Genomic DNA, 288,358 nt, shown 5'->3' with positions numbered 1-288,358 from the left:
AACCAAATCATTGCAATATCGGTAAATATGTGGATATCATATCCCCCCACCCCCCCTAATATTGTTATCAGCATCTGCCTCAAAAATCCAGTATTATTCAGGCTGTAATTATAAATAACTATAATTTTTTAAAAACACAATTCGAGCAACATATATGTAAGAAGGAAAAAAGTCAAATGCTGCCCATAAAGCTAACAAATAAAAATAAGTTTTCATATTGGATAACATGTATGCCAATACATAATATAGCTTTCATAGGCCAGTATTGGGCCAACAATATCAACCGACTGATAGAGCTCTAGTCCCATCTCCTATCTCTGTCCTTGTCCCATAATCCTCACCTCCTCTGCAGGTGTTAAGCGGCCTTTCTCCAGGCAGCATGTCCGGATATCCAACAGCAACTACCTGTGGACGTTGGCTTTTTCCACTCAGTCTCTCCCCCAGCCCCCTCCCCAGCCCAGGACCCCTCTGGTTCTACTGCACGGTTTCGGTGGTGGTGTTGCACTTTGGGCCCAAAATTTGGACTGTCTGTCCAGCTGCGGACCGGTCTACGCCCTGGACCTGCTGGGCTTTGGCAGGAGCAGCCGCCCCAAGTTCACGAGTGACCCAGAGGGGGCTGAGGAGCAGTTCGTGGACACACTGGAGGAGTGGAGGGAGAAAGTGGGACTGGAGGAAATGGTGCTGCTGGGACACAACCTCGGGGGATACCTGTCTGCTTCATACACACTCAAATACCCACACAGGTGCTTTGGTGTGTGTCTGTGTGTGTGTGTGTGTGTGGGTGGATGAGAGGGTACAAGCCTGATTGTTTCTCAATTGTATATAGGGAATATGTTAAAGGTACATTTTCCTTATTTATATATGCCAGTGCACAAATGAGACAGTTCACCCCAAAATCAAAAATACATATTTTTTCTCCTGCTTGTGTTATCTGTACATCTGGATTGTTTTTGTGTGAGTTGACAATGATTGATAATGGAACTAGTGATACATTTGAAAAACTCAACAAGTGTATCTTTACTGAAATCCTGGCCCAGACACCCAAGATAACCCCCAGACTTTGTTGTGAGCAGTTTCATGGAGGAACTATTTTCTGTACCGAACTACAGGATTTGTAATTGAAATTTAAGATTTAGTAGTGACTGTGCGTCTGTGTGTTTGTGTTTGTGCAGGGTGAAGCATCTGTTGCTGGTGGAGCCATGGGGATTCCCAGCTCGTCCAGAGAACCCCAACCACAACTCCATCCCAGTGTGGATCAGAGCCATGGGGGCTGTCATGAGCCCCTTCAACCCTCTGGCTGGACTCAGACTGGCTGGGCCTCTAGGTCAGCACACACATACATACATACATGCTATATTTAGAATATTTCTGCGACATTTGGCTTATTTAACAATGGTTTCCCCCTCAGAAAAGACTGTCTGATGGCAAGCTGAAGTATTGCAAATATTCTAAATACAATAAGTACCTTATACAACCTTACACAACCCCACTTAAAATAATCCTGCCAGTGTTCCTGTCAAGTTCCTGTCCAGTTTGTTTGCAGTTGTCATACTAATATCTGGAAGTTAATTTCCATGTTTTCAATTCTCAGGTCCAATGCTGGTCCAGACAATCAGGTCAGACTTTAAGCAGAAATACTCCTCTGTGTTTGACGACAACAGGGTTTCTGACTACATCTACCACCTGAACGCCCAGACTCCAAGGTGTGGAAGCAATACATACTGCCTTCTTTATTTATGTGACGACGCATCATTCAATCTCCGGCATTATTTCTTTGTGTTTCAGTGGAGAAACAGGCTTTAAAACCATGACCATTCCCTACGGCTGGGCTAAGAGGCCCATGCTGGAGAGGATCGGACAGGTCCGGGCTGACATTCCCATTTCCTTCATCTATGGATCACGCTCCAGCATTGACAGTGACTCTGGAAATGCAGTCAAGAAAATCAGACCGGACGTGGAAATCAGGGTAGGTTCTTTAAAGTGTAACTTTTAACACCTGGATCATATTTCCCCATGTTTTTGTGTCCCCTTTTCCATACACATGTGCTGGCTTGGCTTTACTTGACTCAGTTTGACTTGGCATATCAGACCTGCATGACAGGGATCTCCTTTACAACAGAGCTACCCACCCAAGTCCCTTCAGTGTGTGGTTTAAAACAAATATCCACGGCAAGATATGATCCCAGTTAATTTTTTGGCGTAGATCCAAAACTTTACTTCAACTACTTCTTCCACCAGTACAATATACTGGAATTACTTTCTTTATACTTAAAAAAAATGTTCCCACATGAAACACTTGCAACAAGGTCTGTGAATTACATTGAGTAACCAGGTCATACTTTTTGGACACTAGTTTTAAATTTTTCAAATGTATGACTAATGCGATCTAGTCCCTTTATATTAGAAGTCAGACATCTCTGTGGCTGATACCTCAAAAACTCTGCAGCTCACACCAGAACAGTGTAAATTGATTGATTTGATTTGGGGGTGGACTGGCCCTTTAAAGAATGTGGAGGTTTCTTTGTCAAAATGAAAAATTACACTTTTGCCTATATTTTTGTTTACAGAATTTTATTTAGGCTATAAATGTTCATAAGATAAATTCATACACACATTTGGCATGTGAACCAAGACAGCTGTGTTTGTGTTTGTCAGGTCATCAGAGGAGCGGGCCATTATGTTTTCGCCGACCAGCCTGATGACTTCAACCAGGCAGTCCTTCAGATTCTCACTAGGACGGAGGGGAAAAGCGAAGACAAGGCAACGAAGCAGCGAGAGCTCCCTCAGTCAGACGCTGCACAGGAGGGCACAGGGTTTAACTAACCCAACCCCAAAAGCCTCTTTATCACGCACTTTACTCTGAAGAGAGAGTCATCACACTGGCCGAGGACACTTTACTCATCATTCCACAGTCAAACGCTCCCTAAGGCTCGGGGGTCAAAGGTCAGATGATGCCACCAGCCTCATGTAAAGAAGTTTTGTAAATTAATGTGAGATGCAGTCTTGGTATTTTTTTCTGGCCTTGAGCAACACTTGTCTGTAAAAAGGGAAGTCATCTGGGAATATGTTGTTTTGGGTGGAGGTCTGGGCAAAGTACACGGGATGTTCTTTTTCTGACCCCTCACCCACTCTGTGACAGATATGAGGGAGAAGTAAGTAGGGCAAAGGGCTGCTGGGTTTTTCAGGAAATGTCCTCACTTCTCCACAGACGCCGTGACTGCGCGTAGCCAGCAGGTGGCAGCACAGCTCACATTACCTCCCCTCTCCTCTGCAGAGGGGTAACAGTGAGTCCCATACAAAGCGCCCTCACATGCATATTGAGCGGAGTGACCCACTCAGGAGACCTGGACAGTGATGCTTTAAGAGCAGCACGACACCCGCCTCTCTGCTAAGTCACAACTGCAGTGACAGAATAGGGTCAGAGATGTGTGTTGGACTAAAAATAGGCCTTCTGTTTTGACATGAGTTAAACAGCTTGGTCCTTTACCAGCAGACATTAATTTTGTGAATACGTGAGTCTGCAAAAAGAGCAGGAGAGAGCAAGCCATTGTTTTAATTTGACAGTTTTTTGGAATTGTTAGTTGCACTAATACACTCCATACACTAAATTTATGTACACGTTTCTGCTGCAACACACTAATTCTCCACTGGGATTGTTTGTGCAATTCAATAACTTCATAGATTACTGCGAGGAACAGCAGAAGTCAATATATGGTCCTATCAAAATTCTTACAATGTTAGTTAGTTTAGTGCAGTGGAGGACTTGACTTCATGACTGGCAGTGACTGGCTCAACTTTAAAGCTACTACAAAGAGTTTTTAACTGGAGTAGTGAGTAGTAAGTTACCCAGTTAAAAAGAAGCAGGGGGAGATTTTTCTTTATATACTATTATTTTTCACATTTCATGGTTATTACTGTGGAAACACTGCAGCTTTTGTCCACCAGGGAACCACTAAAATCATATTTTGTTTTACTGAAAGAAAATATTAGATTTTGCTAAGAATACAAAGAAATAGATTTTTTTGTCATACATTGTTAAATAAGTGAACATTATGACCAGGGATGTGAACTAAAACAGTTTTCATTTGATCTCTGTCTTAGAGTCTGTGCAAATAATTTTTTTACCTATAGTGCATTTAAAATGACAGCAGCGATGATTAGTCAATAAATTGATTATAATCACTAAGTAATCACCAACTATTTTGATAACTGATTACTCAAAAAAGGCAATACTTGCTGATTCCAGCCTCTTAAATGTGAATAGTTTTTGTTTTTTATTTTTACTCCTTCATGACAGTAAAGTGAATATCTTTGGGTTGTGGGCAAAACAAGACATTTGAGGACTGTCATCTTGGGCTTTGGGCAACTAATCAATTAATCGATGAACTAATCAACAGATTAATCAACAGAAAATAAAAGTTCTTTGCAGCCCCATTTAAAAATATTTATCATATCTGCAACAATTCACACACGTCTTTTGGTGAGAAACATTAAAATGCTAACACTAAAACTTAACTTGAGTTTGTTCATAAGACTCAACAGTGCACCTTTAATACTGTGACTATATTTCCAGTGAATGTCTCCACTAACTGGATGCAGAAGGTGAAAGGTGCTATTAAAGGCTGCAGTTTAGTAAATTAATGGAGGAGAGAGTTGACAACCTGCAGATATGTTATTCTTGAGCACTGAGCACCCTGGCCTTTACCAGTGCAACCCCTCTGTTACCTCTGCCTGTCTCTGTCATCTCTAAGACATCGACCCGGCCCACCCGAACTGTCTCCCGGCAACAGGGTAGCCACGGAGACCGAGCCTTTTGGATTGCCGACCTGCAGGAAGTGATGCTGCGGTTGGACGGGGTAATTATGGGTTGTTTGTTTTCTTGAAGATGCTGGCTGGCTGCTTGTCAAGGCAGCAAGGAACATTTCAGCAGCAGCTACATGTGCACAGCCTCTCGGGGTTTGAAACGTGCACACACAATGTGCCCAGGCCTCTGTCCAGAATACTCACTTAATAAGCTTGCAGGCTTATTCATCGTGTCTGTCTGTCTCTCTGTCACCCACTCAGTCACATGGGCACGAAAATCATTTCATTAGGAAAGTGAAACAAGTGAGAAAAGTGACAGGAGCTTTCATACTGAGTTTGGATAAAACTGAAGCTTGAAGGCCTGAAATAACTGAACATAAAAGGTGTGTGCACACTGTTGCACTGCTGCTGGCAGCCTATCAGTTTATCTTTAATCAGCACCACCACATACAGGTTTGTGCAACCAAAGCATCAGGAGCTCAGTTTTAAAAGCTAATGATGAGTTATCTCCCTGATTTGCAAGCTGATATTTCGCTGATCATTCAGACTTATTTTGGGTCCTAATGTTACTATAAAAGCAGAAGTGCAACTGCAGTCAATACTGAATATAAATCATGACATGAATGAACATGTACAGTGGCGGACTCAGGCTTTTTGAGAGGCCGGGGCAACAAAAAATATAAAAGGAAGCAGCTGTTGCTTATGCCCTGACGCACAACATCACATTTTGTCCACCCTTGAGGAAACTTTATTATGTTTTGTCCACTGGAAGGACACCATTGGAGGACGCTTGATCATGTTTTGTCTACTAGATGTGCACCCTAGGTGAAAATTTATCAGGTTATATAATATTTTGATATACTGTATTCTAGTCCCGCTCCTCATGCTTTGCATGGTGTTAAGTTGACTTACTTGCTTTAATAATAACTCACTGTGTAGCCATGATAGCGCAGATTAGCTAGGAAGCAAATAGCAAGAAATCAAGCTTGTTCTAATGAAAAGTGTTTTGGATAAATTTATACTACATTCATTTGGCAGGTGAAAATTAATGCAGCTATGTTCAGTTTAATTCATTCAAAGTCAAAACACAACTTTAATGCTGCAAGAAAACATTGGTAGCATAGCTAACAAGCACATTGTGTGTGTGCATATTCAGATATGAACCGTGTGTGATTTGGTGGTTCTGCTTTTTTTTTTTTGTTTGTTTTGTTTTGTTTTTGTCCACTATTAAAATCTTGTTTAGGGCCATTAAAATGTGAGGGCCAGCCCTGCTGTCCAGGAGCAGCACCACTCTCCTTTGCCTCATACCACACATATCCATCACCTCAGTGCAGAAGCCCCATATAATAGTGTTCAATTTTCATGTGACAGTCCACTAGTGTAATGAGATGCATGCATCACAAACAGGCAGCTCCCCTCCCCTCTCGTCTGGACCAAACAATTATAGTCTGCTTATGAGTGACTGATGATATTTACAGTACAGAGATTTATTTTTACCCCCATTTGGCAGTCAGGCTGACATTTACACAATAAAAAAGGGCAATATTTCAATGAAGTCTGTGCAGCACAACTATGTTGTTAATTGAAAGCAATATCAATCTATCAATAAAGAAAGCTGATTTTCTATCCTACCAAATATCTGAACGGTGCAGTCGTTTTCCCAGAACTCCAAAAATTATCAGTCTTTATGCAGTGAGAGCACTTCACAGCTCCTCACAGCTCTCACATTACACCAAAGGCGTTGGAGTCTAATGATCACAGCATTTCAATTCTGACTGAGTGCATCAGGAAAGACTAACAGAGAGATCCAGAGCTGGAGTTTGCCAGCTGGTTGGTTATTCTCTGCAGACACAGCACAGGAAAAGCTGTCGATGTGATGACTTCTCTTCACCCCGCAGGAGGAATGAAATGGATCCAAAGAGGGCATTGAGACTTTTACATTGAGACTCAGGCGGAGGCGTCTCATCAGTGACATCACTGCGACTGATACTGAAGTGCTACTGATTCATAAAATCCTGTAAAGCGGGTAATTTCTCACTCTTCACTGAAACTATTGATTCTGCAGAACTAAATCTAGTCTCTGAGCCCCAGCCTGTCACCAGGCAAATTTCCATGCTTGCCCCAACTGTTTGTTTACATTGACTTAAAAGTACAGCTGGGCCTTCCTTATCCATGTATTTACACATATTATTCCATCATCATTATTATTCCATGTTCAGATGGGTAAAGATATGTCATTCACCCCGCACTCTGAGAAGTTAGGGTTCCTGAGGGGTTCTTTCTGATGTTCTACCCAGGACCATTTGCTTCTGAAGAACCCTTTTGTGAAGAAAGGGTTCCTCAAGGGTTCTTCAAAAACTAGAGGTTCCATTAAGAAAAGGCCACCTGGGGAACATATGTTCAGTATTCACTCTTTTTTTGGCCCTCCCAACTTCTGAGGGTTAGGGGTTTTTCTTATCATTCAGAGTCCTATGTTCTCAGGGTCCTTTGTTCCCAGAGTCCTATTTTTTCAGAGTACTATGTTGTCCTAAGTTCCTAAGGTGTTTTGTTCCCAGAGTCCTATGTTTTCAGAGTCCTATGTTTCCAGAACCTACACTCAGCCATAAAACCTATAGCATATCATCTTTTGTTTGGCCATCATTTACAGTCCTGGGACTATTTTATAGCACAGTCTCTGTCAAAAACCTGTGTTCTCCAGGCCCATACTAAGATATCACTTGAGTTAATTTCTCAGACTTCAACAGGAGACATGATACAACTGTTTTCACAGGCTGAGTAATCCCCTTCACAACTAGTAAATTGAATCTGGTGTGTAAAATCAATGCATTTCTCCTTTAAGACCAAGCAGTAAATGTTTATTGTCACCCTCTGGACTGTTTTTGCCTTATTTGGAAAAAAGACTGCAGGCTACGATTGTTAATTACTTTAGAAACAAAGAGCCTCGCGGTTGAGGAGCCTCTGTGGGTTTTTATTGAAACAAGTTTGGGTGACATCCAAAAGGCCCTGCCTCATATTAAAGATCATTGAAAGCAGGTGTCCTTCAGAACCAACGGGATGTGGTTTGGGAGGAGGTTTGCCATCCCCACTGATGCCCTTGCAACCAGTAACCTGTATTGTCAGTCCAATTTTATTTAGCTTCCCCGGACTACAATTAATTTCACTTTGAAAATGTGTGCAATGTACTAAAATTGGCTGATCTGATCCCTATCTCTGCTTTCATTATCTGAGAAATGTTCATGTTCTTAAAGCTGCAGCTTTAAAGTTCTCGTGCAACGGCTAATGGACTGGTTATTGGCTCCGTGTTTCCTCTTTGGGAGAGACTTGTTGCAGACCCGCAACCCGTTATGGGCTGTGTAACTGTATTTACACATATAAATCTGGGGAACATTGGACCTGGGAACAGGATATTCCCCTCAGAGTTCCATGTTCCTGGAGTCCTGTGTTTTCAAAGTCCTCCTAATATTATATTCCCAGGTTCCTATGTGTTTTGCTAACCCCTAACCCTAACCTATCAGCTGGAGAACATAGGACTCTGGGAGCATAGGAATGAACCAAAGAGGCAGATATTCTGCTTAGAAGTTGGTTGAGACCAAAACCAGAGCTAAAAGAGACTGAATTCTGGCTGTATGTTCCCCAGGTGGCAGTTGTGCCTAGCAGGGAACCCCAGATCTGTGAAATATCTCATTAAATAATCATTTTAACCTGAACTATGACCTTACTCTAATCAGGTGTTCCCCTGGCATGCTGCTAAACCAGCCCATTGATGAAACGCTAGAAGGGAGAGCAGCCATATTAGCAGATTCTTCCCGGACTGAAAGCTCCTTGTGAACATGGTCAGACAGGGACCAAAACAGCTTCAGAGACCGACAGCCTTGCTTGGTTTGGCACCCAGCATCCGGGGGGTGAGTCACAGGTAACTGAGCTAACAGCAGTTAGTGGTTAGCCAAATTATGTTACAAATAAAGTTATCTTTCCATCAGGTAACTCTGGAAAATGACCTCGGTACTATACTACCTGTCAGTCTCAGAGGCTGCTGTCATGGTCAGCTACTTTAGCAACAAGTAACATAAAGCCACCTGTCCATCAGGCGAGCTCTGTAACTAAATATCCAGCAGTTGAAGGTGAGCAGCAGGAGGACAGGGAATATTTTCTCTATAAAATATGATACATTTTTACCCTGATTAGTTAATAAAGTTACCTACGACTACTTTTTTTTGTCATTGTTGGGTTAGATACTAGAATATAGGTGATGACATATGTGATAAAAACACTTAAACAACAATTATATCTTTAACTTTAAAGCTAACCTGCAGTCATCTCAGCCTCTGTGCTGCCGTGCGATTTCCTGTTTGGCAGCAGTGTTGTGGCTACCTGTCACTGCTTTGATGCCCGGTGCTCTCCAGCTGTGTCCTGCCTTCCTCACCGGGCAAAGTGTTTTCTTTTTTTCCCCACATTCATTTCCTTGCGTTGGCCCTGCTGCTGTTTACTCCTCCTTTTTCTGGTCATACAATTCGAGTCTCCCAGGGTCATTTGTTGTTAAATTGCAATGGCGCCTGCTGTCTTCTATGCGCTGCCTGTAATAACTGTTCTTTCCTGATACTCTCTCTCTTCTGTTTGCTTTTTCCCAGGCTGTCACAGCTAATGAAAATTTGCTTTAATTGACTTGCTGTCCTCTCTCGCTGTCTCTCCCTGCTCTCTCTGGCAGTCCTTGGTTTCACATTGTGTGAGATGGGCAAACACACTGTTTCAGTAACACTCTGAACAGTGAAATCAAATGTACACACACACACACACATACGCACACAGCACCACACACACACTCAATGTCAGATAAAAAAAAGCTCCATCAGATGGCCAAACAGTGTCTGTGTACTTTGAGACCAACTGCATGTGTGCATGAGTATGTTTCTGTGTGTGCACGTAGGCTACGTGTGTGTGTGTGTGTGTGTGTGTGTGTGTGTGTGTGTGTGTGTGTGTGTGTGTGTGTGTGTGTGTGTGTAGTATGGTGGTGTGGTAATAGTCACAAAGAAACAAAGTTTTAAAATAACGGAGTATAGTGTCTCAGCAGGCTGTATTTAGTCTAAGAGGTGTGGGATCCGTCTGGCTTGCTGACTCCGTGTATCTGTGTGTGTGTGTGTGTGTGTGTGTGTGTGTGTGTGTGTCAGGGTGTGCTTTGTTCCTCAAAGCAGTTTTATCAGCAGCTCTACTGACAGCCTGGTGGCAGGAGTTCAGCTTTAACATTCAGCTCCACCGACGGTCAGATTAAATGCTCTGCTGACAGATACACACTTCAACCTGCATCTTAAACCACATAGAGACCATACAATGTAAAATCAGGGATACAGCACGTACAGCGAACATAATTCTGAGGAACCGAGTGCAATAATGCCTGATGGCTGACTGATATTATTGAAAATATTGTCATTACACACCAGAAAACAAATTTGTTAGATGAAAAAGAGAAGAGACACTAGTCTGAAATGAAGAAAGAAGGGAACAGTTCCATTGTTGGACAGATTTCTGTGTGAGTTTTAAAGATAGAGAGTCTGAATGTCAAATAAAATATCCATTTTATTTATCAGCTCAACAATTTCAGACAGTTTGCATCACATACCTGCAAAACCTGTTCTTGTCATGTGATGCTGACATTGACGAAGAGGTAAAACACCATTTGTTGAGATTCACTGTAGAGGCTTACTGGTATATTCGCCTACGGGGCGCTAATCAATATTTAATATGTTAACTAATGTTTTGGATAATAGAATCAATTGTATCACAAGCCATCTTAGCAGTTATTAGCTAAGTTTGACTATACGTAATTCATTACAATGTCATTTTGACTAGTCATATTTACCTTGTGACCTGTCAAGGATGGTGTAGATATCATGAATTGAGTGAATTAAAAGATATCTTGAACTGGAATTATGACTAGAAAGAATTCAATTGGAAATTGGAATTATTACCTGTCATAATTAAGTTGCAGATATCTAGAAATATATATATATCTGTAATGACAAATTCCAGACACTTGAATAACAAAAGCAGTTTGAATTACTGGTCAAAATGTAATTACAGGTATCTAAAATTAGAGTTTTGACTATAGGCAAAATAACATTGACGTGTCTAGCTAGCAAGCTAACACATATTTTCATTTGGAGCTGATGAGAGCAAACCAGAGCTAACAGGGGAGTGAAAATTTGATTTATATTCATTGAGTTGAAAGTCCAAAATAATGCTAATGTTGCTCTGTGTTGGTAGATGGCAGTTAGCTAACATGTTCACTATAACAACTTCTTAAAGTGAGGATATGGTGGCTGCAGAGAGGCGATGCCCATGCAGTTTGTGGTAGGGTTGTCGTAGTTTAGTGTTGTTTTCTGTGAAATTGCACTTTGAACTACACTAATATTGCTGTTCCTTGTAATGTTATCTTACCGGAAGTGTTTTAATCAGTGACTCCTAATCCTTTTATCAACTGGGAATCAAAAGAACGAGTAAGACCTGCTGATGTGTGTCTACTTCCTGGTACAAAAACAAACATCGTAGCGTCAGCGGCTAACGTTAACTTGTGGGTGTCTTGCTAATAAATGTATCTTCGCAGTCTGATACTTAAAAAGTTTTATGACAAATAGCAACTTTCTTGACTTGTAAAATTACCTTTTAAATTGACAAACATCATATGTGTAGGCTATTCATGGCACAATTCAAACGGTTTAAAAGAAATTACTTATTTCTCACCACTGACTGCAGTTCATATTTTTTTCAGAAGTGGTGGTTCACCAGAACAGAAGGGACTTCACCTCTCTGTTAAGGCTCTGTTCCATTCAGGTCAATATAATTGGCAGCACCTGTGTTTACCCCTACTATTTCATATCACTGAAGTGAAAAGGTCTATTGGATTTATATTTGTTGAGTTGACAACAACTTAAAAATAATGCTGATTGCTCTGTGTCAACCGCAGTTAGCTAACATGTTAGCTAACAGCTTTTAAAGCTGGGCATCATGGTTACATCAACTTGTTTCATCAGTACAAATGTCTGTAAAGAGTTAACGTCAACAGGCCACTTTTGTTAATGCATGCTGACCTGCCAGAAGCAGATAATCTGTCTGCTGCTGTGAGCGTAGTGTCTGTGGACAGTGTTTCCCTGCCGGTCTGCCAGATTGATCCCATGTGCACCACACAGCATCGAGTGTAAAAACCACAGACACCAATTTGGACTCACAGGGTTGCCTGCACCTTGACATGTTGTCCATATTTGGTATTTTGTATTCAATTGTGAAACGAAATAAAGTATTGGAATAATACAGATGCATAGGGAGAGTTAAAGAGAGATCAGGTGGCAGTGATGTCTCCCGCTGCAGTGAGAGGATTGTGGTAGATGATCTGATTTGAGCACGTGCCTCGGTGCACACATGACACCCTCTCTCTCTGACACACCATCCTCAGCGGTCCCATTCACTTTTTGAAACCCACATGACAGCCTCGTCACCTGCTCATTTGTATGTGTGCTAGTTATTCTACGCAGCTTATGTGCCCCGGCTTGTTTGTGTGTATTACATCATTTGTCTGTGTGCTTGCGTGTGTGTGTGGGTGTAAGCCTGTGGGTCACACGGGTTTATGTGTCGACCCTCGAGCTCATCTGGTCTGATCTGATTTCCTCCCAGCTGCCTGATGTGGAACAGTAGCCCAGATGTTGCAGAGATTACAACTCCCCACAGTGTTTGGGGGCAAAGCTTTGAGACCATTCAGGAAAATAAAGACAATGGGAGAATTTGGACAGGCCCATTCTGCTCTATATGCAGCTTCCTCCACAGATATAATCCCTATTTCTTTCTGTTTATGGATCCACATATGACAAACAAACTCATGTTCTGGTCAGGATGGAATATCACCTTACAACAGACAAATATGTCTGTTACCATCTCTGGCACTTCATTCTATAACCTTTAGCATGTATGTCAGCTGGTAAGCTGACAATTATGTGTAAAGATAAATTAAAAATATGTATATTCTGCCATATGGAGTATATAGCTATATAGATAATAATATCTATTATTAAAGTTTTATTCAAGTTCTGTTTTTACTTGTGTCTTCCCTCACACTGACATATCTGACATATCCCGTGTTTTCCCAGAAATTATAGCAACTAGCAACTGGCCAGCAACAGCTCGCAGAAAACACTATCTTGAATTACCTTGAATAAATTACGTATTTCTCTGCAGTTGAACATTGCTGGATACATCTGGGTGTACGAACATAACCCAACAAAATGCAGAAATGTTACATATTACAGTTTTAAATGATGCTCAACTGTCTGGCAGTTTTTTTTGGGGGGGGGGGGGTAAAGTTTAATATTACATTTAGTTTAAAACTACAAGGGACTATTTTCCCTGTGTGCAGACAAAGTAAATGTGCTCGATAGCAAACAGTCCATGCTGAGGAGATGAAAAAATGTTTCCAAAGTGTTGTAATATTCTCTTGAAGGTTTGTGCAGCAGTTTTGTGTTACACTTCCATAAAGTTGGGCGACTTACAAGAGCTGGAACTTAGGGATGCAAATGATTTCTGCCAATATCCAATACACCAATATTTTCTGAACACATTTTAGCTGACACCAACACTGATCAATCATCAATATTAAATTTGTCGTAATGATCGCAATGATGGCTCTTAAGATGGCTGCTCAAATTTGAAGTGCTGAAGGCATGTGATGTGAATTTTCTTCAGATGACAGATGCTAAGCGAACATTGCAAATAGCAAATTTGTTATCTGTTTCAGACACTTGAAAAAAAAAAAACTCTACACCACATTGGCAGAAATGTTCACTTCCAGATGATATCAATATTTCATTTTAGATTCTTTTAATGGCTGATAGCGATGAGTTGATATAGTCTCTTTGTTGATATATACCCATTTTCACATCTTTCAAATGCAGTGCCCCCGTTTGTAAAACTCTGTTGCACTGAAACCTACTATGAGATAACCTTGATGACGTGGCTGGTGCTATTTTCTCAGACTTTTGGAGCTCTCCCTTGAAAGCCACAGAGGACATTATGCCACTGTTTTCACAGGCTAAGTACTCCTAATGACAAGTGAACTGATCTCCATGATTAAAATCAGTTGAGTGCCTTTTTTTCCAATTACTTTAAAGTGTCTCATTCTATCTCCACTTCTCTCAATGTGGTTTATACTTCTGTAAAAAAAAAAGTATAGTGTTCTTAAAGAAATGTCAGTTAACTGTTTACCAGTCATTCATTGATGAAGTTAATGTTTGTACTCTCCTCGCTTAAATGGGGAAGTTGAACAAAGCTGTCTTCCTTTGATGTCCAGTCAAAGTTCTGTCCTTACATCACACAGACTGTGGAAAACAAGTTGTTCTTGATCTGTCGTCAAACACAGGGATGGAGCCATGAATTTTAGAAATACTGAAGTCGTGACTACCCCTAAGAAACTACAACCTATACTATAACCTCTAACCAAACTCTGTGTATTTTTCTGTGTATTTAAAGAAATGTTAAAACTAATGCTTAATTGACTCAGTTACCTGTTCAATTATATTCTCTGTTGATTAGTTTTTTCCCCCCAATGCATTCTCTACTCTGCCTGGTATTTTTTTCTTATCTTTGTTTCTAATACTGAAAGTCTGACTTTAAACTTGACATTTCAACTGTTTTCTCTGCAAAATAATGAAGACCTTTTAGATGGCCTCAAAAGGTCAAATATATTCAGTCTAAAAACATCTGAATCTGAATAGTTATGGAAAATATTATCATAAAAATGATCTCAGTCTCCTAAATAGAAGCTTTGGCACTGTCAATGAATGAAAGTGTATTCTTTCACTCTCCAAAAAGCCTGAGTATTGTTTGTTTTTCCTCTCGGATCATGATAAATGTTCAGCTGCACAATGCCATTTTATTTGTCTTTTAATACCTGATGCTACTGTCTCTAAACTTGGGCGCAGGTCTGTAAAACCAGGCTTGTCAAAGAAAAACTGAGGTGCACATCAACTTTCACTCAACAAAAGTCAATAAGCAGACTTGAGGCATCATTCACATCGTTTTATTTAATAGATCTCTATCATATACATACAGTACAATATGCTCAAGACAGATTTTATGGCACATCCATTTTTGTTGTACATTTTGCAGTCGCTGGTATTGCTGTGAGGCTACAGTAAAGTGACCGTTTGAATCTGTTACTTAGGTTGATACAGCAGGTGGATTGACCTCGGTGGGTAAGAATAAGGTTGCTACAGCAAAAACACATGCACTGTCAAGTTATATATTCCACTAGGGGTGGGTCACACATCCAGTTACACAAACCAATACTCGAGGGGGGGGCGGTGTTGTTATGTTCTATTGAGACCCCTTTTGTTGTTTTTGTCTTGGAATACGCTACAACAGTGGCTACCGTGATCCTGGAAAGCTACAGGATGTACATGGTTTAGGTTCCACCCAGTGGTCGCTCACGTTGAATTTTAAGAGCTGCCGTCACATGATGTGTTCAATAATGTTTGGTTTCAGGGGGAGATTTTAAATCTTTTTTTCAGCCATCAAACACATTTCTAGCTCTGGGTTCAACCAAAACCTTGAATATCCAGTAGGAGTGACGAATAATGGTGTATAAGGATCTAGTATTCAGGTTTCTACTGCAATACAACTTTACCGTCAATACTACAGGTACAGAGTACTGCTAGGAGGTTATTCACATATGTACAAACTCTGCTGGGTAACTGCGCAGAGACTTGACAAGTGAGTGTGCGTTTTTTTTTTCTTTTCCAGTCTGCAGAGCACGTTTGAAATAGAAAAATAAAACAGTGATAGACTACAAAATACTGTGTGCCACCATCATATATAAGTGCTGCTGTCCATTTTACACCCTGTTATTTGTCCTCATTCGAATGAAAACAGTCATAACTTCACTCTTTCAGTCAGAATAAAAAAAAACTGATAAAATGATTGTCTCAAAAAAATAATTTAAAAAAGAATGATATTTTTTAAAAAAAAACAGCATCAAGTACAACAAAAAAACAATAGTAACATGATAAGAGAACTCACCGGCTCATCAGCTTTCCCTTTTATCAGCTTATCAGAGTGATGTAGATGTGTGTGTGCACAAAATGTGTAAATACAGTATATATAAGTGTGCAAGAATAGAGATGTGAGCACCTCCTGTATCCCTTTCCATAGTTAAAGTCTCTTATTTAAAACTCACCATCGGGTTAAAATGTCCCCTTAGTGTCCCGTTTCATTTGCTGAAAGTGCTTCACGTACTTGGCATGGCACCCGGTCTCCTCCACGGAGACTTTTTGTGTCTCTAAATGTGCAAGGTTGGCATTTGGACTTTCTCCCAGTAATCCACTGTAAGTGTTAAATAATAGGAAACGGCATAAAAATGCAAACAATAATGTGAACTCGAGCCAGTGTTGACATGTCTGAAACAAAAGCGAGACGATGAGGGATGCAGAGATGAGAATGGAGGAGTGTGGAGGTGCAGCAGCTGACGGAGCGGCTGTCTGTAGAGTAATATAGGTAGATGCTGCAATACCTCAACGTCACCGCTGTATTGCTCCTGGGAAGATGGACCTGCGAACAAATTCAACGGACAGCTGAGTTTTTTTTCTGGGTGAAAAGCTCTGCAATTAGTTTTGGGGAACTTTGTCGATGTAATCATCGTCATCGATTCTGGAAATAGGTTGCTTTGCATAATGTGCGTCAGAATGAACTGTCCTGTCAAAGCATGGGTTCGCCCTGAGAACGAGCTGCATCGAACACACCTCGCTTGTGATCATCTAAAATGTGAGAGCATTTCAGACAGAGATGCCACACTATGGCTCCTTATAAGCTCCACTAACTGGAAATGGCTTATTACAGCAGAATAACTGCTGCTCGAGTACTTGAAGTGAAAGCACCGGAGCGTTTCGTCGAGACAGCAGCAGCAGCAACGAAACAGCACCGTCCTGTTTACTGTTTGTCAGCACCCAAGCACGATATATTAGGATTTAGGAACATGTGTTTCTGTTAAATGTAATTTCTCTACCGCCACTGTGAATGTGACATTACATCATGCACGGTTTTATATTTTCTGTTTACTTTAATAGCCATGTATGAGAGACAAAATGGCCTCAACTAAAATTACAGACTCTGGCCATACAGCAATTTCGATAATGTGATGAATTGTGCAACCCTAATCTTAACTGCATATTACTCCAGTGATTAAATAAATCCATGTCATAACCATTTGAAGTTTTCAGTCAAGTACTTAAGTAAAAAATACTGATTCTCCAGTTCAAGGAAAGGGTTGACACAATGATCAAATTAATATATGTTACAGTAATCCTTGTCAGTTTGAGGTCCAGTATTAAATAGGGCGGGAATTAGACTTTCTTTTTCTTTTTTAAAAGAAAATATGCTGCTATTATGATTAATGTGCTTTATGTGCCTATTTTTTAGGATCATGATGATTTTTTATAGGATTTTAATTAATAAAACGTTATAATGAGACAAGTCTTAAACATTTATTTTGGGTGAATTAACTGTCACATTAATTGATTAATGAAAATATTATCTTTACAATTATTGATAAATTAGTCATTAGATTAGTCAACGAATCAAAAAAATCGTTAGATTAATCATTTAAGAAAAAATCATTAGTTGCAGGTCTAACTATGTTTATTTTTCAGCCGATTTTTATGAGTCATGTTTAAGGGTTTATGATTAATATGGAGTAAGAAATAAAATGTTTAGCGTCTAACTTGATGTTCCACATAGATCATGAACCTGTGTCATTGAAATTGGTTGAGAAATTAACATCACTGTCTTTTTATCCAGAAAAAAACCAAAGCTCTCTTGTTTACAACTACTGTAACAGGCTAGTCTTTCCAGAATCAATATGGCGGTGATGTTGACATACAATTTTAAGGCCAATGTGGCATCTACATATATCTGTCTATGGTCTGTAGAGTTCTAGATGACCTGGCAGCAGCTGTGTGGGGTGGGGGTACATAGCAGACCCTCCTTGGGGCTTCGGTGGATGTTGACGGACAGAGTCTTGTCGCTCAGAGGCATCTGCAACACGCGGTTCTTCATGTTCCTGTGGTTCTCCCTAGCCAGGTCCAGCTCTCCCAGCCTCAGCGTGCCCGTGCAGGGGCCCTCCAGCAGCGGGTCGGCCAGTGCGTCTCCCAGCGGGGGCTGCTGGTGGTACAGGTTCCCCCTGGGCGAGGGGCCGCCCAGGAGCGAGACTTTATCCAGGCTGCCGGTGGAGCCGCCCATGCACATCCTCCACATGGGACGATCCTGGGTGTCCCCTCCGACAACGCCGCCACCGCTGCCGCCACCGCCGCCTCCCCCTCCTCCCCCTGTCAGGTTGTGGAACTGAGAGCTCAGGCACAGGCTCATCAGCTTTAGGCTTTCCACCAGGCCGCTGGCAGCTTTGGCTGTTCCTTTGCCTTGGCCTGAGCCTGATCCAGGACTGGCACAGTTGGAGGGACTGCCCTGCCCTGACCCTCTTTTCTCTCTATCCTCTTTCCTCCCGCCTCTCTCGTGTCCTCGTCCACCTACAGATGCAGTGTCTGGTGGATGGTGACTTTCTGTCTCATCGTCACTCGTCTCTGAGCTGGGTGTGAACACGGCGACCGGTGCTGTTACACCGACAGTTTTAGGTGATGACATGAGTGTCGACGGTGATGGTATTCTAGAGTTCAGATTGAGGCTGAGGCTGGGTTTGGGTGGGCCGAGTCCACACAGCTCCCTGCTCTCCTCTTCTTCCTCATCCTCTTTATCCTCCTCGTGGATCTGATTAAGAACTGGTGCGCTCATGCGGGACGTCAGCCGATTACCAGAAGAAGATGCAGATGATGAGGAGGTTTTGCAACGAAGCACCACCTGAGCAGGTAAAGCAGAAGGAGATAAACACTTGTCTTCCTCTCCCTCTTCTTCCTCATCCTCCTCCACACTGAAAAGACTTGGACTACGAGGTTTGCAGGGACCCACTGAGGTCAGGGAGCCCAGCCTGAGGGGGTTGGAGTGGGGCTTCACCAGAGGCCTGAGCCCCCTCTCCTGACTCTGTCGTGCAGACTGCTGCTGCTGGCTTGGCGCCGGGTTGTGGTTCTCCTGCCGCTGGCTGACGTCCAGCAGAGCAGTTTTGGGCCTGGGGCCTTTGTGGAGGCTCTCAGCACTGCGGGCAGGAGACTGTGGACCCCCGGGGTGGGAGATACCTGGACCCCCTAAGCCATCGCTGACATCCTGGTGAACATCCACTCTGGTGGGCCAGGACTGCCTGTTAAACACACACAGAAAACAAGGTTTAGAGAATTAAACTGAGAAAAGCAATACTATATTTATTTTTAGATCAAAATTGGAATTATTATGAATTATAAATTTGGAAGCAGCTAAGCTGCATATATAAAATTAGTTGTGGGTAAAAATAGTCTAATAATACAGAAAACGGAACATTTTGGGAATATTGTTTCCAAGAGTTAAATGAGAATACTGATACCACCTTCATGTCTGTGCATCAAGCTGAAGTGAAGCATAGCTTAGCTTAGCATACAAATGGGGAAACAGCAAACTTGATTCTATACAAAGTAGAGCTGCAACAATTAATTGATTAATACATTATGAATTGATTAGTAAATTAATCGCCAACTACTTTGATAATTCTCAGATTCTAACTTGTTAAATTTGAATATTTTCTGGTTCTGTCTGACAGTAGACTGAATATCTGGGGGTTGAGTAAAACAAGACAGTTGAGGACGTTGGGAAACACCAACATTTTTCACCTTTTTCTGACATTTTAAACCAACAACTACTGATTGATTGATTGGAAAAATAACTGACCGATTAATCGACCATGAAGATAACTGTTAACTAGTTGCAGCCCTAGTACAAAGTTAAAAAACACAGCTACACCACTATAGCTCACTTATATATTGCCAAGAAATAATTACAAAATATACTGTACCTCCAACTAATGCCACAAATATAAGTTTGTATATTTCTATTATGGTGTTAGAGGACATATTATTGAATGTTGTACAGAGCCAGGTGAACTTTTCCCTCTTTTTCCAGTGTTTATGCTCAGATAAGATAATTGCTTTCTGACTCCAGCTCTGTTCTTACTCTATTTTTTTAATCCACACAATCTAAAAGAATAGTATAATGTGAATTATTAGTGAGCGAGTGCTGGTGGGCAGATTTTGTTACCTTTGGGCAGAACCAGGCTAGGTAGTTCACGCTATTTCCAGTCTTTATGCTAGGCTAAGCTAACTTGAGAGTGGCATCAATCTTTTTATCTAATTCTTTGAAGGAAGAAAGTGTATTTTCCCAAAATGTTGAACCGCATCTGTCTCTCTATTTAAATATATGCTACATTTGAATAAGGATATTAAATGGGGACAACAGAGGGAATACCAATTGTACCCTTCTGAATTGAAGACAAAAGCCAGATCTTTGTGGGTCATGGAGGCTTTTTTTTGTCCAGTGTAAAGGGGCTTCAGTGTTAACATTTATTTGAAAAACTCTTCAAATTCTTAAAACTTTTTTTTTTTATATAAAACTGAAAAAAACCTGTGATTCCAATTTAGTTCAAGTCAATTAGTTTCACTTTCTCAATAATGAAAATATAAGCTGTTTTCTGCTTCCTTGTAGATATTTCTGGAGGTACATTGGAGGTGTGTTGCTGATCTGCACCCTCTCTTCTATTCTCACCCTGTCCTTCATTCTCAGCTGAGAAAATGAAGGCTTCGTCTGTCCATCTGCTGTCAAACTTGTCTTCTGTAAACTGACAGTGCACAGCCCTGCAGAGGCAGCACTCTGTCTATCTCAAGAAATGTTTGTGTGTGTGTATTTGTGTGTGTGTGTGTGTGTGTGTGTACCTGAACTGGGCCTTGCTGGGGCTGGGTGATCGCGTCTGGCTGTGCTGCTCCTTCTCTTGCCTCTCCCTCAGCATCCTCTCCGCCAGCAGGAAGTATGTGGCTGTGATGTGGTTGTACTGATTCGACTCCAGAGCCCTGAGATGGTGGAGAGAAATCAATTTGAATTCCAAAACACACACAAGGTACACACACGCACACATATCAAGACTAAGATCAACACCGAACCCTGACCATGAGTCAAAAGGAAGTGACGGGGGTGAAGATTGAATTTGACATGGCAACAGCTCGGGACTGACTGCCAGCTGGTTGTTAATGGCAATTAAACTGTTGACGACACTCAATTAAGCTTCAGTTCGACTAGTGGACCATGACGAATTTTTGTAGATTACACAGGAAAGAATAGCTGCATGTTAATTTATGTGTGAGACAGAGGGAGACATACTCAGTTATGGTGTCTCGGTCTGCAATGCCTCCCAGCACCATGCGCTGGATGATGGAGCCATGCTCCTCCTCCGACAGGCTGCGATGGGACACCAGAGGGGTGGACAGCTTGGTGGCCGGGGAGGGGTCGACACCTTGAAGCCATTCGTGGCCTTCGATCTCATCGAGGGTCGCTCGTTTCTTTGGGTCCCTCTGCAGCATGTGGGCTATGAGACTGGAGGGAGTCACAGAAGAGATCAGTGTTATGGAGGAACTACAGAAACATCTGCTCAGTACTCTAGCAGTGTTTAGATATGCATTAATATTCCTTAAAACTAGGAAGACAGCTTCACTAAAACAAGTCATGACTGTACAACAAACATGAGGCAGGTTTTAAAGTGATAGTTCACGTTATTTGAAGTGGGGTTGTATGAGATGCATATGGATAGTCAGTGTATTACCAACAGTAGATGGCAGTTGACACACCCACAGTTTTGAGAAGCAGAGAGGAGCATCAGTACAGAAGCTAAGCAATATACTGCTGTGGACAGGGCCAGAAACAAAATATATTTTAACCACTTAAAACAGGTTAAACTAAAAGAATTGATATAATTCCTTTCAGAAAAAAGCTGTCTGACTGCAAAGTAAAGCAGTGAAAATATAAATATAGTGTATGCTGAAACTGATATTGATATTTTTGGGTAAACCTTTTAGAAGTAGCTAAAATACATTTGCTGATCGTGTCCACAGCAGTACATTATTTAGCTTCTGTGCTGGTGCCTGACCACCATCTACTGCAGCTAATACACTGGCTTTTGGGGAGAGCCTCATACAACCTCGCTTCAAATAATCTGTACTTTTCCTTGAGGGAACCTCCAGGTTAGCCAAACTTACATCCACCACAGTTAACAGAACAACCTCTGGTTGAACTTTTACCCACTCTACTTGCCATCATTATAATCATACAGTTTTGCAGTGATATGAGGGACTATTTGACATGCTCACTTTGAGTTTTACCTTCAAATAATTTGATTAAGATAAAGTCTTTCTTGTGCCATACCATTCCCCCTCTCCACTGATTAATACAGTGATATAAATGATGAAATAGCAGCCAGAAAATGCCTATGAAAAGCAAATAAAGCCATATTATTAAGCTCTATTACCTATTACTAATAATATCTGGGGACCTCTAATAACTTGTAATAATTGAGGAGATCATCTGAGATCATAATCCCAAGTGAATCTGCCATGTCTGTAATTTGTTAAGTAAAGCTTCCACTGCAAATTACCTACCTAATTTCACAGAGGTGTAATATTAGCAAATCAGCATCTATGTGATTAGAGATCTTATTTGTTGTCAGACAACTGAACAAGTATGAAATTTGATCACGACTGATAACATGTTGAAAAGCAGTCTGTCAGCTATACTGATGTTTAAAGTGAGTGATGATGACAAAGAACATTAGCTGCAAATGTGTGTTTATGCTCGTAACACACGCAGAAAGTAGGCAACACAACTCTAAACTATAATGCTGATGTGGCTGCGTAGAGCCAGGACATTATATTCAGGGATAAGGTCAGTAAATTCAAGTAAAATACAAAGTTTGCTTATCCCATGTGAATCCACAGCATGAAATACAGAAGTCATTTCTAAATAACACAAGGCCCCTTGGTAGTAATAGACCCATGCAAATAGTATATATGACTCAAACTCAAACAAACTGAAAATGATACCTATGGCTGCGATGTACACTGCATTTATATGATTGGATGTTATACTGTAAGTTAGCTGACTGATTGAGCCAGTGATTGTGAAGCATGAATGAAGCAGCTCAGTCGATCAACTGATGCAAACACAATTTCAGTGTTCTACCTAAACTAACTCTATGCCCCATAAATGTGGGCAAAAGTTTGAAAAAAGGCCCAAGTTATGATAAAGCAAAATAATCCTTGGAATAATGTGTTGATAATCATTCAAACAAGCTATCCAACTTCTGCATTTGTGTTTGCAGTCTCGCTAAGATAGGTGTTTAACACCAGTGACTGAATCATTCACACAAAATAGGAAGAGCGTTTGTTTCCTCAAGGCCACATGGGTGAGCGATTTGTCTGAGAGATCAAACAAACAGCAAATGAAACAGGAAGTGTGCCAATATTTCAAACACTGTGTGCAGGTCAACATAAACTAATGAAGTCCTGCCCAAAAACAATGTGTGTTTTCAAAGCTCCAGCCACTCAAAATGTATTCAGAAGCTCTTGTGTTGCCCTGCTCTGCCTTCCTCGATGCATCGTTAAATCCTCACAATGTTAAAAATAGAGGGCCGATTTTGAAGGGTGCATTAGATACACTTAACGCAGCGCTGCATCTCTGCTGGAGCAGCTGACTGCAGCAGCGAGTGAAAAGCAGGACAACGAGGAGGCAGCGGCAGAAGAAGAAAAAGAGAGGCCGCTCCTCTTTTCTTCACACATCTAAAAACATGAAATATGCAGCACCTGCAGAGTACTCCGTCCATCTGTGTGGTATGTGTGTGCAGCGTGTGTGTTACTCACTCTCGGCATGCATGGGAGATGTGTGGAGGCACCGTGTATTTACAGTCCATGATCATAGTGAGCGTCTCGCTGTCGTTAGCCTCCTGGAAGGGGGGCTGACCGCACACCAGCATGAAGAGGATCACCCCTAGACTCCAGATATCTGCAGAAACACAGAGACATGTCTATTGGTTCACACCAAAACTAAAACTTCATGTAAGTTTTTTAAGGATGGCTACAGAAATGAGAAAAATAAGGATGACAGACCACCAAAGTGAAGCTCATACATACGTCCTTTCTGCTTAGTGACCTAGATATAAAAAAACAAGAGCTGTGCCCCCCCCCCCAGTTCAAATGAAGCATGAATCATATTCGATCAGAGCCATTTCCATAAATATGTACTGGCTTAGGACACATCTGTCTAACCAAGGATGAGGCTTTGCACTGCTGCTTGCCGCCGGCGTCATGCTCACACACACGCACACACGCAACCCCCACACAAACACACGGTCGTAGGAAAGTGGGTTAACGTGTTCATCCCTCAAAGCTTCATACAAATGCTAATTTCATGGAACAGTTCTCTTTGGTCTGATTATCCCGTTTTTAAAAGAGCAACTTTTCGCTTTGGGCATTCTCTGCCGCTCTGGTCAGCAGGATGGTCCACTGACACACATTCTGCACTCATATGCTGACTATGAGCAGAGACTGTAACGTAAAAGCATGCAGTTTCCTCAGCAGTATGTTGACCCCTTTTTCACAACGACCTTGAAAGATTTGGGGCTTTACATGTAGGGCCACAACAAATGATTATTTTTATTTCATCAATTAATCTGTCAATTATTTTCTCGATTAAACAATTAATTGTTTGTGTCAGACGCATTGACACATTGTTGTCAGAGAAGCCAGTATTTCACATTGATATTTCCTTAATGTCTAATGACATGTCTTTTTTGACTTAGTACAGTAAAAAGATTCCACATTTCTCCTTTAAATTTAGTCATCTGACTAATTCTTAACGATCCCCTCCACTCAAAAATGTATTTTTGATGTGTGACTATAGTGACTCGTATCTGTGCACAGTTTGTCATTAGAGCAGTGTTTTCACATTCCTCTACTGAACCTGAAAATCTGAGATTCAACCGTCCCCAGGGCAAGTCTGACTGGGTGTGTAACAAATACGAAACCAATCACCGTCTATTATGCAAATGAAGGCAGAAAAACCTGAAACCTCTAGTACAGAGCCTGTTGTCAGTACAGACAGCCAGAGTTAGCATTTGCTGTTAGCTGTGCTAATGCAAGCTAAAAAACAACATGTACAAATTAAATATGCTAACTACAATTACTCTGATAAGTCTGTAGGAAGTCACAAGTGTAAGTTTGACTGAAGGTCAAACAAGGCTTTTTTTTAAAAAAAACTTCTGATATGGAAAAATCATCATGTTAAACTAATTAATAATAACAACATATTCAACATACTGTGTCTGGAGGGGAACTTTAATATAAAAGTTTTGATTAATGCAGCTTAAAAGTGCTAATATTGGAGTGTCTTTTTTGCTTTTTTTGGTCCTATGTGTCTAATGATGTGTCACTGTTTGATCAGACAAAGTAAATGTGTGATGTTTTCTATCTAAATATTAAAACCAACCAGAAGTGTACAACACTTCACTTCCTGTAGATGACTTTGTCTCCAAAGACAGAACAAGATGAGTATCAACAACTACCTGAACTGACAGTGCTTGTGTAGCTTGCATCAGTTTGATATATTACAGACTTGTTCTGCAAAAACAGGTGGTAAACTGAGCCTAAGTGGGTTTATCCTCCCCAACACCCCCGGTGATGTCTTCACGTTTCTTTGTATCAGTGCAGTTTGCCAGGATGTGCTGGAGATTTCAATCTGGTGAAGTAAATGTGCCAGTTTGCTGTGGGTGGCAAGTATTTATTGCTCTGAGGCTGCGAAGGAGCGTCTCATACTGCTGATGGAGGGAGCAAACGCTGCTGCAGTCCCCACCACCATCTTACCCCTAGCCAACGTATCCTAGCAACCGTGACCCTGCTCCCTCATTACTTGCGTCAGCGGTCCGCCAAACTTCCTTCCTCGATAACTTTATTTATAAACCAGATGGCTGACACATCTCTCGATAACACAGTTCACGTCACTGCATGTTAGCATCACTCGAGCTAACGACGCTGGCTACTTACTGGTGACAGCTGCGAGTGTAAACATCCCTTTCTGTTTTCCTGCATTGCATTTTCACACCAGTTTGCTTCCCTGAGAAAACCAACAACCACTCCCTTGTGCCTTGACACTGTTAACCCCGAGGCTGGGTGGGCCAAGCTCCGCATCCTGTCCTGCTGATCATTATGCAACATCTTTTTCTAAAACAATCCTCCCTCCTGTGCATGTTCATTATGCACAGATACGCTCTGAATTATGCATGTGCCCAGGATATGTTCTTTGTAATTGCTATTAGGTAAGTTAATTTTTTTTTTGAAGTGCAGCTTGTGCTTCTTGAAGAGGAAGCAGAAATCTATATTTAAATTTCCATTTACTGGAGACAAAAAGGAGAGAGCCCACACACTCAACTGCATAACATCAAAAGGCAAAAGGAGGCAGCCGGCATCTTTTCATAGTACTTATTAGTCCATCATCTGCTCCCATAAGTGCACAAGCATGCCTGCACCGTGTTAAACCTCAGTCATTTCCTTCTGATTTTCTGCAGAAGAATAAAATTCCACATATTTTTGTTTGATTATTTTATTCATTTTATCCTCTTATTTACTCGCTGTTTGTTTTTAAACATTTATTTCTATTCTCAGAGGCTGGAGTTTGCAGCACCTGTAAATTGGAAACTGGAAGAATATGATGAATATTTGCTCTATTTTTTGACATTTTATAGACCAACCAACTAAATGCTCAGTATGTTAAGTTCTGTTGCTAGGGGGTCTCTCTCATGATACATTTTATACTGTATGAATATGAGAGAATGAAGTTTTTGTGCTGGTATAGAACCACCTTTGAGGCACCGTTTTCCTAATATCAATATTGCCATATTCCCCAAAATTCCAGTATTGGTTGGGCTCTAGGCAAAAGCACTTGCCACCTCAGATTGATAAACAAATGTAGCTGTTTCTCTGCTTTTTTGCAGTTTGGTGCGTTCAGCTCTTGTTAAGTGTTTCCTTCTGTACGCTCTGTAGACCTGACTGCTGATGCAACATTCCCCCTCCCTATTTTGGATCACTTCTCATCTCAAATTATTTTCAGCACTTCCTCAAAAAGAGCAACAAACTCCAAACAGGACCGACTCGACAGAGAGAGCCAAGCGAGGACAGCCTCTTTATCTCTGCAACAAACTGGGCTTGTCGCCACCTTGGCGCGTCACCAGCAGAACTCAGCACCCTACAGACTGTCAGCGGGTACCTTGGCAGCGTCGTGATCCCAGGCCAGGTTACCTCAAAGCCCCGAACGTCAGGACGGCTGGCCTCCGTTCAGCATCATACTGCAGCGCTGATAGAATCACACAATATTACATCGCGGCTGGGTGGATAATCCTCGCAATCAAAACATCATCATCTCAGATGAATGAACAATGGTGAACACAGGCAGTGTGAACACTGCAGAGGACAGGACACGCACACTTACATGCACGTAAAATGTCCACAAACAAACATCTGATCTGTCATCTGGGTCAAGTGCTCAGACAGGCTTTTACAGGACAGCTGACCTCACAAACATCCAGCTACTCACACGGTCATCCAGAGCCACACATGCAGTCAAACAACAGAGACTATTATCACTCCACTTTCAATATTTGGGAGCATCTGCTCAGCACAAAGGGGACTTAGATGGAGCGAAGGCAGACAGAAGAAAATAGCCACTGCAAATCCACTCAGTCAGAAAAACAGAAAATGCTTCTCTCTTGCTCTGACGCAGTGGCCTCTGGGTAGACAGAGGGAGGGACTGCTGATGCTTTTTTCTCACTCTTCTCTTTTCTCTTGTCGTTTTTTTTGACGCTTCTCCCCCCCCCCCCCTTCCGAATCTGCACGCCCCCGTTTCATTTCTTTTCCATTACATTTTAATTTAATACCTAAGCTGTGGCTCAGCAAGGATTGGTGCCGCTATCGATGGGAGAGACGACGTCGAGGCTGGTGGAGGAGAGTGTACGCTGCAACCACAGAAGAAGAACAGCGCTCAGAGAAGGCTGAGGAAACCAATTTCAGCTTGATCTGATATCAGATTTTATTATACTGTATGCAGAAAGGCCATGACTGTCAATGAACGTCAACTGCAGCAGAAAATAAACTGCAGGTGTACGATTGCAATTCTGTGGATCAAATTATGGTCTAATTTCCAGAGCCCGACCGATACTGGCGTTTTTGGGGCCACTGCCAACACTGATATTAGGGAGTATAAAATTGATATAATTGTTAGAGATGTACCAATCCACTTTTTTCAGTTGTTCAATGAAACTAAACCTCATTCTGGAAAACTTGTGTAATCTGTGTAATGTAACTTGTGTGATGGCCTCCTTCACATTGTGGGAAACTGTAGAATTTTGAGAAAGGCCCTCATTTGCATAATTTCCCTTGATGCATGGCTTTGAGTTTCTGTTTACTATTTTATGGTGCAAAACTTTTTGTTAGTGTTTGTAATGTGTTTGCTCAGAACATGGTGGTTTATGATGGTAATTGTGATTTTTAGGCTAGTTTAATGTGGCTACAGGTGGCTATAAAACTTGAATTACGGATCAAATATAAATAAATTGCCACCTATAAACATAAAACATAGAAATTATCTTCTGTAAAAAAAAAATCAACTTCATATTGGCACAAACCGGACAACATATACGCTGACATAGACTGATGTAGCTGTGACTGGCCAATAACAGACCTGCGACATTGATTTGCTGATATATTGGTCAGGCTCTAATTTCTAAATGACTAGGTATGCTAACACCTTCTGAACTCTGAGCGTTCCTCTCCTATCAGCTGGCCGATAAAGCTGTCGAGTTGTCTGCAGGGTACATTCAAAGTACTGTAGGTCATATAGCACGGTCAAAGTCTGTGCAGAGATATCAGTGGGTCATAGTTGTAGATAGAGAGTGTGTGAATGTGAAAGCATCAGTCGACCAGGCTGATATACAGTAGAGGACAGTCTGCACCATGTTCTGCAGCTGGGAACAGACTCTGGACCACAAGCATCTGAGCAATGGAGCAAGCAAAGCAGCTGCATCCCAACTATAAGGATCTTACACTCACTGCTGGAAGTACAGAACATAATGAAAAACTAATTTATACATAATAGAGCAATATAAACCAAGCTTTATGAAAGAGCAGCTTCACTGGTCATGACTGAAGGCTCTATATTGCAGGAAATGGCACTTTCAGGTGTTCATAAAATGAAAATACCATACCGCCCCTTCCTGTCACTAACCTTGCACCCCTACTTTTAATTGTAACTGTGGACTGAGATATGGTAAGTGCCTTCAAACCACGATCAGCTCTCACTCTGTCAGTTCATTAAGACTTACCCACAGCAGGGGCATCATACTCGTCCCCCAGCAGTATCTCAGGAGCAGAGTAGGCCAGCGAGCCGCAGGAGGTGTTGAGTTTTTTCCCGGGCTGAAAGCGGTTGCTGAAGCCGAAGTCAGTGAGCTTGACAACGCCCTGCTTCTCAAAGAACACCACGTTCTCCGGCTTCAGGTCCCTGTGCACCACGTGCAGCCGGTGACAGTAGGAGATGGCGTGGACGATTTGGGCGAAGTAACACTTGGCAACCTTCGAGACGAGAGACAGAAATGATAGCAAGAAACAGTCATGTAAACAGCGAACATACAGGTACCTACACTGTTTCCAATGATAAATTCAAGCACTTTTCAAGCATCTTCAAAGTGCATTTCAAGCTTTGCCAGCACCTCACAGCTGCAGTAAATGAAACTTACACACATGTACATCCTCAAAATGCCTTGCTATTTCTCAAACGTGTATCAACTGTATAACACGTATCAATCTAATAAAACATTCCTTCAAACTTTTATTTCAATATGTTGAAGTCAGTTAGGGCTGCAACTAACAGTTATTTCCAGATGATGAATTGGTTAATCATTTTCATGATTAATCAATTTAATTTAAATAAAAAAAGGGGAAAATGCTCATCACAATTTCCTAGAGCCTAAGGTAACATCTTCAGATGGCTTCTTTTGTCTATCAGTGCAAAACCCAAAGACGCTTCATTTACTCTCATAAATGAGAAAGAAAATGACCAAAACTAAAACCATTAATAGATTGTCAGAATAGTTGCCAATTAATTTTCTTTTGATTGACTTGATGATTAATCGACATTGCTGCTATTTCCACTGCACAGTTGGGGAACGCCTCATCTCCTTTCCCTGCTTAACTTGTATTGTTACACTTAACTTTCAATGTCACACAGTTGCCTCCTGGTGTCTGGAATTTATTAACTTTAAAGAATCTGTATGCGCAATGCATTGGTGAGCTTCTAAATACCTTTGAACTGTCCTTCACTGCATTTCCACAAAACAGTCTCAACTAAATATAAAAAAAACTGCATCGAATTCTGTTCCCTGGAGGCTTTACCTTCAGTGACTCTCATCCGTTCACAGGAGAATTAATATTAATATACTTTACTTTAATAATATACTTAATTGATCTTATTTTTCTCTTGGTAGAACTCCCCAGGCCAAGGGCATTTCTGCAGGTAGGATGGACCTAATGGCGACTCTGCTGCCACTGACTCACCTCTTCAATGAGGCCTCCGTCATGCTTCATGATGCAGTCGTACATGTCTCCTCCATCTCCCAGCTCCAGGATGAGGTAGAGTTTGGTGGCCGTGTCGATGACCTCGTAGAGGCGCACCACGTTGGGGTGCTGCACCATCTTCATGCATCGCACCTCTTGGAAAAGGTGCCCCCGCGCCACTGGGTCAAGCTTAGTCTTATCTATCACCTTCACTGCAACCTAGAAGAGCAGAGTAATGAAAGAAACAGATATGATGATTGATATCTGTCCCTGTCTAGAGCAATCAACAGCAACTTTTACATCCTGTAGAGGGGGTTGATTATAGAGTGCTATTTTAGCCAATATTTAATAAATATGTAAATGAGACCATTAAATAAATCCTCAAATAAATAAATGAGGCTATAAATATAGAAATAAAGGTAAATGTAAATATATAGAAATGCGTCAATAGAGTTAAACAGAAATCATAAAAAAAATATTTCAGGGGACTTTTATTTCATAATTCCTCATTTATTTATTTCAGTTTTTTTATTTCCTAATGTCATATTTATTTCCCATTTCTTTTTATTGCCATTTTTTATATGCAAATGAAGGTAGTGTGATTATCTTCCAGATTCAGATGCCAGTGTTTCCAGATTCAGTGGAATTATAAAATAAAATCTGCTAAAATAAATAAATGTGAAACTATGAAATAAAAGTACCTCGAAAATAAATAAAAGTAGTCCTTTGGGAAAAAAGCATATTCATTTATAAATCTATATATTGACTCATTTATTTATATTTACACATATTACATAAGTATTGCCTCATTTATTCATTACATTCCATCGTTGATTCTTGTGGACTGACACACCTAATTGCTGATGTGTAGTGTTGATACTAAAGATGTGTGATAATTATCAAGCAAAAACATTACAAGTATTTAGAGTTCAGCCATGTCAGGCCAGGAGTGCCTCTAGAAACAACATTAAGAACATCATGTGATACTAAAACAAAAGCCAAGATCAACACAACACGCTGGCAAGTCAGTCCACCATTCATCTAAACTCAGAGACATGACTCAATTCTCTACAAGTGGTGGTTGTCACTGTCTTCGGTATGTCTGTCTCTAAGGGTGAGGCTGAAGTCTATTTAGATATGAGGAAATTCCATCTCAGGCATCAGAGCGTTGCTCTTGCATGTTCAGACATGGATGAGCATACCTTCTCTCCAGTGAATACGTGTCGAGCCAGTTTGACCACAGCAAAGTGTCCTCGGCCCAGCGTCTTATCCAGGTCATACAGCCCGGCGATCTTCCCATCATGATGACGTTTGAGCCCCGCCATGGCTGATGGTGGACGCTAGGGGCGGATGGAGCTGCCTTCTGTCGCCTTCTGGTCAGTTCTCCATCTCCTCCTGCGTGGGTTGAAGTCTGGTGAGGTTTGTGGCGGTGGTTCGGGTTGATTCGGTTAAGTCTCTCTAGTTAGCCTCAGGGATTTGAAGGTAAGATCCCCTGCTGGATGGCGACGGCAAATGTTCACGGAGCTTTGTCCTGCCGTGCTGTCGGGGCTCTGCTCAATTCAATTCCATCTTCTCGTGATCTGAGGGTGAAAATGGTCCAACAGGAGAAAGACAGATCAAAATCACCCATTCATATTGGAAGAATAACACTTCAATGAATCAGTACAATAAACTGAGTCACTGCTTTGGTGGAATCCTGTTAAACCCTGAGTCATGAACCAGTCTGATGAACTGTGATCCTCAAGGCAGCATTTTCTGCATGTTAGTCCATCATTTAGCAATTAAATTCATAATAATAGTTACAAAGAGCTTCTATGATTAATATGCAGCTAAAATTAACAAAACAATAATAGGAAGTCACTCGGAGAATGCAGCCCTCCGCCAAGGCCAAATACCCTCTCGCAATGTTGAGGAAAGTAAAACATTTTTTGTGTATCAGCTCTGTGATTTGGAACCGCTCTTAAATTTGATGAGTTCTTCTTTGGCCAATGCAACACCCTCCCACCAAGTTTCAAAGAAAATTGGGCCAGTAGTTTTTTCATAACCCTGCTGACAAACTGTACAGACAAACTTGGTGGTGATAACAAAGAATCAACAGTCGGACAAGCAGCTCTGTAAGGCTGCACTTTCTAAGGTCAGCATGCAAACTAAATGTAAATAAATATTCATCATGGTCAGCATCTTAGTTTAGTGTTTAAGCATTTTGTAATTAGTACGAAACAAAAGTACAGCTGAGGCTGATGGGAATGTTGCTAGTTTTGCAGATATTTGGCCATGAATCTAAGTATTAGATAGATGTAAATTTTGATCTGATGATGGCACTATATGGAAAATCTATGGATCACCAAAGTAATTAAAATTCATCCAGAGAGGACTGTGAATCTTTTCAAAAATTTCACAATTCATCCGATAGTTGTTGAGATTTTTCAATCTGGACTGAAGTACCAACATTGCCAATCCTTAAGCCATGCTGCACACGTGACTGCAATTTATATTACATTAGTATATCAATTAATAAAAACAATTATAATTGTAAAATCCAAGACATGAAAAAATACTACAAACAAACACATCATCAAATATTTGGGGACATCACTGGCCATAGATAAGAGTTGCGTTTGACTCAGAGCCCTCTTGCATGGACACAATTAACTCATGTAAGTGTTGATAAAACTTACATATCTTACTTTATTTCACTGACTGACCTCAACCCTGACCAAGGGTCGTTGATAAGGCTGCAACTACTGATTATTTTCATAGTCGCTTAATCTTTCAAATATTTTCATGATTAATTGATTAGTTGTTTAGTCTATAAAATGTCAGAAAATTATGAAAAATGTTGATGTGCGTTTCCCGAAGCCTAAGATAACTTCCTCAATTTTGACATGTCCACAACCTAAAGATGGTTTACTGTCAAAGAGGAGTAAAGAAACCAGAAAATATTTATGTTTAAGAAGCTGGAGTCAGAGACTTTTGACTTTTTTTCTTAATTACAATTAAAAACTGATTCACTGATTATCAAAAATAGATGGCAATAAATTCAATAGCTGAAAACTAATCAATCACTCATTTCACTCTAATTTCCTCCATCAATAAAGCAGTTGTTTAGTCAATGTAATCAAAACAATTATCAAAATAGTTAGTGATTAATTTAATAGTCAATTAATAATTGATTAATTGTTGGAGCTCTAGACATGACTATTAAAACGACCGGCTCTCTGCAATATTTTGAATGTATTCATCATTAGGGTTGTCTCATTTGATATTTTTTGTCCCTCAGGGGTGAGAAAACTACTATTCTGACCCAGTTCAACACAAAAACCACAGCGCTCACATGTCTGACCCTCTGCTCTGTTCATCAGCAGTGACTGTCGTCATTCAGTATGTTGCTTCACAGCTCTGATTATGAAACAACGCCTCCGGGGGAGGCATGGCATTCCTCTTCCAGGAATCTACCTGTGTGCCAACAGCACCGAGATGGCAAAAAACACACACACAATGTACAGGCAAAGAACATTCCTGGGAGGTGATCCTCCCCTAGGTGTGTCCCACTCACCTGGATTCACAGAGACAACAGGAAATCATAATAACTGTTGCCGGGGAACACGCCTACCAACATAACCAGATACAGTGAGATGATAAAATAAAAAGCGTCTCTAACCCAGCAGCAGTCTGTGGTTGCTCAAACGAAACTATGAAAGCCCCAGAAAGCTCTTTGGGGTTTTTGTGTGATCCTCACTTGGAGGATTGTACCTGTGAGAAAAGAGTGAGTCATTTTTCTTATAATAGGAGGCTGACATCTCAATCTGTCTCCGCACTGTCTCGCTCTCTCACACACACACACAAGTACAGACACAAAAGTAATCTCAACACCGCAGAACTGTTCGCCTGACGCTGACAACATGGAGGTGTTGATGTTTCAAAAACTGAGGCCATGAAAGGAGACACACACACAATCACAGACACGTACACGCCGACAGCTCTGGCACACTAGTCAGGCTGACAGGGCAGGTTAGGTGAGATCAACGTGGGCTGTTGTGTGGTGGTGAGCTGGGTCAAACCAACATCTGGCAGCCCAAATCTAGACCTCTTATTTACCTCCTAAGTGTGTGTAATCACTTTATCTGTTTTAAAGCAGGTAACGGGTGAAATTACAACGTACGACGTGATAAACAGTTTGGTATTTTAGTTACAAAGTGAGCCAGCCCTCTAGCCTCTCTGACATGTCAACATATAGTACAGTGGTGGACCAGTCAAGCATTCTTTGAGGTTGGTTGCGTAACTGTTCCAGGTGCTGGCAGTGTATTGATTTACCAGGTAGCAGCGTGTGCATGTGTGCACACAGACACACGTATGAGGTCAAGGGCCTGTTATAATAGCTGCTTCATTCTCATAACCTGTGAGATTTATGATATGACCTCGGTGATATCAAGTCTCTGGTTGCCTGGAAAATCAGTTTCCTGGTGCATTTGATTAAGATATCAAAGTGTCAAAGGTACCCAACATGCTTCAGATACAAGTTGTTGTTACCAGTTCAACCAAAGACTTTTTATTTTAAGATCAGAGGGGAAAAAAAAGAAAAAATTAAGAGTCAACACTGAGTAGCAGAAATATGTCTAATAATCTTATGACCCCTTGTATGGATCCTGATACCCATGTTGGGAACAACTGCTAACAGATAACAGATACAACTAGAATGCAGTGCAAATATGACAGAAAATATGTTGGTTGTGTATTGGCAAGAAACTGGTGACACAATATGTCTCATGATACAGGGCTTATGATTCAATAAATTGTGATATAATGTGATACTGTAAACAAGGTGATATATTGCTATTTTTTAAAATCTGTTTTTAGGAAATCTGTCATAGTACAAAGAACACACCATCATATGCATGAAATCTGAGTTACAAATTGCACTTTTTTATGTGATCAGACCAGTGAAGATAGATAACAAAACTGCTAGCAGCTGCAGTTTAGATGGCACAAAATGAATTACTGCTTCTTTGCATGTATCACAATATCACAAAATCATGTTTTTGAGAATTGATACAGTATCACAAAACATAATATTGCAATATTCAAGTGTATCGATATTTTATTACACCGCTAATAGTGACCCCACAGGAGTTATGGTTAGACATGTTGCCACCCAGACGGTTTATTCCCAGGAACTACACAGAAGCCGCATTTCAACTGCAGGAGCTTTCCACAGAAACTAGGAACCTTTGGATGAACTCCATGTGTTTCCACTACAGGGACCAGGGTCTAAATTAAGTCCAAAAGTAATTGTTTTACCCCCCCCAAAAAAGTCCCTGCTCTTGGGGCAGTACTTCACAATGGTTCAGGAAGTTTGAGGGTGGGGCTTTCAGCACTAAACATTTCTGAACGGTTGACAAATCTGGATTTGCAAACCAGTTTGGTATTTGTTCCTGTGAATCGGCACATGAACATAAGCTGTGTTTCCACCCAAAGTACCCAGAATTTTTAGTTCCAGAAGCTATTTTTAAAGGGATTAAAATAATACTTCAGAGCATTTCTGTCTGTTTCCACCACAATCAAAAGATGGCAAAGATTAAGCAAATAGTCTACTATAGTAAAAACATCATTTTAACGTGCAACTATACAACAATGATGACACCATGTAAAGCAACAGATATTGTTATTTTCGGGTTGTGTTTCATTCTCAGAATAAATGCAAAAGACACTAACATGCCTTTAGTTCATGGAGGACTAGTTCCTGGGTGTAAAGGTTCTGGGTACTTTAGGTAGAAATGCAGCTCTAAGTTTTCCAAAGGTTTCTAGTCCCTGGGAAAAGTTCTTGCAGTGGAAACGTGGCTCTTGTAACACACACTGTCACATAGATATGAGAGTATAGAAATGATACAGCAACAATGTAGTGATCCACAAGACCACAATAATACTGCATACCTGAAACACTACATTATCTTGTCTGTATGGGGTTATTATGAATAAACCACGAATATGTCACTGTAAACACACTACATAGCGCCACAGGGAGATAAAAGGAACATTAATGGCATCATTTATGTGATAAATATATCTTTCATCACACTGTCAACTAAGTGTAATATCAGAGCATTGTTGTGTTCAAGCTGTGCTGACTATTAAACACTGTATCAGCTATATTTTCGCGGTATAAGTGCTACTGCCCATATGGGACCCCCGTAGTCCCCCTGTACTGTCAACATGCCTGCTGGCTGCATCCACAATAACATGACAGTGCAGAGCAGCCTGCGCCAGCAGCACACATACTGTATAAGAGCTGTGAGGACACGAGCAGCATGCTAAACTGCGCCTCGAAGGATGCGCAGTAAAGAAAAAAGTCCCCTACCAGCTAACTTGACACATATTACTCTACGGGCCCTCAACACCAGCCTGCGTGCGCTTCACCAGTCCTACTTACCAGCACAGAGGGGTCTGAAGCAGCGCCAGCTGTCCTATCTGCTCCCGTTAAACCTGCGGGAGTGTGCGGGGCTCCGGGCGGCCAGCTGCGGGTTTTAACGAGGCTCAAATCCTCCGCTGTTCAGTTTTAACTCTCGGTACCGACTGACAGCGAACCGGCTAACCATTAATCCAATGAGTCCCCGTGTAAGTCTGTCACACTGTCAACTCAACCTCCCTCCGTCTCTCCCCTCTGCCTGCCTCTCTCCGTCAGCTGCGTCAAACCCTCACAGGTATCAGGACAACACAGGAAGTGCCGCTTTCAAAATAAAAGCCTAGGATAAAAGCATTCATTACTTCTAGTTGAATAATTGAAATAGAACTTCTATTTTAATGTTGTTTGATTTATGAGAAGCTAAATAGTATTGCAATATGAATACATTTAATATGTCTAAAATAATAAGAACACAATTCTAATTTTCAGGCGATTATACTTTATCAAAACATACTGATGATTATTATATTCCACTTCTCCCACATTCTGTCAATAAATTCTGTAAAATCTGCACATTGGCTATTGAAGTAAGAACTGTTAAGAAATAACTTTAAAACCAGGAATAACAACACTACCAACTGCATATGTTTCTAATATTAGTCTTTAGCATGGACAGCAACCTTTACTATCAAAAGAGACACTTTTGCAAAAAAAGGAAAAAAAAATCTGTCAGAAGCAAAAAAAAAAAAAAAAAAGACCTTTCAAAAGACTAGAGACTTTTTCCACTTGGTGTATTACAGTTGAAGAATATAAGAATTACTTTTTTGCCTACAACTATACTTTTGGCATATAACCTGTAGGTGAAAATTAAAATGTTAAAATAAGAAGTAGTATTCATTTCCAATTCATTTTTGTCAAAGCCAGAGGGAGCCAATGAAGAGGCACAAAAGAGCCACATGCACGTCCAATATGTGAGGTTTTTAATAAACATCTTTGAAAACTTAAAGATCGGCCTGCCTTAAGGCAGTCATTCCCAAAGACGGGGTCGGGACCCACAAGTGGGTCACAGGAGATTTTATTTAGGTCCCCAATTGAAAAAGACTATTGAAAAAATACTGCAAATGTAAGCTTTATAAATACAGTAAACCTCCATTAAAGCATTTAAAATGTGTATATTGTTTTTTCTGATCAGAAGAAAGAACAAGAGCTTTTCAGTTCTGCCTGAATGCACTTAATTTTTCTCATTTATGAAGTAAATGAAAATGTTATGTTATTTTCCTGATGAGGGGAACAGAAACAATAAAATGGTGTTTAACTCAGCCTATATGAATTTATTTGTAATTTCTAAAGTGATGCACAAATGGCGGTAAAAATGGTCAGAAACATTCATGCACGAAGGAACTCTTCCTGGACTTTATTGATAAGGGTTATTGTAACTGAGTTGCAATGGTTTGTCTTTTTAAAAAAGTGGATCCCCAGAAGAAGAAAAAAACGTTTGGGAAACACTGCCTTTCAGGATATAAAATGAAGACTCTTTGTGTGTTATGCTTTTATTTTGAAGAAAAACTGGCCTGTTTTCCAGCATACACTGGACTGTTTAATTTTCCAGGTGAGCACTCATTTCTAGCTGAACATGATCTTTTTATTATCCCTACAGAATATAAAATGGGCGCCCTTCATGTGTCGTGCTTTTATTTGGAAGAGGTGTTGGTCTGTTTTCCGGTACCGTTACTGGTGAATGACATCTCTGTCATCACTGCGCCTCTGTACTTCATCTCTGACGTCAGAACTGCGCTCAGAGAAAAGCGTGTTTATCGGGCCCGATGATAATAACACAAAATGTACTTTATCTTATTTATCTTTAAATTGACCTGCTGTGTTCGTGTGTTCATCTGTACTGAAGGTTTTCAAATGAGCTGTGAAGGAAGAAAGATACACGAAATAAATTAAAGAAACAATGGGTCATTATCAGCTTTTACATAAAATCAAAGCAAGCTGTCATTCAGGCCACTAAGTGCGCTGACTCCAGGCCTCCTCCACCTCTCCACTCATCCTCCGACACATTTCTCGGGTTGACAGAGAGGAATCCAGCGCCTGGTGTTGTGGTGGTGGTGGGAGGGTGAGGTGTGTTGGCATCAACTGTGAGTCCCTGTTCTCAGCACTGAACCAGCTGGGTAATGTTCAAGTGTGCTGTTATGTAATATTTACAGGCTCCTCTCTTGAGATGTGAAGTAGAACCTGTTTGGCTGCTGACAGGATCCCCTACCACGCCGCTTCACTTCAGCCAGGACTGAGCTGCAGGCTGCATGTGCTCTATAAACAGATGTTTTAATGAACATCTGTCTCAAGACAAGGCCAGTGGTGGTGGTTTGTGTGACTGATACCAGTTTATTTTGGTAATTTTTCACTTCCCTCCATCACATCATCCTATCTATACAAGACTGAGCTCTGCAACATCTGGCTACATCTGTAAAGACATTACACTGGTGCTCTGCTTCTCTTAAGTAAGTGAAAATAAAGACAAAGGGGTCAAGGTCTATTATTAGATGACACTGCCATCTAGTGGAGAAAAGGCGTCTTAGCACAAACCCAACAACAAAATCTTTTTATTGGGTGTGAATGCTGAAAGCATTCAAACCCTTTGTTCTTCTACTACCAAAATTCTTTTTTTTTTTAATTATTATTATTTTTCCGCCGCGTTTTTCAAAGTCCTGTAACTTCAGCATACTTCAACCGATTCAAACCGTTCAAATTTCAATTTATTCAGATTTATTATGACACGATTGGAAACCTCTTCAATTTTCCATAACATTCAAATTTTCCCAAATATTCCACGTTAAAATTCCCATCCCTATTAAATCCCATTCAAAAAAAGCTTTGTAACGCTGCTTCTTCTACAAATTTCAACCGATTCAAACCATTTCAAGTCACGACGTTCATCTGAATTTTTATGACAACCGACTGTATATTTGAAGCCATCACGTTCAATACTTTCCGAGATATTCCAGGTTTTTTCCGAACGGCGTTCCCATTGAAAATGAATTACGGAATCTTCAGAAATCTCAAAATTTCACCTTTTTTCAAACGTTGACTACCGATTCATACTTTGAGCTAGAAACTCCATTCAAACTGGAAAATATTCAACATTTCGCTGACTTTTTATATTTGTTTCAACTTCTTAATCCCATTCAAACTTTAAAACTTATTCACCGTTTTCTGAAATTTGGTTATAATGGAAGTCAATGAGAAAATCCTTCAAACTCGTTCGACTTCACCCTGTCGCCACGAACTCATACATTCACGTAGAAACTCCATTCCAACTCTCAAACGCTAACAATCACGTGGACTTTCAGTGACTAATTCAGATTTTCGATATCTCTTTTAGTTTTTCCACAGCAGCAGTTTAAAAAATATGAAATTTTCATCTCTTCTCAGACTTTATAATGGGTGTGTATTGCATGCGGTCGTTAGAGCTAGAGTGGGTGATGTCATCGCTAGAGTGGAGAGCGGCTACAAAATCATCCAGAAATTTTCTCTTTAACTCACCGCTACAGCCACACCGTTCACTCTACATACACAAATTTTACATCATTTTGTAGGAAAAGCCGTGCCGGTCGCAGAGGTGTGACCGCCGAAGCCAACGGACAAACGGTTTGGGCTGAGCGGGGTCTGAAAGGGCGCCAAGTCGAACCGGCTGCCCCATTCGCTCCCATGTTAAGCGAGAGCAAACATTTCTGGAAGAAAGCAGATGATCCCCGTTTTTTCCATCGCCCTACCAGCCTCATTTTTCACACTACAGAAATAAAATTTGCACCATCGCGTTCACCATCTCGTCCTCTCGCTCACCGTATCCCGTTTTTAGCTCTAGCAATTACGGTTGTTTGTTAAACGGCTGGAGTTTGAGTGGTACATTTTCTCAATTTTTGCCTTTGTTTGGAGTATTTGAAATTGAATGTCTGGTTGCTTGCAGGCAATTGGCTGATTTAATCAACAGCAGTTAGGCTGAAATTGACCAATCGCCTGTGTGTTACAGAACATTCAAATTTGAATACTAAGAGGACCTGAGTTCTTAAAACCTCATGCAGAGACAATTAGACTTGAAGCAGCTCAAGGTTTGAAATGACTAACAGTTTAAAAAGACTGTCTGTCTATCTCTGTCTGCCACTCTCCATACCTGTCTGTCTCTCTGTCTGTCTAGAATTGAATGTGCTGTTGCTCATAGGCAATTGGCTGATTTAATCAACAGCCGTTAGGCTGAAATCGACCAATCACCTGCGTGTTACAGAACATTCAAATTTGAATACTGTGAGGACCTGAGTGAAAACCTCATGCTGAGACAATTGCACCTGAAGCAGTTCCAGGTTTGAAATGACTAACAGTTTAAAAAGACTGTTCGTCTATCTCTGTCTCTCTGTCTCTGTCTGCCTAGAATTGAATGTGCTGTTGCTCACAGGCGATTGGCTGATTTAACCAACAGCAGTTAGGTCCTCTCAGTATTCAAATTTGAATGTTCTGTAACACACAGGCGATTGGTCAATTTCACCAGCCTGAGTTCTTAGCAGTTAAAACCTCATAGAGAGACAATTACACCTGAAGCAGGTCAAGGTGTTTGAAATTATCAGTTTAAAAAGTCTGTCTGTCTGTCTCTCTCTGTTGCTCTGCATGTCTGTCTGTGTCTCTCTGTCTGTCTGTGTCTTTCTGTGTCCACCTTGGACATTTTAGACTGCAGGTTTTTTTTACCGGTCAATAAATTCAAAGTTTCAGTTGCTTCATGTAAAATTGTTACCTTTCGTTCTTCAGATTTAGTTCTTTCATCTTTCTAACAAACATTCAAAATTTTCTACATAATTCTAACATTCTTGGATTTTCATATCAGCTGTTCAGCGTGGCTTTGGCTTTTTAACTAATATTCAAATATTCTACATAATTCAAATATTCATTTATTGTCAGCGCAGCTATTCAGAGTAGTTTCAGTGTTTAAAAAAAAATAATCAAATATTATACTAAATTCAAATATTAATTTATTTTCATGCCAGGTATTCAGTGTGAAGTGAGCCTTTCTTCAAACATTCAAACATTTCACATAATTCAAACTTTCTTATATCATTCACGCAGCTATTCAGTTTGGCATCAGCCTTTCTACATACATTCAAATATTCAAATCATTCAAAACTTTCTTGTATTCAAGGCAGCATTGCAGTTTGGCTTCAGCTTGAAGCATTCACACCAGCAATTTCTTCAGAAATTGCTTTTCTAGTTTTGTCTAATATTTTGCTTTATACATGATTATCTTCCCTTTTTCAAACCAAAAAACTCACACACTCACTTACCAGGGCTGAAGTGGAGTGGACTGTACATCAATCCTCAATCCTCAATCACAGAAAAGATGGTAATAATCACAAAGTATGTCAGAATTAAAAGTAAGTGCAGCTCATGGCCAAGTTGATTTTTCTGCTTGAGTTCTACAGTATGTATTTAAAGTTAAAGGGACAGTTCACCCCCAAATTAAAAATACATATTTTCTCTCCGGTCTGTCGTGCTATTTATCCATCTATACTGTTTTGGTGTGAGTTGCAAAGTTTTGGAGATATCAGCTGTACAGATGTCTGCCTTCTCTCCAACATAATGGAGCTAGATTGCACTCAGCATTCACTCAGCACACACTCATTTGAAAAGTTCAAAACCAGTGTGTTTCTTTTTCTCTCTAGTGGAAAAGAAAGTAGGCCCAGTAGATTCTGCTCCTGAAAGGAAGTAGTTCCAACATGTAGATGCTCACAGGTCTGTGGATTATCTTGAGTTACTGGGTCATGATTTCTGGAAAGAGCTGGTTGCGGGTTTTGACTTTTTCAAATGTATTTTTTGGTGCTTTGAGCACCAAGTGCCATCCAGTTCCATTATAGTGGAGAGAGGGCAGACATCTGTATGGCTGATCTCTTCAAAACTTTACAACTCAGACCAAAAAACATCTAGTTGGATAAATAGCAGGGGAAAGATGTTTTTTTTTATTATTATTTGGGGGTAAATTGTTCCTTTAAAATGATCTTAGTCTACATTTTACACCTTTGTAATATTTCATAGTACCATATAAACAAGTAAAAAGAGGGAAATTTAGTAGGTTTTTGTAAGATTATATAAACTCCTTTTTACCTTTGTGCTCAGTTCATTCCTTTATAGACCTTTTTCCACAGCAGCCATTTTGACATGAAATAGTGTATATGCAAGTGTTATCAGTGCTACTTATTAAAGTTCTGTTATATTCGGGTCAAACAGAGTCAGAGAGCTGTTGTTGTACAGGTTGGCTCACTGGAAAGACTGCTACAGTTAACTGAATGGGATCTTAATTAGTATCATTGATAACGTGTTTATCCTATCTTACTATTTCATGTCAATAAAGCTGCTGTCCAAAAGGTCTATCAATATTCCTGTTTTTTTTTATTTACTGATTGAATGTCAGTGGACAGAATAAAACATGTTTGGCTTCATGACTGTTTAACTGAGCAACTGACTCACCGTCATATGAATGTGAAACATGCTAGCAAATGATAATAATAATAATAATAATAATAATAAAAACATGTTTGAGCAGAACCAGCAGTGATCAGGCTGAAGAGGTGCAGTCCTAGATGAAACTTGACATACCTTCAACCACACTGAGCTCTCTGCAGTCAGCTAGATTCATCATCAGTATCACCTCTACAAAGTAAAAAAAACAACAAAAAAACAAAAAACAGTGAAGCCAAGATCATTTCATGGGACCAAAAAAAGCTTCTACTAATGTTAACTGATTGCATGTACCATGAATTACCATTACCTGTCCAGCAGAAAAACAAACAAACAAACAAACACTAAGTGTTAACGCCATAATGTATTCAGTGATTACAGCATTGTACTTTTCCATTTTTTATTTCACTGTATTAAGTTTGGTTCATTAGCTTACAGAAGGGGTTTGCTCATTTAATTTTAGTTTGTGTAAAAATGTTTTAGTTTTTGTTTCTTTAAATATTAATCAGGGACTAGATTTCATAAATTCAGAATAGGTATTACAAAACATCTGGTTCAGTCATGTAAGCGCCCTACTCTCAAAAAGATTAACAAATGCCTCATGTTTGTGTTGACAAATTTGACCAAATTGACTAAAACTGGCATTTCATGTGTAATTTTAGTTTTTGAAAGTACAATATTTTAGGTTTGTTTTTTCTAAATGTCTAGTTTTATTTTATTTCAGTTAATTAAGTATAATTCCGTATATTCTGCAGCACCCTTCACATGCACAGTTATGTTTCCACATGCACCACATTAAAATTGGCATTTACCAATCCATAAAGTTTATTCAGAGTAAATGACACCAAAAGGGAAAAAAACTCAACACTGAAGTCATTACATGTTTTGCCATGTGATCAAATAAAAGAGAAGACACAGATGAACAATTTAACATGAGATTTATTTTGTGAAAACTGTTCACTTCTTTGCTGCCTCCTTCTGGAGCTTCTTCACCTCATGCTTGATGATCTTGTTCCTCTGCAGAAACAAAAAGGAATAAGTGCATTAATTAAAGAAATACTCATCGGCTGCTGTAGGATCACTACAATTTACTCTTAGACTAATTGAGCCTTTAAACTCAAGTGTCAGTGGGTGTTAATCAAGCTGCAGCACAGAAATTAATCATCAATTTTCATTTGTCAGCCAAAGAGTGAGCATTGACAACAACACTAAGTGTTGTCAATGCTTGATCACAGGCACAATTAAACCAAACTGACCCATCATTAATTTATTAGCTGCAGATGTTCAGTGTGTGTGAAAAGGCTCCGATCACATTCAACACAGCCTTCCTCACAGAGCAAGGTGGACAACAGACCTCTTTCACAAGAGCCATGTTGATTTGAAATAGTAAACAGTGTTGTCACGGTAACAATATTCAATCATGATATAGTTAAAGTACTACAATGATTACTTCATTAGTTGCCACCTACTGAATTAATTACTTACTAGTCTTGAAAAAAAAAAAAAAAAGATTTCAGCTTCTAAAATTTTTTGGTCTCTTTACTCCTCTGACAGCTAATTTTGTTTTTTGTTTTTTTGAATACGCTGTACACAGTGCTGGTACAGACGAGTCCCTCGACACTGTCTGGGTTTGCTGCAAGCCAATTTTCAGGTAGGACAATAAAGACTGATAGCTTTGTCGCTCTCAATACAATAAATGAAAGATACTGTATCATTTTGAAAATATGATGCCTTTGACAACCTGAACAGGTCTCACTAACAAAACAAATCAAGGTCCCTCTGCATTTAGTGCAGCACAACATTTCCAATGAACCAGCACGCACAACAGCAGCACACTGTCCTTCATTAGTATTGCCTGTAACACATTATTTCATACCAAAATAACGGATGTGAAAAGGTCTGTCGTTACATTTGTAAGCTGGCTTCACTACATCCGTCAGACTCATCCAGCTCATAGAAGTGGAGCCCTCATCACTGAATTCATTTATTCATATTCAACGATTTTCTTGCTCATTTGTTTATACTGTCCAGCCAGAATTAAGCATATCATTTTCATCTGTTGCACTTACCATCCTCTTGGCCTTCATCACCTTGTAGCGGTCAAAGTCAGACATTTTGGCCCTCTGCAAAGACAAGCAAAAAGAAAACAGTCAGGTTTACACAATCAGAGTGGTTCTTTCCTCGTAAGGATCATCTTAGCTCACTAGACTTAAGTTTTGTGACCCTACTTCATTTGCTCATGACTGTGTGCAGTACACGACCTTAAAAGTGAGGAAAATGTTTTAATAGAGTGCAGCCAGTAACACTGAATGTATCAATCTGAATTTTAAGTATTGGGTAGGGAAAAGAGTGAGTTTAAACAAGGTAACTGTCTGTTATGTTGCATGTGACATCATTCAGGTCCACTTGTAAGTGTTGGTGAGAGTACAAAACACTTCCAAATACTGTGATTGTGTTATCCATACTGTGATATTTGATTTTGTCTATTATCCAGCCCTAGCACCCATGTGTTGGTTTGACATAATAGAATTAAACCATCCAGTAAAAATCACCATTGCACCAGGCAGGCAACTACCTCACTCCACAACCTCAGACCACCTTCCCATCTATGTACGACCCAGCTGCTCACATTATGAGCTCTGGTGAGATGGGAGCCAATGGTTTCACCTACCTATTAACTCTGTCACGACAACCTAAGCTTTTACAATAATGGTATGTGAAATTAACATTTCCAGTGTAAAGCAAACCATATTGATGTGTGTATACCCATTTCTCCCAAATGCCGTAATAATAAATTGACAGATGTGTAGCTAAAGTTTGGAACACGATACAGTATAATTACAGCCCCACTGGGAAAAAAAGGCAAAACCCTAACAGCCAAAAAACACAATTTCTGATTCTATAGCCATGTTTTAGACATTTCCAATACCATCGGTAGTATTCAATGCTATAGAATCAAGCAGTCTAACATGTTGATGGTGACAGAAACACAAACGCAGCCTTTACCTTCTGTCTTGCCTCGATCTTCTTGGCCCAGCTGCTCTGTGCCCACTTGTCGTTGACTCCGGCCTTCTCCCAGGCTCTCCTCACAAACTTCTGGCGGGCACTGTGAATCATTACATACAGTCAGTGGTGACACAGGAGGCATCAGTAATGTTTCATCACAGTGTTTCTAAAACTACAACAAAAAGACAGCAGATTCACGTTGACACCAAGGCCCTGTGTTAGGTAGCGTGATCAGACACAACTGGACATATCTTATATAAGATGATAGTCACATTAGGTACACTTATGTACACATTTGCAGTGTGAGAACAAATCTGCCATCGACTACAATGATAGCCACCTTATGAAACACTGCAAAGTAGCTCATTCTCTCATTTGTGTTAAACTGGGTTGCCTTAATTAACTGAAAATAAAAAAAAAAACAAAAACAGATCAACAGATTCTATTACCTTTAAGAGTTTTTTAATTTTTTGTTGAAGACCAGTGGCATACAGTACATTTAAGAGGCACTGGATTATTTACACTGTATTATCGTGCATGTAATATTAACATGATATTTCTTTAAAAAGAGAGAACAAACAAAAAATAAAACAGCACCGGTATTTGCAAATTACCCTTAGTGTGGGAATATTTACTTGGACTTCAATCTTACAAAGAATTTTTGGTAGTGAGGACCTGACCAGTGCTTTCACTCACCTGTGAGGTACTTTGATGACGTAGTCTGTGAGCTGCATGCACTTGAAGGGCATGGACTGCCTCTTCACGCCTGTGCAGGGACCGTCAACAAGAGCCTGAAAAGCACAGGACACACAAAACAATCAGCCAACAAGTACACAGTATTCATAACAGTGATCGATTCACTCTTCTCCAGAGAACTCACCCTGTTTTGGTCGATGACATCTACGATGGCCACCAGCTTGCCAGCATGGGGTCCGAAAGAGATGTAGGCAACACGGCCAATCTCAACGAAGCGCTTGAACACCTGGGAAACACAAGAGAGAATAAGTACAGGCAAGACTCTTAAAAAAATGCAACATTAACTCCTTTAACTGATCTAGTCTCATACATCATTTATAACAGAAAAAGCTTTAAGAAATCAAGTAGGGGGTAGTATTAAAAAATATGTAAGTGATGCCACAGTTTTACATTGCCACACATTTTAATTTTTTTCTATGTGTCTCCTTGTTGAATATAGGGTTTAGTGCAAGGAAACTAAAAAAGGAGTAAGTCATTTCATCATTAAAAGACTATGGAAATTTATGGGAGAAGCACACTAAAACCCAACATATCTACAATATTTGACCTTTAGTGAAGAAATGCTTCTGCAAACCCAAAGAACACTTCAGAGTAACATACTGACCGATTTTCAAATTTTATCCAAACATGTTGTTACAGGGACACCACATGTTAAAATATGTTTAACAGCCACCTTGATTATTAGTTGTGCATTAGCAGGCTATAAACTAACCCTTCAAATGCAGGAATATAGGACATTTTTGACAACACTTGCTATCATTAGCCCTGTCAATCATGGTGAGGCAGCCTCGAAATCGGAATTAAGAGAAAAGAAATACAGCTGTTAACGATTTGTTCTCAACTTTACAGCATGATCATGAGGCAATTTTATAAGCTGTCTCTTCATATAATTCCTTAAAACTTTCTCTCTCTCTCTCATTCAGAACATATAAACTGTTTTATGCTGCAACTTCTATGAGGTTGATTTATACTAAGATGTCTGGATTGCACTGCACATTTAGAGAATTACAATTGATCAGGAAAGCACTCGACTTGCTATGACGGCGACCACACAACACTTATTTCTAGGACAACCCAAAAATGTCAGTATGTGGTTGGGGAAACTACCAAGCATAAAAGCACAAGTTACCAGCTTGTAGCATACCACTGTACAGAAACAGCTCATATATACAGTTCAATTAGCTAATGTTAGCTCGCTGATGTTTCCTGCTAACGACTTGCGTGCTGTCCAGAAAACGAAGACAACATTTAAAGGTAGGTATAAATTAAAAACGGCCTAAGCCATGATGTAAGTCCATGTTCTAGTGACAAATCAAGTGGATCTAGTTTATTTAACAAGGCAGTTCTCGGCCCTCTCCGCCTGCCGGACCACGTTGTAATGCGGGCGATAGCCGACATCTTACAGACTTAACGTTAAAACTCTAAATAAACCTTAGTTATCATATCAAACACTTCACAAACATGCATATGAGTGTGTTAGTAACGCATATGGATGTGGTTGTCCCAGAATAAAGAGGTATATACAAAGAAATTCGACTTAGAAGCTGTAAAACTCTCATGGCGAACTCACCATGATGGCAGTCCGGGTGCAGAAAGGACGTTACAGCTTCCGCCTCACGCACATACGGCTTCCGCCGAATCAATACGCATGCGCAGTGACTTATGGTTTTGGTTGAAAGAACATCTTAATTATTACCACTCCTTATTTATATTATCTAATATTTTCAAGCTATCGACAAAGCAAGCCCAACCAAATGGAAAATACATGTAAAATATCTACTGGTCTGGTCCGCCTTATAAAAACGTCTGCGTCACTTCCCTTGTTGCCTTCACAGACACTGAAATAACGCAATTAAGGGAAAGATGTAAACTCGACGAAGAAAGCCACAATTTACTAAAATTAATTCTATTAAGAGTCTGGTAAAAGCTGTTTTGTAAACAGGAAATTGAAAATGACCAGAAATGTCTTCCTTTTATACCCTCCCAACTGAACAACAGTTTGGGGAATAATCATTTAATTATTTTGAAAAAGTACTTTATACACAAAGGTCGTGTCATTCATATATTTGTTTAATATCTAAACTAGATACTGTATATATTATATATATTTATATAGCATTATCATTCTACTATACACATTTAAAAACCCATATATTATCATGAACATGATTAAATCCTGATTAATTGCTTAAATTATTATTGTTTATTCTTTATCTATGAATGTCATTATTATCTGTAATAGGTCTGTAATTTTCCTTTTTTTAATGTTGTTGCCACTGGCTCAGTTGTTCTTGTGAATTTGTGTTTTCTTGAATATAGTGCCTTTTCTCATAGGAGAGAGAGAGAGAGAGAGAGAGAGAGAGAGAGAGAGAGAGAGAGAGAGAGAGAGAGAGAGAGAGAGAGACAGAGAGAGAGAGAGAGAGAGAGAAAGAGAGAGAGAGCAGCGTATTTGTTGAGCATTTGAAGGCAGCACAGCGGGCGTGGCCAAAGTCGAAATCGAAAGTGTCTGATGTGTGCGCTGGTATAATTTCTTCGAGGGCAGCAAAGACTTTATTCCGTTGTTCAGCTGTGGTAACCCCTTTTATTATTATTAATTTATTTATTTCGTATCTAAAGCCTTTCTCGTTTAAAATGATGTAATGACATACTGTAGTTACGAGAAACGAGGCGTACTGTCTCTGTGCCGTTTGTGCAGCTCTCTTAACATTGTTTTCAAATTTAAATTCTTATATGCGAGTATTAGTGCCACATTTAAGGATGATTTGGGAGAACAGGCTGATGTCCGTAGCGTTTGATGATGTATTTTTTATGCCGAATCCTTGTGTTAACTTTAGCACTGAAAGTAAAAGGCAAATACTCTTGTAATGCATAACTTTATTGTATCTATTCTGTCTTATATGTATTACGTATGATGTTTTGTTATTTAGTATTGCGGTGTTGCGGTGTTGCAGTGTAGGTTATGAGTACTGTTCCACCATTTCTTTTAATAATACAAATGTTGTTTTCTAGGTAACAGAGAGACAGAATGGCGGCAATGCAGTTCTGCCCGTAAGATCCACTTTTCTGTTCTGTTTAGATATAAATGATTTAAGACAGACTGGTGTTAGCAGGGGGATTATTCCTATACTGAGCCAACTCAACAACCATTTTGTCACCATGTATATTTTATCCTTTCGTTATCATCACTACAGCATCTCCCTTTTGCCTGATCACATCTGGGCGTCCTATATGAATAGTCCTTGATTTGTCCATTTTTATACAGTGCACTGCCGCACATTAAATTCCTATATGAGTACGTTTTACCAGTTAGATTTGTTTTTTAATGCCTTTCTTCATCATCTGTGATGTGAAAATATCATATTTTCACAGTCAGATAAAGTAAAAGTATGCAGACAAAGTTTGAATGAATCTGACAATAATGCAAAAGGATTCTAGTGAGTTTGGTGAGAGAAATTAAACAGCAGTTTCTGGTTGAACAAAACGTATCTCACTGTTTAAAATAAGGTCTCTCACTGTCCTGATGTATGCTTACATCTGTATTATCCTGTTACTTAAATGCACATGGACTGACAAAGGGGGGAAAAAATTAATGCTCAATCGTTTATTTAATTCTCAGGAACAGTGCATATTAATAAACATTCCTCTAAATATGCCAGGATTAGCCAAAAGGCTAGTTTCCATGTGTAGTGCCTGCAGTCCTAGTAAATACCGCTGTGAATATCAAGACTTCTTTTAGCTCTGTTTTTCTAAACATCGTCACTTTTCTACCTTCCAGGCCGGTGTCTGTACTTAATTTCCTCCAAAGCAACAGAGGTAGGTAAAGTGAAACTAGACGTATCTTTGCTTCACACATCATAAAACCTCCCTATGAAAAGTTTTTCCATATTTCATCATTTGTTGTCTGGCATGTGTTGCAGGCCCTAATTACCTGTCAAGGATGTTACAACTTGTGCACACACATAAAAGCAAGACTGCCTGTTTGAAGAGTCCAGCTGGTGCCAAATGGAAGATAGGAGACGTGGACGACACCATTTACAGAGGGAAAAAGAACGAGGTGAACGGGTGGGGGAAATTCTACCTTCCCGATGAAGTAGACATGCAGGTTTTAGGTGTAGTGGAGGGGATCTCGTGCCCGTGTGAGCAGCTCGTTCTGATGACTTGTGAGAATGAAAACGTATATGCCTACGATGGAGAGGAGCTGCATGAGGTGGCTTCGAGTGTGGAGGAGCTATGTGACGAAGGAATGGAGTATCCATCATCCACTACCTACTACAAAGGAGAGGCCTTCAAACATATGGTGAGAAGTTAGACTTTAATTGCAGGGAATAAGCAGGGCTTTGATAAGTGATCACTTGTGGGCACTGACAATGATTTTTTGATATTTTCTGTTGTGTGCAGACCGAGAAGGACTGGGATAAAGTGAGGAAGGGCCCCGTGGGGATGAGGCTTGACCAAGCTCATCTTAAACTGGTGACGGCACAAAAGTCCAAATTCTTGGATGCTCTCAAATAATCCACTGGTGCGTATCTTTATCTTTGCGGCAGGGTAAAGATTAAGGTCTTTTTTTTTTCTTTTCTGCTCTGGATGTGTTGATATCCTGCATCAGTACATTCAGAGCACATTCACTCTGGGGGTTTCTTGATTAAATTTTAAACCCACACACACATCACAGTTTAACTTTAAATACGTTGCAGCAAACTTAATAATGAAAGATTAAATTTAAAACTCTCTTTAAACCTCAATCTAGTTTTTACTGTAAACCTAGATTAAATTTAATTCTGTTGAACAAAAACGTTACACCCCAATTTAAAATGTGATCCAGTATTAACTTTAAATTTGCACTAAATGAGGTTTAAATTTTAAAATAGCTGCCTTTTTTAAGATGGATTGAGCAAAAATAATCAAGTTCCTTGAAGAAGATTGAACCCATTAAAACTGTGTTGCTTCTCTTCTTTCTTTCACTCCAGTTTATCCGTTAAAACAGTCTGTCAGTTGCTGCCAAGCAGTCAGTTTTTTTCCTTACTGTGCTGTTGCCCATTTTTTAATCTTCTATTATTTTGAAGTATTACTCCATTAATTGAGCCAACAAGTTTTTTACTCAGCGGAGAAATTGCAGCTTCTCATAGGCTAACTAACTTTTTAGCTATCTATGCTCTTTTTAGCTCTATGCTCTATGCTATCTATGCTTTGTTGATAGCTAGCTAGTAAATCAGTGTGATAATTTAATTAACTTTTTAGCTAGCTAGCAAACAATGTAATGCTTTTTTAAGGAATACAGAGCAGCTAAAAGTTAGTTGCTTTTTATACCTCTTTTATTCTTACTAGCTTCTGGCAACAGTCAAATGTATTTATTTATTGTCATTTGAATAAGCATCTCAATGTGGATTAACCTCTGTTTAGTTTCGGGTTACATCTGTAAGCTTGGATTTATGCAGCTAAACTGACATTAGTGTTTAATTGTGCAAAAGAACTCTAAAATTTGATTTACTCGTTTTAAACCTAGTTTTGTTAACTCTTATTTAAACTAATAATTAACTTAATCTTTGTTGGTGCAACCCAGTCTCAGTTTACTTTAAAGGGACAGTTCACCCCCAAATTGAAAAACCCATATTTCCCCCCTGGTCTGGAGTGCTATTTGTCCATCTAGATGTTTTAGTGTCAGTTGCTCAACGCACAGAAAATACATTTAAAAAAATAGTATCCAATAGCGATGTCCCTGATTCTCAAGATCCACAGACCTTTTGAGAAGTTTCATGTAGGAACTATTTTCTCTCTGCAGTAAAACCATCAGAAGTACCTTCTTTTCTACCAGAAAGAAAGTAGTTCCTGCACGAAACTGCTCACAACAAGTTCTGTGGATAATGTTGAGTAACAGGGTCATTATTTTTGGAAAATGTTTTGATGCTTTGAGCAACACAAGCCGAGTGCCATTTTGTCCCATCATATTGGCGAGGAGGCAGACATCTCTTTGTCTGATATCTTCAAAACTCTGTAGCTCACAATAAGAAAAATCTAGATGGATAAATTGCATTAAATGTCCCTGTAAGAAAGTTGGTTTTGCTTGGTTATGGGCCAAGTGATTAATTTTTTTTGTGTCACTCTCATATTTATCCTGTATAAAGGGATCTAATCTGTCACTTCTTTCTCTCTCTCTCTCTCTCTCTCTCTCTCTCTCTCTCTCTCTCTCTCTCTCTCCAGGAACGAGCAGCTGATGCATTTGATTTTTGTTCTGTGTATACTGATAGTGGTATAAATGTAAAAAATCTATAAACGAACTGCTTTGTTGCTGTTAAAACATAATTAATCAAATACTGACTTAATCAAATAAATCTAAGCACCAAGTTGTGGATTTTTTATGGAATTCATGGATCCTGCAGAGAAGTGACAGACTGAAGGAAAAACCTGAATCAATCAGAGAATGGTTTTATGAAAATGATGTGAATCATTACGCTAGTGATACTCAACTCGAGGCCTGTGGCACAAATCTGGCCCAGATCTAGGGTGCTGGGGGGCCTTTTTCTAATTCACAATAAAAAATAAACCGATTCGAACTGGGAATTTTTGTTTGTTTGAATACCAGTTAGTAAAATGTTGCTTGGAAAGCTACACATTAGTCTTGACACACTTTAGGAGCTTAAATATGCTATTGATTACTGTATGTGATAGGAGCAGTTTATAGTTTATATCGATTAATCATTTCAACATGTCAGTGATTGCATGATGGAAGAGGTTGCACATACACTTAATATTATATTACATAAAGATTCAAATGTAACTGAAGTATTTACAGCTGAAATGCAGTTGCAGTAATAAAATGCAGTAAAACATCAGATTTAACTGTCAGTAGGACTAGTGTCAATCCTTGCACTTTGTTAATTTAGTTAAATATGTTAAACTAGTAAGTTGTTTAATGTGAAAATAAAGAAATAATAAAAAAAAAAGAAAAAAAGATGAGTTCTGGGTGTTTCATTGCAGTGGTTCTCAACCTGGGGGTCGCCAGCCCTTTAGAACACTCAAAAACATGCAAATTACAGCTGCTCTTAATAAATTTAACAGCCAATAATGGTTCAGAACAGACACAAATACAAACTAAAACCAATATTTGCACTGTGCAATATAAAATGGCAAACCTAACATACTACTACGTCCATTCATGATGGGAAATGAGGTCCCCATTTTAGACTGGGGAATGGGTTGAATACCAACCTCATTTTTGTAGGGGGTTGTGACTTTAAAAGGTTGAGAACTGTTGTTTTAATGCTCAATCATTTTATCTGATACATATATCATTAATATATCATTTGAAATAGTAAAAGACTGAAAATAAACTCTTTTCATGAGTTTGTGTGGAAGTTACCCTCAGGCAACATTGTACTGCTATGCAGTGTTATAACCCTCCTCAAAACAAGACAGTGAGTCACCTTTCAGTATTTGATCACTTGTGTTACATTTAAATGCTTGTTTTCAGTTTCCTGGTGTGTTTTTTCCTGACATACAGTATGTTGTGTTGCTGCATCTTTGACTCACTACTTACGATTTAAAATAAAATAATTATTAATGCATTTTAAAAACTAATCTTATGTAGGTTGAACAGTATATAAACCTAAATACACAACACCAAAAAATGATACAGTGTTACAAGACAAATTTTTCTTTTTAACAGTTTTCCATGACTCCATCATCAAACTACATTAAACAATTAAAAATTAAACTTTAGTCATCTATTAATATGAATTCAGTTTTTCCAGATAGAAAAAATTCAGAAAAAAAAAATGTTTTCAGGGCATTTTTGTGATGAGAGATGATGGGCTGAACCATATGAGGAAGGCTGCAAAAAAGAGATTCAACATGACCTCCAGAGAGTCATATGACAAATTAAAACACTGCTTATTAGTTTATTTAGAGTCCTGATTCTTTCTTTTTAAGATACTGCACCATAATTGAGGAGTACTGTGTGAGTGCACACAGGGCCTAAACTGGGTTTGTTACTGAGATGCAACACCATAGAGGATTACATAGTAATCATAATATTATTACAATATTATTTTGAGACTTTTAGTGGATGAATCTGAGTATTTTTTTTCCTTTTTGAGCTGTAAAAAGAAGGTTTCTGTTGTGTTTAGCAAGGCTAAAATGGACTCGGACAAACCGCAAAGTAAGAAGAAGTTGGTTTTAGACTGAATGTAGTGAAGAGCTTGAAGAATTGAGGGGAGTTCATATCGAAAAGTTACATCAACACATGATTAAAAAAAAAAAACTCAAGTCAGTTCCCAAATCACAAAACAGTGAGAAAGCTTAAACATCAGCCACCATGCAGAGTAACAATCATTAAACATGCACAATAAAGCACAGATCAAAGTTTCTTTATTAGTAGCCGTGGTTAGATTTGTTGTTTCTGAATGAGGAGACACTTCCATTTTTGCTTTCACTTCAGTTCAGCTGTTCTTCCAGCACCACACCCAAGCTGACAGTAAACATCCTGTCTCCTGCACAAGACAAAGATATTTATCAGATATCGTGTCCTGGTACAGTTACATATTTACAGAGAATACCGTCTCTGTTCAGTAATGATCAAACCAGTACAGAGGTACCTTCATGATAAAACTCTCAACAATCTATGTGTGAGAACATTTAATCACAGTTTAGTTTGTATATTAGATAAGATAAAATAAGAGAACAGAAGGAGTGGCAGCTTGAGTCGGGGGCAGAGCCTCTTTTCTTACTTTCTCTTTCATTTTCTCATTTCTTACAATGGTGAGTAGCTGCTTTTACGTGGCTCCCTTTCCATATATTTTATGCTATTATGATTAAATTCAATACTGCTAATGTCATTCTATTGTCATTGAAATGTATAAATGTTGTAATGTGTTGTGTGTTATTTCTAATTTCATCAGGCTGCTGCACCAAATACGACGAGGTGAGTCAGCTGATTTACTCAAACAGGAGTGGTCACTGCTGCAGTCTGTTTTTATTCTTCATAAACAACTGATGTTTATTGTATTTAGGGAGGAAGACTTTCTGATCGAGAAAGACCTTTTCAGGAGGAATGCTTTCCTGGTTATCGGTGAAATGGTGGGAATGCTGAGAGACAATAGTCAGTCTCTGAATAGTCATTCAGAGTTAGTAGATGAGGTATGTCTGAGAGAGACTGTTATGAATGTTTGACATTTCATGTTTTTTGACGTAATACATCATGACATCAGAGCTGCCAACTCTCACGCATTGGCCGTGAGACTCACGCATTTGATTGGTTTCATACACTCTGACCCCACACCTCCGATTTCTCACACTGAAATGCACATCAAGAGCCTTTTTTATGTGTTTAAGGTTAAAAACGGTAATGAATATACCTGACAGCTGAGTTTGTCTGTGATCTACCTGAGAGAAGCCACTCGTGATCGATTAGTTATGCTTGCACAGACTGTGAGTGGGTTGAGCTCGCACAAAGCATATGACGCAAAGATCCTCTACTAGTCTGAAACCCATATCCACTAAACCAGGGGTGTCAAACTTACGGCCCACAGGCGCCAGAGAGTCAAATTCAGGCCACGGGATGATTTTGCAAAGAGTGAAAATTACAGGGATGACACTAATTTTAGGATTGAAACAATTCCTCGAGTAATTCAATTACTTAAATTCGTTTAAATTCTGTTGACTTTCTTCATCTGCAGGATGTTTTATAAAGACAAAAAGACAAACCCTAACTCGCATTTTGGGTTTTTCTCTACATATTAATCCACCTGCGATTGACAGCAGCAGAGAAGCTGCGTGTGGAGGAGACTGTTGTTAATGACGGAGGTTATTACGACAGTCGAAATTAACGTGATGGTTAATGACATCGACACCAACCAGATGCACTTATAAAATTAAACAACTGTATAAGGAGGCCTGTACGTAAAACAGGAGAGTCTGTGTTTCTCTGTGAGAAACTTTCAGACCTTCTCACAGCAGAGTGAAGAGCTGCTGAGAAGCAGAGCTGCACCGGTGAGCAGAGAGGAGCTGTGTAGAAATTAAGACAGCTGATATCACCAAAGTTTCAATGAACATCACAGTTTTATGATCTGTGTCTTTGGTGATAGCATAGTTACATCAGTGAAAAAAGTTATGGTCTGGATTTCACTCGAGGCGATGTGACAGCTTTTAAATCAGTCGCTCTTCACAGAGATGCGCTGCACACAGCAGCATCTGTCCTGTCTTTTCACTGCAATGCTGCATTGAGATTTCGGGTATTATAACTTATACAAAAGTAACAGTGACAGTGACAGTAAAACTATGATGCTCACATGTAGTCCTCGGATCACACGTGTGCTGAACCATAGAGGGCGATCCATCAACTGCGATCCGTTGCACCCCTAATATATGTTCATCAATGCCCCCCCGTACAGATAGATGTATGTACATATATATGCAGAACACGCAATATTTCTCATCTGATTACTCGATTAATCACCAGAATAATCGATAGATTATGCATTAATTTTACTGGTCCGGCCCACTTGAGATCAAATTGCACGTGGCCCCTGAACCAAACCTGAACCAAAATGAGTTTGACACCCCTGCACTAAACTGTGTTTGGCTCACGCCATCATGCCCGCCATGGTTGGCTGCACCAAATCTCAGTCCAAGGTTTTTTTAAAAGTTGGCAGCTCTGTGTTACATCACTGTGCCATAGTTTACCTTGTAAACATAATGCTTCTTGGTTACATCCAACACTGAAACTGTCTTTGAATGTGTTTTGACTCTACAGATTCTACACTGCATCTTCTTCTTGGGAGTGATCACCGATCCACGATATACCCCAGAATATATTGTGTCTGATGAGGACATGTTGAATCTGCTAAAGGGCCGCTTCCCTCAGCCTTTTGAAAGATATTCCACAGAACTACCCAGACGGAGTCCAATTTCCTGTGTGTTGGACATGGTAAGATGAACAAGTTGTCGCTTTCTTCAACTAATCATCCACAAATACTGTATAATTTATGACATTACATTTGGTGAAGAGCACTTTAGGACTTAGGAAACGTAAAGTTCAAGACTTGGGACTGAAGTGCAAAGACTTGAGCTTCACTTGTGACTTGCAAAAAAATAGGGCTCATGCAAAAACATTCGTATTCTCATTTTAAACTTCTCTAACTTTTTTTTTTGCACTAAAGGCATGTAGAAACATTTCCATGTCAGATTCAACAAATGCTTGTAACTTCAGATAACTGTGTAAATAATCTGCCTGTGCATATCTGAGTGCATGTGCATGAAATTTGTAAACTAGCATAGTTAATGCCCCAATAATATAATATAAAGTACAAGAACATTGGTAAATGCAAGTTGTCCTGAATCACTGGTGTTAAGAACAAATCTGTTTGTAGGAGTGATTCTTGCATGAGGCCCAATGACTTCCTCTCACCTCCCTTAAAAAACACAAAGCATGACTCAGCAAACAATGCTGCATTTGCGTGGATAACAAACTGGGGATAATATTTGTGATTCCTTGCAGATTGTCTACATGATTGGACAAGAGAATGAAAAAAAAATAATAAAGAGGCTGCGAGACCTCATCCTTCAGCTGAAGGAAGGTAATACGAAAGAGCTGGTCTGCTCCACCATCTGTGTCTCTCAGCACGACAAGACCCCACAGTCAGTCAGGTATTACGGAGTCTCCATGTCCACTTCTGGCTGTGATCCCGGACGAATCGTTGTTGCTGCGTCCTGTCTTAGCATCTGGGACAGTTACGTAGCTGATGCAGTGATGACCTACTATCCAACAAAGGAAAAGAAGAAATATTTTGATGGAACCATCAAACTTCCAAAGCAGGTCAGGTGTGAGGCGTTTAACATCAGCAATGGGGAAAAAAAGCCCCCTTGTAGATCATGTGGGAATTTGTTTGGTTTGCCAACAACTGAAACACAGCAGTGGGCCTATGGCAACTGTGCTGAACCTGAAAGTCTGAGCAACTTGTTTAAAAAAGAGAAAGATGTGAGAGAGCAAGCACAGCTGACATCTCTGACCTGGACAGCTCCAAACAGGGAGAGGGCTAAAAAGGCTGTCATGGAAGAGCTTAACCGCTGTCTGAAAAGGGTAACAGAAAAAGAAACAGGCCAGAAACCAAAATTTAAGTGGAATAATAACTTCTACACCCCACAAGCAATTCAACCTTCAATCTCAAATTGTGATATAATGTGATACTGTAAACAAGGTGATATATTGCTTCTTTTTTTTCTATTTTAAGGAAATCTGTCATAGTGCAAAGAACACACCATCATATGCATGAAATCTGAGTTACAAATTGCACTTTTTGCAAAAACAGAAACCAAAATTTTAGTGGAATGATAACTTCTACGCCCCACAAGAAATTCAACATTAAAAAGGGGAGAATGATTGAATATTAAATATTGATGAGTACAATTATTTTGGTCCTTTATTAGAAAGTGACCAAATAGATCTCTTTTGATGTGATTCTTTATTAGCAAAAACTTCTCTGTAACCTGCTAGGCACTGAAATAAATCCTTTTTTTGTGCACGTAAAATACAAGTGATCAGAGCTGTAAATATATCCTGTTTTATTGTAGCAAAATTGTTGATGTTACAGCCGCTTACTACTGTAATAATAAGATACAAATGTGTTTGTGGAAACAAAATTGTAAGATGATGCAAAAGCTGATGTATTGATCATATTATTGACAATAAAATGATTATGATGTAAACTCAGGCTCATAATTTGATTTATTCTACTAATTGTTTTTCCTTCACATATGGAGCGACAGCCCCAACACTAAGACAAGGAGACTTGAGGACAAAGTTGAGCAATTATAGAGATTAGGATCACTCAAATCATCAGAAACTATCATCAACAAAAGAAATCTCAAGACATGCACTTTAAGGAACAAGGTTAAGAAAGAAGTTTGGGACCTAACATGAAGCATTGCAAGACTTAAATACAAGCTATCAGCCTGTTTCCAAACTAAAGACAAGAGAGGTCAAACAAAGAATCTTTCTTAGAAATAAAGGAAAAAAAATAAAACACTTGACAATCTTCTAAAATATAACCTTATATACAGATTTTGGGGCATATTCACAGTGCTAATGTACCACCATTCCCCCTGCCAGTCTAATTTCTCCCAGAATCTTTAAGCTGAGACTCTATAACTTATTGGGTGACATGTAATAACAATATAGAATTTTTAAAATCTTTGAGCTGAACCTTTACATGTTTGATATTCATCATGAGCTGCTGCATATTTTCCCCAATTTATGTTCCTCAAATATATACTTGAACCTCCTCTCCAGTGTAGGGGCTCTCTCAAGAGGCCATGTCAAATTGGATGCCTCTATATTATGAGCCAGTGTGTTTTTTTCTCAGTAACTGTAACAGATTATATTTACATTTATTTTGTAATTTAACTACATCTACGTCTCATGACAAAATCACCATGATGACATGGAAGAAAGGCTTGTGCGCCTGTTCAGTACACACATGGATTTAAATTATTACATGAACATCTTAATGACTCTGTGTTAAAATAATCTAAGACTAAGAGACTATCTTCAAAGTAAGCTAAATCTAATGTGAAATACTTGCAATACTGCAGGATCCACTTCAGGGCACTGCTCAGCATGGTCAGAGTGAGACATATGACACACTGAGTTTTCTGTTTTCTGAGGTAGACATCAAGCATAGCAATTATTAACAAAATCATGTTTGACTACACATTTAACACATGTTCAATCTGAAAATGTTTTTCAATGGTTTCCAGGTTGAACGACATGCTTCCTCATAACAGTGTGCAGCCATAGACATGTATTACCTCACTACACTTTGTTGAGGCTGAATGTGGCAGGAGTTAAATTATTCAAGGATGTTAAAAAAAATAAAAAAATTAAAAAAGTAGTACAGACACAACGGGAGTGTTGAGGTGATTTTGCTTCAGCATTCATTCAGTGGTTGTTTGTCCCTTATCTTAAACTTTGATACAAGCTACTCACATCACAACCAGAGACTCTGCACTGTCCAACAAATACAAAGGTTATGTTTACTCCCCTCTGCCAGCACTTTTTTCTGCTGCTGGAGAACATCTTACGTATGGTCGTACTACAAACTGCAAAGAACAACAAAAAAAGTGTCTCATTGTCCACCATTTCTGCTTCAAACTTGCTAGACTTAAAGGCACCACCTTATGGCAGAAGCCATACAGCACATTCACAAACACCAACACTAAGTACTATTTAAGAACACTACAGCCTGGAATATCAAATGACACCACTACATTTTGAGTTTAAACATTGCCTGCATATAAAGAAATAAGCAAACATGCATGCCGACTTTTAGTATATGTTTAGATTAGATGTGAAATCACACGACTTAATGGGAGTGATGTCACAGAGAGGAGCAGGGTGCTTGTAAATCAGGAAGCTCCCCTGGGAACTGCAAGACAGGACACTGACATAGGATTCTGACTAAATTAATCTTAAGGATACAAATCTGTCATGTCCTACTTTATCAAATATTATTTGGTATATTTCAAATGGGGAAAATATAATCTTAACTTAAAATATAAAGAAGACTAAAAAAGAATACAATAATAGAGAAAATCAGACATTTGATAGCTCTTTTTTTTTTTTCTTTAGTTATTTACAGGGCAAGTTACACCAACACATCCCCCCAAAAAAACTCAGTCAGTTCCCAAATCACAAAACAGTGAGAAAGCTTAAACATCAGCCACCATGCAGAGTAACAATCATTAAACATGCACAATAAAGCACAGATCAAAGTTTCTTTATTAGTAGCTGTGGTTAGATTTGTTGTTTCTGAATGAGTAGACGCTTCCATTTCTGCTTTCACTTCAGTCCAGCTGCACTTCTTGCACCACACCCAAGCACACAGTAAAAATCCTGTCTCTTGCACAAGACAAAGATATTTATCAGATATCGTGTCCTGGTACCGTCTCTGTTCAGTAATGATCAAACCAGTACAGAGATATTGCAGGAGAAAACACTGACCTTCATGATAAAACTCTCAACAATCTATGTGTGAGAACATTTAATCACAGTTTAGTTTGTATATTAGATAAGATAAAATAAGAGAACAGAAGGAGTGGCAGCTTGAGTCGGGGGCAGAGCCTCTTTTCTTACTTTCTCTTTCATTTTCTCATTTCTTACAATGGTGAGTAGCTGCTTTTATGTGGCTCCCTTTCCATATATTTTATGCTATTATGATTAAATTCAATACTGCTAATGTCATTCTATTGTCATTGAAATGTGTAAATGTTGTAATGTGTCGTGTGTTATTTCTAATTTCATCAGGCTGCTGCACCGAATACGACGAGGTGAGTCAGCTGATTTACTCAAACAGGAGTGGTCACTGCTGCAGTCTGTTTTTATTCTTCATAAACAACTGATGTTTGTTGTATTTAGGGAGGAAGACTTTCTGATCGAGAAAGACCTTTTCAGGAGGAATGCTTTCCTGGTTATCGGTGAAATGGTGGGAATGCTGCAACAAAGCAAAGAGCATTCAGAGTTAGTAGATGAGGTATGTCTGAGAGAGACTGTTCTGAACGTTTGACATTTCATGTTTTTTGACATAATACATCATGACATCAGAGCTGCCTCTCTGCATTGGACGTGAGACTCACGCATTTGATTGGTTCACACCTCTTCTCACACTGAAATGCACATCAAGAGCCTTTTGTTTAAGGTTAAAAAAGGTAAATGAATATACCTGACAGCTGAGTTTATCTGTGATCGATCTGTTGAGCCTGAGAGAAGCCACTCGTGATCGATTAGTTATGCTTGCACAGACTGTGAGGGGGTTGAGCTCGCGCAAAGCATATGACGCAAAGATCTTCTACTAGTCTGAAACCCATATCCACTAAACCAGGGGTGTCAAACTTACGGCCCGCGGGCGCCAGAGGGTCAAATTCGGGCCGCGGGATGACTTTGCAAAGACTGAAAATTACAGGGATGACAAACCATACCTTGGTGTTCGCACAAATAAAGTGTTTGTGTGAAACTCTGCAGAGTGAAACATCGTGCTGTTTACAGACAGTCTGCTGTCTGTAGTTTGACAGAGAGACAGAGAAGGTCGTGTCTAGAAGGGAACTCTAGACCTGCGAAAGATCGCGTGACTTTGATTATTTTAGTAGAAATAACGAACACAAATCTCGCGAGAGTTGTGCAAATAAAGAGTTACCTTCTAAACACGACCGAAAAAGGTGCGCATCGTGGTGTCGATGTTTCTAATGTGGCGGGCCGCCATAAATAAAACACTGTTCACTGATCCACAGAGAGTCACTGACCTGCTGTGATGGAAAAAATACTCTGATTCTTTATTTAAGTAAAAGCACTAATACCACGATGTAAAAATTCCTAATTACAATTTAAAAATCTTGTATGTTATTGTTTCCATTTTTGAAAAATAAACATTTTTATTGCTGTTGTTGTACTTTAATAGTATTCTTATTGTTATTTTTTGATGACTAAATACAGACCTGCAAACTCATAAGAGGAGAAAAAGGTGGCATGTTGGTAAACCAGTCCCCTGTCCTCTGGGGGTCTGGGAGCGTCTGTCCTGCTCCAGAAGAAAAATGTTGTGATTTTAACAAGTTAACAAAACATTCTGGTGACTCTTTCAGTTAAAAGAGTTAGTTCCATCTTCTGTTTGTAGTTTCTGCAGACATTACTACCTTTACTTTTACCTTTGTACTTGGAAAAAGTAAAAAGTAAAGTAAAAACAGTAAAAGTAACGTTACTTTACTGAGTATTTTTACTTTAGCAATTTATAGTTGTTCATTTAATAGACCTGTCTTATTACCTTTTGTATATTACCATTGTTCTTAAATAAAGCAAAAGTAATGTAATAGAAAAAAAATGCAGAACACTTCATCATCTGATTACTCGATTAATCACCAGAATAATCAATAGATTATGCATTAATTTTACTGGTCCGGCCCACTTGAGATCAAATTGCACGTGGCCCCTGAACCAAACCTGAACCAAAATGAGTTTGACACCCCTGCACTAAATGCCCGCCATGGTTGGCTGCACCAAATCTCAGTCCAAGGTTTTTTTAAAAGTTGGCAGCTCTGTGTTACATCACTGTGCCATAGTTTACCTTGTAAACATAATGCTTCTTGGTTACATCCAACACTGAAACTGTCTTTGAATGTGTTTTGACTCTACAGATTCTACACTGCATCTTCTTCTTGGGAGTGATCACCGATCCACGATATACCCCAGAATATATTGTGTCTGATAAGGACATGTTGAATGTGCTGAAGGGCCGCTTCCCTCAGCCTTTTAAAAGATATTCCACACAACTGCCCAGACGGAGTCCAATTTCCTGTGTGTTGGACATGGTAAGATGAACAAGTTGTCGCTTTCTTCAACTAATCATCCACAAATACTGTATAATTTATGACATTACATTTGGTAAGAGCACTTTAGGACTTAGGAAACGTAAAGTTCAAGACTTGGGACTGAAGTGCAAAGACTTGAGCTTCACTTGTGACTTGTAAAAAAATAGGGCTCATGCAAAAACATGTTCGTATTCTCATTTTAAACTTCTCTAACTTTTTTTTTGCACTAAAGGCATGTAGGAACATTTCCATGTCAGATTCAACAAATGCTTGTAACTTCAGATAACTGTGTAAATGATCTGCCTGTGCATATCTGAATAAATCTAAATTTGTAAACTAGCATAGTTAATGCCGCATAATACAATATAAAGTACAAGAAAAATGGTAAATGCAAGTTGTCCTGAATCACTGGTGTTAAGAACAAATCTGTTCGTAGGAGCGATTCTTGCATGAGGCCCAATGACTTGCTCTCACCTCTCTCAAAAACACAAAGCATGACTCAGCAAACGATGCTGCATTTGTGTGGATAACAAACTGGGGATAATATTTGTGATTCCTTGCAGCTTGTCTACCGGATTGGACAAGAGGGTGAAAAAGAAATAATGAAAAGGCTGCGAGAATTCATCCTTCAACTGAAGGAAGGTAATGCGAAAGAGCTGGTCTGCTCCACCATCTGTGTCTCTCAGCGCGACAAGACCGCAAAGTCAGTCAGGTATTACGGAGTCTCCATGTCCACTTCTGGCCGTGATCCCGGACGAATCGTTGTTGCTGCGTCCTGTCTCAGCATCTGGGACAGTTACGTAGCCGATGCAGTGATGACCTACTATCCATCAAAGGAAAAGAAGAAATATTTTGATGGAACCATCAAACTTCCAAAGCAGGTCAGGTGTGAGGCGTTTAACATCAGCGATGGGAAAGAAAAGCCTCCTTGTAGATCATGTGGGAATTTGTTTGGTTTGACAACAACTGAAACACAGCAGTGGCCCTATGGCAACTGTGCTGAACCTGAAAGTCTGAGCAACTTGTTTAAAAAAGAGAAAGATGTGAGAGAGCAAGCACGGCCGACGTCTCCGACCTGGACAGATTCAAACAGGGTGAGGGCTGAAGAGGCTGTCAAGAAAGAGCTTAAGCGCTGTCTGAAAGACGCAAAATTTTATTGGGATAATAACTTCTACAACCCACAAGCAATTCAACCTTAAAAAGTGGGGAATGATTGAATATTAAACATTGATGAGCACAATTATTAAGGTCCTTTATTAGAAAGTGACCAAATGGATCTCTTTTGATGTGATTCTTTATTAGCAAAAACTTCTCTGTAACCGACTAGGCACTGAAATAAATCCTTTTTTGTGCACGTAAAATACATGTGATCAGAGCTGTAAATGTATCCTGTTTTATTGTAGCAAAATTGTTGATGTTACAGCCGCTTACTACTGTAATAATAAGATACACGTGTTTGTGGAAAAAAAAATTGTAAGACGATGCAAAAGCTGATGTACTAATCATATTAATGATAATAAAATGATTATGATGTAAACTCAGGCTCATAATTTGATTTATTGTATTAATTGTTTTTCCTTCACATATGGGGTCATCAGAAACTATCATAAACAAAATTAGATTGGCATAAAACTGCAACATCAAGCACTTTGTCTGTTCAGGGCAGATATGTGCGGAGAAATTAAGAGAGCCAAAGACTAGACAAGTCCATGTGGAAAAGGCTGGTTTTAAAGTGCCGGTGTGGGAAGCTATGACAGAGTCGGCAACTTAACATGTTTAGCCACATTAAAAAAACAAACAAACAAAAAAACATTTATACTAAAGTTAGAGCAATTTTGTTTCATGGTGAGACATAAAAATTCAACAAAGCACTTATAATGATGTAATATGGTAAAAGTCAGGCTTTACTCTCAGGGCGCCTCCACTGTCAGGACGGGAAACACCTTTTGTACATCTCCCAAATGTCTCATAACCCTGATTAGAAATATTCAACCCCCCAGACAAAGTAAGGATTCATAACTTTTTTGCAGAGCTGGATTTTGCTTTGAATTAAGTCTTTGCCTTGAATGATACAGCACATGAACAAACAAAATGAATCATGAAACTCCAGAAATGTATTGTGAAAAAAACAACATATAAATGCGACCTTCGATCAGTAAATACTAACATCAAGTTTAATTACAAATACTGAGTTCACCTAACTCACTTTTTATCAACTTGTTATTAACAGTCATTTTAAATAAGTTACTTTTACTTTGAGGTTGATGTACACATACAATATGAATAAAGTAACAGTAAATAAAGAAGTAAGGTACCAGTACATTATAAGAATCTAGTATTATGTTTTGTCCAAGAATCTTGGTCAAGGACTCACCAAAGCCTTTATCTGGTATAACAAAAAACTATTGATAAGCAAGAAAACTAATATGTGGGAGAAATGGGCCAGATCTGGAATCCATCTTCTGGGTGACATGATTACAGACAATAGAATCCCAACACACCAAGACCAGTTTTATGGTGTTCAGCTTTTTTTATTGCCATGCAGAAGCTCTGCTGCCCCTGGCAGTTTAGGGAGGGTCTTTGCACCTAAAACCTATTTTCCCTGTGTTTGAAGGTAGAGGCTTAGATTTATTAGGTATTCATGGGAAAAGCATTATAATATGTCAGGATAACAGTATATCAAAAATATGTGGTTATAATAGGAGTCAATGGGACCAAATCGGTCCCGAGGATAAAGATTGTAGGCATATATTCAAACCTTAAAAATAATAATAAAAAAACAAATCCTGGCCAAGTTTCACACTCACCAAAATACTGAAAATCCAAAAAATCAAACAAGCAGAATGTACACGTTTTGGCCCCAAGGTGCCTCAAGGGTTAAGCAAAGGTTCAGAATACTGTGTACAACTAACTAGAACTGTCTTGAAGTGAAGTTCCACCTGTGTTGTCAATACAGGACCAAATATTAAGAATTAAGATACTACTACTAATAATACTGTAATCAGTGTAAGAACAGTGTATAAAATATGAATAGTTAAGTGAAGACTAAGGTAAAAAAAAAAAAAAAGTGGAAAAAAGTAAGGTGTAGAGCAGTGCAATACACAGTGTGCATAGATAAAATGGAATTTTTTGTGCACAAAACAAACAAACAAACAAACAAAAAAACACATGGCAAACGTACTTATCCTTGCTCACAAACTCATTTATATGCAGCTTCTGTAATATTTAATTTAGATGAGTCTTTAAGATAGAAGAATGAAGAAAACATAGCATATGCTTACTTCACATGTAGTCTGGAACAGCTACAATCTATACTGAAATTACAGTGTAAGTTGGACTAAAATGTCTTTATGGGCACAATGTGTTTTAAAAAAAACACACATCCAGAACTGTTGACACTGCTTATATTGAAGAAAACCTAATAATCAAGTTTTGACGGGTTTATTTATCTTGTGTTTTTCTTCCAGTGTGTTTGTGTCAGTGGCAAAGATTCACCACTAGATGGCAGCAAAAGCATGTTCAGTTCAAATCCGCTACTGCACGAGACCCAAATCAAAATCATCACTCCAGTATCTAGTGTAGCCCACTGTCCAACACAACTTGATGAAGTGCCCACTATGGTGCCCTTCCAGTGGATATAATATGATGTGGTGCCCTTTAGGGTGCCCTTCCACGATACAAAACACTATAAAGTGTTCCCTACAATTGCCCTCCCAGTGGACAAAACACGATAAGGTGTCCTCTGAGAGTCCTTCCAATGCAAAAAACTTGAAGTGCCCTCCAGTGTGTCCTCCTTGTGGACATGTAATGATGAAGTGCCATTCCAGTGAAATGCTCTCTTGGAGGATCTTCCATGATGGAAAACTTCCTAGGAAATGATTTGGCCTCAGTGTGCCTCTAAATGGTTAAATAGTCAATAGTTCCCCATGTAGGTTTTTTTTTTATTATAGTGGTGTAGTAGATGATTTATTTAAAGTCACATAATAAAATATTTTGTATCTAAACCAGGGATTTGATCTGTTTCACTATAAATTAATCACAACTTTGCAGTTGGCGCCCTTTTTATTTTTATTTATCGCCTGTGCTCCTCAGAAAGCCCAAGTCCACCACTTGTCAGGTATTAACTTAAGCATTGTCAGTGCTGAGGGAAAAACACTTTCTGGCTTCAAATGAATTGATTTATGTGGAGCAATGATGAAAAACTGTGCAAACAAAATAAAATAGGTTTACATTGTTTTGGCTAACTCTGGTCAGGGAAAGAAACTCAATCAGGACAAGTGTGGATTGTATTAGTCTAATATCCACCCTTTCATTAAAGCCAAATGTCGTCAAACAAGTGTATCATTACCTAGGCTAGTCTTTTGCCAAGGAGGTACTTTCTGAATCAGACGTCTTGAGGACCAAACAAAATGCCATTCTTCAGGAAACGTCTGGTGAGTGATGGGAAATGCGATTTATTTTCAGCCGCTACGTCACAGACGCTTTGTTTGGCTTTTCCTGTGGCCCTCGCTCAAACAACATGTTTGTTTTCAGGTCTATATTTGTGTAGCCAAGTGCTACCAATGGGGGAAATCCTGTCTGACCTCTCAGTCCGTTCTGATGAAAACACTGGCACTTGGTGACGTCCAGGAGACGGAATGTTATTTTTTCTTTAAACCTTATGTAATTCATAGCTCTAATCTTTATTTGAACAGGCAATCCCCAGTGCCTTACAGAAATATAAGGACTTAGCTTGATACCTTGGTAGGACTAACTAACATTCCTCACTATGAAAGAACACACACACATACAGTATAGACACAGATGATGAATGCTGCATCACATTTGCGTGCACACACACAAACATACACAGATGGTTGCAGTTAGACTGTAATATTTTCACTGAAGTTGCCCTTGGTGTTCCATGTCTGGAAAATCTGAGTCATGCTTGTTTGACAAATCATCTCTGATCTAATGTAGGCTTTGTTTAATCACTCTTTAATGCATTAAAGCATGTTTGTAAAGAAACAGATGCTCAGATCATTAACACGCATCGTCATAACTGCACTCACACTGAGCGTGCAGTCACAGTATGTCCAATATCCACAAATTGTCCCACAAAACTACTTTTTTCTTAAGGTCAGTCAATAATATAGTACCAAATATGGAGAGAACTTTGACTAGAATAGATAATAACTGCAAGAAAATAGTTGTCAGTTTATTACCTAGCTAATGCAGTCTAACACCTGAAGGCTAACATAATTTGAGGAAAACGCTTTTGTTTGCTTACATGTGTGCATAGATTATGTATAGCATCACAACACAAAATAACTGATCCATGGAGAGCATAAGCATGTTGTATTTGTGTAGCCCAATTCCACAGAAAAAAGCGTAGACCTGGCAATCCTGGGAAACACCTGCTTGAAACAATACATCTGTTAACTTCATTAGCAGCTAGCTACATTTGCATTTGCATTAGTTCAAAGAATAACAGGTTTTTATTACCCGCTGTACATTTACAAATACAGCAGACAGTAACAGATACTTTAATTCGGTAGCAAGCTGCTCTTTTTTGGTTTTCTCTGGTTTATATGTACCTCTGTATCTCTGAGGGAGCAGCATTGCTATAACTAGCCAAACGGTACCGTGAACTGAGCTTTGCTGGAATGTAATGCTGGAAGTATACATAGGCATGATCAACAATACGTTTGCTGTAATGATTATTATTGATCACAGGAAAAGAACTTAGCTAATGTAGCTAATGTTAGCTAGCAAAGTTAATATTGTTTTGCCTCACTCTCCCCAAAACACAAAAACCAGTTCTCAATGAAAGCCCTTCTTTTCTAATTCCAGCAGTACGTCACACTGTTTCTTGTCCATTCTTGTCAGTATCACTGGCAGTTTTTGGTAGTCTATATTTTATCTTAACTTTTTACTGCGGGCATTTTACATAGACTAGCAAAGACAGGCTAGCAAGTTTTAGCAAAGTTTTGTCTGTAACATGCACCTTAGAAAATCCCTCCAGGATTTTGTGGGTTTTTTTGGGAGGATTATTGTGGCATAAAATGCCTGATTTCATGGCAGCTTTTCTTTTTCCAATGGAAATTTCTTTGTAAATGAATTGTGACTGGGAGTGTTCCACAAAGAAGCTAAATCTTTTTGGAGCTCAACCTCAGAATAGCAAAAAACTTATAAACTATTTAAAAAATGCAGAGAGAATTGATAAACGTTGGGCTAATAACAATGGCAAACCTTGTGTACTTTAAGGTGTCTCTTAAACAAAATTTAAACAAAAAACAAAACAAAATATAAAAATAGGTTGTGACTGTTTAAGGAGGCAGCAGTATTACTTTGATTAAATCATTTTTAATTTAAAAAAGTCTCAGTGTCTCTGCTGTTTGCCTGCAGTCTCAGGCAGTGACAACAAGACTCCTGGAAGTCATTTTTCCAGACCAAGACGTAGGCCAACATATAACTCCCCATAAATTTTCCAAAACATATCAGTTTTCCATTTTGGTTTTAAATAAATAAGATATAAAAAATGAATAATAAGCTAAGCTAACTGGCTGCTTGTGATAGCTTTGTAATTACTGACAAAAATAAAAGCAGTTTCAATCTTCTCATCTCACTCTTAGCAACAAAGCTTGTAAACATTTTTTCCCAAAATGCTGCACTATTTCTTTTCATTTGCTCATCATCTTATAAGATTGACGTATTTAACAAACAAAACACTAAATAATCAGCCTGACTGTGCACATTGTGAACTTGTCTCTGAGATGTTCTTAAAATAAAAGAAAACCTGTCTTTTGAATGTGTATTTTTAAAATGCTTTGTAGGCTGAAGACCCGGTGAAGACAGAAGCCATCACTTCAGATCCTGTCCCCTCAGAAATGTGCTCTGTGTGGGTTGGTGCAGATTCAATAGTCTGCTGCTCAGTAGAGTGCAGCTCTAATTCTAAGCTCTTCCTGGTATGTACCAATTCCTCTGACCACCCAATCAACATTATGTTTGTTTGGGTGTAAACACTAAGAACCACAGAACTGTGTTTTGTGTGTGTGTGTGTAGGTGTGTGTGTGACAAAAATAGTATCAACGTAACTTATTTGTTGTTGGGACACGCTGAAACAGGCCACTGCTTGGTACACACATCCAACATGGTTAACAATGGCTTTTGTGAATGAACGTGTGTGTGTGTGTGTGTCTTGTTGTTGCGTCTGTCTGCAACCACTGATCCAGATTGCCAGGCAGTCCTAGCAGGGGGTTGGAGGGATTTCGATGAGGCCGCTTCCATCGGACCACCACTTCCCATCATGCCATTCAGTATGACCCGTTCTGAATGGGTGACTCAGCAAAGCCCCTGATGGACATTTTCATGTCGCTGCTCTGTAACAAAGAAAGGAAAATAATACAATACTCCCCAGTATGTGTGTGTGTGTGTGTGTGTGTGTGTGTGTGTGCGAGAAGCCAAACCAATCAACTGTTCGGTCCAACTGTTGCTTTTGCAGTCTCTGATGAAGACTTGTATGTCTTGTGTATTTGGCTGTGATTGCGCACACTCTAAAAATCATACAGGTATTTTGGGGAATCAACCAACCTTTTCACATTTCTGAAACATAAATATTACAGTTTTATTTATTCAAGTTAAATTAAACTTAAAATTTCTAGCTGCTGGTTTCAGAACACTATAGAATTTATAAACACAAGATAGTTGTTGCTTCAACTTAATAGTTTAAAACATGTTTTCTCAAGTACATCTGAATTAATCTCAAGTTTATTTGACTGGAAATGTTTATTTGTTTCGAATTATTACAAAATTACCTTTACTTGTCTTTTCAAATTCAGCCAACTTTAAAATTTAAGTCAGTCCAGACAATAACTTTTTTAAGTTTAGTTTTTACAGTGTATGTTTTACTTCACTAATGTATTTGTATGTGTCATAATATGTATGCCATTCTCACACTCATTATTCATCTGGAGGGGACGTGTAATCACTGTGAGTGAGTGAGTGAGTGAGTGAGTGAGTGAGTGATTGATTGATTGATTGATTGATTGATTGATTGATTGATTGATTGATTGATTACTGGACCTGCAGCTTCTCTGCAGCTAATCTCAAATACTGCTGGACTGATCAGCCTAATCTTTTTTGGTGAACAACCTCTGTGATTCACAGTTTCTTAAAAACCTTGAAAAATCTTTTTTTTAATGACTTTGATGCTGTTATGTTTTTATGGCAACAAGGATTTATGTTTTCAGATCATCCCATTCTTGTGAACGCAATATTTCAAGAATTTCTTCAAGCTTGGCACAAATGACCACTTGGACGCATAAGGTCTTGATGGTTAAAGGTTGAAGGTAAATATATTTTTGATCATAACTCAAGATTTCATATGCTAGTTATGACAAAATTAGACACAAATATCTATCTAAGATAAAATGATGAGTTGATGACAATTTATATACAAAAGGTGAAAGGTCAACTTCACTGTGACATTAGTTCTCTGTACTCCTCTGTAAAAACAGTCCCTAAGTGAAGACAACATGTTTCTCATTGGAAATTATTCACTGGAATCACACATGCTAATATGATGATAACTTTCATTTTGCCAAGAAATACTCTTAATGACTTTTATTAAATTCCTTCAATACAGTGATAAATTCCATATTAAAGTCTATCAGTCTTCACTTCATACATTATGTGTGTCTGGACAGACTGCTGACCACTGACAGCTGACCTCCCACTCTTCTTAACCAGCCACTAGGGGCTGCAAGTGATCAACAACTGCTTCAGTTTGAAGTCTTATAACAGCCAGGGACATCATATATTGCCAGTTGCGTCTGGCAGTTGTGGTGACATTGCAGGAGGTGCTTCACCATCTCTTGCTGGGTGGGGGTTTGCACGTTACTGAGTACTTTCTTCTACTTCACTTTGGTGTCACATAAAGGCTGAGTTTTGTCTCCTGGGCAGAATATTGTTTTTCTCACATGATGGTCGGTCAGTCGTCGTCCTTTTGGGCCAGCTCCACTCTTGACAACGATGTGAGACATGAGTGTGACTGTAGCACAAAGTGGGAGGATTTTCTCCTCTCTGGCGCATAAAACCTGACATGAAATCATTTATAAAGTGCTGCTGCTGGAAAATACAGCAAACTAACCAGCGTCAGTGCAGGTCTTATATAACAGGCCATATACAGAGCAAATGGGCCCCAGCCCTAGTGAAGCTGTCATCTGCTGGAGTAGTAAAACAATGGGAGTGAAGGGTGAGAGATAACAGAGCACCACCCCTGCTGTGATAATAACACTGTGCGATGGCTATATTTAGGGGCTCACTTTGACAAAATTGCTTGGTGTGTGCGTGCGTGTGTGTGTGTGTGTGTATGTGTGTGTGTGTGTGTGTGCAAGTGTAAGTGTAAGTGTACACTGGGCAGCCCAGAGCTCAGAGCTATGTAGCGCCACGACAACATTTGCCAGTAAAATCACTTTCAAATGCACTAATGCACTTAAAATGCAACAGAGATACATGCTATGAAATAAAAAGACAGGTGAGTAATTGTATTTTGTATTGTATTTTACAGCAAGGAATTAATTTATCTGATGTAGTTTATAATACAATGTTTACTACGAGTTTTCTTAATTACATTTCATGTCAAATAGAGGATGGGTACATTGATTTGAGGTATGGTTGTGTTCACTGTCAGGCTCACACACACTCACAGTTTTAAATTTGACCTTTTCGTAAAGGGACATTGTGGCCTTTCCCCTACATTCTCAGGCCGAAGCACACCACTCATTAAACCAGAGCCAGAGCTTGCTACCAAGACCTTACCTCCAATAAAAACAGCTCAGGCCTGGACAGCAGAATAATGACTTTTCACTAGATTTTTACTCGGGTTTGAGGCCAGCTGATGCATTTACAGGAGGCGCAATAAGGCTCCCCTGCTTTCCTCTCTCCTCCTGTGCTCTTAAGTAACCCTCTCTTCAGTTGGCTACATTTACACACAGACTAACCTGAGTATTGACCTTAATTCCACAGTAGATTTTCCTTTAATTTCAATAGAACTAGCAAACAGCTGCTGTACATATCTAGCATCATCATCTGTTATCTGGAGTCGGGTTTTTTTTCACCATTCAATGAATTTAAGTCCAATATTCACTCTTTTTTTTAGCTCTGTTTTTGGTCTTTACCAGCTCCTGAGCAAAGAATGTCTCCTCAGCTGTTATATACATATATTTAGACACTTGTATATGTGATTTTTCAATATACCACAGTTGCAGTAAACCTAAAAGTAAAAAGCTGAAACGTACAGTATGAGGATGTGAAAATATATTTCAGAATTAATTATTTTCTAATTTTAAATCATTTTGATGCTTTGTAGGTCCAAAACATGATTATCCAATTTGATTTGAAAATGCAACATTTGCCAATTTTAACATGTTTTTTTTTTTTTTCACATCCATTGTCAGTCATCTATCCGAATACAGATACAGATCATTTTGTCATGTAAGTCATGTAAGAAGTACATGTAAAAGAAGAAAAGTGTACACTTCTTATGGCAGCTAACATTCAAGTGCTCCCATACTGTTGGGAAAAACCACAGCAGCAATAGCAGCGTGTTTTTTCCTGGATGTATTTCCTAGTATTTCCCGGATTTGTTTTTTTTTTTTTTTGTTTTTCGCGGATCACTGTCCTTCCTACATGGTGGAGAGGGGTGCTATTGGCTACCGTAAATGCCAATCAATGCTTGTGCCAAGTCCATTCCTAACTGTATGGTTTACAGGAAACACTTTAGCAATAAATACTGCACTAGCTGTTTCATGGGAACTTCAAAACACTGGTCGCTGGTGAAAACAAGGTTCACAAGAGCCAGAAAACTAAAACAATGAGTTAAAAAACATTAAGATGATCTGACTCCCTCCTTCACCATTTCAGTTTCTGCAGAAAATAAATGATATTATTAGCATCTTTGCAGTATTTTGTGATGAAATCTCTGACTGAAACTAAGGATTATTTTCATGGTTGATTAATTGGTCAGTTATTTTCCCAATTAATTGATTAGTAGTTGTTCCTTTTTAAATCTCAGAAAATGGTGAAAAATGTGAACCAGTGTTTCCCAAAGTTTAAGATGGTGCTCTCAAATGTCTTGTTTTACCCACAACCAAAAGATATTCAGTTTACTGTCATAAAGGAGCAAAGAAACAAAAGAATTCACATTTATGAAATTGCTGAAATTGACTGAATTTTGACTTTTTTCTTTAAAAAATGACTACAACTACTAATATAGTTGGTAATTAATTTGATAATCAATTAATTGATAAATCATAACATTACCATACTTTGTGAGTCAAAGTAGTGATTCGATGCCAAAGTGATTTTTTAATATGTGACACGAGACAGGCTGATTGATTTCTGACTTGCTGCTTAATAATTTAAACACATTTCGGATGATTATAATCTTGATTATTGCAGCATTTGAGCTCAAATAAAAGTCTATGTGTGAATAAACACTGTCTCAGAGGAGAGTGAATAGGTCTGGTGAGGACTGACAGTAAGCAAGACCTCAAGACGTCACAGTCCTCACGGGTTCACTCCTTTCCTGCGTCTCAGCACAAAATGTTTTCTTGCCATTGATTTGGGCAGAGTGTTCCCTGCCCTGTTTCTGTTGGCTTGCAGCCAGGGTTTTTTGAAGCCATCACGAAGAGATAAACCAATCAGAGTGGCCAGGGTAACCTCGGGGTTATCAGCGCTACTGTTTACTTAACCCTGTTCACCACAGATACTCAACACGTGTGGATGTGTGTGCACGTTAGCAGCTCCAGCCTGCCTTGAGAGCCGTGTGCAGTGCAGTGTTTTCATTGTTATTATATGAAATGAACCATCACAGGAGCAGAGGTATCACAGGATGTCCAAAGCTATTAGACACTAATTCATCAATGCACACACATGCTGTACACTTACACACAGACACTCACACTGTATCTTTATTTCGCACACCCTTCGCCTCCTCCCACTCTCCTTTTTGTCTTCAGATTCTGGACAGATGTGTCAGGGTTTGGGTGAATGCCAGTTCCAGAGATACTAGAAGTTCAGACACAGCCCTGCTGAACAGACTCTCTGTTATGCACACACGCACGCACACACACACACACACACACACAGACACACACACCTCCTCTCCTCCTTCCCCCTTCTTCCTGTTGGATTTTGTTCCCGCTGTTCTGAGAAAAATGAGGCTTGACTTTTAAAAGGGAATGTTCTGGACCTTGTCAGCAGGGTTTGGTACCGGTCATCCCGTCACGGTCGGCTGGGACAAACTCACAGCCTTACATGTTACATCATGTTCTCCAGGTTCGCTCCTGTTTGACCTTTCCCTGCCACCTTAAACGGAAAGTCCCGCTGGGCTCAGACAAAGTAATAATCTGGACCTCTCTGAAATCACAGAATCAGAGATGCTGACTGCTCGGCCGCATTGCGAAAGTTGGAATTGGACTTGTATTGCTTGGTGAAGGTGTGTGCCAATCCTGGTGAGATGCTCTTGCAAAATCTGTCACCCACCTCGCCGACAGTTTGCTCCAGTGCCCAGAGTGGAGAAACAATGGCTCCTTCAACACAGTTGCAACTGCTGCCAAAACTGATTTGACATTTGCTGATGTGACTGAAATAAGATATGCAGAAAATCATGGTAATTTTTCATCTCAACAGGCCTGTGCACTAGGGTCCCACTGCACCAACAAGACTTACGCCTGGTCTTAACTAAGTTGGTCCTAACTTGGCAATCTAAGTCCAACCTAATAGTTAAGACCTAAATCTTACGCCTAGTCAGGAGTTTACGTCAAAATCTTGCCTGATTGATACAAATATATAATAGCTTCTCGTCATGGATACCTTCTAGTCTGTGCCATGAACCCTCAAAGAAATGTTATTCATCAGAACTGTGTGGAAGGTTAAAGCAATACAGACAGGAAATGAATGCTATTCAGTCAGACATAACATCAGACAGAAGGATTAAATACCATGTGCAGAATTTATAAAATGTGTAAGAATTTGTCACAGTAAATCTGTTAAGACAAAGTTTCTCCTCACTTGACAGCTCTACAACTGTGAGGGAGTCAGGGGATATTGTAGTTATTAGTTCAATGCTGAAACCACTTGCACTCACTAACATCTGTCCATCTATCTTATCTGAACAACCATTTATGTCCTCCGTTATTTGTCTCCAAATTGACTGCTTCTTATTAGTTACTGACCTACAGTCAGTGTTTTCTTGTGCTGGCCATACAGTTCTAGTAATTTTCCTTTTCTTTATCTTTGATCCTCCATTATGTTGCCACAACTTAGGAATGATTAGCTACAAAGACAGCTGTCTTTAACTGTTAACACCGTATTCTAGAAGCGCACTCTGCTAGGCAACAGCCATAGTCTTCCGGCTAAAACCGGGCGTAGTTAAAACTTGGCTTATGTCTGGTTGGTGCAATGCAAAGACCATTAAAGACTGGTCTTAACCAGACCAACTTAGCAGTTAGTATCAGACTTAGTAAAGACCAACTGGGGCAACCCAGTCCAGATGACACTGTTTGACATGGAGACACCATCCATTATGCATTACCTCACTTACTAACTTTTAATTGATTTATATTCTAAGACAAAACTTTGAGTGAAAACGTGATTATCAGAATATTATTTATGGGCGGGTGGCCAGTTCGACGCTCTGTGCTAGAATTAATTACTGGAGATAATTATGGGACACATGACTGCTTACTTTACCTAAGAACTGACTTGCTGTTGTATCAGTGAGGAGAGATCAGCATTTGTACTTGACATTTTTTCAAGAATCCTGCGGGAAGGGAGTCAATTTGGCTATTCCTCACAGGACAGGGACAGGACAGATTAAAAGCCAACAGGAGCAGGCAGGAGCATAAAAAAATAAAAATGCGTGGATTGACAGGAGTGGGATGGGGGAGTCATTCTTCCAGGATTGGGGTGGCACGGGAGTATTTTTGTGGGAGTGGCATGGGACAGAAGTGAAGATCCACTCCTATGTCACCCCTATATCTCATAGCCCTGCTTACATTGTTTTAGCCTAAATTGCCACCTCCAAGCTTTCGTGATGATTTTAGGTGTGTTTCCTAGTGTATGTCTGTGCCTTAGCAACACTGAAAATGAGGGTTGTCCTTCAATGTGTCTCCTGAGAATTTAAATAAATAAATGATGATGATGATAATGATGATGATGATGACGATAAGCTTACAGCAGAGGTGTAGAAAGTAGAAATTCTTTGTCACTGTACATAAGTAAAACACAAATACTTTCTACTAACTACTTGTTACTTTAGTTTTAATGCACTTATGGGGAATCACTATTTGTTTTTATTTTGCATTATTGCATCCTCCCACCTTTCCAACACCATGACTGATTTCAACCTAAAAGGGTGGACAATAACACAGAAAAGACAATTGCTTGGTCTATCCATCAATGCAAATCACACATGACAGATGAAACATGATGTAAAAGACATAAACAGACAGAGAGGGAGACTCAACTGTAGAGAAATGGTGAGGCTCAGGCACAGAAACAGCCAGTAGAAATGTTCTTCAGAGAATACTTTTGTAGTTCAACACTTTTAGTTGAATGAGTACTTATGCATTTACCAGAGTCCTTTTTTTAAACAAGTATGTGTACCTGAGGAATGTGTCCACCTGTTGTTACTGTAGGCCACATCTGGCTTTCAGTAACAAAAGTATAAACACATGACATGAAGAATAACATGCACACTTACTGTTGGCAGGACAGCAGGTTGGATAATAGAGGCTAGATTGGAAAGTAAAAACTGACATAAAAAAGAGCTGCAAGTTAAATCTAGTACAAAATGATAAATGTTTCTAATCTAAAGGGGTCACTGGAGATTAAATGGCTCAAAAAGCTCTTGGCTTCTTGGTCTTACAGATGATCTTCGTGCTGCACGGCAGCCCTCACTCTGGCTTGGCTGGCGTTCAGCAGCAAGACTCCAAGTTGCTGGCTGACGCATGTACAGTTCTCTCACCGTCACCGAGTTTAAATGATTAACCTCTCCAATCGACTTTTCCATCTGAAGCAGTTAGAACATTGGAGATCTGTTTAGTTTATCTCTCTTTGCTCCTCTTTACACTGCCAGAGTCGTTTGAGTTTCTCTATATTGTTTAATGGACGCCGAGCTCAGCCTTGACCTAAACAAATGTGGTTTAGATTCTGGGAGTGTTGCTATTAATATCCAGTCAGTCTTTTGGCAGCAGATAGCTGATACTTAAAGAGGGAGACAGGGCATGATGGGAGGGAACTGCCTGCCTGCCTGGTGCACAGGGGAAAGTCTTTGCATAACCCAAGAATACTTGGTTTTAATCTGTTTCACAGTCAGTAGCTTAATATATCAGGAATCTGCGATTACACAGCAGCATTTCCACTGGAGTGGTGTGTTTAATCCACAGTTAGAGTTGAGAAAACTCTTTACCTATGTAGGCAGTGTTAAATGACTGTTTCTTAAATGTGTAATACACAACCTTGAGTTTCACTAGATGTAAGCAAACACCTGTTTGCTACGTAAAGATGTAGTGGAGTTACTGCATCCTGAGCAGAGAATGTTCACATTGTTATCTGAACTCTGTTTATCTGGGATGAACCCACGTGCATGTTCATGTGTGAAAGTCCCTCTCTGCATCCGTTTAAAACATGGCGTTTAAAACATTACTGGTAAGTAACTTCAGTGCACCAAAATATGTTTCTAAAAACATTTTAGGAAAGAAATAGTCAATGCAGTAACTTCTTCTTGAGCCATATTTGATCAATACTGCCTGCTTTCACAGTTTCACCAAAGTTTCATGAGTCTTTGTTGGAAACAAGAGCTAAAATGGTGGCCACCTGGTCACAGTATATCAGTTAAAACTAAACAGTACAATAAAATATGTTTCTGAAAACATCTTAAGCATGAAATAGACAATATAGTGACATAATCTTGATCCATATTTCACCACGTTTCACAGTTTCATCTCAGTTGAGTTTACTGGAAACTAGAGCCAAAATGGCAACTGCCTGGTTACAATATTTCTCATATTACAGTTAAATGTTATGCTAAAATATGTTTCTGAAAAGATTTTAGGTGAGAAATTTTAGGGCTGTGTATTGGCAGGATTCTGGTGGTTCGATACATATCACGAAACTGCAGTGCAGCCAAATCCAGTACAATTGAAGTGAATGGTAGTTTTAAAATGTAAAAAAATAACACAAAAAAACACAAAATGTCTCCATACTGTTCGTGTGGTATAATCCAAGTGTCCGTAAGCCGTGACATTAAAATTGGACCCAAAAAGATGCCACTGACACCATGTTTTTAGCCTAAATGTCACCTGTAGCTTCTCAGACCTGATCCGCATGCACGCACCTGAAGCAGGTACACAAGCTCTCGCCCAAGTGGTGTGGCTGCAGCAAAGAAATGATGTTCCTCTTCTATGTCGAAGTCCTTAGACATTTTCTTCGTTGAAAGTTTGCAAAGTCAACTGTGCGCGTAACAAGTCACTATTTCTGAGCAGATCTCTCTCTGTTGTCTGAGTCGCTTCCAGGTAGCATGTAAAGACAGGTGTGAAGGAATCGCGAGATCTTGTATATCTCGTGTCGCGCCGCTTGGGCTAAAATCACTAAACACTAAATTTAGTCTTTTTGGGTCAAATTTTAATGTTGTGGCTTCAGTTGCACTGGATTTGGCTGCACTGCTGTTTTCCGTTGAAGCTCCAGGAGTGTTTTGTGAACTGGAGATCTTCACCCATCCTCACATCAGCACAGGGGTGAGTAGATATTGAGTGAAATTTCATTTTTGGGTGAACTATTGCTTTAAAGACGTCGATTTTTTGAGCATTAGAACAGTAAAGATGGGTAACAACACTGCTAGCAGCCTGGGTTTAAACACAACACAAAAAGGAACCGCTGCCACAATTCTTTGCATGTATCATGATATCACAACACAGTGTTTCTGAGACTAGATACACTATCATGAAACACCATTTGCCTTGCAATACTCAAGTGTATCAGTATTTTTTTTACATCCATTGTAGTAATGTAACTGTGATCTATATTTTATCAACAGTGTCTAGTTTGTCTAGTTTTTCAAGCAGATGTGTTCAGATGGGATTTTTATCCGTTATTGTTGATTATTTAGCAGTTATGGTTGTACTCCAGACATTTAAGATGTGATTGCAGTCTGTATTCTGATCCAGATAAACATTCATTGTCTAAGAATGTGAATACTTGACCACAAGATGAAAGATTAGTATATAAAAATACCTTTTGTTTATCAGTCCAAAAATCTCATTTACACTCCTCACAGAGTGTTTGTTGTTATATTTCTTTCTCACTCGACCAAACCGATTTTTCATGCCAGTCTCACTCTCAGGATTCATTTGCCCCGCTCATAATGAAAATCCCTGGTGTCGGGACAGAGTCAGTTTCTGAGGTGCAATGCAAACATTCCAAGTGATTTAGCCAAGGCGAAATTAAATTCCTCAAATGATTATTGCTCAAGTCTTTTTTTTTTCTTCTGGTGTGCTCATAAAAGAAAAGACTTGCAGGTGCAGGAAGAACATTCCTCTATCATGCTATCGCTATTGAAAGGGGAGTTGTGTTCCCTGCTTTCTCAGTACTCTATTCCTGTAGCCTACAGAGCCCGAGCCAGATGGAAGGGTGGCGTTCCACCACACGGCGATCCAACCCAAACATCTGCCTGGCAACGGCCGAGGCCTTTTCACTGAGACAAAACACAGGCCGCCTCTGTGCGATACCATTACAAATGATTTCTCTGTTTGATAGGGAATAGCTGCTGCACACTGCTTCCGGCAGGGAGATGTTAGGTTGGAAATGTGCGGGTGTCAAAGTGTGTGAAGTTAGTAGGGCTGGAAGTTTCACCTCGCCCAGCTCTCAGGCATTTAACCCGCCGCCTTAACCCAGACCTTTCTAACCTTCACCCATTTCACCCAACGCCTGCGGCAGACTAAGAGCAGTTTTGTTATATGATTCAAATAGTGATTCTGATTACTTTTGACATGATAAAATGAATAGACTTGCAACTTGACTTTGACTTTTGATACCAATTACTTCACTTGGACCTTGCCCTTATGACTTAATATTCTCCACAAGTTGTAAAAAAGTGTGCAACCCATCAACTCTATACTTTCTTAACAATGGATATAGTATGAACTGAGCAATTCAAGTTATAAATAATCTCTTGATATACACGTTTTATGATAACATATAAAATTCTCAAATAGTGGAAACATATGATGATCTTATAGAATATGGTGCATGACCAAATATTAAACAACATATGCAACATACTCATTAATGCAGCAGTGATATCAATCCAAAAACATCAGATAGATAAGAGCAAAACACTGACAAGAACAATTTTATTGCACAGTGACTACTTTTTTTTTTTTTTTATTAAGGTTTAGAGTGCAGAACTTTTACTTGTGGAGTTCAGGCTGAACAATATGGATGAAATCAAATAAACAGTATTTTTTAAGTTTGATATCACAATGAATATGACTTGGTGCTTTCAAAAAATTAGTAACACAAACATTGAGATTTGTGATAAATAATCAGTAATGTGTCTATATTGACTAAGCAGGTAAAGGTAAATAATACGACAGCTAGAACAGTCTGCCAGCTCATAAATATCCAGCCCGGTCTAATTCCGTATTTCCGACCTTGTCAAATAATAATGTTTTGTCACTGCCCCTTGGTGGCTCAAACAGGTGTGCACGATATTCGTAAGCCGCTGAAAGAAATGCATCAGACTTCCAAGTTAGTATAAAGAGCGAGACAGTCAGTATATGGAGGAGGTGGGGTAGATGGTTGGCTCAAACAAACGCAGGACTATCGTGTCCCATGTGAAACGAAAACATTATGAAAAGCTGATATGACTTGCATCATATGACACAGTTACTGTACCACTAATCACACTCTTATCCTAAATCTATAGTTTTTGTGCATAAACCTACCCAAACTGTGAGAGTATCCCAGCATCGTGTTAGAAGAGGCTTTCTGGCAGAGTCTCATACAGCCACTAAAGGGCATGTTGTGCTTTACTATGAGACACTGAGGGGCAGTGACAAAGCGATGGTATGTGATGAGTAGGGATGAAAACGGGTTGAAATTTCATAGGACTGTAATTGTGTCACAAGAGTAACATACCAGGGCACACATGGACTGATGGATCAGATGACTATCCCTAATGTTAAATAGGTCACTCACAGTGATAAACCCCACACAGAATTATCACCCATGTCTACAATTCCCCTCAGCTCAAGGGAACGTTTTAGCCTTTTAAGCTCATGTGTTTGGTTTACAGCTAGCAAACTCCGTTTTCACCAGCCACATACTGTGTATAAAGATGGACGACACATCTCCACTTCCTCCCACTGTATAAAAATAAAGCCAAAATGTTGTGGGTATATATGTGCTGCAATCCTGTGCTGATGAGGTCATTTGGAGGAGCCACAGTATAGAGTTCCTGCCCATACGCACACCCACCCGACTTAATCACAAGCCGAGCTCAGTTGTCAGTCATGATGTTAAACCTACTTTTATAGCTTCTAATAACTAATTTAAACACAACTTATCAGAAAAATTGAACACTTGAACATACGTAAGTGTGATAAGAAATATGTTCTTAAAAGGACAGAAACATCTTTGGGAAAATGTATTTGATGTGTACTTTGATTTTTTTTTTTTTTTTTTAGTTTAGCCCATGTCATATCTGCTAACATGGAGGTGGCGGGGTTTATGACCTACACTGCAACCAGCCAGCAGGGGGCGAACAAGATGTTTTGGTTTCACTTTTGTTGGGCTGTTTTGTCCATCTTTATACATATATATATATATATATATATATATATATATATATATATATACATATATATATATATATATATATATATATATATATATATATATATATATATATATATATATATATACACATAAATATATATATATATATGTATATACAGGGCTAAGAGGAGAGTGAAATTTGAGTTCACATTTGAAGGTGGCCAAAAACATAATTACAGGTAATGTTGCTCCATAGCCAGTGTGTGCGTAAATAGACTTGTTTGCTAATAAGTGTGCCATAAAAGTGATAGTATGTCACTGAAGTGGGCAATAAAAATCAGTTAATGCTGGTTTATATTTTATGAAGGTCATTTGAATGCAAAACAATTTGAACATTTAAAATTTCTCATTGCTTCTATTTCCTATATTAACTGTTTGGCCATTTAAAATGGTATCAGATTTGGTGAAGGGCATATACTGGCTTACAAAATTTGTAACTCAAATTTGTGTGAGACTTGTCGCTTTTGATTTTAAAACCGAATCAAGACTTAATTCCAGCACAGCATGGACATAGAATTTTCCTTCCCTTTTTTGGTGACATTCAGCACTTCTATTAAACTTATGTTTTATTGTGCATTAACGATATTAACTACACTAACTGTTACTCTGTTTGAAAACTGTTGGTGTTGACTTGGATTCTGAATCAGGACTTCACACCCTTTCGACTTACTTGCGACTTGCAAAGCAATGAATTTGACAAACCCCTGCCACTCACCACATCATGAGTGTGATGGACCCTGAGTGTAGCTGACCCTACACTGACATATAACACTTGCAGACACACCTCTCTTGAAGCCAAAATATCTAGAAAACCTACAAGTTTTACTTACCACATAATTTGCCACTAAGATAGTTGCTGCCTGAGTTTGCCTAGGCCAGGGATCTGCAACCATTACTACCAAATGAGCCATTTTTGACTAATAAAGAAAGAAAAATTTGCCTGGAGCTGCAACTATAAAACTACAATTATAATCTTTTTTCCTCTGATGCTTTTTATATTTCGGATTTGGCATCCATAGCTTGCCTATAGGGAAACTTAGGACTAACCACCAGCAAAATTTAAGGAAAAGGCATCACGCCAAAGATGTAAGATATGACTGACATTTGACAAAATATTAAAACCCCTTTTCCAAATTTGGTGTATAGCCTGCATACTTTTACAAGTGAAATTTTTTTAGCATCACTTTAGACCTATAACAGTGATAAAAGAAAATTAAGGTGTTTAAAAAATAACTTTTACTCATGTCTATATAACTTTTTGTGAAGCCACAGGGAGCCACTGGAGAGGGGCTAAAGAGCCGCACATGCCTCCAGAGTTTGCAAACCCTTGGCCTAGGCCCATCTTCACATACTTTGGAGGCATATTAAAGAAAATGATGATAAATGAGGGGGTTAAATATTTTCAGTGGAAACTTGGAACTGATCCAACTTCTTTTCTGAAGTGAAAGTTAAAAAGTACAGTCCTGAAATGTACTAAAAGTAAAAAGTAACCCCCTGAAGGACAGTTCTACCAGCTGTAACTTTGTTAAGTTTATTTCAAAACTTTCAAAGTTTGATTCAAAGTTCAAAAAGTTTCCTCAAATTTATTATTTTTTTAAAGGTGTACTTAAGTACTGCAACAACGTGTTTGTTCTTACTACTTTCAACCTGTGATCGTCTTTGTAAACTTTCTTAAATCAGGTACATGTTGTTCAAGGTTGAGGCACATGAATGCTCTCTGAAAATGTCGTTGACCTTTAAGTAGTTGGCATAATGACTCTTTAATTTTATATTCACCGTGCTGTCAAGTGTAACATAACAAGTGCATAAACATTCGGTATTTTGTAGCTGTGGTTACCTTTGAGCTCAGGTTTGAGGTCCATGCTGGTGTGACTGTAGAGGCTCGGTGGCACTGACGTACCAGGCAGCCGGAGTGAAAAGAATGTTCTGTTATTAGTGGAAAAGCTCCTGTTATGTGGATTAATCTACAGCTTCGACTTTGATCTCCTGACTCACTCTAAGCGACTTTGGAGGGGAGTTGGGGCCAGTGCACATTTCAGACACACACACACAGAGTGCACATGCTGCAAATAATGTCCATCATGAGTCACATAATCTAGGCTGAAAACATAATAAAGTCTTTCAAAACAAGTCAAAATAAGCAGTCAAATTTCTTAGTGTTTAGTTCATTTATTTAATCATCCAAAATGTTGAATAATCTATTGAGTGTTTCTGACACTTCTTTATCTAATATGCTTCAAATAAATGAAAGCAAATACAATTTCTTATCTAATTAGCACAAATGTTCCCTTGTTAAACCCTGAATATGATATTAAAACAAAACTTTTCATGGTGCCAAAATTGAATGTAGATTTACTGTAAATAATGAGCAATTAAAATGTACTTGCCTGCATGTGTGTGTGTGTGTTTGTGTGTGTGTGTGTGTGTGTGTGTGTGTGTGTGTGTGTGTGTGTGTGTGTGTGTGTGGGCATGTAGTACAGGGCTTATCACGACCAAAATCTCTGAATCCCAGCACAGCGTTCCAAGCTCTTAATAAGATTTAAGTTTGTAATGTAGATGCCTAATTATATCCCAATCCCATGTGGAGGCAAAAGACAGAGAAAATTATTTTGTTACTAATTTAGGTTTAATGATTACCAAGGTGTTAAGGGATTAATGATGCTTGAAAATGTAACAGCAACCACTGTAACCATAGTTTTAATGCAACAGTAAAGTCCAGAGAACTCTGGATATGTTTTGGGAGGCAATCAGCTGATAAAAATTAGAATCTTTTGTTGTTTACTAATTTAGGGAAACTTACAGAATGCAATCTACTTTCTGAACTTAGAAAAGGAAGTGGTGAACATCAGTATCAGGTAGCAACAATCAAGTATACACACATGTAAGATCTAGAGGGATTTAGAATATGGGAGAAAAATAATATAATGTTCAATAATATTCATAATAATTAACTGAAAATAAGAACCGTTGTGTTTTTGTTACCTTAGAATGAGCAGTTCATATCTACAGAGGGTGTGTCCAACCTGTTGCACTGCCATGTTTCTAGAGTAGCCCAGAACAGACAAACCAAACGCTGGCTCTAGACATTTTGTGTTTTGCAGCCACTATAGGTTCTTCTACATGCTTAGAATGGGAGAGTCAAGATGAGGTGTTTGAACTTTGCGACTAAATCCTACACACTGCCCCTCCAAAAAACTTTTGCATAAGTGGTTTAGCATAGCAAACATGAAATGGTATAAATTTAGCAGATGTCGGCAATGCACAGTTAAATGCAGATGAATTGACTTTATGATGTTAGATAACATACAATGTATTAGCAAGACTAAAGTTGTGATCAGACAGAACACGTGGCAAAGTTTAGACGCGGCACAATTGTATAAAGTCAAAGGAAAGATAAAAACCTCTGCAGATTTTCCTGGAGCATCATGAAGTAAGGTGATGAGTCATCCACAACTGTTGAAATTCAGAGGAAAAATTCATGCTAATCCCATCCTTTACTTCCTAACATACAGAGACAAGATGAAAAAGGAGAGAGGCTAAAGGAAAATAATACAAACAAATATTAATGTTGGCTAAGTAGATTACAGCTAACATCTGCACAGTCAGTACATCTACTGTATGTGGGGAATAACAAACCAGTTTGTGTTGCTTTGCTTGTCTTTCTGTCTAAACACACTATAGAGTCCAGCCATCTTGGTGGCTCTGTAAGGCTGTGTTGCTAACATGGCAATATATAGTAGGTAATGTTTGTCATTTTAACTATCCCCCTTTCACATCTTAGTATATTAACATTCCCTTCAGCTGAGGCTGATGGAAATATTTTTTTTCTGTATAGGATGCAGAAATGTTGCTTCAAGTTCAATAAATGGCTAAAAAAGAAGGGCTAATCATTTTACTTCATTCAGGTCTTTGCTCTGTCAGCCACTTTTTCCATCCCTCTGGACCAAACCCACCTCTGTATGATATTATGCTTGGAGACGTAGCGGCATTCCGGCTCGGACATGAACATCAATAAAAAGCAGTAGGTTGTCAACAACAGGTCTCAGACCACCCAACCACAGACACTCTGTCCACACAGACACACCCACAAACACAGACGCGCACAATGAATCACCTACAAAACACGCTGTATCCACTCACGTCGTACCGTGGAAGAGATGACACACGCATAAACACACACACACACGGACACACAATGTCAGGATGACCCAGTTCCATGTGGCTGGACTCAGCTTTGTTTACTCCGCGGAGCTCTTCAAGGTTTCAAAACGGTCACAACACACTGAGCTTGTGACCCAACCATTTACGGCATTTTAATTGTCTCACACATCAAAACACACACTCAGACAGGGTAGCGCTTTGATGTCACTCTTTAGCCTGGTATGCATCCCATGTAAGCATACTGTACACTGTATTTACAACTGGAGACAATTTAGCCCACGGTGGTGGTGTGACTGGTGGTGTGTGCGTGTCTGAGTTGACCTCCCATGGCCTTGAGAGACTCAGATTCCACCACATCTGGGACGCCTAACTATTTCCCAACGAGGGTCAGTGGAATTTTTATGTAACAGCCACGCTTCTCCTGTGTTTTCAAAACACTGCTCTGGTCCATGTGTTTGTGCGGCTGACCCATTTCAGTGGGAAGCATCAAGCTGTTTCTGTTGTCGATTGCGTAACTGTATTACACTTAACCTATGAATGCAAACAAACAGAGCACTAGGACTCTGCGGTCAGCGGACCAAGCCAGGCCTCAGCCTTTAAAGTTTGTTGGCTTTCTTAGAGGGCACTGTGCTTTGAAGTGTTGGAGGTTCACATCTCTTGAAGGCTTGTGCTCTACCAGCACACAGGGTTCTATGCTGGAATCAATGAACCATATTCTGAAAATCTACTCTAACCAACGTAGCTTGCTTTAAAATGTTGAATGAAGGTACAAAATCTGGGACTGGCTGCAAGAGGAGTGTGATTTGTACATTCAATTTATACAAAAGTCTGTTTATGAAACTATTTAATGATTTTATGATTTCTTTGTCCTCAAATAAAAACAGCAGACTACTGTTTGAACTACTTTGTAAACCACAAGTCTGTGACCTCTCAAGCTCCATGATAATGAAGCTGCTCTGCTTCAACTCTCAATTATTTAATTACCGATAATGGCGTTAGCTTACTTGTTACTAAAGTAGCTAACTGTTAGCGGCTGTTAGAAAGCAAATGAACACAGCTTCGATGCCTCTCAGTGTAAACGATTAGTCACTGGGATGAACACAGTTAAATCGTTTACAGAGTTTCCTGATGGATCGCGTCTCTTGTTGCTACAGTAAGTTTGCTAACCGCTAACTGCTGTTACCTCGGTTACCCATGACTCAGCCTTGAGGTTCCAGGAGCGAAATTCAGAGAGAACCTTGATACTACTGTCTATTCCCTGTTGTCAAACTGGCCTTTGTTGGTCTCGAAGGCTGTATTGGACCTGGTCTGGTTCCAGGATAGATTCCACCAGACATGGCTGTGTCGGGTTACGGTGGCGAGACACAGAAAAAGCTAAGAGAATCCGGTCAATTTTCAAAATAAAAGATTCAGACATATGATCATATAGACGGACAGAAAAGAAACAATTGAACTACATTACCTACTTATCAATGGCAGGGGGGGAAAAGCACAAAGGAAAGAGGACCAAATCAGTACTGTGGTGCAGATGTGCTGTAATCAGGGAAGCAACCCGGTTAGTTCTGCAAGAGTCAGCTAACTGCTCTTCTTCCTAGCAAAAAAAACACGACTCAGCAGAATGCCAGTTACATTTTAGCTTATCGTACCAGCAGCACAAAGTAGTGCTGTACATGTGGTCGACAGATGAATGTTGCTGGTAAGAGGGGCCCAACAGGTGCAAGATTTTGTCCCTGGTTGGATGAGAAGTCCAGGAGAGGTGTTATGAAAACTTGATGTTTACTCATCTGCATGAACTCTCCTGCTTCAGATACATCTCACAGCTTCATATATACTTCAATTGATGTGACATTTAAAACAAAATCCACCCAAAAATGTATCTTTTGACTCTTACCATCTTGACTCGAAAGGTAGTTGTACAATGAAGATGAGGTTGTATGATGTTTCCTCCTGGATGGAGATGATACGCTTGATTCTTGTAAAATTAGTTGCAGTGAATTCCATTCTGGAGCCCCTTTTTCTGGAAAAGTATCAAACCGTCCATAGAAAACTCACAAGGAGAGAATTCCTGTGGCATGATTTACTTCTCCACTGTCTGTCTGTATGCTCAGTATGTTCCAAACACTTGAAATGTAGCCAAAACTGGGCTGCATACACAAGTTTTGTGTCATGCTCTTGCCGTCCTTGAAGCTCAGCTGGATGTAGACTGTTCAGTGATGTAGAAATACAAAGACGTCCTGTTTCAAAAGTGTACAATGTCCATATTATCCTCCGGTCCCGAGATGGTAACCATGGTACCCTCAAAGATGTTGGACAAATTGTCTTTTTGAACGCCATGTTTCCACTATAATGTGTAAAGACAAAAACAAAATGCCTGAAAAAGTACAACTGGAATTCCTGGTAAGTTTTGGACTATTTTATTGATAATCTGTGCTTTCTTTACCAGACCTTTTTCACAGCAGCCATTTTGACCTAACAAAGTAAACACACGTGTTACTAATGATGCTAATTAAGGTTCTGTTGAAGTCAGGTCAAGCACAGTCAGGGTGCTGCTATTGTGCATGTTGGCTCACTGGAAAGGCTACACTAAATGGAACAGAACCTTTATTTGTATCATTGGTAACACTTGTGTTAACCCTACTACTTCATATTCATTAATGTCTTTTGCCCCCTTTACACTGTACAACTACCACTACTAGATGCAAAAAAATTTCCATTGGCTGGGTGTGGTCAACAAACATAGACGGCAAAACCACTCAACCCAGTGGCCAAATTGGTAAATGGTATGTCCACTGCATTATATACTGTCTTTCAGTCTTGCAGACCACAGACCTTGTTGTGAGCAGTTTCATGTAGGAACTTCCTTTCTGCTGCAGAATCTACCTGAACTAGAATACTACCAGAAAGTAGTTTCTGCGTGAAGCTGCTCACAACAAGGACTGTGGTTTATGCTGAGTAACCGGGTCACGATTTTTGGGAAGAGAGACTGGTTTTGAATTTTTAAAATGTTTTTGTTTGTTTGTTTGTTGGTGCCTTTTAGTCCTATTATACTGGACTGAAAGCAGATATTACTATGGCCAGTGTCCCCCAAAGTCTGCAACTCATGCCAAGACAATCTAGATGGATAAATAGCACTACAGGCCAGGAGAAACATATGTATTTTTGATTTTAGGGAGAAACTGTCCTTGCACGTACTATCTCAGTGAATATGGCAACTTGGATATGAAAGCAGTGAAAGTCAAAATAGATCAAGTGTATAGAAAGGGCCAGCAGGCAATCAACCACCCCAGGACTGTCATTAAACATAACCCAAAAATACAAACGTATTCTGCACCATAATCCACATCTTTGCTATATTTAGGTCGCTGATGGCTCTGTCTCACATTTGCTCCCGTGAGTGAAGATACTCTCTGCTCCAGCTGCTATAAACACCAGGCTACTGCTAGTGCAATCTAACCTAAAAAGACCATCACACGCTGATTTAAATGCTCAATCTGATATGTAATCACAGTGAGTACTTTAATGAGTACAAATGCTGCAGAAGTGCTGCAGATGTCGAGGAAGCTCTGCCAAGTTCTGTAACTGAGTATAAACACTCCCATGTGATGGTTAGGAGGTTTGATACTCCATGTGTTTCTCTAGTGTACCTCCTGGTGTTTCTTTTGTAAACAAAGGCCTACGTGGATGCTGGAAATAGCCTGCACCTTTGACCTATTTACAGAGCAGACTTTTTTTTTTCCTGAAAAAGTGATGAAGCCTCACATACATGTGGCCTTGTGCTCAGGTTTAATTTTGGAAGGCTTACACGTGTGTCTAAGTGGGCTGTCAGAGGCGGGAAGGATGTCTGCAGGAGCGAGAGCGAAGCAGTTGGTGAGCTCCATCTGGGCTGTCGGTGTGGCAGAGGAGGTGCCACCTTAGCTGTCCATAAACGTCTACTAAATGAGTGGACGTTGTGCCGTTATGTGAATAGCTGAGTTCAAATAAAGTATCCTCCCTCCTTACTGGAGCCACTTCTCCAAGCCTCCTCCTTATCTGCTGTCAGCCCCAACATGTGTCCACATACTGCGGGTCTGAAAGCAGATAAGGTGAAGGGGTTAGTTAACCTGTGAGTGGGTGAAACCTGAGTTTGTGAATGGCTGCTGGATGACGGATAGGTGAAAGGGGAGGAGGTGTCGAGGATTATCTAACAGAGTACTGACAATTTATGGCATGAAAAAGAAGTTAAACTGCATTTGAGCCAGCATGCATGCATAGTATTTGTGGGAGCTATAAAACTGTACCACCACCACTACTATAACTTTTTATGTTCAGTGGGTTGGGGGATGAGATGTAGCCCAATATTAACTTATTTAAGCCAAATATTGATGACACTGTTACCTTACAATGAGCCCCTTATATTTACAGAGGGTGCAGGTCTTCTTCGATGAGGGTGTAGCAAGTTAGCAATCCTATTAAACTTGGATACAACCTCCAATACAGGAGGACAGTTTTGTGATCGGGAATATAGCACCAGAGGTTGTTTTTATTCCAAAGAATGAATAAGGAGGCTCTTCAACAAAGTTTAGACCTTAATGTTCAGAAATAATTTACAGACTATATATTTAAACAATCCAAAGTTAATAAAATCCCAAAATGTAATAATCCAAATAGTGATTAAAACAGTATGTGTGTGTACATGTATATATATATACACACATTATAATCTATGTATGTATGTATCTATCTATATCTCTATCTATATCTATATATATATACATATATGTACATAGGTCTATATACATAGTGCTAAAACCCATTATACCTCACAGCCTGTTTATGGAACTCAGTAGTAGGACGGTGACCTTATACTTTATTTTTAACTCCTATGTTATGGCTCGACATGCCTCGAGGAACTTGGAGTTTGGCTGTTTTTCAGTGTGCTGGTGTAAATGCGTGATGAGACTTGACATAAAGGACACATGCTGCAGGCAACAGTTACAACAGTTGGTACAGTAACACACTGTACACCTGCAGTAGTGACACCAGATAGATTGGTTGACACTAATGACTGTTTCACTTTAGCTCACAGAGAGGAGGCCTGTCAACTTGAAGGGTTAAAGTCGGGTCTTAAACACACTGCAAAAAATGTCAGCCTTCACATAGAGGTCCACACAAATACCATTATTTGTATGTTTATCTGTTAAACCAGCATAAATATCTGTCTCTGTATCTGTATTCGGATAGACCAGAGGTGGGTGTGGTTTAATGTTGTGGTTGTTTGTTTTTAATCAAATCTTCAATGGCAATGCAACTGTTGTGCCTTTGAAGCATCAAAATGCATCAATAGAGAATAATTGAGAAATATTATTTATAATTCATAATAATTCACAGTAATTAATAATGAAATATATTTCCACATCCTCATACTATACTTTTCATTGCTCTCTTTTTAATTTTTTTTTTTTTTTAACAAATCTAAATTTTATGAACTGAGTCCCCACCCTCCTCCACCCACTGGGGGACACCAAAAAAAAAAAAAAAAAAAAAGAATCAAGACTCTGTTTTGTATTGGAAATTATTCTTAAACTATTACTGATTACTATATACACATACATATGAAAATGACGTGCTGGTGTAAAAATGTACCGACATAAAACCAAAAAGTAGTACGCTGAATGTTATTTTTTATTTTATCATTATTTTTCCCCCCCTGAATAGTAACACGTATATTTGGATAGAAGAAATACTTAAAAAAGGTCAAATAATTTAAACATTAAACTAAAATGACAATTCCAAAAGTTAGTGAAAACTCTTTTTGGAAGTATTATTATTTTCGTATGTGTTTTGCTTAACATGTGTTTAGTTCTGACCACCAGCTTGTAAAAACAGGTTTATTTTTTGCAGTGTGCTGCTGTGAACAGGGCGGGGCGGAGAGAGGAGGTTTCCTTCAGAGTGTGTGTGTGTGTGTACGTGTGTGTGTGTATGTTGGTGTGTGTGTGTGTGTGTGTGTGTGGAGAGAACGAGAGGAGTCAGCTGGTCGAAAAGTGCGGGTTGAGATCAGTGCATGTGTGCGTGTCTGTGCGAGTACGAGTGTGTGCGTTTACGTGTGTGTACGTGTGCAAGGAGAGCACTTCGGGGTGGGGGGTGGGGATGGGGGGGACAAGGTGAAGACAACAGAGCAGCGGAAAGAGTTTTTTTTTGGGGGGGTGAAGCAGTGTGTGTGCAGATCCAGACGAGGACAGTCGAAGCGCGCCGGGCTGCTGCTCCGTCGTGCGTCCTGGACACGATTCTTGAGCCGCGTCCTGCCCTTTGATTACGGTAAGCACTCCGGTTATTTGCGTGGAAACTCACTACAGCACGCATATGGTTCGACTCAGTGTCAATGATTCTTCCTATGGAAGCTTATTTCTCATGCACAGGGATGCAGAGGAGAGCAGACGCTTTTCAACTTACTTTACTAACGCTTTAAATGGCAGGAATAAGACTTGACTGACAGTTTTACGCTGTGAATGAGCTCCAAAGTCACTGTTATTATCTGAAAGTCTGTCAAACCGCTGCAGGTGATTACAGCTCATGAGGAGGTTGATATTTAAAGATACAGAGTGTGCATCTCTGGAGGGAAATATTGTTGCTTGTGTTGACATTGTGGAGATTTCTAACACTATATCCATGCATTCATGCTGAGACTAGGGCCCGACCGATATTGGATTTTTGGAGCTGATACTGATATTGGGGAATTTAAACACCCTGATGTTGATACATCAGATGATGGAGCTGTGTATTGGCAAGAATCTGGTGATAAGATAGGTTTTACATTGCAGTACATTTAGATATATTGCAGTACTGTATGCAAGGTGATATATTGCCACTTTAAATGTAATTGCAGGATAAGTGTAAGTAACACACCAGCAAATACATAAAATCCATGTTCACTTTTTTATGCAAACAGAACAGTGAAGACAGATAGCTCAACTATCTCAGGACTGGTTGTTTAAACACAACACAAAATGAACCACTGCTACGGATCTTTGCATGTATCACAATATCATGATACAGTTTTTCTGAATACAGTATCACCAAATATGTTGCGATACTTAAGTGTATCAATATTTTAATGTCTTACAGAATACACAATATATTCATAATTACATTTTGTTAATGATCCCTCAAAAGTGGTAATGTTTACTCTCAAACAGTAATCTTTATTGTCCAAAATGACATCAGGGGACTGAAACAGTAAACTGTCACTAGTATTTTTTTAAAATAAATGTATATAACAATAAAAAATAAATAAATAAATAAAATAAACACAAGTAGAAAAACATACATAAAAAGACACAAATACATAAAAAGCCGCCTGTACAAACAACCGGCATTATATTCTTTTAAAAAAGTGCACATATCTGACAACATCCATGATGATACTGATATAGACCAGTATAGGCCAGTATTGGACTGATAATATCAGTAGACCGAAATAGAGCTAAACAGCGAGGTTCCAGAAGTGAAAATCCAATACATAGTCTCCATGGAGGATTTAGATTATTAGTCATAATGTCATAACCATTCAGTGTGGACTAACCAGGAGCTATAAGGCTGTCAAACGATGGTTTATGCTCCTGTAGATGACACGAGTACTACACTAACCATAATCCTAAAGTGTAACAATCACAATTAAACAGTCTGCCAATCACAGACCTCGCTGTTACCTAGGAAGTATTTACCGCCCCTGCAAACAGGTAGTTCCACTAGCAGACTGGCTAGCTTGGTAGCTAAGATTAATCATATTAATGTCACTATGTAGCAGTGAATGTAATTTACATACATACACAACACAAACTACAGTACATTATAACACTGTATAAACACTATAATGAGGACTAAAGTTGGATTTAAGAAGAAGCGGTATCATGCGCAATTGATTATGGGATGGGGAGTTAACTCTTAAAATATTTACACTGTCTTGTACCTTTCTAGTATTTTTTTTTCTCAGAATCAAATGTTTTTATGGTCAAGATTCATATCACTGCTGGATGGCTCAGTTCCAGGTCTTAAAACTCTATATAAGTATTTTCTGAAACGTCAGTGGAGTGAATGACTGGGGAATTCACCTCCAGAACAGGTGCCACTGAAAAGGTGGGCAGTCACTTTTGAGCTCTGTATCTTTCAGGCTCTAGCTGGGACTGTGATGGTGGAAGGTTTTCAATACAAAAAGTGACATAACTTCTCCTCAGCCTACATGCTCATGCTCATGTTTCATCCCCTCACTGTAACTGTACGTTGGTTTTTTCCACTAATTGCTACTTTGTAAGGGAGTTATCTGAACCCACAGTAGAGGAATGGCTGCATCAAGGAGGATAAGCTGGTTGTGTGTGTGTGTGTGTGTGTGTGTGTGTGTGTGTGTGTTGATGGTCTGTCATAAAGCTCCATTAGCTGTGACTTAATGTAGGCTAATCTCTGCACTCTGCTAAACTTGCTCCTTCCTTCCTGGTGCATAAAGAAGACTACAGATCTGTGTAGGATCAGGTAACATTAAGGCCTATAAGAGGCTCTGAATGGCGGACCTATACTACTGTGTGAAAGGTACAGGTGTAGGTGGATAGTATACCACTAGAGGCTTTAACCCAAGAAAGTTCTATGTTCATGCAGGTTTATTATTTGTTTGATGAGCTATTCCATCATTACCACCTACGGTCCCAAACTTGTTTTTCATTTATAGTAGTAGTAGAAGTAGAAGTAATAGCAGATATTGACAGATTAGCTAGCTAACTGGATTGCTTTGCTTTGTCTGTGTAACCAACGTTGCAGTTGATCTGTGTGGCCAATGTTAGCGGTCAGTCTGTGTAGCTCACCTGAATGGCTTGTCTGTATAGGCAACATTTGTGGTTGGTCTGTGTAGCTAATGTTAGCGGCTTGTCTGTATAGCCAACGTTACTGGTAGGTGTGTGTAGCTAATGTCGGTGGTTGGTCTGTGTAGCTAACATTAGTGGTCTGTCTGTGTAGCTAACATTAGTGGTCTGTCTGTGTAGCTTACGTTAGTGGTTGATCTGTTTAGCTAACGTTAGTGGTTGATCTGTTTAGCTAACGTTAGCGGTCGGTCTGTGTAGCTAATGTTAGCGGCTTGTCTGTATAGCCAACGTTATTGGTAGGTGTGTGTAGCTGATGTCGGTGGTTGGTCTGTGTAGCTAACATTAGTGGTTTGTCTGTGTAGCTAACGTTAGTGGTTGATCTGTTTAGCTAACGTTAGCGGTCGGTCTGTGTAGCTAATGTTAGCGGCTTGTCTGTATAGCCAACGTTACTGGTAGGTGTGTGTAGCTAATGTCGGTGGTTGGTCTGTGTAGCTAACATTAGTGGTTTGTCTGTGTAGCTAACGTTAGTGGTTGATCTGTTTAGCTAATGTTAGCGGTCGGTCTGTGTAGCTAATGTTAGCGGCTTGTCTGTATAGCCAACGTTACTGGTAGGTGTGTGTAGCTGATGTCGGTGGTTGGTCTGTGTAGCTAACATTAGTAGTTTGTCTGTGTAGCTGACGTTAGTGGTTGATCTGTTTAGCTAACGTTAGCGGTCGGTCTGTGTAGCTAATGTTAGCGGCTTGTCTGTATAGCCAACGTTACTGGTAGGTGTGTGTAGCTAATGTCGGTGGTTGGTCTGTGTAGCTAACATTAGTGGTTTGTCTGTGTAGCTAACGTTAGTGGTTGATCTGTTTAGCTAATGTTAGCGGTTGGTCTGTGTAGCTAATGTTAGCAGTTGGACTTACCTGTAAATAGCTAAATTAGACAGTCTTTGGAAGATGACAATATTTTTACAACTGAAGGCAGATCTTGCACTGTATAGTGATGTATTTTGTCTTTTCTGATTGAAATACAAAATAATGGTGGAATTTCCACCTGTGAAGCATTTTTCACTAGAGGAAATGATAATGACTTTAAAATTAGCTGCTTTTGCTGACGCCAAAGTGGTGTTATGAGGCATGTGAAGTTTTGTCGTGTGTGTGTATTAGGCATGGCAGTACGTGTTATAAAACTGTAACCCTGCTAGTCGTCCGAGTAGTAATCTTTTTTTCTGTAACTGTAATGGAACTGTATTCCATTACATTTACCTTGCTAATTACATAATCCAGTTACATGTAATCTGTTACTCTCCAAGCCTGGCCATAATAATCACTAAAAACCTGCTACAGAAATGCACTCAATGTCAGCATCTGAGCTCATTTGTACTTGGAAAGATGTAAGAGTGTGGTATTTTATATCCTCACACACTCACACACACTCACACGTGTGGCATTATTAAGTTGCTCCCTGCCCCATTTAATTCTCTCGATCTCCCCATATGACCAGTAAAGCTGAATTACTCCCTTTCTCTGCAGGAGCAACCACAAATGTCAGCAAATGTCAAGCAGTTGGAGCTTTGGCTTTGCTTTCAGGCTTATTAGCCACACATACAATCAGCCCCGCTTGCCCTTTTGGCCAGCAGTTTGATTGCTGTAAACACAAGCATAAGCCTATGCAAGAACGTGTGAAATATAAAACTGGTCAAAAAGAAAAAAAAAAAATCAAAAAGACGAAGAAGTGTGCAATTATCAGCAGTGGAGAGAGTCTTTTCAGTGTGTGTGCAACTGTGCACACACATTTAGACAGATTCTCAGTCAGCAGAGCAACCTAAAGATAGCAGAGCCCCAGTGGAAACAGTAATTAGTGGGGTGAAAAGAGAGGGAGACGGAGAGGAGGGGAGGGAGTAGGGAGGAGGAGGAGGTGGTGGAGGAGGAGGAGATATTGTTTGAACCATCTGATATCTGTTATATAATGACCTGTACAATGGAGACATGCTGGGAGAGAAAGTGAAGAGAAACCAGCAGAGTCAAAGAGTGAGAGGAGCTATTTAGTGCTAGAGTTCAGTGTGTGTGTGTGTATGTGTGTGGATTCAGTTTGCCGAACCTTTGTTGGAAGCAGTATCGGTTGCAGCACTTCCCTGAAATTTGTATGTGGGCTGCAGAAATATCCATCTTAACAAGTCATTCCTCCCCCTGTGGATTATTCGTATTTTTTTTGAATTGAGAGAAGAATCCAGTTTATGAGCTGCACTCGCACTAAAATGTTATTGCAGCTTTCTAAGAAATTGGGTGGGCAGATAGGAGTTGTTGAAGGGAACAGTCGATTAGATTTTGATGCTGATCTGGGATTTCCACCAACAGGCGAGGAGAGGGTTTTCCAGCCAAAACAATGACACAAATGGAGATAGAAATCTGATTCCAAAACGACATCATGCAGACTCATGGAAGCAACCCATTCATCCTCATATTTAAGGGCTTGGAATGAAATTTGGGGTGTAACTACAAATCAGATAATTGTTTTTTTTTACATTACTGTGGCCAAAAATTTCCCTCTATACCAGTATTGGGGGTTGTGAAATGGGTTTCCTTTATTGTTATTATTATTATTATTATTATTATTATTATTATTATTATCATTATTATTATTAGTAGTAGTAGTAGCAGTAGTCGTAGTAGTAGTATGAGCAGCAGCAATAGTAAGATTACATGATGCTAAAACTGAACTTCAGTCTGGAAAGTTTGTGTAGTTTTTGTAGTGTGACTTGTGTAACTAAATGTAACTATTGTAGGATTCTTGCTTGTGACATTCACATGTGCAGATGATAGGCTGAGAGAATCATTTGCATAATTTTCCAATATGCATTACTGAGAGTTTAAGGCAACATCCACACTACTACGTTTTTGTTTAAAACAGTGCTCCATTTGTACTAACACACCTGAAAATGCAAACCACTTGACCATTCAAGTACACTGGGCATGTGTGTGCCAGTGTAAACAGAAAGCGGTCAAATACCAGGATAATGGGTCTGCTCTTCACATAATCCTCTTGGATAAGACTATTTTAATTAAAACATTGTCAATGAAATTGTGTTCCTTGTCTTTCTTTCCCATCATTGTATTTTTCAATTTCTGTTTGTATCTAAAGACAGTGGCTGAACACACTAACAGCTGGCTAACCAAACCTAGCAGCTAAAATGTAGCAAAATGGGTACTTCATTTACGCACACGTGTTTATGACTAAAACAACTTGACAGTATAGTTCACATTTGTTAGCGGTCTGCCCAAGTCTTCCCTTGTCACTCGTGCATGCTAACTTTGTAAATTGCTGTTGGCTCTGTTCGCTGTGCTGTGGTGTCCACCTCTGGCTGTCAGCGGCTCAAAACTGCCAAAATCGGATGCAGTAAGTCCATGAGTGATGCCGAACTGTAGATGTAGGATTAACATCTATTTTCTTGGTAAAACACCACCAACGGTAATGTTGGATATAGCGCTCATATATAGGCAGATATAGGCAGATATAGGCAGCTGTGACTGTTGGCTCGACTGACAGCAAAGTCCAGTGTGGGGTAATGGGGCACGAATTTAAAGACAGATGAAGATCAGTTCAGTGTCTGTAAACTCACAGTGTGACAAATCATTTCCAAAGTTTCTGTTTTCCCCCGAGTTTTAAAATTGAAGTGGGGCAAACAACATTTCCAAATGTCTGTATTTTAGGTGTCCTAAAATGCCAGGGCAGTGTGCACTTTAGGTGGAAACATAACAAGACTTACGCGTTTTAATGAAAATGTGGTAGTATAGATCTAGCCTAAGTTCGTTCAGAAAATGGTGGTTTGTGTTAGAGATGCACAGTCCACTTTTTTCAGTTTTGAATTTGATTTCAATATCTGAATTTGGATATCTGCAATACTGATACCAATGCCTCCACTTCAGACTGGTAAGCTTGTGTAGTTTGTATAATGTATGTAGATAAGCTCCAGAGAAGGCCCTTGTTTGAATGTTTTCCCATGATGCATTGCTGAGTTTATGTTTGCTATTTCATGTTCCATTGCAAATGTTAGCGTTTGCTATGTTTGTCTTTTTTGTGCTGGTTTGGTGTCGCACACAATGAATGAGTGCATTTATTCAGTTCAGCTGTATCATAGAATAGAACATGAAATTCATTTTACTCATATTTTATATTCTAGCGCAGAGTGCCAGTGAAAACCAACCTAATTATTCCTGGAGGGCACACCTTGAAAAGGTTCAGAACCACTGCTGGATACAAGAGTGCAGCAAAATAAATTGACTTACATGGACATCCATTAATTTTATGGTCTGGGCAACATGAGCTTGAAATGGAAATATATCGGAGTGTGAGTATTCTCTTTCCAAGCACAAATGCACACATATGCACAGCTTGCCCCTGCTCACACACACAGCAGATAGTGCTGCACAATGCAGCGGCAATAGCCGACTCCTATTTCAAGTTTCCTTCAGAGAGCCTCTCCTCCTCTTCCCCACTTTAGCCTTCCCCAGCAGTCTGCAGGTGGTGAGTGGTCATGTGTTGCGAGCTTGGAGAGGGTTTCTTATTTAGTCTTAAGCCCTAGGCTTTGTTTGGGAACTGACTTGTGTGTGTGTGTGTGTCGTACACAATGGCTCTGTTTACATTGGATTCGGTGTGCACATGCTCATCCATGCATGCACATTCAGTCGCACATGCAGGCTCTGTTTTCTCTTGAGCAGAGAGAGTGGGGTTTAGGGTTTTAGTCTTCAGGAATACCAAATAGTACATACCAGTTTTGCAAAGTTATTGCATGGTTTTTAGCATGGATCACAGCACTGAACTTGGATGGTTAGGCAGTTTTGCTGATTTACTTTATTTTTTTGTGCTACCTCATTACTTTTCTTTTAATCTGTCTTAATCTTTTAGTTTAATTTTTGAATTTTTGTTTTCTCCTGTGATGTCCAGTCAGTCAGTTTTGAACAGGGTTTCTCAAAGTTTATATGACTGAGTGCCAATTTGGGATGCCAGCATATGATTGAAAGCTGCACAGGAAAACCCATGAACTTGTCATAGGATTTTGCAAGTGGTCTCATAATTGAGTTTAACATTTAAATTCCTTGTGCACTGAATTCAACTGTTTGAAGATAAAGCAGATCACTTCACCTGACCAGCGAAGTAAGAGTTGGAACATTTTTCCTGAAATCTTCTTTTTTCTCCTCAACCATTGTGGGCTGCACTTTAAGAACCCCTGGTTTAGAAATAGGTGCTGTCTTTCCTCTTGTTCATTCAGTTTTTTTCTGTGCTGTGTCATTTGCAGGGTGCTGGTGAGACCAGAGGGTGTCATTCCCCACAGAGGGAACACTGAAGGACCACCATGGCCTTAGCGGGATGTCCTGACTACTTCTTACGTCACTCAAACTACCAGGTAAATATTTTGTGTCAGTGGTGAGTCATAGCATATTGTTCTCATGTTATGGTAGTACTGCCCTACAAATAAGTTTTTATTAAACAGAAAAGCTCTTGCATGGCTGTAGAACGTTCTGCTTTGGCTATTTTGGCTACCTCATTGAAGCAGGAAAAGCACATTTTCTTTAGCTAGTTAAAATATTTCCTGACTCACATGCAGCCATCTTGGATTTTTAGGGCGGGGCTGGTGAGGTTCCTCTGACTTTTAGAGTTGGAAGTCCAACGTCAGAGATGTTCCACTTGAAATTTAAGCTAGAACACCAATATACCATCTCATCAATAGCCAAAGCAAAATGCTTTGATTACAGTGGTCCTCTTTTTCAGTATGGACAAACAACAACACTGGAAAAGTGATAGTATAGACATTTTTCAGCCATGTTCATGTGAAACAGCAGGGTAAACACAGGTGTTACTAATGATACTAGTCACGGCCCCATTCCTTTTAGTGTAGCAGAGCCTTTCCAGTGAGTCAACATGCACAATAGCAGCTCTGACTCTGACCTGAATGGAACAGAACCTTAATTAGTATCATTGGTAACACCTGTCTTTACCGTGCAAAAAGGCTGGTGTGAAAAAGGTCTTTTGTAACCAACTAATTACGGCAGGAATTCATTCAAACCTCAACTGTTTTGACAACTGAAAAACTGTCATTATGTTTTGCACTAAACTAACTTAAAGGCTATTTTTGGTGGAATGTTTAAGGTTTGGGTTCAACCAAAATAAACAACAAAAAAACAAACAAAACATGTTTACATGTCATTTTGCCCAGTTTGTAAAGAAACATCTGAGCTGACAGTGCAATAGTTCTGTGTGCATGCTAATGCTAAAGCATACACCGTGTTTGCTAAGTAATAACAAGCGATTATCCAAACAGGTAACCCGAGTCATCAAATGATGGTATGTTCATTCTACAGCAGTTTTATATTTCTCTTTATTGAGAACATTAACACCTGTGAACTCAGCTGAGGAGCAAACTTTGCCACAGCAGCCATTTTGACATGACACAGTAGTGTAAACACAGGTGTTACCGATGATACTGATTACAGCTCTGTTCCTTTTCATGTCAAACAGAGTCAGGATGCTGCTATTGTACAAGTTAGCTCACTGAGAAGCTACATTAAATGGAATAGAACCTTAATTAGTATCAATTGTAACACCTGTGTTTATTTAATATCAATATTACTGCCATGAAAAAACTCCAGAAGGAAGTTAAGTTAGCTGTTAGCTAATTGCTTATGTACTTGCTACGCTGAACTCCGCTCTCAGGATGGCACCATTTTCTCACATTTGAGCAGTGACGTTGGTGAGTAAAAAAGTTTTCCTAATTGATAGAAAAAATGGCAACATCTTCAAAAATTAGATCTGGGTTGTTTAAAAAAAGATCTAAGATTAGCAATCTGAAAAACTTACAGAAAAATATGTAGTTCTTTAGCTGCTAAATGCTAAATGGTTAGTGTTTACAAACTAATGTTAGTTGCTAACTTTGTCTGTCTGTTGTTTGGTGTTGGTCTTTCGGTGTACACGTACAGTGGGTTTAATGTTATCAGAGATCTTTCGCAAAAAACAGCTGCCTGCTGAGTCGTGTAAATGAAATGGTGAGTTTTTTGGGCTAGAAAACTAAAATAAAGAGCTAAAAGATGCTAAAATGCTTTACAGAGGTGAGGGAACTACAGAGTTGGTGATCATTTTCCATGTGCTTGTCATTATGAATTACACTTTTCATGCTACACATATTATTTCATTGTTGATATTTGTGCAGTTTGGAGTCATCTTTAGTGACAGGTTTAGGTTTGTGTTAAAGGTTATGGAAAAACTGTAGTTACAGGAAAGTCCTGACAAATTATACAAACCTTTTTGTGTGTACCAACATGTGTGAAGTGGCCCTATGAGTCTACATGCTTCCCAGCGAATGACTCCTGGCCTAGTTAGGTGAAATATGGCGTCTCTGCAACACAACAGACCCACTTCCACTGTCCAACTCCTGCAGAATGAGCCCTTTGTTTCTCTGCTTGGATTTTCTCCTCTCCAACCCTGCAGTAACCTAAAGAATTTGGCTAAAGAGCATCGTGGAGGTCTATAAATAGAGCACTAAACAAACAACAATAACAAACTGTGGGCTTTGTTGTGTGACAGGCCTGAAAGCATGGGATTGATGGAGTGACATCTCGCTGGGGCCGATGGGACGATGGAGGTGACGTAGCCTCAGCTGCCTTATTCCTCTTAGCGGCGGTAACGCAGCTCCTGGATAATGCAAACCGTGGGACCGCTGAGCCCCCGTTGAGCTGACATGAAGTTGGATTGGCTCATGTTAGCTTCCAGGAAAGGGTTTTGCACCAGTAAGACTGCAGTGAATAGTGAATTGAATCCCCATAGAAAACAACATTCCTCCACCCTGCATCTAGTGGAGAAAAAAACACAGTTTGATAGTTAGAGGGAGAGAAGTGGGTTACAACATTGCTGTGTGTGTGTGTGTTATGTAAAGCTTGCCAGTTGACATGACACAGCATGGCACACACTCACATACACACACACACACCCCATGGAGTCTCTGTAGGCAGTGACTGTAGGTTTAGTGTGTATAGATAAGGTGCAAATGAGCCCTCTTTTCTGCATACTTACATAACGCTATACATAACGCTGGGCATGTTTGGGAATCTGGGCAGTGTTCCAGGCCTGTCTCCGTGTGTGTGTGTGTGTGTGTGTGTGTGTGTGTGTGCGTCTGTCTATCTTAGTGAGAACTTTGGCTCTGTGCCAGAGATGTCTCAAAGAAAGCAGCCAGCAACTCTTGCTTTCTTTCTCTCTTCTCCCTTCCATCTCCCTATGTACAAGTGTGTATTTGTTAATGTGCATACACACGAACTGCAGAGCACTAAGAAACCACAGTCCACAGACTTGAAGCTCAGCTGAGTTATGACTTTAACAGGTCAGGAAAAGCGTTTAACAGATCTGTCAGTATTTGTGCCAGCACTCCTGACCATGTCTGTTCTGTCTGAGAACATGGACTACAGTTCTTTCTTTCTTTATGTTCTGAGAGGTCAGAGGTCAGTGGCTGCACGCAGTGCTCGCCACGTCAATGGGCACGCTCAGTCTCGTGCTTGTGCTTTCGAGGAAGCATAGCCTTTGATGCTCTTAGAGAAAGTATGCTGCAATGCCTGGATGTTAATGCTGAGGGATATAGAGTGAAAGGGGAGACGTTTTGCTCATGATTAAAGAGATGTCAAGAATAGTCATGACTACACATGGACAGGAGCAACCATAGAAAATCCAGGTCTTCGATTTCCTCTAGTTCTGCAGCCTCCGAGGAGCCGTGACGTTCCAAGCAAATGTATCAAGACTCCAACATTCAAGATGAGAAATAACTCACTCAAATCATAGAAAAGCTCAATAAATGACTGTGAGACTACAGCAGGACAGATAATCAAGCGATCCTCTGAAAGAAAAGAACAACAGGAGGAGGCATCGTTATTCAAAGCCAGCACCCTTGAACAAGATGTCTTCACACTCCCTCCAACAACCGCTTAGCACTTTAATTGACCTGTTAAGGTTTTTAAGAGATACTGTTTGGAAGAAGCTGTTCAAAGATGGTTTTAGCACTGACCCTGCCAGAATATTACATCCAAAAGGTATGTTAAGTTTTAATGCTAATAATTATCTTCTCTAACTAATGTAGGTCACTTTATGTTAGGGCTGAGTATCGTTACTCAATGCCTTGAGTGTATCGACCAAAATAACACAAAACCCCCCCCCATAATTTCCAGCCAAACGATGCCTGCATGCAATGCTTTTTGTACCCAGCTTTAGAAAAAATTTGAAAAAAAGTTTTGATGATAGCTGATCACTGCAAGCATTCTGTGATTTAATGTTACATGTGATTGGCCCACTACTGCAGCTATAGCTAGCAGCTGCATACAGTCTGTGGAGGTGATGTTGAGTGTGGTGCATTTGACCAAGTTGGCAGTACGCCAAGATGCCACCAAAACTTATGAAAGTATGGAAGTCAAAAAAAGTATTAAATAAAGTACTCTGTTACCATCTATATCACTTTAGGGGTACTAGTATTGGTGCTGGTATTGTAATTTTTTGCTCTACTCTACGTGGACAGCACTATTAATGAAGAGTTTCTTATCATCAACCAAACCTTTGCTTTTGTCTGCCATGTTTCTGAGTATATGATGTCAACAACTTGGCAAGTTGTGTCTCAAAATTTCTAACTTTCCACGTTCCAATTTTAGGGTAATTCATGTGAATCTTCCTAGATGGGAACTAATTTTACTGATGATTCTGACACCATATGAATGCATGATAAAGCTATTTCTGTATATTTTGCCAAAAAAAAGCACCCCATTAGTCGCCTGAGAACAACGGTGAAATGGGGGTTGGGTAGTCTCAAGGAGAAACCAAAATATTCAAGCTAGCAGCTCTACGGATGGAAATGTTGGTTAATTGGTCAGTCAACACTTTGTTTTGGATGGAAACATCTTAACTCTACGATAGATTGCCATGAAATTTTGTACAGACATTCAAGTCCCCAATAGATGAAGCCTACTGACTTTGGTGATCCACTTTTCTTAGGGCCGCCAGGACTCTTTTTCATCTTTAGCAGGTACCTTATTGCGCACCATAGAGAGGCTTTGTGTGCTAACATACCACATTAACTCAGTCTGGGCAGTGTTGACCTAGTTAGATCAGCAAAAGAATCATCTAGACGCTAATTTAATTAACTTAATTTGACATTCATGCTACAATTTATTTTTTAATAAGGGGAACAAAAATGTCACCTTGTTGAAGGCTTAAAGAACCGTATCTGTAATGGAAGAAGTACTTTTTTCATTTCACGATACTAGCTGCTGGATGTACATTGACTACTAGGCATATATTGACCCCACTCCGAGGTCTTTCACAAAACTTGATTTGACCGGAATAAACTTGAAAGAAAAACAAGTTATCAAAGAGTAATCAAAGGAATTCAATGAAAGATGGTAAACAAGATTGGTTGAATGATGCCCTTGTGAAAATAAAACACAGGGCTCAAAGACAGCCTTAAAAGTTCAAGAAGAAAGCCTTCCTTTGTGAACTGTACCACTTATACACCTAAGACTAGTTATATCAAGAATTTTGTTTCTAACTGTTGACTCATTGTGCAAAACGATCCACATCTGGAAAATCTTCTTACTGAGAAACCAATGCCTACTTTTAAGAAAGTGAATTATGTCTTTCACATCAGTCACTTCATAACCTAGTTGACCATTGAGGCAGCATCAGTGCACTCTCTCCAGACTATGTAGTGTCAGAAAAAGATTATTGGGAATTCACAGTGAGGTTTTTATGGAGAATATAGCCATTAAAGCTGACTCTTTTACTGCACAAGTGCTGCTGAGGGGAGGAGATTTTCCCTAGGTTTGCTTGAAGCTATATATTAACACCACCGCTACTGGTATCTGTTACTAGAACTAGGACACAGTTTTGCCTCCATCTCCATACAATGTACACATTTACACTCTAATAGGCAATCCCAAACCAGCGCTGAAAGAAGAATTACAGACACAGGGGTCTTATGGTCGTAATGTAAAAATGAAAATTAAACTCTTGACCTCTTGACTTTGTTCTCAAGTCTCTTAAAATGCAGAAAACACATGCACATGCATATTCTCTGTGTACTTGTGCCAACTCTTCATAATAGCTGTTTGATTCTTACACCTAAGTGAGTTATCAAAATATTGTATCTTTATAGCTGCAGCATTACTTTTAATATATGTCTGTGCATAATTTTATTTACGTTTCCACGTAATACAGCCAGACATATCTAGTATCCTGAAGGAATAGTAATTCCTATCAAATTAGGTTACAACCAGCAGCCAGTTATCTTAGCTTAGCACAGAAACCTGTAACTGGGAAGACAGGTACCCTGGCTTTGTTCAAAGGTATCAAAATCCCCCTACTACACTTCAATGCTAACTAAGCTAAGCTAAGCACACTAGACCTTGAGTCATCAAGAAGATACTTCTTTCAGTCAAGAAATAATCAGGCACATAACCTAGCCTATATAACAAGTTGTCATTACATTTCAGTTTTTGTACAGATTAAAAAATTGAGATATGTCATCTTAATTGGTGAGCATTAGAGGCACTGGAAGCTGTATTTCTTTTTTACCTTTGCACAGAGTCATGCTATATGTTTCCACAAATTTCCGTGAAACTAAACTGGGTATTGGTATTAAGGTCAAAATTTTGGCGTTGTGACAACACTACTTGAAGTGTGAAAATACATTTTTGGTCATGTTTATGTGCGATTCATTAAAAGTACCATGTGTGAAGAGCAGGATGATCTGAAATAGAAGTAAATCTGTTCTGTCAGACATTGTTGACTGAAAAACAACTGAAATGCCCCTTTGGGTTTGAATAGTTCTTGGCCATACAGCATCAGTTCATAAAGATGGGACCTATCAGTGGATTTGGCAGAATTTTAGATGTTCTGTTTCTGTCTTTTGGCTTTACTGCTGAAACATGCATCATCTGTAACACTAATACACTCATGGGCATTGGAAAAGGAAGCATTGGGTTTGGACCTTGATCAACAATGCACATTGCATTTTCAACACCCAGCCAGATCAGTTGGACGCACCACAGCGGACAACCCCAGAAAGACCCGTAAGAGATCGTACATAAAAGCCATGCTAACCCAGGTTGTACTTAAGGTAGCCCCTGGCTAATGTCCGATCAGGAAAATGAAATGGGACATTGGAAAAATGGGACTCCAAAACTGCCAAACCACAAGAAATCAGAGACTGCTTTGCCCACAGAGACCTTCTTCACCACAGGATCAAGCTGTTGCACTTGACGGGAGGACTGTACTCCAAGGTGACAGGACGCAACACCCAAGACTCTGGCAGGATGAGGGGAGGCGCAGGTTTCAAGCTCATATGCATTCAAAGTTGATGGACAACGTTTGCCAGATGTCAAGCTTTTTATGTGAAGATAATGACCATATTGTTTGCATTCAACCTGATACAAATTCAAAGAATGCATTACAGAATTATGTACTCTATAACTGCATACATTGCTTTATTTTATTTTGTTTTATAATTTTAACCTATCTATTCTGAATTTAACTAATTATCTGTATGGGAACTGCAGCTTGTTATGTAACTCTGTGTTTAATGATAAAAATAAATCACCTTAATACTTTGATACTTTAAGGTTAATGTGAGGTTATCTCATCTGATTGAGCAGAACTCCACTTTTCTGCGGATTTGGAGAAATGCCCGTTGTTGTTTGGAATGTTGGCTTGTATTTCTCTCACATGCTGAGTAAGATATTCTGTATATCAGAGGGTGTTTCATGGACAAGTTGTTGTATCTCTAGCTAGTCAGCTCTAGCTGAAGCCTGCAGACTTTCTTTGTCAGCTCACAGGCCCTGCAGCCAAGTTGCCTTCCTTGGAAAGCTCTTGGCTGCTTCTTCTCAGAGCTATAAATCTTACTCTGGGCATTTATGGATGTTTTCGAAGCACCGAGGGGAGCGGTGAGTGTGTGTGTATGTGCATACATGCGCAACAGGACCCCTGGCCACGAGCAGTTCCTGGAAGCAATGCTTCCGCGTTCTTCTTTTTCCTAGAAAAGGGAAGATTGAAAATTTCTTTGGCTTTTTTCCCTGTCTTTCTCCTCTGCAGCTTTCTTGCCTCAAGGCTGCGTCAAATTAGACAATGTGTGAGGAACTTGGCAGTGTGTGTGTGCATCTCCAGACGTGTGAGATTGTATAAGTGTGCCTGAGCTGGTATGTTTTTGCTCTAAAAATGATTGATCTGTTTTTTATTTTTTTTTCAAAAATCAGTACCTGATGCGAGTTTCACAAATGACAGTTGGAAAGAGTGTGTGTGTGTGTGTGTGTGTGTGTGTGTGTGTGTGTGTGTGTGTGTGTGTGTGTGTGTGTGTGTGTGTGTGTGTGTGTGTTGGTGTGTGAGACAGGGAGAGACACAAAGGGAGAGAAAAGAGAGTGAAATGGCAGGGGGTCATAAAGCCACAGTGACACAGGGTCAAAGTGTCACAGGTCTTTGAACTTGACGCTTGATGTTCCTCGAGAGTGGAGGCATGCACCCGTTTTCTGTCTGACCCTCTGAACTCTGTGAAAATAACATGTTGTCTTACCCTTCACTAACATATCTGACATCTTAAACCGACTGCTTGTTTTTTACTGCATGGCCTTTGCCTTTTTGAAAAACTTTCTTTTTTCTGCCTTTTTGACAGGAAAGCATGGACCGCACTTCCTCTCGCAGGCCTGATGACCTGATTGTTCCAGGGTTTCAGCGTCCGGCCAATCAAAATTTGCCACATCACCATGGTAACTTTTTATCTTCTTCTCATCCAACTTGTCAAATGTTCTCATGAAATGGCAAGGGGAGTGCTTGTTGATTTTGTGTTTCCTTTAAAACAAGTAGCTAGGAAGGGACTTGTTGCAGATATTGACATTGGTGCAGCCAATAGTCTGTGCGTTACGCCCCCCACCATGCAGCTAAAGTGGCTTATGGATGTTAGGATGCTAGGTGGGAGAGCAGTCCTATTAGCTGACTCTTCCCAGACTGAGAACCCTCAGTGAACAAAGCTAGACCAGGATGAAATCAGCCTCCAGGACCAACGGAGGCCAGTTTTACGACAGGGACTACAGTATAGTGGTGGCTTTCTTGCCAGGCTTGGTTCCCAGCATCCCAGGGCTAACCAAGCCAAAGTAAATTAGCTAACCGCTTACTGCGTTAGCTCATTAGCAGTGGTTAGTATTTATCTAACTTGTTCGCAGTTAGCTAACTGCTAACAATAACGGTTAGCTCTGTTAGCCCCTGAGAGCCCAACACAATAAGAACACCACCTTGGTACTGTATTCCCTGTCTTTGTCCGGGTGACTGGCCGTGTTCACTGGGAGGCTGATGAGTCCGGTTCTGTTGCGACAGTTAACAGACACAGTTAGCTGCTTTAGTAAATTAGTAGCTAGCAAGTAAGCTAAAGCCCTCTGTCCTTCAGCCAACTCTGTAATTAAATCACTGAGAGCTGAAGCTGAGCAGCCAAAGTTGTGCTTTTGGACAGTGGTACCCGATCCCCAGAAACACTTTTCTCAGCTCCCATAAGCCGTTGTATTTGTCTTCCACTGCATCATAAGTGAGAAAGTTTCATTGGATGCGAAATTTAGCTGTGTATAGGATGAGTCAACTCTTTCAAATTGTATTGCAGGAAAAAAAAACCTCAGAAATACTATTAAATATACCTGAGAAAAATAACATTTTTTGTCATTGCTGGGCCAGATATATCACTATACATATCTGATAAAAACACTTAAACATCCATTTTGACTTCATGAGAACTTTAAATTAGAAAATGTAGTCATTTTTCCCCAATTCAGCTCAATCCATATTTCCATTTTTCATACCGTTCTTTATGGGATCTCTCCACTGCCAAACCATATTTGCTGGTCCAATGAATGCTCTTTCTGTTTTCCTAGAAATCCCCCCTCTCCTCCTCTCTCTCCATCTCCATCTAGGACAGGCTCTGCTCTCCATATGGAGAGGTTATAGACAAGTGTTAAAGTGCAACCCCCCTTTTTTAGTACTGCTCAGCACTTTTCTGTAACCCCCACCCCCTCCCTCCCCTTCCTCACTTATACGCACACACATGCGTTAGCTTTTTCTCAATATATTCCCAGAAATTCATTCAGCCGTCTTGGAAAATCTTGGGTATCCTTTTGGAAAGCGGCCAACTTGAGGAGAGTAGAGGTTGTAAATTCTCTCTCCCTGGCCTCTTTTTTTTCTCTCTCTCTTTGGTTGGTGGTTTAGTTGTCTACTCTGCTGATTCGTGGTGGTCATGCCTCGTGTGTGAGAGTATTAAATATGGCTTCACATGAATGGGGTGAGTGGATGGGGTGTTTATATAGGCCTGTAGGTCAGGCCAGTGCCGGGCAGAGGGAGGTTTATAGTAAGTAGGCCATAGGTCTGTGGGGCAGGAGTGGAGATAGTAAAAGTATGCAGGTTCATACTGGAATAAAGGCATTGACACCACAGATGATCCCAGAGTGGTTATAGGAGGTTTTCTACACTCCCTCAGCTCAATTTACACCACATAAATCATCTGTTCATTTCAATTCCCCTTTGTAGCATTTTTGGGCCCATTGTGGTTGATCCTGTACAGTCTTTTTTCTTATTCTCAGAGATAATTATCACAGCTTAGACAATACAATGTCAAGTTGTGTAATTACCACTGTAGAAACAATGGGGTCTAATAGCAAAAAAGTTTTTTGTGATGTGAAACATCTGATTTGGTTGGTCAAACCATCAGAGTGAAATACAAGTGCTTCTTTACAGAGTTAACGGACATTTAGCAATCATAGAAGAAGAAATTGTGACCTACTTTTGTTTTATATTCATGTGGCAGAGATGCCACACCATATTTTAAGCACTGGCTCCGTAGGCCAGCAAGCCCCTAAATTTGGTGGCCAAAGTACATTTTTCCTTTAAAATAAATATCTCAGATATTGCACCACATTTAACTGCAAATTGTGCAGCATAACAGTAGCTGAGGGTATTACCTTAAAGTTATAGACCCACAGATTTTACAAAGCCCCTTTTTGCAAATGTCAGTGTACTGTGTGGGTTTTGTGTCAAGTTGTCCAAATATTTAGCTATGCTGATAACATGCATCACTGAATAGCAGCAGTTAGTTCCTCCATGTTGTTAATTTGTATGCAAGAGAAGGATTTTAAGAGTCATGTGGATAAAAACTCCTTTTACTGATAAGGCAGTGTCCAAAAAGATAAGATTAAAACTATATCTGTAGAAATAAATGAAACATCTGATTGATGACTTCAGTGAAAAAGCAAGAGTCAAAGACACGCAGCTCCTGTTTCATTCTGATTCTGCACGACAGACAAACATCCCATCAACTTAAGTGAGGGACATGCAGTATATTTAGATCCTGCCTGGCTCAGATTTCATGCCCTTCATTTATGCTAGCCCCGTCTTTTTGATGATCCGATGACATGTATGTTAATACATACCATGCTGTTGACTGCATGTAAGTCAGCCATTATATTTGCTGCACCAGATTTAAAGTTTGCTCAGGGTCTTTACTGTGAATTTGTTTTATATGCTCTCCTCCAGAGAAGAGTTTTTCCAATACTGGTGCCAAAACAATACTTTAAAAACTGCACCGGTGTTTACATGGTGCCTGAACCTGTGAAGCGCTACTTATATGCACAAAATTATGCTCAACAACATTAAAGAATGGCTTTTTTCATTGCTAAGAAAAACTTGGACTTGAAATTGAGCAGTATTATTAATGTTTAAGTTTATTTTGGGGCGTTGGAATCCTTAGACTGTAGTTTGGCATTGGCACTTTAATTGTGTTAAGGTGGTAGCTACTAGCTAACGGTAGGCTTCCTGCTGCCAGAGACGTGCAGAGTGAGTGTTGGAATAATCTTAACTAGGCTCATTTGGTGATGCGTTTGTAACATCCTTACCATAGGGCCGGTATTTTAATAGACAGCTCGGGCAGTGTTTTCGGCACCATTGCGTTGTGGTTTGGTCTGGTATGTACCGGTTGTATAGGAACCGGTGCCATATCCGTACCCAACTTTACTTCAGAGTTGCCCGCTTCACTTCAATAGGCTTAATTCATTGCTGGCTATGTGGGTTTTTACTAAAACTTTAGTAACTTGCACTTCACCAGTGATTAAGACCTCACTAGTTTAATTTTTACTTTATTGTCCATGCTTCCTACGATGCAAAATGTGAATATACTGACAACAAAAAACAAAGTCGTCTCAGTACAGTTTAAAATGATTGGCTGTGGCTGATACATGCTATCTGTGAAAGCATACATATAGCAAAAAAAAAAAACTTGTGCAAAATGTACAAAAGTGCATTTCTGTATCACATATAACTGGAGTATTTTTACTGCATATAAAGAACCTCAGTTGCACTTTGCCCTTGAAAATTTGAACATCCAACCCTCTTCTCTGACCTCTAGACTGCCGTCAGAGATCGATGATTGCAGGTTGTCGTGGCCAGGGACAGAGAGCACTCATTCAGAGTATTCTGGGATCTTACAGGAATGAATTGGCCATGGTTGTACGGTGGGTTCTGTCAGCAGATGCCAGCCAGAGTGCTGCAGCAGTTCATCTACATTCAAAGTCGCAGTTACCAGAGGGAGAGGGAGGAGAAGACATTTTCATGCTATATGTCCTCTGGCCTCCCTGACTGAAGCCAGCAGTGCAGTGTGGGCCAAGCCAGCAATGGGAGGAGAAGGAGGAATGCCAATGATACCATCATTATCCTCTTAAAGCTGCACAAGGCTACATTTTTATGTAAAACTCCAGTCGGCTTATCAGCACTAATCACAAAGTGGCAACAGAGAAGAGCTGCAGAGAGAAAACCTCCCTATTCCCAAAATTAGGAAGATATTTTTGCCTTGATGAAATATTGGTTTTAAGTTTAGCCACTTGAAGGAACTCTTGTGTGCATAGAAAGTAAAGTGGAAATCTGTGGCTTGTCCAAGCTAGACTTGTGAATGATAACTGAACCATTGATTTTTCATTACCTACAGGGTTTGGCAGTAGGGTTTGCCAGGTTGTCGGTAGCATGAGAAAGTGGCAATTTTTAAACATATAATGTTTAAACATATTTTAACATTTGTTGCATTAGTGATAATTAAATTTTGTAGGATGAAGATTTTGACTAAGCCATCAAGATCACAAACAAATGTGCAAATTGATTCAACTGACAAAGAACCAGATGAACTACACTCATAAATTTGTGCAGTCTGGGGAGGCAAAGTATCCTGGCATCTTTGGAAAATTACACTTTAAAGCACATACAACTTACACACTGATAGCTGACACATCAAGTTCACTAGTCTCATATCAAACTATATAGCTGTTTCTAATCACAATGTTTAGGAGAGGAGATTATCTTAAAGTGTGTGTTCCAGAGGTAAACATGGTAACATGTCTATGCTAGTGCCTCTGGAAGGCTATACAGTGGTACTCTGAGCTAAAAAGATATTATCAGCATGTTAATATGCTCACAATGGCAATGTTAAAGAGATTGTTTGGATTATCTGAAGTGAGGTTGCATGAGATACTTATTGACAGTCGGTGTATTATCTTCAGTTGATGCCGGTCAGCCTGCCCCCATGGTGGAGAGGCAGAGAGGAGTGCCGGCACAGAAGCTAAACAATACACTGCTATGGACAGGGTGAGCAATAAAAGGTATTTCAACCACTTAAAAAAGGTCCACCTGAAAAATAATTGATATCAGTCAAAATGTTTGTTATATTTAGAATATTTTCATTGCCATTGTATAAGCTAAATATCGCTCCCTCCAAACCAACCAAAGTCCACTGGCAAAATCAGCAATTTTACCTCGCAGAATATGGAAATTGCTGGTCTACCTCTGTCTAGTTCTGTTACTTGGTGTTATTTTGTGACTTTAGTACTTTAAATGGATAGTTCGGATTCACGATTAGTTCGAATAACACAAACAAACTAAAAGAATAAGGCAGTGGAAGACCAGCAACTCCTGTGTTCTGCAGGGTAAAATCACTGATTTCACCCACAGAGTTTGGTGTGTTTGGGGAGAGAGATATTTGGCTTATATAACAACAGATTCCTATCAGAAAGACAAAAAGTGGCGAAAATATTCTAAATATAGCATGCTCATAAAATGTCTGTATAAAATCCTTCCAATAGTGGTTGAGATATGTCAGTCTGACCCAAAGTGTTGGACTGACATTCACTGCCATCTGTACAGCTGAGCCGTTAGCGTGCCTATAAAGCACTTGATTTCTGGAACGACTGAAAGTATAAATATTAAACCCAACACTCAGAAAATGGATTTTTATTTTTCACCACATCACAAATTTCTGCATCGTTCTGAAGAGTTGGATTTATTGCTCCACCTGTGGCCGTCAGGTGTAAATAATACAAGTTAATGGCTGAGTTTCACTTATCTGTCTTAGTTCCTGGCATTGTTCATACTGGCTTGCTGTCACACTGTTGAGACTTATTGAGACACTTAAATGGACCAGAATAAAACAGAATAGAATGATAATGTTATTATTAACATGTGTGCTTTCCCTACTACAGTATATCTAAATGTCTGCTATAAATTATAACTTTACATGGGAATCACCTCTGACTGTCCTCATGTGCTCTCTTGGTGTTTTCCAACTGTGCGTGTGTCCCTTCTGTGTCACCCTGACCTCTGTCCTACTCATGAACCCCGACATCACATGACCTTGTGTCCCAGACTGTCCTTTATGTGTGTGCTTATGTGTGTGTTATACATACCTCTTTGTGATCTGAGATCAGAGGGGCCGACTCCTGCTGTTTTTGGTACAGCGGCTTCTTTTCCGCTCAGTAGGCTCAGTGTGTATGTTCACTCTGTGTGTGTGTGTGTGTGTGTGTGTGTGTGTGTGCAGTACAATGTGCTTCTTTCTCTTAATTCTCCTGTATAATTACATACACATGCACACCATCAGCGCTGCATAGTGTACACGGTGTCCTCGGCTCGTCTGAGTGTGTTTTGGTGCCCCACTTTGTCCTGATCATTTGGCCACCATATGCCATGAACAGGCTGGTGAACGTTCCCAGAGTGCTGTAATTTCTTCCTACAGGAATGTCAGGAATTCTGTGTGTGGTGTTGGGGTGGGACGCACATAGGACCAAAGGGCTTTGGACACACACATGGGCACATAGTGCAATTGTGTTTTAACAGACCTACTAGGTCTCACATGTATTCTGAACCCTGAACTTAAAACTGGCCTTATTAGAGAGATTTCTATCCCGATAGTAGGGGAGACCAGGGACATATTGTAACATTTTATGCATTTACTTTAATAACTCACAAAGGACTTGAAATGTAGTGTTCATTTTTTATATAAGAAACATATGTGTGCACTAATTAATAATACAATTGACTTTTTTTTAGACTTTTTAATTGAGTTACAAGTAATTTTTTTTTTAATTTAATCAAATATGTTTGTTTTCTAATAGAAAAGTAAGTTGACCCAGAAAAACAAGGTGCTTACATTGAGCTGTGACTTAGGGGCCAGTGTAACACAGTGTTACAATGGCACCAATTGTGAAGCCATGATAAATTCTCTATGCTTGCTAGCAGCACTTATATTAGCATAGTTTGTTCATCTAAATTTTTAACCAATAACCTAGAGATAACATAGATGTAAGTTTAAATTTGCAGTCATCTAAACTTTAGACAGCAGAAGAAAAATACTATACACCCAAAAAGTAACTTTCATACCTCAGAATATTTTTTTTCCACAGGGGGAGAGAATCCTACTGACAGTGTGCAGAGTAAGTGCCATCACTCTAGCTTGTTGCTAATTGGAGAATTTCAGTGTGTTACAGTTTCCCTCTGTGACAACTGCACCTGGTCTCCCCTGAACTTCCCCCTGCTACCTTGCAGTACACATTAGCTTGTAAGGTGTGTAGATTTAGAAAATACATTTTTGTGGTCCTGGGAAAGGGTAAAAAATGAATGCAGTCTACAAGTTAAACCTCATTTGTCTCTGAGGGACAAATGATAAAACATTTACCGATTCCCTGTTGAAGGACATGAACAGCAGGTCATCAAAGCACTCAGCTTTACTCACACTAGGCCTTTCAAATCCCAGACTGACTTCAGTTAATTAATAACAGTTCAAGTAAAAAAGACAAGCACCTTATTGTCTGTCCTGGGACCCTTTCACCCGGGTTTGGCTTGGTTGGTTGTTCAGTCCGTGGGTTGGTTCCCACTTCCAGTACTTGATGGACAACTCAGCTCTGTGAATGACAGATTTCACATAACTTGACCAATGGCAGGCCAGTGAGTTGGTGTACTACACAGCCATTGGAAGAAGTCCAAACCAAAGTGAAATCCAACACGAGGAGGAATGAACACTTCAAAACAAGAACCAGTCCTCTCTCTCTGTCTGCTCTCATGCTCAATGGTTCTGGGCCACATTGTGCTTCTGGCAATATTTTCCCTGTTGACCATGTTAGATTACAACTAATTAAAGTTTCTGGTCAGAATGTTGTGGACTTGTCTCAGTATGTACACTGTGAACGGGACAAAAGGTCACAGGAGCTGAAGTCCATAAACAAACTTTCCAGCCCAACAGCTTAAAATGACTGAGATATTATTTATAAAGCATATCGCCCAGCCTTACTCCATACCCCCTACCCTCATAAAGTTGTGATTTAAAAGTGCCTTAGACCCGATGTATATGTATTTTAGGAGTGTCAGCAAAGAGAGAGGATGAGCTTATTTCAATTATTGCACCTTGAAATCATAGCAAGATAAAGTGAAAAACTGCAGAAAGTGATGCACAAATAGTAAATAATGTCCAACACACATACAGATGAAAAGTATAGAGGAAAGAATAAGAATCATCTCAATGCCCATAACTAGACTTCATAGTTTGTCTTTTTTTTTTTTTTTACCTTTATTAAGTCTTTCATATGAATAACTGTAATCATCACTCTGCTACTAGTGAAATCCTATTTAATCCTATTTATTTTTTAATAATTCCTATTAATTTTGCAATAACAAAAGACAAGAAGTGCTCCACTGTAAGTTGATTAGCTGTTTATAACTGTTGATTGTTTGTTAATGTGAAACTAAGGCTGTAATTCTGAAAAGCCCACTGCTCTGAAAATACACATTCTGCACTTTGTGTTAAGTGACTGCCTGTATCACTGCCTGCAGGACTCCATTAACATATTGCTCAATTAAACCGTTATCAACATCTACTCCTTCTACAAGATTATTAATGATTTCTTATTTTTCATAAACAGACACTATCTCATTCGGCAAACACTCGCATTAATTTGAACTTTAATTAATGTGAAAGGGGAAAAAAAAAACAGTTATTCTTGCCCAGAATAGAAATTTCAAAGGAGGACACCACTTGTAGCATTATTGTCAGAGAAGCCTGCATTTCATCATGGCCATTTCATGATTTATTACAGTCAAGATATTACAGATTCCTCCTTTAAACCAGAGAGATCTCCCAGTGTTTAATCTAATTTGCAGAGAGACAGAGTCAGCATTACAGTTTATGAAGGATGATTTTAATGAATATCATCTGGTTTAAAATAACCTCTGTATGTGTTACCCACCGAGGCGACACCTAGTGGATATCTGCTGTCCTGCAACCTTTACTGTCACTGTCACTCACTTTCTTCTTCCACCCTTCTCCACCTCACCCATGCCACCCTCCGCCCGCCTCTACAGATGATGACGTGGACCTGGAGCAGCTGGTGAATGACATGAACTCCTCCATGGAGAGCGTGTACTCGACGCAGGCAGACACGGCACTGCTCCTGAACAACGGCCACGTGCACGCCCCGCACCAGCACCACCACCACCACGTGCACCCTGCCTACCCAGCGCACAGCCAGGCCCACCGTCATCACACCCCACCCCTGCCCTCCTCCTCCCCCTCCAGGGAGAGGCTGCGGCACTCTCAGCCCATGCACATCCAGGCGGTCAGGTAGAGCCGCGCACAACCTGCCCACTGCATTGATTTCACTGTTTTGTTGAGAGATAAAGACAGCTGAAAGCAACATGCTCACACAAATGAGAATATGTATCAAAAAACAAGTTGCCAGAACACTTCCGTTTGTCTTTTTCTCTCTTTGTTTTTGTTAGTTTGTTTGCATCAGAAGTTTTAAATAAAACATTTTTTTTTATGCAAGCTGCTTCCAGCTGTCAGCCCTTGTGGCTCGGTGGCACGGTGGTGCAGCATGGAGAGGTAGTGCTAACTGTCACTTCACAACTAGAAGGTCCTGGGTTCAAATCCCAGCAGGGGAAGAGTCTTTCTATATGGAGTTTACATTCTCCTCTATCAAAAACATGTATGTCAGGTTAGTTTCTCCTATTAGTGCCCATGACCAGGATGCTGGCCTAGAACAGGAGCTGGTCTTTGAGCGGTACATAGTGGCTGCTCACTGCTCCTAATATTAAAACATTAATAACAAATAAATAGTAATAGCATAGCCATCGGTCAGTAGACCTGTATTCAATGACCCTATGCATATTTTACAAGAAGACAAATGAGTATTAAGAGGACAGTGATTGCAAGTTGCAATAAGCCCAAAATAATTGACAGGAGTCTCGTGAGTCTGTAGTGTTTCCCTCATTGAAACACTTTTGCAGTCATTTGAATGACTGTCAGATTTTAGAGGAGCAATATGTAATAATTGTGTGTGCAAAAATGATTACAGCCGTCCAAGCAGCGAGTTAGAGCCATTGACCCTATATTAAATATAGTTAAAGTGAATTGTTTCCCTCCGCCCCCCTCGTCCCCAGACTTGGGGAAGATCATGCAGGCAAAACTGCAGGAGTGCAAGATGCATGCAACATTGTAAATGAACAGTAACAAGCAAGGACAAGTCCTTCACTGTAAGTTGATCTGCTGTTTATAAGTGATATATGTATGAATGTAAAAAGAAGTCAGATTTGTCTGTAATGTTTGTCAGTGTGACTGAAGAGTTGTTGGCTCATCTTAAGCTTATTGAACATATTTTCTGAAGTAGAACGGAATTATTATAAATTGTCTGTCAATGTAAAATTAAGCCTGTTATCCTGAAAACAAGAGCCCACTGCTCTTTAAATACACACTCTGGACTTTGAGTTAAGTGACTGCCTGTCTCACTGGCTGCCAGACTCCATTAAAATATTGCTCAATTTAACCGTTATAAACATCTACTCCTAATAAAAGATTATAAATGATTTCATATGATTCATAAACAGACGCTTATTCATTCTGCAAACATTCTGCATTTGAACTTAATTTGAACTCTAATTAATGTGAAACGGACTGGTAATGTCAAAGGGGGAAACCCTGGCTGTAGCACTGTTGTCAGAGAATCGAGTATCCTTGATCTCTGATGACACATCATGGTCATTTTATGATTTATTAGAGTAAACATGACAGAGTTCTCCTTTTAAAATGAACAAAATTTGTTGGTTAGGTGACTGAACTGCAGGGAGTGTATAGTCACACAACACATAGTGCTACAGCAGCAGAACAACATGCAGAGAAACAAAAAACACCAAAGCTTCAGTTGACATTATTGACAAGCTCTTAGCAAGTTAGACACACAAACCATGACATTTTCTGGCATTTAGAAGTTCCCAACATCATGCATTAAGTTAAAAGTTAACTTAATTTGCATTCTCTATAAAGTAGTGGGTCGTGGTCATGAAGATGACACATGACACAGCGACTTTTTTTTTTTTTTCAGAAAAGGTGACCATCAAAATATAACCACACAATAAACTAGGACCCTGGACTGTTGAGCAACTGAAGTCGTATATCAAGCAGGAGTTGGAAAAACGTATACTTTTATACTTTGGCAATTAGTGTCCTTAATTCCCAAATGCCTACGTAGTGTTATTAACAGAAAAGGTGACGTACTACAGTGGTAAAGATGCTCCTGTCCCAACATTTTTCAAATATGTTTCAGGCAAGTGTGAGTTTATATCTATGAAGAACAATTCAGCTTGTCAGTTAACTGTAATTCAAGCTTGTACAAGTTGAAAAGGATTTGCAAATCATCGCATTCTGTTTTTATTTATGTTTCACAGTACCAACTCTGGGGTTGTGAATGAAGAAAGTAAGATGCTCTTTTAAAATCAGATTGATTAGAAATTAATGATTATATGTGATGTTACAGATCATCAGTTTCCTAAATCACTATGTTATTGTCAAGTGTCATTGTCTAAAAAATCACTTGGTAACAAATGCATTTTAACCTTTTTAAAGGCTTTTCTTAATCTGTGTTATTAAATGACATTATTTTACATTATAGCGGCAGCAAAAATAAGTCAGAATTTATATTATCGTCACAAGTCAGAGTTTTGGCCATGAATACTTTGCTTATCATCCAAAACTCTCACATGTTTGCTTAATTTAAGGTCAGAAGTAAAATTAATTTTATCTCATGTGAAATGTACTGTCAAGCTTTCTTTGGTCAACCAGGACTGTGACATGAGTGTGTGTGTCTCCCTCTGCAGGTGCCTGCAGGAAGAGCACCAGCTGCGTCCAGCCTCCCTGCCAGCCATCCCCAACCCGTTCCCTGAGCTCTGCAGCCCAGCAGGCTCCCCTGTTCTCAGCCCCATACAGTCCTCAGACAACCACGTAAGTACACCTGCTTTATCACACGCTCACTGAAATGATACAGCTGATTGGAGAAGGCAGGCAGCGCTGGAACGTTTCTGTCAGTGCTGACACTATAAAATAATCACACTGGAATTTGGTGGAATCGACTAATCTTTTCTCATGAACTTAACCTTAATATGCATGTTTTTTAAATTCAAATTAATTAAACATAAAACTCCCAGTATTTATATTCAGAACTTAGAAACATGAGTAGTGCAACGTCTTGAATGAATGTACTGTACAGAGTTCAATCAACTCACTGATTTCAGTTTCTAAACAAACATGATCAGCATATCAGCAGACTTCCCAGTGTGCATTGTTTGACAGATAAAAAAAGAAAAGAAAACATGTATTATAAGTATTAGAACTGTAAAAGGAAATCAAATTTGTAATATCTGTCAACGTGACTGAACAGTTGTTGGTTCAGCTTCATATCTTAGCTTAGCTTATTGAACGTATTGTCTCAAGTAAAACTGAATTAGCATTAGTATGTTTCTTTGTCTCGAAAAGTTAATTTGTTTTGAAGCATTACAAAATGACTTCACTGTTTCTTTTCAATTTCAGTCAACTTAAAATTTTAAGGCAGCTGGCACACTAAATTTTTCTAAGTTAAAACAAATAGTTTCTATTTATAGTGTATAGGGAAAACAAACCACCAATTTTCTAGCAAGTTTTTCTCTCTTCTTAGGAGAATTAAGTTAAATAAATACATGCACATGACATGATAAGTTGCACTATCACAAGAGACGATGTGTGTGTGTGTGTGTGTGTGTGTGTGTGTTTGAAACCAGCTGACTAGCCTGTTATGCTCAGGTCAGAGCAGCATGTGTTGACTTTGGCTGTGGATAGCCTTTCCTTCCATTACACAACAGCTCACCCTGGGTTATCTGACTGTATGTCTGTGTCTCTCTCTGTGTGTGTGTGTGTGTGTGTTGTAGAAACATCATTATCAGTCACATGTACGCACACACACATACAGAGTGACAGACATGTTTTTCTGTGGAAGAAGGTGAGCGATGTCTCCAGGATGCTGCAGACAGAGTGCAGACTTCCGCAGCAGAGCTGGGAATACGGCTGGGAACGTCTGCAGGTCGGACCTCTCTGAACCTTTTGAATCCGTCTGAAGACAGGCGCCCATTTCCGGTTCACACGCCTCAGCCCTGACTCTCAGCGTCACTCTGTGTGTGTGTGTGTGTGTTTGTGTGTGTGTGTCATAGCCTTGCCCTTCCTTCCCCCGGTAGAGCCTCCTGTCCCTGGAATGTTCCACCCCTCTCAAAGATGTTTTCAGGATGCCCACCCTGAACAATACAAGTTATTTTAGATGCTCACTCTTTTTTGCCCTCTCATCCACACACACACCACACACACACACACACACACACACACACACACACACACACACACACACACACACACACACACACACACACACACACAGCTGACATTATTCAGTTCACACACACACATGTGATAAGGCAAAGCATTATTTTTGCATTTCATTGACATCATCTCACAAGGTCTGGAGTCAGAGAGCAAGTTTGCAGTCAGTACAAAGGATCTATTGTGTGTGTTTCAGTCTGTGAGAGCTGACAAGATGTTGTATTGTGTTTCTTTCCCAAAACAACCTTCTTGGGTCCAGGTTATTTAACTTTTGTTTTGTGTATCTAAGGAGGCAAATAATCACTCATTAATTGAGAATTAGAGAATAAAATTTAATAGTTTTGTTGTGGTAATTATTGTATTTAGACAGTCTTTACGAGATAGTTCTAATTATTTGACTGGTGTATGAGATACTTTTTGATAGCCAGTGTGTTACCTTCCGTAGATGCTGGTGAGCCTGCTCCCACAGTGGAGAGGCAGAGAGGAGTAACAGCACAGAAGCTAAGCAATAAACTGCTGTGGACAGGATCAGCAGCGAAAGGTATTTTAGCCACATAGAAAAGGTCTACCTAAAAAAAATTGTCTCACTTTAGGTGCAAGCTGTATTTAGAATTATTTTCACTGCTTTACATTGCCATCAGGCAGCCTTTTCTGATGGGAAGCTGCAGTTATTTAAGCCAAATTTTGCTCTCTCAGGTCCAACTGAACTCCACAGTCTAATTCATTCATTTTACTTCAGTTCCCGTTTTCTGCTGGTCTACAGCAACCTCAAGTTTTAATTTGTTTGTGTCATTTGTTACTGATTTCTTCTATGGAGTTTGGTTGGTTGTATTTCATTCTAAATATAGTGTATACTTAAACTGATACTGATTTTTTTTTTAAGCGGCTAAAATACATTTTGTCACTTACTTCATCCACTGTAGCTCATTGCTTAGATTCCATGCTGGAGTATGTCAGTCGGCATCTACTGTATCTAATACACTGACTATCAATAAGTACCTCTTCAAATAATCCAAACTATCCCTTTAACTGCAGTTTAGGTTTTTGTGTGGGATTTTCGTAAAGATGCTTTGCATATGCTTTGTATCGGACATTGATGACTCAGTCCGGCTTTTATTTTCTTTAACAGATTATGGGTCAGAGGTCTGGCAGCATTTTGCTTCTTCTTTACTGCATTTTTCATGGCATGTCACCAGGTTGGAGTAGGCAGGAAATTCTTCAAGACTTCTTAATGGCAAGAAAACAGGAAGATGGTAGTATTCTTCCAGCACGAACAGCGATAAAGCTGGAAGAGCTGGAGGGAGAGTTAAAGGCACATGGAAAAATCACTTCCAGCATTCCATCATGTTTGTCATCGTCAGCAGGAGAGAGAAACCTTTTGGCTAAGGAAGCAGAGGAGGTGGCTGTGAGACTGATAAGTGTGTGACTGGAGGTGATGGGGATCATGGGAAACGAAAACCATCAGTGTAGAGAAACATCTCCACTATAATTTGATTAGCTCACAGTCATTAATTAGTCTGGCAGTGATACTTTTTAATGCTTAAAAATGTTAAACTGAGTAGCTTTAGTGGCATGGTTTGAGTGATGGTGATGTCAGTCCTGACTGATATATTTCAACAACTGTTGGATAGATTGCCTTGAAAATTTTAGCAGACTTTGATGGTTCCCAGATGATGTATCTTAATGACTTGGGTGATCCTTTGGCTTTTTTTTTATAGTTCCACTGTAAGGTTCACATTGTAGTTTTGAGTAAGATCTCTCAACAACTGTTGGATTCATTGCCATGGTGCAGATATTTATGTCGCCCCCATTCAGAGTAGTATTAATCATTGTTACCCATCCATCAAGGGAGGTGAGGTGCCTGTGCAGATCCTCAAGGATCCTAAAAGACAGTCCCCTCCCCATCCACAGCCTGTTTACCATGCTGACCTCTGGCAAGAGCTACAGAAGTATCTGCTGCCGTACCACCAGACTGAGGAGCAGCTCGCAGCTCCTTCCCTCAGGTTGTGAGACTGCTTAATTTGTCTTCAGCACTCTGCTAAGACAAATAGTTTGTGTTCTTTTCAGCCTCCGCGCTGACGACAGCCCTGGCTGGAGGGTTCATGTTTTTGAGTTTTCTGTCTGTCCATCCCATTTTTGTGAACCTGGATGGAATTTCTTCAGAAATGAACTGATTAGAATTTGAAGGTTAAAGGTCACTGCGACCTCACGAAACAGAATTCATCTGTTTTTATAAGAATATAGCAACATTTAACACAAATGTCTAAAAGGATAAAATGATGAAGTGTTGACATTTTATATCCAAAAGGTCAAAGGTCATCTTCACTGTGACATCACAATGTTGTGTAACACAAACATACAAACACTTGAAGCTCTTTTATCAGTCTTCTGTACTTTTGCCAAAAAAAAAAAAAAATTAGTACCTTTGCTAAATTCCTTCAAATTCTTGCAACAAGTTATTTATTCAACCAATCTACTGTATATAATTTTTAAGATTTGTTTTTATGAATAGTATAAAGGGAACTGCAACTTACTGTCCCTATACAGCCATGATCATAAATAAATCTAACTTGTACGTTGTACCCTGTACCTTTATTCTCAAAATGCAAAAAAATCCTACTGAAAGTTTGACTTCATTCTCGACATTTTGACTTTATTCTCTCACTTTTTTTAAACTCATGTTTGGCCCTAATACTCCTCCGAGCCCCTAGGATGAATTGTAATAACTTCAAAATTTCAATTTGTCCAGTACTTTGATTTATGATCACATAGCTGCAGAACTAATGACTCAGCTGTACATTATTTTTCATGCTAATTAATGTTGTGCATGCCAATTAGCAACATATCACATTAAACTAAAATGAGCATGTTAGTATTCTAATGTTAGCATGTAACTCAAAGCACAGCTGTGACTCTAGGAGCATGTCTGTAGACTTTTAGTCTTGTTTAACAATATTAAGACTGTGCAGAGTTTTCCTAAACCAGCCCCAGTATTAACTGACCTCCTTCAGTGGATGCGTGTGGAACCATCATGGACTTTAATCCACTCTAATGCTTAAAATGAGCCATGGCTAGAGTCTGGCTGATTTAAAGAAACCTTCACTGATCGTATCACTTAAGTTCAGCAAGACCAGCGGCAGACTGGCCACAACGTGGCCTTCAGCTCCAGACGTCAGTGCTTTAGTTGGCATGCGATGTTGTGTAATGTCATATATAAGCTAACAGAAAGGCTATAGCAGGCTTGGAAAATGGACCGGAATACAAAACTAGCTGGTATCTGTCAGTGGTTGTTAGATGTTCAGATATTAAAACATTAATTTTCCACCCTATAGTGAAGCTAGTGAAGGCTGTGAAGATGTTACATGTATGCAGCTCACTTTAGATATCATGTCTAAGGAGCATTTGAGGATGGCTTATGCAACAATGCAGACCAGACTCTCAGACGTGCCGTGCGTTGGTCTGCAGACATAGTTGCATTGTATTTGCATTGGCATGGTTTTATCATAGGATCTCTCTCCCTCCAGCTGTAAAGTTGGAATCTGAACATTCTTCACTAAGCTTCAGTCTTTCTCAAAGGGATACACAGCTTATATTATGAGCTAGTAAAACTGTGTATGTGTGTGACATGACAGGTTTATGGCCTGTGTTGCCTTTGATAAGATAAATGGATTTGTCCTCAGGGTATCATGAATAGGCTACCATGAGCAGATAGCATGACACTGCATCTCCAGAAGATAGTAGAAACAAGTGTAGGGAAATACCCATATCATGGTAAATCCTGTTTAACTCTTTACATGAGTTCTAGTAGGTGCTAATGCCAAAGCTAATTCAGCAGTCTGGCTGTAGTTAATGCTGAACTCTGATAATAGCTGTTTCCCACGCAAGTTGTGGCAGTCTTACACCATACAGTTCAGTCATGTTACCCTGGCTTTCACAAGGATTTGGGCAGATCCTGTCTGTCATCACTGGCCGAATGGGTTTGCTTTGGCATCGTGACTGCGGCTGTAACGCAACTCCTGCTTTTATTTGTGGCCAGAGAAGCAGCATTACTAACATCAGGGACGGCAGGGAGCCCCAGTGGTTAAAGAGGCCGTCTCTCAAGCGAAAGACTCGGGTTCAAGCTTCCTATGTTGGCAAACATCCACCCTTCTGAAGCAGCTTTGAGCAAGACACTGAACCCCCTCCCGCTCTGGGTTCACTGCTCTTTAAATGACCCTGACCTCTGACTTCCCTGTGGAAAAAGGCAAGAGAAAAGACGGTTTTAATGAAAAAAATGGATGTGAAAAAGCCAGTTTCACATGGCTTGTTATTCAGTGCATGGTCTGATTACTGAAATATCTGGTGCTTGCGAAATTTTGCAAAAATATAAAACAGATAATGGACAAAGAGGAATCATACTTTGCTGCATACAGTCTGGTGGATTGGGTGTTTGCCACTGGCTCGACGGATGGTGGGTTTGATCAGTCCACCACTTTGGTCCAGACTGAAATATCTCAACAACAATTGGATGAACTGCAATGGAATTTTGTCAATTTTGAAAATCCTGATTACTTTAGTGATCCTCTGACTGCCAACGTGAAGCTCACATTTTTGTTTTTAGTCAAATATCTTAAATATTGGATGGATTGCCATGGCATCTGACATTTATGGTGACCAGAGGATGAACTGTAATAACTTTTGTGATCCCCTGACCTTTCATCCAATGTCGTTGTCAAATTAAATTTTTCAAATGCTTGCAAAACTAATGCAAGTTTTAAAGGAAATACTGGCAAAACCTATGGCATTTTCATCAGGTTCAACTGTATTTCATGTTTTTTGCTAATCAGCCAATGTTAGTATGCTAACACACCAAACAAAGTTGGTGAACATGATAAACATAGTTGCTAAACATGAGCATGTTAACATTGTGCTTGTGAGCAGGTTAGTATACGTCCCTAAACACTTGTTATTTTGCCTGAATGGGTGTGGTTTTGGTGTGGTGGCGAGCTCTGTGACCGTCTCAGACTTCAATTGAGTACATACATAAAATTTTAGATTGGTTTATTTAATGCATGTTAAGTATGAAGGCATACAGAATATACATTCATATAAGTCTCACACCTTGTCTACATGGAAATTGAAAATTAATGCTGTGTGGGCTTGAACATACTGAATTATATTGTCATCGAGGCAAAAGTTTTTAGTGAGTCCCAGGATACTTATACTTACTTAAGTTAACTTAAAGCAGCACTGTATCTTACAGGACAAGTGTGTAGGATTTAGTGACATGTAGGCCTCACCCTCCCCTTCCAAGTGTGTAGGAGAAACTACGGCGCCCACAAAAAAGGCAAAAAGCACTGTTGTTGTTGAGCCACTGTTTGACCTGTTTTCTGTACTCAATCTCACATTAAACAAGATTGTCCCAAACGTTTATACCTTTACACCTCCTGGTTGTGCTGTATTGAAAATATACTGCTACTCACTTACACTGTTAAATACTAAATTAATTCTGAAAACAGTCTTTCAAAAGCTTGTCTGTGCCTGGTGGTTTGATGTACCTGCGTTTTACCATGTATAGCTGACTAGCTGACAGATGTTTAAATGTTAGTTTTCTGTATGATCTATGGTTATATATAATGTAGCAGTGTCATAAAAACAAATGGAAGAATAAAGCTCTGAGTCACACTCTGTTTAGGACTTCTATCCCCCCCTCTGTCTGTGGTCAGCTGATGTACTTCTGCACGCAATGGTCTGCTGACCCACTGCAATCAGATCAGGTGCATGTGTGCGTGCGTGTGTGTGTGCATGTGTGTGTGTAAAGATGGCAGTGAGAGTCTGTTCAACAGAGCTTATAACGAGATGGGTATATAAGTTTTCTTGTTAGACATGAGGTCACTATGGTTTTCAAAGTAGATCAAAATGCTGCAGATGTTAAATTGAGTATAATCACTTATCAGGGTTGAATTCAACAAAGCTGGAAATTCACGTCTGAGAAAATGTCTCAGAGTGTGTGTGTGTGTGTGTGTGTGTGTGTGTGTGTGTGTATGTGTGTGTTATGAGGATTTACAGGACCTTTGAGTTTCTGCCAAGCTGTAAATGTTTTACATGTCGTCAAGATGTGATGACGCAACTTTGTAATTTCTGAGGGAACATATGCTTCTTTGACAGATATACACACAAACACACACACACACGTATATTTGAGTGTGTTGTCTTGAGTATTATATCTGTCATTACTGTCAAACTAAATATGATGCTAGCTTCAGTTTTCCTATACAAACCATAAAAGTGCAAACAGAAAATGATAGAAGCTGATTGTTTAAGGGAGTTCAGAACTCATCTGTTCATGTACAACAGGGCTATTCAACTTCAAGGAAAATCACTGGGGGCTCTTTGGCCACACAGAATACTTATTATTCTACAGTACAGTATAATGTTCTAGATATATTCCACTGAGCCCTCAGGAACACTGGCGGAAAACAAGGCATTATTTGACTTAAAGTGCATCTTTAAACTGTACTCTTTCATCAATGCAATTTTCACATCAACTTTCCGTCTCTTTAGCTTCAAGAGAGGCACTTTGAAGTTTGTTGTTAACTTAGCTAATGTGAGTTTCTCTGTGGCCCATCAGCCCAGAGTTCAACGTGAGGCTTGACTGAGCAAATGGCTGATACTGACATAGACCAATATAGCTTAATAGGCTATCAGCTGATAATTTATTGGCCTCGATATTTATTGTGCATCCCGACAAAAGAAATACAGAACATCTTGGGTTCGCCTTAGTGGACAGTTTTAATAAAAAAAACTAAAAAGATTCAAATTCACTGACCAACAACATTGGCTCCTTTTTTCTCTCCTGTATGACAAAAACTGAATAAAACTCCTGTCCTATGGCAACTCTGAGGGGACAAACTTCAGAATGGAGAACACTTTCAAATCACAATGTTACAATAGTAAATGGCTCATTGGTCAATGACTGCCAGCCATTGGCAATCGAGGATGGCGTTGTCCATTGACCCAACCCTAATGTGCACTTTAGTATATATTTATTACATGGCTTTGTAAAATACTTGACTCTGATTGGTCAATTATAGCATTCTAAGGTCTGTTATTTCTGTATAGCAGACTGTTGCTATGAAGAACAGACTGTGGATACAGTTCTGATCATAGTTTCTGGATGGGCAATAAAATAATATTTCATAATTCCATATCCATAATCCATAAATGTATTTTAGAGTTAAACTTTTGTGTAAGCTTAATGATTTTTGTAAGTAACCATGTGATAAGTTGGATATTGTACAGTGAACAGGTCATAATTATGAAATGGTGTGGTCGTGGTCCTGCACCATCTTGTCAGCATTTATTTCACAATAATGACCCGCTCACTCTACATTATCCTTAACTTATCATATTGCACACATACCAGCTTTATTTGCAGGCAGCTTCTTGCAGGCCATAAAAAAAAAAAATTAAAAATGGCTGTATTTGGCCTGTAGTTGGACAGGTGTGGTGTACGACATCCAGATGAACTCCTATTTGACGTAACTTTCTCTCAGTCTGGGAGCCAGAAAAACTGATTGTCAGTGTCTGATTGCAACACTGACAAAACTGTTTTTTAAATTAAGCTTTTGAGATGGACAGGAGATGAAATTTTTAATTCCTGAAGAGGGAGTTTACACACATTCTTTGTTTCTTGGAATTGTATCAGATAAGATCGATGATATCTTGTACACGGCCAAACTGTGCAGCAGGAGTTCATTTCACTTTGGAATTAGGGATGGAGTGCTTTGTGTTTCCTTCTCAGACAGACTGGATAAAAGATGATGGATTTGTGCATCTTAGCATTGAAAAATAAATCACAGTGTAAACCTTTCTGCCAAATCTACCAGAGATGGTATTATTATTTTAATATCAGCCAGGTCAAAATTTGATTTATGTTCTGTTTTACTGGATTGATTTAACCAACACCCACATGACTTTATTTAGTAAAATGTTTAGATGATACTTACATGTGTAGGGATTCTTAGAACTGACTGAGAGGATGTCTGTCGGTCAGAGGCCTTTTGTGTGTGTGTGTGTGTGTGTGTGTGTGTGTGTGTGTGTGTGTGTGTGTGTGTGTGTGTGTGTGTGTGTGTGTGTGTGTGTGTGTGTGTGTGTGCGTGTGTGTATGCGTGTTTGTGAGACAGTGTCGTGTCAGTGTTGGGTCGTGGGGAGGTGGGGAGGTGAGCCACTCAGTGAGGCTTTGTGGTGGCGCTCTAGTGAGGTGAAATTGAGTTTGGCCTGTCTGCAGAGCTAATCAGCTCTGTCTGGCTTGAAACCCGACCACTCATGGACATGAAAGACAACTGATGCTGTAATAGAGCGGGGTTGGAAAGTCACCACCAACCAGCTTTCAAATGCTGACATTAGTTATGCCTGTGTTAGTCTAGCAAGCTATCAGCTGGAGGTTTATAATAATGGTTATTTTAATTCTACAGTTGCAGAATAATGTAAGAGCTAACTGTTTGATACCATGTCTGTTAGGTGACAAGGTTACTTTATTAACAATAGAATAACTGGCTTTTAATATAATCTTTTATTATATCATCATGAAAAGAATAATAGTAACAGACTGCAAAATAAAATCAGGCCCAGGTTTATGTATACTGGCATTATTCTTTTAAGTCTATGTGACTAATAGATATAAAAAAAGTTTGGTTTGGTTGAGTAGATTGTCTCAGCTGGCAGCTGAGAAACAGGGCATTATGTCCTAAATCTTTGGGGCAAATGCACCTGTCAAAGTATGTGCACTAAAAGTTCTTGGTTTTACTGCTGCCAGGCTCAGATTGTTATTCTAAGGGTCTGACGGCATTATGGAAAGGATCCCTACAAACATAGACTGTTTTAAACAGCCCTTCCAACGGGGAGCTGAAGCCCTCATCATTAACCGTAATTTTACCTTGCACTATAACATGTTAAATTCAAATGCAAACTAACCCTCTAGCTGTGATGATCTACTGGACCGGTTCCAAAATGTTTTGTCCCTTTTTGTCATTTAGACCCCAAAATATGTAAAAGTAGGGCTCGGGTTTAAAATGCTGGAATTACCCTTTAAGATTTTATTACATTTTCTGAAAGTCACAAAGATTTTATTAATTTGTCACCAGTGCAAGTAGCAGCGCTCTTATCCCGGATATTTTGGCTTGAGTTTTGCACAGTGGGAGGATGTGGAGTCATGGCGTCCATCTTTATTTATAACAGAGGTACTGCCTAGCTGGTGACCTGTAGTGAAGCATTTAGCAGCTAAAGAGCCAGGAGTTAGTTAAAAGTAAAACAGAGCCAAAGGGGAGTGGATTTTGGCCTTTATCAGGCCAGAACGTGACAAATTATTTAATGCGACTGTATAAGGTAATGTCACTTTTGCGATGTCCCCAAACATTGGTTACTGTGGCTTTAAATTAATAGTTTTACGTGATACTTTGGAAAATCAGCCTGCTGGTTCCATATGAACTTAGTGTTCTATGTACATGATCAGGACAGCTCCAAGGTAACTAGCATTATATATCATTTGTATAAAAATACAAAACTTTTCAGTGTCTGACTACACTTCATATGAGCCAAAACTGATGAGTGTTGCAAGACCATTGGACTAAAAATGGCCACTCATCCAACATAGAGCTAAACATAAACTTGGCAGTTGACAGATAATAAGATTTTTCTTGGGGCTTTTTAGCCTTTTTTTTTGATAGGACAGCTGTAGATAGACAGAACATGGGGGAGAGACATGTAGCAAAGGGGCCACAAGCTGGAATTGAGTCCATGGCCGCTGCTGAGGAATCTGCCTTTGTACATGGGACACACACTCTATCAACTGAGCCACCTGGGTGCCGCAATAACATATATATTTTTTTTGTGAATTTAGTAATATACACAATGAGGGGAAGAAAGGCAACAGTAAACATGCCTCCTACAGATGGTGAAGTCCCCAGCTGGGCCTTTCAGTACCAAATATGTGACCTAGTCTGAGTCCTGATCTAGTTGACATTGTCCCGAACTCTTGAATGTCACAGTGAGACGTATCATTATTGTACTGATAGGAAGTTTCAGCATCTTCAAAATGTGTTTCCTGTTAAAGGGACAATTCACAACCGAATCAAAAACATATTTTTTCCTCCAGTGCTGTGTATCCGTCCAGATAGTTTTGGTCACTCGTCACAGGTTTGGTATCAGCCATAGAGATGTTTGCCTTCTCTTGAGTATAATGGAACTAGATGGCGAGTGCCAGTGCTTGTGTGCTAAAAGCGCCAAACAATGCATTTGAAAAACTCAACAACAATGTCTCTTTCTAGAAATCATGACCCACAGACCTCGTTTCATGAAGGAACTATTTTATTTCTACCATATAAAGAACATAGCAAGGCAACAATAAACATGTCTCACACAGACATGCTTTGCCGTGGAACAATAAGATCCACATGCATGATCATTTTTTACATGCATGTCAGATTCAGTTGCGCTGCTCAGACGTATCATTTAAACAGAAAACAAAAGCAGATAGTGTCTGTCACTCCCCCTGCCCCCCTCCACTCTGAATGAATCAAGATTGCATTTGCCATCAGCGAGTCGTGTTGCTCTGGAATAGATCTGCTCTGACTTAAAACAACCAGATCACTTGTGTGTGTCTGTGTGTGTCTCTGTGTTCGCTTGTGTTTGTACTTGTTGTGTGTGTGCTGGTGTGTGTTTGCGTATACCCTGATAGGTTTAGGGGCCCATAAACCTCTTGGTCAAGTGGGCCTGACCCTGGCACAGATTATTGTGTTTGACCTCTGACCCTGTACATACTGTGCTTGTGTGTGTGTTGCATTGTGTGTGCATGTGTGTGTGTGTGTACGTGTGTGTGTATGTCTTTGTTTATAGGTGTGCAGGTGTCTGTCCATGACCCTTCAATCCAATATGCTGCAGCTCCAAGCCCACTTTATGTGTGTGCGTGTGTGTGTGTGTTGCTATAAGCAGCATAGGAGACCAATAACCCTGTACATTTCCACCCCTCACCCTCCTCTGGTGAGGAGAAAAAGAAGGAAGTGGGGGAGGGGAAAACAGAGGGGGGGAGGAACAGCCAAGGTGAGTTAAATTTCATCATGTAGAGATAAAACTTCGTAAAGGAGACGTGGCCGAGGATTTTAAGGATGGTGAGAACAGAAACAGTTGTTTTAAAGTTTAAAAACTAGTTTACAATTGAGTGGAAACGGAAATCTAAGAAATTAGAAAGAAAAAGGAGATTAAACAAGTGAGCTTGTCATCTGTCCCTGCACCCACGCTTTTCCTGCATTCATGTGGTGTCAGAATAACCAGAAAAATGAGTTCCTGACTGAGTCAGGCCAACAACTTAGAAAGTCTAACAACATTTTGTCACAGGAGTTGACATCTTATACACAGAAATATGGCAGAAAAAAGTAAATGTTTCGTTAATAACTTTTCATCAATCATTCATTGCACATCAATTGCTTACATGTATGACTGGGTATTTTGATACCGGTACCGATACCTACACACATTATGGTACAAACACTCACTTTAAAGGGAGCAGCTGTTCAAAAACCTGGTTCTAAGAAAAAAAAAATCTGGATGTAACATAGTGTTTTTCCTGTATACACTACAACATGTAACATCAGACAGCCAATCACCAGTATTATTAGAACCTGGTACAGACATGCTGCAGGCTTAATGGCTCACTGATGCTGATGAGGTTTACTTCTTAGGTATCGAAAGTAGATACCAAATTATAAGGCGTTTTTCGATACCTGATAGTACTGAAGCATTTTGGTCAGTTCATTCGGTTGTAAGTATTAGTTGCTGTCCACCTGGAGTGACCTAGATTAGATAGAAAAATTCTTTATAAGCATTAACCCTGATAACAGGTCAGGTACACATGGATTCAGCATTTAACATACCCTACTCCATCTTTAGTAGTTTCCATGTTTTTTCCATATAAGACTAAAAACAGGGATCTAAAACTCATATTGGCTTGGGGCCACTGTTGCTATTGTCATTTCTATCTAGCTAGGTTAATATCAGCAGATTAGCTAGCTAATTAGCCAGCATGTAGCATTTATTTAGTTAGCATTAACTAACATATGATGTGACTATATGCCACTTGTACAGGTCCCCCAGCAGTGTCTTTGAAACAACTAGAAAAAATAATTAAAGGAACTCTCTCACATTGTGTTGATTTTGGAGGCTCCTGTGGACAGAAGTGGTGGTTTCCACTGTAATATCCACCAAAAATACAATCAGCAGAATTAAAATATCCTCCTGCTTCTCTTTAACTGGCCAGCGTACTACTCAGTGTAACTTTGCCTCAAAAAATGTAAACCCAGGCTCGTTTCATCCAATTTCACAGAGAATCTGACCGGATGGCAGCCATGAAGGACGACTATATGGAAATAACCAAGCCAATCTTCTTGCGGATGGTCTTGTTAACCTACGTAGGTCATATAGAGGCACCGGTAATAAATTCAGACTGTTTCATAAGCAGTTAAAAACTCCTTGTAGTAGCTTTAAACAACATAATTTTGTGGGTCAGATTATATTATAGAATGGGCATCATGTTGCAGCCCGGCAATTTGAGACCCTTGACTAAAAGGGATAATTCAAATTATTTAAAGTGGAGTTTTATGACATATTTATTGATAGTCAGTGTATTACCTACAGTAGATGGCAGTCAGCACGCTCTCAGTTAGGAGAAGCAGTAAGCGGCACCACAATGGAAGTTAAGCGATGAACTGCTGTGAACAGAGTCAGCAGTAAAAGGTATTTTAGCCATTGAAAAAGGTCCTCGTAAAAATCAATATCAGTTTGAGCGTTCGCTATATTCAGAATATTTCCATCGCTTTACTTTGCTGTCAGATAGAGTTTCCAGAGACCGTTCTTATATAAGACAAATGTCACTCTCTCTAGACCAACCAAACTCCCTATGAGAAATTAATAATTTTACCTAGCAGAACAACATAGGAGTGCCTGGTTTAAAGTGGCCTCCATCTGTTAGTTAGATTGTGTCATTGTGCGACTTTGTTGAATCAGAACTAACTTTTTAAAACACCAAAGCCACACAATAATACAAATAAATTAATGGAGACAGCGGTAGAACAGCAACTCCCCATGCTCTGCAAGGTAGAATTGCTGATTTTATCAGTGGATTTTGGTGGGTTTGGAGATATTTAGCTTCAACTATTGATAAATACCTCATCCAACTCCTCTTCAAATAATCCGAACTATCCCTTTAAAAGCTCATGAACACGCCAAAGTCAGAACGACTTCCCAACTCAGGAAATGGGATGATCCAAGGAGCATGTGAATGCACTATTGCTTTCACATGTGCTCATCACATACATGAACATGCATTATCCTCACATACATACATACACACACACACACACACACACACACACACACACACACACACACACACACACACACACACACGTACATAAACCCACTAAGAGCCCAGCAGTACACTGCTCCCCTGACGCCTGCAAAACTGAGTCAAGCAGTAAAGTGAAAAAAAAAAACTGCTGTAGCTGGTTGTCATAGTTTACATTTTGTCTTCCTCTTTTGAGAATGTGTGTGTGTGTGTGTGTGTATACGGCTCATAGTTCTCATGCACACTGTATTAGGGGCCAGCTGGGTTGGCCTGCGCTCTACACATGAGCCTGATTATGACTCAGTATTGCATTACTGACATTCCTCCATAGCTCTCCTTCTTTTCTCTTTCTCTTTTCGCCTCTCCTCCCCTCCCCTCTTTTCCTTCATCTCCTCCTCTCTCTCTCTCTCCCTCTGTCCACCTCTCCCGAGACCGGGCAGATTTGCTGAGCAACCCCACCACCACAGCCGCCCCTCCCTTGACCCCCCTCAGCAAAGCCTGAACGCCCGACACGTGATCCATCCATACGGCTTCAGAACGAATCACCCCACCGCTTTCTTTCAACTGCCTCCTTAGCCGTCAGTGTGCGTTACACATGTTGCTCTGGTCCTAACACTCTCGCATAGTATTTCACATACAGCTGAGGAGGAGGAGGAGGAAGAGGAAGAGGAGGGAGGGGGGTAGAAATTAAAACCGTCAGGCAGCTCAAAGAAAATGTCAGTGGATGCAGAAGAATAAGGGATTTGTGTGTGTGTTCAGTGACTGGCTTAGTAGTTTGAGCTTGTTCTCTCAATCCACAGGTTTACTTTAGGAGGGTTACTTTAAGAACATATTCTGATACAATTACTAATTACCTGTTACAAATGTAGCCATTAATCCAATTCAAGTATTACATCACTAAAGTAACTGAACTGGATTACTTTTTGTCACTTTAGAATTACCTCAGTGACAAAGAAGGTGACACTGTATAGCCTTATATAATGTTTTATGTTTGTTGTTAGATTTATTCATTGTTTGTCCAGCTATTGCTTTGTTTGTTAGGCACAAATGGACATTTAGATTCATAGCAGCAATTATGCACGTTTAGATGTACTTTGTTAAGTTTTCTATTCACACTTCACACTCAAACTTCAAACTTCACACTGCACCTGCGATAAACTTATCCTGGGGCTTGTGTTTTTTACTCACAAACCATCTCGGTCACCAGCATCACCACCTACAACCCCAAAATATTTTTCAGTGGTAGTAGTGCTGAGAGGTTAGCTAACTAAGCAGTTTTTCTGCGTAGCTAACATTACCTGCACAGAAATTCACTAACAGTTGGTCTGTGTAGCTAACATTAACACTGACTGCGCTGTTGTTACCTTTTGATTTAAAAACAATGTGGCTAAATAATGGCTAAATTCACCCCCTGTGAAGCATTTTTTCAGTGGAGGACATGATAATGAGTAGTACATTGTTCTTTATTTTAGGTAATATTATAAAATTGTAATTCTGCTAATAATCTGACCAGTAATCTGATTCCATCTTTTTTGTGTAACTGCAATGGAAAATAGTTACCGTTTTTGGTATCCTAATTATTTAATCTTGTTACATGTAATCCGTTACCACCCAAGCCTGTCTATCCATGTGTTTATGGGGAGTTGTGGGTGTGTTTTAGGGAGAAAGGCTGTTACTTTTGGTGTGGTGCCACCAGTAAAAGGAGCTGACGGTGATCTTTTTTTGGGGGGTGGGGAGTGAGTCAGGGGATGAGGGGATTTGAACGCAGTGCTGAAGATAAGAGCGTAGAGTACGTGACAGGTAGCAGCTCACCGTTTAAAAATCCCACACTGGGTTAATCCAGTGTGAGGAGGTGGAGGGGGGAGGAGGAGGAGGAGGAGGAGGAGGAGGAGGGAGGAGAGGAGCGGCAGCGGCAGCGGCGGCTCATACCACTCCTTGCAGGCAGCTCAGCCTTTATGCTGCCCAGCACGAGAAGAAGGGGCAGGCTGTCTCTCTGTCTCTCGCTCTGTCTCTCTTTCACTCCTGTCCTTCCTCTGTCACTTCCTCCCCCCCTTCTCTTCCCCTCTTACCTCTCTCGCGTTGCCAATCTGTCCCTCCCTCCCTCCCTCCCTCCCTCTCTCTTCCTGACTTCCTCCTCCTCCTCCTCCTCCTCCTCCTCCTCCCTCTCCCTCTCTGTCTCTCTGTGTCACTGGAGAGCGTCTCAGTGTGAAAATGCCATCCTGCTCTCCAGACTGTTGCCTCTTTCAGGCTGTGGAGGTAAGAGACTTCAGTGTGTGCGTTCTTTTCTGGATGTCCGTCGTGAGCTGCGTGTGTGTGTTTTTGTACATGTGTGTTGCAGAGATGGAGATGTTTGCATTTTTTCCCCCTCGATGTTCCTAAAACTTTTCTCAAACAAAACTCATGCGTCATGAAATTACTTTTTTCTGTTACGGGGGCGTGTGTGAACAGAGGGGGGTGGGGGGGGAGTCTTCCAGCTCTATGACGTTGTTTCTGCTTGCATTAGGAGTCTCTCCCCGCGTTGCCGTGCTGGTGCTTCTGCTGTTTTGTGTCATTTCTAGGCCACTGTTGCTGCCGTTTTTTGGCATTTTGTGCGTTGCCACCTCGCCGTGCCATTGTTCGACTTAATTTCCCCCCTCCGGCGCTCGCCCATCACCAGCTCTGTGTCTTGTTTCATGTAATTTTCAACAGTTGTTCCCTGGTGATTCTGTGTGAAGTGCAGGGCAGCGGAACCCCTGCTGTGAACAGGGGTGTGTGAGGATACACACAAGCACACATGCACTTACGACTTCTTTTTGGCATAAAGAAGAAAATCTGAAACGTCTTTGTGGTTTTTGCAACCACTTTCCGATGTTCATTTGCTCATACTCGTGTGTGTGTGTGAGAACGAGCTCTCCGTGGTGTGTGTGAATCTGCTCATACAGTGGTGTGAAGCAGCTGGTCTGTGGTTATCTGTGTAGCAACACAATCAGAGAAGGCAAAAATTACACCCGGTTTAAATGTCGCTTTGGGCACTTGGCTGAAATAGTTCAAAATGGCGCAACAATGGGAGGTACTCCGTCTTTGAACTGTAGCTGCTCACTGCTCCAAGCGGTGACATTTTTAAGGACAAAATGCAACATGTGTAAACACACCATGTTATTTCGCTGTCCAAGTGTGAATGTGCGGTACTTTCCCCACTGTGGATTTTCTCGCATGTGACAGAGAACGTGTCATTTTGGTTTGTGCGCAAGCAGGTTTACATGCGTACTCGCGGATGTGCGTGCAAGTAAGTTTGGTTGAGCTGTGGACAAAAGGGTTGAACCGAGAGCGCAGGGGCCGGCCGACCTTTCCTGGACGTCATCTGTCTCCTCTTTTTTTTTAAAGTGGTTCTCATGTTGGAATAATGTGAACTGGACTTTTTTTAAGAGTGGACTTAGGAAAACACCTGGGTATGGAGGTAAATGTAACCCGTTTTTTTTCTATGGACTCAAATCCCCGTAAAGTGTTTCAGCAAGAGTAATGCCTTCCGACTGTTCTAAGACTTTCTCCAGCCTTCGAAAACGTGACCATCACTGCTCTTACCAACATATTCTCATCATTATTTCCTTGTGTTTTCAGATAGTGAAGGTGTGGAGCGAGGATGGGGCTGGTAAAGTGGTGGAGATCCCAGCGGACATGACCGCCAGAGATGTCTGCCAGCTCCTGGTCTACAAGAGCCACTGTCTGGATGACAACGCCTGGACGCTGGTGGAGCACCACCCCATCCTCGGCCTTGGTAAGGATGTGTGTGCGTGGCGAGTGTGTGAGCAGGCAAGGACTTGGATTCTACTTTTGTGCATCTCTGTGTGTTTGCACTGATGTGGCAGTTTATGAAAAGTGGTTAAAGATAGAATTGGCAGGATTTGTAAATGCCCCAGAAAGATAGGTGATTGTTGAGTCTTATTCCCAGGACATTTTGGGCGTCCTGAGCACAACAAAATAATGAGAAAATATAGGTCGGGTCTCTGCAGATACAGCCACCACCACACACTTTTTAAGTTATGATTGAAAGAAAATGCTGCATATTATGCCTTTAAACAGCAGTATGATGTCCAGTAAGGTTAATCACTACTAATATGAGCCAATATCTGTCATATTATCATTTATATTTTCCAAAAAGAGCATTCAGTCTTGCTCTTTTTCTGTCAAAAATTTTTACACCACAAACTGTAATACATACCAGGATAATGTCATGGAGATTTATGTCAGGCTTGAGAAAGTGTATAAAAGCAATTCTACAAGTGAGAAGAAGAGCAAAATGAGTTACAACCCTGTATGTTTGCCTGCAGTGGGTTTTTAGGAGTAGATGTCTGCTGTATGGATGTGTGTGTCTGTGTCTATACCTCTTTTGTGTGTTTCTGCATGGCTGGCTATACTCTCTTGTGTGTACCCTCAGTGTGTATGTTCACTTGGGCATGGCACGAGTGCTTGTATGCCTTCTATACAGCGCGGGGAGGGAGGCGTGGTGGTCGTAGGATTAAGCATTTTCCATGTTCTGCTCGCATGCCTGTTCCCTCCCAATAATTCACTCAGGAGGAGGAAAAAAGGAAGGGGGAAAAAAAGGAAAAATGCAAGACTCATGCTTTGCTTCTTCACTTTTGCCGTGTCTCTGTTTGAAGCTTTATTTATTTCTTAATTCCCCCCCCCCCTCACTTCTGGGTCTGTCTTTGTCCTCGGTGAGGCTTTTCCTACTCCCGAGTCGTATTTTTAGAGTCAAAGGATCGCTTTGTGCTTTGCTGCTTGATCTGCGTTTCTGGAAAAAAGTGCACTGGAGAGATGGAATGTGAGGTGAGGAGAGTGAGGGAGGGAAAAAAGGAGATGAAGGGAGAGAGAAAGAGAGACAGAGAGGAGGAGGCGAAGGAGGGGAGGGGGAGAGAAAGAGGGAGATTGAGGTGGTGGTGGTGGGGGGGGAGGGCAGAGAGGCCTGGACTAAAGCGTCATACCAGAGCTGAGAGGAACCAATCGCGGCTCTCCGTCGGACGAGCCCCTAGCCTTGCTGGCCAATCAATCTTTCCTTAACCCTCCACAGGAAATTCCCCTGCTCGCAGCCAGCGCGTGCACACACACACACACACAAAGAAATCAGACATTTCCACCCCGAAACTGCAGCCAGAATACATTTTTAGCAAGAAAAGTGACCACGGTTTCGCCAAAATACATGTATGAGTGTGTGCTTGTTCCTGTGTGTGTGTGTGTGTGTGTGTGCGTGTTTTGTCTTAATAAAACCAGACTTTGTGAGTTAATCTGGAAGGAGGAATTAGTGCTAAATCCTTGTTGCTATCATTTCACGTGTATATGTGTGCATCCATCCACGCAGAACTGGAACATCCTGTCACTATCAATTTCTAATCGGCCTCACTCTGAGATCATATGGCCTCAACTTCAGGAAAGAGGAGAACACACACACACACACACACACACACATAGAGAAAGTAATTGTGCGTTTGTGGTGCGCGGCGAGCAGGTTAGGCCTGTGTGAGCTCTTAATGTGTGGTTGTGTGTTTGTCTGTGGCTTGTACTTTGCTTCTTCGCTGCTTTCAGCAATCAGCCTAATACATGACATCATCTTCCTGCAATGCCCCCCACCACCACCACCTCCTTCTCCCCCATCCCCTCCTCTCCATCTCATACCACTTCTCCTCTCCACCTTCACCTCCTCCCTCCCTGCCTCACAGTGCTTCTTCTTTTCACAGCCCCTCCTCATTTAACCTCTTACTCCCTCGCTCGTCTCTTAGTAACAGGCGATTTGTTCTTGCTGTGTCATTGTATACAATAGTGTAACCGGTTGATGTGGTGGTAAATGGAAGAGGAGAGGAAACTGTGACCTCCGGTTCGGGATCATTTTAATCAAGAAAACCAAAGATAATCAGAACTCAAGTCAGGCATGTTTTTGTACTTTAATAAATTAATATATTAATATATTACATTTATGCATTAAAATATCTAAAAATGCTAAACATTTATTATATATTTTGTGGAGTTGTGTACTTACGTGATCTCAAATGTTTCCAACAGTGGTCAAACTGCAGAGAAATCTGTAATTGATTCAAGGTAATGGAGAATTTCCTGCTAGCTGTTGATAGCTAGTTGCTATAACTACTAGGAAAACACGGGATACATCAGCAAGTCAGATACATCAGCAAGTGAGGAAGGAAGTCTGCCGACCTGACTAAACGTGTCAGTGAAGATTCTCAGTCATCCAGGTCGTGATATTCTTAGAAAAGGTCGTAGGCATCTGGACTTGGTGAAATCCTTTTCAAGAACTCCGCCAAGTCAAAGTACGAAAACCTGACTAAACGTAACGTGAATAAAATTTTAGAATTACCTTGTCCATGAGCAAGATTTTTGCCAGAGTCAAGTTTACAGTTTCAGTTCCCTGATGTCATTTTGAACAATAAAGGTTATTGTTAAACTATAAAATACATAAAAAATGTATATATGTGCATTATATTGTATATAAAAAATATCGGTTGATCAATATCAATATCAATATCATATATTTCGTTATTGGCATCAGCACCAAAATCCGGTATTGTTTAGCCCCTGGGATGCGCTGCTAAATCTGACTCTTACTATCAATTCTAATGATGGACATTCATGAGACTTGATAACAATGAACTGATCCTCATTTGGATTTTATCTTCTCGTGCATCAAAAAGTTGTGTCTGTTAGAGGACACTGTTCAAAACAGTTTACATGTAACAAGGTCCTCTGGTGACAAGGACGTGTGTGAATATACTTGCAATATTAAAATGAGAAGGAAAAAAAAAGAAAAGAAAACAGAGAGAGGAAATGCATGCGAAAGAGCTGCTTGTTATGCAGCAGATCAGCCCTCAAAAGAACAAGAACAATGAGCAGTGAAACTATAATTAGAGTGTAAATTGTGTTGTTAAAGTGCTTAAATTTGGATTTCTGTATAGACTTTTTCTGTATCCAGTTTCAATCAACATTAGAATAAATTCATATTTTTCACATGTGATTAAGCCCTAAAGCAGTTTGCATCGATTTTAAAATCTGATCCATGTTTGTCTCCAGCTGCATCCCTGAGGACAACACCAAGACAGGACAACTAACACTGTGTGTCTGTGTCCTCATACAGAGCGATGTCTGGAGGACCACGAGCTGGTGGTTCAGGTTCAAGCCTCCATGAGCAGCGACAGTAAATTCCTCTTCAGGAAGAACTATGCCAAATATGAATTCTTCAGGAACCCCCTGGTGAGTCTCTTGCATCCCTAAAAAAATCATTTCTGAGACTGCTTTGGTTTAACACGCAGCCCCACACACCCACACACACACACACACACAGCTGGGGCTCAGCCCTGATATTTTTGGACTCGAGCTGCTGATAACTGAAATTTCATGCTGACATTCAAAACCATTAAATTTGACTGTTTTTAGCAAAAACGTACAGGCACTCAGTATTTCATATAGAATATTTTTTCTAGATGGGGTGGAAAACCCTCTGTAGCAATAAAAATATATTTTTTTCCCACAAAATCCTTATTGATATGCACAACAAGATGAAAAGCCCAAAACTGCCCAAAACTTTGCTGTCCATTAGGTTTGGTTTGGCCTGCCAGATGTTTTGAACAAAGACCAAAAAATAATAACTTTTAAAAATTAAATATAAATTGCTGTTTTGTGAGATAAAGTGATCTTTAAATATGTAGGATCTCTATTTATTGATTATTTTTCCTAATCTCAGAATGGTGTGCAGAGTGATCTTAGTGATCTTTGATCAGAGTGAACTTAGCATCCTTTGATGTTCCACGATAACGTTTTAGTTTTGTCCCTCCAGTGGAACAAGTTTGTGAGTTAAAATATCAAACTCTGTGAGGCTCTGTTTGGCACAACAGTCCTGTGAGCTAAATGCTAACATCATCATGCTAACATGCTAATGAATGACCTGCTTACATGCTGATGTTTAGCTGGAATAATATATTTATCAACTTCACTGTCTGTGTTTGATGCGTTAGTGTTCGCTAATTCACACTTTGCAGATATTTGATTATAAACCAATTGGTTAGTTATACACTGATACAATATATGTAGCCATCATGTTGTATTTTTTGTAGAGATCGATCATCATCAATATTTTAAATGTTATTGCTGACAACTCGAGTAAAAGTGAAAAAAGGACTTAGTTAATAATTACTTCCATTTTACCATTTTTTAGGGTGTACTGAAATTATGAAGGTAATGTGAATGTTATAGCTGAAAGTACGTCGCAGCTGAACTGCTTTCTAAAACACACCAATTTCAAAGCCCAACACACTCCTAGCTACAAGATAAGTTAACGTCAATAGCATGAAAGATTAATGTTACCCATGAAAAATTAACGTAGCTAACATTAGCTATCTAAATACATTTTCACCTACACTATGCACTCGTGGTGGTTGGATGAGGAGTTTTAAAAGCGGAGATCACAGTGTTTTTCGGGAGACAAAACAAGCATTTCTCCATGTAGCTGTTATCGTCTTTAGATGTTGGTGTAAAAAGTGTGGCTACAGTGGACAGGGTTGTTTGCTGGAAGATTCTTCTCGTTCTCCTGGTGCTCCTCACAAATTGCAAATGCAGTGAAGTAAAAAGCAGGTTACTGGCTCAAAGATATACTCCAGTAAAGAGCATCAGAGATTAAGGACACGTGCAAAGTTAAAATACTGGCGTCTCCGACAACAATGTTACAGCCAGTTTGTTCTCCTTTGAAATTTCCACTCTGGGTTTGAGCAACTGTTATTGTTTGCCGGTTTCATGTTAATTAGAATTAAAATGAATGCCAAATGTTTGTGGAGTGAGTTACTTAGTTAGTTTATGAGTCACAAGAAATCAGTTTGTAAATGAAGACTAGCAGGCTGTAAGGCGGACAGTCCTGGACTCCAGAGTGTGTATTTTCAGTGGTCTTAACTTTACATCAACTGACAACTGAGTTACAAACAGCTGATCGAGTTACAGCGGAGGACTTGTCGTCAATTGTCGTTGTCAAAGTATAATATTATGCTCGTCTTGCGCTCCTGTTTGAGCTTTGAGCCTTAGGAGGAGGGGGCAGGGCTAAACAACTAATTTTAACCACAGATCATATATTGAATAGGGGTTCAACCCTGTTAATATATTATCTATGGCTCCGACTAGCTGTTTGGGATGCAGTACTCACTTTTAAACACTAGGGACTTTCATCTTTCTCTATTAAATAAGGATAGTTTTTCACTCATTTTTGTTACTTTTTAATATCCACTCTATGTTGAGTGTGTTTGCACATTTCCTTTGTCTTCCTTGGAAGCTTGTTCTACTTTTGCACTCATTCTCTTTGGATGACCACGTGAGCTCAATCATATCAAATTCAAAGCTGCTCATCGTTTTAAAGACACAAACCTGCTTCTGGCAGCCAGCGAAGTCAGCGTCAGCCAGTCGGTTTGCGTGGCATCTTTTGCTGATGTGGACTCAGTATGGGGCTCTGGCGTTACGTGCTGGCCAGCTATACGGTGACATTATTGCCGTGGTGATTTAGGTGTGTGTCAGAGCCAGCAGGTGACCTCAGCTCTGTGGTAATGAGCACAGTAAAACACCAGAGTGCTGGCCGCGGCCTGTCAATCACGCTAAGAGTAGTGCTGCTGGCTAAAGGGGATTACATCAGCGGGTGAGATCATACTGCATCTACTCCCAGGCTGGAGTGCCCTCTCTCTCTCCCTCTCTGTATCTACCTCTCTCGCCCCCACCACTTTGTCTCAGAGTCCTTGTGCTCATCACACAAACACACAAACACACACACACACACACACACACACACACACACACACACACACACACACAGAAGGAGAGATGTATTCTGCATAGAGAAACACTACCCCACTCTGAGCTTGCATATGCACTAAGTGGTTTCTAGCGCTGCTCTCTCTCTCTCTCTTTCTTTCTCCTTCACTCATTGTCGGTGTCTCTCGCCCTTTCTCTGTGTGTTTTTCCATCCAGAACTTTTTTCCAGAGCAGATGGTGGCGTGGTGTCAGGAGTCTGATGGCTCAATCCCTCAGTCACAGCTCTTGCAGGTGAGGCCGTGACTCAGTGCAGGGACACGCACATCTTTCTGTAAATGGCACAAATGTCAGGACTTGATTCATTCCCTCGCCCTTGACTTAAAGGGACAGTTCACCCCCAAATCAAAAACACATATTTAGCTTACCTGTAGTGCTGTTCATTGATCTGGATAGTTTTGGTGTGAGTTGCAGATTTGTGGATGTTGACCATAGAGATATCTGCTTTCTCTTGAATATAATGGGAGCAAATGACACTCGGCTTGTGGTACTGAAAGCACAAAAAACACAAACAATACGAAACCACTGTCATTCTCTTTCCAGATATCATAGCCTAGTTACTCAAGATAATACAAAACTCTTGTTGTGAGCAGTTTCATGTAGGAACTTCTTTATTTCTGCAGTAGACTCTAGTGGAACTGCTTTCTTTCTGTGGTTGAATCTACTGGAACTACCGTCTTTCTATAGTTGAATCTGGTGGGACTACTCTTTATCTGTAGTACAAACTACCAGAACTACTTTCTTTCTGAAGCAGAATCTAGTGGAAGTCCTTTTTTCTGCAGTGGAATCCACTGAAACCACTTTCTTTGTACAGTAGAATCTACTGGAACTATTTCATTCTGCAGTAAAATAAACAGGAGCTACTTTCTTTGTACTAGAAAGATAGTCATTCTGATAGAAAAAAGTAGAAAAACTCACAACAAAGACCGAGGAAAAAACATATTTTTTATTTTGGGGTGAACTGTGCCTTTAAATACTAATTTAGTCCAGAATCCTAGCCATCCTGAAAAAAGAGTGACAGTGATTTTTTTTGTCTTTGTGAGGACATCTGGTAGTCCAAAAATATCCTCACACACACTTCCTGAAATCTGCTAATTACATTCACCCAGCGTTGTTACTGTGATCTCTGGACATTTTTTAAAATGGATTTTACGACATCTGTGAGCATGTACTGTAAGATGTACTCCCAGGATGTTCGCTGCAGAAACACAAACATTTGTTATGTACATTGACTTCCCCTGCAGCAGTGTTCCTGATAGATGCTGTTTGTGTGTTTTTGCAGAACTTTCTGAACTCCAGCAGCTGTCCAGAGATTCAGGGCTATTTGTACTTGAAGGAGCCTGGACGAAAGTCCTGGAAGAAACTCTACATGTTCCTGCGACGCTCCGGGCTCTACTACTCTACTAAAGGAACATCCAAGGTGATGAATTACTGCTGTAATTTGAGTTGCATGACTGCGTGAGTTGTGTTCGCAGTGATCATTAAATCAACACAAACAGATGTCATGGCCCTGCCTTTTATTGCTGGACAGCAGGAAACGAATAAAAAACAGTCAACTTGAAATGAAGGATGTGTAATCTGTGGATTTGTAGTTTTGCAGCTGAAAATTGTAAGTTGAAAGTAAATCAAGGGGCACACCATAAGTACAGATCATGTCACAATTTCAGACCTCAGATCATCATAATTATCACAATAAAAACAACAAACAATATAGCAAACACAAAAACCTCGCCACAGGACATTCCAACACATTATCAGCATAATTAAAGGGATGGAAATGAAAATTCAGTCATTATCTACTCACCCTCATGTTGATTGAAGGTTGGGTTTAGTTTTTTTAGTCCACAAAACAGGAAAACAGTGCTGCAGAATTCCCCCTTTATGGTGTTGGTGCTGACATTTGTTTCTCTCTGCCCCCTCGCGACTAAACAGGAGCCCCGACACCTGCAGCTGCTGTCAGATCTGGAGGACAGTAACATCTTCACCATCATCACGGGCAGAAAACTCCACAACGCTCCCACAGACTACCAGTTCTGCATCAAGGTAACACGCTCAATAAATCTGTACAAATTTAGTCTAGCATTTCTTTTATATTTTATTGTCTACAGAGTTCCACAAACCCCTGTAAAAGCACAACTGTATCACACAGTCATCCTTTCAGAGGTAGATGACTGAACATACATTGTGTCTTGTGTGTGTGTGTGTGTGTGTGTGTGTGTGTGTGTGTGTGTGTGTGTGTGTGTGTGTGTGTGTGTGTCTGTCAGAGGGCACGAGGGTTAAAACCACCCAGCGGGGGTTCGAACACACACTCAGCACTGTGTGTCCCACTCCAGGAGTTATCTGTGGTGGGTCACCTGCTGATCTGGGATAAACCCAGTGGGATAAGCCAGGATGGTACAGGGAATCTGTCCCGCCTAACCCCCTCACCTCTCTCTTACACACACACACACACACACGCACATGCACACACACACACACACACACACACACACACACACACACACACTAGACAACCAGCGTGTCAGATGCTGTCAGCGGGGGTGACAGTGCAGGATTTGGTAAGGGATTTTACTGGGTGGCTGGGGGTGGCTGGATTGTTGCTATGGTGACATGAATGAATTTATCGGTAGGGGTTGCATCTGAGGAGCAGTGTGTCTAACGTCCTTGTTACTGATGGAGGGAACAGGAGAGAGTCTGTGCTGTCTTTACTAGTAGGACTCTAATATATTATGTTTTTGCATAGATTAAATGCCAGAGGGCAAAAATATATCAATGTCAGGTACCTGGGAAAAATGATAAGTCTTACAAGTAATGTCCATGTCTGAAAATCTGTTCACGTGAAGATGTTTAAAATGGGGTCATGGCCCAAGTCCAGACATTTTCCCTTTATTATTATTATTAGGACGTTCTTGTCCAGACCTATTTATTATTTAGTAATAGTTTTATGTAGGAAAAAAAAATATTTACATATTTTTTAACTTAAATTTACATGGATTTATTGGCAGAATCAGTTTCCATCAGTGTATAATCACCTAAAAATAAGAATCATTCAGTTTTTGCTACCTTGGATGGAGCTGTTTATATCTATAGAGGGTGCAAGTCCTCCTGCTGTTTTATTCAGCTGCAGTGCTACTATTTTATCTCTCATCCATTAATGTGACCTGTGGCCACAGTGGCCATTGTTCTAACACATTAGATAGTCTTGCCTTAATGGTGATCATAAAATGTCACTTTATAGGCCAGTTTCTTTCTTACTGATCTGTGTGTCCTATTAATTAACTGTTCCACTGTGTCTGGTGTTTGGTTGACAGCCCAGTAAAGTGAGGAGTGACTGTAAGGAGCTAAAGATGCTGTGTGCCGAGGACGAACAGAGCAGGACCTGCTGGATGACTGCTTTCAGACTGCTCAAAGTACTTCTACTTTCATTTCTTGTTAACATGAATCAGTGTGTCAGCACTGAGAAACAGGAGTTGATGTCGCCTCTCCTCTCTTGTGTCCTCACAGTACGGCATCGTACTGTATCAGAGCTACAACGTCCCCCAGCAGAGGAAGTCGAACCTCTCACCTTTTTCTGCGCCTGTGGTGAGGATCTCTTCTCTGACATCACCGTCTTACAACCCCGCTCTAATGCCCCCACTCAGCCAAGACCAATCCAGATTGATCCATTAATTAGCTGATGGTGAATTGGAAACCAGTTCACTTTGTGGCCACCTTGTGCTGCGCTGTTCTTAAAGGAATAATTTGGATTTTCCAACGTGGGGTTGGACAGTATGAAGTGCTCATCCATAGTCAGTGTATTTTGCAGAAGCAGCAGGAGTACCGGTGTAAGAAGCAATGTGGTGCTGTGGACAGGGTCAGCAGAAAAACTTAGTTTATGTGTAAGCTTTATTTAGAATATTTTCGCAGCTTTGTCATCAGACAGTCTTTTCTGATGGGAACCCATTCTTAAATCACCCAAATATCAAACTCTCTAGAGTGAAGGGTTAGTTTGGGTTTACTGAAGTCACACAATAAGACAAACAAACTAACGGGTCAAAGCAGTGACAAACTAGCGACCCCTGGTGTTCTGTGAGGTAAAACAATATTTGTTTGCTGAGCTTCTTCCACTGGTACTCCTGCTGCTCCTGCAAACTGCGGTCATGAAGAACACCATCTACTGAAGATAATCCACTGACTATGTAAGCAAGTACCTTAAAACAACCTCGCTTCAAAAAAATCTGAACTATCCACTTAAGAGGAAAAGCACTACCATGGGCTGGAGATCCTATTCTGTGTAGCATAAGAAGGATTTGTTAAATGCTGAAATGAATTTCTATTCAAAGAATCATTGCTGCTGTTAACCTTTGTTAATGCGGTGAAAGTAGCGCTCTGTAGTGAAAGACTTATGGTCCAGATTCAGGTCAGACTGCTCCTTTAAACAAACAGCAGTCTATGGCAAAAGTACATCCGGCACATAACATCTTATCCCGGAGTTATTCATTGTAAAGGAGTGAACATTTACATAATGCTCAGCAAACCTAAGTAGTAAACCTGCATAGGTGTATTCTGTCTTACAGTAAGACTAATCACCTCACATCAGTTGCATGTCTTGTGTGTTTTGTCAATTTTGTACTTAAAATCTTTGAACATTACAGACTTGTGGAGTGAGTTAGGTTTAAGGGTCAGATGTCTGTGCCTTCTCATGGTATGCACTTGCAAAATCATCATGTGTGCAGTAATTAAATAAGGGCTGTGACTAACAAGGTATTTTTAGTATCAGTTACTCTCCTCATAATTTTTTCAATTATTTTAGTCTGAAAAAATCCCATCACAAGAGCCTGTGGTCTTCGAATATCTTGTTTTGTCCAAACAGCAATCCAAAACACAAAAAATTACAGTTTCCATTGTTAAACAGCAAAATTTTCACATTGAAGAATAAAGTCAACTTTACCCCAGTTTTGCCTCGCTAATACATACATAAGAAATTAAACAAATATATAAAAACAAATTCTAAAGACCCTCCACACAAACTCACAGACATATCAGTGACAGCATAACCTGAAGTAAATCCAGTCATTCTGAGCAACGCTTAAAACAAGATCACCATCATCCCCCACCAATATTATGTTATTGTTATATTATGTTATCATGCATATTATGCTCAAAATGAAGCATAGTTGTTTAATTGACTTTATTTTCAGATTAGGGAAACACATAAGTGACTAATTAATTAGAGCAGGATCCAGGAGAGACTTGTGCTTTTCCTCAGAGGGGCATTTGTGGACTGAAGTGGGTCTGTGTGCAGACAGGATTTGTCATGCCCCAGTGACTGTGTCTGGCTTGTTTGACCTCTGACCCTTGTCTACCCCCCCCCCCCCCCCCTCCCAACACCACCACCATCCTTGTATACCCCTTCCCCCGACTCACCACCCTCCACCCACCCTGCCACGTCTCCTAACAGCGGAGCGTATCTGAGAATTCCCTGGTCGCCATGGACTTCTCTGGAAGGACCGGCCGCGTCATCGACAACCCCGTTGAGGCCCAGAGCGCTGCCCTGGAGGAGGGACAGACCTGGAGGGTAAGAGGGGGGCCAGAGCTTTGCAATGGAGACGTCTTTATACATGAACAGTTTTAAGCTCCAGTTGTTTGATGTGATTCACACTAAAGATACACTTTCAGAAATTAAAGTGCTAACTAGAACCTTAAAGGGTTCTTCAGCTTGTCCTCATTTTACCCTTGTTTCTGGTACAACCTTGTCCAAAGATTCAACCCCCCAAAAAAGGGTTATACCTAGAACCATCTGCGAATGAATCCTCCCATAACTACCTGCAAGAGGTTCTACAGAGAACCCTCTATGGTGTAATGGTTCTACTGAGAACCCTCTCTGGGGATTCTATCCAGAACCTTTCCACCTTCTAAGGTTGCCAACAAGAACCCACTCAGGGAGTTCTACCAAGAGCATTTCTATATTCCAAGGGTTTTATCAAGAACACACTTTGGGGTTTTATCTAGAACCTACCCAGGGAGGTTCTACTAGAAACCTTTTAATATTATAAGGGTTTCATCTACTGCACACACACTTAGAGGGTTCCACAGAGAATCTTTTTATTATTTATTTTATTATTTATTTTATTATTATTTATTTATCCAGAACCCAACAAGGGGGTTCTACCAAGAGCATTTTTATGTAACAAGGGTTTTTTATCTAGAACAAACTTGGGGGTTTTATCTAGAGCCCATGCACAGGGTTCTACCGAGAACCTTTTTATGTTCCAAGGGTTTTACCTAGAACAAACTTAGTGGGATCTACTGAGAACCTTTAAGAACAATTTCCTCCAAAAAGTTCTTTGGATGAAAAGGCTTCTTAATGGAACCCCTAGTCTTACAAAGAACCCTTGGCAACTCCTTTTTCCAAACAAGAAACCTTTAGAAGCTTTTGCCTTTAAAGGCAAATGATTTGAGGTAAAACCTTACAGGAAGAATTGGACCCTTATTGCTATGAATATAGTTTTGTACAGTGTTTAAAAAGTAAATTTCATCATTAACTCTCCCCGGGTTTTGTTTTGAAATATTCCTTTATCACACTGTATATTTTATCATTTGAGATGTCAGTTTTCTCATTCACAAACATCTTTGGTATCTTTTACACATTTGAGCAGTCTTTATATATTTTATCTCTTGGAAATGTTGTGCAGAACCCTTTTCTCCAGTCAATCTAATTTATTTTTCCGCTGCATCCCTTTTCTCGGTAAATTCAAGTGTGCAGCAGCTCCACTTATCTGTTGCTGAGATCATTTCTCTCACGAGGCTCAAGCGGAAAAGCTGCTCACTCCATGTTTTTGGTTGTGGGTGACTGCAGAGCATTATGATGTTTGTTTACTGTGCTAAAAAGAAGTAAACTTCAACAGAGTAACACAAAAGAATCTAATTCTCTGTGTAGATGTTACAGATTTTTCAGTACAAAGGCATCAAAAGGGAGCTCAAAGCTGGGAAGCTTATTTAAAGGAATAGTGTTTGATATTTTGCTATCTAATGGTAAATGTTGCCTTTTATTCCACATAGAAACGGAGCCAGCGTATGAATGTCCTGGGCAGTCCCAGCCCCCTGCACCCGTCCTCTCTGAGCACAGGTACTCTCAATTCAAACCGCCAACAAATATAACATTAATCAGCTGGTACAGACTTTGACTGTAGCCCAGCAATAACTGAAGGACTGAACTATATGTGTTAACATTTATTTGGGTGTTTTGCTTGGACAGGTCTGGTAGAAAAAGAAAAGTTCTCAAACACTGAATCAAAGATATCCTGTCTGTCTTTCAGTGATCCACAGGACGCAGGTATGGTTTCATGGCCGCATCATGAGAGAGGAAGCCCACAAAATGATCATACAACAAGGCCAAGTAGATGGGTAAGAAAAACTATATCCTGAGCTTATTTTATCTGCTCTTAAAGGTATAGTTTTTTGAAGTTGGGGAATGGAGATCAGTGCTATCCCAGTTTGGAGAACCAGCAGGAGTACTGGTGTAAAAAGCTAAAAAATATACTGTAGTGAACAGAGTCAGCAGCAAACCATATTTTAGCCACCTAAAAAATCTATGTACAGTGTACACTATATTTAGAATATTTTTACTGCTTTACTTTGTTGTTAGCCTTTTTAAAGGGAAACCGCTGTTATATAAGCAAAATGTTGCCGTCTCCAAACCAACCAAACTCCATAGGCAAAATCATTTTACCACATAGAACATGGGAGTTGCTGATCTATCTCTGCCTAGATCTGTTAGTTTGTTTGTTTTATTGTGTGACTTTGGTGTTTTAAACAGTTTGGTTTCACCAAAGTCACACAATAACACAAAAGAAATTATCTAATCGAAGCAGCAGTAGACCAGCAATGAGTTTGGTTGCTTTGGAAAGAGTGATATTTCTTATTAAAATTATTAAGAACAAAAAGCTAGCTAGCTGAAACTAGTGAAATGCTCTGACATAAAATCTGCCTAATTAGACAAAATATCTTGTCGGACAAAAAAACAAAAAAAACAAGCATATATTGTGTTGATTTTAGATATTTTATCTTACTTAGTTTCACTTTTTGCAATGAAAGAATTTTGGTTTTATATGGTGTTGAATGTTGCTCAGTGACATGCAGTAGAAAGCTCCGGGGAAAGGCGAATTAAGTCTAGATTATTGTCAAACTAGAACTAAATAAAAAATGTAAAAATGAAGACATCACTGCTGCCAAGAAAAGCTTAGATCTGTAAAATGTCGTGTCTAAAAACAGCCTTTTGGCTTGACAGCCACATATCTTAGCCTTTACCCAGTGGATTAAGATAAGGTTCTCAAAGAGTCACAGCTCACACAGCATATCATCAAGCATTTAAAATGTTACAGTATAAAAACCACCCAAATGGAGTAACAGCAGTGATGTATATTTCATGCTTTTCATGAAAGAGTTTCATCATTTCTCTCTTTATGTTCTGTGTGTGTCAGGTTATTCCTGTTGCGGGACAGTCAGAGTAATCCCAAGGCATTCGTGCTCACCTTGTGCCACCACCAGAAGATCAAGCACTTCCAGATCCTACCGGTGAGTCACATGACACAATACAGTCACATTACACTTGTAAGATCTAATTATGCTGAGAAACGGACTTTTTTCATAGCTGTCCCTACAAATTTCAAGCAGGTCATCCTTTTCTAAATACTCTGAGATAAAGTTTAATCTCATAGAAAATCCTACAAGATTCATCTGGCCTGCTACTCTCACTTAACATCACTACCAACCATTTTCCAAAGCATGCCATGCTTTTTTAAGATTCTGAAATTTGTTTTTCCTTCCTCCCAGGCAGCCATCTGTTTTCATTTATTTTGTTACTGCACAGAAATCAACTTGAAATGGCTTAAAGGGCCTGTTCACCCAAATTACAACAGAGACATACTCTTTCACTTGCAGCTGGAGGTATCTAGCCATTCAGAAAGTTCTGGTTTTGTTTGCTGAGTTTTTGAGAAAATTGGCCCAATTCAAGATGGTTGACAATGTAAGGACATGCTGTACAGGTGCAACAGCTGTGGAAAACTGGAAAATGGTTGGCAAAAACGTCAAGCAAGTATGTAGAGCAGTAGAGATATGAAGAAAAAAAAATCAAATATTCCCTTTAAAATCTAAACTGCATACTTTTCTTTACTACGTACTGTTGCATGCAGTATGCATACAGTTTGGATGCACTACTTTGTCTTAACTTTGTTCTTTAAACTTCTACCCTCTTGTTCACACATCTGAAGTAAAATGTACAAAGAAAAAGCATACGCTGTCCTCTGTGTGTGTTCTCTTTTGGCAGCTCAGTTGATGTGACAAACATGCTGTGCAAAAGACTGTGGGATAGAAAAGCCAAAAAAGCATACTTACTTGCATACTAAATGCTACTAAGAGCAGTAGGACATCTTGGTATTTTGGGCGTTCTGTATTTGACATACTGTGTAACTGGACTTATTAAATCTTTTTCTTGCTTACTAAATAGTATAGTACTATGGGTGTTGGAACGCACCCAAGTCTGCAGCCATGCTAGCAGCACTGTGAGACTGTAATAGGCTTCACTGTACTTTCAGCCAAATGCTAAAATCAGCATGCTAACATGCTCACAATGACTATGTGTATAATGTTTACCATGTTTACCTCCTGGTGTTAGCATGCTTTTTGCCACATTTGCCACTTTGTATGTAGAAGAGCTGAGGCTCACAGGAATGTCATTATTTTTGTACTTACAGAGTGCTGCAGGGATGACATATTTTTGTAGGCAAACCCAGAGGTTAGCATCTACAAAACGCAATCGCCAGAAGTAAAAAGGGAAAATTAGGCTATAAACAAACTACACCATGGTCGTGTGACGTCACGTCAAAACCACTAAGTGACTGGTGTTTGGTGTGATAATGTTTAATATCCACAACAACAGCTGTAGGCTCATTTCGCCCACTTGTTAGCACCAGTCTTTTTTAAGAAAACCAGAAAGCTTCAAAATTCATGAGTGAGGTATTTATTGATGTATTTTATGTTGTAAAAACATTAAAATCTCTTAATCTTGTGACCTTATTTGAGGCAAATAGCAAAAAAAAAAAAAAAAAAACACTAAAAAAGCTACTGACTTGGAGACAAGGAAACAGGAAGTGCCAATATACTAACTAATTTCTGGGTTTTAGGACTCAGTCCTGCAGTGCTTTATTTGGTCATAAACCAAAGTACTAAGTAAGTTCAAAGTACTAGATTTTTAAAAAACTGACTGGTGGAGCTAGATGAAGTAGAAGATGAAGATAGAAGTCAGTAGGACACATCCTTCAGGAAAAATTGGCATTTGCTCCAAATGTCATGCCAAACCATCCTAAAATTGTCTAACTGACACTGCACAGTTTTGACACTCATGTCTTATTGTTATGTGGTGGTTAACTGTCCTCTCTCCTCCCTCTGGTTCTGTTCTGAAGTGTGAGGAAGACGGTCAGGTGTTCTTCAGCCTCGACGACGGCGCCACCAAGTTCACCGACCTCATCCACCTGGTGGAGTTTTACCAGCTCAACAGAGGAGTGCTGCCCTGCAAGCTCAAACACCCCTGCACCGCTGTGGCCTTGTGACACACCCCCCAACACTCCACCCCCTTTTTTGCACACCTCTCACCCTGAGATCCCACCCCCCCCCATCTGCCCCTCCCTCGCCAGCGCAATGAGGTTGAGGAGATACAGAAGAGTTCAGTCAAGTTTCGGGGATGTGAATGAGGAGCATTTCTCTGCCTTACCGCTGTTTGGATGTTTGAACAGCAGCCGTTCGGACACTTCAAGCGTTTGCAGATTGTGGACCCAGCAGTCGCCTGGATCCTGTGATGTCGTCATGGAGATTCGGTTGTTTTGTCATTGCCGTTTTGACCTGGAGAGAGACCACATGTTGTGAAAACACAAGACAGCTAAGGTCTGTCCCTCCCTCAGAGTTCCCTCACCCTTCAAGCCCCCCAAAACCTCCCTCATCCTCCAGGCCTGATAAGCTGTGGCGCCCGCAGAGCGCCACCCTCTGACTTCCTCATCAATCATCAGGGATGGACGGGAACCTCTCTGGGTCTCATCAAACTTCGATCCAGGAGATTTCTCAACCTGTGCAGTCCAGTCTGGATAAGCTGACACCCTGTCCCCCACCCACCACCACCAAACTCAACGCGGCCTCTCTGCTGTGTTCTGTCCCACAGTCCCCCTGGTGCGACCCTGATCCTCTTCCAGAAAAGCTCAGAGCAAAGTCGGGAGAGAAACGAGAAGTAGCTGAAGGCGAGATAAGCAGAGCAGTGTCGAGGGTTTGCTGAAAGGACAGAGGAATGTTCATGAGGAAGGCTGAAACAAGCCTCTCTTGTAGAGTTGATTACTTGATGTCATTTTAATGCTGTTTTATTACTGTTGATTCAATGCAGAACTAGTTTTGCACTCCCGGGCGGACAGACGACAGCTGTTCTCTCTAGCTAAATGAAGCTGCCTGCTCTCCGTTCGTCCTCCTTCTCCTCCTCCTCCTCCGCCACCCCCACCCCCCCCCTCTGAAAAGCATGCATGTGAATTTCCACCAGTTCTGATTGGATTACAGTGGCGTGGGAGCAAAGAGAGTCACGGCTGACTACGCAGTGCCTTTCAGACAGGTTTGGGAACATCTTGGACCTCTGTGCGGCTCGAAGCAACATGACCATGCTTTGGTTAAAAAAAAAAAAAAAACACTAAAAAAACAAAAAAAAAAACAAAAAAAAAAACCGAACATGCTCTTGAAGACCATGAGGAAGAGGAGGAAGATTGTTAAGTAGACTCCTGAAGTTTGTCCACCCCCAAGCTTCTACCATTTCAGTCTTTGTTTTTGTTTTTTTGTTTTTTTAATCAAAAGGGTTAAATCTGTCGGTGAATTTGTCTTTGAATGTCATTTTCTTTTCTTAAGTCTGTTCTGGGCTCACTGCTTGCACATTTTAATTTTCTTGATTTAACATTGATGGGCTGGAGCCGTTGACATAGATAAAGATGGACAATGTGTCTCCATTTCCTCCCACTGTACAAAAATGAGGCCAAAATGTCCCAGACAGGAGCACTGCCATCTTGTGCTGGTGACATAATTTGGAGTCAGAGTCTGTGCAGTAGTGACAAGGAATGGAGTCATGCTTTTGAGTTTCTGCCCATACAGCTGGCTAACTCAATCACAAGCAGAGCTTAGCTGTCAATCATGGCAGGAAACCCCATTTTTCTGTCACTATATAACTTATCAAACCCAAACTTATAAGAAAGATATGACAGAAACCATATTAGAAAAAAATGTATTTGATGTGAACTTATATGCCTCCATGGAAGCAGTGAATTTATGACCTATACTGCAGCCAGCCACCAGGAGGTGATCAAGATGTTTTGGCTTCACTTTTTGTTGCCCATCTTTATATATGTCAGTGGTTGGAGCTGTCGCGTTCGGATTCTGACCACTGTTCCCTCACTCCATACAAGACAAATCAACAAAAGCACTCCCATTATGTTTTTTTTTTATTTTGTTTTAATATGGAATTGAACAAATAACTTGAAACGCAAACCCAGTCGACTGTGCATCAACACACTGTCAAAATAGATTCACTCGCCTTAAGTGAAAATTGTGAGCCTTGTGTATGAAATCTAAGCTATATTAAAAATGCACATACAGTTCAGATTTTAAGAGGATGGAAAAACACCAATAGTGTTAAAGTTTATGTTAAATGCATAGTTTGACATTTTTGGAAATACTTTTACTCACTTGTCGAGTGTTAAATGGAAATGTCGATACCACTCTCATGTCTGAACGGTAAATTTGAAGCTGAAGCAGCATACAGTTAGCTTAGTTTAGCACAAAGGCTGTAAACATAGGGAAACGGCTAGCGTAGTTCTGTCTAAAGGACGTCTAAAGGACGTCTAAAGCTCACTAATTAATGTAAAATTTTGTTGAATATGACAGATTGTAGTTTTACAAGGGGTTACTTATCGGACTGTTTTGGGCACAATTGGCATGTTTGTTTCAGTGAATGTATTTTTTATTTGCTTTTTGAAGTGTTGTGTTACAAATGGTTGATGGAAACAACAAAATTTGGAAAAACACAGCAACTTCAGGTGGTTTATGCCCTTTTTTATATATAAAAAAAGGCTCAATGTGCTTAATGGGAGATGGAAACACTTTCTAAATAAATTTTGTTGTAGCGAAGATTTAACTCACATGACTGATCCGCTGTTTCCATTGGACAGTTTCCCCGCTCTCATTGCTCTATAATACATCCTTGATCGCTCTACACAGGTCTGACGTAAGCTTCCTCATACATGAAATTTAATTAATTAATTAAATTAAGTTTTATTTGCATCACCTGCAAGCTCTTCTGGTACAATGATATAGTGATTTTCTGAGTGGAGAACTGGTGCCACCTATTGCTTATCCCGTTGAACCAACTCCTTATCATTGCATAACAGTAGAGGACGGAAACAAGCATTCACTTGCATTTTCTTTTGCCAATTTATTCAAAATTCTGTAAAGATTTATGACACATTTGAATGGAAACTAGGCCTAGTGGCTTTCTAAGCTAAGATAACCAGCTAATTTATATTTACAGTCACAAACCACAGTTCAGTTCAGTGGAAACAAATCTTGGACTATATTGTGCTATTTTTTTAGTCTTCTTGCAAATTGTGGAAAATATACCAAAGACATGACAGTGGTTTCAATCTTCTCATCTGTCTCTTGGCAAGAAAGCAAATAAGTATATATCCCAAACTGTCAAACTGTTTTTAACAGCAAAAATCCACTTGAACACACTTCAGGAAACAGGCCATGGTTATGCAACCTTGCATGTCTGTGTCTGTTTTCTCGTCGGGTGCTGTATTTATCTTATTCCTGCAGATACCTGGCTAACATGTAACATCGTCTCAGATATTTCCAGCAGATATATTGTATGGGAATTTGCTATAGCATCAATGGTGAACATCAGGTTGTTGTGTCAGTCCCTCACAATCAAACAGTAAGGACTTCTTTCTTCAGCAGCCACTTTGTAAAAATCATACAAGAAATGAATGATAAGAAGTAGAGGAAGACACTTCCACACCAGCAGTAGCCTCAGTAGATCATAATGCCTTGCAGCCATCATGTGTGTGCTCAGTGAGAAGCTACACTAGTGTTCATGAATCATATTAGAGCTGAAATTATTAATTGATTACTTAACCGAAATTGATTCACAACTCTTTGGATTGTTTATCATTATTTTTAAGCAAAATCTTTGGGTTTTGGACCATTGCTCTGACCAAAAAAAGCATTTTTCCCAATTTTATGACATTTTATAGATCGAACAATTCACTGATTAATCAGGACACTTGATGAAATTGTCATGATTTGGCTAACTAGCTCGATTTCTGTTTCTACAGACCAATATTTAATTAAAAACGGCATGGGAACGCCTATTTCTGGTGGCTGTTGAAATGCATTTTGGGAGATTAAGTGAAAAGGAGAGAAGGCAGGTATACTTGTAAAAGTCTGTCCACCGAAAAGTAGACTGTGACACTTCATCGCGAAACAAATCAAACTCAAAGCCAGTGTAGGATTTGAAGCTAGCCAACTTTGGCACCCCCTAGTGGTAGCTTTGAAAAACAACTATTTTCACATGCTTTTTTTTTTTTTTTTTTTTTTAGTTTTAAATCAAACAAAAAAACCCACCTATGATATTTTGTTGTAATAATTAAATTTTCTTCTATAGATAAACTTGAATCTTTGAGTTTTAGAAAACCCCAAAATCCTGTATTCCAAAAAAGTATGTTGTGAACCCAATTAGTCATTTTTTGGGTGGTTGAAAATTAAATGGTTGCAACAGAAAGTATGAAATCATTAACCATCATTCAGTTTCACGTAAATGAACTTACACAAAATTTTCTCTACAACTCAAAGAGTACGTTTTCTAAGCAGCAAAAGTAAATTATCACGAAACAAAGATACATTTATTTCACACCTTATAGAGTCTGAGTTTGATTCAGAACTCAAAAATTGAGTGAAGACAACTGCCTTGAATTTCTGTGTTTTTTCAACTTTTTGTTACAGTGTATATTCCCATAGAAATGTCACATACGGCTTAACCAGATGAACTGAGTGGATTTTCTTTCCTCTAAATTACTCATGAAAAAAAAAATATTTGTAAGAACATTCAACGGGAAAGGAGGTTAGAGAAGACATTTTAAAGTCCTTTTGTCTTCTTTGTCTCTCATCCTCTCTTTCTGTCGTGTGACCAGCAAAAGAAAAGCTGCTGGTGACATAACACCTGCTTAGCTTCATCCTACACCCTTCCCGCCTCCCCTCCCCTCCCCTCCCATCCATCCTGTGTCAGATCCACAGGGAACAGGGTTAGCACGAGGCCATCAGACTCCCTACCAGGCCAACTAAACTCTCTCCAAGTACTGTCATCGACTCGCAAGCCACTGCCACACCATTCGACTAATCACGTGACTTTGACTGACTCACCAGCTCTGCGGTCCACCAATCAGGCCTTTTTCTAAGTCAGCCAGGGCAGACTCTCTCCTCTCCAGGGATCGGATAATGCTTGAACCCCCCGCCCCCCTTTTCCCACCTGTGTCCAGCCTGTAAGCTATGACCCTGTGGTGAACATGTGTGTGTGGATGTGTGTGCGTGGATGGCCAGACTGTTATACTCACTTATTCAGGATTGCTGGTTGTCATAACTCGCCTTTCAGAGACAGTCAGAGGAAGGTCGCTTGTCGGTCGGGTAAAGTCAAGCCAAGCTGTGGATGGCTGGACGTGTCCCAGCATTCCCAGTCCCTCGGTCGAGATTCTTTCCTGTCTGTCAGAGAGGGACGCCAAGCCACATCGCTGTGGGGTCAGTGGGGATGAGCCGCCGTCCTCTCCTCCTCCCTCCATTTTTAATCACTGTGCTACAATGCAATCCTATACACAAGCCCAAGTATATGAATATACCAGTATACAGTATCATTTGTTTTCTAAGTATGTGAAGCTATGGAGAAGACGTAGATCTAACACTGTACCTAGGTCACAGATCACTATGTATGGGGCGTTATGCTTTTGCTCATAACTCCGTGTAAAATGAAGAATGATTTATTTTGTCCTTTTTTCCATTATTTGATTGTGTGTATATTGACATTATTGTGTATTTTCTTTGGTTTGCCACAAAATGACCTTTTATATATATAAAAAAAAGAATATACCACAGTATATACAGTATTAAATTAAGCTGTTTTTTTTTTTTTTTTAAGAGATCAAACTGGATTTTTGGCGTGTGTCAAATTTCTGAACATCAGTTGTGTGTATAAGCTGACAGACTGGCAGAGTCTTTACCTCTGCCAGTGTTCAATTGACTTTTCCCAAGTCCCGCCCATTTTCACTCTCTGTTCCAATAACAGCTGAGCAAACCTGGTACCTCGGTCAACTTTCTCCTTTTCCTGTTAAAGTGTAATCTAAGGCCATATCTTATGTTAGCTAATGTCAGCAAAACTCAAGCTATCTACTTAGCTAGTGTTTTACTAATATTATTTTATTTTAAACACATTATACATGTTAGAAAATAGTTGCTCAAAAAGTATGTAGAACTGAATTGTGGAGTTCGACCATTAAACTGTTGTTCACGATTTCTGTATTCAGGATTTTTTGGGCAGACCTGATATATATCTCGGTGACGTGCTAGAGCCACGGTCTCCCAACACTACCTAAGGTCAATGAACTGGCTCACAAACGACACCGCCTCCCTCTCCCCTCACCCTCTTTAATGGTCACAGCGACTCTCTCAGCCCAAATCAGCCCAGTAGTTCACTTCAGCTCACTTCAATTCCAACAACCCAACACCAAAGAAAAAAAGATACCATCCTGTCACCGTCCTCTGGCTCTAGTGGCTCAAACATGTACCGACATGTCCAATAAAGCAGCTAGATGGAGCATTTATGTTTCAGCTTGTTTTCAGGAAGAGAACATTGACAGAGGTACCGGGTTTTTCAACTGTTGTTGCAGCATAAAGCAAAAACACGTGGGACCTAGGAAGGTTGAATTCTAATGCCATTTTATTTTAAAACCACATCTTTTGAATATCCCTTCTCTTTGTCTCTCTGTCACATCTGATTCCACTCATTTGCTTTCAGTTTGAAGCCGGTAAATGTTTGGATTTTAACCTTTACACACATGCACACACACACACAAACACACACCAGTGATTTTTCATCAAGAGCACACACACACACACACACGCTTCACCCTTGGGGATATTCCTAGCAGCTTTTGTACACCTTTCATCGCAAGTAGTGCAATTATACGACCGTAGCTGCATTTCATTATGTCCATTTACTCTGATTTTAAGGTGCATAACAAAGTTTTTTATTTCCTTTTCTTAATGAAGCCTATTCTCGCAGCAGGTGCCTCTTGTTTGTGAACAGTTTCAAGTTTTTTTTTAAGTTGCCATCCGTCCACTCAATGCGTTCATTTACAGTTCGCTGTAACTGTGATACATAATCCTACTGGAACTAGATCGTAATATCAGGTCAACATTGCATACCCATCGACATTGGTGACTCACATTGCAGGTGCACGTGAGGCGAACTCAGTGTTGGTTGGGTTTTATTTTTGGGTTGAAGTCATCATAAGCTGAAGTCCAATAAACATTTCAGGGAAAGAAAGAAAAAAAAAAAAAAGAACAAATGAACCGTAATCATTTTTTTTTTTTCAAATAACCCCACTGTGCTTTGCTTCATTCTATCTGTACGGCTCCTGGATCTACATTGTATCCTGTTCAGGTATTTTTGTACAAATAAGGGACTGATATATTCTCTGTTTATTGGAAATTAGAATAAAAGACAACATTGCTATAAACCAAAAATGGCTGGCCTGCTGCTGTGTTATTCTCCTCCTGAACGTTTGCAAACCAAACCCCATAATATTTTTGACTGGCCACAAATTAAGGGAGACTAGAGTCTGCACACTAGATAATTCTCCCATGAACACTGATTAATATATCATGAGGTGACATTTTGGGTGAATCCCACATCATATGGTGGTATGTGAATACATTTACATTAGAGCGCTATTTGCTGTGCAGACTCTTTTTCCTTTTTTAACATACTTCTGTTCAGCACCTAGTATTTATCACATGTAGATGTGCCTGCTTTTTAAAACTATTTTACACAATTCAAGGCCTGTGAGCAACAACATTACAGATCCTTGGCATATATCTAAGTAGCAAACATTAAGATTCAAGACTATATGCAAAAATGACAAGATAATTCAATTTAATTAAATCAATTAATAGTGATAGTAAAACATATATGAATATACACAAATAAAATATTTTTTTTTTAACTTTTTAGTTCTATGTCAAGTAGTCAAGTGGGAGCTGTTTTCATACATTTGTATCTGTCAGTGTACAAGTACTCAGATCCTCTAATAAAGTAAAAATACCAATACCACAATGTAATAATACTCCATCGCTAGTTAAAGTCTATGCAGTGAGCCATCATGTCCAACAGCAAATCATAGAATTGGCTCACTGAAATGGAACACAGCCATTGTTAATGTTATTAATACACCTGTGCCTTGTCTGCCTACTGTAAGATAAATGTAGTGGAGTATTAATATTTGCCTCTGAAGTGTTGCAGAGTAGAAGCAGTAGTAGTAGAAGTACTCAGATCACTTAGTCTACTTAAGTAAAAGTACTAATACCACACTGTAACTGCAATTGAAACCTTACTTAAGTTAAAGTATGTAAGTACTATCAACAAAATGTATGAAAAGTATTGCATAGTAAAATGTTCCCTGTCAGGGTTATTCTATTATATATGATGTATTATGGATTACTGTTACTGCTGCATTCAAAATCACCACATTTGGAGATGGGACACATGGTTTTCACAGGACTGGAAGGGTCTGAAAAACTGGAAAAGTAACTGGTAACTAAGGCAGTCAGACAAATGTAGAAAAAAATTGCAATATTTGCCTACAAGTATACAGTTGCAAAAAAATGGAAATACTCAGGGAAAAAGTGGGCTACCTCAAATTGTAACTCGAGTACGCTGAATCAAGCTCAGTCAAAACATTACGTCATCTATTAATAAAATGAAGTTTTTTACAATGTGCATTACTTGAGTGCACCAGTTGAACCACGTTTCCCAGCAGCCCTCTACAACATGGCGGTCTCTTTAAAGGCCGTCACGCGCTGCACACCTGAAACCTCAGCCGGCTCTAATCACCTCATCATCTCACTGTTTGTTCTTATATGTGTAGCAGTCCATTAATTAGCTCTAAGTTAGCTCGACGGCAAACACGTCCATGTTTTTTTATTTTTTATTTTTTATAGAGGTAATAACCGTGTCTTGGTGGTCCGGTTTGTTTTTGTTTTTGTTTTTTTTACATCAGCTGAGACCCTCAAACACACACAGAGGCGGAAGATGAGATGTCAAACTCAGTCAAAGTCTTCACATCGCTTCACTTCACCGAGGTAAATACTGTTTTTGCTGCTTGCGTTTGTTTCTGCGTTTAAACTGCTTTTAAAACGCTAATGACATCCATGTGAATTTCTGTTCGGCAGTTCGGTCATTACAGTTAATTTGGTTTTGGTTCATTTTTGCATATAAATCATAATGCTGTTGACCTTCTGTAGGTAATGGCTACAAAAAATATTATGAGTGTTGGGACTGAATTGGTTTTAACTAAACACGGCATATCTTGGCTGTACTGTAGGATAATACATATTTTCTTTTTAGGAATCTTTTACACATTACTGACCAGTGGTGGACAAAGTACTCAACCCCAGTACTTGAGTCAAAGTATAGATACTCCTGGTCAAATATTACTCAACTTCAAGTCAAAGTTGCTCAGTCAAAATTTTACTTGAGTTAAAGTATTAGAGTACTTGGTTTTAAAAATACTTAAGTATTCAAAAGTACAAATTACAAAGTACATTTTCTAATATCAATACATGCTGTATTGTTTTCATGATGCATTTACAGAAGCTTGTAACTCTGAAACCATCTAATGATGCACTGATGCTTGTAGAACCACTCTGCTACACAAAGTCTATAGAAACACCTATAAAAACTTCAGCATAGAAATACAATCAAAACCAAAAAGGACAGTTATTGTCATTTTCTGATGTAACTGTATTAAAATCACTGCATAACATTAGATTGAAGATAACTGTAAGAAGTTCTCCAAGTCTGTTAAATAACTGAGATTTCTTTCTGTCGTCAGAGGCAGTATATATACATGAATTATACTGTATTTTTCACCACGCTAAAAACAATCCAACTTTAAAAGCTACCTGGAATAATTAATAATTAAAATAACATCTTGAGATTTAATTTTGTCTTTCTCCTGCCGTCACCATTACAACTTTTGTTTGAATGAAAGAGTCACCAACAGCTGACTTCAAAGCTCAGTCGAAAAGTAACAACAACCTTCCTACAAATGTAGTGGAGTCAAAAGTACAATATTTGTCTTTGAAATGTAGTGGAGTGAAAGTAATAAGTTTCCAAAAAAAAAAAACAAATACTCAAGTAAAGTACAGATACTCAAAAAATGTACTCAAGTACAGTACTCAAGTAAATGTACTTCACCAATGGAGCCAATGGACCTAAACAATGAGTGCGTTTATATACGCAGTACTATCCTGGTTTTGAGCCTTGTCCTGTTTCTGATGATATTAAATATAAATGTGGTTATTAATATCCCCGTATTGACGATGATAACAGTATCCAGGTTTATGATCATCTGCCTGCAGGTGTCTTGATTTCTCACTGGAGCCTGATTGATTAATCAGTAAGCCAATATTATTGGCTCAATATAAGCCACACAGTCTGTATCAGTATTGACATAGATGTTGCTCAATATGCATTTAGAGGACCACTTTTTAAAAAACAAAAACAAAAAAAAAAAACAGAATATAATGGGGATTGTTTTAATTTGGTAACTTTAAAAGGTGGCCCACTTTGCATATTTGATCCTTTTTTATTGCCAGTGAAAGTTTACTCTTTCAGTGCTCTGATATCATTTTAGACAAAGTTTGTTGTTAATCTATGAAATATATTGGCTCCATTACATATCTTATAATAAGATAAGGCAAGTTGCAGGGATCATTGCAAGAAATGTGTTTATGTATATATTTTTCATATTAATTTCTGCATAAAGATATCTATCAGATGTTATATTCCCTAATATTGGTATTGGGCCCATAAAAATTCAGCACTGGTCAGGCTCTATTTCTCACCATATCAGACTCCATGACATGGTTCAGATACCTGGATAAGGTCTTTAAATACCACAGTATCCTGGTTTCTATTAAAGTAATCCAGGTTTCTCAAAACTAGAATAAGATTTTATCCGGGTTGAAACCAGTAAAAACTATTTAAATGCACAAAACAATACCAGGATGCTAAAAACACAATCATGACCAGGATACTAGTGTGCATGTGAACAGACTGAGTATGAAGCTCTCATTGAGTTGATGACATGGGCAGATTATTTGTTGGAAGGTCTCTGAAGCTGGAGATTTTGTCTGAACTAGTACAAAGGGGTCACACATTTATGGAGAGAATTAGTGATAATATTGGTGATAAATTTGTGTTTCATGATACACAAATAAAAGCAGAATTTGCATGTGTGTGATGGTTTGTGAATGTTCACAAATGTACTGTCCAAGCCATGCACAAATACCAACTAGTTTGAACAAATATAAAACAATTTCAAAAATCGTGTTTTTATTTGTGTATCATGAAACACACATTTGTCGCATGTTTGAGACTAATTTCTGCCCGTAAACATTTGTCATCAGACTTGAGCAAAGAAAGTGTATTAGCAAAGAGGGAGACCTGAAACATTTTCCCCGTGTGTTGGATGCTGGCAGACAAACAGCTGAAACATTAGCAGCAAGTGTAGTGTAGTGTAGTGTGTGGTCTGATGCTTGCAGTTTGGTGGCTGTAACTTTATGAACCAAGAGTCAGGCTGGCTGGAATGTCATTTATGGCGCACTTGACATATGCCAAGTCAAAACAGCGGTACGTCCCACTGCACTTGAATGCAACAGTGGCAGAACACTGCAGACTTTTGAGTTCAACTTTGAGACAGTTATTGAACTCCAACTCACTATTTGGACTGCTGTACCCATTTTTGCATGTGCAATTACTACATATTTTGAAAGTTGAAAGGTACACTGAAGCTAATGGAACCATGACCGATAATGTGTCTTGACAAACAGGGCAGAATAATGAAGGTTATTTTAATAGTGTGCGTGGTTGAAGCAGGCAAACTGAACTTTGTTTGGATGCCAGACTGAAATCCACTCATTCAAAACGCCATTCAATCCTTATGAAATATCTCAATTGCAAACAGGCTGCACTGACGCTGAAACTGTTTATTAATCTTTATTTCACTCCGAATGCAATCCTGAGATATTCAAAGGAATTGTTTAAACAGACCACAATGGGAAAACTTAAAAGACTGTGGAAAACAAGAAACAAGTCTCAGTGTCAAATTAAATTAAATGCAAGGTAAGAAAAAAAAATTATTTGTCTCTTAGGGTTTGACTGGTTGTCCACTCCTGCATTAGAGGATATTGATTGATGTCTCCTTGAAAGAGTAGGTTTATTTTCCACAGATCCAAGGTCTTCACTCCGTACACTGGTGGCACACACAAAGAGGCTTTTATAGATAAAGAAAATGAATGTTGTAAAAGACGATACAAAAAGGTGTTGTCATCCTGGCTAACAGTCCCCCTAATGGACCTTAGAAGATGAAACTTAAATAAAATGTAATATAAACTATAAAAAGTCCTGTTTATGCACATATATTATCATTAAATCAATTATTATCTCTGAGGCCTGTAAAGGAAACTCTTGTCTCACTGTGAGCAAAGGGCCACTTGAGGGCAGTGCAGACCATATATTTGACTAGAACCAGATGTAAGAGGGCCATTTTATCTTTTTTTAATGACCCCTTCTTAATACTTTGTAATTCAAGTGCAAAACTTAAAACATCAATCAATCAATTCAATCAGCCAAACAAGGTCAAATGTGTCACATGATAGAGACAGAGCAGCTGTGGATTTTTGAAAATGATATTGATATTTGATTTGATAAATGATTATGCACGTCGCTTAGATGTGGTTTTAAAAGAAACTTGACCAAGAAACAGAGCAGCGATAAATTACAGAACACATATGTGTTAACGTGTCATACATATATACTGAGGAGGACATTACAGTTGAAAAATAATTTTGTCAAAGTGCTCTGTTAACATTCATGATACTCACCAGCCAGTGCAGAGACTGATTTATCTGTAATGAGCTAAAATAAAACAATAATATCTTCTCGTCTGCTTTATTAGCTAGTCTCTGTCGTATAAAATTTGTGCTGAAAAAGACATTGGGAAATAATTGTGTACACATAATGTATAATCTAATTACATGCTGCAGAGCTGCAATAGTTAGTTATAGTTAAAGGTTTGTCCAAGATCAAGTCTAGTGACTCGACCACACAGGAAAAGGAGACTAAACATGAGCCCAGATAAAAGTGACTTTTCTTATTGAATACAAAAAATATTATTTTAAGGCTTCTTTGAGATGCTGTGGAGTGGACATCTTACCAGACAGAGTTTTGCAGTTCTCCACCTCAGGTGTCAGCAGTCTGTTGTCAGTCTGACCTAAACTCTCCAGGTCAACTGACTGAGCTCCAGCGGGCTGGAGGAGTGATGAACAACAAGGAGTGTTTGGTGAATAAAAATAAACTGAACAACAAATTTTTTATCTAGAGATACACAATATGGATTTCTTTCAGCTGATACAGATAACCAATAATTACCTGCTACTCATGGCCAATATGGATAACTGATAATTTTTGTAATTTAAAAAGCAGTTCATATAACCTGTAGTTTATTTACACCCAAGTGTAAGAAAGGCTCGGATTTAGTAATTTAATATTTCACAGGTGACTGAAGCAGATCTGACATCAGTAATACAACAAAAACAAACAGCTCTTACTCTTCAAATGTTCATTTGTTTATTTATTTATCTAAATATTGTTATAATATGTAGAATAGGGCTGTGTGATATGGTAAAAAAAATCAGAATGTGATTATTTTTGAGAGATATTTCAATTGCGATATGATTCATGATTAGTGGGAAGTATTTTAAACTAATTAAATGATGATATGACATTTGTGGGGTCTGTACAAAAAACATGTCTTACATGTGGAAAACTACAGGACTCCAGTTTTTCATTATATATGTATATATACATATGTATATGTGTGTATATGTATGTATAACTATATCTATCTATATCTATCTATCTATCTATCTATCTATCTATCTATCTATCTATCTATCTATCTATCTATCTATCTATCTATCTATCTATATTATAATGCCGTTTATCGCACATTTTACCTATATCAAAAAAGATACAGCTTCTGTGATTTGGATATTTCGATTATTGTGCAGCCCTAGTTTAGAAAAATTACAGCTCAGTGACATTGCTTCTGTGCCTCACTCTCATAACCCAATGTATTTTTGATAAATTCAGAAAAAGCCCATCTAAGACAACATGCTACTGGCTAAAATAACTATGTATATAACTTGAAATGTACAGGAAATAGTGGACTTATACATGATGTTTCTCTGTTTTGATATCTGCATTATATAGCAGCCATTGGTTTCCCCGCTATCTAAATATTGACATAGAAAAACGTGTATCATTCGACCAGCAATCTAAATCGATCTGCTCAAGATACATAATGGATACATCATAATGCATTTTTATGATGTTTAAAAGACCTTGACTATTGAAAGGAGATAGTAAAATCAGTAAAATGTCTGTTTAATATTCAATGATGTTGATATAGTTTGAGCTAGATGCTGCCCTCAGTACACATGGTCACTATTTTTAAAAACCTAATTCAAGGGATCTTTATCAAACATGTTTGTTAGTACTGGCTACTATACTTTCATCATCAACTTTTAAACTCTCAAATTGATGTTGGCCTCACAAATCCGGTATTGTTGAGGGTCTAGTAAAAGATGTGATGAAATCTAATCCACCTCCGACTCAGATCAGCTGACACGACGACTGAGAGGCTGATTGAATTTCTCCTCTGGCCTGTAGTTTATTTCATGTAGGAACTACTATCTTTCTGCTGCAGAATCTAACAGAACTACTTTTTCTACTAAAAAGAAAGTAGTACCTCCATGAAACTGCTCACAACAAGGTCTGTGGATTATCTTGAGTAACCGGTCATTATTTCTGGTAAGACACACTGCTGTTGAATTTTAAATTTATTTATTTTCGCTTTGAGCATCACAAGCCGAGTGCCATCTAGTCCTCTTGTATTGGAGAGAAGGCAGACATCTCTATGGCAGTTATCTCTAAAACTCGGCAACCCACACAGAAACAATTTCGTCATTCTAAACTCATCCTGGTGAAGCTTGTCTGGTTACAATTAACAGCTGCAGGCACCTTCATGGCAAATCGGGGCCTTTGCCAATATCGTATACTTCAGTAAAATGAAAAACCAAGTCGCGAAATGAATCTTTCTGAATGAATTGCACTTAGATTGAAGTCTGAAGACAACCACAGCTCTCTCCCTCATGAAAGGACTGAAAGCCTCATTTGTGTTGCTTTGCTGACATCAAAATGTCATCCACTCATGAAACATGTAGGTGGAAATGTCTCTCATCAAACTCAACTGAATGTTTATGCTAATTTCGCATCTTAGCTCTTAATTAAATCACTGTAAGACGTATCGGTTTAAACAATAACACAAAAACAAACAATACTTAAAGAAACAAAATGTAAAACAGGGTACATGTGTTCATTATGTTTAATTTCCAAATAACTGATGGCAAAATGAGAATATTTACAAGAGAAAATATGTATGATCTGTACAAAGAAATATACATGCAAAGATAAAAAACATAAAAACAAATAGCAAACATGAAACAAATGAAACAAACATGACAAAAAAAGACAAACAACAATGGAAAAAACCTAAACTGAGGTATCCAGTCCAAGTTTCCTTGTTTTTAATGGCCTGTGCACACCTTTCAAATAAATAAAAAGGTAACGGAGGACTGCGATTTTTGTTCCTGGTAGAAGCAGTTTAAACGTGACCACGTATTGGATTAATGTATGATTAAGTGGTTATAACTGTTCTAATTTCCAGGAAAGCAAACTAATCAAAGCAGAAACCATTGGTTAGTTGCCATTTTAGGGTATTTTTTTCTTTTCTCTTTTTATAAAGAACAGGAATTTATGAAAGAAATATTTTGGCAATGAGTATCTGTACATAAAGTTAGAACATCCAGTAAATGATGTATAAAACGCTCCCATGAAACTGCAATGCTCCACTACAAGTGAAGAGTACATTTCTTTCTTTTATCCCCTGGAGTACAGGAGTCTAATTAAATGAACCGTGTTCCTCCAACGTAGTGTTTAACTCGTGTAAACAATCATTTCACATGATCATAGATTACCTAAACTCAAGTGAAACATTATCACAATAAAACATTTTTTATTAAGTACTATAAAGCTAGAGCAACTTTGGTGTACCAATACTACAGAGGCATACAGTACAAAAAGTGTTAAATTATTTTTTGATCAAATCATAATGATTGTAGATTGTGACCTCGAACCTGGCCTGGCCTGGAAGTCCCAACACTCAGAGATCAAATAAACACAAACTACCAGCAGTGCTTGCAGTACCAAGTACATGCTTTTCTCTAGATTTATTACAGATACAACAGATGTCTTCATAAATAGTTGCATAAAATGTTAAAGCCGCAACATTGCACATGATAATCAAACATAACATACAATGAGTGCATTTACAGTAATTTTGTCTTCCTCTGCCTCCACATTCACTCCCATCTGACCGGCAATCACTGCTGCCACCGAGGCTCCGACAGTCTCATGTCCTGCCGTCCCAAAGCAGGAGTCCGCCATGAATGTGCGAGGAAAGAAGGCAGAAGTCTATATACAAGGTAAGGCTTAAACATCTCATATCTGCGCAACACAAGTTTTGTTCTAGGAAAAGCAAACGATGGATGTCTATTGTTTCTTCTCAGATTGGACAGTGCAGCATTGTTACTCGCAACATGGTCATCATGGTATCTTAGATTAGGTACATTATATAAGCGCAGCCATCAAAAAGCTCTGATCGGACGTATAAATGTCTCAATAAAGTCACTGTCTCCAGGTGTCTACAGCAACTTTCAACTGATGAGCATTTTCTACAATTATTTTTTTTCTTCTTGGAAACGTAGAGACAGTACTTTAGTTTGTATACATTGTTTCTATAAGAAAGGGCTGCTTCTCAAAAGTCTTTGAGTTACAGTTTTAGTGTAAAAGAGCAAAAACACACGTCTGTGTCCCTCTGGCAACAAGGAGGAGGGCAGTTTGCTCTCAGCGCTATCACTAGCTTTGTTGGCATCACTTTCTCCTGAAAGCTCTGCGTCTGTGCAGTGGTGTCAAGGCTCGATCAATTGGCTCCTCTGATCAGCTTTAACTCTCACAAAGGAAAATAAATTACTTCATAATGTTTTTTTGTTTTTTTTAAGATTTTTGTTCACTTAACTACAAAATCTGTTTATGAGTTGAAACCAGCAAGCAGCAGTAGACAAGGGCATCCATTAATTTAGGTGATTGGTGAGAACTCTGTTCTCTAAGGTTCTGATTGGCTGAAGACCCTCGACAGGTCTCAGGTTATTGGTGAAAGGACTACAGGACTTTAGTAAATCAGCATTCTGTGAAAGAGGATAAGATCAGCATTCATTATTTCTCCTTCCTTTTACATCTAGACCATCAAGATGCTCAACTCCAGAGGAGCCTGCAGCCCCTACAGCCTCAGCACCGGACCACAAACTGAACTATGTCCAGTTCTTCCGTCTTTTGTCCGCTCTGATCAGATTAGAGACAGTATGGACCAAAGGTAGGACTTGTGTATCTGATCCTTTAAACTCGGGGCTGAAGGCGACTTTGGATAAAGCTCCTGACTCCTCCAATGGCCCGGGCGTCAGTCTGATGTTTCCTCCTGTCTATGAAGGAGATGAGGCGGGAGGTGTCCAGGCAGCCCTCAGCTCTGGCACGGCCGTCAGCTGGTGCAGCCTGCAGCCACAGCTCCTGCAGGCAGAGCCCAACCGGGGGCCTCCTGCCCGGGTCGGTCCTCAGGAGCAAGCAGATGAAGTCCCGGGCGGCCTGGCTGACGCCCTGGAAGTAATCCCTGGGGAAGCTGAAGTCCAGCCGGCAGATGTTCAGGCAGGTCTCCTCAGCGCTCTCATCGAGGAAGGGGGAGGCGCCGCTCAGCAGCACGTAGGTCACCACGCCCAAGCTCCACAGGTCTGAGGTCAGCGACACTGGCTCTCCAAGGACCAACTCTGGGGAGGCGAACTCAGGGCTGCCCAGCAGAGGATGACTGTAGTGGGCACTGTTGAGCTGGACAGCATCACCAAAGTCTGTGAGTTTGACTGTAGGCTGGCCGCTGGAGCTGTGGGTCACCAGCAGGTTCTCAGGCTGGGAAATGAGATTAGAGTCAACATGAGTCCGACATACAAACACACTACATGACCTTCATCCACCACGTAAGTGAATTTTTAGGCCTAGGTATGTCTTAATGGAACATCTCAATAATTTATGATTAATGCTAATTTTATTTATTGCAGAGTTTGATGGGAAGTTAATGGTTAAACAAAATGAATCTGCTCTTTAATAAGAGGTCTATTGCTGTAGCGGTCCTTTCCATAATAATGTCAGACACGTTCAAAAACAATCTGAGCTCATCAGCACTTTCAGTGGATATATTTTGATGATGTGCAGTTGCCTGGAGGGACTACGATGTAGCTTAGTTTCATTTCTGCTGCCTGCAGCTCTCTCCCTCAAGACTGGACCAATTTAAAATAAAGCTGTATCCATTCATCACTCAGATACAAAAAGATGGGAAAATAGAGTCCAGGTTAAAATACAACAAAGTTACCCTTTAACATCTTACATCTTGTTTGTTAAATCTAATCAAAAACTGAAAAATAAGTTGTACTATTATGGGGGAGTGTGTACCAGCTCACTTAACCAGCTGCTATCAGTGGCTTCATGTCTGTTACAGATGTAAGTGTGGTGTCAATGTGCTGCTATGCAAATCAACACCACTCTCATATCTGTATGACCGATATGATTTTATGTTTTTGCCAAATCTGACAACACAGGTAGTAGTGTTTTGTTTTTCATGGACATGTCAGTGCAGGACTTTAATACCAAATCTTTTACACTCTGCTCAGTGATAGTGTTCACCTGTGCTGCTACATGAAGAATATATATATATAATTTTTTTTCTAACAATGCTAGGTCAAAGTCCTTACTTTTACATCCAAATGTACTATCCTGCTGTTGTGCAGGTAGTGTAAAGCTTCTAAAACATCTCGAAGGTAGCAGGCCACTTTCTCCTCAGTCAGATTCCCCCAGCTAACGATGTAGTCCAGCAGACGACCCTGGTCAGCCCTGAAACACGCACATCACAAACACAACAGCAGAACATCCAGCTAATGAGTTTAATTCTATTTAAATTAAATCTGTTTGATTCCATTATGTTTATTCTGTACTCACATCTCCAAGACGAGGGCGTAGCTGCTGGGGGTTTCATACGTGTCAATCAGGCTGACTATGTGGGGGTGTTGGAGCCTCTGGAGCAAATTTAGCTCCTGAGTCACCCGGTCCCTCCTCATCAACTTCTTGTTCACATGTTTGACCGCTACCGTACGTTTGGTGCCCCGCTGGTCACAACGCTTGACGACAGAGAAACGACCCCTGGTGAGGAGACACAAGATGGCCAGACAGTTAGTTCACTTCAGACGACGTTTGTTGTGGTTGGATTATTACAACTTTAATAATCAGAGAGTCTGAAATTAATTTAATTTGTTACTCCTCATAGACAACCCGTGTAGTATGATTTAGGCATTTAATAAGTCAAACTTCTAAAATCATGTCAGTAAGAAAACACTGTTCAATGAATAACAAAAGGCTGAAGTGTTGTCACAAAACCTATAAACTGGTCAAACCATGGAGACATTAAGGCGAGTCTATTACCTGCCCAGTTCAACCACCTCAGTGTAGTGAGACTCAAAGTTGTCCTTCCAGCTCACTCTGATCCCATCAGTGGACACTGCTGAGGCATAACAACAACAACAACAACAGAGACATTCAATTCATGTCCACATTTGTCAAATAACGTCTGTAAAGGTACTGATTCAGTATATTTTATTCTCTAGCTGCACTCTTACCTAACACTCTGAGGCTAGCTGATGACGTTACACTGCCCAGCTCGTTCGTGGCAACACAAGTGTAAATTCCATCATCCTCAGAGGCTACGCCAATGATCCGTAGAGTCGCTTCACCCGTATCACTGCAATAACATGTACATGTTAATTTATATCTATTCACTACTGACCAGCAATTTTCTTGTTAAACACTGTCAACTGCCCTACATGATGTCACACAATAGACCCAAAGATTGTTGTGCAATGACATCTGGACTGTGTTTTCTTACCTGTAGGCGATGCTGAAGTGTCCATTGTTGGTGAGGTTGCTCTGGTTGGGTCCTTTCCAGGTGACAGCAGCCCGGGGTCGACCGCAGACCTTACACCTGAGGGTGACGCTCTCTCCGTTGTCACATGTCACATCACTCAGAGGTACAAGGAACTCTGGGGGAACTGAAATGAGAGAAAAAAAAATTGAGATTACATGATGAGGTGATCTTTAAAATTCTACACCAACTGTTTAAAGCAGTTTAACGGTGCTTATCATAATATATGAAATTGGTTTTGTTAATCTTCAAATTAAAACTTACCATCATAGATGTAGTTTGGATTTAGAAGCTAAAAAGAAAGACACAAAAAAGAAAGCACGTCAGACTGAAAAATACACTATAGACCAGAGGCATGACTTAAAACACAGCATTACAGAGCGTCCTCAGATGTGCTGATTAACTCACCTTTACAGAAACTTTATTGGCCAGGCCATCTCTGGACTTCCTGTAACCATTTTCCAGCTTGGTCTCTTTCTTTGCCTCCTTCTCTTTCTTCTCAGACTTTTTACGGATGCGCAGGGACGTGTGCCAGGATGAAGACTTCCTACTGGAACAACAGATGAGGTGAGTCAAATAAAACTGCTTAACTAAATGTGAGAGCTTGAGTTTTACACTGTTACACAGGGTAGACAAAAGTACACGAAACACTTGAATTCTTTTCAAATTGACTGAGGCTGCTCACTGCAGAGCCAGTGGGTCGAGTTGCACGGCTGCACCCAGGCTGCGGTCCAGCCCCTCCCCTAAACACAGAGGCCAGTTTGACAACAGGGAATAGAGTACCCAGGTGGTTTTCTTGCTACGTTTGGCTCCTGGCACCGAGTCAGCCTCCCAGTGAACACAGCCAAACCACACTGGCAGGGAACACAGTACCAAAGACGGATAGCTTCACCTATCGCTTAAGTAGTTAACTGCTTACTGTAGTGCTGTTAGCTCAGTGAGCTAGCTGCACAACTAAGTGAACAGTTACCGGTCCATCAGGGAACTCTGTAAATTACCTCAGTACAGTGTCAGTCTCCGAGGCTGTGTTCAGTCCCAGTCCAGCTGTGTTCCTCTGGAGACTGCTGAACCTCACTCTGTAGCCTCCTGATGACAGCTACAGCGAGCACTGACAGTTTGCAACACTTAGCTTTACTTGTTGTTAAAGTAGCTAGCCGGTAAGTGTTCATCAGGCAACTTTCACCCAAATTAAAGAATTGAGTTGTTACGTTGTGTTCTTGAACCGCAATTAGTGAGGCCTGCTACAAATGTACAAATCCTACTATGGCAAGGACCAAGTTGGTGTGATTCTGAAAATCTCTGGTTCAATTTTGCTTTTAATTTTAAGGCCGCAATTTAGCACATATACACAAAGCCTCAGAGCTGATGCAGCTCATACTGCAATACATCCCTCCATGAGTAGTAACATCAATAACATTTTATTATCAAAAAGGCATAACGGTTTCCCCCTGACTGGCATTCAACATCACAACATCTGTCCACCATCACCTCAGCCTGTCAGAGTAGCCACATGCCAACACCAAATTCAACAGGATATCCTGCAAAATGATCACTTAAACAACATAAAACAGCAAAACTCAAACCATACAAGATTGATGTCAGGTCACAGACAGCTGGTATCAATCTATCATTGTCTATCGTTGACAACGCATTCTGGCGGAGTAAAATGCACACGTTGTCATCAAAAATAAACTTCTTATCCTCACAGCTCCTCTGTCCTGAAGTTGGGGGCTGATGTAGAGGCCTCTGCTAGTTCCGTAAAAATTATTTTTAAATTACTTTGGAGCCTTAGAAATGTTCAGTAAATAGCCTATCACTCAAATACATGAGTCTGTGTACATCCTCCCTCCTGACAATGATTAAGTAGTACTTATTAAAGTAATCTAAGTGGGACCAGTGAGACTTTGGTTGGGCAGGAGTATAACGACCCTCCAATTGACCAACTGACCGCACGGTGTCATCCCTAGTGAATCTGCATTTTTGCTTCACATGATGCTCAACTTTGATGACCTTCTGGTAAAGCTGCAGCCTCAACCAATAGTAAAGATGTGTTTCTGGCCTCAGCTCAGCAGGCAGTGTCTACCCCCCTACATTTGTGCATGTGTGATCTTAGCCTAATATTTTGCAGTGTTTTGTCTGGGCTGAAAATGCCCCAGGTGTAGCTATACTAGGTCAGGCCCCACCCGTTTGGCTCTGGAGTGAGCACCACTTTGGGTCTTGGTTTGCCAAAATGTTGAACAGATGTTGGCCTATTTTTAAAAAAAAGTTCAGTACAATTTCCTGACATAAATAACAGATGGTAAAAATAAATTTATCCTTGTGTAACTTCTCAGAGCTCTTACTTGATGGATCCCTCAGGGCAATCGGGGACGATGGCTGAGGTGTGTCCCAGCACAAATCCGGGGATCCAGCCCTCGGCAGCAGGGCCCTGCTCGGTAGCCGCCCTGAACACCAGGAACATGTTTTGCTGGTTGCTGGCCAAGATCTGGACCACCTCGCCCTGAATGACGCTGATCTCATCCTCCTTCAACGCCATGTAGTCCTGGGTCACCAACATGGTGGATACGCTACTGCTGCTGCTACTTTCACTCTGCACCACAGGGAGGAAACATGGAGAAACTGTAAGTACAAGCTGTCATGTGTCATTATTATAAAATCTTAAATTACACAAATTGTGACTTCACCTTGAATAGAAATCAGCTTTTATATCAAAAGTGACTCATTCAGACTGATTTTTAAATTACCATTATGATGACACATTTTTAAAACTGTAAATTGGACACGCTTGGTGAGGAAAAGTGAGAGAAAAGCTTGAAGCAGAGGACAAACACTGGAAACAGATGTTTGATTATTGTCCACTTCATAAAATTTTCAGAAGATTACAATGAAGTGCAAGAAAAAAACAGCAATTCATTATTTTCTTCTTGGAAAAACAAAGAACTGGATGAAGAAAGGCAGGAATAAGATGAAGATTTCCATTTGTCTTTGCTCTACAGCTCCAGGCAAAGATGAAAGGAGGAAGGTTAGACTGAATGGGAGGAACTCTTGTCGAGTACGTTTGTAGATGAACCACAAACGTCAGAGGTTAGTTGCAGGAAAAGTACATTTCAGTTACACACCATGAAGACAGCGGGAGGTGAAGGACGGCCAAGAGGAAGTCAGGTGTTAGTAGAAGCTTTGTCAGAGTTAAGAAATCTAGAGACAGCCTTGAGAGGGAATCACTGAAGAGCTGACTGAGGCCCAGAGAGGTTCTGAACCCGAAAACACGTAGACAGTGGAAACTTGTGCTAGAGATCGTCCTCAGAAATCATCTAAAGTTAGAGAAGATGATGTTGAAGAGCAGTGAAGGTTGTCAGAGATGTGCAGTAGGGGACAGATTAGTAGCGCTGGCTGCAGCAGGACAGGAGACAGCAGACAGACAGGACAGGACAGACCAGGCGTCCCACTGCCTCGGTGTTAGTCGGTGCAACACTGCAGCAGCTGCTGGTCTTACCCCGTTACTTTGGGTGGACTGGATGGACTGCTCGCTGGCCGATGAGCACGTACTCATGCGGTCGGCGTCCTTGCTGTGCGTGGAGTGTCTATGGGTTTGGGTCCCAGATCCAGAGCCGGTCTGGATCTGGTTCGAGTTCTGACGGACCGGAGACTCCCCCGCCTCCCCCGGGAAGGTGAACGAGCCAGGCCGGCTGGCTGGAGAGCCTGGCATGGAGCTCCAGAAACCAGATCCAGACTTCTGGCCTGGGCTGGGAGGGGGAGGAGGCAGGCCATCCTTGCCAAAGGCAGGAGTGGCCAGGGGTGGGGCCATAGGGGACACGGCTCCTGGCCGTGGTTTGGACGTGGGTGTAGAGGGCAGGGGCCCGACCGTGGCGCGGGGAATAGGGGCTACAGTGCTGGCAGGAGTAGGGGTCTGTGCTTGGTCCTCTGGGCTCTGGATGGGGCGCTTGCCCTGCGGGCTGCCCCCTGGAGGGAGCAGGGGAGGAGGGACAGGACACGAGGACGAACCTGGATCATAAGTGAGCAAAACTCACACCTCAGTCACAGCTTTCATTTTGTCACACAAAACGCATTATAATAACCATCTTTATTAAAAGTTAAATTGATGCTTAATTAAACATTAGTTAATAATTATTTCACTATTAAAAACAACAGTACTTGTTGATGATTACCAAATAATTCGTAAATCATTAAAAAGAGATGGACCAAAGATTTTAACACATTGGTAATAGTTAATAATCAGTTTGCAAAACAATCTATGAACAATTTATGGATGGCTAGAATGAAGTGTCAAATGATGATTATAATACATTACCTTAAGTGAACTTAGATATTTGCATGAACTAACATACTTATCTTTAACCCAAAATATTAACTTTTCCTAAACCTTCCTAAGTAATTTTGTTGCCAAAAGTAATCCAAATAATTTTTGTGCCCTTATTTTGAATGTCTACAGCATCATAGTTTGAAGGGGAGGGCCAATGACCAAGCTGATGTAGTTGATGAGTTGGGAGTGCGAACATGTTGTCATCAAGCATTATTTTAATGGCCGTTATAAAGTTGCAACTGACATGTATAAAACTTAACAGTTGCCTAATAAATGGTTTATAAAGCACATAAATATGGCTTAAGTGTTTAACAGTAAAATAACTATCACTGTTTAAATCAATGAATTATCCAATTACAATAAAAAAATGGTTATTATAAAGTGTTACTAACAAATTTCACAAATACAGATGGATACATCTTCCATACCTGACATCTTATTGGGGCCGTCGGTGTCGGCCCCGGGGTGGTGGCGGAGGGGCTGGGGCAGGCGGGATGGTTGGGGGATCCTGGATGGTCGACGAGAGCCACCCTGGGATCCTGAAGGGATGGCACTACCCTGGGCACTTCCACCTCCGACTCCAGGGGGTGCACTGGACGCACTGCTACTTCCTGCTGGAGCTCCCATGCTGGGCACGGATGAGCCACCACTTGCCCCCACATGGTTCCTCTGATACTCTATTGGTGACGTCAGAGCTGTAAGAAGGTACAACAGACACAGGAGAGGCCATGAGGCAAACAGTTCTGTCCAGAAAACCTGTTTTGTGTGTGTGTGTGTGTGTGTGTGTGTGTGTGCGCCTACCATTGAGGAAGTTGCGCTGGCTCTCCAGTATCTGGCTGATCTGAAGGGTCCAGACCTCGCGCACCCCTGGATGAGAGGAGTGAAGCACAAAGGACTCCAAGGTGCTGTTAGTCGACCGAGATGTGAGAATGAACTTACAGGGATCACCTTCCACGTTCTCCTCTAGACCCAAACAGCTGACCTACAGAGAGAAAAACAGAGGGAGAGACGTTGTTATATATCAGTCAGTTTTAAATACATACTGAGCTTTAACGGCTGTATTCATGAGCATCTTAATTCCTTACATAATTCTTTTCTGCTTGTTATTTATTCTAAAACCTCACAGATAGAGCTGTAGCTAAAATATTTTAATTATCAAGTATTATTATTATTATCATGACATCTTCAAATTGCTCCTTTTGTCCGACAGACAATTAAAAACTCACTCTTCATTTACTATCATAAATGACAGAAAAGCAGCAGATTCTGACATTTAAGAAAATTTTTCATATTTCTTTTTGAAAAATGACTGAAAGGATTATTCTGATATCAAAACAGTTGGCAATTCATTTTCTTTCGATTCACTTATTGATAAATCAACTAATTGTTGCAGCTTGTGACACATTGATTTATTTTTCACAGGCGTAGTTTATCCAGCAGAGGGAGCTGCAAGCCCTTTAACTGACAGCTGCTCATACACACTTTTAATTCCACTGGCCTTCACTGATAATATTGTGGTGGACATCCTTGTCCATCTAATATGTCAGTTACCTTGATGCTGTTCTTGTAGAGGAAGCCTGGCAAGGAGAAACCTTTCTTCTTATCGAGGGGCTCGCTAAAGATGACCAGCTGCTCAAAGAGGAAGACTCTCCTCTCCTTCATCCGGCCAAGCAGACTGCCCTCCGGGTCAGACACCATGAACGTGTCCTGCAGCAAAAGGCGTCCCTGAGCCACAATCTTCCCCTGAAGAGGGAAATGAACCAGATGGAATTGGGAAGAAAGAGAGATGATGATGATAAAGTTTTTGTTGAGGCAACATGCTGTGAAGAATGTATTGTATCACTGAGTGTAACCCTGCTTTCATCATAATGTGATTTCTTACGTCGAATCCCTGAAGCCGGCCGACATTCATCATGTCATTACACCTTTTTGGCACGATGCACATGACCTCTACCGCTTTCTGAAAGAGTCACAAATGACCAAAAGGTTGACTGCTGAACATGTTTGGTTTGATTTTAAGGGATTAAGAAATTTTATTTCAGTATTTTACCTCCAGCTCCATAGACTCCAGCCCAGCCTTTTTAGAATGCTTCAGGAAATCCTGAAACAGAAAATGTAAAGAAAATAAAAACTCAACAATTTACACTTTAAAGGGATAATTTGGTTTATTTGATTAAGAGTTGTCTGTGGTACTTATCAAAAGTCAGTGTATTACCTATCTTAAGTGGCAGCTGGCACAGCCACAGTTTGGAGAAGTAGAGATGAGTACCAGCACAGAAACTAAGCAGTGAACTGCTGTGGACAGGGTTACCTCCAAAATGTATTTAATCTATTTATTTCTACTTTATTTTTCAAGATGCGAGGTACCATTGTGACATATAACCAAGGTAAATTACAAACAATGGATTAAACAAAATAAAGAAAACACAAAGGAAAAACACCACAAAATGTATTTTAGTCTCTCAAAAATCAGTTTTAGTGCACACAGTATTTCTATTATTTTCACTGCTTTACCTTGTCGTCTGACAGAAAACTGCTGTTAAGCTTGATATCGCTCTGTCTTGCTCAACCAGACTACTTTGACACAAACAGTAATTTTATCTCACAGAACATGTGGGTTGCTGGTCTACGCTGCTTTGATCATTTGGTTTGTTTGTGTTATTGTGTCACATTGGCAAACCCAAACAAACCTTTCCAAATACTGAGGTCACACGATAACACAAACTGACAGATTGAGGCACACCCATAATTCCTTAGTTCTGCGAGGTAAAAGTGCTGATTCCACCAATGGAGTCTGGTTGAGTGAGAGAAAACCATCGTTGGCTTCTATAATAGTGGTTTCCTCCTCACCCTCCTCCTCCATTAGTAAAAGCTGTCTGGCAGCAAGGTAAATCAATGAAAATATTCTAAATAGAGTTACACTATATTGATTATTTACATGGGCCTTTTTTAAGAGACTAAAAATACATTTTGTTGCTGATCCTGTCCACAGCAGTACGTAGTTTAGTTTCCATGCTCCTCACTGCTTCTCCAAACTGGGGGTGTGCTGAACAGCTGTTATAAGTAATACACTGACTATCCATGAGTACAACCTGAATTCAAATAATCAGATCAATCACTTTAAAATATCATTATAAATTATAAGTAACAGAGATCTAAATTTATTAGCAGCAGATGACTGAGACACTGTATAATAACAATATGAATTCCAGATGTTATGATGCTAAGACAAATGTAAGGGAACAAAACCAATAGTTACAGCTCTAGCGCCCCCTGCTGTATTGTAACGTACAAACCTTGAGCAGCAGCTGGTACTTCATGATCCTCTGGACTGGCTTTATGAGCAGGTCTGAGATCTGTAGCCTGTGTCCCAGCCGCTGCTTCAGGTCCTACAAAGTCAAAGGTCAGAGGTCATTCGAGAGGCTGACAACAACACGGAGGTCTCAGAGGATTCTTCAAAATAACTCAAAAGAAATGGGCTCATACCTCGAAGTAGGTGTCGATATACTCTGAGACGATGTGCTCTGACTTGGGCTTGTTTTGACAATACACCACATACATGTTTAGCCTCCGTTCCTGGATACAAAAAAAACACAAACAATTACAACAACAGCAAATCTATATAAGCGTGTACAAATAAAGCAGAAGTTGGGAATTCACTGAAGAAAAACCTGTTTGAGAAAGAGCGGTCCCAGTCTGTCAGGGTCCTCCAAGCATTTCTCCAACTCCCCAAGAAAGAAACTAAGAGAGAGCAGAGAGGGAAGTTAGCTACTGCGCAAAGTGAACAGAAGCTCTGTATTCTCCCTATATGAGCGTGTCACATACTCTTTGTGCCAGTCGTAGATCTGGTGGATGTTGCCAAAGACGATTTTGTCTTTTCCCTTCATATCATCAGGGACGCCCTCCTCCTTCATCCGGCTCATGTAGCCCTGATGATGAAGACACGCAAACACATTAACACAAGTTTACACCAGGGAGTCTGTGAAGTTCAGCTAATTAATTCTAATACTTTGAGTGATATTTTAAAATGTTAGTCTCAAGGAGACGAGGGATGCAAACTGTCTTATGTTTTAAATCACTTAAAAAAACAACAACACTTTTTTAATTTGGCTTTTCATTGATTTTATTTATAATTATGATGCTTTAGTTTGTTTTATTCTCCTTCTGTTTTAAAGGTGTCCTGCTTTTATTGTAAAAAACTTTCTAATGTCATTATTATTATTATCTTACCACAGAAAAAACTACTAGAAAACCAAGAAGCTTTCATATTTTCGGACAGCACAGTAACATACAACTAATTAAACAGATGATAAAGCATCAACTCACCTCCACCACCAGGCCAAGGTCTCTAACGTAATCTCTCTCTGTCTCTACCAACTCCAGCAGAATGTAACTGCAGCAAAGAAAAAACATGTTTGACTCAAACTTCAAGAAATGATGAGGAAAAATCACAAAGAATTCACCTCAATATGTATTTGTGATATAAAGGAAGCAGATGACATACTGTCTTTTCTTCAGGATGCTGGTCTTGCGTTCGTCCATCTCTTCGATGGGGGAGGAAGAGGAGAGGAGGGAGTTATCAGAGGGGTTGAAGGAGGGAGAGCTGCTGTCTCCCTGCTCTACTGAAAGTGAGCTGGGTCTGTCCTCCAAAGCCTGCATGAGGGAGAAACACAAGGTAAACCACAGAGCACAAATGTTTGTTTAACCTTCATCCTTCCAATGTATGTAACATACAAGGACTACCCAGATACACCAAGAACAAACTCAGAAACACATGATATTATTAGGAACAAACTGAAAAAGTCATGAAAAATTGAAGTAATAGAATAATGCACCAGTGACATAACAAAAAGTTTACCTTCCTACCTGTTGGTAGGATTAAGGTTAGGGGAGGAGCAGCATGAACACAAATTAAATGGCTTACTTTGGCAGTTAATCAAGCTAACTTGGTGACATACGAATATGTATATTGAGCATCTTTAGGCAGTCAGCTGATGCCATAATCCACATGCTGATTTCTCACCAGAGTAGCACATTGTCTGAAGTGTTTAAAGCTTTTAAAATTCAATTAAAACAATGAAACAAACAAAGAAAAAATAGCCATAGCAAATTATCTTTTTGTACAAAGGGATATGTTGAGTTTAGTGTGTTCATCTGTTTTCGTACCATCTTGCTTTTGACCAGCTCCTCAATGGCGCTCACCAACTCAGCGGCACTGGGCGTCTCTGAACTGGATGGACGGACCGACAGACGAGAGGAGGTCTGGGTAAAAATAGAGAGATGACAGGAATGAGAAAGAAAAAAAAGAGCATTAGAACTTGATAAAAACGTATTATCTAACACCTATTTCTGCAAAATCTGCTCTTTGGTTGCTGTCAGTACAACTCTTTCTAGTGTTGCATAGTCACCTGACTGTAGGTTATCATTCATACAACTCAAAGAACCAGTGTGTAGGATTTAGTGGCATCTAGAAGGGAGCTTGCAGATTGCGAACACCTCGCCTCAGCCTCCCTTTCCAAATTGTAGGAGAAAAACTACTTCTAGAACAAGTGTTTGGTTTGTCTCTTCTAGGCTACTGTAATACATGGCGCTGCAATATGGCAGCCTCCCTGGAAGAGGATCGTTGCCCTCTGTAGATATAAATGGCTCATTATCAGGTAACTAAAAACAGAATTCTTATTTTCAGGTGATTATACACTAATAGAAGCATACTGAGTATTATATTACATTTCTTCCATATTTTGCCAACAAATCCCTGCAAATCTTACACACTGGACCTTTAATCAGTCATTTAAAGAGATCTAATAATTGCTATTTAAAACAGCAATTTCTTAATTTATTAAAACAGACAATAAATATTTTTATTATCTTTTTTATGTGAAGCTTATTTAACCCATGAACTTACATGTGCTGAGAAATAGCCTAATATTATTTTTTAGGTTAAAGGTCATGCTTATGTTTTATTTAAGATGAATAAAGATTAGATTTTGTTTACTTTTTTTTTTTTTTATTAGTTTTATGATATGTGAATGTTTAGTTATTAGTTATTGAGTGAGTAATGACTTAGTGAAAATGTCTGTTAAATGTTCAATGCTGTAATCTGAAGAGCGATCCACAGAGATGTTCCCACCAGTGAAACCCCTAATGCCAGAGGTTTATATCTGAAGATTCCAAGAAAGTGAAAAGGAAAAGTATATGAAATCTAAAATGTAAAAAGGTGAAAAATAAACATGAGGCTGAAAGTGGAAGTGACCAAAATGAAGATAATGAGGGAAAAAAAAAAAAAGAAAATGTCAGAAAATGATGATGGGGAGAAGGTTGGGGGGGTAAAAAAAGTGATGTTTGAATGGATGTTTTCCGTTGCGTTCTTGGGGTGATGATGGACAGCCCTTGAAATAAAGAAAGATGCTAACAGAGCGAGGATGGAAGAAGGTATATGTGTGTATGGATATATAGTTGAGGAGACTCTCACCCTTGCTGTGCTGTGCTTCAAGACTTTCCCCAATTAGGTTTTCTTTCTGGGTGAGGCTGTGTGCCCTTCTGGCCTCGCCAGCGTTTAGAGATGCCAATTACTCGCATGGGTAATGAGGTTAACGCACAGAGGGTAAAAGGGAGATGAGGACGAGCGGGCAGGGCGGGTGAGGAAGGAGGGGTTTGGAGGATGATGGGAACAGGGGGGCTTTTGAATTTTCACCTCAGTGTGGGCGTGGTCATATTTAGATTATAATCCAGGAAAGCTGTCATGGAATCTTATGACTTTCCTCTTTGCTTTCATAACAACATCTACTTGTTTGTTAGCCACCAACCTTTTCCAACCTATGAATGATAAACATGCAGAAAAAAGCTGCAGTCCTGTGTTATTCCAACAGGCTCAAGGCATCACAAAATTCAAATTTTCCTTAAAATGTATACAAGTAGACGCGAATTAAGCATTTTTCGCCATCTGATCTGCACTAACACAGACGGAAAACCTCTGCATTGCCCTCCGTTTAGAGCAAAGAGCTACATGCATCCTCTGTTTATCTACATGTTCGCGTAGTGCCCTTGCTCATCTGCCTGATAACTGCATTACAGTGGTGTGTTGTAGAAACAGGGCAGAAATACAGAAAGTCAAAATGAGTGAAACTAAAAAAGAAGGAAAAAAACTACACTAAAGAAATTCAGGAATGTTTAAGAGTTCAGAAAAATACAAAAGTTAGGAACTTTTGGGACAGAGAAATGTATGTTTTAAAAAGAAGATAGGTCTAAAAAAGCTGCTAGCTTCATTTCCTTTCAGTCTATAAACTGTTGTAGAAACCAGAGAAAAAGGCTTTAGCGAGTAGCATTTAAAGCTGAAGAGTGAGGGGGAAAAAAAAGAGAGATTTGAAGAATCGACTGAGGTAAAGAGACAGAGGGGGGAAGAGCGGGGCATTTCAGATGGAGAGGTATGGAAACTGAGACAAAGCAAAGACAGGACATAAATCAAGGTAATGCTACAGCATGGCAAACAGCAAACGATACAACCAGGAAACAAAACAAAAGAGAAACAGAAATTAGTGTCAGAGGAGTCTCCGCTTAAAGTCGAGGAGGAGACTTGGAGTGCCTGAAACTTTTCATTGCTTTCTGCCTTAGAAGAGAGGGGAGAATATGATGCAACATGCCAAGATAAAAATGTTATGCATAACAGAAAGTAAGGAGTCACTTAAAACTGTGCCAGGAAATGTCCTTTTTGGGGGGAAAGTGGGAGACTGAAAATGAGCGAAAATGTAACCTTCAAGAACTAAAAATCATAACAGCAATGAGAAGAAAGAGAGCCTGTATAAGAAGTGTTTAATTTATTTTTAAGATCGTTATAGATATCTAATTATAGATATCCAATATCTATTTAGGAGGACTTAAACTGGCTGAAGTTGTTACTCTGTTCTTATGTATAAAAAAAAATGTACATGATGTATTTTCTAATGGAAATGGATGCTTACATTATACCTACTTCAATCTTAAATCTGTCAGATATGATTTAGTTTCAGTCACTGATATAATAAAAAAAAATCATAATCTGTTGCAGCCATCCCCCTTGTTGAGTTACGGTACACATTCTTGTGCAAAGCGTGTACTAGTCTGCTGATTTTATTGTCTAATTTCATTAATACATTAATATACTTCCACAGCAAAACCAGAAAGAGAAAATGCACTAACAAAGAGCCTCTTAAAGGGTAACTGGCATTTTTCAACCTAGACCTTATTTTCCCATGTTTTTAAATTGACTAATGGTGACAGTTTTTGAAACTGGTCCAATGTTGAGGGAAGGCACTGCAGTTGGCAGAGGCAAAACTGAGCTGCAGTGTAGTCCATACAGGCAACTGCACGGGAATTTTAACTGTCTACGGTCTACAGCTGCTATGATCAGTGAGTTTGTGTTGTGTGACTACTGTTTTTTTTTAAACTGTTAAAAAGCAGAGCGTCTGTTTCTGGTTAAACAAAATACAGTTAGACACCCAGAAAAGTATTCTGGGCCTGTCAGTGGCAACAACTAGTACTGTTAGTGGATGTACTTTGATGAGGCACAGTTGCCTGGAGTGCTCTCACTCAATACTGGACCAATTTTCAAAAATTGTCTGTAGTTACTTAGACACAGAAAAACATGGGAAGATAGGATCCAGGCTGAAAATAGTCAAGCAAAGTTGGCTTTAGTGTGCACTGCAAATCCCAACATGTTATATATTCAAGACCGGGGATAACACGTAATACTTCTCTCTCACAAAGGAGAAAAAAATAGGACTTTTTTTTTTCCCAGAGATTGTCTGAAATAGGACTGGGCAACAGTGACCACATTTAATATTACATAACTTTAAGCAAAAATAGTCCAATATATTGACGATTTTAAAACATACTAAAAAGAGCATTCTGGGAAACAGACCAAATTTATATGAAAATATGGTATGATGGTCAGACAGGTAGAGTCAGTGAATGTTCATCACTCAGATTAAAAAATGACATCACAAAAACAAAAGTCTCTGAGAGCATCTAGTGTCCTCTAAAATAACCTAAAACCTAAAATGTAAAAGAAAATATTGTGAACCAACTTTGCGGCACCAGAAATGTTAGAAGTCAAAGCTGAATGCTGTTTGCATCCCGGTCCCTAATCATAATTTCTTCTGCTCCCAATATCCCCTGTGACTCATCTGTTTTCTTTTTTTATCATCTTTGCCTGTCTGCCTCTCTCCCTCCCTTCTCTCCCTCCCTTCTCTCCGACCCCTCTGTCCTGTCCCTGCTGTGACGTCCTCCCTCTGCTCACCTTGTCATCCTGTGAGTCCGGCTGCAGCAGACTGTGCTGCTGGATGGCCATAGGTGGAGGCAGAGGTACAGAGTCGGCGCCCTCCTCTCCCTCTTCCTCTCCGCAGCTCTGCATGCCTGAAGAACTGGACTTGGACAACGTGCCGCTGGACAGTCCCTCGTTACGAACCCTCTGCAACACACATGGACGGTAAAGTAGAAGTTACACAACATTGCTTTACAGAACTGCTAAACGGAGAGACTGTGCATCCACCCACCTCCTCCACGGTCTCATCCTGAGGTGTAGCGGCACTGTCGTCCGAGTCTTTCTGGGAGCCCATTGTCATCTCCCCGCTCTTCCTCACCTCGCGGCTCTTCTTGTGTTTGTGGGCCAGCTTCTTCACATGGCCGTCTGCCTTACCGCTGCTTAACCGACGCACTGGGCTGGTGAGCCACTTCCGTAGGGTGTTACCTAGGAAACAAACCAAACACACAACACTCAGTTTGTCGCTGTGTGGAGGATTATTTAAAGCCAAACAGCAGAATACCAGACAGTGGGATATTCACCATTGTAAACCCTTTACTTAAATGATTTCATCTACACAGTATGTAACAGTTGACATCAATCTTCTACCGTTCCACCAATAGATGGTGCCTTAATGTGGTATTTTCACTTAGTAAAGATTCTGATTCTAGTGGCGTATTAGCAATATTAAAGTAAAACCTCTTCTTCAGTAGGGTCTTCTAGTGTTGTTTCTAATTATTAGGGGTGTCACAGTTCTCCAAATCCATGATTCGACACGACTTTCAATTTTAAAGTCACAAATGATTTGAACTTTTTTGAACCGACGATTATGCCCTTGTTAGACTACTGAATTTTGATATGTAAAGATCAAGTGATTGGTTTTATGCCCTGACAATATCAGTTACATTTTCAAATTCTTCTTTAAAGATATATATGGTATCAAGTGTAATGTACAATAAAGGCTGGTGAGCTATGCTGTCATCTTGCAGGATGCTGCAAATAGGTGGGAGTGGACAGAAAAAAAGCACTGGGAGAACTGCCTTGATCCTGCCTTTCGATTCAGTTATTGAAATTGAAAGATCATTTCAATTGATTTTCAATTTAATACTGAATTTGTGTCACCCCTACTAACTATTATCTATATATTATCTGAAGTATTAATGAGACTCATCACAGCCCAACAGTATTTTCTCTGTTTCTGCTAAATCACAGCAAAAAATGCTGCTGCTTATGTCATGGAAAGAAACAATGGCTCTACATCCACTATGTGGCTATGTGATTTAACCAGTACATTGCATTTAAAAAGGAAAAGAAATGTCTTAAAGGTCAGGAAAAGGCCAGACATAGCCTCTAATTACACTCAGTTTCATTCATTTTTATTTAATAAGTAAATGAGTGACTTTGATAATGATGCTCTAGTGTGAGTAACCTGTGTGGAACATTCTGATGCTCTTTTTGAATTGACGTGGTTGTGAGGACAACAGATAGCCTGTGTGATCATACCTGGTCTTTTAGGCCCCGGTGAGGTGTGGGAGCTGAGGCCGTGACCCGGCTGCAGTGTAGCGGACGAGCCTGGCATGATGGAGTCATTGCTGCACACTGACAGAGTGTCTGTGGAAGAGTGATGTTGAAAATTTGTGTTATGATGCAGATGTAGACAAATAATCAGTAATCTCAATAACTTTATGTTTCAGGCCCGGTGTGTTAAATTCCTTGAATACAGAACACAAATCCTGTCTTCCCTGATAGACACGGTGTCAACACCCTCTCCATCACCTTAAAGCTGTGGTAAATTACATATTTATATACATAGACTTTAAGGATTATTTGACTTCCTCATCACATTAAATCAGATGTTTCTGTGCTCTGAACAACCAAAATTATGTTTCATGATAATGTTCTACAGAAGGCTGACAAATCAAAGGAATGTCTCAAAATGTGCCACCTCTCTGTATGCAGACTTGGTGTCCTATACAACCTTGTTGAACCAATATTCAACTTTTATTTCTTTATGGAAAAAGCAAACTATTCAGCCAGGTTGCGATTTATATTCAAACTAATGCAACTGCAATTTCAAGCAGGTTATCTAAAACCCAAACACTTTTCACACCTTGAAATCACTACATTAAAATTCAAGTGTTTTCAAGGATTTCCAGCACTTGTAAGAACCCTGCAGACACACTCTGGACCATTGACACCACATGCTGTACCTTTGTGGTTGAAGATGCCCTCCATCTCCATGGAGGACCTGGAGTGGGCGATGCAGAGCATGGAGCAGGGCACCAGACCCTCTAGGGCAGGGGAGCGGTCTGTGGTCCTCACCAGGCACCAGTCTGGCCTGTCGTGGCAGCGCTCCAGGACCTCCACCGTCTGACCGCGCCGCACCGTCAGCTCGTTGCTGTTGCTGGCCATGAAGTCGTGGATCACCACGGTCAGCTCACAGCCACCGGAGAGCTGAGGGAGAAAAGGTAATAACTATGATGAGCTGAGCTGACAGGATTCTTCTAATGTGCAGTTAGGACGTTATTTCTGCTCATCTGTGTGTGTGTATGTGAGTGTGTGTGTGAATGTGTGTGTGTTGGCTCACCTTGTCGCTGTCCAGTGTGTTCTGTGAAGTGCGGGATGCCAGAGAGATGGTGTCTGGTTGGCTGCTGCCTTCACCTTGACTGTCCAGGTCCTCTCCGTCCCTAACAGACACACACGATCAATAAAAGGTGTAAATGTTTCTGAGAGTGAATGATTTGATCAAAAGTAATCTCCATCTTATTAGCATTACTCGCTGCTCCCTGAGAACATCATCATTTGCTGGTGTCACATGTTTACCTTCGCCCTTTGTGGTGCTTGGTTGTAGTTGGCTTGGGGATATGAATGGGCTCTTTGAGTGCTCCTCTCAGGTGGATGGTGCGCTCCTGAATCACCTCCCTGATGTGCTTGATCCAGTCCTGCTTGTTCTCGATGCTTGACGCCTGTTGTCAATGATGGAACAAGTTCAAGGAGTCAAAAGTTGTCAGGAAATGAAATTCCTTTGGAATTCTTGTTTCACTCTGTGTGTCTCACACAAGTCTGAATTTACCTCTTGCCACCTCTTATTAACTGAACGCATGTAACACATTCATTTTTGTTATCATATATGAGCCCTCTCCACCTGGGGACCCCAAAAGCAATGATTCCCAAGCCATTTTGTACCCCTATGGCCCTGTCGGATTAATTCAAGTACTGTTTCTTTGACATCACCCAACACATCCCTAATGCGTTAATTTGAACTGATTCTGAACTGGAAGTTAACTGGATAATAGGGAAGGGTTGATGCACAACATTATCATCCATCATGACGGCTGACAGTCATCGATGACTGAGCCCTCTACCATCATAACAACATGATTTAAAAACCTTCTGTATTTAAGGTAGTGTGTCCCTTCACAGTTGCCATAGACTTCAGTTTTTGACATGAGGAAGAGGGAATAAAAAGAAGCTGTTGCTGCTGTTCATTGCACTATGTCTCCATGTCATGGGTCATGGGTTTTATCTATGCAAACATGCATTCTAGTCTTATCTTTATTGTTATTTTACATTAATTATGGCTTTGGTTTTTATGTTTATTCTGCCTTTTATATTTGAAGCATGCACCAAGGTGCATGTAAAGCACTTTGAACTGCATTTCTTGTAAGATAGTTGCTGTACAAACAAAGCTTATTATTATTATCATGTATGCATTACCTTTAGCTAATTATTTCAACTGTCTATACTTTTAGCTAGCTAGTTCAACCATTTATCCATGTGTTTTATTTAACCTTATTGTTTAGACCTCTGTGCTGGATTGCTATCTCGTTCACGACTCTGAATGGCAAAGTGTTCAGCAAACTCAATGTGTAGATATTTCTATATTTTTGTAAGTTAATTGTGAGATGACATAATCTTTCCATATACCCCTTGGCAACTGCTGAATTACCTCCTGGGGTACTAAAACAGCTAGTTGGGAATCACTACCATAGAATATTTTATGCTACAATCTTTCAGCCCCCCGGCCATGGCACTGGGTTAAAGTGGGTTTCTGCAATGGATCACTTGTACTGCTTTTCCCTGTGTGTGTTTTAAACTATTGTTTGAGGAAGAATAAGAATAGGAGGTGCTAAGAGTTTGTGTTTCAGACTTGTGAGAAGTGGCTGAGGGCTGTGTTGTGGGATAGTTTGTACTCACCATCGCTCCATGTTTGGATCCCTGACTTAGCTTTGAATTTGAAATATAAAATAGAGAATTTCACTGGTTTGGTTTGAGAAAGTGTACATGACATTTTTTTATGCTGACAAAATGGTTTGACATGATGGAAACGCACAACACTGATAATTTGCCTTGACAGCAGACTGTAGGCCAATTAAATATGTAGCAGATTGTAATGGATGGGGTGTGTGTGTGTGTGTGTGCGTGTGTGTGAGAGAGAGAGAGAGTGTGTGTGTGTTAACATGTGTAGTTAGTAATGAGACACACTTCATTTACAAAGCACATACCACATGACTGCTTCTCAGTGGTTAGTTTGATAGTCAACATGTATGTTTACTGACTCATAACGCTCAGAATTTAGCATGTTAGGATATTGGCTTCATGCTGTTCCAACGGCTGACATGACTTTAATCCATCTGTGACAGTTTTCAACAGGAAAACACACAGAAAACATTTGAAAAATACACCCAGTGAAGTGAATAAATTGAATAGTCATATCTTACTTTTGTATTTGACATTCAAATCATTAAAAAACTTATTTCTCTGGTAGAGAAAGATGGCTACTCGTCACTTTGACAAAGTGGCAGAGAGCCAGGATGGGAGATTGTGGGCGTTAAGGGGTTGAGTCAGTGTCAGCGGCGTTGGTGGAAGCATGTCAGCCCACAGAGAGAATCAGAGATACAAACATCCACAGAAAACACAGCCCAAGATATACAGATGTGCCTGTGTTTGTTAACGGATGGAACAAAGCAGAAACTAACAAGAGGACAGAGAGAGACAGACAGACAGAAGACAGCGAGAGAGAAGAAAGAAAGAAATCAAGGGGACAGCAGAGGAGTTTGTGACTACAGAAAGCCTCTTGGGCCACCTTGAAGCTGCTCATGCAATCAAACAAGACGTCAGAGAGATAAAAGTATCAGAAGAAAGAGACTAAAGAGAAAACTTGGTTGGACCGAAAGATTTGGCACATTTGGCCTTTTTTCCCCCCAATCAGATATTGTGACTGACATTCAACACACTAATAAACAAGTCTGTTTGATTACATATGTATTATTAAACCTGCAATTTTTTTTTTAATTTTGCCTTTGGAAAAACCTTATCGGTCGAACCCTTAAGGAGATTTTAGAAAAAATAGACAAGAGGATGTTTTTTTTTTTTTTACCTTGAGCACAATCTTGTTGTCAGAAGTCGGGGTGCGTCCTACCCATAGAGCAAACTTACAAGGGTCTCCTTCAACATGCTCCGTCACCCCCAACTCTGATGTCTGAGAAGAGAGAAGAAAAATGATCTGAAATATCACAGGTGAGTCAGGTAGTCTTCTAAAAGCAGAGTTTCTGCAGGTCAATTAAATTTAGTTGTTACAGTGTAATCAATATATTTTTTTTCCCAAATACACATTTAAAAGCAAATTAAATTAAAATCCAACTTTGTAAAAGTAACATGAGCTTCATAATTACATTTTTCAGACCTGTAAAGAAATCGCATTTAAGACATTTTAAGTCCACAAAAAAGATCAGATTGGATTTTAGGACCTGAAGAAACCCTGCAAAAGCTTCACTTTGTCACTGAAGTACAATGGCTATTCAAAATCAGCTCACTTTAAATAAAGTGAGATTTCTTGAGACAGTCAAGACTTGAGACAGTCTCAAGTGACCATCACTCGAGTAGTGGCAATTAGATTTTAGATTATTATAATATTAAAGTACTTCAGTTGAAGAGAAGAGGCTCTGATTAAAACCATCAAAAATGTTCATTAAATCATCTACCAATCACATTTTTTAAGAACCTCTATAAGACTCAAAACCCTGACCGACTTTAAATGCACTGTTCTTAATTCAGTTAAGGTAGTTATTGTAAGCAAAGAGAAACATCTCATCCAAATATCCATTGTTACTAGAGGTGTCATGATTTCAAGTCTAAATCAAAAATCAATTAAAATGAACAAAATCTAAAATGGGTTGAAATTAAAAGAAGAATCTGCAATTCTCCCAGTTATTTTTTTCTTTCTCTCCACCCCTGCCTACTTGTGTGCATCCAACACATTTCTGAATAAAAAATAAAACAAAACAACACTTAAAAGATGACACAGTGTAGCTGACCGGTAATCTGCAGCTGTATTTTTTAATCTTTTAAATTAAGAATTAGAAAATGTAAATGACAATTGCTACTGTTCGGGCATAAAACCAATCAGACAGTCTAATCAAAAGTTTAAAGATCAAATTGTAGATTTTGAGAATTGTCACACCCCGGCCCGTTACCTCCATTTCACCATCATCTACTTACGAAGAGTTTGCTCTTGTAGATGTATTTGCTCCGGCCGTTTGAGTCCTTCACCTCCTTGCTGAAGACAAGGGACATCTCAAAGAGGAAGAGGTGGCGCTCTCTGCCCTTACGGATCAGAGTCTTTGGATCCCAGACCTGGAACGATTCCTGAAGGATGAGCTCACCCTGGGACTCGATGTTTTCATCGAAACCTGGGAGAAGGGGGGGGGGGGGCTATTAGCAGGGAAACTCTTTAAATAGATAGGTAGATAATGATCAGTGTGTGTTAATCACCTTCCAGCATAGAGAGGTGCATGGCATCGTTGGCTTTCTTCGGAACACTGAGCATCACCTCCAGGCCGTCCTTGATCTCTCCTTTGCCTTCCTCGCAGCAAGTCAGCAGCTCCTAAACACACACACAGAGTAACCATGACAACAAGAAACTATGCCGCTGGCCATCACAGCAGTGAGATTTGGTACGGTGCGTCACCTTCAGCAGGAGCTGATACTTGGTGATTCTCTGCACGGGTTTGATCAGATAAGAGGAGATGGAGTTGGCCAGTCGGTGCCTCTGTTGAATTTCCTGCATAGAGAAGAGAACAGTCACGTGACCGGACGTCACTGATAAAGACCGTATAATGTCATTTTAACAGCCACAAGCCATACTCACATCAAAGTAGTTCCCAGCATGCTCTAGGATGAGCTGGGTGGAGTCTGGTTTGTTCTTACAGTAGTTCACATACATCTGGAACTTATCAGCCTAGATGCAGAGAGAAAGAATGTGATTATAACCTGAAAGATGATCAAAGTTGACAGTGACTGAAATTAAGAATGCTTTATGAATCTACAAGCAATCAGTTATACATTAACCTACTAGAAAGAGTTTTAAACTGGTTATGGAACTTTTTTAATACCGATGCTTCTATATAACCTACAGAAGCAAATGAGACCATCAGAAAGAAACTCGTCTGTTTCTATCTAGTTATTCTTGATTTCTGCAACTGGGTCAGATTCTCCTTGAAATCAAAATGACTCATGTTTATAATTCCCCAGGTAAAGTTACAATGAGTAGTTCTTTAACCAGTTAAAGTGAAGCAGTAAATTTTTTACATAGATAATTTTATTTTTGACGTCATGTTTTGTGGAAACCGATAAAAATATGAAAATTCCTTGTCGTATCTTTATAATATACATGTGAGCTTAATATCTGAAATATTTTTGCTTAATTACATAAAGTATTTAAACATCTTAATGCCCATTGATGCAGTACAAGATACTTAATATATTTATTGAATGGCAGGTTTGAGGACACACAACAAACCATACATACCCATGTGACAAAGCAATGCCCAACATCCTCCGGCAGCTGTTCGTATTTCTCCAACTCTTTGAGAAAGATGCTGACAAAACAAGAAATGAGAGATCAAAATGTAAGAAATAGCAAAAGAATGACAGCTTCATGAAATGAAATATTCCAAACTTAAAAATAAAACATCAAGTCTATATATCGCTGTCACTATAGAGGACGGTAACATTTTATATTAAGGTGTTTGAAATAAGTGTTAATTAAAGGTAGTAAGGCCCTTAGAAGTCCTGTTAACATGCTTACAAACATAAGCATATACAATTGTTAATAATAATAATAATGTGTCATAAACCTGTTTATTGTTACCTTATAAAGTATATATAAGACACAGTTTACAGACAGCTTTAAAATGCTTACAAAAACCTTGAGTTTCTTTTGTTGCTTCATCAAAATGTCTACATACTTTGTTCTGCATTTATTAATTTATTCCTGGATTAAGTGCGAACAAGGCTTATTAGAGTTAATAAAGCCTTTATTAGGCATTATGTGTATTATAATATCCTTTATTATGCAAATTATAAAGGCTTTATTAACCTTAATAAGCACTGTTCACACAAAAAGCATATTTATTGCTAAAAAATGCATAATAAGGTATATCGAAATCTTAATAGAGCAACAACAAAAGTTTAGTAAAGGTTTAACAATGACATCATAGGCAACTCAACGGTCTATAAAGTGTTAAATTTCTCATAAATGCTTACACTGTCTTATAAGCTGACAATAAACATGTTTATGATGTATTATTAACACTTATGTAGTCTTATTGACATGTATTGGTGTTAATGAGCATCTTCTAAGGACTTATGAGGGCCTTATTACCTATTATCTAACACCTATTACAAGCAGCTCAATATACAGTGTTATCTAGAGGAACTGTGGCTTAAGAAGTTGCTAATGATACTAAACTTTGTTTTAATGCTCTACTATTAATATTTGTTTAAACTTGATTTTACTTTACTCAGGATATGAATTGCATCAAAGTGTTTGGTCTCTGCTATTACACTGGAGTCCAAGTCCAGTTTAAAATTAGATTCTGACATAAATCAGAGGGACTGAAGTCTTGAAAGGAGTTTCTTACTTATGGTGGAATTCATAGAGGTCCTGCATGTTTCCAAAGATGATGTGCTCCTTGTTGATGATTCCTGGTGGAATCTCTTCAACTCCACTGGTCATCTCCCACAGGTACGTCTGCACAGAGTAAAGAAGACAAGATGATAAGAACAACAACAAAACTAACCAAGCTTGTCAACGGGGTTCCGATAGGTTTCCAAATTTTCGTGAGAAAAGCCGTTGCACAATTCTGGCATGAATCGGGTTCACAGCGGTGGGTTGTGAAGCTGGACTTACATCCATGCACTCCCGCAGGTCTCGCACGTAGGCTTTTTCTGTCTGAATCAGCTCTGCCATGATGAACCTAGACGCACACACAGAAAGACACACACAAGCACCAAATTAGCAATTGTCATACTGTCCTCATCCACTGGATGATAAATCGCCAGTGGCTCTCTTTCAGCCTGTCTGCTTCATCCATTTACGCTAATGAATAATGAAAGAGTTACGGGCTGTAAAACTTGGTCATAAAGCAGCCATGAATGACTGAAATCATGCTGATGATTTGTGCTGCTGCTCGTAGAAAATGACGCAGTCTGCTTTTCCTTTTGTGCACCAAGTGCAGATCTGCTCTGTTATGGAGCACGGCTGTTGTGTCTGCAGTTCTTGTGCTAGCACAGCAAAGAAGACACATAAATCCATTATGCATGTACATTTACATTGAGCTCACTCTCTACTCAGAGCCACTTACAGCTGTAGGGCTTCAGTGTTGACATTACTGTTGACAAGGACAATGACGGGTGCATCAATTGAACCTGTGTCCTTCTTATAAGGGACCATCTCAGTAAGCATTAGGCTGCTCTGCTGTGTGTTTTAGGCACAGAGCCAAACGTTTAATTACTCGTCCTTTGGGGCAATAAAATATATTTCAAACAGGAGGTAAAATGCAGTGAAAACGCTGACTAGCTACGATTTGTTTAGTATGTATGCAGAACACGTACTTTTCAGAAGTGGGGCTTTTAGCTCTGCAGGTTAAATGCTAAACAGTTTTAAAAGGTTCAACCTAGTGCTCAATTATTCTTTCTGTGACCACTGTTTAAATTTCATTTTCCAGCAGGTGTACATCAACAAATAATCACCTGAAAACATTTTTTCTTTTTTTTTTTGCAACAGTGTGTGCTTGTTAGCCACAGCTGTCACATGTTGAGTATGGTTAAAATTTTGCCCTAACTGATGGACAATACCACATGATATTTAAAAACAGACCCCATTTGGCTCAAATCACATAGGGTACAGCATGAAGACGAAGTTATATTCTTCATAAAACATAACATTTGATGTAAAACAAGTTTGATATATGAAGTTCAAGTTTATGATTTGGATTTTGTGAAGAACGAGTGACATTCCTCCAAACTTTGGACCAATCTATAGATGATTCAGTCTTTATTCAATATTTTTACTATCACTACTATGGGAGTCTGTGCATGTTCTAACTAAGTGTTGTAGATTAAAGAAAATCTAAAGAGAGATGCTACACTACTTTAAACTAGCGATTCTATTAACCATTTAGTTCAGTTTTTCATCTATAAACCTGCTCTGAACAATTCTTCTGTTTTTCTGGTATCTGAAAGTAGTTAAGAAGTGGTGACATACTCCTTTCTGCGCGCTGACTTGCGTTTCTCCTCGTTGAGCTCGTGAGCGGCATCCCGCAGCTTGACCTCTGACCCTGGAGCCGTGGCTGGGATGATGTCCAGCTGGAGATCCTTACTCTGACACAGGCAGACAAAGACAAAGTTTTAAGTTATTTAAAGAGACAGATAGACTTAACTGATTTTCACACACCTGTATCTTCCTGACAAAACATAATCATTTATCATTATTTTATTTTATTTAATAAAAAAGGTGAACCCTCATTTACACTGGTGCTGAGGTGCAGACATATGATAAGAGAAGACAACTAAAATCATCAAAGTAAAGCTCGGAGGTAGCATAAAGCAAGAACACATTGCTAAAACGATACAAAATCAAAACTGTTAAAAGCTAAAGATGACATGCTGAGAAAAATAAATAAGCAATAAGAGTAATTAGACGTGACCACTCACTGCCTTGTTAGAGTCTGAAGAGATGCCCAGGGCTTTCTCCAGGCTGCATCGGTACTTGTCCATGCGCAGGGAGAAGTCTCGGTAGCGCTTGTCCACAGCCGTCACCCATTTCTTGATCTCCCCAGCATGACTGTGGCCTTTCTCGCAGAAGCCGTCAGCCAGCTGGATCAGCAGCTTCACACGCTCCTTAGTTTGCTGCAGGAGAGAGAGGGAGAGTGTTACAAGTGCACACATACACAGGACACATGCAATAGCCACGCTTCCATCCAAATGTATCACCACATTTTGAGTAAACCGGCAAAAGAAAAGGCAAGTGAATGCTTGTTTCCATTCACTACTGTGATGCGATTATCGGGGTGGATAGTAACAGATTATATGTAAATGGAATTATATTTATTATTTCAAAAATGTGTAATTAGATTAAAGTTACATTGTCAAGGATTATTTGATTAAATTTTTGATTACATCTTTACAATACAGCCATTTTAAAATCATGACACTTAAAAAAAAAATGCGTCTGAAATACAAGGTTTCCAAGACAACTGCTCAATGCATTGTGCTGACAATGTGTTGTGTAAACTTTTTCAAAAAGTGAATGTAAATTTGTATTTTTTTTTTTTTTTTTTGCAAAACTGAGTTTTTTTCAAATTTTGCTGTTTTCCATGAAGCTTTTCTACTGCAACACACAAATGTAAATAAAATACATCAATAGGTGACATTCTTGTTTGTGTGTGAGGCCAACCTTGGCTGTGATGTGGAAGTCCTCATGCTCCTTCAGCAGCTCCTGTGTGTGGTGGATACTCGAGCCAGTGGAGGTGTGTGTGGACAGGTAAAATTCCCCAGTGTCATGAATCCACTCCAGAGCCTGAAGACACACACACACGCAGGATTACATGTACTGTCCGACAACATGGCAACAGGGAGCAATATATATGCGGGAGTGTGTTGTTACATTGTTGTTGTTTTTCACGTACCTGTTTGGCGCTGCGTTCAAACACGACATACTGCTGACACTGGTCCAGTCGTCGTTTCCTCATGGTCCAGAAGTGGAGAACACGGTTCTCTCTCTGTAGCAGCTCATTGAGGATATCTTAACGCAACAGAAACACAGAAAACACTCAAAATTTAGATATTCAGCATCGAAATTAACTGAAAAGATTTAATCAGTGGTGCATCCTGGCAACACATAACAATAACACAGATTTGTTAAAGAGTTAAGCAGACAGTATTCTCACTTCTGTAACTTGCTCTGCAATTAACTTATTTGTTATTACTTACATGTTATTGGTAATTTTTTTGTACAGTCAATGTATTTTCTGACACTCACTTTTAACTTGCTGTTCTGGTGCTTTGACGTGACTCAGCATCCCAGGCATGTTGACGCTGTTCCTGTGCATGTACTTGAGGAAGACATCTGCATTTCTTCTGGCCAGAGTGCAAGCCTGATAGAAATATCAACACACGCACACAGATCAGACACTTAACTTGATACCATGTTTAGGGTTTGTTTTGATTTTGTTGTATGTTACCTTGAGGAAGGCCTCCTTCTGCTCCAGGTGTTTACTGATCATGGGGGTGACGTGGTCCGTTTCACAGTTGGGTCCCAGTTTGTCAGCTCCTCCACACCAGTCCTCCTCTCTCTTATACTCCTGCTCCAGGCTCTCCAGCACGCTGCAGACCTGTGGAAACAAACACTTTCTTTGTCGTCTGCGGAAAAGACTTAATTGCAGGGGATTTTTTTTTGAGACAAATAAATTGTCACAGTTGAATGCTGAATGCTCCTACCTGTTCAGAGGTCTTATAAAAGGCCACTGAGGCGTTGACCAGCTTGAGTCGATCTTCCATTTTCAGCATGAGCTGCTGCCAGTGGGAGGCCACGCTCTCGGCACAGTCTCTGATCAGGTCCATGTCATAGTGGTTTGCCTGGAGCAGAGCCTCCGCCTTCTGCTGAACCTGCAGGGCACTCTGGTGGGTTTTCTGCAGAGAGGGAGGAGGTGGCGAAAGGATGGGACCAAAATAATAAGCAATTTAGAACTGCAGAGATTAATCAATTTGTTGTCAACCATTAAATTAATTGCCAGCTAGTTTGATAATCAGTTTGAGTAATGTTCTAGGAAGAACTGTCAAAAGTCTCTGCTTCCAGCTTCTTGAATGTGACCGTTTTCTGGTTTCTGTAGTTGCAGCCCTTGAGCAATTAACTAAGTCAAATCTAGCTTCAGACTTTGAACTGAAAACATAACGGATGGTGAAACTCGTAATTAACTAACACCATCTCACCTCGATGGCGTGTTGAAACTGTTCATGTTCTCTCTGCAGTTGTTCAGCTTCCTGCAGTGAGCTGGCTGTTATTAGACCAGCGTTCAGCATCGACTCGCCATTACGAATCCAACCCAGAACCTGAAAAAAAAAAGAAACAAAAAATGTACTTGTAACATGAAAATCATTGTAACCAAGGTACCAAAGACAAGGGTTCTTTAATCTGTTTTCTTGCAGTTATACTGTAGTTGCAAAATCTTGGCCTGCAGATGGCGCCTTTCCTCAGGTATGTAACTATGTCTCCTACCTGTTTGACTTCAGCCTGCAGGTGTCTCAGCTGGACACACTGTTCCAGGTGCCTGCGGTGCTGCTCGGCTGCCAAGTCGAGTTCTTGCTGCTTCTCGTGGAGAAACTCCAGTAGGTCCTGAACTCGCGTAGCCATGTCAACGTCCCGATCACACAGCAGCTCCACACCTGGAGGCGAGATGCACACTGATGTTAGCTCTGGATGGATACAGTAGACTTTGATCTATGCTAGTTGAAGTTATGACTACATGCCCTGCAATTAACTTCGTTCTCGACAGGGGTGGTTCACTGCAAAATCAAAAATACATATTTTTCCTCTGACCTGTTGTGCCGTTTATCCATCTAGATTGTTTGTAGACATGCCTCCTCTCAAATACAGTGGGACTCAATGGCAGTCAGCTTCCAGCGCTTGAAGCGCCAACAAAATACATTTGAAAAATTCAGTGCCAATGTCTCTTTCCAGATATCATGATCCAGTTCCTCAAGACAATAAACAGACCTTGTAGTGAGCAGTTTCATGTCAGAACAACTTCCTCTCCAGCAGAATGAAAGCAGTTTCAGTATAACTGAGAGAACACTGACATCTCCAGACGACTGATATCTCCAGAACTCTGCAACTCACACCAATGTAAATAGATAAATACCACTATGGGCCAGAGGAAAAATATGTAGTTTTGATATTGAGGGAATTGCCTTTTTTAAATCATTATTCACATTTGTATTCGTACCGTAGAGCTGCAACGATTAATCAATTACCAATCAACTATTAAATTAAATGAGTATTATTTTGATAATCGAAGTAATTAACAAAAATTAAAAAATTAAAAATGTCGCAACTCTCTGATCTCAGCCTCTCAAATGTGAAAGTCTTCTGTTTTCTTTACTCCCCTGTGACAGTAAACTGAATATCTTTGGGTTGTGGACAAAAATAAGACATTTGAGACATTATCTTAGGCTTTGGAAAACATTTTCTGACATTTTATAGACCAAACAACTAAATGATTACTAACAAAATAATCACCACATTAATCAATAATGAAAATAACTGTTAGCTGCAGCCCTGTAGTCCTAGAAAGCATATTTACCTCCATACTAACAACTGAATATGATCAGTATATGTTTCAATACACGTGACGTGATGTAACTGTTCTCTGTGCTGTTTTAGAGAGCACCTATTAGCATGTGAGATCACAGGTGAGTTATTATGGTTGGTGAGTGGGTGCCTCTCATCACAAACGCTGACCAAATCTGACCCGCGACACCTACACAGTATCAATATTAAACTAATGTAGCCAACTCAGAAATCTGTGCAGCAAAAGCGAACACGAGCTGCATCCTGCTTTAACCCTCCGCTCAACGATGACTGATGTCTGATGCAGCAACCAGGTGACAGTCAAACGTCTCTTCACTTCTACTTCACAGCATTTGAGATGTAAGAGCTTATAAGAGCGGGATCAAAGAAGGAGGAGGGGTTCAGAGGTATCAGGTATGAACAGATTTCATAAGACTTTTAAAGCAATTTAATGCCTGGAGACAATTTTAAGAAATTGTATATAACAACAAAAAACGCAAGGAAAGATAGCTTTTTTTCCAGCTGATCAGAAAGCTAATCAAAGACACCAAAACAATCTGCAGTAAATGGGAAATACATGCAAATAAGGTGATTGTTAATTCCATCTACAGACCTCAACTGAGTTTTCATCGTACAATGTTTTTTGTTCTTTGCTCTTTTGGCTACCCTGCATGACCAGGTCAGGGTTTGTAAAGTGTTTTAAAATAAAATTTGAGCACTTTTCAAAGTGCCTAAACCAGGAGTGCCCATGCCAATTTTTCCATGCCAGAGCCCTCCAAATAAAATTAGCATATGGCCAGGGACCCCCCTTTTCAACTTGTCTTTAAAAACCCAACTGTTTTTTCGACCTCTGTAGGGCGCTTTTGTTTCAAGTGATGTGGAGTACCCGTGTGGAGCACTGTAGCCAATCTTGGCTTTTGTCAGCTCATCAGGTCTTTTCCTTTTCAAAAACGTGTCAATTTTTGTGAGTCAGCACTAAATTTCAGTAGCAGGGCAGCTTCACGGCAGGCAGCAGGTGGCAGTCCAGGTCAACAATGACAGCTTCTGACATGATGAGTGATGTTTTGACTGGCAGGCAATTAGAAAGATGGGCACGGCAAAGAAGATTTTTATATATTACATTACAAGATTTTTGGTTTGTAGAAGTGATTCGGTTGATGAAACACCAGTTTATCTTGAAAATCAAGGAGTTTATTCAAATTCAAGCATATTCCTAACCTTAAAAATATAACAAAATGAAGCATTTTCCCTTCAATTTTCAAGTTTTCATATGAACCCTGTGTGATGCTCTATGTACAATGCAGTGAGGGTAATGTACTCACCAGAGGCCTGGACTTCGTTGACGTACTGCAGCAGCTCCTGTCCCTGGTGGATGACATCGAAGGTGAGGTTGTTCATGGTCAGGGCCTTGTCAGCGTGGTGCTGCAGCCTCTGCTCTGCCAGCGTCAGGTCCTCCGTGTCGAAATCATTCATCTGACCTGTCAGCTCCTCGTTCCATGACTCCAGGTCAGAGATGATCTGAGGAAGGACAATAAGATTCAAACTTTTCAGAGGCCTCACACACCTTGGGTATTTATTGACACTGGATCTGCTTTTTTTAAAGGAGAAATATTTACATATTTAAAAATGCCAACTGCAGTTCAAATAGTGAAATGGAGACAAACAGTATATTAACTAGGTTATGCAACATTAAATTAAATGACTCCGACAAGCGAGAACTAGTCATACACTGTAATTTGATCAACTGCAGCCGGTATTTCAACTTTGCATGTCTCATTAAACTCTGATGACGCATCAGTCAGTTTATGATTCAGTACAGTAAATACATATTTCTCCATTAAATAAAACTGAAATGATTAATATTAAATAAGACTCACATCAATGGCATCCCTCTCGAAGATGCGGAGCTGCAGGAAGAGCTCCAGTTTGATCTTCCTCTCCTGGAAGAGCTCCTCCATCTGGGCCTGGGCCTCGTCCAGCTGCTGCAGGACGCTCTCAATGTGGTTGATGGAGCTGTTGTGGGGCGTCTTGTTGCTGGAGATGGCCGAATCCCTGGAACAGAAACACACAATTAAGAAATAGGCAGTGAGAGGCTGCACTGTGCACTTAAAAAAAACAGTCATAAAGAAACAGTTGGGCACGACGCCAAGCGAACTCTAGAAACTGCTGCATAGCACAGTTTCCCGTGGCTTATTCAGCTGTAATACAGCAAAGCAGTAGATTTCAGAAATGGATGCCCATTTAATTTAAATTGTGGAAATGTCAGCCTGAAGAAAGCAAACATAATTTAATCTTAAGATTTCTCTTAATTTCTAATTTTTTTTATTTGCAAAGCAAATACAGGCTTTGACTCAACTGAGTATAGAATGAATGTATAAAATACTATTGAGTAAAATGAATTAACTAATGCAAAAACCAAGGGTACATGCTGTACTATAATATACTTTTAAAGATACCTACATACACATATTGTTATACTGTAAGTTGGTGAATTTAGTTTGATTAAAACAATTAAAAGGTTACCATTACCATACCCAGCCTTTAATGTTTGTTTTTATCTAACATGATGGTCAACAATTTTCTACAGTTTGTTCACTTGGTTTAAAGGTAGAGCCTACAGTATATTTAAGATTGTATTATTTCATGCTTCATTTTCTCCCCTCAAAACAACAACAACAACAACAACACCACATATTTTGCGGCGGTCTCAGAAGATATGGACCACATCCTGCCTTATCCATCATAACAAAATTCAACAAAATCTTCTTATAATTTCATTCCAGATCTAATTCACATTTATTTTTGTAAATCACAAGTATCTCCTTTGTGTCATGATGAATCCTCTAGTAGATACAGATTACTTTTATGAAATGGATTTCATTTCTCAACTAAGTCTAGTCAGTATTGTTCCAGATATTAGATGGTGTTACTTCTTCCTTGTTTTTCTTTTTTTGTTTGTTCGTTTTCCCTTACTTTTATGTGACACTTTCTCTTTAATCTTCTATTTTTATTTCTATTGACATTACATGATGTTACCTTTTTATCTTTTTAATTATTCTTTTTTTATTTATATTGACAAGACAACATCATGTCATCTCTTCATTCTTTCTTTATTTATATTGTCACTTTTTCCTTGTTTTTATTATTCTTATTTCTGTTATAATTCTGTCTTATTTTCCTCCTATGTTTTTGTGTCTTTTGCTTCATATTTTTATTTTTACCCCAATTTTAGCTTTACTTTGTCTGTTTGTTTTTGTTTGGCCACACTGCTGTTATACTGCTCCCTTGCTCTTGCTTTGTCTGTCAATGCAGTTTATAAATTATGCTTTTAAATGTGCTATATAAATAAAGTCATTATTATTTTTCTGTTTGTTAAATTGTTGAATAATTTCATACTAAATTGATTTCCACAGGAAATCTGAATTACACTGATCAGTAGGATAACAAAAATAAACTCAGAATGTCTGATAGATAAACTTTAATCAAAGGCCGACAGTGGTTTAAAATCTCAGAGTCTTCAGAGTTTATCTGAGTAGGAAAGTGAAGCAGGTCACACAGATTCTGATTCATCAATCCACCAGATGCACACATGCATGATGCAGAACACACAGACACCACTGAGGCAAAGCATGAGTAAGCAAAGACAGTAGAGGTCAGACGGATTCTGATTGGCTTCAGGTCGATTAATCAGCATGACAGATGCACTCCCACACTCAAACGCACATTCATGATCGCACGTGTGCACACACGTACAGCACAGTCACACACACACTAGCTGAAGGTGTGTGGAGTTACAGTTGCCTCCTGGGAAAACTGCCTTTATGAGCGCGTGTCTAATTGTGTGGCAGCGGACTTATGTAAGAATTCACTGTGGAGCCGATACACCAGAGAGAGAAGGATGGAGAGAAAGACACCGAGAGAACGAGAAGAGAACAAAGGGGGTGGATGAAGAGGGAGGAAGATGAGGGACTGGAACATCCTCTGTATAAAAACAGAAGCTGGACAATGAGGGTCAACTGTGTCCAACTCTACAACACCTCCTTCCGTCCTCTCCGTCGCTTTCTTTTTTGGGGTTTTCATGCATCTCTTTTTAAATTTACACTGACAGACTACTTCATTGCATATATTTACACATTCATACACATTTTTATTCCAAATCACACCATGTCTCAATTAGCCAGCCAAGACTAGAGGTTCATTATGTAAGAAGACCTGTTTTTGCATTGTTTCCTGCATCATTTGTTGTAAAGCATGTGCATTATTATCTTGTTTTCTTTCACTGCTGCTGGTTATAAAGCTCTGAAAATAATCTAAATACAGCTCGTCTGGTTTCAGTTTTAGTCAGGTATATTCATCTCTACCTGAGCTGCTGGATGAGATCCTCTCCCTCCTTGATGACATTGACGGTGACCTGCAGTGTGGTCTGCTGCTGCTGGCCGAAGCGTTTGATCAGATCCTGGACGGCCTCCACCGACTCTGCATAAACGTCATCCAGCAGCTCCTTCTGGAGCTCCTCCAGCCATGTCCACAGCTGCAGGAAGACATGTATTAGCATGTGTATTAAAGCACAAAATTAGCACCAGTCAGCCATCAGCCAAATGCTGGTAAGAAATATGCAGGTGGCTGGTAGATTTGCTTCATTCAACAGGCACAAAAAAATAGAAAACAATGGCAATCTACTGAGCGGCTGGTACAATGTGAACGTTCACTAGTTGTTTCTTGTTGTGTTCTTAACACATGCTTTTCTGGTAAGTGTCATAAAATATTTAGGTAGACCTGTGTAAAATTTAATTCTATCAAAACTGAGTTGAACACATTGTTTGACAGGCTTAACATTAAAACACGTCAACACACACATTTACACGTTGTGATCACAACCTTACATGTAACATCAGTAACACAATTTTGCTTCTGGAATACGAAAACTGTTTATAGTACAGCTGCAAGGCTAAGCCAATTGAAAAAAAAAACATTAATTGCCAACTATTTTGATAATTGATTAATCATTTAAATCATTTTTCAAGCAAAAATGCCAAACATTTGCTGGTTCCAGCTTCTTAAATGTAAGGTTTTGTTGCTTTTCTGGTTTCTGGACTGCTAGTTGGACAAAAGAAGCAATCTGAAGGAATGACTTTGGGCTCTGTGAAATTTTGATGAGTATTTTTCATAATCTGACATTTATAGGTTAAATGATTAATCATGAAAACAATCTGCTGACTTAATCAATAATGAAAATAATTGCTAGCTGTAGCACAGTACAGAAGCATCATTATCACCTTTCTTTGCCTAAATTTCATGGTCAACCCTAACCTCAATATTCACCCTCGTCTAAACCCAGGGTTCTCCTGCCTATCTCAAAGGTGCAGCTGCCACCTTTGTTGAAAATTCTGACAAAATAGCAAAAATGCAAAGGCTTTTCAGGAGGTACAGAAGTGTGAAATGCAGGACTTCTAGGCTGAGAGATTTATCTTCAGGCCATCAGACTGATCAACAGATCAAACCCTCTGCCCCTGCAGACAACCTTAACCCTCTTCACACTACAAAAGAAGCTCACTTTTCACATATAAGTTTTTTGCACACACCATAACTGCACTCTGCACATTCATGCTGTTCATATTCACACTTTGCACAGTATTTCTGACAGACTTTTCTACTTATGCTGCTGTTTCCTACAGTGCTGCTACTTTGCACAGTTTCAGACAGCAGTTTTTGTATATTGAACATTTGTATATAACACGTATATTTGATACTCTATTTTTATAATCATACTTTCAATCTTTTTATAATTTGTATTTTCTTCACTTTTATATTTGTCTCATTGTTCATTGGTTTTCAGAGTGGAACACAAAGGAAGAATTTTTTTGTACAGGCACATTTGTTTTTAACTGTGCATATGAAAATATTGACTTTGAACTTGAACGTTTTTTAGGCAAATACCTTTGTGCTGATTTTCCTATAGCAGTGAGAATTATGATTAAAAATTTGTACTAAATTGGTCTCATGTAGCATGCCTGTTCTGACTGCTAATGTGTAATTAATTTACTTTTAAAAGAAAATAACTGCAGTTTTTTCAATAGGTTGTGACCCAGTGACTCCAAACCGATAAAAATATTATTATTATATTGGACAAATAAGAAACACACTTTTTAAAGGATTTTAGTCCTTATTTTCATATATTTTTTTTCAAATCAAAATTCATCTATTTTTAACCGACCTGCTGATACCTGTTCTTTTTCTTCACTTTTTCATCATGGCTCTGTGTCCTGTTTCATCATAAAATAGAGCCAAGAAATTTAAATGTGCAGAGAAAAAATGCACAATTTGCATCTGAGTGTTTTATGTCAATTCCTGTGCCAAAAGAAACAGTGTCGTTTGCACAATTGTTTTGTTTTTTTTGTTCCACTCTAAAATTTAAATCCCTGGACACTTTTATTTGTCAGACTCACATTTTGTCATATTCAAGTGCACTGTGTAAACCACAAATGCAACGTTCTCCAGTCATTGCCAGTTTTGTCTCAAAAACATCCCTGGAAAACCATGTAAACGTGATTCTAATACTAACCAAACTGTCCTCAATTATAAAGTGAGGACTGGAGAATTGTCCTCAGATTATAAAATGTCTGTGGCAATATACACACATATTCATTTTATCCTGTAATTATTTCCCTCTTGCTCAGAGAGCACTGTGAAAGCTCTCATCCACACAAACACACAGCCCACCATCCACTTCAGCATTACGTCATCTTGCCTGCCTACCTCTTTGACGTGCGTGTGGAAGGCGACAGACATGTCCAGCAGGACTTTGCGCTGCTCCACGCGGCGTACAAAGTCTTGGATCCTGTCTTCGAGCTGGTGGGCGGCCTGGTAGATCTCCTCTGGGTCGCACTCTCCCGTCTGGGCCAGCTGCTCGGCCGCCTCCAGCAGCTTGTCTGCATTGGTGTACGTATTCTACACGTAGCCCGGGGACCAGGACAGAGGGAGATGGATTAACCCGGGAAGGCAATATAATGCATGTCAAACATATTTTGAACACAAGCAGAGAGAGGGCAAGAGCAGAGGCAGAAACAAAATGACAAACAGGATACGCAGGAGATGTGTACACTGATGAGAGTCGGCAATACTAGAGCTGAACAGAGATAACTAGTGAGAGGAAACAGAGACAGAGAGTAAGTGCATGTGACAAAAAGAGGAAGAGAAAGATGCTAAAGGAACAAAAAGCTACATTAATGTGAGATATCAGAAGGTTGATATTAATATTTTCTGGTTACAGCTGATCAGAACTGACACGATTCTACACCCTGTTATCAGTTTTAGCATCGGCTCTTTACTTAAGTAAAAGCAGCAATGCTGCAGTAGAAAAGTATTCTATTTCAAGTAAAAATTCTGCATTGATAATGTCACAAGGGTAAAAGTATTTTAGGCAAATTATCCTCAAGTATCAGGACTAAAATTGCTTGTTGAAAAAAAAAAGCCCCTGTGTATTACTGTTGTTGTTGGTTGAGATCATTTTCATTATTTCCAAACCTGGTGTTTGGTTTAACCCATAATTACACATATTTTATAAAATAATGATATGTTTTGGATGTAAATCTTAATCTGTAAAGTAACAACTAATTACAGACATTAAATAAATGTAAAGGAGTTCAAGTGTCCTTATGTGAATTGCAGTGGTCCAAGCAACAGATTTTGAAGCAGTAGCAGCAGTTTTCGTGGTCAATATAACAGAAATTGAGGAATATATTGCTTCAATCGACCACATTTACCATCAACAATTACTAGACAGTGTCAAATTTTCCCTTTGAGGACTGGAGTAAATGTAGTAGTTACATACTACTATCAAATTCTACATCATTTAGACCACAATGTGAAACTAAAACACTTTAAATGAGACTATGTAGGTTTTCCTTAACCGATTAGTTATTTGGGGCATGAAATGTCCAAAAATAGTGAAAAGTGTTGAATAATGTAAGTCTCAAAGTCAAAGATGAGGTCCTCAAATATCATGTTTTGCCCACAACCCAAAGATATTCAGGGAATTTTGAGTTTTTTCTTAAAAAAATACTGATGATAAAAATAGCTGTTGATTAATTTAATAATCGATTCAGTGATTAACTGTTGCAACTCTACTGTCCTTGGATGGATTAAAATGTGGAAAGTGAGGTAAATCATCAGCATTGTGCAAGACTTGACATGTGACTTGCTTGACCTGAGAAATGATTTGACTTGTTTGACATATAGCAGGGACTCGACTTGACTTGCTTGATTCTCACCACAGTAACTTGAGACTTGCTTGTCACTTGCACAGGTATGAGTTAGTCCCACCTCTGCCCCCAGACATCATTGTACTCTGTATTCTTTAGTCATCTGGTATAAGATGCCTTCTCCTACTCGACCTGGAACACACTGCAGCAGGACCTGACACTGTCTGGCATGATTCCCCTCGGGGATTTCTGTGGGGGTTTCCTCTTGTTTGTAGTATTTAGTTCTGACTACCATTTTGACTGTTTTGTAATGATCATTTTTATGTTTTATTTGTCTAAGTATTGAATGTCCTGTCCATGATTCTGTGCTTTGTTGCTGCTGTTGTTTTGATCAAATTTCTTTCTTGCAGCCATTTAAAAAACCACACCAAATAAGTGATCGCTGTACTGGTAACTCTGTCTTGACAACAGAAAAAAATACCACTATTAACACAGTGATTTTTTGTCTTAAACGTAGTAGTGAAAGTTACTGAGAGAACCAATCTACCTGTGCCACTTCCTCAAAGTCCTCATGTCGCTTCTGTAGAGCTCGGGCTCGGTGGAGGGACTTTCCCACACCTGTGTGTTTGCTGAGGAAGGCCTCGCCATGGTTTTCTATCCAGTCCAGCACCTGCGTACAAAGACCACACGTACACAAAGTAAGACAAACACTAGGAACCAGGCAGCCACAAGGGGGCGCTCTAAGGTGGCGAATGAGCCACAAGTGTCAATGATTATCAAAAGAGCGTGTAAGAGAGGAGGAATGACAGAAATGACGACCAGCGTTGTGCGAGTCGTTGCACCGAGCCTTTTTTTTTTCACACTCCTCTCCTTGCACTATGTCCTTCAAAGCGGTAATGGATAAACAGCATCTGCATGGACAGATGACCCAGTTCAGTTGCTATAGCAACAGTTGCCATGTCAACACACACAGGAATGCCCATGATTTTTGGACAGTATGCAACTGTATTATCATATTGGACCGTTTGATTGTGGCACGCTCATTGTACTTGTTTTCAAGCCTTTATTCTGCAGAGAGCATTTACATTTCAGGCTTTTATCCAATGTTCCTTTCCACTGAACCACACGATGAGTGAAGACGCAAGGTTCCAGCAACTTGCTCAAGGACATTTTGCAAGAAAACATGGCTGCTCCTCTGATCAAACCCTCTATTAAGAGTAGAATCCTTCTAACCAGCAGGCTACCCTATTATTTTCAAATTACTGTCTAACCCTCTTATGTTATACTGAAAAAAACTGGTCCTGGAATTATCATGTACTTAAACAAACGTGTGCATGCATATAAACAAAAAACAAATATACTCTCCCGCTCCCTCTCCCTCTATACACACACACACACACACACACAGACACACAATATGTGTGTACCTGTTGGACATCCTGCTGAAAGACACAGAGCTGCAGACGTTGGTGCAACCGCACTTTGCGGTGTTGCCAGATGTTTTCCAGCTGTCTCTGGTGATGCAGCACCTCGTGGATAATGTCTAGGACGTGGTGCACTGCCTTAGAGTAGTTTGCCGATGCTGTCAGTGAATCAGCGCTGCCCGGGGTCAAAGGTCGCTGCAGCTTGTCCAAAAGGGCTTTACCATCTTGGCTCACCTGAGGAACATTTAGAAAAGAAGTTGTTGGTATTTAATTTGACTCACAACTACTACACAAATGCAGAGGAGTGAAAAGTACTGGCAGAATAACAAGTAGAAATATGATTTGTATTTGACTGTACCAGAAATAAAAAACATCAACCAAATAAAAACAGCAGCCAGCAAACTGTGTTGACATTTCTCTGAGAAAGCACACACTTTAAATGCTATATTTAGAAACTCAAAAAAAGAGATGAAAGAGTCACACAAAGGAGTAATGAGTGAGAATGAAAAGTTATTTTTGTTCTGTACAACTGCAATTCCTTTAATATGGTTCTTGTAAAAGTAGTACTTTCTTTTAAATTACATTTAAAACACAGAGTTGTGCTGTGTGTAGAAGTTGGCTGGAGAAAGTTTATCTTTCTAAAAGCAATTCTAACCAAAAGGCAATATGAGAGGTTCAGAGTTTATGAGAGTAAATTTCTTTTTAAAAGTTTATTTTCCATTAAGAGAGAAAAGCTACCACAGTTTGTGTATCTGAATTATGTCTCTAATAATAGAATGAACCTGCACTGAAGCTTTAACAACAGGCGTATAGCTGCAAATTAAGTCATGACAGTTCATGTTTTAGACTGGGTTTAGCAAGTTAAAATAAATAAATTACTGATTTAATACTGTAGGGACCAAGTAAGTATAAAAAAAGGGGGGAGCAACATTACATTTTGGCTGATCTGTATTCCTTCACAAAAAGTTTCATTGTTTGCCAGCTAGCTAAAAAGAGAGAAGAGAAAAAGGTGCACAGTTTGCTGGCTTACTAAAAAGTACAAAAACCCATCGTATTCCTTGCTAGCTAGCTAAGAAGTACAAAAATACACATTGTATTGTTGATAACGAGCTATAAAGTACAACAAAACCGTGTTACATTGTTTTCTAGCTAGCTAAAAGGTTACCTGAATTATCAACAAGAGTGAAAGAAAGAAGAGACCATTATAAAACTCATTTGAGTTGAGTCTGTCCCTTTACTGTCATCGAGGAACTTGATTATTTTACCTCCTCGAGTACAAATTTAAAGTTATATTGGACTACATTTTAAAATGAAGTTTAACATTTTGGTGTTAAAGAATTAAATATAGGTTTAGAGCACAACTAAACTGAAGTCTGAAGAGAGGATTACATTTAATCTTTAGCCAGTTAAATAGTTTGGCGCAACAAAATTTAAAGTTAAACCAAGGTTTTAAACTGAATCCTTGTTGGTGCAACGCAAACTTAGTGATGTGCTGAGATAAAAGTAAACTCTGGAAACATGTTAAGGCTTAATGGTTTTGCACATCATATATGCAGATAAAGCGTGATGTTACCTCAGAATAGGCAGCAGTGATGTGTTCATACAGGCCTTGGTGGTGGTGGATGGCGTCTTCAAGGTCTTGCAGCTCAGAGGGCAAATCCACTTCACCGCATGCCTTACACCACGAGTCCACATTACTCATGTACTGCAGGGGAAGAAACACACACTTAGATTTACGCAAACTGCCACTCAGACGTAAAGCGTTTCACACGAGACATGGCGCGAGACAGTCGTGTACACATCCTTGTGCTCTTCCCCCAGGTCACATGTTACTCAGACATACCAGAGAGCACAAGAAATCGCCTAAGGAGCATTTTCTTTACAATTACTGAGCTTGAACATGCAGACATGTCCATTTATATGGTTATGAGCTCTCTTAAGACTGTTTCAGAGGAATTATCCATGACTGAGCGTGCTGTTCATTGACCTGTGGTGACTTCCTAGAACTTTCTTTAGCCCAATGTGGGAGGGGAGGAGAACAAGCCAGTGAGCAACGCTGGCCTCAGAAAAATATCAGAAAATTAAAGTGATTTCACTACTGCTGATAATTGGAAAAGGACACATTATGGAACAAAGATTTAAAATGAGGCTTTCAATATGTGTGGAGGAGAAAAGGTTGGGGTGAAACCTCTGAAAAAAAAAAAAGAAGAAGAAAAAAGCTGTTTCTATTTCAGCTCACAAACATGAAAGGCCGGTCTGATGACGGCAATATTCCAGGTCGGAAAAGTCGTACCACCCATGTTCCCCAGTTGGGATTCTGCTTGTGAGCTTTTTCAAGCCATGAATCATTCCATAGTGGCCCGACTAATGAGCACAGATGGAAATAACAGCAGATAACAAATACTTTACTTATATTCCGCATTGTGTATGTAAATATATGTTAATGCAATGCATAGGTTTGGCTTTATAGATTTAATGAAGCCAAATGGGTATTTTACAACCCAGAAAGTGTGTGTATATGTGCCCGTGTGCATCCATTAAGATAGTGAAGGTCAACACCCCAGCTGCCTCCCAAGGTACATCAATGAAAATGAAACAAATATGATATAATGTGTGAATTAATGAGCTTTAGATGTACTGGGAGACGCTAGCTTTTCTTCATGTTGAGGTCAGTTAAGCTAAAAGTCAAAATTCTCTGACTTCAGCTACTTAATTGTGAATATCTTATCTTTTCTTTACTCCTCTGTGACAGTAAACTGAGTATCTTTGGGTTGTTGACAAAACATGACATTTGAGGACGTCACTTTGGGCTTTAGGAAACACCAGTGGATCAATTTTTCACCGTTTTCTGTCTTAACAACTTATCGATTAATTGAGAAAATAATGGACAGATTAATCAACAATGAAAACAATCGATGGCTGCAGCCACACATTATTCTTAAGGTAAACATGAGATGAAACACAATGTGAAGACAGTTTCTGCAGCAATGTACATGAAATTGTTAAAGCTAAAAGTGAGAAATGATACAACCGTCCCTCTGCACCAGAACACACCAAATGTAAAGTCTTGAATCAGACTTCAAAATAACGTTTTGCAACACTTTTTAAGGGTTGGGAATTCATGATTATATTCTATAGTCTTGAGAACTTGAAGACATTGGAGGCCAAACATCTGAGTAGAGCTAAAACAATTAATCAAGCAGTTAATCGTCATTTTGATCGTTGTTTAAGTAATTTTTAAGAGGGAAAAAACAAACATTTGCTGGTTCCAGGATCTCAAATATAGAGCAGCAACAATTAAACGATTAGTTGTCCACTATTAAATTAACTGTTAACTATTTTCATAAAAGATTTTCTAAAATCTAAAAATGATTTTTCATTGCAGCCTTGTTTCTGTATTAGGGCATTTGTTTCTGACTCACCTGGTCACATTTCTGGTGGAAGCTGGCTGACATCTCAAGCAGCGTGCTTCGTTCATCCAGCGCCGCGGCGAAGGCCTTCCACTCTTTCTCCAGCTGGCCTGAGATCTGCTTGATCTGCTGGGAGGCGTAGTGACCCGACTCCAGCAGCCGGTTGCCCACTGACATGATGCGGTTGATGTTGACGTACACATTCTGCACAGAGGAAACGGGGAGAGACAGCTGAATAGAGCAGTTGTGCAAAACAAGTACTGGAAGGGAGAGTTCACCTCTTACCTTTAGACATAGATGGCTAGTTTTTGGGAGCTAGTTTTGGAGAAATCGACCGTAGAGTAAATAATTATAATGGAACTAGATGTGACTGCAGCAATGTCTCTTTCCAGAAGTCATAACCTGGTTACTCAAGATAATCCACAGACCTTGTTGTGAGCAGTTTCATGTAGGATCTATTTTCTTTCACTTTCTTTCCAGCAGATTCTACTGTAGAAAGAAAGTAGTTCACAAGGTCTCTGGATTATACTGAGTAATCGGGTTTCTAGTAGATTCTACTTAAGGCTGAATGATCTTGAAAAAATATCAAATTACGATTATTTTGACTGATACGGTAATTGCAATATGATTTGCATATTACAGGTACAGTTTTACACTATTATTCTTATTTTGAATGAAAAATATGGTAAAATGACTATGACTAAGATGTTCTTTTTAAGTCTGTAGACTCTAATGTGTAGGACAGGTCATCTCTGCCTCATGACATTCATTACAATTTTTTTGACACACATTTTGCCTTTAACAAATATTGTACCTCCTGTGATGTGAAAATTGCAGAAAGCCATATTGCAACTTCAAATAAATTTTGATTAATCGGGCACCTCTAGAAAAAACGTAGTTCCAGTAGATTCTACTGCAGACAGAAAATAGTTCTGAAAGATTCTGCAGTAAAAAGAAAGTACTTCCTACATGGTACTGCTCACATAACGTCTGCAGCTTATCTTGAGTAATTGGGTCATGAACGAGGCGAGGGTTATCAATATACTCTTGGTGCTTTGAGCACCACATGCCAAGTGCCATTTAGTCTCATTATATTTAAGAGAAGGCAAATATCTCTACAGCCGATATCTCCAAAACAATCAAGATGGATAAACAGCATTACAGGCAAGAGGAAAAATGCATTCTTAATTCCAGGGTGAACTGTCCCTTTAAGTAGCCATCACTGGTTGAGAATGAAATGAAAAATAAGAGACATAGAAAAAGTAGACAGGTGAGGAGATAGGCTTGAGGAAAAAGTAAATTAAACGCTGCAAGTGAAAGAGGAGCAGAGACTGAGGCAAGGGTTATCGAATTGTCGGCATCATTTCTCATCTGAGGACAGAAACTCTAGTGGCGAGATTGATTCCTCATCTCAACAGTTTCATAATGGTTACATAAGGCCGACTGTGGATAAAGAATAGGATTACTCAATACCTGGTTGTGCTGCTGCTAGCACGCAGAAAATGTGCAAGTGCACACAAGCACAGGCTGCTCCAAACAAACACTCAAACACAGTGCTAGAGGTTGACGCTAAGTGCAATAACTATATGATTATACAGCACGGGGCATGGACTCGATAGTCCAAGTGGGCGGAAAAGCATTACCTCCTGCTGCGGATGAGATTCTGCGTGCGTGCATGTGTGTATGTGTGCGTGTGTCTTACCATGCAGTTCATAGCGAAGTGGTTGTGCTGGGTTTGCAGCTCTATGGCGTGGGGGTGGTTGTTGCCAATCTCTGTGTAGCCTGCCAGAAACAAACCCTTGTTGTGCATGATCCAGTCAAACATCTGAGGCACGGGGAATGACAGGACAGACAGACAGAGAGAAAGAAAAATGTTACCCAGTTAGCCAAAAGAAAACATATACACAAAAGCTACAAGTTCATCATTAACTTTTCACAGATCGCTGCAAGAGCAGGTGAAAACAAACAGCTGGCACTTAGCCGTGAGTGTGTTTGTGTGCTGCTGCCGATACTTGTCATCTTTCCAGGCCAGAATACTGAGAAATGGACTGCCTCGATTAAGAGTATCCTCTCAGGCTCTCCGAGAGAACAACTCGTGGCCTATGGTGTCCTAGCAACAAGCTCCTACTACTGCAGTGTATCCAAGACTGCAGCTCTCGCTCTGTTGCTGCAACCTGCTATTTTATTCCACTCACTCAAACATGGATCTGTGAATTTTCTCTGCCTGTCTCCTTCTATTCTGTGCTGCAGCTGTCATCACCTGAGCTGTCAGGGTGGCTGCCAGAGTAGGTGGCCTTCTGCCTGCATAAGCGATCCTCCATCTCCCTGTCTGTTATCCTGAGATGTGGCAGAGGGTGAAGCCATTTGGTTTTTACCTCCTGTTTTATTTGTGAAATAAAGTTTAAGCTGCTGTTTAACGGTTAAAATAAAAGGGACATGAATTCATGAGCTCTGCATTCACAAGTAAATCAATGCTTCTCTGTGGGTGTAATTAAGTTTTTGTTTGTATTGGCAGTTGTCAGCCCTACAGTGATCACCAACTGTGGTTATAGATTACCACTACATCACTGCTCACGCTGAATGACCCACCCCTCCCACCCGCCATCCACCGACCTTCTCAGCGTCCTGCTCGAACAGGCGGAGCTGGAAGCACTGATCCAGCTGGAGCTTGCGGACATGCCAGGCCTGGTGGAGGTGCTGCCGAGTAGAGTGCAGTTTGTCCAGAAGCTGGGTGATCCGCGGCACCAGCCCCTGGGTGTCGGCGTTGCACATCCCACCACTGCTACTGCTGCTGCCGCCGCTGCCACCGCCTCCGCCGTTACGGTTGGAGAAGGACTCGCTGCTCTGGATTCGCTGGAGCAACCTGGAGATGAATTCAATGTATAGTGTTGCATTATTCAAGCTTGTGAATTGCTATAATTGTTTTACTGAACAAAGCTTGGCATTTGTTATATGAGAAATGGTTGACCAGTACAGATAGATATCACATCAGCAGAAGTATAATGTTTCATTTGCTGCGATGAGATTCTTAGGATTGTAGAAGCGTAATGTTGACTAAAGACCCTGGTATACTCGATCAAAACTATTTTGATGGAAATTAGAAGTATTTATACAGGGTTTCTGCAGGTTACAAGTTAAATTGAAGACTTTTTAAGACCATTAGGAATGTATTTTAGGACCTATTTCTTATCCATACTGGCAAAAAACAGATAAATACTAATGCGTGCTAGCATTAGCTTCACTCATTAGGCTAAAGCACCAGGGACAGAAATAGTGGTATACTAAAAACGTAATACAAATCCAAACTATCTTACATCTCAGGGCCCTTTTCCACCAAAGGAAAGCTCTGGTTCTTGAACTGTTTCCACTCAAGATTCTTGGAACATTGGTATTATATAGCGAGCCAGTCGAATTTCCACCAGTTTTGAGTGGAACCATTGTAATTAGGGATCCTCATCAACAGAGTGTTGCACAATGACCTGTGGAATATGACAAGCCCACTTTGGTTCCCCAGACAAAACCTGCTATTTTGCTCCTTCAGTTGCTGACCGGTCCAGGGACTTCCATAATAGAAAAAGTAACCTTTTACAGAGACCTTTTACTTGAATTTTTTGTGTTGTGCGTTGTGTAAACAATTAATTATGACTGTGCTGCACAACTGACATTAGTGCTCCATGTTGGTTTCTTTTCGTAGTTTGTTACAGAGCGGGCTGCTACGAGGAATTTTTAAATGGTTATAAAACAGTCTCAACTGATTACTGATGTGTCTATATGAGCTACATAAGCTAACAAGACCATCCACAAGAAGACCAGCTGTTTCTATGTAGTTATTCCTGAATTCCTGTAGCTACGATTTAAACAAGTCTCTCCTGAAAGACATATTGGTGTTGCAATTGGTTTTCAAGAATCAAATAAACGGAGCTGAGTGAGAAGTTCCTTTTTCACATCAAAACAGCTGCCCAATCATGGTGTAAAATCAGTGTGAATGTCTGATCGTCTGTTTCAGAAATTTTACAGAAATGGTTGGCACAGCCACCCTCTATTCTGATCTTGGAAAGGTGTGGAGGGAGGGTTTGCTAAAGCCACCATCTGAGAAGCAATTCTGACAGAGTAAACTGGTCACTTCATCCATCAGTCCATGTGAAGCAATAATAAATGTGTGTCCTGACTTTGTCATACCACAGAAACATAATTGAGTGCTACATAGTTCAGTCTTTTCATGTTTTCAGAAATCATTGTCTATCATATATAATGCTAGAATTTTATTTTACAGAAACTTTAAGCTTTACATATAGAGAGGGGGCACTATTCAACAATCTGAGGCTTGTGGGAGCAAACAAGGTTTTTTGTTGTCGCTGCCAGTGACCCTTGTACCTTTTGACTTTAAACATGTACTGTTTTCACCTGACCCTGAAGCACTCTCGTCACACATGATTGACAAAGAGCTAAAGGGAAGAAGGGATAAAGGCTATTTTTTGATAGAAGAAGGCTTTCCAAGACATGAAAACATTTGGAAGAAGGTGATACGAGCCTTCCAGCATTTGTCCTACTAATTAAGTCCTAAATAATACAAAAAAGAAAAGGCACAACTGAAGTTTTATTGCATGCTCACCTCTGTCCCTCAGTGTCCAGCTCCTCTATCGGGGCCTTTATGACTTTCTTCTTCAGTGTGGCGTGTTCCTCTATCATCCGCCTGGCTCCTTCCAGATCTTGGGGAAAGTCTTTCCTCGACACGGTTTCTTGCATCTCTTCTAGTCGAGCTAACATCTGGGTGGCGTGGCCAGAAAACTCCTCAAATGCCACACGCACCTGGATAATGGACAGAATATGATCATGTTTACTAACCAAATGAAGAATATTGCATATAAATATTGCATACATATTACCACTACTGCTACAGCTGCAAACAGCTGCTGCTACTGTGTAATACAATTCATCTACTTGGTATGTAGCCATTGTCTGCTTGTTAAGTAAAGCACTGCTGCATTTCTAAGTCGTTTGGGGTTTTTAGGGATTTCAATATAGATTTTTCGATCATGCAGAAGAGCTTGAGCGACAAGACGCACCTCTATCCACTCTTCATGGTTGTAGTCCAGGCTGCCATCGAAGTCCGCTGTCAGCTGGGAGGGGTCGACGACCTTTGTGAGGCCCTCTAGCGACACCATGGTGGTCTACGGAGCGAAAGGTGGAGGGAAAGCAGGCGAGAGAGAAGGAGGGATTGAATGGGGTTTAGGCGGATTTAGGTTAAAGTCAGTCAATTGAGCGCAAAATGCTTCTAATCTCTCCTCTCCTCCCACTGCATTTCTTTGCTACCTTCTTGTGCTGCTGAAAATTTGGTTATTTAGGGAAGACAAGGCCAACCCCTAGCTCCCCAAATGTATCAACACAGGATTTTGTTCATGAATACAGAGTTGCAGAGATGCAATTTTTCACTAAGGCCAAGTAATTAAGAACTTAATACATCAGTGACATGACTTCAGTCCACTTTATCCTCTTTATTCTGCCAGTCCAGTACACAGCAGCATCATGATACCATTCAAATTTTAACAAACAGCCACTAAAAACACTTTTCAGAGCATAGAATTAAAACACCTTGGCACAGTTTTTCTCTGATCCCCTGTGGTCGTCCTTCACTTAAGAGCTAAGTGACATTCAAATCCTCTTCACAAAACAACTGCATATTACAATATCAATTTCAGAGATACAGCAAGGAAATGTCTCCCTGTTTGGTTTCAGTGCCTCTGTGTTTCTGCTAAGCCTCCTCCGCACAACACCCCCACACACATGGCCAGAGATGGATGGAGACAGAACGGTAGCTTGGATAGTTTTGTGTAGGCCACACAATGCAGAAACTCACTGTTGTCCTTGGGTAAAAAAGCACACTGGCTCTTGCCAGGGGAAAATACTGATACCGCCACGTTTGCTATTGTTGTTCGAGTTAATTGATTTGTACTCTGTTGAATGGTGAGGGGGAGAATCGGTCAGGGTTGGTGGGGACCGTTTTTCCTTCCCCTACAGGACTGCGCGATTTATCAACAATCAAAACCAAGGTTGCAGGCGGCTCTCTGCGCTCTGGCTCGCTGCTTCCTTTCTTTCTGTCTCAATTCAACACAAAGGGAGGAGAGAACAGAGATCTATCTCTTCTTCTAGTTTTTATTTTACCAAGCTGAGAGAAAATCCATGAGACAAACACATGAACTTACTACAGTAACACTTACTGACGCTCAGAGCTGATCGGTGCTGTGTACGCTAGATGTAGTAGACCCGTTTATTCTTGGAAAACTTCCCAACAATTACAATTACAGTTTCAAATTTGAATTATTCTCAAAAATGTGCTTGATTACTGCAATGATTAACTGATTAATCAATTATTACACAACCAACTGTTTTGATAATCAATAAATCAGATTCTAGATTCTCAAATGTGAATATTTTCTGGTTTCTTTACTCCTCTATGATGGGAAACTAAATATCTTTGGGCTGTGAACGATAAGACATTTGAGGGCGTCATCTTGGGCTTTGGATACAGTGACCAATATTTTTCACCCATTTCAGACATTTTGTAGACCAAAAAATTAATCAATTAATTAAGAAAAAAAAATGAAGGATTAATTTGTTGCAGCCCTAATCATCATGGTCTGAAAAACTTTAAAACGGCACCAGTGCCTACATGGTGCCTGAACCAATCTTTGAAAAAAGGAGCGCAAACTGATGGTCAAAAATGTGAAAGAACGGCTTTTTTTGTTGCAAATTGGAACTTGAAATTGAGCAATATATTAACTGTTAACTATTCAAAGTTTGCTTAAATATGCAAATAAATACAAAAGACTTACATTTACAAAACAAATCACTAGTTACTGAATTTCACCGACTCTTTCAAATGCTTTTCAAATTTGTGTACAAACTAGATTACTGCACTGTACTGTAATTCAAACTATAACACAAAATATAACTTAATGAAGTTCTGCAGCTGCATCTCATTGGCTTGTTTTTGGCAGTTTGTCAAAAGCTTCAAGGAGACGTATTCATTTCATTTATTTTTCCTGTCATGATTTCAATGTGTATGCAGCAGCAGCCTCAGGTAGCCAGCCAGTATCAGACAGGTTACCACAAGGCAAAGAATCATTGGAGAAAGGAAAAAATTATATGTATTTAACTATTAGTTTAAAAAATGTTTTCCATATGTTTTCATGTATGAAAAGACAAAAAAAAATTAACATTACAAGTGGACTGCTTGATTACTCTAAACATCACCATGACTGTGATCACTGTAAGGGGCTTCCACTATATTTGCAAACCTGAGGAAAGGCTTCTGTCATCATCATCTTCATCATCATCATAAGTGGTCCCTCTCATAGATATAAATGTCAAACCATAAAGACACATCACATTTCATGTTTTATATCTATTCTCCCCACTGAAGCCATTGAGAAATCATTTCAGTGAGTGTATCAGTATTTTTTTTTTACTTTTTCAGTCCATTTTGACAATTATGCAATAATACTGAAACCATGATGATTTTGGTCACTATAATCATGATATGAATTTTTCTGAAAGTTTCATCTCTGAACCCATTTCCTGTAAATGTAATCCTTTAATTCATTAATGTCCTCAGTTGAATTTTCTCATTTCCTTACAGCACTTAAAATACAAGCTGAGCTAAACACAAATCCACTGAAATTTCCCAAATCAATCAAGGTATGAGGCTACAGGCCAAGTTTTTCTTAACATGTTTTAATCCTTTACTATTTGTCCTGAACAATTACAAAATGAGTGATCACACATGACCAACAACTAAATATAGTATGATGCATAAATGGCTGTATCTCAATAACTTAAAATTGCATTATTTAATTATATCAAATGCTTAGTACCATTAGATTAAAAACAATGCACTTTGGCCCAGTGTAAATCTGACATTTAGCATGTTCAGTAAAAGTTGAACTAATTTTATTTTGTTTTAAAAAGAAACTCTACCAATTAAAGGGATAGTTCATCCAAAAATTAAAATTCAGTCATTATGTACTCAACCCTCATGCCAACTGTAGGTTGGGTTTCGCTGTTAAGTCCACAAAACACTGCTGGAGTTTCACAGGAACACAGAAAAGTTGCAGAATCTCCCAAAAAGTTATTTGCTGACCAGTTTTCAAAACTAACCCCCCTTGGCATGCTGGGGCTTTAGAAGACTTAGATTACTTAGATTATACCAGACGAGCAGTATGGAGGCATTTATGTTTTTGTTTTTTTACATTTGAAAACGGGTCACCACTCACGTAAATTGTTTGGGAGATTCTCCAACGCTCTTTTGTGGACTAAAAAACTAAACCCAACCTTCAATCCAACCTTCAATCAATTATTGGGTGAACTATCCCTTTATAGGCATGATAAATACGTGAAATCAAAAATTAGGATTTAGTCATGGCAACAGGTCTTGATACCCTCCACAGCAAATTCTGTATTTCCACCTCTGAAAGAAAACAATCTGTGAGGCTTTTCCATTACACAATAAATATAGTTGTTAGTCATTAATGGGCTAATAACATGAGAAATCTGACCCTGCATACAAACATTAGAAATCTCATGAAGTTAGGTAGTCACACATGAAGGCAGACACATACACAAGTACACATGACCCAATCGATGCCCGTGCGGCCTGGCATGGCAGCTCGTGGATGACTGCAACCTGCCCTGTGGCATCTGCCTATTTTTCCTCTCGGATAATCAATATGGCATCATCGGACTAAAGCGGACCTGTGTGTGCATGAGCATGGGAGCAATCAGAGCCATTTCCACCCCAGTGCACTCACTCTCATACACACACACAAACAGACTTAGTCAGATGCTTAAGGGAACGTATCAGAAACACAATGTGCAGGAATTGTGCAGGAATCTGAGGACATAATGTACAAAGAAACAACAATGAGCGAGAAGCTGATCATTAGCATGGTAAGGAAGGTTCTTTAACGACAGATCAAACAGGAGGGAGGGAAATTGTTAGCAAGTCCTCATTAGGGGGAATTTACTAAACAGGCTTCAAATCTTCACAACTTCAAAAAGCAAACAAAAAAAACCCGCGCTGATTACCCCATGCAGTGGTGTTTTCAGTAACCTCTCCAATGGTCCACATTTTGGTGTCCGAGTGTAAAAATAAGCCTGTTCTTGTGAATGTATCATTAAATTAGCTGTGAAAATGTGTTCTCTAAAGCATGACTGACAACATTGCAAACAAACACTGCTCCTCGTGATCTGCTGACTACTGTGTGTCTTTTTTTTTTTTTTTTTTTTTTGCGTTGAATGTGATGAAATTTGTTCTCTGGTAGACAGCTGGCTGGTGATGTATGCACCCAAAGCAGCGGGGAGAGGAAAACAATGAAATGTGTCAACGATGAGCGGCTCAGCTGGCTACGGTGATCGTTATCACCACTCAACTGAGAGCAAATTAAGGGGAAACCGTTGACTTTTTTCTACTTTTATAACTCATTACTTCAAAGTGGCAAATATAAAATTGAGGCACTTAATCTCTCTAAATCTGGGCGCTTTTTAAATTCAGTACAGCATGCTAAAATGTGTTATACACAAGTCTACACTTACAGTAACAGAGCTACAGTTACAGTAAAATATAACACTGTTGCTGTGGCAATTGATGTGAAGCTTTGACTATATAGCCCCCCAGTTTAAAGGGACAGTTCACCCAAAATTAATAAAATAAAAATAAAAATTCTCTGGCCCATAGTGCCGTTTATCCATCTAGATTATTTTACAGAGTTTTGGAGATATCGGCCATAGAGATGTCTGCCTTCTCTCAAATCCAATGAAATTAGATGGCACTCAGCTTGTGGTGCTCAAAACGCCCCATTTTTCTAGCTTTTCACTGTTTATTATCATATTAAACAGAATAACTTTGATTATGGGCTGACAAAACAAGACATTTAAAGACTGAGATGAATATTTTTCACTATTTTCTTACATTTTTATAAATTACACATAGCAATTATCTTAAGTGTTGTTGTTATTTGTACAGGCATGTAAAAACTTCCAACTTCCACTTTGGGCAAGTAGATTTCTGACCCACGCACCCAGGCAAGTAAAAAAACATTAACATTGTACTCTGAACTCACACCAAATCAAACTAGATGAGCGGAACAATATTTTTGATTGTAGGGTGAATTGTCCCTTTAACTACAACAGGTCCCATAATTCTGTGCTGATTTCACCGTCAATGACATAATTCCTTATCTTTAAGTCTGCATCTATTGCTGTCATGGATGGTAACATATGACAATCCAAAACACGACCTATTCTGGCATTTTGAGTAATATGTTGTTGAAGTGTTTTATCCATTTTACAGGTTAAAAACATGTTTGTACCGGTTCAGATAATTATGTAAGCAGCCAGAGAGCTGTGATGACATTAAAGGCATACTATGCAGGGTTTTCACAAAAAAAATGCAAAGACTCATACAAACATAATCCTTCTTAACCCTCACCCTCGACCCACCAGAGGTGTGCGGCAGCACCTGCTTCTGCAGAGACACCTCCGCCCATATGTTCTCATTTTCTCATTATTTTTCTGTGCTCAGGACACTTTACCAACCCAAAACGTCGGTATTAGACCTCTTGGTAATGAGACTCAACAATCAAGTATTGCTCGTGCGTTTACAAACAGCAAATGACAAATCATTCTTATTCTAGCTTTTAAGTGATCTGTTATTGTTTTCTCCATCCTACCTCAAATTCGAACTTGGAGCTGCCGAAGTTGGTCCTCTGTTTCTGCCAGAAGTTGTCTGGTTTGATGATGAGGGCGACGTGAATGCAGGACGGGAAGGACTCCTGCAGGATCTTTAGCAGAGGTTTGATGCTGTCCCACTTGGAGCCGCGCATATCAACGATGACCGTGAAGCCATGTTTACACACCTCCTCGCTGGGATGGATGGAGGTCGGTGGGAGTGGGAGGAATTAAAGAGAAAGAGAAGGGAGGGAGGATGTGAGGGAGGGAGGGGCGGTGGGAGATTGGAGAGAGCATAATCCAGAGAGAGAGAGAGAGAGAGAAGAGACAGATGACAGGCGTGGGAAAGGATGAGGGAGGGATGGAGAGAAAAGAGGTGAAGAGCAGAGAGAGATGGAGATTGAAAAAGAGAGAAAAAGGGAGGAAAGAATCAAAACAAACAGTGAGATGACGCATTTTCTATACCGTGAGAAGCCTACGCAGCAAACACACGTCCCACATACACCCACCCATGCACCCACACACACACACACACACACACACACACACACACACACACACTCCCACACCCACGCAGAAACCTGCGACAAACGAGTCACAAATGTTTGCATAGATATATTTATATAAACACAAATCAGCACATTTGTGCATCAGCAACATCATCTCCCTGGGGTGCTCTGGTCTGGCAGACATTGTGATCACATAACGAACTACATCCACACACCTGAAGCTAAAATCTGCTACAGTTATGCAAGATCTTCATAAAAATGCATCTGTCTTCATGATTTGAGGAAAAAAAAACTATTACGTAGCTTGTTTGGAATCATGTAACTACTTATATTATTTAGAAAATCTGGAAGCTTTCCTTTTGGTAATTTTATGCATTTAGAAAACATCTCTTCCTTCATTTTTTTTGACTGTCATAACAAATATTGTAATATGCCTCTATTTTTACATCTAAATACCTCATCCTTTTCTAAACCTCTCCCACTGTAACAGCCTGTCAGTAGACAGTCAGTGTGCAGTAGTGTGCAGATGTTGCCTTTCCCAAAATAGCACACCTTTGGTCACCAAAAACCTCACAATTGAGAGAGATTATGAAGATATGCAAAGCATGACATGACGACGGTGTGGTTACAAATGCATTGAGGGCCCCAAAAAAGTCAAAAAAGATCATTTGCACAGAATTTACTCACATTTTAACCCTTTCAGAGATAATGTGGTGACTTAAATAGAGATGAGAGTGAACAGAGGATGGATGGATGGATGGATTAGGGCGGATGGAAGGAGGCGGCGAGCGGCAGATTAAGGAGACGGAGAAGTAAACGCAGAGAGAGCCAGAGAGGAGAGATGTTTTTACCTGCGAGGCGAGGAGCGACTCGTCCACAGTAACTACTGCTGCCGCTGCTGCTGCACTGCCTCGGCTACTGCGACACTTTGTTTTGCTTTCACGCACACACACTTGCTCACTCACACACACCTCCTCCACACATGCGCTCTCCGTCTCTGTCAATTCTAATCCACCCCACCTCCTCCTCCTCCTCTCTCTCGCTCGCTGTCTATCCACTGCTTTCTCCCTGTTGATCCCTCCCTCCTTCCATCAGCGTTTGTTGTCTGTTATACATCCCTCTCTCAGCTCAGGCTTTCCCCTCTCTGTCTCAGCATCTATCCATTTCTCTAGAACTGATTTTTTGGCAGCGGAGAAGCTGCGGCAAGCTAACTGCTCTTGAATTATTTCTCCCCTCGCCCCTCACATGCTCATCTCGGTTCCCTCACGTGTTTCCTTGCAGAGCCTCATCCACTTGCTCCGGGTGTTCCCTTCGCTTTGAGGCATCATTTCTCCTTCTCTTTAAATCAATGGTTTTCAAATAGGGGTCGATGGTGCTCTACCATGGAAGCCATGAAAAGTTTTAGGATTTATCCATTGAAATGATCCAGATATGAAAATTAATTAATGTATTTATTTATTTATATTTATTTACAAAATGCTTCATTAGAGCCTGAACTTATGATTTATGAGTATGTTTTATTAGACTTTTATGGTTTTTGTTAGGCCTGTTTTATATTTTTTATTGCATAGTATTTCAAATAATCAGAACTGAATTTCATGTGTGCACACAGAGTGAAACACATACTCTTGATGTGTGTGAATGTATGTTATGAGCCTTCTGTGTTGACATGGTGCAAATATTTTTAATACATTTCTCTTGTGTTGTTCTTGCACATAGCTGAGCAGAATTTAGGGCTTGGCAATATGGCCTAAAATTTATACCACCATATAATTTAAGGCATGAAAAATAATGGTATACATCACGGGATATATATATATATATATATATATATATATATATATATATATATATATATATGTATACATATATATATATATATATATATATATATATATATATATATATATATACATATACATATACATATATATATATATATATATATATATATATATATATATATATATATATATATATATATATATACATATATATATATATATACATATATATATATATATGTATATATACATATATATATATATATATATATTTTTTTTTTTTTATTTATTTATTTATTTATTTATTTTTTTCATTTTCATTTTTCATTTAAGTTGTAACTTACTATCATGTTACTTTTTGGTCAAGCAAAGTGAGGGCTCTACCACAGTATCACTGTAAAGTCAAAATTCATACCTATACCATTTGTACTTTCCACCTCTACTAGAATTATTTTTAAAAAAAGAGGCTACGTCACATTATTCTGTGGGACATACATGAAGGGGTCCGCAGTATATTTTCTTACTTGTTAAAGGTCCAAGGCTGAGAAAAAAATTGAGAATCTCTGCTACAAATAACTGACAACACACGCACAAATTCAAACTGTACTCTCACACATGCCACAGAACAAATGTAATGAAGGTGTAACCTGGGGATGCCCGCGAGGTAGGCGATCAGTCTCCTCAGGTCGTCCGTTCGTATTCTGTCGTGGTTGCTGCGTGATGGAAATGTTAACACAGGACCACCGCGTCTGTCTCTGCCACCTGAGGAGACATATACACAGAGACAGAGAATCAGATTAGAGCATGAAGATGACAGAAAATAAGGCATGTAGGTGTTTATTAATATGCATCTGGTAGCAATGTAGTAAATGCACAAAACTACTACTTCGATCGAACAATTCCTAAGCAGCGAACAATGAAAAGCTATTTTAAATTACCTGAGAGTCACCAAGTCAGCAGAAATCTGACTGGAGCACGAAAGGTTAGCTAATCCACTAAATGAGTGACAGGTTCCACAAATATGAGATGCTGAGTATACTAAATTAAACACCGCTGGCGACAGATTTGCAATTGTTTTGAATCACTATTTGCTCTGCTAGAAACTCAAACCTAATGGAGCATTCTCATAATAAAACAGGGCAGATGCTGAGAAACCATCAGACAGAACATTTTAGAAGAACGCATCATTCAATACACATTCAGAGAAGAAAATGCTACTTTATTTTAAAATACAACAACACATACCAAGAGCTTTACTAAATGTTGTCTCCTCGTATATGTTTTTATAAATGTTATATGTCAGAAGAAAGCCTGAGCAATAGAACAACAGTGATATTAATCTATTTATTTATCTATTTATCAATAGCAATAAGAAAATTGTTCAATAAAATGCTCAATAGTTTCACCTGAGTGCATTAAATGCAAATGGCCATGAAAGCACTTAACAAATATGCCTTGGGTCATAAAGTGGCCATCATATCCCGTGATGATAGAGCATGCTACTAATGACAGGTGCAACAGCCAATCACTGAACAGGTGTGTTGTTCAGCTGCACCATCGACATGTGACAACAAGAGAAACAGCATGGAGTGACAAAATGAGTGTAGGTCACCAGTAGTTGGTGCTAAAAAATGTCTGTGGGTCTGCAAAGGCTAGGGGTGTAAAAAGTAAAAAGTTTCATCAAGATACCATGTTATATCAGTTCTCTGGACAATGTTTTGATATATATGAATATCACAAAGTCTCCTACAATACAATTTCAGTTCACTTTAATTCAGGGGCCTGTGGTCAATATGAGACGATAGCATATGTCCATTTAACAACTTCACATACATTCATGTCAAATCACAAAAAGAAACTAAATTATGATTAAAGTGATCAATTCCAGACATTTGTGATACAGACACACCATAGGAATTTCAAAATAAAAGTATATCTTAAAGATGACAACACAGATTGATATTGTCACCTTGCATCAATCATACTGGATTGTTGAACATTGCATCGATACATCAAGTCAGATCAATGTATTGTTACACCACTATCAAAGACAGTAGGATAAACTGTTTGGTGACCATGAATGTCTGTATAAAAATTTGTCCCAATATGTCAAGTTGATGGTGAGATATTTCACAGCATAAGTGACAACTTTGACTGATGGTGCTAGTAGAAAGTTCCTACCAAACTCATTAGGATTTGTCTTCTGAGAATAATGTCTGGAAAAAAAAAGGAATGGCAATCCATCTGATTGTTGTTGAGATATTCAGTGTGAGCCAACCAGACTGACATTGCCATCCCTAGAGCAATGGCACTAGCATGGCTAAAAACGATAAATATAAATCAATTCTTAAAATAATTTCCTTATTTCTGTAGTTTCAGTATTTTATGCAGTATCCCTACTAGAGGTGAACAGAGACGTTGTTATTTAGAGCTGTTATACCAACAAAATGATCTGTCTCTGTATCTGTATCTGTATCTGTATCTGCGTTGTTTATACCGGAGGTCATAGAGATTCACTGGCAATGCAATTGCTGCACCTACAAAACATCAAAGTGATTAAATATTGGAATATAACTACATATCCTCATACTTTTTATCTCTCTCTCTTTTTATATTAATCTAAATTAAGTTTCATAAAGTGTCTGAAGCCCACCCTTTAACTGGGGGATACTGAAAAACAAGTAAATGAAGAAAATGGTTTATGAATCATAAAATTCTATTTTGCATTAGAATAATAATGAGCAACTTTGAATAGAATATATGTTTGGCCTTTTCTTGATAACATTTGTGTGCATTTTTTGCATGTGACATTTTGTGTGTTTACAGTTTTTCTGCCTTCAAGAGGCTTCTAGCCTGAATTCAACCTTTTGAATATGGTCCTGTCAATTTAATAACATTTGCTGTTAGCAATACATACAGGAAGTCATGAGACTGAATTATGTATATGATGATTATAATAATAATGTTTTGCTTGTAGTTCCTGACCAGTTTCAGAAGCTGAGAGCTTCTCTGGTCACGTGGGAACTTGTAAACACAGGCTGACTGCGCTCAGCCCACAAATTAGTGAGTTCAGGCGGGTTGCTGTGCGCCTGTAGGCTCGACCCGGCTGCTCAGAGGAGAAAATCAAACGCTCACGTGGCAAACGGGCAAACATGAGTGAGGGCGAACATGGCCGATTTATTAAGGGGCCAGATTCGGGATAATAGGCTTAGCTCATTTACCCTCCTTTTCACCAGTGCTCCCTCCTCTACCTCCCTCCCTCCCTCCCTCCTTCATTTCAAAGCCAATTACTCCGCAAGCAACTACTATGGGATGCGGTAGCTGAGAGTAAGTCATCTCCATGGCAACGGTGCCCTGTCTCTCCCTCTCTCAATTTCAGTGTGTTTGTCTGAGTCATCGTCCTCATTGTGTTTCTGCCTGTGACCTTCGCAGCACACGTGGGGACAAGGAGACCAAAGAGAAGTGCATACACATACAGACACACATTACCATATATTTCACTTTGTTATTCCATTTGATGCTGCTGAGATCAACTGTATGAGTGTTTTTCCACTGGCATTTGCATGCACATAGATATATGTGATGATAATTCTCTCTCTCTCTCTCTCTCTCTCTCCCTCACCCCCCCCCCCCCCCTCCCTCCCTCCCTCCCTCCCTCCTTCCCTCTCACACACTCACACTCACACACACATATGCACTAGCTGAATAATGTTTTTGTGTGTTGTACAAATAATCCTGCTGGATGTTCTTGGCAGTCCTTATCTCCAGCTCGGCCTCCTGTGAGTTTTCCCTGGCACGACTTGTGCCTGTGTGTCTGTCCGTCAATGTGTGTGTGTCAGACATGGCTGAGCTTCCCTTGGAGGAGGCAAAGACACAGCTGTAGCTTTCTAGTCTGTAGTCCTGCTGATACTGACTAAACAATGTCTGTCTGTCTGTGTGTTTTATGTGTAGTCTGTGTGCGTATGCATGTGTGTGAAGAAGGGTCAAGGGTTAAGTGTCTGGGCCTCAGTCTAACCCCACGAGTTTTTAAAGGCAGAGTGCACAGCTCATTATCATGTCCAGACTGACTGTGCGTGCGAGTGTGTGAGTGTGTCTATCTGCGATCTGTGCGTATATGCAAACTAAGGGCTCCACATCATGTTTCATTAGCCTACCACTCTACCATGATCAGACTGGCGACATTGGTAGACTTGTCAGATTATACACACACACACACACACACACACACACACACACACACACACACACACACACACACACACACACACACACACACACACACACACAATCTTACCTGACAAAAAGGCAACTTTTTCTTTGAGGATGGGAAGTACCTCCATTGCTCTCATCTCCTCATTTCTCCTGAAACCTGGACAGAAAAAGAGAAGTAGAGAATAAGGTTTGACTGGAAGAAAAAAGAAAAAAATCATGTCTCTGTTCTTTCCCATTTGATCACTTGACTTTTTTTTCTTGAGAGCAGATTAATTTGGACAGAGCAGATTTTATCCACTTGTAATCTGAAGATCGGCAGCTTTTAAACACATAGGACTGAGTCCCATTTCAGATTGCTTGCATCATGAGGAAAAAGTGTGTAAGATTCACTCTCTTTCTCTCTCTCTCTCACACACACACACACACACACACACACACACACACACACACACACACACACACACACACACACACACACACACACACACACACACACACACACCAGGAGGAAGCATGGAGGCTGTGGTTGGAGAAACAGTAGTGGTGAGACAAAGTAAAGCCAAACTGAGGGGAAGTTCAGGAGGAACAAAGAGCTGTTGTAACTCTTGCTGTAACAGAGGTGAAACAGGGTAAAGCAACACTAAACGCCATGGGCCACTTCAGTTCCCATCAGCTCCAGTTAAAGCATAACGCTGGTGGATTTTCACATCTACCAGTAAGTTCAATGGTGGAAAAAAATAGTAAGTACAAATCACAATGCAAACATGCTCAATTTAAGCAGGTGTAATATTAATCATGTTAACCATCTTAATTTAGTTACTTAACAGGGTCAAATTTGCTAATTAGCACAAAACAGGAAGTACAGTTGAGGCTGACGGGAATGCAGAGGTGTCGATAAGTTATCGATATAGTAAGCCCAAGGGCCCACAGGTGGACAAGTTACTTTTTTAAACTCATGTTTGATGGTTTCTTGTTACAATTATTATTATATTCGGATATGTTGAAAATTTATCTGAAGATTAGACAAATAAAAGCCAGAATGTGAAAAATTTATGTACAAAACAATGTCACATCATCATCTCTGTAGCAGCATATTAGCACCAAAATTAATTAAATATGCTCTCAGCAATTAAAAGGAGACCCGTGTTGTTTTGTCCACAACGCAAAGATATTTAGTTTACTGTCATAGAGGAGTAAAGAAAGCAGAAACATTCACATTTAAGAACCCGAAAACAGAGAATTTCGTCTTTTTTCTTTAAAAAATTACTTAAAGAAATTATTCAATTATTAAAGTAGTTGGCATTTAATTTAATAATGGATTAATAATTGATTATTCAGTTAATCATTGAAGCTCTAATTTCAACACATAATTGTTGTTCATTAATGTATCAATAATGGAAAAAAATACTGTGCATCCCCTGAAAAGGATTTTCACATTCGGAGATGCAGGGTGCATTGTATAGAAAATCACTGGGAATGACACGGTTTGACTCGGCACCGCCGAAGGTGCCAGTGGAAAAGCCCCATTCTTGGGGCCACAGGCAATCTAGGCCATGGTTAATGTCAAACTGTGTAGAGTCAGAGGATCAACAAAGTTATTCAGTGTGTCTCACAGGGACCATGAATGTCTGCACCAAATTTTATAGCTATCAATCTAATAGTTGTTGCGACATTTCCTACAAAGCCACAAATGTCGACATCAGCATTGGAGGTCAGGTGATCAACCTCTGGAGACCATGAATGTCTGTGCTTAATGTCATGACAATCCATCCAATAGCTGTTGAGGTATGTCAGTCTGGACCAAAGTGGTGGACAGGCCAACCTATCAACAGACCAACACTGCCATCCATGGGGCCATGGATGAAAATTATTACCCCAATTACCCCATTTAACAATTTTTATAAACCTTATAATTCCTGTGCATCAGCAGCTAACTGCATGTTTTCAATTTAAAATTGAGACATCTCAGCTTTCAGAATTTCCCTCCACCTTCTGTACAAACCGCAGTCAGGAGATTTTCTAAATGGCACCATTAGAGAAGGCCAACAAGCTGTCAGCTGAGAAAAATGAATATAAATATAGTTACTTTACCCACTTCAACTCTGTTTGCCTCCTCTTAGACTACTAATCTCTGACATTTTCCTATAAATAAACGTCTGCTAGTACTCGCTCATACTCAGTGATGAATCACACAATAGTGGCTGAACCTTTAGTCGCTTCATAAAAGCCTGAACATTTTCTCAACACTGGCTCTCTAATAAGTGTGGCTCTTTCTTGGGAAAAATCCTCTGGCACGTCACACAAGGACTGATGTGTTTTACATACTGGTTTGTCTGGAATAAATGGAACGAGAACTGGATTGTTACCATGAGAATTAAAGCAAAAAAGGAAAAAAGCCCACAGCAATAATCTCAACTATAAATTGACACCCTATAAATGTCAAGCTGGATCTCGGGGGTGTGATGGTGCCAAAGATGCCCTCGCTGTGCCGCTAATGTTCTGTCAGAGGTGGATGAATGACTGTCAGGAGATATTCAATAAGTGAAAACCTGTTCAAACAACTACTATAAATAGACACACAATTCCCCTAAGTGATTAAACTCACCTCACCTCTCAACTTCAATACATACACACTCGCACACATACACAGGTGGCAGAACGGGCCCAGATTTTGTCCTTCAGACAGAACAGAGGTGTGGTTTGTGTGACTGACGACCGAGGCAAGTCATATTACCCATGCTGGAGGTCATTGTAAGTGCCTCTTTTTCCCTTGCTCTGCTCGTATTTGATATTGTACATCCTCTGACTCTCTCCTCTCTTTTATCTATTTAACCTGGATGTTAAAGATCAAGATTCCTGCTCAGTTTTCTTTCACAATATACCAGAGTTTGGCTGTCACAATTGCAAAGTTTCAGCTGACAATTAATTGTCTTGCAAATCATTTGGCACTATTATTTGCTGAGGACATTTCTGTTTGCTTTTAGGCTTTGTAAACATGCACATATGACATACATAATATCTTAATTAATTATTAGGTTGCAATTTGCTCTTAAAAGACTATGAATTGATGCAGAAAAGTCAGTAACTGGAAATTAAAAACCAACACTATGACCACCTGTAACAATTTTGTAAGATGGTTTGTTATAGCTGAACCAACTGGATGATAAAATGTAAGGGATGTAAACGTGTGCGTCAGGTTTATGTTCTAAACTAGGCCACTTGTTGAGTTTTGTTGAGGATGGCCGAGCATGAACAACTGCAGATGGATACCATCTGACTGGCACCCCCTGGCTTTTAAAGCTTAACATTTTTTGATTTATCAAGACACATCAATAATTCTTTTATAATCTCATCATAGCCCTCTAAATCAGAAACGAATAGTGAGGTGCCAAGAGATTCTTACCTGTAAAGAATAGCAACAGACTTATACAAAGCCTATTTCTTAAATAAATATACAAAGAAATTACTACAACAGCAGGTACCAATCATAAAAACACGCAATGTATTGTGGCTATAACTTTGTTGTCCATAACGTGGTGCAAATTTTAAACAAACTTACAGAAAATCAGCAGAAGAAAATGCAAAAAATAAAATAAATATGACATTTCATCCAGCTGTTTTTCTCAGCTCGAATAATCATGCTCAAGTGATTATGTAATAACTGTGCCAGGCCTACATCAGAGCCCTTCATGAAGCAAAATTAGCATCTTTTACAGAAATGAGAAAGAAATCTGAGGTACACTAATGATTGATACATATCACAAACACAAGTAAATGCATGCAAATCATCTTCAGAAACAGAAAGATACATTTTAAATCCACTGAGCCTCATAGTGTGGTGGTGAACTAGTAAGACACACACACACACACACACACCAATTGTTACCAAGTATTACATAATGAGTACCAACATAAACAGAACGAATGATCTCTCTATTGGCCTTCTACTATTGTTATGAAGCAAAACACACACTCACACACCCCTCTCAGGCACTCGTAGTGAATTGTACTCCAGTCTCTGCTCTCAGCATGGTGTCGTATTTATGACTGTATGCTAATGAGATGCTAATTCTTTTCCACCACCGGAGGAGATGGATGAGAATCAGGACTTGTCTCTATTTTTACTCTTCTTTCCTCCTCTCATTTGTCTCCTGACTTCCCTTAGGGTGCCACAAAAAACAAATTATCATGATCAACTACATTTCCCACTGCGCTCCTGTAGAGAATGAGCTTGTAGTTCTTTATAGATGATGCATGAGACGAGGCTGATGCACCCTCCTCCTCCTGTCTCCTCTGCCTCTGTTTCTATCCCTGATCCTCATCCCTGATCCCTGTGAACAAAAGTTACAGCAATTTCTGTCCAGATCAACAAACAACTTTTTTAAGTTCCAAGCAGACTTTTATACTTGTATGAATCTGGAGCCAAAACCATTTGTTGATTCATCAATTAGTCAGTGACAGCTGTCTTGATAATCAATTTACTGTTATAGGAATTTTTGTTGTGATGACAAATGTGAGCATTTGCAGCTTTTCTTTGTCTTATGAGATAGAAAAGCGAATATCTTTGGAGTTTGGGCTGTTTGCTGAACTAAAACTATTTGAAGACATCACCTTGAACTTGTTAAAAAAAATACTAAATCTTCTCTCTTCTTCCAGAGAGTCCTGGTCAAGATGGCAGCTCATGCAGTTTCACATAAAAGACAATATCACAAGTCAGAACACATACAGTACATAAAATGACACACAAGGACAATAGTAAAATGTACAGACCTCCCCAGCAATATCCTCAAATTAAGATTAACTGAGAAGGGAAATATATCTTAGCTCCACCAGCCACTGATGAGTTTCATAAATTTCCAAAAGCTAAGGTGATTGACTTCTTTGACTTGTTTTGTCTGACCAACAGAAAACATTTTAACCCACAAATATTTAATTTAGTATGATATAAAACAGAGAAATTCAGACAATCTTGACATGTAAGAAGCTGGGATTGGAGAATGTGTGGCGGTTTTGCCTGATAAACAATTTCAAATAATTTACTGATTGTCAGAACACTTGCCAGTTATTTTTCTGATGATCAACTAATCAATTAATCAACTGATCATTTTTCACAGGCTACAAAATATTACTGGTTCCCTGTATCACTGTTGTAGTGTGAACCTCAAATATGGCCGGAGCTAGGCAATATTAACCATGACCCGATGACCCATGGCCACAAAACGTTACTCTTTGGCCACCAAAGACTCCATGTAGGTGGTCCCCGTGGCCACAAAGTTTTATTCCCATATGGTGAGCCTTCACCAACACAACGCTACAGTTCCACAAACATCCCGATTCCTTTGGTCTTTTAGTTTAAGACTCTACAAAAACAACGAACAGTACTCCTCGCTGGTTAGCTACCAGTATGTTGGGTGTACAGAAGTATGGGTTTACCAAGGGTTTGAATGGAAATGGGAGCTTAAGTGGCTAGAATATGTCTGTCATCTGAAGAGCTTGTTTTTCTCTAAGACACTTGATCACAGTTGACGGTAAAAGTGGACGACAAAAGTGTCACAGTTAAGGAAGGCTATGTTGTGTTAACTGACCATTTTTGTGTTTTTCTTTGCTTAAATTTACATTTGGGACACCAAATATGTGCTTTGGCCACCAAATTCAGAGGCTTGGTGGTCTGTGGTGCCAGGGCTTAAAAAAATTAGCCTAGCCTCTATCCCTGAGGAGAGGAGAGAAACTAGTGCAGCCATAAAAGACAGCAAAGTGCAGTAAAGACTCTCACACTGAGCTGAAATGAAATGAGTGCACATAAATTAGGTTAATAACATAAATGAAATATTGTTTCTTTCAGGAGTGACAGGCTGCCCAACTCAAGGTAATGGCAGGGAAAACTCTGTCGACACACAAATGGATAAGTCAGCATCTTTTCACTGGGGACTGATTCATCTTATAAAGCAAAAGCAATCTTTGATGTTTCCCACAAACTTGCCGTCTGATTGGCTGGCTGCCATCGAGCAGAAGGATAATCAAAGGTCAATGAAAAACCTGATGTTGACAAGATGACAAGCAGAAAACCACTACGTGTGTGTGTGTGTGTGTGTGTGTGTGTGTGTGTGTGTGTGTGTGTGTGTGTGTGTGTGTGTGTGTGTGTGTGTGTGTGTGAGTGTGTGAGAGAGAGATAGAGAGTGTGTGAGATAGAGAGTGTGTGAAGGGAGGGAGTACACACAGTGAGTGCTTTGTAGCTCTGTGTGAATTCACTACTGTACAGCCAAATTTAACGGTCACTGGATTAGGGTCTGCCCAGACACACACTGTAAACCTCCTCTGTAAACACACACACACTCACACACACACACACACACACACACACACACACACACACACACACACACACATACACACATACACACACACACACACACACACACACATTTTATACAAAAACCTTTCCTTCCTCCCCCTCTTCACTCTTACTGAGAGAAAAATTGCTGTATGCCACAATCAGATAATTATCTTAAAAGGTCAAACCTTTGGATACGCTGTTACATATCATCAATCCAACCTGAGAAATCCAGTAACAATTATTTCTTTCTCTTAAGCTCCTCCATCAACTTCTGCTTCACTTTATTACTTCCAAAATGTCTTTCAACAAACTCCAGAAATGCTGAATCCAGCAAAATATACTCTGGATTGTTGATTTAACTGTTAATGGAGAATAGAGTCTGACTGATATATCTGTTGGGCGATGTATCAGCTGATATTGTCCTCATGTGGGGCAATAGAGGATACCAGCGGCCACCATATCAGTAATCTGTGAATTTTTCCACTCCATTCTCAGAATTCCCATATTGGTTGGGTTCTAATGGAGAAACTACCATTATGATGATAACATGTCCATGATTGCACCCTGTGTGTTTGAATATTGATGTATAATTGCTTCTCAACACAGGAACAATTGCTGGAGTTATTACTTGATATGGGCTGAACAATATGGTAAAGAAACATCATGATAAATTGGGAGATAATTCATGACTAGTGGTAAATAATTTTGGCATCAGAATTTTCATTTTCACTGAAAAAATCATGATGATGTGACATTTGTTGGGGTCTGTACCAAATAAGCATGTTTTCTTACATCTAAAGAGCAAGATTTGTGGGCCAGGGCATCTCTGCAGCACTTCATTATAATGCTGATGTGTCACACAATTTTTCTTTCAGGATTTCTACAGGGTTCAACAAGCTTAATTTAGGACTTTTTAAGACCTTTTCAAGACCACTATAAATGGAATTTAAGTTGCTTATTGGTTCAATGTTGGTGTCATTTTGTAGATGTTACAGTATGATCAATACATGTCAATACATTCAAAAATCCAACTTTTTAAAAGTAATTTTATGCTTACTATTTTTAAGAGCTATCGAAATCATATTTAAGACATTTTGAGGCCTAAAATTCCAATTAATGGATTTAAGACTTTTTAAGTCCTGCAGAAACAATTGCAGCTTCTGTGATTTCGATATTGCATTAAGCCATACTAGCCATTTCAATTGTGCAGCCCTACTTGATGATTGGAGCTCATTATCTAAATCCCTGAAACAATTCCTGCTCCTAAATGGCACTGTGTCGGGAAGTATCTGAACATGATGACATATTTTCTATGAATAGCCTGACAATGAAAGAGTGCAGTACAACCTCCAGTGGAGGTTTAACCGTGCTGAAGTATTTTGGGGGTGGATTTTCTCTCCTACCAAACACAAAAGGTAAGTTTAACCACACAGACGCATCACTTCCCTGTGCTCTGCAGTGGGACTGGTGAAAGTGGCACAGCAGCTAAATATAGAGTGGCCAGGTCACACACACATATATATACACACACAGTGGAAAAGGAGGGGTTTCTGAACAAGTGATGGGCAAAAAAAAAAAAAATTTAGACAAGAAAATGAGAAACTACGAAAATGTGTGGGATAATGAGACGAGTCATTCAGTCATTCCGAGGGAGGAGGGAATGAAGGGGACAGTAAGAGACTGAGGGAGGAAAAGTGAGCAAGAATGAAGAAAAGGAAGGCAGAGAGGGCGCAGGGGAGAAATGACAGGTGGAGACAGAAACAGAAACAGGAGGGAGGAAAAGACAGAGAAGATAATGACAGACCAACCAATCACCTGCTGTCAAACACATACACATTTTCATCCCATCTCTTTTCCTTTATTTTGTTTCTCCTTCATTTTCAGCTGTTTTCCTCCCATTTAAATGCAGTTGTAGCAACAGGCAACCAAATAAACGCACCATTACCTTCGATAAAGATTACAGGTAGGTGTAACTGTTTTTAGATTTTAATGCAGAAATGTTACATATTATACATATAAAGCGATATGATGACAAAAGAAAGTAAATTCTCTGATCTTCTTCTTCTTCTCATGGTTTTGTTTTGTTTCTTATCTGTATTTAGCCTAGACATAACTGTTTTTTAAAAAGATACAATACGTAAAAGGGAATATGAAGGAGAACGTCCTATAAACCCTCACAGTGCTTGAAAAGTGGCATGCTCCCAACAGAATATTACAGTTAGGGGTGTTCCTGGCAACTAATTTCCCTGACGATTAAACACAAATATTAATTCAGACTAGTCGACTAGTCTAACAGTAAGAAAACACTCCAAAGGCCAGTAAAATTGAGCAAAACGTATTAATTGATACTGTTAAATAATGTCAAAAAATATTGCATGCATTTGGAGTTATCTGAAGCCATTAATCACACTTAACAATGACCGAATGGTATTTGAAATGCTGCTGAAATGTGTGGAACTTTGCATCATCCATTGTGAAAATTGCACATTATCCTTCAAAACATCACACCAACTCACTTAACACTTCACCTTTTCAGACCCACTAGGATCACAGTGTCTGCAGGTAAATTACATTGTTGTTCGACCAATTGCGCACATCACTAATTACAGTAATTTACCCAATGGCTTTGTCAATCGATTCTGATTGGTCACTTACAGCTGTAAGGTCTGTCATCTCTGTAGAACAGATCATTGCTATGAAGAACAGATCCTTGTTCGCAAAAAAATAAATTTTAAATCTAAGTGAAATTAAAATCATTTTAAAATTAATATTTTGTGTCAAATTATTGTTTGCAAGCAGGATAATGTACAGAGAGCAGGTCTTCATTGTGAAATAACTCCCTTCGGGATGATTCAAGAACTGTACATTATCCCGCAATCCAATTGTATGCATCTATCAATAATTTTAAATGTAGTAAAATACATACACATAGTTTAGCTTAGTACCTGATAACTAGAATTGCCACTTTGCAGTTGTATGCCTCCATGAGCCAGTAAAGTTGCAGTTTACCTCAATGTCTGTCCAGACTCATACAATAGATGTAATGCAGATTTTCAAGGAATTTAATATGGAACGTACCACTGTACTGACCTGCAACTTTGACAGGATTTAACAAAAGGTATTACAGTAATCATTATATTAACATGTATGACTCTTGTGAATAAGTGAGAAACATGCTGTTTTCACTTAGAGACTATTTTTTACAAAGGAGGACAGAGAACTGATGGAGAGATGAGCATTATGTTGTAACAGTGAAGCTGACCTTTGACCTTTTTAATATAAAATGTCATCACTATGATTTTTCCTGTTAGACATTTGTGTGTAATTTTGGCATAAGCGTATGAACTCTTGAGCTATGGCATGTACATGTTTTGTGAGGTCACTGTGACCACTAAATTTTTATCAGTTCAGCCATGAGTCCAAGTGGACATTAACACCAAGTTCCCACCCAACATTCTTGAGATATAGTGTAGACAAGAATGGCACAGACAGAAAGACAACTGGAAAACATACTAACAAACAATGCAACCCATAAACACGCATCAAATGCGAGGGCCTGTGTAGAAAAAGGAGAGGAGGGCGATGACCTCATGGTAGATGTATAGCCTAATTCTCACCCACTCAAACATCTGCCCACCAGACATAGCATTGTACCTGTCATGTGGATGAGGGCGGAGCCTGTCTGGGTGTACCGCCACTTGTGATTGGTTGCCCAGCAAGTCATGCTGGATAAGTCTTCCACAAAGTGTAAAAAAACAAAATCCATAAATTGCTGCGGATTTGGCTTTGTTTGCTGATGGGGAAACACAGTCCGCTGCTACCATCAACTAATGATAGAGTGACGGGCCGATGTGCTGAAAGGATCCCAATCCACTGCGGGCAGCAGTCGCAGCAGCTGAGGCTAATCCTGGGATTCCTGAGGGGAGATATTCCAATCCAGCAGACAACCAAAACCACCCGTTTCGGTGTCGTCTACACGTCCACACGGAAAAGCTGGTGCAAACATTTCCAAGCAGAAAAGCAACTGTTTGAGTGGTGTGTGGAGGATGCACAGTCAGTGTGCACCTCATGTGGCTTTAGGTGAGCCGCTAATCTGCCTGTCTTTTGGAAAGGCAGATTCCTGAAGGTAATCCTCAATGTGTAGGAGGGGCAGTAATTATAATATGCCTGCACTGCATTTAGGCACCTTGAGAAGCTGCTTAGCATCAGGATGGAGGCTTGAGATTGACAGGGAAAACCCTTATAGTGCAGGAGGGGGTTGGATACAACATCACATACACATCACGGCCTCTCCTCCCCTGCCGTCACTCCAGTGAGGCTACTCAAGAGCCGATAGCATTAGACTCCTGTTGTACTGGGCAGCTTACACATCTGTATGGGTGTAACATATCAGCGTTATCAATTTACCCCAGAATAGACCATAAAGGTTAAAAGGTGCCATGAATATGTGATTTCATCTAAGCTATAAACCTGTTCTAGTGCTGAGGCCTGAGCATAATGAAAGCCCTGAGCGGCTTCAGTCCATTATCTGGAGGTCACAACTTTATTAACTTATTATCTTCTAGTGATTTAATGATCTCATTATTAAGAGATAATAAAATAGTTAGTGTAGCACACGTCTGTGTTTTAGGGGCTGTAATCCTGAGAAAACGATTTCTGTTGTTATAAAAAGATATCATCCAATGTTTCTCATGATGATTACTATAAAATACCTCCACTAACTCATTTCATGATTTTGCTTAGTCCCTTTTGTTGCTGAGGTAATTAATCAATAAGTCAAACTATAATAAACTGATAAGCGATGAGTTCTGATAATCAATTAAATCTTTCAGTCATTTTTAAAGCAAAGACTACACTCATTCTCTGGTTGCAGGTTCTTAATGTGAAGAATTTCAGCTTTGATTTGTTGGCCACTGTAAACTGGCTACCTTTGGGTTGTTGTGGACGTTTGGTCAGACAACACAAGACATCTGAAGACACCACCTTGGAAATTACAATACAAATACAATTACAATTTTTTTCTCTGCTTTCACTATTTTATAGAGGAAACAATCAATCAACTGATTGCAAAAACAATGAGGAGAAAATGAAAATAATTGGTAGTTGCAACCTTATTAAAGACTATCTGTAATTTGACTTGCAGAACTGATAATTATGAAAAAATGGTTGATTAAAAGAAAAGCTTCGACTGTAATTAACGGCACTGGGTACATCTATTATAGAGAGCATTTGAATAAGTTTAAATCGGTCAGGAAGACTTGACTCTCCTAAAAACAACCAGCATGCTGTGACAGAACAAAACCATATTTGATATCTTAGAAAATAGCAAAACTGAATCACTATTAGAGCTGCAACTATTTTCACTGTTGATTAATAGATTAGTTGTATGGTCTTTAAAATGTCAGAAAATGTTGAAAAACAATGATCAATGTTTCCCAAACCCCAAGATGACATACTCAAATGTCTTATTTTGTCCAAAAATCAAAAATATTCTGTTTACTGTCACAAAGAAGTAAAGAGGCCAGAACATATTTTCATTTGAGAAGATGAAATCAGGGAATTTTGGATGTTTTTTTCTTAAATTAAATTAACTGATTAATCATTTATCAAAACAGCAGGCGATTAATTCAAAAATCAGTCCATAATTGATTAATGATTGCAGCAAGACATGATCAAACTATGAAGCTGAAATAATGGAATTAAAAAGTGCCTGCAACCACAGCCATGCTGGGTTTTTAGAATACAGTTTCATCTCCAAACGAAATAAAACAACAGGAGGACAGCCGACCCAGGTGTATTAGGTCTACTGAGGCACTTTCTGTTTTGGATTCATTCTGAGTGCTGTCATTCATGAATTTGTTGGGCACACTTAATGAAAAGTTAATAACAAGTAGTCAATGTTTACCCTCCCATGTGATGAAGCACGATGACAGACTGTGGGAAACACCAGAACATGTAATTTCATAACATTCCTCTTTTTATTTATAATCAATAAGCCATTAGCTACACCTGACGGGGTTATTACCTTGTTGATGGTGTCTAAATTCAGGAAATCAGTGTCCATTGCTGAGCCTTTAATCCCCAAAGCTGAGGTGAACTGTATTTTCCAGGAAGCTCGTCTATCCCACACAACAAAATGCACCACTGACAAGAGCAACCTTTCCTCATTGAGGGTCAGTCCCAAAACTTCCTGAGCCACTATGTAAAGTGGGTGGTGGCGAAACACAGCCACCACTGACACGGCGACACCCACTCAGTGAGAAAGGGCAAGGGATGAGAGGGAAATGCCATAAACGTCCATCATTCTTTGCTGTGCGGAAACCATCGCAACACGGTCAGCCCATCATTCCAGGTCAGGACTGTTACTGGGTCGAGCATGTGTGTGTCAGAATATGTCAACACACAGCACACACCTCAGAGGCTTGAGACTTGTAGGGGCCTCAGTGAGGTCAAGTGAGCATTAGGCTGCCTGATATAACAAAGCAGTTCGCTCAACAACAACACTACAAGGCTGCCCCAGAGAGATGGTGACAAATAGCTCGGGGAGGGGTCTGAGTGTGTGTGTTTCTGTGTTTAAAAAAAAACAAGACCGCAGAGAGAGTGCAACAGCTGCCTGGAGTGGGACAGATGGGACGGGTAGTACGGTCAGTCCACAGAGGGAGGGAGGGAGGGGAAAAGTTGCCTACATACCACAAAAACAGCACATACACACACACACACTCACAGCATCTTCCCTATCTGATTAAAGAGCAGTTACATACAGCCGTAATCTCATAATGGCTCCCCGGCAGCTGACCACGACTCATCATTTCTAAGCCAGCTGTTATGGGTCAAGAGAAACCAGAACCGCGCACATGTGTGAGCATCCCTGCATTACTGCGGACTTCCCACATTCACAGCGTGCCAGGAATTCCTGGCTGAGGGATGAGTGGGAATGGCAGGAATTCCTAAAGGCTGAGGGAGTGGACAGGAATAGGGCATCCGTGACCTGGACCCCTGACCTACATCCTGATCTGATGCTCCAAAAAGCCAGGTTAGACAAAAAAAAAAAAGATATGGAGCAGAGCGTTTTATTTGACTGCATGCTTATTTTATTCATCAATGGTTCACTGTGGGAAACACGTCAATGGAATTAATTAGATTTTGACACTTCATATTGATTTAACTCAAGTATGCATGAATATGCTTTATTTTTCCCATGGACTAAACATTGTTTCGGAGGCATTTCTCTCCCTACAACAACTCTAAAACATTTTTTTTTTACAAACTCTACAAACAATATTTTCAAGCACCAAGCCCCTAAACGTGGTGAATAAAGTACCTCTTTTGGTGGCCCACATGTAAACTTCCGTAAAAACAATACAGGCAATTTAACACTTCTTCACTGTGACACTTGTGTTGTCCACTTTTTCTATGAATTATGATGTCATGTTTCCAGAAGACATCATTCCAATTACAAAACAAGCTAGATTCCTGGGCCAGTTGAGGAAACTGGCAGTACACACCGCAGTGCATCACATCCTTAGATGTGTCATATTCTAGCCTCTTAAACTAGAAGTAAATACTAAATAGTCTATCTTGTGTGTTTCTAGTTCTTCTGTAACAACTGTGTTGGCAGTTTCTGTAGGCTTTGTAAACCCAAACTTCAGTAGTCCAACGGACACACTTGTGGAACTGTAACATGTTGGCAAAGGTTCAAGGTGATTAACCTTGGTGGGCACAGAGTAACTTTCTGAGGCCACAGCCCATTTTTAATATCAATCCCTGGAAGGCACTATACCGTCTGTTTCAAATTCAAGTTTTCACTGTCTGTCTGTGTCAGTCCAAAATTGTCCCAATTAATATCTACTGTTGCTATGCCTCAAGCTTTTCTCTTACGGCAAATATCCAGTTTATAATAATAACAGTAGCAGACTTACAACTTCAAATTCTTAGTAATGTTTGAAGCAGTGGGTCCTTGCTTTCAGACAGAGGGAGACATAAAAGTTTTTTTTTTTTGCCACCTTCTGACAAATTTGCTGTCTGCAATGACAACTGCTACTAGCAGATTTGATCAGCTGGAGCTAGCCAGCTAATTAAGCAAACTAAGCTAGTTAAGCTATGTAGGAACTACTTTCTTTTTATGGTGGAATCTACCGGGATTACTTTCTGAATTATTTTGATTAACCGGGTCATGATTTCTGGAAAGAGACACTGGTGCTGAAAGATATTTTTTGACATGTCTATGGCTGATATCTCCAAAACTCTGCAACTCACACCAAAACTATCTAGACAGATAAACAGCACTACAGGTAAGAGGAAAAATATGTATTTTTGATTTTGGGGTGAAATGTCCCTTTAAATGCTGAGAATTATTCTTACTACAGCTCATTGCACAATGTTTTAACATGCAATCAAAAGTCTGACAGTTGCCTTGACAGTTGCTGGTAATCACTGCCTGGAGTTTATCAAATGGTCAGTTACTGCTAACCTGGTGATCTGTTACTAGATACAAAGAAATGCAGTGCTACGGTCTGCAATGTGTTTGGAACCTGGAGTGGTGTCATGACTGAGTGTGTCATTTTCCTGTCATTACAGACTTTTCAGACACCCAATTCCACCAAATAGAAATGAGCTGAATGTGACGGATAACTGTGTGTGTGACTGATGCAGGTGTCACTTTTCCTGTGTGTGATGGTAAGAGAAATCTCACTCATTCATTCACTTTGACTCATCTTCTTTCTCTCATGTCATGAACCCTCCATTTTCCTCTTCCCCTTGTTCTCTCTGTTACAATTTCTATTTTGTGCTTTGTGCACAACTCTGTCTTATTCATCGCTTCCTGTCTGAACTGCCATGAGCCAACATTACTTCTAACTGGCAGCTGTCAGCCCGCCTCTCTGTCCTACTAGAACGACTATCATTGGCTGCTGCACAAGAGGATGTTGGCCTCCTTGACGGCCGTGAAACAAGAGGGGCTGATCTGATTGGCTGTTGTGTTCAGACACAGCTGTGCTAGTCTAACAATGCACCTACTGTGGGTACAGCTTGCACCGGCTATGTCACTGTACAACACAAACAACTAGATAATGAGTTAACAGGAAAGAACCTGGAATTACAGCCAATTGTTTCATCTGGTGATTGAGCAATATGTGCCCATATTTTTAGATATTTAGAGGAGCAACTGCAGTTGGAGCAATAGACAGTATATATTAAACAGGTTGAAATCCTATTAATTATTTGATCTATGGTTGATGCAAGTTGTTCGTAAAGATTTTTCTAGTCAGTCATTAGGCGACTAGTTCTCGCACATTTAAAACAATAATTTAATTATTAAGAGATATATACTTTTGGGACACAAATCAAGCTGTCAGTTAAATACTACAGATAAAACAGGTGATTTCAATGCGTCAGAACAATCAGCATGGAGACTGAATATGTTGTTAAGATATTTCAACATAATATAAACTCACACAGCTCTTGTTGTTCAAAGCACAGGAATAAATAACTTCCAACTTCACAAAAACAAATATTCACAGACTTATCAACGCTATGAATGATGTGTGCCACAAAGTAAGTCACTAAATTACAACCTCTCTCCTCGACCATTTCATGCCTGCTGTCACTGCCTGAACCCATCGTGTCTTCGTTGCCCCTGCAGTCACAGTCCTAGTCGGCACTGGTATAACATTAAATCCCCTAAGGTGCTGGATTCCCTGTCAAACCAGCCTCCACTGCTCTCAGAGACGGTATCCCATAGGATCGTTAACTGAGGTAACTGGCTAATGGCACCTACAGCACAGTTAGCAGCAGTGCACTGGGAAAAAAAGGTCTGTGATGCAGCAATCTCCTGTGCAGCTCCCGAATAGAATCTGAAGTGTTGTTTTGTTTTTTCTGCGAATAAATTAAAACATGGCTGACCAAGACTCTCAGCACTGAGTTGGGTTAGGTCCACTATTAGGGGAGAGCTCTAGTTGTACACCCCACCCCTTCCTCCTCAGACTCGAGGAAGGTCAGGCAGGCTGCAGGAATACTGCAGGAGTGCAAGACAAGTGCAACATGATAATTTGACCGTAACAAGCGACAACAAGTCCTACACTGTAAGTTGATCAGCTGTTTATAACTGTCAAAGCAAATTTGAGTCCAGTGACTGCCTGCCGCTACTTTATAAAAATGGTCACTTTAACCATTATAAGCAACCACTACTTTCAAAAGACTATAAATGATTTGTAACGACTCATTCTGTAAACATTCAGCATTAATTTGAACACTAATTAATGTAAAACAGGCAAAGAATAATACAAGTTACAGGCTGGAGTAACAATTTATTCCCAGGACATCAAATACCAATGTTTTAGGTTGGTTAAAGCATCCTGAGCACAGCAAATTTATGAGAAAAAAGGAAATGCAGGCAGAGGGCAGAGTCTCTGCATACAGACACTACTACACTCTTCTAGTGGGTTATAAGTGATGATTTAGAGAGATTATGTTTATTTGAGTCTGTGCATATTTTATTTTAGGAAAATGCTGAATATTATACATTTAAGGTAGAGAGAGGCAGGTTTCACTCTGTTTTTTTCAGATGGATACCTATAAACTTGTTGAGTAAAATCCTTCTTGACACCACTGAGATGATTTCTCTGGCCAGCCGTCTGGTCTGATTCAAGATAGACAGCGTGAACTAAAAGGTGCAATTTTTTTAAAAGATATTTCTGCAGCACTTATTTCATGCTGCATTGAAAATCAGGCCCTATCGATGAAAACAGGGTATCATTATCTCGAAAACACCACGCTGACAGCATAAGCGATTAAGCAGCACAGCCTGGGTGTTTGTTTCCAGTCCAGTCCGCTCAGACTCTCCATGTCCTGCCCCATTTTTCCTCTTTTTGTCCCCAAATCTTAAGTTTTGGCCCTAGGAGAGAGAAAGAGAGTGCACCATCTTTCCTTTTACCTCCGCCTCTTTCTGTTCTCTCCATCCGTCCAGACCTCTAATAGCAGGGTAGGCTAACCGAGCGAGAAACAGGCCAGGGTTACCCCAGCGACCCAAACACAGCAGGGGAGGAGGAGGAGGGGAGAGGGAGGAGGAAAAGAAAGACGGAGAGAGAAAAGACAGCTTGTTATTGGTGCCAAGAGTTCATTCGTCCGGGTCTTTTAATGCCACCTGATCTCATTCTGACAAACTGTGACAAGACAGAGAAAAAGCACTATTGTTGGCAGCAGATAGAGAGAAGAAAACAACCACTGCATTTTATTTTATACATTTTTCCAGGGTTATAAATACTTCCACACTCCCTTTTGTCGCCAGCTGAGATTCAGTGCAATACACAGTGAACAGTTTGACACTGTAGTCTTGTTTTGAGCTGTAGTTTACTGTCAACAGCCAACTGAAGCTCTGCCTGCTGCTTCAGCTATTCTAATCTGCACAAATACGCCATCTGGAGGCCACTGTGAAATTAAATCTCAGCTTGTAGCATGCAATTGATTACTGAGGATTTACACAAATCAGTAGCTCTACATTTTGATCAAACTACCAGGGAGACAGTGAGGAAATGCCCACAACAGTCCCTCCTCGCAAAGAACTCTTCAGCACATCTGTTAAGGTCCAAAGGCATTAACATTATTACATAACAGCACTGCACTCCCCCTCCTTCCCCTTGCTGCCCACTCTTCAGCCACCCAGTCAGACCAGTGGCTGTGTGAGGAGGCCAGGCCAGCAGATGGACAGGCCTAATCCCTCCCCACACACACCCTCTAAACCAGGAAGTGATAACTGGCGAGCACCAGGAAGCTTAGGAGAAACACTGGGCCCTGACAACGTTTCCAGCCCGGCCAAACGGTAGCAATGAAGCCAAGTATTGTCTAAGATATAATTACATTTGTGTTGTTTTCATCGCCTTTTTCTGCGGGCACTAGAGCTGTCTCCATCAGGGCCCCTGGGCATCAGAGCAACCTGCCAACTCACTGTCCTCCTTTATATGTAGGATTTGAGGGCTTTTTTACTTTTCAAGGCCAATCCTGCTGATAGTTTTGGACTAAAGCTACTGAAATCAATCATTTGTGTGAGAGTGTGTCTCCTTTCCAGACTAGAAAGTCTGTGAAACTTCCCACTAAAGCACAGGGGAGTAATAATCTTAAATATCAAAGTCATAATGTCTCTTCAAAATGTCACATCAGAGGCAGATATAAACCATCTTATATGTGGGAACAAACCATCAGAACACACTTTTTTGGCTTGCTATTCAATGCATTAATAAAAACAACAGGAATATCAAGTATAGCCGAGAAGAAAGACCATTTTAGGATGAGAAAATGGGAAATTGGGTGAATAAATCATAACAAAGGGGACAGAAGAAGCAACCGGAAATATCAAATCTAAAACAAATGAGAATGGACTGACGGCTGGAGACTACATACATCGTCCATCTCAACTCATCATGGGGAGCCTGCTGTCGCTACGGAGACGGGTGCTAGCTAGACACAGGTAGCCAATCATGGGCGTCGGGGAACATGGTATGTGATAGCAGGGGAGAAGGAGGAGATGGAGGGGCATAGATGAGGGAGGGGAGGGGAGTCAGGGAGATGTGAGAAATGATGGTGACAATGACCTGTCTTTGTCACTGGGAACACTGAAATATTAATGAAAAAGCGTGTGTGTCTGTGTCTGTATGTGACACTGTTATTTCCACTACAATAAAAAAAAAAACACACTTCTTTTCCATCATCACCAAACACACTAACAAAAACAGTCATAGCGAGGATGGAAAAACAGCTGCAACATTTTGACATGCTGTGTGTAGAGTGTTTGGGTTTGTGTATGTTTGTATTACCTGCTATCTGACTCGATACATCTCCTTTTGGCTCCTTAGGGAGGGATCCATCTGTAGGCACACACACGGAAAAATGTATTAAATGTATGTAGTACAATATAAGAATAGAACATATTATGCTTGATTCAAAATGTTTACAACAACAGAAAAAATGAACAATGGAGAGGACACAACAAGCTGATAATGACATGTTGGCTTTTTACAAGCATAAAATAGATTTTATGTTATACAATGGATGAATCACTGTGCTGAAAAGTGATTTTATATCTAAATTATCACATCACATCAAAAGCAAATTAAATCATCGATCATGATGGACCATGACAACAGCAAACTAAGAAAACACAGCTTAGAGTCTACAGCCATGCTAGCAGCTGTGTGTGGCTGTTAAACTGACACTTAAACAGTAAAATCAGCATGCTAATATACCCGAGATGACAACACTAACATGCTGTTGTTGAACAGGTATAAAGTTTACCATGTTCTCCATTTTAATTTACATCTGTTAATTAGCACTAAACACTAGGGATGCACAATAAATATTAGGGCCTATGATGGTAAATTAATATTGTTATTTATGGCTGCAACTTAAAATTATTTTCATTATAGATTAACATGTCAGAGAAGGTTGAAAAATGTTGATCACTGTTCCCCAAAGCCCAAACTGTCCTCAAATGTCTTGTTTAGTCCACATTTTACTGTCATAGAGACCAAAGAAACCAGATGACGTTAAAATTTAAGATGCTGAAATCAGAAAAGTTTGACTTTTTTCAATTAAAAAATGACTCAAAATGATTGCCAAAGTAGCTGGGCTAGTAATCTAATACGTGACAATTAATCGATTACTCAACTAATTGTTGCAGCTCTACTATTATTTATTATTTCAACATTGAAATTTTAGCCAATTACTATTAACTATAATAATATCTAATTAGAAAGAGTATATCAAAGCCCTTAAATTGGATCCTTAAACAAAAGTCAAAGTATATATTTTAAGTTTTTTTTTATGTTAGAACTGTTCTCTGTTTTTGTGGTCATAGTAATGTCAGTTGGAGCTGATTTGATCAGAGCTGTGGAATATTCAATTATCAATCTTTGCTCATTACATCTGAGATTATCTTACCCTCAGGTGTGCATAAAGCTGATATGACTTTCTTTTTAAAACACAAAAATATGAAATTATCAGTTATCTTATCATTATCGGCCATGAGAAGCAGGTAACTACAGACTACTGTACCAGCTAAAAAAAATCCACACCCTGCATCCCTAAACACAAAGCAGAGCTGAAGCTGATGGGAATGTCATTAGGTTTACAGGTCCGGTAACCAAAACTGCTGGACAAATAAACATTTTGGCCTGATACTAGCACAAGAAAAGTCACAGCATCATCCAAGTCACTATAATTCATCCTCAGGGGAACATAAATGTCTGTACCAAACTTCATGCCAATCCATCCAATAGTTGTTGAGACTTTACTTCAAACCACAAAAAAACACAGACTGTCAGGTTGACATTGCCATCAGTGCAGGATGGGCGTGGCTAAAAACAAAGACTGGCAGTCTGTACACAGCCAACAGTGGTGATCCAATATGCAACCACTTGGGATACAGAAATCTGCTGGATTGATTCATAGCATACAGTAAGTAGCTGAAGCTTTCAGAATTATGATTTTGCGTTAAAGTCTGGTCATGGAAAACTCACCAACATAAGCCAGCCTCTCTAAGTTTTTGCAGGCTTCTTTTAGGATTGCTGCAGCCTAAAATGCCTGATTTCACAGCAGCTTTTATATTTAAAAAAATGTACGCATGTTGCAATGTTTTTTGGCATTTTTTGCATGAAATTGCCAGGTTAAGAAATATGGTACAATTCTTTAAAGATCAAAGGCAACTTATTGCAGGGAGATTAAAACTGCACTCTGTATTCTACAAAGAAGCTACATTTTTTCAGAGCTTTAACTCAGTTCAAACATCTAGTACACAATAATTATTATTGCATATAAAAGTGCACAGATCATTGGTAAAAGTCAATAACAATGGCAAGCCTAAACATCTTTTCATAACAAAAATAAAGACAAATACAGCAAAACAGGAAATAAAACATTGAGTCAATTCATTCACATTTGCAGGGGGACTGCTATGATTGGTGAAACTCATGGGAAGCAGCGACAGGTCAGATTTGTGGAAAAGTTGTAGTGATTGCACAAAATTGGTTTGGCTTGTCCAGTAAAGCAAAGAAGAATCAAGTTACAATCCACCAATCTGACAGTTTCCCATGTTCTTAAACAGCATGTTCTGCTCAAACTGGACCAGTGCACGCAGGAGTCATCTTCTCATCACCCTATATCTCATGACCGAGGCCCACTGGTTTCTCAGCCGATACAACAATCGGCCCATTGATCCAGCCTATAGCCTGTGTGTGTGTGTGAGAGAGAGAGGCTGCTGCTGTGACTGAGGGGGAAGATACAGTCAGTGTCATGTGCTGTCAACATGTAAACAGGCTGGATGCTCCGCTGGCTGACTCAGTGACACATGCTCCCTCTGTTCTGACTCAGGCTTACGCCTTCCTGTTTAACCTCACAGACGGCTGCGTTAAGGCAGAGAGGACTGAATATAGGCTCTATACTGTCAAGTCTCCAGCAGCAATATGGACTGGGATATAGTTAGATTTTTATGTTTAACACAAGACTTATGCAGCATCCAGTATATAATACATGCAGTATATGAGTGATATACTAGACAGTTATATAGAGTGTGTCTTCTTGATTTTGTGACATGGGATACTTGTGTTTTTTCCTCTATATACAAAGTAGATTTCCATAAATGAACTGATGCAAGAGGAACGTGTAAACATATGCTGTAAATGAGCTTAAAGCAACGCAAAATTTCACACACTACATAATAAAAGAGATTTAGTTGTGCAAAATTTAGCAGCTAACTGGCATCCTCTTGTACATGCATGCAAAACAATAATGTTATCTCACTATTATCTTTACTGAGAAATCCTTTGTTTCCCAAATGCACTCAAACAGCTGTGCTGCCGATTTCTGAATTGGCACTGTTATTACAGGGCCACCATTAGGACTGAAGCAGGATATTGCAATTAAGTAATCGTAATTGCTTTTAATCAAAGCAACAATGAAACATGCTCTTCCGTTTCCAGTTGACTGTGCAACAGAAAATAACCCTGTCACTAACATGCTTGCACTTGCAAGCACACAGGACCACGATTCTCGAGTCTTTATTTGATAACACCGTAAAAGACAAAAATGAGAATAAAATTCAGCCACTGTTGTCTTTCTTTGCATTCTGAAATAAAAACTCTCGTGAGGTTCTCAGACAAAAGACTGAGGGGGACATTTACTGAGCCTGCCACAAATCACTGTCAGGAGAGCATGCTGCCATGTCTGGAAAGTAATGCAAAAGTGATTTCTGTTCAGACATCAAGTCTGTCACTTTTTCTGTCTCATTCTCTCCCTCTTTTTCCCTTTGGTATCAACTTGGTAGCAAATATCGTTTTTTGTGACATGCCTACACAGGACAGTAACCTATCATTAACTTGTTTATGTCATACTGGCTTGATGATTGGGAAAAAATTCTGCTCGAGACACTATGAGGTTTGACTGCAGAGTTGTCTCTTCTATCTTGATTCGGGCATCATTAAAAAATAAAAAGAATTAATTTTTTCTTTATATAATTAATTAGCGCTTAGTCTGTTAGCTTGATGCTAACACATCATGAGAATTCCTATTAATGTGCTAGCAGATTTTATCTTCGTAATCATGGTAATATTAGCTAAACATATTTCTTACTCTATTTCCTCTGCTCTGTGCAAACAAATAAATAACTTCACATTAATAACTAAATCTATTACTCTGACTTAAACTCTATTACTCTGACTTAAACACAGTGACCAGTTACAGCAGCCTCATAGGGTCAAAACTCACATTTGTGCTGTGTGGAGTTTGCAGAGGGTCTGTTCATTTTACCCTAACATGTCCTTTATTTTCTTATGCCTCTTGATTGCTGAGTAGGAACAGCTAAATATGGCACTTTACTTTGAAAAGTATATTACTATCTATTTTATATGCAGTATTGCATTGATGCTGCTGAAATAAAACAGAAATATGAAATATGACTCATGGTATTCAGTCTCTAGATGTATATGATTCAACTTTTCCCCATGGTATGGTGTTAAAAAGCGAACAAAATCACAGTAAAACACAATATAAAATCACAATACTTAAAAATTACAATACGTATCAAATCAAGAGATAAATGTATTGTCCCAGCCTCATAGGGGGGGTCCAGGTTCAAGACATGCTACTAAGAAGAATCTGCCTTGCTAAAGGGGCCTTGAGCAAGAAACTTAACTCCTTCTAGCCTCTTATGTAACCAGACGGTGACCTCTGGCCTTCACAGGCAAGAGAAAGAGTTCTCCTGTGAGGAGCAATATCTCTGAATCACATTAAATCACCCTGCTGTTTCCATTCCTCAGTTAATCCAGTCTTTATGATACAATGCTTTTCTACATCACAATTGGTTCTCTTCTGTAGTGGCTGCTAGAGTAAGCCATCCTACCAGACCATGATTTTGCAATATTTTGCTGGTGGCAATTTGCTTTAATGAACCTAGCAGCACAGCACACATACACACGAGTGAACTTGCTGGCAACCACTGCTAATGCCACAGGGGGCTCGTGTTCATACGAAAAAGCTTACACACACATAAACATGGCATGGGAAGAGAAGCACGCAGATCTCAGGGTAAAGCTGAGTGTACCTGGGAGAACTTAACAGAGAATGAATGGGATGAAGGAGAAAATAAGGGAAAAAAGAAGGCAAGAGAAAGACCAAACACCCACATACTTCACATATTTGCAATGCCAAAGATGTCCACTTAAGCCGCAGTGTGCAACAATGTAATACCAGACTACAGTAGTGGTTGCCCACATCTTATCACAATCTAAACAATAAAAGTTGTAGCCGAGCCAACAGTCAAACATGCACGGACAAAAAGGAGATAAAACACAATGTATGTATGTGTGCATAAAGAGCAACACACACGCAGTCATGAAGGAGGCTTTTCCTCTGAGATGTGTCCGTTGAGGCAGTGGGTTAATCTAACCACACACACACACACACACACAGCCAGCTCTGTTGCAGACCATAGTAGGATAAGCCCACTGCTAAAACGTTAGCCAGTTATTTGGATAAAGTTAAACATAACACACACACACAGACACACACACACAGACACACACACACAGACACACACACACACAGACACACACACACACACACACACACACACACACACACACACACACACACATCTGACAGCCACTGAGGAAATGACAAAGCAAAAACTGCAACGGAAATCACCCAAACTCCCATCTCTGTGAAACATGCAAACACTCAGGTACAGTGAACTCACCTGGAGCTCAGCTCGGTTGAACACAGGCTATACTGTATCCTGAACTGAGCTCCCTTCCACAGGCAGCTCCCTCTTGTCCCAACACACACTTTCTGTCTCTGAGCCCATATTAACACAAGACCACCCTTTCTGTGGGCCCCTGCCTTTCCCTTCTCGGCAGGCACACTCATCGTTTGACTCATACAGAAAAAGGAAAGACCCCCTTTCATTTAAAAATACCTATTGTCTGGCTCACACTGACTAGAATGAGGTGTGAGGCGCAAAAACAATGAGCAATACCCGCCTGTCAAAGCTGTCTTGAGTGTAGCGCTAGACACTGCTCTAGGGGTTTAGCAAACATTTAAATGTCAGGGGCCATGGACAACACATTTAACAAAATAATACCTAAGGGATAAGCCATCTGAGAGGATTTTTGTTGCTTGGCAGTTGGCACAGAACTGTAGGTGGTGAGATACCGATGGAGTGAAACTTGTGATGTCAACCTGCGAAACTCATGATCAAAATAGTCAAGTGGTAGGTAATGCTGAACTTCAAGTGAAAATGAAAGAGGTTTGTGTGTTTGTTATCTTGGTCTCAGCTTTAGGAGTCAAATGTTCATTGCTGTGGTATTTATGCACTGCACTTCCCAGAGATAACCTCTTAGTCAAACAAGGTGATCGGCACAGTGACGCCACTTTCTGTGGATTTCTGTATAAGACTGAGATTCTGCAGACGTGGTTCCTTTCTTTGTTACTTCAACCACGGTGGTCATCAGTCTGCCAACAAAGCATTATTAAAGAGCCCACCTTTGCTATGCGTGGACAAAGTCCCTTTCACAGTCTGACCCAATTTAACTCTGCACTCCCTTAACATTGCCAGACTGATGGTGGACAGTTTAAAAGAAAAGGGGATCAAAACTGATGCAGAACCAGAGATAGCATCCTTATTATTCCAACCATTCATCTTCTTTGTCAAAACCTGGCACCCACATTAACCACGATGCAACTCGTACGCCAACAGTTCAATACGAAATTCATCCAGAGGTCAGGTCAGGGTAAGTTCAGAATTGTGTTTCTTAAGCATGTGGTGGTACAATGTCTGACAAGAAACAAAAGCAGTCAAAAATATTTAAGTTGTCTGAGAGAGGCAAACTTAATCAAACTGGCTGCCAAGACGATGCAGGACCATCAGTTGCTGCCTCTGGACCACATGAGAAGCACAGGAGGACTGGATTTGACCCAGCTTGGCCATCAGTTTACTAACTGGGTGCACTCTCTGCTCTGCACAATCAAGCGATGCGATTGGAACATGGATGGTGGCAGCTCCCCAGCTAACAGCCTCCCAAAACCTGTGCTGCTGTTTGGCTTGGTTTGAGACAATAGTTCCCCTGTTGACACTGACTCACTAGCTAGCTTACGCAGAATGTGCAGATGTAACAATCATACCCATGAATGGTTGGCTGAAATAGACACAGAAGTCTGATGGGCTACAGACAATTTCCTTAAAAGGTGTGTGAATTAAATATATAGGTCAAACTCAAGGCAACAGAGACACTAAGTAGTCAGGAGTACAACTCTACTTGGGAAAGAGAGCACTAGTATAGGATCAGGCATCATATTGCCAGATACCCTCAACTGAGCTATCAGAATCAGTATTGGGAGGGAATAAGTTGGACTGGTGCATCCCTGATACAAGCCTGCGCAGTTTGTGTACCTTGGAGGTTCCTCTTGGGGGCAGATCAGGATCAAACCATGGCTGATTAACACCTGAAAAGCTTCCTTCCGAACATAATTTAACATGGCGTCAGTCTGGGAGGTTACTGTATTGTCAATTCATACTCCTCTGTTCCATTAATGTGCTAAATTGCAGCTTGTTGACAGGTAGCACTGACTGTCCAAAGAACAATCAAAAGAAATGTAGGATTCGAAGGTTGGTCCTAACAAACATGCAAATGTGAAATTCAAGTGAAGTTAATATCTCATCCCAACCATCAATCAATATGTTCAGGCAATACATATGTTTTGCATATATATTTCATCCTTAAAACCAGCTTTTGCTTGGTGCAACAGTGACAGTGTTCATATCTGCAACCTTGGAAGGATCAATTATTGTGAACTAACAAGCCAGTTCTTCTTCATTCCAAACAAAGTTAAAACATGAAAAAGATCACTACTCATACACCCGAGTAGTTTTACCAGGAAATACACATCTGACTGACTCACAACTCTGTCTATGACAGATTCATCTTTAATCAAACTAAATCTATGATAGGAGCAAAGAGAATATACAAAAAGTCTTTCATTTCATTAAACCAGTACTCTTCAGTCGTGATGCTCAAGAATTACATTTTTCTGTCCAACAATGTTGTTATCTGCCCTCACCTCCCAGGTGAAAAATAGCCCCTATTAGATACTGTAGCCAAGATAAAAAGCATGGCTCTGCCTAAAGGCCACTGCTTTAAACTGCTCCTCATTTTGTCTGGGCACCTCTGGGACTCTCTCAAGGACCCCAGCGGTCCATAGCATTTGCTTGAAGACACAAAAGGCCACTGACTGTGATGTTTACAGTGGATCAATTTCTCTTGGTTACTGGCCCTTATCGGGAGAGGAATGGGGGGTTAAAAGTAGTCGGAGGAAGAGACAGAGAGAGAGGAAGTGTGGAAGATGGGGAGGGCAACAGTGAAATAGCAGTTTTGAATGCACTGGAGACCCAAAGAAAAAAGGAGTACAATGGTCTTTCAGGACTTGTCCTAGTTTGGTTCACTCTCTCTCTGTCTCTTTCTGCTCTCAAAATAGGAGCAGAGAGCATTCTGGCAAATCTTTCACACTGATCCTAATCAATTGCAAGCCATTCAATTCTTCCACTGACCTATTTCATTAACCAGTTGAAACTCTGTTAGCAGAGCTTGGCACTCACCTACACTTGTCTCTTCATTATCTCTCCAAGGTCTAGCTCTCTCCCTCTCCCCGTCTTTGAATTTTACAGCTTCTCTCCTTTCTCTTCCACCTGCACTGAATGGACTTCCTTATTCTCCTCTAACAGGACAATAAAATCATTCACTCGCTCCAAGGCTTATTGTTTATGCTCTTCTTACAAGAATGCGTAAAGAAAGTGGTTATCAGCACACGTGACTTCACGGCCGCTTGCAAACCTGTGCTCCCCCCGCCACCTACCTCCTGTCTTCTCCACCTTCTCCATCTTCTCTCCATTTTTCTCTTTGCCCCCTCGACTCTTTTCCCTCTCCCGTTCCAGCTTGTTTTAAGAAAGGCAGCAGCGGCGGGGCGGCAAATTTTCCCCGAGCACACACCAATTAGCTATCACGCCGGAGAAATTACCGAACGAGAGCACGGCAGATGAGAGGGAAAAGTGGGACAAGCTCCTTTTTATAAACACACAGAGAGGCGAGAGGTTTGCATGTGTGTGTGTGTGTGCGTGTGTAATGCATGTGTGTTTCAGTTGTTCCTAGGAGGGGATTCAAACAAGCCAAAAACGATTTAATTTACACATCTGACAAACACCCTAATACTTGTATTCCCCGGTTAATGAACACAGAACTATATTTGACATTATTATACTTTTAAACAACTCATATCTAACTGTGCTAAACAGTATTAGACAAAGCTAACTGTACACTGAATAGCCCTCTTTTTACTTTTCCTTACCTACTGTGAAACTGACTGTAAATATCTTGCTCTGCCCGCCCTGATTCACAATTATTCTGATTGACAGCTATCTCACCACATGAGCAAACTTCTGCCTTTATCTTTTGGTTTATTTTGTAGGTGGATTTGGGTAACACCTCAGGTAACTTTGTTTTTAATGCACCCAAATGCAGCGAGTGATCCACCCTTGAACTAAATGGCCTGTATCCAGAGCATAGAAACCGACCGTCGCTATTAGCTCTTATCAGCCGGCCTTTGGTCTTATCTTGTCTGTATCTGGGCGGCAACATGTGTGTGTGTTTGTGTGAGTGGTGAAGCTTCACTGATAGCTCAGGCCTTTGCCAAAAGCTGGCTTACATAGGCTTGTTAGTAAAGACATAGCACAGGTCAGACAGACATGGTAGCTGTTGTTATGATGGTGGCAGACTGCAAGCCCAGCCTTGTTTGGTGGACATGAAAGCAGGATATAACATGCACCTATAATACACAAAGCTGTGCTTACTGTATTTCTTGTGATAAAATGTCTCCCTTTTCTGAATTACACCACTGCTTTGAACTAAAAATCACACATGGTTTCACAGTCTGGTTTTTGGTACCCACACAAATGTGTCCAAAGCACTCAGTACAGATCTAATTATAACTCCAGAGAGTTGCAATCAAATGCATTGTCATATTTGTAGATTTGTTTGCTTATTCCTTGATCAGATTAGTTACAAATTTAATAAAAATTCTGCCAATCTTACAAGGACTTAAGTAGGACTTAAACGACTTTTAAATGTGTAGGAGAACCTACAGTGTCTGCGAAAATCATGCAAAACATGAAAAGTAGTATCCAGAGCCAAAGTTTGGTTTGTCCAGTCTGGGCTACTGTAGAAATGTGGTGGTGCAACATGGCGACCTCCACAGAAGAGGACCCACACCCCTTCGTAGATACAAACAGCTCATTCTAAGGTGACGAAAACACAAAGATTCTTATTTTCAAGTGATTATACACTAATGATAACATATCTTTGAATATTGTATTCATCTCTTCATTCATTCTGTCAATAAATCCGCCTAAATGACTCACCCTACTCCGACTTCTACTCAACTCTGATTTGCTTGTGTTTGTTGCCTTTGCTGGTATGGGCTGTTGTGAGTATGATTCGGTGGGGTTAGGTATTGTGGTTGTTTAGACAACAGTTAAAGGAATAGTTTAACATTGTGGGACATACAGTCATTCACTTTCTTGCCAAGATCACTCTCAGATCTGTCTATTAAAATGAAGCTACAGCAAAGATGCAGTTAGTTTAGCTTAGCAAGCTTAGTTGACAGCAGGAAGAAGTTAGCCTGACCCTGTCCAAAGGTGCCAAAATCTACCTACCACACCCTGTAACACTAACTAACACGATATCTTGCTTGTTTAATCTGTTTAAAAATCTATGTTTACAAAGGACAAGTTGTGGTTTTAAAGGGGTTTAAGCGTCCAGCACAGTCCAGCACAGTCCAGCACATAAACCACAATGAAACAACAACCTGTTTTTATATTTCAGTTTTTGTACAGATTTTGGGACTTGTTACAGTCAGACAGAGTGACGCTAGCCAAATCCCTTTGTTGCAAAAGGGGATATTAATAGAAAGACGTGAGTGGTAACAAACCTAGCTTTTTGCAAGAAAGCAAATAAGCATATTTCCCAAAATGTCAGACAACGTTTTTCGTGTGTGTAAACATGTGAACTAACACACCATAAATCCACCTTCTAACCATCCTCTCTCTACCTCCACACCTACATACAACACATACAACACACACACGCACACACACACACACACACACACACACACACACACACACACACACACACAGAGTAATCCCTGGGAATAAACAGCAGATCAGATTAGGTCAGTGTGTGTAATCCAATGAACTCTCACCTCTAACATGCGTAATGCTGTTAGAGCTAACAGCATCGCACCGTCACACACACACGAACAGTGACAGGGACTTGTACCGCTGCCACATAGCTCTGCTCTCGAACACATCATGTATATATTCCTGTGGAAGCGAGCAGATTTGTTGTTAAAACAGTTCTTGGCCAGTCTGCTTTCCCACACACTCCATACCCTCTCTGAGAGGATCTGCAATCTGCTCACTATATTATTAATAACATCCTGACTTTCTGGGATCAAAACATTGTATTCGCAGATATAGATTCTTACAGTGTTTTACTATCAACATGTACATCTATGGAAATCTTATCAAATCCATTTCTGTAGTCACTTCATCGGAGAATAACTAGACATACAGGGTCAATGTTATTCATCACCCTTTTCAAATCACTCCCCAAACTCATCCTACCTCATTGGTAAGCTGTTACAGACCGCTCTTCACATTGCCATGTACGGCACATCCAGAGAAAGACAAAACTTGTTTACAAGCATCCGACTATCAGAGAAGTGAGCGTTACTCCCCCTGAAATGCAATCTGGTGCTTTTTGTTCTGGTTTCGGTTTGTATTACTGTGGTACACCTTAGAGTTCACACTGACATCATACATGCTTCGGGCTACAAGCAACTCCAGTGTGCTGCCATTCATTCTTACTTCATGGCTTCTGATGGCTTCGCTCACCGTGTTCTGATTGAAAAATTACAGTGTTTAGTCTAGCCAGACATCTGTGGGCCGGGTTTTCCGACCGGTTCTGCTGTGTGGACCCCAATCTGTGAGGTCAGGAACATTTTTCAACTCTTTTTCTATGACCACGGCAGTCCCAAAAAATCTTAAATGTGCATCGATTTCTCCATTTGCATTATTACTGCTAGTTGATTCTCTCTTAATTTGTATAACGCAAGATCGCTTTGGAACCGATTCCTTTATGGTCTGCATTTGTAGGTGTGCTTATTAGTTGTTAAAACCTCATAGAATATGCTCATTAAGCTTCTGTCTGATTAGTTCCAACCACAAAATCTAGTATGGTTCAGACAGGAAACTGTTACTGTCCTACTGCCACCATAATGTACCTCTTAGCTTACCTCATGACATTAATTCAACAGCACATTGGAAAAAAAAACTTAGCAGGCAAACCCAGACTTTGCACACTGGAATACGTCACTGTAATACTAAAGCAAACCTGACCCAGATGACTAGTCTTTACAAGCCTGTGATATGATACACAGATAAGCGACAAAGGCTTATGACATATTGTGCCAGCTTGGCATCGTGTTTACCACAGAAATGATTTGACCAGAATTTTTCCAGAGAGGATTAACTGATCACGGATGATCTTTCTGAGCTAGCTTAACATTTAAAGTTGCTATAATTAATATTTTTTTATTAATAATGAGTCACAGGACATGCAGAAATAATGTTGACTCCACGGAGAATCATCACCAAATTCTGGAGTTCCTTTCACCTCCACAAAGCATTTTAGCGTCTTTGAGCTCAGTGTTTTGATTTTCTCCCTCGCAATTTTACTGATTTAATTTCCTCTCTCAGCTCTCATAGCACATTTCTGGCTACAGCAGGCTGTGAAAAATAGGGCTGAATATCAGAACTCAATGCCTTTTATTGACTGAAATAACCCAGTGCAAAGTAATATTGAAACTTCTCCAGTCAAATAATACCTGCATTCAATCCTTTTTGATGCCAGATCTAGAAAATAATGACTATTTTCCTTGTTTTGCTCACAGCCAATCATTGCAGGGATCCTTCAATTTAATGTGATGTGTGACTGACCCACTACAGCAGCTACAGCTAGTGCATACAATCTGTGGTGGTGAAGTCAAGCATGAGTTATTTGACTGAGATGGCAATCAATCATGCTGTGATACTACCAAAATATTCAAAAGTATGGAAATCAAAAAAGAATTGAATGAAGTACTGATATCGGTATCACTTTAACGGTACTCGTACCATAATTTTTCAAACGACACCCAGCCCTAGTGAAGATTTGACAAATTTTTTACAACTGAAATTACTTTCCTGTTATTACAGACAAAGTAGAGGACAGAAAAAAGGGCCATTGGGTACCGGTACCAAGTACTCGTCTCGTCATATCCATTCAAATGTGCACAGTATCTAGTCCTAGCAATATGACCAAAATCTCATATTCTGATATAGGTAACATATCCAAATAAAAATACATATCACAATATAGCACACTTTCTGTAAATCCAAGAAGTACTTTATATAAATGTGGGGACATGTCTGCAGCATAATTTCCAGGCAAGTACAGGTTTCTTTCTTTCATGCAAATTTCCTGCCTGCATCCACTCCATGCAAAAGAGTGAAAAGCACCGCCCAAATGACAAAAGAATATGATTTGAGGCATGAAATAAATGATAGAGCATAGTGTGAAACAATGAATTTTCTTCTGTGGTTTATTGTTCATGGAGAGTAAATATTGGACTTGCATTCATCAGGCAGTCAGAGACATGAATCCAAATCAGTGCTAATGATGCTATGTATCTGCTGGGTGGGTAAAATAGGCAATTATTTGCTACCACAAAGCTAAAAACTTAAGTAGGATTTGCTCAAGCAGTTGTCGTGGTGCTTAAATTCCCTTTCCTTGGTCTGAATATATCTTTGTTGAGATTGCCCTGGCTGCTGTTTGGCTACTGCAACTTTTGGAGCACGTCACACTTTCACACTAGACTAAGTCACAGTTTCTGTCACATGAGTAATAGTCAGTATTCTACGAGGTGATTGTCCAAACATAACCTTAAATGTTTTCCTCTGGTTTTGGCACAAACACTCACTCTGAATGGAGCGTGTCACAGGCTTTGTGCATTAATCCTGAGCTGCCACGTCATTCCTCTCATTGAACTGAGAAACTGGCAACTCTGCGTGTTTGAATGCTAATGATTTACCAAAATGTTGATCGTACTGCCACAGCCTTCAACAGAACATAATTCAAACAAGGGGGGGGGGATCACAATCCTCCCACTCAAACTGACCTCACAGCAGATTGAGGGGGTCTGGCCTGCTCTGCTTGCTGTAATCTGCCTTTAAAATTTAATGTACCTGCACCTGTTATTAGGGATGAGAAAGATTGTGTGTTTACACAAGTACTCATGGGAAAATTAGAGCAATTTAAATTATTTACTCTTTTACTAAGTGACTGATATTTTCAGCATTATTTTCCTTCAATTTTCTCTACAAAAAAAAAATGAGTTTATGACAGAGAGCGTTTATTCGTGACATGACAGTGCACCATTAAGAGTTTCCTGTGTTGTTCGTCTTGTTACCATGTGTTCAGTGTTTGTATATGTGTTCATCTTCAGGGATGAATGCCTTTCTAACTGAAACGTCACATTTTTAATGCCACAATAAAGGGAACAGTTGGAGTATAAGGAGTGTTTTTTTATCCCTGTGTTTTAGGCTTAATCTCCAGCCCTTTTCAAAAAGCTTTTTACCCAGCCATCCATTTGCTCTTGATTGAAGCTGCCTGGCTAAATAAAAGGCTAAAATCTCATAACCATCATCCTTCCCCTCCAGCTGGCTTCCATTTATTATGTTCTCTCCGCTCTGTTGCACAATAGTACAGTTACTTAAAGGTGTCTGAGGTACCTGATATTCTCTGTGTTTGAATAAAAACGGCCATTCGGTGTGGATGTGAATGTACGCTGTGATCTTAACAATACAAAGAGAGAGGACAAGACAGAGAAGACAGAGATCGGGTCAGCGGAGAAAATGCTGAGTGTGAGTAAGTGCGAAAAAGAATTGAGAGAGAACAGCGGCTGCCTATCTCAAAGCCCCTCGTACTGTGAACTACATAATGCCTGAGTGTCGAACAGAGTTGCCCTCAGCCTGAGCTGCTTAAAATTTGTCTTTCCAATGCACTAATTTCTGTGCTCCCATGGCTTTTTGCAGCTAAATTCAGGTATTTTTTTCTTTAAGACTTGTACACAATCTGATAATTTAAATATTTGGAGGTAATGGCGGGAGATATACTGTCAGATGATATATATTTATCTATCATCAGAGATTTTACTGAGACAGTGGTAGGGATCCACCAATTCAACTGTCAGTTTGCCTCCTTAATATTGATACTTCTACTGCCTTCAACATTTTCATCTAAACACCTCACAGTGTAGAGGATAATCTTCACATGAAGGTAACATGAGGCAAGGTATTACTGTAGCACTAAAAAGAACTGAGACAGAAATAATTTAACTAATTTTGGAAACTGCATTCTTATGATGATACTGATAGAGAAACTGTATTTAATGTGAATTTCTCTCATCAGGGCCACCTGGTTGGCCTAACAAAGCCAGTGTGTGCACTGGCACTCATTACGCACGCATATTGGACTGGTGTATCCATAATATCTACGGATGTATAGTTGACAATGTTGGAAATCAATAATTGCTTTTTGGCTATATTAGGTTTTTATAGAGTTTTTGCACCATGTGATTAAGTCCAGATAAAACAGCATTTCAAGCATATCTACTTCTGCTTCTGAATTGTGACACATTCCCCAGTGAAACCAGATAGGCAGAAGTCAGGAGGAATTTCATTTGAACTAGCGCTGCAAGATATAGTAAAAAAAAAAAGTCTTATTGTAATTATTTTTACTGAAGTTGTGATATACAATAAGATCAGTGGAGATGATCATTTTTGCATAACAACTTTAATCATGACAATGTGATATTTGTTGGTGTTTGTATCAAAAAACATGTCTTATTTCATCTGGAGATGAAGATGTTTAGACCAGGGCATCTGTGCAGCAATACAATACTTTATTATAACCCTTCTTTCTCACACACTTTTCCTTTTTCAGAAAATTGCGATTTTGTCCTGGTTCTGTGATTTTTTTGCACTTTTTGCACGCTGCATTTTATTGCGATTCAATAATAAACAATATTCAATAATATGATCATACTGGATATAAGAATACAAAGAAATGGGTTTTTTTTTTTGTATTTTTGGTATATATTATTAAATAGGTGCACAGTAGGACTAGGACTGGGACAGATTTTAATCATGAAGTTCAGTTTAAGCAATTGTGAAAACAATTGTCCTTTGTTAATCAATAAAATAACCCTGGTGATGTCATCAGGGGCTATCAAGTTGCACTGTAGGATGTGGGATTAGGATACAGTGTTTTGGGGATGTGGCTCATAATAGAGGCTAAAAGTCAGGAGCCTCTTCTGCTTTTTAAAATCTGTCTCTCACAAACCCCACAAGGCCTACCATGTCTGACACTCATTCAGTTTCTTTATGATTACAGGTTCTGAAACAATCTATAAGTAAAACATGTATGTTATTCAGAAAGCAGCAAAGTGACAACAAACCTAGCCTTCAGTGATCCATTTGCATTGATCTATGATGCACCAGTCCTCTGTTTACTTCCATCCCATAAACACGGGGGAAGATAAAAGAAATCTGCTTTGTGTAGCATTAGGCTTCAGCCTCTGCTCTGTGTCTGACTTGGCAGCTTTAAGCCTGGAGGAAACCTTTACTGAGGGACCTCAATCAGTCTCCATCTCCTGGATCAATATCCATTAGTCTCAGAGTGTGTGTGCATGTGTGTGTGTTTCTGTGCAGACCTCATCCTGGGTGAATGGGCCTGAGTCATAAATGCATGCTCTGGATCACATTTCTCCCTCTCTCCTGCTTGTCTGTTTCTGTCTTGCACAAATACAAGTACACACTGATGCTCATTCAAACATACAGACCAACCTTGTGAACAGCGTGCTGTAGCCTCTAAACATTCATTCATGAAGGCTCGGCAGAGCGGATTGCACATTTTCTTCCCCTAACCGTGAATAATACCCTACGCTACCAACAAGTAATAACTGTATGAAATCCACACTAAATCAGGCTCTTAGTCATCAGTGCAGCCAAAGATATGTTTGGAGTGGAATAACTTGATGATTGACAACATGCCACAACAAAACTCCCCCTTTCAGAGCTCTGAGGCCTAGGTATTAATTCCAGTCTGGAAGACAGGGGCGAGAGACGGGGGGAAGCTCGGGTTTTTTTATTAGTTGTCATTTTGCATCAGGACGGAGGGGCCCGACACGACACAACACAACAAGAATGAGGGAGGGAGGAAAACGTGAAACAGACATTGGCGAATGAACACTCAGACAGCAGGCAGGCAGGCAAGCAGACAGGGGAGTAAAGGGAAGAAAGCGAAGAGTGAGGACATGGGAAAGACAAAGAGACCAAATGCCGAGGGATGGAAAAAAGAGATGAGGACGGAGCTAGGGATGGAGGGGGAGAAAAAAGCGTAGCCTGTGGCAAGACACTCAAACCTGTGCATGTCAAAACAAGACTCCCAGATCTATGAGGAGGAAGTTCACGAGCAAAACAAAGAGGAAGGGAACCCGAACATGACACTCAAGCCTTCCAACCAGAAGACTGGCAATACCCAGCATGTAGTGGTTTCACTGCTGCTATCACTACTGAGATTATTCTGAACAACACCTTCAACAAGCGTGCTTAATTTTGTATTTTTTACGAGCCAATAACCACACAAATGAATTCAGGACCAGTTGTGGTTGAGAGGAGAGGAGCAGTATTGAGAACCAGGACTAATACAGTACTGGTTCCTGACTGGTCATTACTGAAATTTAAGATAATAAGCTCCTTGACAAACGATACTACTGGTATTTATGTTAATGTTATATACAACAGCTGACAGGGTAAGACATTCTAAAGTGTGGGCTAACTTGACTAAATTTAAAGAAAATGCAGCTAAATGCAATAATTAATGAAAATGTTTACCTTAGTTCAGCAAAAAAGTAATAATAAAATGACTGTTGAATCTTTTACCCCTTTTCTACATCTGCTGGCCTGGCTTGACTTGGCACTTCAGCACAGCAAGGCAGGGATTTGCATCTCCACTTGGCCTATAACAGGGCTACGTGCTTGAAAGATGTGTCTTAACTGAAGACAAGCTTGTCTTGAGTCACGTAGCTGTAAAATGATGAATAAACGCTCTTTATCTCCTGTTAATTCTTTATAAAATATAGTGTTACTAAAATCATTTCTGATGATGCTTGAATTTTAAAACAAAAACCCATATTTACAATACCTATGTGTCCATAGTAATCATTATCTCAAACAGTAGGTGGTCTTGTCAATCAGTGTCTTATTGTGCTTAGTGACATCAGCACACCATTTGACAGTGCCAGGCACTCTCAGGGGGGTACAAAAGCACTGAAGCAGCATCAACAATAGTCACAAATCAACAATACCACCTGAGAAAAACTTGGCTCATGTTTAAGAAAAAGACCAGCTGTTTGTGACTGCAGCACAATCAGTAACACATACCTCATAATCAGTGTTAAGTATACCTTTAGAGGTGTGTTCAACAAGGTGTGCTGTTTGTGAGGAAAACAATAACACATGCTGCTAAAGGTGCTACATACAACATGGTAGTTAGACTAAAAAGTCAGCTTATGGTAGCATTTTGTCAATAAAACATCAACAATTGTACTTCAATCGATGGTTTGCCCAAAAATGAAATTTCACTCAATATCTACTCACCCCTGTGCTGATGTGAGGATGGGTGAAGGTCTTCTGTTCACAAAACATTCCTGTAGCTTCAGCGGAAAACAGCATTGCAGCCAAATCCAGTGCAATTAAAGTGAATGGTGACCAATTTTATAATGTAAAAAAAGAACACAAAAAAACACAAAATGTCTCTATACTGCTCGTGTGGTGTAATCCAAGTGTCTTTAAGATACAACATTAAAATTTGACCCCAAAAGATGCCATTTACAAAATGTTTTTAGCCTAAATGTCAACTGTAGCCTCTCAGACTGGATCCACGCACACACACCTGAAGTGGGTACGCAGGCTCTCGCCCAAGCGGCACGACACGAGATATACAAGATATCATGATACCTTCACATCTGTGTTTACATGCTACCTGGAAGTGACTCACACAACAGAGAGAGATCTGCTCAGAAATAGTGACTCGTAATGCGCACAGCTGACTGCGCAAACTTTCAACAAAGAAGAAAATGTCAGAGGACTTCGACATAAAGAGGAACATCATTTCTTTGCTGCACCCGCGCCGCTTGGGCGAGAGCTTGTTTACCTGCTTCAGGCGTGTGCACGCGGATCTGGTCTGAGAAGCTACAGTTGACATTTAGGCTAAAAACATGGTGTTAATGGCGTCTTTTTGGGTCAAATTTTAATGTTGCAGGTTACAAACTTGGATTACACCACACAAGCAGTATGGAGACATTTTTTTTTTTTTTTTACATTTTAAAACTGGTCAGTGTTCTCTTCAATTGTACTGGATTTGGCTGCAAAGCTGTTTTCCGCTGAAGCTCCGGGAGTGTTTTGTGAACTGGAGATCTTCACCCATCCTCACATCAGCACAGGGGTGAGAAGATATTGAGTGAAATTTCATTTTTGGGTGAACTATCACTATATATATATATATATATATATTCACATCATAAATTATTAATTATATTATATAATAATATAGATTCACATCATAAATTTGCTAATTTTAGCAATATGCTAGCCAACTAGCTAATCTACATTAATCACTAGCAATCAATTTGCTAACAATTTTTAATTTAAGATTTTGAAGCTCCATTTTTCACTGTTATTGGAGCACAATGCAGAGAGGAGTGGAACCTAGGAAGGTTCCACTGGTGTATTTTTGTTATCTTAGATCTGTATCTACAGAGGTAGCGGGTCCTCTTTCACGCAGTCTGCCATGTTTCTAAAATAATCCAAAACTGACAAACTAAACACTAGCTCTAGATACGGCTTTTCACATTTTAGTTTTGCAGCCAACATAGATTGTGATGATTGGAAGGGGAGATTGTGATGAGGTGTCTGCAATCTGCAACGTCACTGCTAGATGCCACTATATCCTACACCCTGGTCATATAAAAGAATGCTTGAAGCAAAGACTAGCCTGAATGAGTGATAAAATATCCTTATGATTTTTACTCCAAGAGCAGACAGAGGCATGAAATGTTCATTCTGTTTCTGTTCTGTTTTTGTAAAAAAAACAGACACATATTAGTTTTCATTTTACCCACAATTTTTCTTTTATTAATTCAGCAGTAGCAACCTTACCACTGATAGCAAAATTGAACTGCAACAAATACTAATTATGTGTGTCATTGCTTCTCTCCAACAAACAAATAAAGCGACTATAGTATGGGTTAAGTGCTCTGTTGGTAAATAAAGAGCTATTTCTAAACTACAAACTAGAACCGCAGCAGATGGACTTGTGGTAATAAGAAAAGGAGGCATATCTAAACATTGTAATTAGCAACAGATCTGATTAACAATGAAGCAGAATGGTGGCAGCTGTGCACCATCAACAAAACATACAAAGTGTGGCTGCAAGTGAGTTACAGGATGCCTCTCGCCTCTCTCCCTAAGAGGAAGCCATCAGATCAGCTCAATACAGATACTGAACTTCCCTCTGTGCTTATTATCTCGCTAGACACAAAACCACAGGAGCCAGAGGCTGGATCCTGGATGTCAATACTCTGCATTCTCGTCCTTGTTTACACCCCTCCAACTGTACTTCAAAATCTCAGTTCTACCACAATGGTCCTACACATGACACTGTACCAGAACAGCCAGTGATTTGGCTTATGAACAGTACACACAGTGCTTTACTATTCTCAAATGTCACAATTTAATACATGTCACCAGGAAAAATTAAGCTATCAGTTCAAGGAGAATCTACATACATAAGAGGAGGCTACCAAAACTAGTGGAGTTAGATGATAACACTTGCAGACATGACATCAGGCAGGCACTGGAGCTAATCCACTGCTTGCAGTCACTGGACATAGCTTGAGGGTTATCTGGCATATGCCAGTGCAGCACATTAGCTCACCAGCTTTTTCATGTCATAAATGGACAAGCATTTGCCCATGGATCATCATTTTAACTATCCCATTCAGTAATATAGTTAATATTTGTACCAACTGTATAAATGCACATACTGTACATTAGGTGGGGGTATGGAAGTGATTAACAAATAAGACACCCTTACTCATGGTTTCACTGTGCAAGCTCTGCTGGATAGAATAAAACTTAACCATTTATTTCTGTGGCCCCTTAAATCTATGCTATGACCCCAGATTCACAGTTTATGAGCCATTGTTGCAGCCTGTGAAATCACTGTAGGCCCGTGTTAGGACTTCAAGTCACAGCCCTTGCTGATTAATTAGCCTACTTAGCTAATGTTACCAATCTGTACATGATAGTGGGCAGCATCAAACCAGGTCAACAAACAACAGTGTGGATGTGTATGAATAAATCAGTGTCACTAGCACTGGGTTTTTTATCACAACCAATAGACCGTGGTATTGATAATAGGCAGCCTTTTGGCCTCGGTAGCTATGTCACACAGCTAGCTTACCCTGCACAGTGCACACCCAGGCTGTATGTGCCACGCCATGTATTGTTTACATAGCTTGCACAGTTGTGCTATTTTTTGACAGCACGGAAAACAACAAACAATGACTTACTGGAATAGTGAATTCAAAACAGACACATACAGTCTATGTTTGTACTCAACACATGAATAAGCTGTTTAGATACACGCCAGCTTTGTCAACTCACAGGCAAGCTAGCGATGCTAAACCAGCTAGCATTTGTTAGCTAACCAAGCAGACAGGATTCACCAAATCTGATACAGGATTCACTAGCTCAGAGGCTAATACTGGAAGCTAATGTTGAAACTAGTTAGTTACCATAGCAGCTCATTATCGGACAGCCTTGACCTGCTTCTTTTCCTCGCCTTATCAAAATCAACAGTCACGCCACTGGATTATATATTTATATTTCTTCCATATGCCATTTTAACTGAATACCAGTCTTTATAAAAAGTCGCTTTGTTGCAGTTGTGTCGGGCTGAAAGCAGATTTGCAGTTCCTATGTGTTCCTTTCTCCTACCGTTTACTGGGCTGCATTTCACATCCTCATTTTGACAGCAGATAGTAATGGAAGCAAGTATAAATAGTGGTGCGTAAAGGGCAAAACACAGAATAATGTATTCTGAAGAAGATAGTAAGCTACAGTCTACCAAATCAGGGAGAGTTGTCCGAAAATGGAACTCTGACAGTTAGCGCTCTAGCTAACGTTGCCAGGCTACACAGTCCGGGCTAATATCTGATGTAGTTGGAGAAATGCATTCAAGAAACCAATTTTCACACATTTCCACGATTGTGTTGCCCATTGCTATTTGTTGTACACTTGGTTTATAACAACAGTAATGTAATTCAACGGCTAAAGCCTTCTGAGCCCCCAAAACAGTCAACATGGACGGGAACAATGTCCCTCCCGTCGCTGGACCAAGGGGAGCAGCTCTCAGTGGAGCTCAGCCCGACCTCCTCCACTCATTTTTGGGCTTACCGGTCTTGAAGAACGCCGCTATGTCGCTGGCGTCCTTCGTCGTCTCCTCCGCTCCTTCCCCGGAGCTCATGGCTGCCACAACCCAAACCTGGGGCTCAGTATCGCCGGAGTAGATCCCCCAAAAAATCGACAAAAAGACGGCACAAAATCACTCCTGTCCCGACGGAAGCGTCATTAAAGACACACGGACGGTTGCGGCGACTCGTAGACGCTAGCAGTGCCATCTGCAGACCTCCATCTTGGGGTAACGTAATTGGAAACGATGAGCCGGGGGCACCGGGTTCCTCCTCGGAGTGGAGCCGAGGGGAGAGGAGCTGTAGCGCGGAGGAGGGGGGCGGGAGGGGCCGGGTCGCTGCTCGGTGAATCTCCGTGAGGTTTCGGAAATGAGCAGACGGTGGGTCATCAAGGAACGACGGCGGTCACTGTGTGCGTGTGCGTGTGCGTGTGTGTGTGTGTGTGTGTGTGTCCAACTTACTGTGAAATGTAGGACATTAAAAACCAAGGAGCTATGAGAACTACAAAAAGAACAAGGCATAGGCTGTCAGAGGTGAATAACAGGCTTATTGGCTATGTGTAACTTGAGTTGTGCAATTTAAACTCAATTGTGCGACACACTGTTGTCAAGGGAAAAGGGCAACTTTGGGGGAATTTAACTGACTGTGATTCATGCACTGTTGATTGTTTATGTGATGTTTCCATAAAAAAATTGGCTGAATGTCTAGTTAGTCATACTTACAGGGAGGAGCAGAGTGATTGGTAATGATACAAACAGAAAAGGTCAGCTGTTATGATTGAGGTTCTGTCATGGTATTCTCTCCTCTCTGGGTTTCATGATCTGAGCTGTGTTACTGAGGCCATCTGCTGGTTAAGGCATGAACTGTTTCTGCTCAATCTTTTTAAAATAAGAATAAAGTCTCTTGTGTTTGAAATATTAAGACTGTCTAATAACCTTTGTTATCCAAAATTACATCAGCTCACTGAAACAGTATTATATTTTTATATATATAGGTAAATATTGAACAACATATGCATATGCCGATAAAGACTGATATAGCTGTTACAAGCCAATATCTGGTCAATAATATCAGTCGACTGATATATCAGTTCAAGTGTATGTGGCTAATCTTCACAGGCAGGTTATTAACCAAAAATGTTTTTTTTATTTTGCTCCAGTTGCTGTTAAAAAAACTGTTTTAGTTTATTTGTGCGTCACAGGTGTTTCACCTTAAGATGGAAGGTAATATCAGATACACCTAAATTACACACAAGGGACATAAACTTGAATCAACAGTTCCCCAAAAAGTTATTTTAAAATAACTGATGACAGTTGCAGGACTGTTATATAGGACTGCATTAGTATTACAGTACCTAATAAACAAGCAACTGAGTGTAAGTACGTTTTAAATGCATGAAATGAAAACTGACTTTAGAAAAAATATATTTTGGAATAAAAATGGATGGATTAAGGTAAAAATTAACCACTGTATTATTTTATCTTACAGTCTTGGGTTTATATTACTTACTTTGTCTGCATTTAGTCCTATTATTAATTATATCATAACATATTTTACCTGATATTGAGCACTTTGGGTCTCCATAAATCCCTATTAGCAAAAGAAGAACTAACATTGTATGTGTGACGGGGCTTTTGCGGGGCTTTTGCGGGGCTTAGGTCCAATATCATGTCAATTCTAGTTCCAAGTGTTTGTGCCATACTGATTGACGCTCTGTGATTTGAGTCGAAACTGGATTTATGCTGCTGTCTTTCTTGCCGTAAACAGCATTCAGGATTATCAGAACAATGCTGCTTGTTTGTGGATTATTCTGATCATCTACAACTTGTGGGTTGTATGTTATGAAGTGACATCCAGGGCCTCCTCAGTTAACATCAAGTAAATATTCTCTGGGACGGAACAGAAAGTTGTTCTAGTGATGGGAGCGTCCCAGCATGGCTGCAAGCTCAAAGTGCTTTGACACGCAACACACTCACACAACCACACACACTGCACAAAATGCTCCAAATGATTTCCTGTAAGTGAAAATGTTGATATTGACTAACTGTTGTGGAAATGTAGCAGCAGATAGTAGAGTGATTTATCGATGAGATGACATTATATTGTCCTTTTATAAGTGGGGCTCAACATGGAAAGTGACCTTTAGCTGTAATACTTTAATAGCAAGCAGTGGAGGAGTTCAGAGCAGCCTTATTTCTGTTATCTTACCTGTGGAGCAGGTTTGCAGGGTTACAATTTATACATAAAATATGAGGGAAAAACTCTTATTTCATTATGATACTCATGCTCATAATTTAGAACTTTTTGACAACAGATTTCTGTATGTATGGATCCATCATCAAAACTATATCATGTGTTTCAGGAAATAAGATGTTCGCAGCAACAGAGAATGATGCTACAGATGGAGGTACCCAGGTGAGGCAGAGGATTAACCCATCAGATTATCCACCTTTCTCTAGACTTTGAAGATTATATTAGCCTAACATTTATGGTATTGATTTATAGTAGAGGATGATGAGTTAAACAGACTTGTGAGACACGTAGCAAAGTAATAAGGAAGTAAAATGCACTTGTAACAATGAGGATTTACCATTTCCCCAGGACAAGTAAAATGCCATGTCTGGCTAGTAAATCTAGCAATTCACTTGCCCAACTGGACAAAGAGTAAAATATAATTAAACTATTAAACTATGTTGATAATTGATTAATGGTTACAGCAATTTGTTATGCAAAACTGCCATAAAATGCTATTTTCAGCCTCTAAAATATGGGGCTTTCCTGCTTTTCTTCATTTATAATCAATATCAATCTGAATATCTTTGAATTTTGGACTGACAAAACAAGACATTTACTAACCTTAGACACTAAGAAATTGGGATGGACATTATTGAAATACCCAAGGCGAACAACTTTACCTGTGCAACTGCTATTATAAAGGATCTGTGTTTTTGGTATCCCTTATATTTTTGCAGATATTTGTACCTTAAGATGATGTCTTGTCTGATAAATGTAAAAAAAAACCCTCTTAAATAAAATGTTAAAAAGAAAGAAGAAGAAGTATTTTCACTTAGTATTCAATATGACACACAGTGGTACTGATTTGATATGAAAATACAGCAGGAAGTACTATTTTCATGTATTTCATTGGCATCATTGACAGTGACTCATCTCTTTGTATACTGACATATAATATGATTTGTTTTATTGCTACCACTGTTGATGATGTTTTGTGTAAAAAAAAAAAAAGTACAGCAGATGATGATGTATTACTTATCATGTCCAGCAGGGGGGAGGCTGATACTAGTGATCAACTGGCTTTAGTCCACAGTGGGATGTTAATGCTGCATGGCGGAGAAAGGAAGTACATCTGTCTCCTCTCCTCTCCTCTCCTCTCCTCTCCTCTCCTCTCCTCTCCTCTCCTCTCCTCTCCTTCAACATGGTGACAGAAATAACAAATTTTTTTTAAAATTTGATTAAAATTCAATTAATTTCATTGACAAATTAAGTGACAATCTGATAGTCAGGAAAACAACACCCTTAGGTTTTGTTTATTAAGAGTTTTCAGTTAGTCTGCTTCTTCAGGACTGTGTGGGTGTGGTCAGATTTGACAACACAAACATTGTTAGATTGGTAAAGTAAGGCAAAAAAAAGACATGAAAGTGTCACAGGTTAAAAAACAAAACAAATCTGTTTTGGCTTTTGACTGAAAATGCTGTCTTTATGTAGGAAGACATTCCTCATAGTAAGAAGCTGAATGAGAAAACAGCATAACAGGGCCTTGATGAAGTTCATAAATCAAAATGTGTTTTTCACAATAAAATTCTTCACTTCATTATTTCAGCCTCTGAACCTTTTGTTTCTCTCAGAATGTGGATACCTTATGAATGTTAATATCATTTTTAATTAGCATTTTATGAGTCTTTTGTTGTCCATGTTTGTTGTTAGTGATTTGGTTGTTTAATAATCATGACCTTTATAATTTACTGATTTTTGTACAAGGAATTTTCATTATCAAATGAAGCTGTGTACCCGGCTTGATGAGGACTTCTTGTCAGAAAAATACTTGGTGCTACTTTGAATAATATAAAACATGTGCGAAGAAGACGGCATAACATTTACAGGAAAAAAAATGTACAACTTTTTAAGTGGATCAGTGTTGATGGTAAATGTAGTCAGTTAAACTAATAAATTCCTCAGTGTGTGCTATACTGACCAAGAAACCTCCTTCTTCCTCCTTCACGCCTTCTCATGGAAACATGTTGGTAGTGTCTACATTTACCAGGATGCATTGTGTGCTTCTGGCGCTTACGCCCATGTTGACCTTCATCACCACCCTGACCTATGACTCAGTGGTTTTCAAATAGTGTCCAAGAACCAACAGGGGTCCATTAGTTGGCTTGTAGGGGGTCCTATCTATGGTGGCTTCTGCTATAGTTAATACTTTGTTGGTCAAAACGTAGTGTTAGAAGACAAAAATATTCGTCTAGGACACCCCTGGCTACACGGAGGAGGAGGAGGCTATAAAGACTCATATAATAATTATTTTATTTATTATACGTACATACTGTTTCATATATACATAGGGTTAATCCTTTATATTTCTAAGATGCAATATATTAATGTATACATTTTCTATTGTTAAATCATCTTCTGCAATATAGTGTCAAACTATAAATTATCACTGGGAAATTTTACAGATATCCGTATATCTGTCAACATATCCAAATATCTCCATATACTTATATGTATATGTGATACATGTATATAGTGTATATAGTCTTGAGTATTTAGTTTGTTAATTTTTTTATACTCTCTCTATTTTTTTTCTTTTGTATTTTTCTTTTGTCTTTATGTTATTGCTATTCTATTTATCACTCACTCCATTTTCTAATTTCCCAATAAAGATCAGTAAAATTGATCTGATCTGATTAAAGAGCTTGTGTTTCGCCCTTGTCCCTGACTAGATCACTGTGACATCACTAGTGCCGGAGGAACAACACATTTTTCAGCAGGGACACTTGCCTTTATCGGTCAGTATGGGAGCACTGAGGAATTTATTACTTTAGTTGACTGCATTTACCACCAATACTGACAGGACATCCACATGAAACATGGTGAAATTTCCCTTTAATTCCATATTAATAAAACACCACCTGAAGCAGTATAATAAATATACAGATGAAAACAAGACTCAGTGACAGTGGTACCTCCTTTTAATAACTCAGGGCCATTGAATGAGTGACCCCTGCCTGCAGGTGCTTTCATTCCCACAGTGACTCCTGCCAAATAGCAATATATCCCTCTGAAATGTCAGCAGTAATTACTCCTGTGCTCTGAGACAACCTCTAAAATGAAAGAAAGCAGGTGGTCATCATGCTCTGCCTCCCTCACTCTGTCTGTCTGTCTCTCTTTGTCCACACATCCCCTCTGTCCTCTACGTCACTGCTGTTGGAAACCCCTTGAACTGAGCCGCTGAATCGCTGGCAGTTTTATCGAAATCTGTGCTCTCAGAGACGGTCAGGGCTCTGTGTTGTGGTTCCCTGAGTGTGTGTTTGTGTGTGTGTCAGTGTGGGCCAACTCACGGCGCAGTGAGCGGTGTCCTCTTATTGGCCACCCCCTGCTGCTCTGTCATAATTACGTGGAAGGAGAGAACAATAACAGCAGGTGGGACTGCCACACACACACACACACACACACACACACACACACACACACACACACACACACAAATAAGGTGTGTGTCGCAGCTGTAATCTCCTAAATGGAAAAAGCTTAGAGGTTAACTGGCCCACTATGTGGATAATGTAAGCTTTCTCTGAGGCTACTATCACCGTGCAAGACACTCTGTGAAGTGATAGGTTAAAGTGTGTTTGTGTGTGAGAGAGTGGCAACAGCCTCTAAATTTGTGTCACCTTAAAACATCAATATCAGTTAAAGTGTATACTATATTTAGAATATTTTCACAATTTTGCTTTGCTGTCAGACAGTATTTTCCAAATGGAAACCCTCTCTTATACAAGCCAAATATCGCTCTCTCCAAACCAACCAAACCCCATAGGCAAAATCAGGAATTTTACCTTGCAGAATTCAGGAGTTTCTAATCTACTGCTCCCTCAATCTGCAAGTTAGTTTGTGTTATTGTGTGACTTCAGTGTTTTAAAGATTCATCGAAGTCACACAATAACACAAAAATGAACCGATCGAGGCAGTGGTGCACCAACAACTCCTGTGTTCTGTGAGTTACAGAAACGACTGTTTCTGCCTGTGGAGTCTGGTTGGTTTGGAGAGAGTGATGTCTGGCTTATTCAACTGTGGATTCCTGTCAGAAAAGGTTATCTGATGGCAAAATAAAACAGTGAAAATATTCTCAGTATAACATACATTTAAAAATGATAAATTTTTTTAGGTGGATCTTTTTAAAGTACTTTTTGTGGCGGAACCTCTACAGCAGTACATTCTGGGTGAGATCCCCCCCCCACTGCTTTTGATATTCCTCCCTGTGGTCATTCACTTTTTATCCTGCATGTTATCCCTGCTCAGACTGAATAAATTAAATGAATTTCCAGTGTGCACCAGTAGATATTGGAAGTTGATAGCCATACTAGCTATTTTAAAAACAAGTTATGGATCGAGTCATGAGTGGATTGAACTCTCATATGTTACAGTGACAACGATGACTGTGACTCACACTTAAAATAACACAATAAATGTAGTTCCATTATTGGCCCTGCCATTGTCAAGTAACTGCTACTAAAAGTAACAGTAAGAAAAAGTCACAGTAAGCTTTTGTCTATATTATGACAAGTAAAATGTTTTAGAGGGTTTGCAATCTGCAAACACTCTGCTGATATCACAAAATCCTACTCAGTGATCCTTTAAAAGATAAAAAAATGGTATCGATCTACTCATCTATCTCTCGGCAAGTAATCGAATGAGCACATTTCCCAAAATGTCAAACAATTGCCTTAAGATACAACATTTTGGATGTAAACTGATCATACAGACATTTCTTTTTCTATTTCCTTCCTGGACTGAATTTGCCAATATTAATTTGAGATGCACCATCTGTGTCTTTATACCGCTGAGGGACTGGGAGATTATTTATACTTTATCTGAAATCCCGGCAATTGGACTTTCTTGTGACCCATAACCAAACCACATATTCCACACTGTGCTTGAGGCAGAGTCTGTCCAGTGTTATAAATTGATTCCACTGCCAGAGTCACACAGCAGATGCATTGAGAGACCTTCACGGGACCTTGAAGGGACAAGTAGTGCTGCCGGGGCCATAAGGAGCACACATGGTTCACATTTTAAGATGAAAGATTCAAGAGGTGCCAAGTCTGAGAACTTTAAAGAGTGGGAATAAATGCAGGGTGAGTGGAGCTTGTGAGGATTTTGTGCAGAATTGTGCAGAGAGTGAAATGATTATCTGCAGTGTACATGAATGTATATGTTCAAGTCAGATTTAAAAACGCATGCAAGGTTATTGCCAATAAATCAGCAAAATGTTTGACATGTAGTAATGTGGACCTCACTTCTCATTTGAAAAGGTAAACACACATTTATTTGGTGTTAATATTTACTATATTGATCAATAGCTCTTCTGTGTGCCTCATGGCTGAACTTATTAACTGTTATTCTCCTTATCTGACATTTGTTTTTTGAAGACTGAGACGTGGGGCTGGGATGGGACAACGGGAGGAGACAGGACACACTTCTAACTCATTTCAAAAAGTACATACTCATTTACCCTCCCACTCGTTCCCCATTGTGAAAAAACAAAGCAAAACGTCCCTCTTGGACACCCCTATATGGTAGATTTAAAAAAAGATAACGTGCCCTCTAGGTTTTAAAGGAAAGTACCAATTTTTTCTGAAAGCATTCCCTCAGAGGAACAGTTAAAATATTCATTTCCTGTGGTATTTGTAATTTGTGGTATTGTAATTTGAAATTAGACTAAGATAGGATACATGCTGTGGTACTGTTGTGTTTTCAGATTCATTCTTTAAAAGTCACCAGGTTGCAGGACTCAACGGCTCTCTTGCTCAAAATTTTACTCTGTCAGTATCCTGTTTTGGCTTGCCTGGGTGTGAAAAGTACACAAGTGTAAACTTAATCAAGCAGGTTTGTTGCCTCAACCTAACCAGTCTCTCATCTGATATGTTTCTTTAAATTGAAAGGTTAACTGGATTTTGCACATGTGTTATTGCTAACCTGAGCGTGTACTTTTCACGCCTTGGTGAGGACAAACGTGTCACTGTGATAGTGGACCAGCAGTTCTTTACCACACTTTGTTGTGATACCGAACTTATACGGATGAATAGTTCTTCTGTTGACCTCAGTTGAAGTTATAATAACCAATTCTTCCTCATGTGTGTTTGTATATCTATATTTATTCAGTTATACTATTATTAATAGTTCTTCTTTTGGTGTCATGAAAATTATTAACTGTTATTTCCACCCATCTGGTATTTGTCTTTTAGTGAGAGGAGAGGAAATGACATGAGAGGCGAAGAATAAAAAGAGCAGGCGAGACAAGAGACAGCATGAACTATAAAGCCTCTCATTTAAAAAGATAAGTATACATTTCTATTTTATGTAATTTCTGAAGTTCTGAACTGTTATTCTCTCTTATCCGCCCTCATTATCTTCCCTCTTACCCTCCTATTTCAAGAGAGAAATTTTCATTCATTTGATGTGATATACTAATTAATCCTTCATGTGTTCACCATGCCGCTGAAGTTCTGAACTGTTATCCACTCTTGTCTGTCTTTATCTTTTTCCAGATGTGTCCTGCAGCAGCACTGCAGACACTTTGTGTCCTGAACGTCATGCTGGTTCATGACAGACAGATCCAGCTGGACTCCACATCGCCACGTCTTTATTCTATTTTATCTACTCTATTCTATTCACAAAGTCAGAAAGTTTTCAGTGTCACAGCTGAATTTGTTTGCATTGCATGTTTAGGTTGTTTTTCAACCCCTTTAAATATATATATATTTTTTAAACTTTTTACAATTTATTGTTATCAAGAAATCCTATGAAAAGAGTAAAATCAGCAATGAATATATTCTTCTAACATGTCCTATCAGTGAAGTCACGTGATGATCATCCTTTATATTTGTGTCAAACCTGCTTTTTGTCTTTAATAAATCACCATTCACTGGAAAAGTTACAGTTTCTGTTTGCACCGATTGGTAGAATAGCATTTTAAATGGTTTCAGTGGGGAGTTTTAATGCCAAATAAGTAATATTCTCTGAAGCATTAAGACCAGATATACTGGATGCTCACAGTTGTAAATGAGTTCACTCCAGGTGAATGCAGTTAGGACATGTCAAAGTTAAAAATCACAAAAGAACGCTGACCAGTTTCAACCAATACTGGGTCTACTTCAGGGCATGAGTGGAGAGAGGAGTCAACCTGAGTGGAGTGTTGTGATTCCTTATATAGACAGTTTAGTGACCAGGTGGTTGAATCAAACCAGCCTATCACACACTAAAATTTAATTTTTCTCAAAGTATGTTTTGCTTAAAAAAAAAGTCAGTAAATTTGTCAAGTAAAATTTGTGATTTTTGAAAAATACTAATAATTTACTTTTAAACCACATTTGTTTTATTTTAATTTACCTTTTCATATACCTTTTAGTTTAGTTAATTCTGACTGATCTGGCATAATGAGCTGACCAACCCCCATGTCCTCCATGCTTCTCCCTTTTTACTGGTACACCCCTGCATCCCCAACACTCAATCTAAACTTGTCTAGATCTGTAGGCCACATCTCACCCAAATTCAGGTCACCATACATGGGCCATAGCAAGTCCCAATGTGGCTGAATAAGCCAACTCTCAGCCCAAACTGGCCCACATCCACACACCCAAATCCTCGCCAAATCTGGTCACTATTATTGGGCCAGAGTTGGCTGACCTTTGATGGGCTGCTGCCAGAACACAGCTGGGTGTGCCAGCACTTGGCCACAACTAACTCTAACCCTAAACTGACTACCCAGGGTGTTATTAGCATAAAGGAAGCATTGGGATAATGGTGCAAGAATATGCTATCACTTTATTTTGATTCTCCATTGTGATAAAAAAGAGCAGACTTTGAAAAAAATCCCCAGAAATGTATTCAGAGGGCAACAGCAGCACCACCATAGACCTACATGTGTCTCACTGATAAAACAAAAAAGCCTCGCACCAGTCATTGTTTTTTCCCACTAGCCTATTACACATACAGTCAGGGTTGTCGCAAATTGTAATTTG

At 39.7% G+C, this 288,358-nt stretch overlaps 8 protein-coding genes across 8 annotated transcripts in view; 5 read left to right on the top strand and 3 right to left on the bottom strand.

The window, feature by feature from the left end:
* The window catches only part of LOC146312768 (1-acylglycerol-3-phosphate O-acyltransferase ABHD5-like), a 4,688-nt gene extending 1,687 nt beyond the window's left edge, over positions 1 to 3,001 (top strand). The window contains exons 3-7 of the mRNA XM_084739481.1: positions 353 to 743; positions 1,173 to 1,324; positions 1,592 to 1,703; positions 1,786 to 1,966; positions 2,656 to 3,001. Coding sequence (XP_084595607.1) covers positions 353 to 743; positions 1,173 to 1,324; positions 1,592 to 1,703; positions 1,786 to 1,966; positions 2,656 to 2,823 — 1,004 coding nt within the window. The 3' untranslated portion in view covers positions 2,824 to 3,001. The remainder of the gene's footprint in view (positions 1 to 352; positions 744 to 1,172; positions 1,325 to 1,591; positions 1,704 to 1,785; positions 1,967 to 2,655) is intronic.
* A 14,200-nt stretch (positions 3,002 to 17,201) lies between these two features.
* On the bottom strand, positions 17,202 to 37,043 carry LOC146312767 (SNF-related serine/threonine-protein kinase-like). The gene is made up of 8 exons (XM_084739283.1): positions 36,808 to 37,043; positions 31,583 to 31,960; positions 30,381 to 30,599; positions 29,153 to 29,399; positions 23,646 to 23,787; positions 21,118 to 21,330; positions 20,676 to 20,810; positions 17,202 to 19,078 (listed from the first exon to the last, which is right to left on the bottom strand). The coding sequence occupies exons 2-8, from the start codon at positions 31,703 to 31,705 to the stop codon at positions 17,767 to 17,769; spliced, it is 2,391 nt and encodes a 796-aa protein (XP_084595409.1). The 5' UTR covers positions 31,706 to 31,960; positions 36,808 to 37,043; the 3' UTR covers positions 17,202 to 17,766.
* A 7,159-nt stretch (positions 37,044 to 44,202) lies between these two features.
* Positions 44,203 to 48,745, bottom strand: rpl14 (ribosomal protein L14). The gene is made up of 6 exons (XM_084739388.1): positions 48,614 to 48,745; positions 47,168 to 47,269; positions 46,984 to 47,078; positions 46,288 to 46,387; positions 45,351 to 45,404; positions 44,203 to 44,298 (listed from the first exon to the last, which is right to left on the bottom strand). The coding sequence occupies exons 1-6, from the start codon at positions 48,614 to 48,616 to the stop codon at positions 44,239 to 44,241; spliced, it is 414 nt and encodes a 137-aa protein (XP_084595514.1). The 5' UTR covers positions 48,617 to 48,745; the 3' UTR covers positions 44,203 to 44,238.
* A 756-nt stretch (positions 48,746 to 49,501) lies between these two features.
* LOC146312765 (uncharacterized) lies at positions 49,502 to 53,601 on the top strand. Its single transcript, XM_084738943.1, has 6 exons — positions 49,502 to 49,614; positions 50,053 to 50,091; positions 50,819 to 50,856; positions 50,961 to 51,340; positions 51,442 to 51,562; positions 53,242 to 53,601. The coding sequence occupies exons 2-5, from the start codon at positions 50,069 to 50,071 to the stop codon at positions 51,553 to 51,555; spliced, it is 555 nt and encodes a 184-aa protein (XP_084595069.1). The 5' UTR covers positions 49,502 to 49,614; positions 50,053 to 50,068; the 3' UTR covers positions 51,556 to 51,562; positions 53,242 to 53,601.
* Positions 53,602 to 55,778: 2,177 nt separating this feature from the next.
* Positions 55,779 to 59,748, top strand: LOC146312764 (uncharacterized). Its single transcript, XM_084739799.1, has 3 exons — positions 55,779 to 56,175; positions 57,791 to 57,964; positions 58,535 to 59,748. The coding sequence occupies exons 1-3, from the start codon at positions 55,891 to 55,893 to the stop codon at positions 59,219 to 59,221; spliced, it is 1,146 nt and encodes a 381-aa protein (XP_084595925.1). The 5' UTR covers positions 55,779 to 55,890; the 3' UTR covers positions 59,222 to 59,748.
* A 2,619-nt stretch (positions 59,749 to 62,367) lies between these two features.
* LOC146312763 (uncharacterized) lies at positions 62,368 to 65,833 on the top strand. The gene is made up of 3 exons (XM_084739798.1): positions 62,368 to 62,564; positions 64,216 to 64,389; positions 64,953 to 65,833. Exons 1-3 carry the CDS (start codon positions 62,433 to 62,435, stop codon positions 65,586 to 65,588), a joined length of 942 nt encoding a protein of 313 aa, XP_084595924.1. The 5' UTR covers positions 62,368 to 62,432; the 3' UTR covers positions 65,589 to 65,833.
* Positions 65,834 to 94,549: 28,716 nt separating this feature from the next.
* On the top strand, positions 94,550 to 159,422 carry LOC146312762 (growth factor receptor-bound protein 10-like). The gene is made up of 17 exons (XM_084739105.1): positions 94,550 to 94,728; positions 102,538 to 102,645; positions 110,926 to 111,019; positions 119,952 to 120,210; positions 122,739 to 122,862; positions 141,239 to 141,395; positions 144,759 to 144,874; positions 147,623 to 147,697; positions 148,746 to 148,883; positions 149,396 to 149,506; positions 150,775 to 150,873; positions 150,968 to 151,045; positions 152,904 to 153,020; positions 154,505 to 154,571; positions 154,762 to 154,849; positions 155,926 to 156,019; positions 157,906 to 159,422. The coding sequence occupies exons 2-17, from the start codon at positions 102,595 to 102,597 to the stop codon at positions 158,050 to 158,052; spliced, it is 1,815 nt and encodes a 604-aa protein (XP_084595231.1). The 5' UTR covers positions 94,550 to 94,728; positions 102,538 to 102,594; the 3' UTR covers positions 158,053 to 159,422.
* Positions 159,423 to 173,277: 13,855 nt separating this feature from the next.
* Positions 173,278 to 278,413, bottom strand: LOC146312761 (triple functional domain protein-like). Its single transcript, XM_084739703.1, has 63 exons — positions 278,083 to 278,413; positions 255,677 to 255,727; positions 236,619 to 236,693; positions 232,972 to 233,086; positions 230,034 to 230,226; positions 224,373 to 224,477; positions 223,919 to 224,115; positions 221,920 to 222,169; positions 221,009 to 221,131; positions 219,319 to 219,510; positions 217,470 to 217,601; positions 215,900 to 216,130; positions 215,020 to 215,142; positions 213,028 to 213,219; positions 210,633 to 210,802; positions 208,149 to 208,323; positions 207,594 to 207,789; positions 205,201 to 205,367; positions 204,915 to 205,034; positions 204,423 to 204,614; positions 204,167 to 204,316; positions 203,965 to 204,079; positions 203,612 to 203,727; positions 203,380 to 203,502; positions 202,638 to 202,832; positions 202,189 to 202,304; positions 200,833 to 200,899; positions 200,564 to 200,673; positions 199,450 to 199,519; positions 198,790 to 198,879; positions 198,610 to 198,702; positions 198,414 to 198,525; positions 198,141 to 198,331; positions 197,020 to 197,121; positions 195,837 to 195,866; positions 194,463 to 194,605; positions 194,227 to 194,326; positions 193,850 to 194,093; positions 193,143 to 193,250; positions 191,893 to 192,086; positions 191,637 to 191,807; positions 187,529 to 187,624; positions 186,867 to 187,015; positions 186,689 to 186,755; positions 186,188 to 186,291; positions 186,034 to 186,103; positions 185,849 to 185,938; positions 185,659 to 185,751; positions 184,413 to 184,463; positions 184,245 to 184,322; positions 183,914 to 184,105; positions 183,164 to 183,344; positions 182,791 to 183,057; positions 181,535 to 182,043; positions 180,384 to 180,631; positions 178,450 to 178,591; positions 178,306 to 178,333; positions 178,006 to 178,168; positions 177,740 to 177,861; positions 177,546 to 177,624; positions 177,066 to 177,266; positions 176,822 to 176,960; positions 173,278 to 175,982 (listed from the first exon to the last, which is right to left on the bottom strand). The coding sequence occupies exons 1-63, from the start codon at positions 278,150 to 278,152 to the stop codon at positions 175,425 to 175,427; spliced, it is 9,336 nt and encodes a 3,111-aa protein (XP_084595829.1). The 5' UTR covers positions 278,153 to 278,413; the 3' UTR covers positions 173,278 to 175,424.
* Positions 278,414 to 288,358: the final 9,945 nt, after the last annotated feature.

The sequence above is a fragment of the Lutjanus erythropterus genome, chromosome 16 (genome assembly GCF_056507025.1).
Source record: "Lutjanus erythropterus isolate fLutEry1 chromosome 16, fLutEry1.hap2, whole genome shotgun sequence".
Taxonomy (NCBI): Eukaryota; Metazoa; Chordata; class Actinopteri; order Lutjaniformes; family Lutjanidae; genus Lutjanus; species Lutjanus erythropterus.
The sequence above is the reverse complement of the archived record's forward strand: the minus strand, read 5'-3'. Positions and strand labels throughout refer to the sequence as shown.

Excerpts from the sequence above, each read along its gene's own strand:
- LOC146312767 (XM_084739283.1), bottom strand. The coding sequence starts at position 31,705 with ATGGCGGGGCTCAAACGTCATCATGATGGGAAGATCGCCGGGCTGTAT. Across the intron at positions 30,600-31,582 it reads ACGTATTCACTGGAGAGAAG|GTTGCAGTGAAGGTGATAGA; the intron begins GTATGCTCATCC and ends CTGCTCTTCTAG. Across the intron at positions 19,079-20,675 it reads CCCAGCAAGGCCCAGTTCAG|GCAGTCCTGGCCCACCAGAG; the intron begins GTACACACACAC and ends TGTGTTTAACAG.
- LOC146312761 (XM_084739703.1), bottom strand. The coding sequence starts at position 278,152 with ATGAGCTCCGGGGAAGGAGCGGAGGAGACGACGAAGGACGCCAGCGAC. Across the intron at positions 221,132-221,919 it reads TCGAGCAGGACGCTGAGAAG|ATGTTTGACTGGATCATGCA; the intron begins GTCGGTGGATGG and ends CCCGTGCCTCAG. Across the intron at positions 216,131-217,469 it reads TCACTGCTGCCTATTCTGAG|GTGAGCCAAGATGGTAAAGC; the intron begins GTAACATCACGC and ends AATGTTCCTCAG.
- LOC146312765 (XM_084738943.1), top strand. The coding sequence starts at position 50,069 with ATGGCGGCAATGCAGTTCTGCCC. Across the intron at positions 50,092-50,818 it reads GCGGCAATGCAGTTCTGCCC|GCCGGTGTCTGTACTTAATT; the intron begins GTAAGATCCACT and ends TCTACCTTCCAG. Across the intron at positions 50,857-50,960 it reads TTTCCTCCAAAGCAACAGAG|GCCCTAATTACCTGTCAAGG; the intron begins GTAGGTAAAGTG and ends CATGTGTTGCAG.
- LOC146312762 (XM_084739105.1), top strand. The coding sequence starts at position 102,595 with ATGGCCTTAGCGGGATGTCCTGACTACTTCTTACGTCACTCAAACTAC. Across the intron at positions 141,396-144,758 it reads CCACCCCATCCTCGGCCTTG|AGCGATGTCTGGAGGACCAC; the intron begins GTAAGGATGTGT and ends GTCCTCATACAG. Across the intron at positions 147,698-148,745 it reads CTCAGTCACAGCTCTTGCAG|AACTTTCTGAACTCCAGCAG; the intron begins GTGAGGCCGTGA and ends GTGTTTTTGCAG.
- LOC146312763 (XM_084739798.1), top strand. The coding sequence starts at position 62,433 with ATGTTTGTTGTATTTAGGGAGGAAGACTTTCTGATCGAGAAAGACCTT. Across the intron at positions 62,565-64,215 it reads ATTCAGAGTTAGTAGATGAG|ATTCTACACTGCATCTTCTT; the intron begins GTATGTCTGAGA and ends TTGACTCTACAG. Across the intron at positions 64,390-64,952 it reads TTTCCTGTGTGTTGGACATG|CTTGTCTACCGGATTGGACA; the intron begins GTAAGATGAACA and ends GATTCCTTGCAG.
- LOC146312764 (XM_084739799.1), top strand. The coding sequence starts at position 55,891 with ATGTATAAATGTTGTAATGTGTTGTGTGTTATTTCTAATTTCATCAGG. Across the intron at positions 56,176-57,790 it reads ATTCAGAGTTAGTAGATGAG|ATTCTACACTGCATCTTCTT; the intron begins GTATGTCTGAGA and ends TTGACTCTACAG. Across the intron at positions 57,965-58,534 it reads TTTCCTGTGTGTTGGACATG|ATTGTCTACATGATTGGACA; the intron begins GTAAGATGAACA and ends GATTCCTTGCAG.
- rpl14 (XM_084739388.1), bottom strand. Across the intron at positions 47,079-47,167 it reads ATGTCATCGACCAAAACAGG|GCTCTTGTTGACGGTCCCTG; the intron begins GTGAGTTCTCTG and ends TGTGCTTTTCAG. Across the intron at positions 45,405-46,287 it reads AGATCGAGGCAAGACAGAAG|AGGGCCAAAATGTCTGACTT; the intron begins GTAAAGGCTGCG and ends TTGTCTTTGCAG.